Genomic DNA, 288,358 nt, shown 5'->3' with positions numbered 1-288,358 from the left:
AAAGTCTCAATCTAGCTAAGTTTGAATCTTTGGAGTGTCGTCTACGCTTGTTTCCGTTTCATTTGACCTTATTGTTTTCCATGATTTTTCCTGTGATGCAATAGCATGCTGTGCTAGTGAAGTGCTACCGTTGAGCACGTCGAGCCCAGCCCAGCCCACACATACTCAAAGCGGCCTGGGTTGCCAAACCAACATGGTAAAATGGTAAATGGCCTGTATTTATATAGCACTTTTCTAGTCTTGATGATCCACTCAAAGCTGCTTTACACTACTCACTCTTTCATACAGCGCATTATTTATCACTCATCAGCAACATGGGGTTAAGAGTCTTGCCCAAGGACACATCGGCATGTAGACTGGCGGAGCCGGGAATCGAACACACAAACTTCAAGTTGAAAGATGATTTCCTCTGGCAGCACGATTGCCGAAAAATGACTGACGTCCCGACCTTATGTTTGCAAAAACAAATTGCTTGAGTGCCAGTTCTGTCAAAAACCTGTGTTGATACGTACCATTGCACATTTTAAGTGGCTCTATGGAAACCCTGGCCCCCTTTTGTAGAGGGTACAGTGTTAATCTTCCTTTCAGGGTTAATCAGCATCAAATAATAGAAAAGTATCAATAAGAGTATCCGTAAGTATTGGCATCGATAAGAAATATCAGTTACGGAATTGACAAAATCCTATAGATATTCATTCCTCATGAGGATAAGCCAGTTAAGGTCAAGTCCTTGGTTTTAATCTCCCCTAACATATTTGCAACCAAACACTAACAGCCAAACCCATTGTTTGACATCGGATTTATATAACGTTTGATACTTTTCCTCCCTCCATAGGAAGCAAATGTCAAGATCACTCAAGACAACAGCGCAAAACCCAAACATCCGATACGCCGCTCAAGGAATTTAACGAATTGAATTTTCTCCTGCGCTTCCACAGGAAAGTGCGGCCTCGCCTCTCGGGGCTGCGAAGACGAGTTTGGTGGCTTCGGTTTTGACCCCGAGCAGATAATCTGACGAGCTGTCAGTCTGTCATCACACCTCTCAACACAGAGGAGTGTTGAGATGCCGATTCAGTCCTCCTGTTGCATTGCATCGACCATAAACAGATTGAAAGAAGATTTCAAATGGAAAGAAAATCCGCAGCATTGATGAAAAAAAGGAAAAATAGTGCAGATAAAGATACCGAAAAGAGAGAAAATTGAGATAAAAACAGCTTTTTTGGGGTTTGATGGAGGAGACTTTTCTTGGAGGACCTTCAGAAAAAGAAAACGCTCCTTCCTTTTCCTCTGAGAACTTCTTACTAACTCCCAGTTGTTTTCTTAAAGAAGTCGTCGGCCAAAATACTTCATCACAGCAATAACAGAATTACAGCTGACGTCAACAGGAATTGCACTTTAAGTGTAGCCGGTGTGAGTTATTCGCGGGTGTCGAAAGATTTGATTCCTAAACTGCAGTTTCCGTTTAGTTGCTTTGTTTTTTTTAAACGTACCTGACATTAATGGAGGACATAAAACCAGTTGGAAACGCAAAGGGAGTGGCAATCGTTTCAGGACAAGTCCATGAGGCGCTTTTTTTTTTTTTTCAAGCTCAGTGATTTTTACTGCCTCGCCGTCTCTCTCTCAGCGCTAACGCTAACTTCTCCACAGTGACTTCAAATGATCTTCAGCAGAATTTGGTCAAAAACCCAAAACGTTGTTTTGTTTTTTTGTCTGCAGCTTTAGGGACTTTCAGCAGAGAAGAAATTCTAATCAACAGCATAAGGAGAGCTTGAAATGGAGGTGATTTAAAGATGAGGCACAAAGAGTAGAGTTGACGCTCTTGAGCAACTAAGAACGTTATAGTTGCAACTCATTCATTCATTGATTTTCTAGCACTTTATCCTCCACATGAGGCCCAGCTGACATGGGGCAAAAGACGGGGTACACCGTGGACCAACAACCATTCACTCTCATTCACTCACACCAATGGTGAATGAGTGAACGGTTGGTGTAGTGGTTGCCTTTGCAGAAGACCGGAACAAGGCCGGAACCAGGGCCTTTCTGCGTGGAGTTGTCTCCAGGTTCTCCGGTTTCCTCCCAGAGTCCAAAAGCATACCAATTTAGGGATCTGTGATGGACTGGCGACCTGTCCAGAGTGTACCCCCGCCTTTCGCCCTATGTCAGCACAATCGTGTGGAGGATAAAGTGGAAGAAGATAAGTGAGCGAGTGTTTTTGGACTGTGGGAAGAAATTGGAGAACCCAGAGAAAACGCATGCACACAACAAGGAGAACATGCAAACACAAAGGCCCTCGGCCAAATCCAGGAACCTTCTTGCTGTGAGGCAACAGTGCCACCCACCACTCTGTCGTGGGACCCTCTATCTTCTCGGGTTTATGAGTCATGATCTCACGTCTCAGTACGTCTGTGCATGCATCCATGCCATCCTTGTTTGGCATGTCGACGTTCTGCTCTCTGAAGTAGCCGGACGTAACGTCACGGCCTTGGAATGTCCTTCATATCACACTGTGATAAAAAGACCAGACCAGTCTCGCTAAAGAACCAGGTCGGAACCACAGCAGATTACCCCACGACATGATATCGACCATATGGCGGCGGTTATGTCAGGGAAAACAGAGTAATACAGACCGAAAATGATGTAAAATCTATATCCAATATCTGAAGACTTTGACTAAGCTAGCTAGTGCTTTCCGACAAGAGGGCAATGTTGTATCTTCTAATCAACAACAATGTTAGCATAGCGCTTAGTTCAAAGAACCGTAAGTGCTAACATGGCGGTATACTATTTTCCATCCCATTTTATTCCCTATGGTCTCCTCCATCCACACCTAATCCAACTTAATATTCCCAACCAACCATTGAGTTCAAACGTAAGTGATGTTTCAAATCTGACTAAAAACTCTTTTGTGTTGGAAATGGAAACCACTGGACAGAACATTGGGAGAACTGGTGAAATGCACTCTAGACTTTTAACTTTTGTTGCTGATGGGGACAAAAAAGCTGAAAGAAACGGGATTGTTATATTCAGCTACTCAAATTGTCTTTGTAAACATCACAGTAACAAGATCAGGAGCGCGCATATTCATGCAAAGTCACAGATTTGATTATTTGTTCCGTAAAGAAGTTGGCACTTTGGATCGTGGAAAGACTTTTCTGCTACTGACAGCATTTTCACATACTGTACTTTTAACTTGGCGTGACATACTGTACTGTATTCTCACAGTGGGAATGCAGCTCAGAAAGAACAGTCGTGATAACTGACGAATCAGTATAACGCACAACAAATTCTCTAATTCCAACTTCTTATGTGAGAATGTTTTCCCGCTGCGTTAACAGACCGAATATCTTTGGATTGTGGACAAAACTCGAGTATGTCATCACTGTGCGGTTTTGGAAACAACTAATCAGCGTTTTTTTTACATTTCATTTCGTGGCCAAACAAACTAATTGATTACTTGAGAACATAATCGTAAGCCGCAGCCCCAACGCGCTGCGATGACAGAACAGTGATCTGTTGCGTTAACGCCAACGGGAACGGGTCCGACGATCAACCAGCCAAACAACGGTGAAACAATTTCCTAATTCTTTCTTCGCAGCGCAACCGTCAACAACAACAACTGCTCCAGCTCGTGATCCCCCAGTAGCGCAAACATGTTTCCCTGAACTCACAACGCGGAGAGAGAGCGACTGCTTTTGACTTGACGAATGACAACAACGACGCTCCCCCCCCCCCCCCCCCCCCCCGTGACACCCGCGCTGAGGACTTACAGTGACGCAAGAGCCACCTACTGAAATACTTGTGTTGCTGGCACCTGCCAAGAAACGACAAGGAGGGAGGAGATGGAGTGAAAAAAGAGGACAAGGTTTAGGTGAAAAACAGGGGACGCTCGATGATGGATGGAGGCCCTGGCGTTGACAGCTCCGACACTGGGCCTCCTCATCACTGTCAGGTTCGTGAAGTGATGCAGAAAACAAACACACAAGAGGAGAGAGAGCAGCGGGGGGGGGGAAAAGAGACGCAGGGTGCATACTTTCAATATTTGAGTGAGTGCTCGCTCCAGATGCAGCCGAGTCGAGGGGTAATAGCACTGATTAATGTATGTATATGCGTGTGTGTGCGTGTGTGCGTGTGTGTGCGTGTGTGTGTGTGTGTGTTTCCATTTGCATCCAGATGCAGCTGAGTGAACAGGAAACGTGGTGTTAACTAGAGTCTCACTGCAGCGGCCCACGGGTTAAATGGTGTCACACTCAAAGGAAAGGGTTAAACGGAAACACATGGGAGGGAAACACACGCACACACACACACACATATATATACATATATATATAAACAAGACACAAACAGATGCATCTATGGAGGAAACAGAGCGAGAGAAAAAAGAAATGCACATGACGCTTTCTCTCTGAAGGTTTCGGAACATATTGCGTACAAGCGCAACACACGTGTGCATCATTCCATCTGTACATTTCTGTCACTTGCCCTTTAACTTTGCCCTCCATTGTCAATGTGTGTGTGTGTATGTGTGGAGCTGAAAAACCTCTTCTTCTTCTTTTTGCATATTAGCGGTTTTGTCAGGACAGGAGGAGTGTTTGGCTCCCGTCGTCACGGCGACCAGACCCCGCGGCTAAGCTCCAGGGCTTCTCTGTTAGCATTAGCCGCTGTTTATGATGGCACCGAAGTGAAGCGCCGAGATACTGAGCGATGGAAGTGGGACGGACGTCGAAGCGGCATTTCCATCAATCGCGCTTTTTATTCCGGAATATTTATCCAAAAAGAAAACGTCTATTAACTGTTATCAATTTTCCCTCCGTTCTTGTTTACATCTCGATTCACACACACACACACACACACACACAGAGCTGTTGCTATGCAGGCACTGCTGAATGTTTTCATATCATACCCTGTCGAAATTTTTTTTGAAAAATAACATAATTGCTTCATCTATCAACAACTTAAATATCTCCATTTTTTTTTCCAGTCCATTTGGCTCGTCCTCAGGTTTGTCCGTGTGCACGCCAGAGCCTATTAGTGGTATTTCCAACAACAAATGAAGGACTCAACTTTAGATTTAACTTGGACTCCATTTTGGATTTTGGCACCCTCGTATTTTTTCAAGGCCATTTCTTTTCTCTCTTTTTTGTGTGTGTGTGTGTGTGTGTGTAAATCCCTCGAGGGAAAAAACACAAGTTTCCTCTCTTTAGGATGCTTCTCTGTGCCAGGATGGTGCTCTTACAGGTGTGGCCTTCAAGCACTGGTAAATATTTTCTCGTCTTATGGCAGGTGATGGAGTTTGAACAGAGGTTGTTTCTTTTTTCTTCAAGGCTTAACGAGATTAATCAAGAGAGCAAATGAATAAAATTTATTTTACAAACCCCAAGATTTCCGTCAACACTTTTTCCAACTCGCCTCAAATCACAAGTGAAGCTTTGAAATCATTCAGTCAAAGGCAATAAAAACTGACAAAGGAGAAAAGAAGTATGCCTGCTTTCTGCTGCACAGGCAATTGATTAGTAATTATCAATATTTCATTGGATCCAATTTGTGCAGGACAAAAACTGAATGGAAGCAGAGAAAATTCAAAAAAGCAAAACAAATAACACTTTTTTTAAGGTTTTGCGCTTGAGGTAGGTGCAAAACGTGGCGTATCACAAAAAAGGTAAATGCAAATAAGTGAAATAGCTAAGAATAGCGAAGAATAAGGGATGATGTTTAGAAATCACGTAACAAACGTCGCTCTAGCCTCTGCATTTTATTTTATGTCCTTATTTCTGGTAATAAAGAGCGACCGTTGCTAATGCTGCTGCTCATTTTCCTGCTATTTAACCGTATATTTGTGGTTCTTTTCACGTTAAATTCTTAGTAGTTTTCTGAAGCATGTTTACGTGATTCCCAATTGTTAAAAATTAGTATCTTTAAAAACAGAGGCACACATACGCAGTACACAGGTACGTTGTTTATTTGGTGGCACGCTAAAGCTAGCTAACGTAGCTAACAAAGCTAAATGGTAAACGGTGTCTGCGCTCCGGCACGTAACGCATGACATAACGCAAGTCTTTTTCCGGTCAGTCGTCGTGGAAACGTGTCATGCATTAGCGTTGACGCCGTTAACAGCCCAGCGCTAGATTTGATGCTAAATGAAGGCTACACAGTCTCTCCAGTACACTCTATATGTACAGTCACTTCCTGACTATTTCTGGTGAGCCTTCAGCCAACGATGAAATACAAACACCTTTTTTCATTTGGGGCCATTTTGAAAACCCTCAGGGCTAACTACTTAAACAACTACTAAAGGAAATTGTCAAAGATGCTGTTCTACATTGGCGGTTTTAAATCGCTAAAGTTACTTTACGAGGTCCAAGTTTCCCCCCTCGGCGAGCAACTGACTGGAAGTTAAGGAGCTGGCTTGTGTTTCGGCGGGGAAATAGTGCGCTGACGGACGGCTTCATGTCCTCAGGAGCATGTGAAAAGACTCTGTGGGACCTGGGGGACCTTTACGGAATCAATCCTAGTGACATTCTGTCTGTTTTGGGACGCTTTCCCAATCCTGTGAGTGAACAATTACGAATGTGACGAGATCATCGCTGCAGATGACTCATGTAATCAGCTGATCTCGAGGGCTCCTCTCAGCTTAGGGCCCCCAGACGATTGCCGGCGTTGCCAGCTGTGATGTAACGCCCTCGTCTGTCCCGACTGTGTCATATCACAGGCAGAGAAAAGAGAAGAGAAAGGGACGAGCTCCAAACTGGCACAAACGCTCGCACACGTCGGTCAAACTGTGCAAAAATGACAAATTTCGTGCTGTTGATTTCTGTTTAGGTCTAATGGAGAATAAATCACCCCCGCAGATTCGACCGGGGAGCCTTTTCGTGTTGGCTTTGGCCGCCGTCTGCGGCGTTCTTCACAACAGGTATTAAAAAGAGTCGACATGCAGAGATTAAAACTTGCTAAGTCATCCATCACGGCGAGAACTTCAGCAGCAGAACCGAGGATTTTTAGTTTAATGCGGTGGCGAGCGTGGGCTGCTCTCTTTTTTTTTTTTTTCTTTTTGCTGGTGCATTCAAGGACGAGTTGGCCGCTAAAAAAGCACCGCAATTCATGAGCTGTTGGGAAAAATAATAAAAGAGGAATAAAAGATAAGCAAACATGGATCATATAAATTTGACAGCTGGCTCTAATTTCAAATGTCAGGAATATAGACAGAGTCCCATAATGCAACGTTGTTGTGACACTGCAGTTTTTACAGTGTAGCATTTGTTTTTATTTGTTCTTATGACATATGTTTTTATTTTCCCCTATTTTTTTAAGGTAGAGTTTATGATACTAGCATCATAAACGTTAGAGCAGGCTACTTTTTGAATTCAAAAGTCCAAGCTACTTTCTTCCAAAGCTCCGCCTCCAGAGCTCAGGAACCCGCAATGCTTTTCAGTGTCGCTAACTTTTGCTAACGTCATGATGACTAGTTGAATTTTTTGCAAGCTAGCATAAGCTCTGGCATGGTTTTGCGAGAATGCGTGATTAGTGCGTGAGCTCCCACCCGACCTTTAACCAACAAGCTAGCATAAGCTCTGGAAAAACTGCTAACTTTTAACCGATGACGCCTAAAAACTAACGTTTTGGTCAGTAAACGATTCCTCCGGATAACTGTAGACTTGGGAAAACTGGGAAAAACAGAATTTGATTTGCTAGCATAGATTAAAGACAACATAAGGATTTAAAAAAATACGCAATATGAAAAGATACAACTGCAGAAAAATAGAAGTACGCAAACAGTGTATATAATATATCAATAACACAAAAAAAAAACATTACGCAAGTCATGTTACAACTTCATGATTCACGTTACACACGATGCAAGTTCATGTTTTCATTTCCTGTGCGGATCAGAGTCGTTTAAAGATTTGTGGCGTTTCACCAGGTGAAACGTGGTCTTGCTGTGAGGTTTTCACTGAGATAAATGAGATTCCAGTGGGGTTGAGGCATTGTGGGAAAAAAAATACGTTATCTGACCAGAACTGGAGGGTCTGACAGCAGAGGAAAACCAGAAACGCACACAAAAACACACACACGCCCAGTGGAGTTGCTCAACATACATCATGCACCAGCGTACGTGCGGGAATAAACACAAACATACTGCATGTGTGCGCAAACTCGACACATGAATCACAAATGAACTGGAAACACACACACATACACACACACACACCATGTGATCCCTGTCGCGCATATCCAAAACACTGACCACAATGTTTACCCACCTACGCTCAACTGTAGCTTGTTACTACGACAACGCCAGCAGCCATAACTCCCCATATTGACTGAAATGATCATTAATCTTTTCAAGTCTCTCCCAACGGACCCGTAATGATATGTTAGTATTCCAAGCTCCTTGTACCACAGCGTCGGTGGACTATCACCCACCAAATGAAAATATGAGGCAATGGCATGTTGGAGACGTTAGAGAGAGAGAGAGAGAGAGAGAGAGAGAGAGAGAGAGAGAGACGCTTGATGACCAGGGTTGCCAGTTTGAATCCCTGGGAAAGTGTAGACTTAGGGGCGGAAGTAGACAAAATTCTCTCCCACTGGTGTGGGGAGGAAAATATACAATGAGTCTGGATCAGTGGTCACATTATTTGACCGCTACTGTTGAGAGACTGGGCATCAGATTCAATCACAGGCCGACGGGGGCCTTTCTACACTATAGTAAAAGTGATGGGCCATTTAAGATTCAAAATGAAAATTTAAAAATAAAAGCCTTTTTTTTTTTTTTTCTACTACAAAAGAACCCAGGCATTCAAATTGTACCATTAAGCCCACATTTATATCCAACTAAACATGTTGAAAATTAAAGGTTTATAAGTACAAAGCAAATGGACACAGGTATCTCAGAAGTGGAGAGGACAAAACAACCGCTAAATCCAAACACTTTAATTCACTGGGTTTGGCAAAGTAAAGCAAGCTAAACCAAGAAAACCCAAACTTCAAGACAAGTTGAAAATGGACCGGAGAACACAAGGCGGAAAACTTAGCAACGTATGCTACAGAAACAAAGAAGTGCGGAGAACGCAGGAGTAAATATACAAAGGTTGACTTGGCGGAAATGGGAGGTAGTGGGTGTGGTCATGAAAATGGCGGAAAAACTAAACAAGGACCCCGAACAGGAAGTGGAGAACCGAAATAATACGAGTCTAGACATAAATGAACAATCACCGCCAACTATCCAGATGTTGTTTAACATAAGAGTGAAAAGAATCGAAATGGAAGATTAATATTTGAATGGAAAAGACTCTTATTCTGAAAATCTTAAGACCTGCAGAGCACCTGACTGGCTAAAAAAAGCATATACTATTAATAATAAAAGCTAACGGAAATATGTATGACTTGTTGTCGCCATGACCTTGTTTTTGAAAGAATTGGTATGCTAGCTTCCATCTAAACCTTTTGTTGGTTGACAATTCAGAAGTTCTTATATTTTTAAATTAAATAAATCAATGTTTTGGTCACATGAACATACCTGGTTCATAATCCATTCCAATTTATCGCCGTACCTCGATCGTGCACCGCCAACAAGCGTCATACCCGCGGTCTGCATGCGGTCGTCCCCTACGTAGAGTGACGGACGCGGGTGGACGATGACATTTACGTCACGCCGACCTCGGCAGATTGGCAGCGCACGGAAACTCTGACTTGAAGCCACATTTTCAACAGCGGTGACAACTAGCAACGCCAAATTAGAGCGGCTACGTTCACCAGGAAAGGGGGAAAAAATTACAGTCGGGAGTTACTTTCTCATGTATACGGCTCGTACAGAGTGAAGTTGGCGTACGTTAGACATCGCATTAGAACAGTCGTGAACTGATTTTGACTCTTTTTATGTGTGCTTTGTAAAAAAAAAAAAAAAAAAATAGCCCAAACCAAACTCAGTGGTGGGATCAGAAATGGAAATACAGTTCCAGCAGCAACTGTATCTGAAGAATATGGATGTGGGAAGACATCAAGTAAGATCCCAGGTGCTGCCAAGAGACCACACAACCACAAATACAGGCTGCTCCTTTTCTAATCTCAAAGTACTTATCTTTTTATTGGCTTGGCAACTGGGATCCGCAATTTTACAGAATCCTCTGCAAACGGAGAGATAATCGGGAGATACTGTACCTCCCAGAGCTTTTATTTAACAACACTTTATGAAATATGAATAAATGAGTGAAAGTAAGTAGCGGCAGGGACATTAATCAAGGGAGTTACTCCTACTTACAGAGTAGTGTAGGAGTGACATTCAAGAGCAACTCTCTGGCAATCATGTCATTTATCAAACGTGTGTGTGTGTGGGGGGGGGGGGGGGGGGAGGTTTAACAAGAATAGGAATTCAAGTAGAGAAAGACGAAGGCCTTCAGAAGGCCTGAGAGCGAGCTCAAGAGAACACCACTAGAGGCCGTTCCCCACTCTTAAATGTCACTGTCATTAAGTTATATTTCAGATTTGATTGAATGTGATTATTTGAGTCATGATTTACTCATTTGTCGTTAATTTTTTTTTTCAAAGCTTTTTGATAATTAAGGGTCTCGGTCAACCACTGCTACCAGAATACCACAGTTATTTCCACCCATTTGACGAGATTACATAAGAGAAGGTGACGTCACTGCTTTAGGTTTGTCAATTTTTTACTAATGTATACATCTTAAAGGGACACTGTGTAGTATTTGTGGGTTTATATAACCCCAAATCCACTTTTTTATACATATTATGTGCTCCTGCATTGTCTAGACGCTGTATAATAGTCTTTGTTTCATTTTCATAGTGTTTCAAAAAGTCATGTAAAATAACATGGTCGCGGGCCGCGGTTGCATTGTCACTGTTTGCAGCGAGACGCCATGTTTCTACCGGAGCCTGTAAGGACAAACGCGAGAGAACAAATCAAGCGTCTCTTTACTTGTATCGGAAGTCCCGCCTCCACTCTCTCCGCTTCGTCTGCTACGGCCGCGGTAGCTCCGCCCTCTCCCTCGCCTCACGAACCTCATCTGCTGACACGGAGAAAGACGACGAGGACGACATTTGACCGGCTGAGGACACCGTAGCGCTCGGGGAAGGGAGGGGGTGAGCAGAGGAGCAGTTCCTTGTTGTAAATTTCAGCCTCTCCTCTAGATGGCACTATAAACTACTTACTTCACCTTTAATACGTGTAAGTAGTAAGTAGCCAAGATCCTTGGCGAAGAGGTGCAATAGTGACAACCCGAAGAGGAACGTTTTGTTGATCTTTGACGTCGCCTCAAGGGACAACCACAACATCATCCAATAGCCATTCCTTGACAACTCCTTGCCCCGCCTCCCTAATGACCTACGAACTTGCACAGTGTCGTAAATGATGATTGGCCGGGGGTCATACTTGCACTGTCGCCAGGCCCCCGAACAAAAAACGAACGGCAAGAATCTGCCGTCACTGTGATTGATGATCTGACATTGATGATCCGAAAGCGCCGTTTAGATCTCGTGTGGTACGCTGCAACATTCCGTCCAAATGTTTTACGTCAATACAGATGAGGCAACGGGAACATTGTGCTTGTAAAGTTGGACGACCGAAAACGTAAAAAAAAACGTCCTTGAAAAGTTTCAGAAGTGAATTCTACAGCTCAAAAAACTGCGCGGCCACTGTATACACACAAACACTCCCTCTTTCAGGTTTTATGTAACTGAAATATTAGCTAAAACTGATCAAGTCAATGTGACCCTTTTACAGAAGATACAAGCCATTGCGCAACACTGAGCATAGCATCATTAGCACTAGCATTACAAGTTCGTAAAAAAATATCCTGACTTGCATTTTCTTTGACTTTCCTCAGCTGCATAGTCGTTTCAATAAAGCCAAATTACCATTTTACTAATCTCAAGCAGGGCTTTTGTTTATGATATCTGGAACGAATACGAGCTAGCTAACGCTGCCGATACAGAATCCATCAGTATTCCAACACCGCTTTAATCTCCCAGCTCAAAAACAAACCAACTTATGGCGTAGCGAACATTTTAGTTTAAGCGTCCTCCACTCCAGTGCAGCGCGTCATCGACCGCATTGCCGTGTTTGCTTTACTTGCGACGCTCAGCGAACGCTAAGATAAATATACAGCGTTGGGAAAGCAATGTGTGACGGGTTATTAATGCGGGATTTTATAACGCACAAATATGTCTTGTAGCAGGGTGGAGGTGTCGGGGGGTTGGGGCGGGTTGTGCAATAAGCACATATTCGTCTAACCATAATGGCTGTGGGCTAAAGGAGAGGGGAGCAGCGGAGAAGGCCAAGGGCAGGCGACGGGAGTAAATTAAAACCCCCGTCTCTCTTCCACGTCCTGAATTGTAAGTAAAACTGATTGTTACACGTTTATTTAAGACCAAAAGCAATATGCACAGACGGACGGGAGAGGCGTTGGACTGCTTTGGTCAACACGGGGAAGCTAGTGGTGGCGTATTGTTGTTTTTTCTTCACGCGTAGCCTCGCTGTGCCTCCGTATTATTTTTCTTAAGGCTTCATCAAACACAAAGCAAAGCGTAAAAAAAGCGTGAAGAAGTCAAATCCTCCAAACTCAAGCTGTGCGTGATATTAGCTATAAGCCTATGGGGGCCTGCAATCTCCACGTCCACGTATGACTTCACACGCTTGGAACTCGCCAACGTAAATGGCGGGGGATAAGCGGAGCGAGTCTGCGCCGGCGGACGGTGAGGTCCAGCGAGGACAAGAGTTTACAAGGTATATGGGACAGAAAGACTCTAGATCTAACGACATAGCTTCAAAAATGTTCATATAAGCACTTTCACATCTTGTTGTTGATCGGTAATATTCCTGCCATGCTTTGCTCTCTTATTACTTCATCAAATGTAACTTTTTCATTGTCTTCTTTACATCTATGTATCATTTTGTAAGCCTCACTAGTTATTTTATTTGGTACACTTGTTCAACAGCTTGTAAACCCAGTCATAGGGAAGGGTTAGGGTTAGGATTAGGGTTAGGGAAGTTCAAACGCATCAGAATGAGGAAGAAAGATGAATTTTTGAAAGATGTGGCAAAGGTGAAGAAATGGCCAATCAAAATATTTCAGAAACGACTGAATCTGAGGATTATCATGTTTCAAATACCAGTCAAGATGTAGGTCGGATATTCCAGGGATTTGGGATCTCCTAGAAACTCGCAAGATTTAACGTTACTTCAGAATGTAAACAGACATGGAGGCGGACATCATCAATTAATGGCCGTTATTGTTTTGTGCTGAGAAACACAAAAGAAGACGGAATCAATCAAGTTACGGTTCTCAAGAAAAGTACCAAACAGCTTGTAAACCCAGTCATAGGGTTAGTGAAGTTCAAACCAAGCATCAGAATGAGGAAGAATGATGAGTTTTTGAAAGATGTGGCAAACGTGAAGAAAGGGCCGGTCTAAATATTCCAGAAACGACTGAATCTGAGGATTATCATATGTTTTAATCATGAGGAAGCACAAACGAGACCATTCAGTCAAGATGTAGGACATTCCAGGGACTTGGGATCTCCTAGAAACTTGGTTCAGAATAAGATCAGAAATGGAGTCAGACATTGTCAATTAATAGCTGTTATTGTACCAAGTTTTACGCTGTACAAGTAACGGCTCTAAACAAAAGTACGAAACATCTGGGCTGTTCAGTCGTAAATATCAAACATGATTTACGCTTCTAAATCGCGCCCGTTAACCCCCAACACTACAGGATAATTTGGCCCGGATAATCTGTTCAAATGGGTCTAAAATCGGAAGGCAGGGACCAGATTAGGACCGAAATATGGCAAATTATCCTCTCATGTGGGGCAGGTTTAAATGACTTGTTGATGCCAGTGGTCGAAGGCAACAGTAACTACACACAACACGTCAAACCGTGAAGCAGAAGACCACACCAGGTGCCCCGTCCTGGCACTTTATTAAGACTCCCGCGTAACCGGACGGAAAACAAAAAAAAAGTGGCCAAACTGTAGCATCTGTGTGTTATCATGTGTTGCAATAACACGGAGCTTTTGTAACAGCCGAGCTACCGCTGTGCACGCTCTCACTGACGGGGGAATAGCTGTCTGGCCTTGGCTAACGTCCTTGACAACTATCTGCAGGAGGGAGTTTAATACCTTACACTGAGTGTGTGCGTGTGTGTGTGTCCACATTGGCCGACACGCACACACACATAATGATGCGATAACAATTATGGGCTTATTTTGTTGTTTTGTAGTCATATTCTGCTACCGAGTTACACGGAACAAGAACAATTCTGTATAATCCCACCGTGTTTTGGGACTTTTTATGATTTTAAGCCCATATTTTCACTCTCTTCTGGGTCCGAGAGCAGGATCTGACATTTCAGCTGCTAAAAGTTCACCAGCTGGTCACTTATACTGTATTTGTTTGCTGCTTGTTTGGTGCTAGGCAGCAAAAGTTGTTTACCACAAGCATTTTCTTTGACAACTGCCAGCCTGCCACTTAAAAAAAAAAAAAAACAGACTGCGTCGACGTGCGGTTTTGTCATTATGAATGACGTGTTTCATATTAGGCATATTTCCTCGCAATATCAGGACGAGCGCGACCCACGGGATGATTTATGAAAGTCGTACTCGAGCACATTTCTCTATTTTCAATCTCAGTTGAAGTGAAGTTATTATTTTTTTATCATCTAAGGTCTGACGTCAAACTCAACAGCAGCCTCACAAAACTTAATAACACATGTTAAGAGTCCTTTTACCCATAAGCAGTTGCGTAACACCGGTGGATCACATTATGATTCTATTTTTACACCACTGTGGCTCCACTTAAGTCCATTACACAATAAAAACCACCCTTGTTTTTTTTTTTTGTTATTTTATTCTGCTTACGTTTTTTAACCTTTATGTACTCTGCACTCATTTCCTGCAAACATTAGCCCTGTTTACTTGGATCCAAGACTGAGAAGTCTTTCACTCGAAGTCATGTTGGACTTTAATGTGTGACGTTACACGTTTGCAACAATTTCTTGGAAGTAAAAATAAGTGTTGTGGTTATATTTATTCTCGTCCTTCTACGTAGAGTGAAGTCATGATGAAAAACCTGTGTCTTGGCTTGTTATTAGTTACTAAATGTTCAATTAAATATTCTACGTACTAACACACTTTATTACTTTTCCTCTGTTTTTGCCAACAACTCAACAAAAAATATCTGAAAACTTGTACCTTTTTCAGTCTGTACAGTTTCAGGAGAACGTCACTTTCGTTTGATCCAACGAATACACAAATTATATTGTCCAATATATGTTATGTATAAGTTGATTTTATGCATGTCGTTTAAAACAAAAACATGTAAAACTTTACTAAAAGTTTGGAAAAATTCTGCAACTTTTAGAGGGACCCCAAAAAAATCTCCTGCAACCCTTTTCTGGGTCCCAACCCAGTCTTTGGAATTGAATTGTGTTGAATTACAGATTAGATGGACTTTAACCCTTACATAGATTTTCTTTCTTTCTTTTTTTTTTATCAAAAAAGTTGTTTATTATTATAAACCAACCATTAATGTATTTTTTTCTTAATTTAACCCTTGAAAGTCTTCGTAATGATGCATCAAAAACAGTGATTTAAATGGGTGTCAATGCGCACATTTTTGTCCGTAAGTGTGTTAGTGTGAGTATTTTAGATAACGTTGTTTCCAATAGCCTAAAAATAAAACAATATACATGAAAAAATCATCATATATTCCAGAAATTAAAAGCCAAAAAACACAAAAATGCGTCCAGGTGTGTTTAAGGGCTAAAATGAGGGGAGAAGGCTCCGATTCCAGGAACACGTTCCTGCAAATGTTTGATAAACAAGTCGTGTATATTTTTCTTTTTACGACGAGAATGACGGAGGTTTTAACACCACGTCTTGAGTCGCTTCAACCTGCTCCGCGATGCACACAGGAAGTGAGCACTTCAAAGGCACAAACTAAGAGGAGGAGCATCTCCAGAGTTTTCCAGGATGCTCGTGGGGTGACAGGCATTTTTCCTTTTCATCCCAGGAATAGAGGAGATAGCAGCTGTGTGCCAGGAGAAGCTTTGAGGGTCTTGCCAAGGTACACACGGAGATCAGAGAGAGAAATGCATCTCGTTTCGGAGGAAAGAGAAAGGAACCTCCATGGTGAGATATGACCCAAACCTCCTCACTGACTCATTTTACTTCTTGCGAAACGAAAAAAATGCCACCGCAGCTGAAGGTTTTTTCCTCTCCGGATCACTTCTTATTTCCCTGAGCTGCATCAGAACGTTTTTGGAGAAACTTCATTTTCATGTTTTTACCTTTAACAAGTGTTGTAACGAACATAAAGTGCTACAAAAGCGTCTTCTTTTATAAGATAAAACATATTTAGAAGTGTATTATAACAGGCCAAAAACAAATACGATTGCACGGAGCTCCTGCCGAGTTCAGAGAAGTGATGGACGAAGTGTCCGTCATTCAACCTGAGGAACTCGCAGCTCCAGATGGAAGAGAACAATAGGACAATCATAAAAATGACAATAACAATAAACGCAGCTCACTGTCTGGTTTTCGTCTGCTGTGAAACCTCATAGATATGACATCTTGAGAGGGTCTCGACAAATAAACGGGAGGTCAGTTTCAAGTGACAAGCTAAAGCCTGGGAAATAATGTAAATGTGTAAACGTTTTTTTCTAAATCTACAGAGGAATTAAAGGGTAATTGAATGGTCCAAACTTCCTCCTGAGTCGGTGTGTTTAAATGTGTGTCCAAAGTCCGATTTTAGTCGGACTATGACAATAGTTTGGTTTTCTGAGTGTCGTGTAAATATCATAGTCCGAGTCAAATCGAACTATTCTTAGTTGGACTAACGTACCTAGTAGATAATCCGATTCAAAGTCTGATTACTCCATTTACTCGCATTTATTGTATACGCGTAAATGGACTGGAGTCGGACTTTGCGATCCATCTCAACGTACATCCCGTCATTCGCTGTTTGTTTGTCTGTGACGCAAAACAGGAAACTGATTCACTAGCTTATAGAGAGATACAGCGCCACCTATGGAGGCGGAGTCAGATGTACAAGGTCAATACATTCAAATTTCTCCTTCGCATGTATACTCTGACTCGGCAAAGCTGTCCGATTGCCTGATTTAGCGGTGAGTGTTGAGCCGATCTGATACTCAAAGTACTAGATACTAGATGTTAGTACTGCATAAAAAGGTTCAACAACTTCCTCAATTTAGGTTTAAAAACACAGAAACTCTGCTCCAGATCCACATTACCTCAGCAATTTAGAGCCTTCGGTAAAGAATAAGATTGGAAGTCTTTGTTTGAGTTGAAACCCCTGGTCTACATAAGACCCAAAAAAGGTTATAATTGATCCCATCATTAAATGTTTTCGCAGTCTATTTTTAAAAAAAATGCTATCCTTGTTCTACCGGTTTGGTCCCACACACACACATGATGAGGATGTGCACACATTCATTGTGGTTGTGGAGCAACAACCTCAGGATCTTAAAGCAAATTACAGCGGTTTATTTTTGGAGATGAACTTCTATTTATAGCAGAGCTGCGGACGAGCGCCTCTCTCTTGTTTAGACCCACAGGGTCATCCTGTGTCAGCTGTCAAGAGACACGGAAGTTAGAAGACACATTGACAAATTAGCTGAAGGTGAGACGAGCATTGGTTCAGTCTGTGGTTTGTCCTCTGGCTCTGCAAGCACGAGGAAGTGATGCGACAAGAATCCGTTTACCTATAGCGAGACAAAAAACTTGTTTTTCTGGGTTGTTCCGAGTTTGCAGAAGCCGGCAGAGGCGAGTCTTTGCTCCGCAGACACGTCTGGCAAAGTCATTGTTTGGGTCAACTTCAGAAGTCCTAAAAAAGGAAACCAACGGGCTAGACCCCAGACGAGCAGCTTTCATTTAATTCCACAGAGCTCCTCCAGAAGAAATTTGTTAGACGCCATTTGTAGATCGCCATCACTCCAAGATCAGGAAAGGTTGTAGGTCCCTCCAACGGCGTGCAGAGACATTTTGATCTATGTCCATTGGTCACGCCTCTTGAAAGTGGAACCCTTTTAGAGACCCGTACTCAATCTCACTGAGATGTGGGCGACCTCGTGTTAGCCAGGCTTGGTTTGCATGTTCTTTTGTGACCCACGAAAATCCTGAAAAGAGGGCTCTTACGGAGGAGGCCCATCATACACTGCCATGCTTCGAAATCAAAGCAAAATTATGAAAACTAAACAATCCAGAGGTCGCTTTTTAGCATAAGCATAATCTTACCACACAAACGACGAAGAATGACATTAGAGTACATACATTATCATACACTGTGGTGAAATACATACAGTATAGAGAGAGAAATCTCCAAGTGCAGTTCGTGAGTTTTCTGAGTAATTAGTGTGAGGTCAGTGTTTGTGTGGATAAATGCAGTGACACTGGCTCGCGTCTGACAGCTCATTTTGCTTTGGAACCTCATTTCTCGCACTCTCTCCCACCGCCCTACCCTACCCACCCACCCCTCCTCCTCTCAAGCCAGAGTTGCGATGTTGGATTTGAGGCTCAAGCGTCAGGAGAGAGTTAATCCAAACTCTTGACTTATCACGTTCCAGCGTCTAACAATGCAGGAAACGAGCCCAAACCGGATCCAACTGCCCCTGTTACATGAGCCACTCATGCCATGGAGTCTAATTCCACTGTGTGTGTGTGTGTGTGTGTGTGTGTGTGTCTGTAGTAGGCTATGAAGACACATTTGGAATCAAACCTATCTTTGTGAGGACATCTTGGCTGGTCCTCACAACTTTAAAGAGCTTTTTGAGGGTTAGGGTTAGATGGGTGTTCGGGTAAGGGTTAAGTTAGGGTTTGGCGTTGTGTGTGTTCTTGTATTTTATATCTCTTTATGACCTTTTCTGGCATAAACATTGACCTTTAAACCTGGTCCTAATGAGGCAAAACCTAGTTTCTGAGGAACTGGTTAAGTTTCGGGTTAGGGTTGGGTATTAAGTCGTAAGTTTTATCAGTGTCCTAAGAGGAAAAGCTGCTCAAACTTATGTGTTTGTGTTTGAAAATGAGGTTTTAGACACTTAAATCTACTACTACTCTCTTCTTACTCTGCTCCGTCTACACAAAATGTCCTTTAACACACATTCTGAACAACTGTGGAAGTGGAAGTACACACACACACACACACACACACGCGCGTTTGTGTGAACTGTGTGTTAGTGTTGGCTTCACATGAGAAAAGGGCACATGAGAGTTGAGCAACACACAAAGTCGCTAAAACACGCCAGAATTCCTCTCAGGAAGCAACTGAGAAAGACGGATGAGTGGATTTGGGTTATGAAGGGCCTTCACGACATTATTAACAGCTATTATTAACAACATAAACTACGCCTTTTACTGCTGCTAATGATTAGTCTCGGAAAACTCCGGCGCCGTAAACTAAAGAAAATGTGACACTTTTATAAAAATCAGAGGCAATAAAACAATATAACACACAAATCCATGTCCCTCCCCGTAGATCATTAGCTCGGGTCTCATTAACGCAGCTATGACAAGTTAACGCGGACGCTTTCGCCGCGGAGTTCGAACACAAACGACGCAATTATGAGGTCTGTGACATTCCATGATGAACTGATAAGAAAAACGTTTGCATTTTCACTCACCGCACTTGATTTAATGTCACTTTTATGACATTTGTACGTTCTTGTGTATAATGAAAAAACAAAACTTGTTTCATAGGAGGTAAATGGAGTCGAGCTGCAGCTAACGAATCAAATCATCATGATCAAATGTCTTGTTTTGTCCAAAAACCAAACATTTCTTTGTCATATGGCGCAAAGGAACCAGCAAATAATCACATTTAAGTGGATGAAAAATCAGAAAAGGTGTTTTAATCCTTTAAAAACAAAATAAAACACTTAAACCACTGATTATCAAAATCAAGTAATCAGCGAATAATGCAAACCAAAATAAGAGTTTGCACCAACGGCCCCCGCAAATCCCTCACATGAAGGATAATGAATTCTGGGATAATTTGACCTGTGGATGATCCACAAGTTGAAGAAGTCTTCAAACTGCCGAGTCGAGCCACTTCAAATGCAGCCAATGAAATAAAATGTGAAATAAAACAGTTTGATTCAGATTTATCGCTTGGTTTTTTGTTAAATTAACATTTTTGTTGTTTCTCTTGGCAGCGCGAGGCTTTGAAATAACATGTACACATTCTTGATAGAAATTGTAACGAGAGGGAAATTTAACCAAACAGTTATAAAAACAAAGATAAATAAAAAATATTTGTACAGAGTGGTGGAGGGGGGCGGGGTCCTCATCGAGGGGGCCTATGAACTTAATTTCATAACACTCCTGGCTACGGCCCTGTTGACAATTTGCACCGTTGCATCATTTTAAGTGCAAGAAGAATTCACTGCAGGGATAATATTGGTGTATTTCATTAAAAACGGAATATGCTCCGAAGTCCATAAACTTCTAAATTACAAAAATAAAAAAAAAGTGCACAAAAGTGAGATTGTCATGGTGTTTGTTTGTAATTTTGGTTTCTGCGCTTGCGGTTTGGCGTCGCACGTCGCTTCACATACAGTATATACACTGGAGAGAAACAGCTCGCTGTTGTTTTGAAAAGAAAAAAGAAAAAAAGGGACCTACATAAACACTTGGGAGTTAAGCGAATGGCAACACATCAGCGGGACGACTGTTCCTCGAGGTTCCCCGGCCAGCGTCGTTAGCGTTCTGAGTCAGGCGACGGCTAAAGGCAGCAGCGGCGGCGGCGGCAGGGATTTGTGGTGAGGGGGGAGGAGGGAGGCGCCATTTTTGGAGGTGACACGGGGGCGTGTGAGAGAAGGACGGACAACAGAGGCGGTGATGTCATAGGGCTGCTCTGTCAACCAGGGGCCCCCCACCCCCATGTTTGGATGTGAGATAAAAAACGTGAGTTCAGCAACTACAGGCCATGTTGTAAACATATGCACATCACATGAGGAGGGTGTGTGTGTGTGTTTGTTGTGTGCGTGCATGCGTGCGTGCGTGTGTGTGTGTGTGTGTGTGTGTGTGTGTGTGTGTGTGTGTGCAGGAAGCCGCTCTCTTATGTTTGTTATTGTAGCACATTGTGCCTTTTTTTCTCACCTCTGTTCTCACTCTCTTGATGCTAACATAATGAAATCCATCCATCCCAATTAGAGAGTGTTGCAGTGTGTGTCTAAGTGTAAGTGTGTGTGTGTGTGGGGGGGGGGAACTGGGGGAATTTACATTAACCCTCTTATGACCGTCATGATATTCGGGTTTTATAGCAATAGAATCGTAAGAAATGTTCAATGAGAGAATTCTATGTCCAAGATAACTATTAATTTTTTTTTCGAAATTGGTTTTGTTTTGTCCGCAAACCAAAAGTTATTCAATTGTTATGATTTCTTTGTCACGTGAAGCAAAGAAATCAGAAAATATTGACTTTTAATAAGCCGCGTTGAAGCGTTTTACTTCACAACTACCAGCTAAGCTAGTAAACAGAGATGGCAGAGGCAAACCCGTTAGCATCCACGATCGCTTTACTAGCGCAATGTTGCCGTTTGCCTCCATCTGTCTGGATGTTGAACAAATCACTTCCTGTGTGCAGCAGCACCAGGCGACGCAGGATCTTAACACCGCTATACTGACAAACCCACACAGGTTTGCAGTTTTACGGCATAAACAAAGCCTTTAACGCTAACTTTAACCATAACCACATCTCAAATCTTAGCCCTAAACTTAACCAGTTCCTCAAAAAGCGAGCTTCTGCCTCATTGGGACCAGGTTTTTGGTCTCAATGTGGACTCCAAAAGGACCCAAATACAAGCCCACACTCGCACACATGTGCCCAGATCATTCACCCCAACACATGCTCCGGCAGAGTGTTTTTGTTTTGAGAGGAAGAGAGGTTAATTACTTACATTCTTCAATCGGAAACATCTTTCCACCTTCCCTCCCTCCTCCTCCTCCTCCTCCTCCTCCTCCTCCTCCTCCCCGCCTCCCTCTCTCTCTGACTTCTTTTTTTGGTCCACACTCTAAAAAAAACATGGACTCCAGCTGAGGTTTGAAAGACAGGAAAAAAACAACAACAATAACACAGCATTGGAAAACAAATCCTTCAAACACCAAAAACAAACAGTTCGGAGGGTTTTCCCCCGACCTAAACGGACATCACAGAGATTATTAATGGATTATTTAGCCTCGTATAAATGTTCACGGACTCATCTGGAGGGTTCAAGAGGCCACGATGAGATTTGGTTACAATCTAAAGAGACAAAAAACACAAGCTCAACTTTTTACAGTGTTAGCTTAGCTTGGAGTGGGTGGGGGGGGGGGGGGTCAAAGTCCAATGGAGGCTCAATGGAGACCAGCTGGAGGGTAACTGGGCAAAGGCCAAGGAACGTTCTGGATGGATAAAGAGAGGACGAGATATACCCCCAGGAGAGGAGGTGAGGAGGTAGAATCATTGGAGATTAGATACAAAAATTTGGTAACAGGAAGAGAAATATTTAAATACTTAACTTTACCAGGACAAAAAAAATAGAATATATTATATGTGTATCATTGATTTTTATCAATGTTTAATTTTTTTAAAAAAGGAAAACAGAAAATAGGCCCACATGTTTTATCACTCTGAAACTGATCATGGTGACGTATGCTGCCACATTAGCTACAATGCTAATGTTACTAGCAGTAAACAGTTCAGTGGCTCAGGCTACGGTCTTATATCTCACTCTGAAATTAACTAGTAGATGATATCACAACAAACTTTAGCTGTAGAGAACAACTCTAGGTATCAACGATACGTAGCATGACGTTTGTAGCGGTGCGACAAACAACGAAGAACGGCATCAAACGCGACGCAACCAGACAACAAAGGAGGACGTCCAGCAGCTCAGATTGTGGCTGTTTGAATTGGGTGCAGATGAGCTCTTGGTAAATTTAGCCTGCGTCTATGATTTTACCACAAAATACGTCCCTTGTGGGTTCCCATAGTTCCACTCTTCTTCTACTCGCCGTGAGCATGTTACAGTAGAACATGTATGTAGAACATGTATGTTCTACTGTATTTAAACGTTGGAGAACCACTAGTCTCGTATATATACACTTCTATCGAGGTGAACAGCGTAGTTTCCTGCCAGAGCATGACGTCAGCAACAGTTTGATTTTGCAGACTTATGGATGCTGATATGAGCTGCTCTCATCCACTTCATAAGGCTTTAATCAGAAATATGTCTGATCTCAGACCAGCTCCTGATCCTGAAAAAGTCGGATATGATTCACTTCAGCCAGCTAATCTGAACATAACCTCGACTTAAAACCACTTTCACTGGAGAAACGCAGATGCCTCGAGTCGTTTGCTGCGTTTACTGTGCACATTCCTGTGTGGGATGACAGCGGGAAAAAAAAGTCTGAAGAAGAAGAGTTTGGTTTGGCGTTTGTCAACAATAATTGAATAAAGATATCTTAGATATCTCTCGGACTCCAGTGATCTGTCATCTGTGGCTACGTGTTCTGGGAAAAAGGGATTGTGGGTCTCTACATAAACATCTATCAGGGTGGTTCACCAAAGACAGATTGATGCTCGGGAGCCCGTCAGTTGTGGTTCGCGTCGCTGTCGATAGAAAAAAAAAGATCAGAGAGAACTACCTTTCATTAACCGCACTTATCACAGATGAAGAATGACGTGTGTTTTTTTTTTTTTCTCAGAAGCGTCAGAGTTTCCATCAGAAGGGAAAAAGAGCTGCCGTCGTCTTGTCTTTGGCCTCCGAGGCAGATGAGGCAACCGTGCTGGTTTTTGCGGGCAAGTGAAAGCTCTGCTTTGAGCTCAAAGAGGCTGAAACATGACAGTGGAGCTCTGCTGCCATCATGTGGTGTGACCGAGTAAGTGTAAGAGAAGCAGGAATCAGTCTTATGAGACACTGATGTATTGATTATAGAGAACTGAGAGCTCACATTCTCATCTAAAATGGCCTTTGATACTCAGCAGTGACACTTTCATCTCCTCAACATCCACTTTTTACACACATACTTTGATTGCTTTTTGAAAATATATCATTACTTTTGACATTTGGAGTTCTGAGTGTAGTATTTTTGCCTTTATATCTTCTCAAGTAAATGTGTCCTATCTGTTGCATGGAGAATTATACTTAAATTATACGACTCCCTTTCTCTTACTGGATTACTAATAATCATCATTGTAACTTGTTTTTCCTTAAACACACTAAAAGTATAACAGTACCAAGTGTTCACACTGTGACTGGCTTATTAAATTATACTACACTGATGTAAATAACAATAGTAGCAGCTTCAATTCTTGCCAGTAGGGGGCAGCTCAATACACAAACTCGTACTTTGTCACAGTTTATGTTTACTGTATAAATACAATTGAATTTAATTGATTTTAAAGCCTTTAAAATGCTCTATTTTATCACAGTCAAAGCGAATGAAAAGTCTCACCAGCCACAATTTAATAACAGAATGCTACTGCTGCCACCTAGTGACCAATTCCTGTAATCTGTAATCATTGGACATGATTGATGCCTCAGACTGAATTCAGTGTGTAAAGCTGTAGTCGTCTTCTCTCAGTAACTCCACTACTATATGATTTTTTTGTACAGATTCAGGGATTTAAGAGTATGAAAATTTCATAAAGTTATGATACGGGATGATGATTCTAGATTTATTACACATTAAAAAGACTCATAATCCAAAAACCTGCTAAATAGACGTTAAATTTAGTGGAAAAAATTATGCATAAAACTGCAAAATAAGCATTAAATTGGCAGCTTAACTTTCCACTTTTGATGACTCTAAAGAGTCATCAAAATTGTGCAATGTTAATCATAATCATGCTTAAAAGAACCTTGATTAAGTAAATTCAAAAGCTCGAGTCATCATTAACTTTATAAATATAAACTAAACTAAATATTCCACCAATAACACCACAGTTTAGATTATGTCCCCTTTTTTTTTTGAGAAACTTCACTTCTTAACAGACAGCACGCATCGCTTATCTCGCGAGTTTTCCACACTGTGGTTATCAACAGCCATGGTTACCGTGGTAACCGGGACAAAACGAGTCATTGCGGGCTTTTTTGAGGGGGTTAAGTCGCACCGAATTCAACAAAACTTGGTGGGAACATGTAATAGCCCTAGACGAACAAAAAAGTAAATGGGTACCACGGCCTCAACTCGACAGGAAGTCGGCCGTTCTGAATATGTTAACCTTCACTGTCAGGAGTTTTACTGCGGTTTACCATGACACCGGCAACGTTACATCCCTAAATACTGATAAAACCAACTGTTTTCTATGCCTGTTACTGTACCAGTACATCATTATAAGAATATCTTGCAAGTTACAGAGGTCTGATACTTCTCTACACTCCGTTATGTAAGACCTTTATCGAGTACAATGGACTCACAATAATGTGATGAGTAGAAATGTGATGCTCCACTTTCAGCTGGATAATTAAATATGGCCGTTTGCCAACACTTATGCCGTATCAACTTCGGGAAATTAGATTTTTTTTTAAGTGAGGTGCCTGATGGGAAAAGGATTTTGGCACAAAAAAAACAACCATTTACCAACAAGACATGGCAGTAAATGTGAAGATCAATCAGTGAAGAGATACAGTTCCATAAATAACAACGTCGATTACAAAGGGGGACGTTCTTGAAACGATAATAAACTTCTTTATTTTTCTATCTGCTGTTGTTAACTTTTTAAACACCAGGAACACCGACCGCAGGTAAATAATCCCTCACGCTCAGCTGATTCGCGTCTCTAAGGCGTCATTACCGAGACACTGGCGGCGCTCGGAGCCGACACGCCGACTCCACACACTTTGCACATTGTAATTGGAGATGACCTGGAACAAGGCGGCTTTGCAGCAAAGTGCTTATCATCCTCATGCACAATGCACAGCAGGTAATTAAGTCAGGAGACAATGATGTCTACCGTATCAGGCCGAGTCCGAGGGGTTTGTTTGTGTCAGAGTGAGTGTTACAGTTAGTTATTAAGCCCCGAGAAATAACCACACAACACCTACTCCTGAGGTATAAATGCAGAGACGTATAATTACATATGTACTGTATTTAATGTACAGGCAGCCCATGGATGAGAGGAAGGGAGTTGGGTGGGTGGTTGGGCGGTTTGAATCCTTGCCAGATCAAGAGCCCTGAGCAAGTTACTGAATCCCAATTGCTCAGTGTGAAATGGTCACTCTAAATTGACCCCCAGCCATGGAGGGGACACATCCGGTGTACTCCTAGTGCTAGTCTTAAAGTGATAGTTCGGAATTTTGGACATAAGACCTATTTTCCAACTCAGCCGGTGTGATGGAGACGTCTGGAGACGTTTTCAAGAAATTTCATTCAGTTCTTCTAGTTGCCGAGTTCGCTGATGCTATGGCTAGCGCAAGTCAATGATACAAGTTAGCATGGCATTAGAAACACTCATAGCGACTCCACAGTGCACCCGAGGCAAATCGATTGTAACGGCAGACTATCGATGTACATATCTGTGTTGATAGAATGTTTGAAATAAAACCAACCTTGCAATTTGAAGGATTTATGTCTCAGCAGCAGCAGCAGCGCATCATAGTTCGGAAGTATAATGCTGAGAAAGTAGACCCTCAAAACTTCATGCGATGCAACGTTAGTTTTGTTTCAAATATTATTCTATCAACACAGATATGTACATCAATAGTCTGCCGTTACAATCGATTTGCCTCGGGTGCACTGTGGAGTCGGTATGAGTGTTTTTAATGCCATGCTAACTTGTTTCATTGACTTGCGCTAGCCATAGCATCAGCGAACTCAGCAACTAGAAGAACTGAATGAAATTTCTTGAAAACGTCTCCATCACACCGGCTGAGTTGGAAAATAGGTCTTATGTTCAAAATTCCGAACTATCCCTTTAAGTCTGGATAAATGGGAGGGTTGTATCGTGTTGGGAATTCGGCATTAGGGGTTAGCACTGAAGACCTGGGTTCGCGACCCAGTCCAAACAAGGGCCTTTCTGCATGGAGTTTGCATGTTCTCCCCATGTGTGCGTGGGTTCTCTCCAGGTTCTCCAGTTTCCGTCAACAGTCCAAAGACGGCAGATTTGAGGATTGAGCAAATTGGACATACTACTATTTCTATACTCTGGTCAAGTCAGAAATGGTACCAGGGAATAAATATCTGTGTCTGGAAATTCGAGTAACTTGATTTGAGATTCAGGGGACCGATCATAAATATAACACATAACATAACCATGTGTTATGTAGCTTCAGGGCCCCATTCAAATATTGGGATGAATAACGTAGTCGCGAAAATATTGGGACGGTAGAGCAGAGGTTTGGGTTGGGTAGACCCGTTCAGTAATCCAGCCATTGATCATCGTCCTCATCTAAAAGGTGGATTCCTGTCTCTCTGAACCCTTTTGTGGCAGCTAACGAGGTTATGCTAGACTGCCACCACCTATGGCATAGGTGTAAAAGATTTTGTTAATTACCAATTACTCTATGCAATTTGGGAGGAACCTTTAGTTTTAGAAAAACTACTAATGCCACGACTAAGGTTAGCAAACGCTGAGTGAGACGGTGGGGAAACCGAGCGCGGATCACCACATCCATTGTGATAGAACGGCTTTGTTTGCATGCACTTATCTGTGTCCTGGCACCAGACGATGGGCTGTGAAACAGTAGCTGCAGCCTGTACTCTACTCTGTGTGTGTGCTGAATATGCTCCAGTTATTAGAATTTGGCCAAGCGGACTTCAATTCGGACGTCAATTCTGGGAAATGTTTCTGCAATCAGTCGTGCAGCCAGGTGGACACGGTGTACCCCCGGGATAATTTGTGTTTAGTTTATTTCATCCATAACGTGGCACCGATATCCAAATAAAAGTCAATATGACTCATGTGCTTTGGACACGACGGTGAAAACAGAGATGTTCAGGGTGTTGGTGGCCTCTGTGAGTCCAGGCCACCAAGAGAAGTATATATAAGGCTTATTTTAAGGCTGCAAAAACCAAATGACTTTTATTTTGAAGAGATTATACTTTTATACAAACATAATTATGGGTAATAAACTCTCCTAAATGTTACATGCTGGAGCTTTAGGGAAAGAAAGATCTCTTTGTGATAGTCACTTCAGCTCCAGGACAGCTCATCTGAATATGTGTTTTATTTTGAAAATGACATATTATTTTATATTAGTCACTCCACCTTCAGATGTTGGATGTCAATATTGCCAAATCCTGGTTTTGCTGAAGTCATAACTGGATAAAGGGGTTTATAAATTATTTGTGGGCCACAATTACTGTAATATTCTATATTTTGCATTTTATCATCAATCCAGATTTTCCCTGTGCCTTGCTAATCCTGTGCATGCTCACATACACCGCATCTTGAATTGACTCTGAATAAAGATAATGCTTGCTAAATGGATGGAGCCACATGGAAGAGAGGGGACATTTTTAGTGTAATAGGGACCTTTTTTTAATAAAAATGGACCACTTTATTTTCTTAAACTGCTGCATGCAGGCCGCCTAGAAAGGTAGCGTTAATTATTCAGCGAGCTCCCGCAGCGGCACTTAATTAAGACTTTAAAGGGTGTTTTGTTTGAGTGGGCAGCTTCTTTCGGGAACCATATTATTTTAATAAATACCATATCTGCTGGATGTTTTCAGTAACAACGGGAACGTACAGTAGAAAATTGGACACAAATGGACTCGGCTCATCTGTAATAGACTGAGTGTGAGTCATCGTCTGACCCGAAAACCCCCCCTTACTCACTCACTCACTCACTCACTCACTGCCTCCATCAGATCATTATCATGAAAATAACCTGCCACCACTCTGTCCTTGGAGCCACTTTGTTTTGGAGAGGTTTGATTTGTGTTGACGGACACGTCAACCTCACCGTTCTGTATAAGGTGAAAGATATTATGCCGGGTCAACTGGGAGTGTATTAAAATATCCATAAATACAGTAGAGTGAGTGTGGGTGGCTGTTTTTTTTTTTTTTTAAATGGATGATGTTTTATTCAGTTGAGACGTGGGGCTTTTTTTCCTCACCGGGGATTTTCAGTCTAAGAAAATATATCTTATCGACCATCTGACCTTCTCCTGTCGTCTAAAAAATGCACGGTTAGAGTGTCGGCTGAATGGGACGTCGTCAATCATTGCCAAAGTGTATCGTGGGTAGGTTGCTTCGCTTTGAGTCATATGTCGTCTTCCTACCGAGTGGCACAGTTCGGTATGGTAGTGTACGGTAAGTATCGTTTTAGCGTTTCCATTAGGAATAGTACCAAAATAATTCAGCCATTTTTTGGTCCGCTTAACTTGGTGTACCAGAGTAACGGTACGGTACGGTACGGTATGGGTGGAGCTAGACCCACGACAAGTCGGGTGATTTGGCGACAGAAAAACATCACTCCCTTGCGACTGGTGTTTCTTCAACGGCCACAGCCGATGATTCACATACAACCGAATGACTGCATTGATGTCATCGTTGGTCGTCATGATTCGTTGTACGAAAAAACCCTGCTTACCAAGTACAGGTACTGTTCTCAGGTGAAATGCAAGCCCGACCCAGGGCTTTACCATTCCAGACCGTTTTCGTACTGTACCAAACAGAACCTAACCATGATGGAAACCCGATCTATTTCAGTAGCTGTAATTCCTTGTCAGGAATTTGCCTTCATGTCCTTGTGTTCTACAAGCGTAAATTTGTACGAGGACCTCCCCTCTTCCTCAGTTGGCATCTTCTTCATTGTTTCTTTTCACCAAAATGGTCTAGTTCCACCCATGACCATCAGGTGATTGGCCGACAGAAAAACGCCACTCCCTTGCAAACGGTGTTTCTTCTGGCATGACGACATCGAGTACAGCCCAAACTCTGCTTTCAAGAGGACTTCCTCACTTATTCTCAAGCAGGAGTCCATAGTTGGTGCCTTCTTCGTTGTCTCTTTTGACCAAAACAAGTGTGCGCCACGAACTGGACTCCAAAATGTCCAGTCAGTTTGTACAGTCGGCCAAAGTCAAAAGGTGGAGTCGTCTGCATACGGCTTGTGCGTACGATCGCAGACATGGACGGACAAAGCGGACAAAGAAATTATGACCCAGGCCCAACAAAACGTACGCAGTCAAATCCCATTTACGTTTATGCTCGAACTACCCAAAGAAAACCAAGGACAAGCCGTTTTCCCCATTGTCAAAGTTATCCGACGGTCAGAGTTAACTTGATTAGCAACATGTAGTTGCCACTCAAAGTCGCACACCCACCTTTAAGTTACACGTTAAAGTTACATGAGATAAGGTCTGGTTTATGCTCAATAATTGTTGTTTGAAAAGAAGTTAATGAGTCGCATGACATTTACAATTTATGCTCCAGTGGAAGGTTTCTGTCATCTCTATGGTAACCAACCACACACACACACACCATCTTCCAGTCAGCTCTAGGCATAGTTGATCCTTCTGCCCGTTTCTTTATTTGTATCCATACATGAGTGCTGCTTTTTATATATTATGTTTTATAACTTTGACGATGTTTATATAATTACTGAGAGAATAACAGGAGCAGGAGAGTAACATAGAAAGGGACTTCTACGTTAGGGGTCTCAATCTCAAAGTACCTGCTGGTCACTGAGCATCTAGCCTGGTCAAGTGATCACCGTAAACATCTATTGCCGTATCTAGTGCCACGAAGCAAATTTGTTATTCTCGTGAGACGCGAGACTTCGCGAGACCTCCTGATTCTGAGGATCCCGGGGTCATCAGTTCTGAATTTCGCAAGGCTAGTTTTCCGCTAACAGACAGTAGGGGGCAGTGGAATCAGCCATCAATCTCCCCACAAACATCACAAGGATTATAACGCTGTTAAACTAAGGTAAAAATCCTGTATAGTTGTGCTTTAAAAGTCTCATTCAAGTGGCTCATTTGTATCCTCGCCACATAACACTGTACCATCAGAGCTGTGTCTTTTCTAGCTGACTGAAATGTGAATAAAACCTCCCACATCGTGAGGTTTGAAGCATTTCTGAGCATCTGCATTAGAAGCCCAGTCGCTCAGGCTTCTGCTCGTGGCCTGCAGCTTTAAAGTTTTATTGCTCAGGATCACCTCACTTCCAACAGCAGCAGCAGGACGGAGACACTCTCCACAACCACACTGCACAAGTATGCAACCTTTAGACCAAACACCCACCATCAGCTCACCCACACACACACACACACAATAAAACTCTGTATTTTATTTTTTTTCTGAAACAACATGTGGTGCTATTCTCCTTCCATGTCCCCCCTCTCATCATACCTTGCTGGTTGTCCAGAGAAGACAATCATCCATGGTCCAGGGTTGTCAGATGACCTGAGGACAAAATACAGACAGGCATTTATTTTACGACACCAGATTATATATCGTCTCGCTCAACAACGAAATCGGCTTGTATTTACGTTTTGTTTTTTTAACTGTGTTTATTTTTTACTTACAGTAATCTCTATTGTTCAACTGAACCCTGTTGTACACAGGATTGCGGGATTATCTGGGCTGTATTGAATAAATGAGTTTTCTTCACTGTGCATATATAAATATACCTATATACATATAAATATATATATACATATACACATATATACATACATATACACATATATATACAGTACATATAGACACATATATACATACATACATATACTTACATATATAGGTATACATATGTATGAATGTATGTGTATATATCTCCACATACATACATACATACATACATACATACACTTACATATATATACGTATACATATATATATATATATATATACACACACACATATACATACATACATATATATACATAATACATAAATATATTGTTCATTCAGGTGTCTGTGCTCACATGATTTCCTGTGAAAACTCTTATTTATATTTATAGATCTACATATGTGTGTGTCTCTCTTCCTACACACGTACAGAAAATGTACATTTAAGGTCAATCAACTCGATAAAACAGCTGCTGCTGAAACCTGTTTAAGTATTTTTGTTTCATCAACTACAAAATCTCATTTAGCTGTGGAATCATTCTTCATTATCCAAAGCTAGTGTGTCGGGACCAAATAAATGAATTTAGTCGTCGTTTCTTCTGCTTTTTTCTCGTTTTTTTAATGTTTCAAATCTTAATTTTGTAGTAAACCTGCAAACTTCTGGGTCCTTATGAAGCCACAGCTAGTTGGCTGAGACCAACACAGACACAAGAACAAATCTTGTTGTCTGAATCAACAGGATTAGTAAAGAAGCCACTGTTTGCTACATGAGATTATTTCCAATCTCTGTATTCACAGCTTGTTAAACCACCCCCATGTGGCCAAAAAGGTGCGTAAACCCACTTAGAGTTCAACTTTTTAAAGTTGAAAGACACATTCTGCGGCAAAACTACGTGGTTGATTTTAATTGAGTCCTGCTGCTGTAATGGTCAGCAAGTCGCCACATTAACTGTTCTCTATTTTCAAATAAGGAGCAATAAGGCAGAGCAGGGTTTTATCAGAGTGACACTGCCTACATAGTATGTGCTCCTTAAAGGGATAGTTCGGAATTTTGGACATAAGACCTATTTTCCAACTCAGCCGGTGTGATGGAGACATCTGGAGACGTTTTCAAGAAATTTCATTCAGTTCTTCTAGTTGCCGAGTTCGCTGATGCTATGGCTAGCGCAAGTCAATGATACAAGTTAGCATGGCATTAGAAACACTCATACTGACTCCACAGTGCACCCGAGGCAAATCGATTGTAACGGCAGACTATCGATGTACATATCTGTGTTGATAGAATGTTTGAAATAAAACCAACCTTGCAATTTGAAGGATTTATGTCTCAGCATCAGCAGCAGCGCGTCATACTTCCGGCAGCGGCGGACTGATTCCGCTGCCGGAAGTATAGTGCTGAGAATGTAGTCCCTCAAGTTAGTTTTGTTTCAAATATTATTCTATCAACACCGATATGTACATCGATAGTCTGCCGTTACAATCGGTTTGCCTCGGGTGCACTGTGGAGTCGGTATGAGTGTTTTTAATGCCATGCTTACTTGTTTCATTGACTTGCGCTAGCCATAGCATCAGCGAACTCAGCAACTAGAAGAACTGAATGAAATTTCTTGAAAACGTCTCCATCACACCAGCTGAGTTGGAAAATAGGTCTTATGTTCAAAATTCTGAACTATCCCTTTAAGTCTGGATAAATGGTAGGGTTGAATCGTGTTGGGAATTCGGCATTAGGGGTTAGCACTGAAGACCTGGGTTCGCGACCCAGTCCAAACAAGGGCCTTTCTGCATGGAGTTTGCATGTTCTCCCCATGTGTGCGTGGGTTCTCTCCAGGTTCTCCAGTTTCCGTCAACAGTCCAAAGACAGCAGATTTGAGGATTGAGCAAATTGGACATACTACTATTTCTATACTCTGGTCAAGTCAGAAATGGTACCAGGGAATAAATATCTGTGTCTGGAAATTCGAGTAACTCGATTTGAGATTGAGTGGACCGATCATAAATATAACACATAACATAACCATGTGTTATGTGGCTTCAGGGCCCCATTCAAATATTGGGATGAATAACGTAGTCGTGAAAATATTGGGACGGTAGAGCAGAGGTTTGGGTTGGGTAGACCCGTTCAGTAATCGATTTGCCTCGGGTGCACTGTGGAGTCGGTATGAGTGTTTTTAATGCCATGCTAACTTGTATGTCCAAAATTCCGAACTATCACTTTAAGATGTTTGTGATTAAGATAATGAAACTTACTCGGCCAGCGTTACTGTGCTGACGACACCTTACGCTGGAGAAGTGAGAGCAAAAGAGCCAAAAATAGACAGGAAAAACCCGGCCAATTAAGCAAAGCAGCAGCAGCAGCTGTGGCCTTTGTATCATTTTCTTGCAGAAATTCTGACCCCTGCGTGGTCACTGAGTGAGTGTGTGTGTGTGCGCCTGCAGGTGACAGCTCGTACACTCCGCCAGCTTCCCTTTAATCTAAGTCGTGATCATTTTGGTCCGTTTAATATTTAGATTGCGATTTAGAGTCAGACTGTGACAGGGGAGAAAGAGACCTGGGGGGTGACGACGTTGGTTCTTGTGTGAAGACGAGACGAAAGACGCCAAAACGTGGCAGTGTCTTTGAACGCGGCTCGGAAACGTCGTACTGTGAGAGAGGGTTTCATGGACAGCTGTCGTCACACTCCTGTGAGCAAAGACGGCTTGTGGAGGTTTTCTGACAGGATGACCGTCTCGCAGTGTGTGTGTGTGTGTGTGTGTGTGTGTGTTTGTGTGCTGCTGCAACATAAGACTACTGAAAATCCAAGAAAAATGCAGCATGAAAATCACACTACAACCCTTTCAAATGCAATGAAGGCAAATGTAAACATAATGCCGGTATGTGGGAGACGACCTGTCCTTACAAGAGCACAATTCATCGCCTTCTGCTCTTTAGACACATGCTAACGTAATGTTGCCAACACACTTTGCAGTAAATCTAATTAAATGTTATTTTATTTTTATTTTTAATATCATAGAGAGAAGAGAAACCCAACAGTTTACATGATGAGCAAACACTAGGCATCAGTGGAGAGACAAAAAAAACAGAACCAGACTCAAAAATGTGCAGCCATCTGCCTAGACCGGTTGTGGTGAAAGTTAAAATGTAGCATATTCTTATTGTTTGTTGCATTGTATTGTTTTGTCTGCTCTTTTATTGGTGAGGTTCTGCACTGTGCTTTACTCAACTTTGGTTTGTTTTTAACATCTTTTTTAAATGAAATTTGAGTTGCGTTGAGCTGATGACGTTGCTCAAACTGTGTTGTGTAGCTCAAACTGTGGTACGCAAGCTCCTTTGAAGATCAGAAATACTGTTCTAGTGTACAGTATATACTAGGAGGTCAGCCAAGTTAATTATATCATTTAAAATCATACTGTGCAACAGCACAACAGCACAGTATGATTTTATAAGAAAGCTGTAATCTCCGTCTGTAAGAGGCACAAGTGTATGTGACTTTAAACCTCATATAGTGTCCACTATTCCACCACAGGATAATGGAACCATAAATAAAGCTTTAATCAGGTAAAAAGGAGCAGAACCAGTCCATTAATTGCCTCCTGGCTCTGACACAGAATGCTGATCATACACATGTAGACTTCTGCATAGTCTACTCCGTGAATAAGACTGTGACCTTTCAGACAAAGGAAGAGGTAACACAAAGTTGACAGTGGGGGATTAAAGAGGGGTCAGTACGTTCAAACATTTGAAATGTCATCTCTGTGCAACGGCGTGGATACCTGCTGCAATGCAGGTCGTTCCTCTGTAGTGACACGGAACGGAATCCCGCCGCTAAAAGCCAAACAAGTCGAACCAAAGCTCCAAGAATACGTCAAACACGTCTAAGAATGACATAAAGAAGTAAACGCCTGTCACTTTCCAAGTACCAAGGAAAAACTAAAGAGAAAGCTGTTACTTTAATTATTATTAATCATGATTGTGTCACCCCTCCACTCTGATGTTGCCCTTTTGAGCGAACCAAGCTTGTTTAGTGCAGCTATAAATAAATTTTTTCGCCTCGATTCACTCTAACTAGCTCTTCTGTTTTTTTTCAGCAAACAATACGTTTTGATCTAACAACAAACACAGAGGTGTGACAGAAGATAATTTGATCTTTACAGAATGTAATTGGAGACTTTCACTCAGGGCTGACAATGACTGTGAGGGTTTGTGGGTTGTTTTTCTTCTTCCTGCCTTCCTCCCACAGTCAAAACACACACACACACAGGTTTGTAGGTGTGAATACTGTATGAGCGTAAATGTTTGGCTTTCAATGTGTCAGCACGGCGATACACAAACGTCAACCGTCAACCTCCCCAGGGTGCGTCCCACAAAAGAAACCCTCAATTTCCACACAGTTAGGTAGCAGGATTGATTGATTCCAGCACATCCATATGTAAATTATTAGTAGCCGCGTTCGCATTAACATATACTGCGTATTTCTACCGCCTTATCCTCCACGCGATGGTGCCAATCCCATGTAATTTCAGGTCGCCAGTCCATCACAGGGCCACGTAGAGACAAACAACCCTCATACTCGCACCTACGCTCAATAGAGAGCGTCCAATTTCCACAAATCTGTTGGTTTTTTTTGGACTGTGGGAGGAAACCGAGGTGGCAAGAACAAGAGTTAGGTCTGGTACGGACATTTTTATACTTTATGAGAAACTCTTCAAAGGGAATGACAACATTTCAGCAATAACTACTTCCACTTCAAATTTCTGGCGTCTTGGTCCGTCTTTAATTGATCTATCCCATCTACCTTTAATACTTTATTCTACTTTGTACTTTATTTCTAATCTCTCTTTTTGTTTTAAGTTCTTTTATTTAGCCTCTAGTGGTTTCCTCATTGATGACGGCGTGATTCTATTGGACCTTTGAACGGATAAGCGGTAAAACTAGTATCACATGCACGTCCACTCATTCATGATGCTACGACGCTGCTGAGAGAGTAATGCAGATGCAGTGACCCTGCAGTCTGTGTGGGTTGGTTGAGCATAGATCCTTTCGTGCTGCGTACAAATGCCTTTGTATGCCTCATTCATAACCACTTGCTGTTCAACCTCTTACACAACGTGACAATTTTCATTACTCAGAGAAAGCAGAATGTAAACAACTGAGGGGTAAAAATAAAAAATAAAAATTCTTTGTGAGGATTTCTTAAGAATACTGAGTGAAGTTGAAAGCTTTGTGCCGTGTTCTCACAGTCAAGGTAACGTTAGTGTTGTAGTCAGTTTAAGTTAATTCACTTCAGTTAAAAATAAGTACGACTGCACATGAACATTTAGATTTCGGCTTAAGCTTGCCAAGAAAGGTTCTGCCTTTATTATACTTCTTTTCTTTGCGGTTCTTTATCACTGAGAATCTCTCTCTCACTCCCCGTCGCTGAAGACCTACCATTGTGCAGATTAGCGCCTCCCCATCATCACAATCACCTCCAGAGCTGAAAGACTCCATCAACCACCTGCTGCCTTTACTCAACCACCACCACCACTGCTGCTGTATGGACTCTGGGAGGATTCCCTATATGTATTTTCTGATGTAAATGATAAGATGGATGATGGATGGATGGGTGTTCTTTTTTGGTATGCCGGGGGATAACAACAATCCGCTATCTTCTACGGTCGGGGTCCGAGTATTTAGCGACAAATTATAGAGTTTATCGGCGACTTTACTTCAAAGTATGCAGCAGTGCTCAACTTCCTGTTGAATCCCTCAGGACCAACTACTAAAACAACTACCTAACCCTAACCCTAAAATACATTGCATTCAATCTATATCAGGGGGTATTATCGCTAACCTTACCATAAAAGTCTAAGTTCCCCCTTAACAACAACTGACCCAAAGTCAAGGAGCTGGCTTACAGTTTATTTTGTTGGAAGTTTTAAGTGTTTTATATTGAATTGTCCTCTCAGGTGTAAGATGCTCACCTGTGTATATTAGCTTGCTGCCTTAGTTTGGACAAAGACATTAAAGTGGTGACAGGAGACATGTAGAAAAAGGCCCTCAGAACCAGCTGCTCAATTCTACAAATTCTACAAAGTACACTTTTAGAAATAAAAGTGCTAAGAAGAAGCATATATGGTTCTTCGGCTTGTCCTTGGAGGTTTCCACCATGGACCCTTTTAAAACCCTTTATTCAGGAAAGGGCTTTTAAAGGGTTCTCTGGATCAAAATGGTTCTTACTGGAACCATTAGTGTGACCAAGAACCCTTGAAAAACCCAAGAGGGGACCCTTTTGGAACCCTTATTTCAAGTGTAGATAACACCAACAGTTGAAAAACCTACCAGCTTACAGTTCAAATAAGGATTTCCTGTATATTAAGATCCCAACTAATTGAATCTTTGTTTTTTCACGAGTAACACGTCACCCACAAACTCCAACGCGCGGTCGTCTTCTATCTTTGTCTCCTGGCAAAAACACACTGAATTATCAGCTCATGCCATCCAACAGCAGCCCCCTCCCCGCCAATATTCATCATCTCTGCGTCAGGGTTTCTTTTAAATGTCGTCTATTTTCATTTACTCTCCAGCTCCGATCCTCTTCTCACTGCTCAGTTTTTTATCAGTGCCAGTTTCATTCATGTGTAATTATTTATTACGTTGAGGGTTTTTTTTTTGTTTTGTTTTCATTATTTATAACCCTCTCTGTCACATTTGACTTTCTTCCCACGGCTTTCTTTTCTTTAGCAATGATTCTCTGATAAAGTGAGGCGCTACTTTATCCGAGTCAGTGGCAATTTGAAACTCGTAAATGGAAGAAAACGCTTTCTTCTCTACCGAGGGTTGTGCACCAATGTCGCCCTTACTTGAGTGAACCCATTGAGTACAACCAGACAGCGTTTTGTTTTATCTGACGTATGTCTAAGAATATGGTTCATACGGTGGTGGAATGGTTAGCAATTGTTGCCTCACCGCTAAAAGACCCTGTTTCCCAACCCGGTCCAACCTAAGGGCCTTTCTGGATGGTGTTTACATGTTCCCCTCATGTGTTCATGGGTTTCCTCACAGTCCTTCAAGCTAACCCTGACATTTTCTTTAAATGCCAGAATTAAATGAATTCTCAGATCCTTGATAAGCAATTGTTTTTGTTGGCCTAAAGGTAGATTTATTTATTGGATTAACAGTGAATCCAATGAAGGGGTTGTGTGTTGGTGGTGACCAATTCAGTGAGTGTTCCAATTAATTCTCTCCAAACATGAACCTCATTGCCCGAACACAGTAGGCAGCTGTTTCACAGAGAAAAGGGTTGTACACGAGTGACTCGCATGCGGTACATGCAACTAGTGTCGCTTTGAATAACACAGGAAATTACACAACAGAACAAATTCAGCAACGATAGCTGCTGTGAGCAGTGGGACATTCATTGCCAAGTAATGGGTTTTTTTCCTCATAGATTCTAAGACAAGAGACGAAATTGAACCGGAAAGAGAGAATTTGATTTGTTTTTTTATAAGATGATAAGAAATGTAGAAAACATAAATAGAAAAGCCTACGCTAACATGTTGATGTTGAGCTAACGATTATTTTCACATAACTGAGAGAGTTATGTAAGGACTGATCAGGAAACCATAACATTCCCAGACTTATTGAGAAGAAGCAAATATGTTAACAGCAACAAAACACCTTTTCTTTTTTTTTTAAAACACATATTATTTTAATTTAGCTTGATGCTCCTCATTAGTAGTTGTCCCTTCTAATCCTGGTGGCCCATACTTCCGTACTAGCACCTGATATTCACTCATCAGCAGTGGATTTCTTGATTGAAAAATTGGCTTAATTTGAATGAAAATCTCATTATTATTTCAAAAAGCATGTCATTGACTTTGGCATGATAAAATCAAACAGAATCGGGCGATGATCGCATGAAATGAGAGACAAACGGGGGGAAATGGGGGGGGTTTTATCTCCCGGCGAGTGTACACAGGGATGTGGGTGGCCTACAGCACTGACATAAGGCCGACAGAGCGTGATTTGGCACTGGTCACAGCCAGATGGGCCTAACAGCATGTGAACCTCAAGGCAACAATCAAGCTGCCAAGGCCCATCTCTGCAGCGCAGCCAATGGACCGAATTTCCTGTCCTAACGTTCTCCTGGAAGGCCAGAAGCCATGAAGTAGCACTCCGGGGGGGGGGGGTTCTCTTTGGTTTGTTTTTATAAATGTCACGACGGCTGCTGAACAAATTGTTGTCATGCTCACTCTCAACAGAGCGTTGAAGACATTCGTTCACAAGAATAGCCAACACATCAACATTTGTGTGTTTAATCGTAGCGATACGTGTATATTAAATGCAAGTTTACTTTTTGAAATGTTTCCGCTAGGGTGTATACGATACAACACGCGATACATAATGCCAATAATATCACGATACGACCATTATGTGATCATCAATGTATTGCAAAACAATCATATAGCGATGCATCACGGTATCTGACCTGACGTTAGCCAAAGTTTGCTAGTGTTAGCTGTTATTTGGCTTGTTTTAATTTGAAACATGGTCACATAGCTCTCTGGATTTTATAATTGTATAATATTTGTCAACATTTAGCTAAAATGTTCTACTGGTAGCTAACAGACATTTTATTATTCTGTTTTACCTACTAACTAAAGTTAGTTAACGTTAAGCTAGCTATCAAGGGCTTGTTTTACATAACACCAATAATATCACGATACGACGATTATGTGATCATCAAAGTATTGCAAGACAATCATATAGCGGTACGTCACGATATCTGTCTAACTGAAGACAACAAAAACGTTAACATGAAAAATATATTCACAACTTAGAGAATGGGGCATCTCTTAATGTAGTTTTTTCCACCATTACCGTTTCCTTTATTTGTTAGCCCTGGCGTATCGACTATTGCGCGAGGAAGGGCGACGATATATCACCAAATCAATATTTTGACTCACCCCTAGCGATGTTTCCTTCACTTCTTAGCGCTCTTTTAAAAAGCCACAACTGTGTCATGTCACCAAAACGGGAACAGAGTAAACAACGGCACGTCAGGATCCCTTTAGAACAAAGTCCGTCACTCAGGACCAATAGGGTCAATAATCAAAATGACCCTACACTCATTCAATTACCGCTCTTATGCAGTTTAATGTTGTCTGCACTCACACCAAAAAAGGTCACAGGTGAGACACATTTGCCCGTGGGCAAAGAATAAAATTTGCTTAATATGGCGCCGGCCTAATGGGCCTAATGTTGGAGAAAACGCCGAATGCTAATTCTCGATCAGGCCTTAATCCCCCGTTAACCTGTGGACTACCTCAGATCCTTTGAGTAAGTAAATTGGAGTCATGATACAGGTTTTTGTCTGATTAAAATACAATATAGTTCACAAATGCCAGCTTTCCTTGGTGGGATTTAGAATGAAAATGCAGATAGGTTAGCATTTTATGAGCGATTTTCTCTTCCCTTGCAAATGTGCCGACGCAGTTGTGTCTTGAGACGAATCCTGGAAACGCCACACGAAAATAAAAATAACAAACCTTTCTGAAAGCTCTATAGACATAAAGTCTCACCGCTGCTGTTGTTGAATATGAATAGCTCACACAAATATTTGCTCACACCCATATTTTCGACGTGCTGCACTGAGATATTCTCACTTCCCGATGAACAATCACCACTGACCCACAAAGCGTCTGTTTATGTGGGCACAAAGCTCCACATTGTTACCCAGCATGAAAGAGTGACGGCATGTAGCATGTAACATCTTTCTAAAAGCCGTCCTCCTCCTCCGCCTCCTCCTCCTCCACTACTCCTCTCCCTGAACAGTTTCTTTCCCCACTGTGTGTGTGTGTGTTGAAACAATCATTCTACCCATTATGGAAGGCTGCTATCTGTTACTTGAGAGACCTTCTTCTACAAATAGTGTCACACACACACACACACACACTACCTGAACCATGAAAATCCAGGTTTATGCTACACCAAGGCAACGGCACAATATCACGATGCCTCCCACGTCTCTCACAAGTGATTATGTCTTCATATTTACAGCCTTAATTGAACTTGCAGATGTAAGTGTGGCAGCAACACCACAAAAGGACTTTATAGCAGTGCCACAGGGCATTCATTCAGAGTAACACAAGGCATTCTGGGAAATTTATTACCATATTAACAGTGGTGAAATTTACTATACATGTCAGAAAGGGGAACTGATACACTATGCATTGGGAAAACTATGGCGAAGTCACAATCCCACCTCTTTGTGCTTGCCAGGGTTCCGACACCTTGGCTGCCATCAAATTCGAGCACCTTTCAAGGACCTTCCAGGACCAATTCCCTCACATTCAAGGACCAAAATGTGCCAACACAGCTCAAGATGGGAGGGCAACTAGTGAGAGACGCTTCACCCATGGCGTCCACTTTTATGCCCTCATCTTGCAGGTTGCAGGATCCAGATCCAGTTTCGAGGCTACTATTATTATATCATATCATCATTTGCTTGCTCATTGTGTGAATTGCTGGGTTTCTCTGCTCTCGATGGTGTTGCATATGTACAGTGCCTTGAGATAATGTATGTTGTGATTCGGCGCTATACAAATAAATCTGAACTGAATTGAATTGATTGATTTGCAACACGTTCTGCATCCGGAGTTTTTCAAAACAACAAAGGGCCTGGAAAAGGCCTAATATATGTCACACACAAACATATACATACTTAGTGAACGAAAGACAGGTCTCCCCTTTATCTGACCTTGAACAACAACAACGAGGTATATCAGCAAGGTCTCGGACGCAAGATAAGATCTGTCATTATCATACCTAGCTCTTGCGTAACACTGTGAAAATACAGGGGACTCATAGCGTGAGTGCACAGTTAGCTTTCCACTTGACTGGCTGCATACTAATAATTAATACCGAAGCAATGACCCGTTAAGTCCCCACCAGCAACACCTGTCTGATAAAGTCTCAAAATTGGGAGAAAACAATCTTTGATACAGTAACAGTGAGTTGAATTTAAATTGCAGGCCTCCTTCACAGTGGGAAACTTGGACATGTCATCGCAGGAAGAGCACAGATGTATCACAAGATATTAATGATGGCTCCCGTTACCAGGAGGTCTGCCAATAAGCTAGGCTAATGACCAGAGTGTGCACAACAATGCCAAAGTCCTGGCACCAACACCTCAGCTCGGCACAACAGCCTTTAGCCCACCGAGATGATGAACATTAAACCGTCTTGAACTCATGACAGTGACGTCACATTACTTGTCTGCCATTTATTTTTACATTTACAGTGAAATAAATGTGTCCAAAAGGTGCATTTCATGACAATTCAGAGTTAGACAGCCAACAGTTTTTGCCAGAAAGTGCTTGAATGCAACATTAGCTACTCTAATATGTTGTTTTACTTTGAAAGAGGATGAGATAACCCCAAACATTTACCTGACGTTAGCCAAAGTTTGCTAGCGTTAGCTGTTATTTGGCTTGTTTTAATTTGAAACGTGGTCACATAGCTCTCTGTATTTTATAATTTTATAATATTCGTCAACATTTAGCTAAAATGTTCCATCTAATGGTAGCTAACAGACATTTTATTATTCTGTTTTACCTACTACTAACGCTTAACGTTGACTAAAGTTGTATGTAATGAATGTAAACTATTTTTATCTCCAGATGTGAATAAAAGGCAGAATTGGCTAATATTTCCCTAAACTTAGCCGTCATTAGCTTGTTTCACCTCGAAGCTGTCATCTAATGGTAGCTAACAGACTATTAAATGTGTTGTTTTACCTTGAAACATGAACAGATTCCCCCCTGGATTTAATCCAACAGCTGTCCGGGTCATCCATTTCTGTAGAAAAGTAGAAAATAGCACACAATAAACATAATAAGCACTTCTCATGGTGCAGACAGTACGTGCTGAATTGTAAGTAAACAACAAACAAAACACATATATAAACATAAATATATTATTGGTTGAATTTAAAAAAAGAAAAGGAAATAAGTATTATTAAATGACTCTTGAAATGAGCTTTAGCATTAAACTATAGGCTATTATCTGGAGCAGGTAATTCAAGCTTGATTTTCACAAGAGCCAATTTGCTATATCATGTCACAGCAGGAAGCAAACGGGTGCAATTAATTCTGCATTATTAATGGCAGCGCGACGTTTGGTCATGCCACGTTAATTGTCTGGTATTATTTGCGCTGGCTCATTTAAACGTGACATACTGTCGCTGACTGGGATCAATGGATCTTGACTATCGTGAATGCTATTAATCACGCATGTGATTTCAAGCATTTTTTGTTGAGGATTGTAGCTGCATTCAGAGCCGCTAAACAAACACAAAAAAGCCAATCTGCACTTATTATACTTGAGACAACGAGGGAACTGCAGTCCAGCTGTGAGATGTGACAATATTGGATTAAGTTTTCAGCTGTATTTCATTTGTACCTCTTACCCTTTGACATTTTCTCAGGGCTTCATTCGATTTTATTTTTTTCTAAATTAGGGTTTTAACTCAGCCTGTGAGATTAATGCTGCCACCTGAGCAGCTGTGCCTGGGAGATATTGCCACATGTCATAATTTCAGCAGATCCTGTGGATTTGGGGGAAGAAGAAAAACACGACGACGTACACGCCTGCACATACATAAAAACATACAGACTACGCCCCTTTTACCAGAGATACGAGCCTCCCCCAGGGACGCACTCGTCTCATGTGTCTCACTGTCCTTGTCAGAGAGGAGAAAAAGGGGACGACACATGTTGTACTGTATGTGGGGCGACAAGGCTATAGCTGTCATGCCGGGGGAACGGCATCAATACTTGATGTGCGACAATTACGGCGAAGGAAAGAGAGACAAGTGCGTCGCGTTTTAATTAACGTGGATGTTTTCACAGAAGGCCTTATTTACATGTCATTATCTATAGAAGTAGAAGCCTCATCGGAATGAAAAGACGCCATGTAAACGTGCCAATCCGCCATGTAAACGTGCCAATCCGCCATGTAAACATGCCAATCCGCCATCACGCATATGATCCACGTTACAGTGACGTATTTCCGTAAGGGAAAAATGAGACCGATATTGGACAGTGACAGGACGAGTTCCAGACAATAAGACAACAGTAGAGCTGAAACAAATAATCGATTAGTAAATTAATCGTCAACTATTTTCATAATCGATTTGAAGCTTTTTTTTACCATTTAAAGGTGCATTATGTGATAAATCTAAAGCAACTGGCCATAAAATCCATCCTCCTAATATGTCACAGAGACTTAAGAATAATAGTTATTCAACATACTGAACTCACCAACAACAACAGTACAGCCAAAATAACTGCGCAAAAAAAAATCTTTTGCAGACTGCAAATCATGTTGTTTTGAAATCAATGTCTAGGCATGTGAGGCCACCTACCACCATCTACCAATCATTGCAGTCAGTAGAGTCTCAGCTGCCGAGCAACCACGGGTTACCAGTTACGTCTGAGCTACAATGGCGGAGAAAACAAAACCTAAAAGACCTCGGTATTTTGAATTTGAGTGTAGTAACCGTTTTTGGCCACATTCTTACATATGGCGCCTTTAAAACAATATTTACGATTGTTTCAGCTTCTTAAATGTGAATATTTTCTGGTTTCTTTGCTCCATGTAACAAAGAAATCATGACAAACTGAATCATTTTTAGTTTGTGGACAAAAACAAGACATTCGAGCTATTACTTGATTAATCGTGAAAATAATCGGCAGATAAATCGTTAATTGCAGCTCTAGACAACAGTACACACGTCAAAAAAGTCCATTCTGACGTACACACAATCCCAATTTCCCAAATGTAGACATACCTACTATCTCCATTTAAAAAAACATGAATTCTTGGGTGTTTAGTATACTTGTCAGCCCTCAAGTTGCAAACTGATTAAATTGATTAAATCAATTAAATAATCTTGTGATTTTCTTATTTTCATGACGTTTAATACGTCTGACAGTGTGTGACAGTAACTGACAAACTCAGTGATCGACGGTGCCGCGTCTGCATGTCCGGCTAAATCATTAATGACAGCAAATCGGTGCTAATAGCTGTGCAATGATAACATAAAAAAAAAATGCACAAGTTCTAGATTTGCCGACAGATTAGGAACAGACGAGGCATCACATTCTCGGTGGTGGGAGATCTCAAATTCCACGTCACACTAAATAATGAATTAATATCACTGAATGGGGAGCAGGGAACGGTTAACCTCGGCTCCCCCGCCCCTCCCTGCTGAAATCACTCTGCCAGGGGAAGCCAATCGGCAAATCTGCCACTCCCACAGGCCCCTCCTCCTCCTGTCTGTGCTTATATAGCCTGCGGACGTCGGCATCACAACACACACACACACACACACACACACTGGCACACACCGTGCTGCTGCTGCTCGCAGCTTCGAGAGATGAGGCTGCACTCACAGAATTCACCCATTCATGGGCAGTGGACAAACACGGTGAGTGCGTTGTCTCTGCAGCAGCTAAAACAGTGCCCTTTTTTTTTTTGTCTGAGTCTGTAGCCGAGCTGAAAACATTCGCCCCTGTGAGTTGTTTTTATTCTGTTTTTCCTTCTCTACAACTGCAGGTATGTGCCGGCAAGTGTTGAGAGCACCAACAACAACAGTAGCAGCAGCAGCAGCAGCAGCAGCAGCAGCAGCAGCAGCAGCAGCAGCCATCCTGGCGTTGACAGCACTAGAAGCAGCTTCAGAGAAACCCCTCTAAGCAGCACCAGCACCAGCACCAGCAGCAACAATCAGACAAACACCGAGAGCCCACCAGCCTTTTTTTGAGTCGTTATATCCAAGGTCAGGAACCTCCGAGATGGGGTGCTCTTCGGGCCGCCAGACCCCGGCCCCCGTCCTCCACCCGGACCTGGACTGCAGCAACAACAGCGAGGCCAACACCTTACCCCAGGACTCTGAGAACCAGAACCAGGGCTTGAACGGCCTCGGAGAAGGGGAGCGGAGCGTCGGACGAGACTCGGCCAAACCTCCGGAGTCTCTCCCGACGCTGGAGCGACTCGCCCAGGCGACCGGCGGCACGGAGAAGTCCTGGTACCGCTGCGTGTTTCCGTTCGGCGTGATATCGCTCGTGATCGGCATGGCGGGCACCGGCGTGACGTTCAGGTTCAACACGCTGCCGCAGACCAAAGTGGTGTCGGTGGCGCTGCTGTGCGTCGGCGTGCTGATGCTGCTGGTGGCCGCCGTTTGCTGGCGGGCGCACAGACTGAGGAGGAGGAAAAAGAAGGAGGGCGGATTCTTCACGGCCGATCAGGGCACTTTGTGATGGAGGGTGGACTTCGGGGTTTTTTGAACGAGAGACTGAATAAGTCGGTGCTCACGAGGGCGTAGTTCTGAAGTTTGTGATTCAGTGTTCAGACACAGTGCCGATTTATCAAAGGGGGCATCATCTCCAAAACTGAGCAAACACAAAGGGTTTGTGTCTCACTTCAACTCCCTCCCCTTTTAGCTGGGTATCCAGTGTAGCACAGAGGCCAGAGCACATTATAGATAGATCATTGCTCCGAAGGCTGGGCTCAGCCTGGTGTCAGGGGAGATGTCTGAGAGGTAGGGCATCATCTCAGGAATAGTTATTCAACACCTCTGTGATCCTCCATCTACAGCTTAACAGATTTGCCAGCCCTCAAAGTGCGAGACAGACGACCGGGAACATCATGCATCAGCTTAGAGTGATCAGAGTCACATTCAGTGGGGGGTTTGTAGTGACGACGGTCTTGCCTGACAAGGGAAGTGTCAGCAAAAGTTTGGTCTCACTTCACCCTTTCCCTTCAAAACTGCATAACCACAGCTCGCACTTATACGCCACTCACAGCGTCACGCTGTCACAGTGTGGCTGCTCATTAGGTGAAAAGTACCAGGCAGCAGTGAGAAGCTCAGAGACCGAGGCGAGAACGGGCCAAAAAAAAAAAAAAATCTTGACGTCTCTCTATGTTATGTTCCCCCGTGTTTCCATCTGCAGTCCAATTTAGCATTATCAGGCGTAAAAGGTCAACTGCCACCAAACTGTGCGGTGGATAAACAAAGTCCAACTGTGCGGGATCAATAGAAATCACCGTCCTCTGTGGAGAAACTCAGCTTCTCGAGCGGGGGGAACGGGATACATTTCCCTCGTCTCCGTGCGGATGAAATTGCTCTCCTCGACAAGCACTTATAGACTCGCGAGGTGTTAAAAATAACAACAAATTCCCCCTTCGCGGACTCTGTTCCTCTGATCGTCGCCTCCTGCTGTGGCAAACGGAGACACCATTGGCGAGAGCAGAGTCGGGGAGGAGGGGGGGGGGGGAATCAATTTTGCTTTGTTTCCACTATTACCAGCTCTCGCACGTAAAAGGGTGATTGTTTATAGAAGATGTGAGAAACGGACATTAAATTAACTCTTCCCTGTGCGTGGGAGGGTTAACCAGATGTAAACCCCCGTCATAAATCAAGTTAGCTCTCCTCCCGCCAAAATGTAGCAAGTGGCTTTAACACGTTAGCTCTTATATGCATGGTTCCATGAGGTTTTTTTTGGGGGGGAAGACCCGGCAGCTTCTCCGTCAGCTGTAGCAAACATTCCTGTATTTGACTGATGATGATTTGAGATAATGTTTACCAGGGGCATCACAAATGGGTCCAATTTTACCATGCGAGATGTGTGTAATCTCCTTGAATATCCAGTTTTACTTTTACAGGGTGCTTTCAGTGTTTGCTCATGGGAAAAGTTAGAGATTATTTTCGGTAATCCCTCGCGGTGTTGATGTGTTCATGTGTGCACGCACATTACAGTACTGTGCAGAAGTCCCAGGCCGTCGGATTATGCTGTAAATGAGCGTACGGTGTGATCACGGGCAGAATATACGGCAAACGTGGATGCAGTTTTAAAACAGCAGATGTTTCAGAAGGAAAGACAGTTTCTCCAGGTTTAAGTGTCACATATTTAGTGTCCTACACTGAAAATGAGCTCAACATGTCTTCTCAAAATGACTTTTTTGCTTATTTAAACCATAAGTGAGTGCTTTTGTGCCCATTTTTTCCAGACTAACCTTCAATATCTGGCAGTTATTTACAATTTACTGTATATTAAAATACTGCTTTAACAATTTAAAATGAGGGAAAAACAAAGTTTAACACATGAACACCAGATTGTGTGTGTTTAATTTCAAATTTGAACAAAAAATGGAAACCAAGTACAGGCGTTTTTCCCCCCCAACTCTAAGACAAAGACTCTGATTCGCTGGCTTCCTGAAACAGGGCAAGTGAAATTACCGTAATAACCATACGTTAGCTTTGACATGCAACTTCTGAGGTTTCGGGGAAACCGTTGGAATTCTTCCAATAGTGGTTCTGGTAAAAGTCCAAATATGCCAATGATACATTTCTGCTGTGAAAAACTTCTATTAAACTCTGTTTATTCAAGAGCAACTTTCACGTCGTGATGTTCCAAAAATGAAATGCCCTTGATCACAAACTTTGTCAGACATTTTTTTTTTTTAAACGACAAGACTTCTGCACACGACTGTATCTATCCTGAAATACTGAGTAGTCCTCTAAATGACATATCATAAATACTGTAGGTACTGTGTTAAAAACTAAAAGAGTGTAGCCACATTTCTTCTGAATGTACCTTCTAACAGTGAGTGTCTTACAAACAAACAAAACATTCTCGTATTTATATGTATGTATCTTCTATTTTGGGTAGAGGAAGTTGCCTTTATTTCTGTATCAATAGGTTGTAAAGTGAAGCACATCATGGGTGTTGAATATAGTTATTTTTGAAGACATTCTTTGTTATCGGAGTGATGATATTTTACACGTTTAAGCATCCGTGGTGTATGAGCAGATGACGTGATTGACGTGAGGTTTTTTTTGTCGGCATGGCTTGGCATTTGATCTGAGTGCCTTTTGTTTCACTTTCAATATTCAATATTTCACGTGGAAGGTGCAGCTACTGTATGTCGAGTACGTCGTGCAGGAAACAACAACAACAACAACAGAGATGCTGGAATATTTGAATTTTGTGTTCTGCCGGGCATGAAGTTAAAGACGCACAGTGACAGTTCCTTTTCATGAATACCCAGAAATACCAAATACATGTATAAGAATAATTATGAATTTCTGTGCGTCTGTCATGTTTGATTGTTAAGTTTTTGTTGTTTATTATAAGCTGCTGAAACGCCACATTAAATGAAGAAAAATGTCAATTTTGGAAACAAGCTCAGTGTTTTGGGTCTTTTTTTGTCATTATGTACGTCACATTATAGGAGCCATACGTTAAATTACATTTTTCCAATTCATTAAGCAGCAGTTTGAAGTTTGTAAATTCAATTGCGCAAAAAAAAAATGTGATAAAGAATGAATTAAATTTGACAGTGTGATAAAGTTGACATATACAATAGCTGTTGCACCTTTTCAGCACAAATTATTGACAGTGACTGATTTTCTACTAAGTCTTTTAAGATATTTAGTGATACAATACAGTAAAATTTGAACAATTGTAGCACTAAATAAAAATCAGGGAGCATAAAATTCACTACCACTCCTTAGGTTACAAAATTGGACCTTGTGGTGCAGATAAAATTGGGGATATCAACATATTTATCCACTGGGGACCACGAATGCTAACAAATTTTGCGTACAGTGTCCAATGTACAATACTTTTCACTCGAGATAAACATTTTAAACTTTGGCAAAAGGTAAAGATCAACATCGAGATGTTGAATGTAATGTTATGTCCGTGATGCGGCATCGTGTCCGTGTCTATAGACCGTGTTTGAGTCTACATAGACCGTTTGAAACCTTAAAATAAAGTCAGAAATAGACCTGAATGCACACACTAAATAGCACGAAAAGTTTGTGTTCCGTGTGAACAGCATTAGGCGAGTATTTTAGTCGGGACCATAGTGGTGGTTTGACCAAATGACAGACCATCAGTGCTGCTGGTTTAGTTAGGTATTGTAGAATTATACTCAAAATTAAAGATATAAAGAACCAACAGTTGTGTTGTGCACCATTGTCATAAAAATGTAATCCTGTAAACTCAGTAAAAGGCTAGCATCGCTTCTCTTTAAAGAACCTGGTTCCTTGAACTCAATATTCTTTGTTTCTTTGATACGAATATAATAACAAGAATGGAAATCAGGATGTGCCAGGAACAAAATTTAACAAATCTGGTTGTACTGGGCTCTTCCTCTCCTTTGGGAAAAATTCACCAAACGCTAAAATAAAACAGGCTGATATAATTTGAAAAAAATAAATAAACAAATAAAAGTCAGCACAGCGTTGGTATTAATCAAGCCTTTTATCCCTGCTCATTCCCATCTCAGCACATTTGTGAGCGCAGCTGTCTCCATGAATATTCAAATAAGCAGCCATCCTGAATGCGTCCACGCTCTCCCTCCTCTTCTTCCACCTCCTCTTCCTCCTCCTCCTCCGCCTACTCCTCTCATCCACCCATCTACGAGGGACTGTGTCATTCTCCCTCTCTCGCTCCCCCCTTTGGATGGAGCTAAAAATAACCCGAGCCGATGTCAAACGCAAAAGGAAACAGAGATCGTGAGGGGATTCGCTGCTCGTGGAGAGAGGAATGCGAGTGAGAGTGAAACAAGTTAAGTGTGTATTAATAAAAAATGTTGGAAATGTGATCATTATTATGCAGAAAAGGCATGTATATATGTTTACATTCTCTGTAACTTAAGTTATATTTGATCGATTGTCATTTATAGTTATCTATAGTGGCTTTACAATGCAAAATATCAAGCCTCAATTACATTTATCCGACAAAAAACAACAAAAAATAAATATCAATAGTGGCTGAGCACAGATCAATACAGAGTCAACACAAGGCAGAATATTGGATTTTTATTCACTGCGTGGACAAAAACACTAATAATGTGGCTGTGGATTTACTGGATGTATAAGTCAATAATTAAATCCGTATTGTGTTTACCCTGCGTTTGCTAATCCCAAGTGACTAGCTAACAACGACGGTTGCGCAATTTGAATAAAACTCTGAAAATGTGCTTCTGTGTTTTTCCCCATCTCAAACGTGAAATGAAAAAGATTGATCTTTCCTGTTTGTTATCCACGTTAAGCACAGAACTGGAGACCGGGTCACGAACCAAGGTCTTTTTGCTGCAGGGCAACATTGCTAGCCACTACTCCGCCATGTGGCCTTAGGCTAAAATACATGTCTCACTTTGTTTTGTCATGTTTTTCACCAGTCAATTTAGAGATGCTGAAAACAGACACTGGAGCATTTATGTCCGAGTAAAAAGGAGAAGCTCTTCTCTGTGCTTTCTTTCATAACTGTTTCAAACCGTTTCTACACGATTTCCACCTGCGTTTGAGCCGACAGCCGCCGTGACGCTACTATAAATTAGGCCTAATGACCCGTAAGTGCCACTCTTTTGTGCTTCCACACTGATTGCTTCTTTCCCACCCACCGACCCCGCTCGTATCCCCTCTCAGTCCAGCGTTAAGGGCAAAATCGTCTCGTTAGCCAGTTCTGCTAATTAGCCGCGACTGCTTCGTGACGACTCCAGAGTCGGGGGGGGGGGGGGACAAAGGTGGCCAAATGTCATAAAGTGAAGTTGCCTCACCGCGGTCTGATCTGTCGGAGCGATCTCATCCGTTTCATTTCCCTTTATTCAGAAGAGGAAATTAAAATGGCAGGTGTTATTACTGTGAAATTGAGCACCGCCTCTCGTTATCAAAGCAAAGAGAAGAAGTGGCACCGGCTGGTTTATTGGCTTAAGAGTTATTTCAAATCTGTGTGTGAAGTGAAAATTGGAGAAGTCTTATGCGCTTTAGGAGACAAATATGAAGTGAAATGTTTGTGAAAACATTTAAAATAGTGATATTTAGAGTGACATTTGTTGGCAAGACATAGTGATTCTAGTGTTCTGCTAACTGTGGGTCACGTTACATTTGTATGAACATGAATTTTGGATATCAACACGTCTAAAGTCCCAGAATCCTTCTTCTATGTAGTATTTAACGCAAAAATTCTCAAGTGTTACCTTCACCACGACTCTATTTAAGACAAGCTGCTTGTTGAATTCAAGACTTCGCTTTGGGGTTCGAGACACTGGACGTTATTCTCTTCGCTCTTCTGTAAAGTTGGGCGAGATATTCACAGATTCAACTTCCCGCAATCAAATCCCCCTGTGAGTGAAAATTAGCCAAAAAATAAACAATGCCTTACTCAGAGCGACACTATATTTATCTTGCTTATCCAAACAAAACAGAGCTTCTTGATTTCCTCAGGTAATTGCGATTACGCTGTGTTACAAAACTGGAAAAACGATTATCTTTTCATCGTATTTATACCGAATGCTTACTTGCAGCATTGTCATGCCATAAAAGTGGACATTTTTTAAAGATTCTTCACATAAAAATTATAAAATATAATATACATCTCCTCAGGAAATCACCGTATACATGAATTCTTTGTGGAAACGAAGTGTCACACGGACCTTTCCAGAATGAAAATACATGATCTGGTGTTCCAGTCTCCTCATCAACAAGTCATGTCGTCGGTGTCCGCCTCATTAGTAAAGCAGCGAGCCTGCTAACTACAAAGCCTCAGCACAAGCCGGAGCGGCGGCATGACTGAACTCAACTGCTCTCGGTTGTCAAGGTTTCTTCGGCTGTCACTTGAGTGAAGCGACCGTATCGCCTGAAGCGAGAGCACATTCAGCTCAGCCGGTCGTGCGCTGCAATCACATAAAAGGAGGAACTGGAGACTGGATTCTGTTTTTGTACACACAAAAAGTGCACGTTCTTCAAGATTAAGGTGTTTTTGAAGATTCAAGAAGTTGATCGTAATGTACACAGCAAAAACACAGGGTCAACGGTTTAATGAAATTCTTATTGTGCTGTTCTCCAACAAGTACCAACAAAAAAAAACACAATTTAACAAAGAATCAGAGAAGCATGCATTAATAAATAAATCAACACGTTCGTTGAAAAAATGAATGTCTTGAGAGATCAAGTGCTCTGTGCTTGTGCATTAGATTAGCATTTAAATACAGTCAGTGGTGGGGGTTGGGGAAGGGTTCGTGGAGTGGAGTTCCGGAGTCTGATGGCATGCGGATAGAAGCTGCTTGTAAAGCTCGTCGTAAACGCAGTCCTGTAGTATCTCACTTCACCATCAGGTGGCGGTACAAGTGTGGACACAAGGAATAGGACGCATTCCTACTGAAGAAATAGAGAACGATGCTACAGCTCCCTCGGACACGTCTGGTTCGAGCGGCTCACAGCTGAAAGGCCCCCGTCGGACAGGGGAGTCGGGGTGTCATCCAAACCGAGGGTCGCCAGGTCGAGGCTCGGATGGCTATCCTTGGCGACAACTTCGGGGCTTAATACACCACCTAACCGTGAAGCGGCAGTTCAGTTTGCGTGGTCCACACGCACCCAACACACTCTTTGCACGAGGTTCCAAAATCTGGGCTGCAGGGCCTTTAGCCTCTTGGTTCTGGATTTCACATTCCTGTAGCATCCTCAGATCACTCTCTTGAGAAAAACTTCTTGTCCTGAACGGTACAGTTCCCGTAGCAAAATGTGATGCCGTTGGTGACGACACTTTCCACTGTACCGCCGCAGAAGTTACTGAGGGACAGGTTCAGCAATGTAGAAATCCATAGAAATATAAAACTCGCACAGCACTAGCCCTATATATAATATAAAAGACTTATCCTCGGGCTATGAAAACAAACGATAGTGAGAGCTGCTATGATGTTTGGCTTGGAGACAGTGGCAAAATCTAAAAGACAGCAGGCAAAGCTGGAGGAGGCAGAGATTTTCGTTTGGGAGTGACCAGGATGGACTGGATTACAAATGAGCACATTCGAGGGACGAGCGGTTTGGTGATAAAGTCAGAGGAGTCAAGGTTGAGATGGTCAAGTTAATTCAATTCTCCCGGTATCTCTTGCATTTCTCGTCCGAACACTCATAAGTCACCGGCCAAGTTTGAAGCCTGTCAAGTGAACTTGTTGGACAGTTATAAAACCAGACGGACGGACAGACACTCCTTCAATTACTCGACTTGAGAGACGTGTGAACGCACCTTCGTCCAATTTCTTCACTCGCCCCCTCCCTAAGAAGATCCCAAGTTCTACCAGTCCTCAGGTTTTCAAGCCTCAACAAAGACCGAGCCAAACATAGTTTTCTCGGCGCCGGCTGAATTGATTGGCATAAGGCGAGATGCCCTCGCCATGACACTGTCATGTCTGACCATCTGCGCTGTCAGAAGCCAGTCACACACGACATCACTGCTGCTGCCTCGCTGTCAAAAACTGGAGAGGCGCCTATCACTCCTTTTTAATGTAGAATATCAAGCAAAAGTAACCTCTCCGAGATTGGATTTCATCAATACACTGTGCTCCAGGTGTCACTGTCATATCAGATGTTGATAAATTACTTTTTCTGTAGCAGCTGGACCTAATTTTTCCTTGACTTTATTTATTGATTTAACAGCATTTTCCATTACAATTTAACAATAGGCTGAATAATATCTTTTTGTTTAGTTTCTATCTTTCATAGCCAGTGTCTTGCCCAAGGACACATCAGTATGGAGACTAGCGGAGCCGGGGAATCTAACCCACAACCTTCCAAGCTACCAAGTTGAAAGACGGCTCACTCTACCACTGAGCTACCATCACCCAAAAGATATCCATTCCAACTTGGAAATAGCCGAGAAATGAATAAGACTGTGTTAAGTGATAATGATGTTGTCCACTAGAGGGCACTGTGAGTGATCCACTTAGACAGGTTTTCATCCTTTAACCTAAAAAAGATGTACAATCATGGCACGAAAGCATCTGAAAACCGTCATGGGGAAGTTTTTTTCAGGTTCTACACCACAGGTGACCAAATCAGCTGACTCACTTGTTAGCTTAACTGTTAGCGCCACCCAAGTAAGGCAGAAATGAGTGATCCACCCACCTCGCATGACTAATAATAAAAGTGAGAATGAATAATGTTGTGTTCGATTGTGCAGGTGGGAGAAATACACATATTTTCAAAGGAAGTGAAAGCCGTACGATATATTAATGTTCATATGTGATCATAAAAAAATAAGCACAAGCTTAAAAAGACTACAAATCCTCCTTTCTCCTTGTTCTTCTTACAAAGGCTTTATAATAGCGTGCCTTGATCACATTTTGGGTCACAGGCTGAAGGACAAAGAGGAGCATAATTAGCTGAGTGGAAAGGTTGATTGTGATGTAGGACGCTGCGAAAGGTCAGAGGTCAGAGTTCAGGTAATTAATATTTTGAGCACAGCGCAGCTCCCGGGGGAGAGCTGATGACAGCTTTCGACTCCCTGGAACCAAAGAAGTCATCAAAAGGCAATTCAGCAGGTAATTGTGTGCAGAGAGCAGCAATATACAGCCACTGATTTGAATGGGTGAATTAGTTGTTGTTTTTTATTCGCTCAATAAAGAAAGGCCCTGACTTATTATTTCAATTTGATTACAATCAGATTATAGTCTCACAAAATGCTGATTTAGTCTATTTTTTCTTTCTTAGGTTTCTATGCTCCACGCAGGAAGTGAGACGACTGCAAACAGGTTGGAGTATGAGTGAAACATCAACAAAGCGCCCAAAAATAAGGTACGGAAGTGAAAACCCCAGTCGTTCAGCAGTTTAATTGGCTAAACGCTTCTTGTCCCCGTCCGCCCCTGCACTGCTGCTGTATATACACAACCGCTCCCTCCCTGACTTAAGTTTGCACAACAAAGAATTTCAAAAATACACAGCCTTATTCTGTCAATAAATCCCTTGTAAATGTTACACATCAGACCTTTAAGGGCAGCTTGAAATTCCAGGTGGAAATTCCCACTCTCTTAAATATCAATACTAAATGGCAGTTGAGCGAAGCGGTAGATGTGCGGAGGAGATAAAAACTGCCTCCGGGGCGGAAAGGCGAAGCAAATCCACCTCATGACAGCACAGCAGCTGCAGAAAAGTCTAGCTGACACGAGAGAGCGGCGCCGTGCCGCACTAACGAACAAAAAAATGGTAGAATCGTCAGAGGGAAACCTTTACCTGTAACCTCACAGCGACAGATAAGCCAGGGGCGTTTTTTGAAAACAAGTGCCGTCGACAGATAGAGTAGAAATTAAAGCTGGTTGGAATGAAATTACGGAGACGCTGAATAGCATTTAATGAAATGCAGGGGGAAACTGCGAGGCAAGCAGTTGGGTGCCAATGCTGCATTGTGTCTGATCCACACCAGATGATTTATTTAAATAATCTCCACTGATTTTAAAAATGTGAGAGACGGACAGACAAAACAACAGATGGAACTGATATGGTTGAAAATACGCAGGGGCATACACTTGGCATAAACCATTTCAGTGGGATCCTTTACTAGCACTACTCTACTGGACTCTATTCAGTTTGGTATCAACAAAACTGTCATGACACAAACTAGTGACCGGAAAAGCAGTTCTTCATCAGAATCAGTTAATTCAAAAGATTTATTGTGATTTGGCTCACGATCGCCGGCTTTCAGCAGTGCTGTCGCTAAATTCACCAGACTCCCCTGTTAAATGTTTCCAAGATTTCCTTGGCTAAATGTTGGAGATTAACTTTTTCAGGATTTTTCAAACTCTTTTTAACTGATCTACAGTTCGGCATTGTTCGCTTTGATTCTTGTGTCGGACATCGCGCTCATGACTCTTCCGATGACGACACTTGGAAGTATCGGAGTATCAGAGTATCGAGTAGTACCAGGTACTATCACTAATGGAAAAGCAAAAATAAAGGACTCGAGTAGAGCCGAGTAGTGCTCGAACTGTATAACGAAAAAGCACCATATATAATCGCATACAGGGGTAATCGGACTATGAATCGCATTATCCAGGTATGTTAGTCCGACTAAGGCTACCGCGACTGTAGTCGGACTAATGCTTTTGCATGATATTAAAAATACTTTTTAACATGTATGTCAACACATCGAGTGACATAAAAATTACGTCTTTCAACCACATAAACTACAGGATGATTTGGCCAGATAATCTGTTCAGATTATCCATCCATCTTCTATCCTCCCACATGAGAGTTGTGGTGGTCACTGGTGCCAATCTCAGCAGACATAGGGTATATCACAGCACCATATATAGAGACCATCCACACTCACAATTTAGAGTGTCCAATTTGCCTAATCCCCCAAATCTGCATGTTTTTGGACTGTGGGAGGACGCAAACCCAGGTCTTCTAGCTGCAAAGGCAAGAGTGCTAACCACTACACCAGCTGTGTGGCCCTGTTCAGACTATCTTACAAAAATGACAAAACACTGGCGTCAGCGTGTGGGGAATAAAAAAAGGGGGGGAAACATGGATTCTGCTACCAAGCGTATTGTCATACAGTACGAAATTCAATTCCTACAACAGCACAATAGCACTCAAAATCCAACGTGCCGCACTTCAAAAAATAAGAAAAGAAAAAAAAGAAAAGATGAAAGGTTTTATCTCCCTGAGCTGAACACTTGAAATATCTGTGGGTAGATGCGGAACCTGCTGCGTACACAAGACGGCCTAAAAATATTTCACAACTTGAATTGATCTGCGACTGCATGTGGGTGGAAGGAGTGGGCGAAGACTCCAAACTCAGCAACAGAAAACTGTGATACGTTTGCCAAGACTGTTTGAGGTCTGACGTAGTAGAGGGTCGGTTGTCCTTTTTGCACATGGTTTACGCTACGCTTTCACTTCTGATCGTCTTGTTTATACAGCGCTTCAGAAATCCACAAAACAGATGCACAAATCATGAACAGGTGCAAACAAAACTTAATTAAACTTATTTATACACGTACACAAGCCAGTAAAGTGTGCAATAAACCACACAGAGATCCGTCTCCATCTCTGGAAAAAGCCCCACAGACTCAACTGTCCACAGGTCAGAGAGTGATCGATCCGGAGCAGCAGACGTTTACGCTACCAGCGAGGAAAAGCGGGAAATCGATCCAGATGTTTCATTATAAATGAACACATGCCCCATTAGTTTTGACCAATGATGGCTCCATTTATTCAGAGACTGATCTGTACTGTATGTAACATTATATGTACACTAGGGCTGATTAAATTATTATTCTATTGATAAATAAACTATTTTGAGGGGTTTTTTTCATTATTAAAACAAGTTTTCTGATTTTCAACTTCTTATAGTTGAATATTTTGTAGTTTCTTTGCTTCATATAAATCAGAAATCATCGAAACTGAAGAGAACATTATTATTTCCAGATTTAGGAAACAATAATCAACACTTTCTGGACCCAACGATTATTTGACTGATCGAGAAAATGATCAACAGAATTATAGACAATCAAAATAATCGGGAGTTTGTGCAACCCTAATTGAGAGAGTGTGTTTTATGGCCATAAGCTTAGTTCATATGGGAGCTAGGGTAGGACGATGTCCCCTAAATTGGCAGTCGATGGGTTAGCGTTATTTTGTGTTCGCCACTAGCTTTGAAAACCACGTAGCAAAGCACAGGGCATCTCCGCATGCACCGTAAGGACGTAGATGTAACTACGACAACAACTCAACCTTAACGCACGCAAATCTTCTGTCTTTACTTGGAGCAAAACACCCGATAACTAGCGCTGTTTGACATTGTTTGTAGCATCAGACGTGTGACCTTATTCAATGGTGGAAAAACCTACTACAAAGCTGTTACCTACCCTGTTTACAATCGATTGGTTATTGTTGCATTCGTATTGTTAATAAATGATATCAATTTGACAATAAGGCCTTTAGTGTGGTACATACAAACAAAAGAGTCTAAAAATGGCAGACCTATCTGCGCTAAAAGAGAGAATAAAGGGATTTGGAGAATCGTGACACCCCTAGTATATATCATATACAAACAACACAGACGTAATCTCAATTTCTGTCACTGAGATTTTATTTAAAGGCAGTTATTTTTGCCTTTATCTCAATCTCAAGCCGTGTCTCACAAATGACCCAGGATTATTTTGTTCTCCACTGTGGCGATGACAGACTGGAGGGGCAAATAATATCTCCTATCAGGTTCTTTATCTCAACTTCTCTCACTTTTATTTATTTATTTATCACTCTATGTGTGTGTGTAGAGAAGCTAATAATAGCCCGACCACACCAAATCCGAGTGACTCACCAGTCAATGAACATCCCTGAAGACTGCTACGGTCACTTAAGTTACACACATACACACACCCACACACACACTCACAAACAAACACAGTTTTGTGCAGCTATTCATATTCACCAGACTGCATTGAATTAAATTTTTTTTGCACACGTTGACCTAACCACTATTCAAATCTTGGCCATCGAAGAAATAGCGGTTCTGCCTCACTCGGACCAGGTCTTTGGCTCTCCGAGACGACTGCCGGTCCTCACAAGGTCAGTGTTTATGCCAGAGAAAGGTCCTAAAGAGGTAACAAATACAAGTAGCACACCCACTCACACACTCGCTCACACAGTGGACAGTTCAATTACCAGGCAGCTATGCTTTTCCACCACGGCCAACAATTGGTGCTATTTATTCCAACGCTGACACACACACACCAACGTAGCACAGATGGCTACACCGATATAAATATATACATTATACGGGGGAACAGTTGCACAGTGTAAGTGAATTCTGTGAAACTGCCGGGTAATTATTGGCTAATAATTCTGAGGAGAGAAACGACACGGACATTGAGAAATGTGTTCTTGTAAATCAAGTGTAACTGTACCTAATATTTTGACCCACCTGGGTCAATAAATCCATCAGGCAGAGTCGAATAAAGTCAGTAGCAATTTAGCGACTGATTAGTTTTCCTCCACGATGTGAGCTGCTATTTTTTTTACAGGAGAATTTGAGTTCAAGAGGTCAAATGCAACACCTCCAAACCTCAAAATAGCCCTTAAATTTTACTATTTGTTATTATCACAACTACAGCAAAAACATATGAAGTTGTTGTCGATCTCTCGCCTTTTAGTGCTTGTTTTTGAAAACTCATTTCAACTCTGCAACGGCGGTCATATCGGGGGAAAAGCACAGGTGTAAACTGTCACGGCTGAGTCCCATTTAGCTGGCTAGTGGTAGCTCACTGTCACACCTGACAGTTATCAGTAACACCATAGCTCCTTTTCTCCTGCCAAAACGCATCAAAATGTCTGATGGGGAAAGTTTCATGGACGAGACACACACACAGAGCTAGCTGTGCAGCTTTTCTTCTGAGGACACTGCATTGGCTTTGGATTGGATTCATTTGGTGGAGCTTAAACAAAGCGTTATCACAACACTTGACCTAAAACCTGTTCAAATCTTAGACCTAAACTCAACCAGTTCCTCAGAAATGAGGTTACGTCTCCTTGAGGACTACTGGTCCTGACAAGGTCTGCGTTTATGCCCGAAAATGTCCCACAAATAGGGTTTGGATTCACAGGGTATCTCGCGATAGGATACGCAATACATGATCCACGATACCAATCATATCACGATACAATGATTCTGTGATAAACAAATATATTAGACAGATATCACGATATAACAGTAACTACCACCTCTTAATTCCTTAATTAAAATATCAATTTGCCCTGGCGTATCAATTATCATGGAAGTAGGACGATATATATCACCAAATCAATATATTTGCCCATCCCAAACAACAAATACTACTTCCTTTGAGGGAAAACCTGCCACATCTTATTTTCAGCAGCCCCTTCAATCGTCATTATCGCGGAGCCAATGTTTGAAACACTTAAGCCTCGTTCTCATTTGCACAGGAAATTAATTTAGAGTGAATTAATCAAAGTAAAACCACCAGGAGCACTTTGTGGCTAAGTGTCCCAGAAGAACAGAAAAAGAAGAAGCCAGGCCAGGAACACTCCACCCTCCAGTTGGAAGACGTCAAACCACAGCCAACTCACTATTTTGTGAGGAGCCAAAACTTGCCTGAATGCAGCGTCTCAACTCCTGACCTCGATTTGCTAAAAACAAATGACTGTTATTTACAAATGCTGCAACCACACAAGCTTGAAGAAATCTCGTGGGCGCACCTTGCAGTTTCAGTAATTAAAAGTACCGGGCTCCCTGGGTGCACTCACCTATAGCTGCACTTCATAATGACTGAACGCCTGCCATGTGTAATGAATGTAAAGCAGCCGGGCTTTACCCTGATTGGGCTGTCGGGGGAAAAATCCAATGGCGTGGATCGATATCTGTTTTATTTAATGTCATCTCTTAAATGGCCTCGCTCAAATCACAGAGTCAGAAGTGGATTCACGGCTCTATTGACAAACACGGAAGCCGCCGGGGGCCGTAATGAAACCGTCATCAGGTGTAGAGCTGCTTGACACCTCGACCCATTGTTTAAATTATGCAAATTACGAGGCTGGCGCCACATGTGCACGCTCACCTTCAGATTTAAGTGTTTGTTGCAGACAATGACTGCGCGGTGGCTTGTAATTATTTATGACATTTCTGTTTTCAAAAAGGATCCATTCAGGTACGAGTGCCGTTTCAATCCAGGAGAAAAGTAAGGTTGAAAAGAATTTGACATCAAAAGACTATTTTGCTCACACATGGATCGATTTGTGATTTAAACACCGTCTATGAAATGGACACCGACTAAAATTAAAAAGAAGTATATTAACTTTGTATGTAGGTTACCGCACCTTGGTTTGACATCAAATTCAAGGACTTTTTCAACAACTTTCCAGGACCAATTTCCATCAAATTCAAGGAGCGAATGTGCCGACACAGGTTAAGCGACTGTCCCTTTTGTTTTTTGTTAAGACAGAGATCTCGGAATTTTCCATTTCCCAGGCAACGCGTTGTCATATGCTCTCTTTGCTTAACTTTACTTGCTCATTGTTCTGCATGGAATCTTGCGTCAATGGCGGACAGAGACAATGGACAGTGCCCGCAACATATTTGCCCTGCGTAGGGTTAGTCTACGTACATCGAGCAATTCTGGGCACGAAACAGTAGGTGGCGTCGTAACCAACAAGTGAGACATTTACCCAAATATCAACTTCTTTCTTGCACAAAATTCAAAATTCACAATCTTTCAAGGACCCGTGTGAACCCTGTGTAATAAATATGGTCACTTTTTTTATTTATTTTTTTTATTTAAAGCCTTATAAATGCAATTTATTAAAAAAAAAATATATATATATATATATAACATGAGCAATGTATTTGACATGAATACAACTAAGCAGAGTATTACTACATACTGATACAATCATGTCTATTTTGATAATGAATTATTCAGTTTTAGAGTTTTCTTTAATAATTAGAACAAGCTATCGGATTTTTTTATTTGATGTGAATATTTTATGGGTTATTTGCACCATGTAACAAAAACAATATTCAAATTTATTATTTTTTATTTAAAAAAAAATATTTGATTACATCATTTCCGGGATGGGAAACACCTGATCAACACTTTCTGAAATTAAATAGATCAAAAAACTAATCTATTAAACGAGAAATAATCAAGCATTTATATCATTTATGATAATAACTATTAGTATGTGGCACCAACTGTTATAAAAACACAAAAATAATCAACTTAAATCACTAATAACCGTTTCAAACAAATGAACAAATCGCTCCTACGTTGTAGGAGTCCGACTTGTGACTGAACTGATCCGAACCAGACACACAAATACAAATACTTAAATACTATATTCAGAACCTGACACTCGGGTTAGACTGAAATGTACTCTGACTGTACAGTTATTATTGTATTTATTTAATATAAACAACAAAAGTTGCCGTTATATCTAGTTAGAAACATCTAGAAACACACGCGCACACGTACACAGAAATACGCACCTGTAAGTTATCACCAGTAATTAAAGTAAAATACAATTCCAAACTCACCATTTACGACCATCAGTTCTTCTTAAATCACTCTTCTTCCACTGTAACGGTAAAAAATGTACATTTAAACCAACCGTTGTGGTTTATTTTGTTGTTGTTGTAGTAGAGAAAAAACTAAAAAATAAGTTAGCATCCACCTGGCTAGCTACAACTGTCGACGTGTGGTGCGTTCAACGTCCTGTCGTAAATAGTAAAACCCAATTCTAAACCGGTCAGTCACTTAATAGTTTCTATAATTTATCACTTTTTTTTACTCTTTATCCGTTTTCTGAAATGTTTACACTGTCTTTTCATGAAAGCAATTTAAAAAAAAAAAAACGCAATTTCCATTCAACCCGTTTTCTCTATGTTTCACTGAAAGAAGGTGAAATTTACCCGAGGCCAATTAATGCAACCGAACGCCACTCCTGAACTTCTGTGGAACCCGGACTGAACGTCACCTGGACTGGACTGGACTGAACCAAACTGGATTGGAGTGGTTTTTTTTACATTTTTTAAAGCCTTATAAATGCAATTTATATAAATATTTGTCATGGTGACACTTAATTCATGTCACCTATTCATACATATAGCTACTCATCATTCATTTAACTTATTCTTTTATTTAAATATTAATCACTGAAACCTCGTATCCAAAAATTCTGTTCTGGGGTTAATGTGACCTCAAAAAAAAAGAGACATTTACGGAAGCGTATTGCATTCACTTGAAAAAAAAAAAAAAAACTCCTGTTTTTCTCAGTAATTAATTTTCGGTTTGAGTTTTTGAATCATTTTTTTTCTGTTTTTCTGACAAAAATTTTTTTTCAGTTTTTCGTGCAAATATTTTTTTCCCCTTTTTTTCTGAGTAATTTTTTTTTTCTGTTTTTCAGAGTAAAATTTATTTTCTGTTTTTCGTGCAAATTTTTTTCCCCTGTTTTTTGGAGTAATTTTTTTCAGAATTATCGAAAACTCTTGCTATGGTACACACGCCGCCGAAGGCGATTCCAGCGCCTCAGCTGCACACCGTGTGCATCCAATATTTTCAGCAGTCTCCTGATCGTCTCTTGAGTCACCACGTAGCCAGCCTGAATGCATTTCAAATGCATCATCTTGTATCCATGGAGCCATATCTGTCCAACTAATCTTGGAGAAAGATTGCTATGTAGCAGATCTGAAAGGGCTTTTCCTTCTGAACAACCGCAAAGTCCTCAGGTGCCTGCGTTAAACTAATGATAATACCATCTATCTCCCAGTGTCTTAAACCCAGATCAAAGTAAAACTTGATTAAACTAAACAAGCTGTCCATGTTGTTATAAAAAAAATTACTCCGAAAAAAAGGGGGAAAAAATTTGCACGAAAAACAGAAAAAAAATTACTTCGAAAAACAGAAAAAAAAATTACTCCGAAAAACAGAAAATAAATTACTCAGGAAAACTGAAAAAAAAATTACTCTGAAAAACAGGGGGAAAAATTTTTTGCACGAAAACCAGAAAAATAATTACTCTGAAAAACAGAAAATAAATTACTCAGAAAAACTGAAAAAAAAAATTGACAGAAAAACTGAAAAAAAATTATTCAAAAAATCAAACCGATAATTAATTACTGAGTTAATTAGTTTTTTTTTTTTTTTTTCAAGTGAATGCAATACGCTTCCGTAGACATTCATATCGTGTAGTTTCAGTTACCTCTTCAGTTTGTTTTCTCTTCCTCCTCGTCTTTTGTCCACCTTTAGCATTTTGTCCTTTATTATGAAAAGAGACAGCGATGTGGAGACAGGAAACAGGGTGAAAGAGTACATATGTTACTGTAAATGTAAATATGTTGTGTATGCGTCATAGCTTTATTTTCTTCCCCCCCATAATAAATATCAAAAAAGCACATTGTACGTTGGTAAATTTCCAAAGACGGTGATGACATCATTTCCATTAGAGATATTCAGAAATATGACTGACTTTCCTGTGTGTGTGTGTGTGTGTGTGTGTGTGTGTTATATCGGTCTTATGTAGACCATCTGCTGCCTTTTTGTTGAAGAGCTGTTCAGGAGGTTGAAGTAGTGATGTTGCCATGGATCCTTCAGAGGCTGAAGATAGGATCTGTTTATCCAGACGCGTACACTTCTTCTTCTTCTTCTTCTTCTTCTTCACTTCTGTGTATCGTTCTTTGAATCTGATGTCAGAAAAAAATAAAGAGAAAGAGGTCAAATTGGGACTCTGGGACAATCTTTCTTCTTCTTCTCAGTCCCTTACTTAAACGACCACTCGGAAGAAAATTAAACCATGTCCCTCTAGAAAGAACATTTCAGTACGGGTAGGTAGATAATGTAATGTTGCATAATCATATAAAAACGTGAGTACAATCCAAATTAACTACATAACCAACTATTTGTAGCACAAATATTCAAAAACAAAATGTGACGGCTCAACACTTTCATCCATAAACCTCCTCAGTTGAAGTCGCAGTTTTCCACTAGGGGGCGACTCCACTGGTGGCAACAAAAGGTGTATTTGAGAGTAAATTTATATCTAACTTGATTTATCTACCCTAACCCCAACCCCAAGCCTAACCCTAACTCTAAAGGGGTTAAGCGACTTAATGGCTAGTTTTAGCTTCTCTTCAATAGAGACTGATGATACTTTTGTCAGTTGTGTGTAGCAGGTAGAAGTAAAATGTGTTTACATAATCATAAAAACGTGTGTACAATCCAAATTAAATGCATAACCAACTATTTATAGCACAAATATTCAAAACAAAAGGTGACGGCTCAACACTTTCGTCCATAAACCTCTCATAAAAAATGTCTTCTCGGTTTGAAAAATGAAGCTCGGGAAGGAGCGAATTCGCAGTTTGCCACCAGGGGGCGACTCCACTGGTGGCAAAAAAGAACTGTATTTGAAAGTACGTTTGTATCTCACTTGATTTATCTACCCTTACCATAACCCTAACCCCAACCCCAAGCCTAACCCTGAGGAGTTAGGCGAATTCGCAGTTTGCCACCAGGGGGCGACTCCACTGGTGGAAAAAAAGAAGTGTATTTGAAAGGAAGTTTATTTCTAATTTGATCTATCTATCCTAACCCCAATCCCAACCCTAAACCTGAGGCGTTAAGGGGCTTAATGGCTAGTTTTAGCTTCTCTTCAATAGACTGTAATGTTAATTGTGTCAGTTGCGTTTGCTTTTAAAGGATGAATATGTTTACTGACGTAAATCAAGCTCGTTTTCCTCATTTTTCCAACCAGCAGTCGCCCCCTGATGGTAGCCGATTGGTACCTTTCTTATTCACAGTTCAAGGGTGGAGTCTGCCAACGCAGACTCCACCCTTTTTTTTTCTGTTGTGCTGTTGAAATAAATGCAATTATAACTTTTTGTGTGTGTGTGTGTGTGTGTGTGTGTGGCAGTGAAATTATACAGTAGACTTACTCTCAAGTATCTGCTGCACCACAGGGAGAACATTTAATAAAACTTCCTCACATGGAGGGATAATAACCCTGTGGTGAATCAGCACCTGCGGGCTTAGAATAGAATAAAAAAAATAAAAAAATAAAAACAAATAAGCAAACCATGAGAAGGTGATTGTTCACGTTCCAACAGTGTGTTCATCCGTTCACTTCAACGGCGGAAGTATTTGTTTTGTATTCTGCTTTAATTACAAAGTCGTTTCTCCAGAACAAAAACTACGACTAATTTATTTCCGGCACACGTAGACTTTTACTGTAATTTACTTTAATTGTACTTTGTTGTAGATTCCCTGTGTGTGTGTGTGTGTGTGTGTGTGTGTGTGTGTGTGTGTGTGTGTGTGTGGGTTGGATGTGCATTCCCTTGATTGTCTGGGAAAAACATCTCAGGGGACAAGAAGTAGAAAAGGAGAGGAGGAAGCAGCGCCGGGCTCGACATTGATCTGCTCTCTTCATGCTGTCGTGTGTTGTGTATGAGTCATTTTGAGCGTTGTGCGAGCGTGGGTGTGCACAAGTCTGTGTGTGTGTGTGTGTGTGTGTGTGTCCTGAGGTGTGGGATCTTGTAGGGTTTTTTCGTTTTATGCAAAACAATGCGTACGTGTGTAAATGCATAACCTTATTGGTTGCGCGTGCAGTATCCAATTTGCTCTTAGACGTCTTTCTTTCTTTCTTTTTCTTTTTTTTTTAAATCATCTCAAGTGTCGTCTCCCATGAGCTTATATCATGTTCTCCATCTCCTTGCAGAAATGAGATTAACCGCGTGGTTTTACGGTTATGTCTGACGCGAAAAAAGGTCGACGTGACATTAAAAGCGGCATTTTAGTTGCTTGAAATGTCACCTGCACTCGTGTATACAAAGCTAATGACGCAAAAATAGTTGTTTTCAATGATACTAAAATGTGACGTTGACAGACTGCCCGGCCACTGGTCAGAGATTGTCGTCACTGGAAGAGTCGCAAGATAAGATAAGATAAGATAGTCCTTTATTCGTCCCGCAGTGGACAGCAGCAAGACAATAAGGATAAGGATAATAAATAATAAACATGCATTACCAAAAAGAGATAGAATATATAAAGTACCATATATAAAGATATTAACACTGACTATAAAAATAGGTTTAAAAATAGAATGTAGAATGTACATTATAACCGGTCTGCAGAATATACACAGTATGCACATGGTATTTACAGTGTAAGGAAACAAGGTTGAGCTATTAAATAAGGATATTAAATAAGGATATGGATATTGCACTGATGAGAAAACTACAGTATAAAAAACTTGACAGTATGAAAAATGACAATATATTGCACTTAAAAAAAATTTAAATTATGAAAAAAATATATACAGTATATTACAGCAATGAAAAATGAACAGTATATTGCACATTGAGAGTGGAGCACAACATACACAAGCACAACATACTTCATCACAACACAATAATCAAAACCGAAACAATTCCGAATTGGAGATCAGTTAAAAAAAAGAGTTAACAATCTTGAAATAGACACCGACGGAATTAACCAATAAGAAAAAATTTAAAAAAATACAGTTTCAGGGCTCCCAAAACGCTGTTTCCGTCAGATTCACCTTGACTCGTTTTCGTGTAGACAGCCCCTAAGTTTCATCCGATCAAACCCCGATTCTCTCCAAGCCCCGCCCTAATGTTCACTATTGGCTACTTTAAACACCAATCACCATGGCAGCAAGACGTTCTGTTTTTTGGGAAATTCGAAAATATGCGGATATAAGGATGGGACGATACCACTTTTTTTTTGTACGATACCAATACCGATATCAACTCCTGATACCGATACTATTCCGATACAGTCATTTTTATGACGATTTATGAACGTATGAAGCTGTGAACCGAGTCATTTCAAAGACATAATTCTCCGACTGTGTTAAGAAGAAATATTGTGCGATATGTGTTGTATCGGATTTTGATCTGTCCAATTTTGACCATTATCGGACCGATACCGATACCGGTTCCCATCCCTTAATGCGGACTCTACCAGTGCCAGCGTATGAGGACAAATTTTATTTACAAAATCAAAACCCCCTTCAAAAAAATACCATCCAGCTCATTGATCTCCCAAGAAAATAAACCGCCGTCGCCAACTAAGACGGCAGCGTTTGTGTAGGCTCCGTCTCATGTGAGTACGTGTGCGGAGGAAGGTGCCGCTGTGAAAATTGTGTCATAAGAAAAACAACAACAACATTAAAAAAAAAATCCTCCTGTCTGTCTTTGTCTGCCATTAAGTACCAGTTTATCTGTTTTTTTTGGCAGCTACACTCTCGGTGTCTGCGTCATGTCCCCCCCCCCCCCCCTCATGGTCCCACAGCTCTTCCCTCAGCATCTTCTCCTGAGGTCCACCCACTGCTGCCGAGAGCAAGGTGTGAGTGAACATCCACAGTCATTATCACGCTGGGCCTGTTCTGCCTGTTCTGCCTGGCCAGCATATGTGTCAGATGGTGCCTCCGTATGCAGAGTGTGAACAACCAGGCTCGCTGGCTGTCAGTTATTAGCTCTCACGGCAATTAAGGCTGTCGTACTGATGTGCAGTAAAAAAAAAATCATAAATTTAAAAAATAAATAAATAAAAAAACACCGTCATCGCTGGCAGCTTGTTTTTCATCGCAGATGGAAAAAGCTAATTCCAATTAAACAACTTTCTTTGGGAAATTGTTTTCAAGGATGGACGAGAAAGACAGATAGCCAAAATAAGATAGCAACATAGCTAGCTAGATATAAGATAGCAATGCTGCTAGTAGCTAGATAGATAGACACACAGCAAAGTAGCTAGCTAGCTAGATATAAGATAGCAACGCTGCTAGTAGCTAGATAGATAGACAGACTGACAGACAGACAGCAAATTAGCTAGCTAGATATAAGATAGCAATGCTGCTAGTAGCTAGATAGATAGACAGACAGCAAAGCATATATATCTAGCTAGATATAATATAGCGACACAGCTAGTAGCTAGATAGATAGACAGAGAGACAGTAAAGTAGATAGCTGGCTAGATATAAGATAGCAACACTGTTAGTAGCCAGATAGATAGACAGGCAGACAGCAAAGTAGCTAACTAGATATAAGATAGCAATGTTGCTAGTAGCTAGATAGATAGATAGATAGATAGATAGATAGATAGATAGATAGATAGATAGACAGACAGACAGAAAAGTAGCTAGCTAGCTATAAGATAGCAACGCTGCTAGTAGCTAGATAGACAGACAGACAGCAACGTAGATAGCTAGCTAGACATAAGATAGCAACACAGTTAGCAGATAGATAGATAGATAGATAGATAGATAGATAGATAGATAGATAGATAGATAGATAGATAGATAGATAGATAGATAGATAGATAGATAGATAGATAGATAGATAGATAGATAGATAGATAGATAGATAGATAATATCATCTTCAGAAATATCTAGTTAGGAGTTATTCCATATTTAAAGGTTCTACAAGTGAAAATAAATTGTATTAATACATAAAATGGAGGAAAATTTGTTACATGCTGGCTTCACTGCTAACAAAGCTGCAGCCAGTATATTCACAGTATTTATTTTCATGTTGCTTTGTTTTGTTTTTATCCTGTGACACAGTGTGAGTTGCATTGATTTGTCTGAAGGGTGCTGTACAAATAAAGTCTGATTGATTGATAGATTGATTCAGACAGTTCCATCGTCTGAATTAAAGCCACGTTTACTTGTGGGATGGGGGTTGTGTGTGTTGTACACATGCTTTTTTTGTAGTCTCAATCTCTTCCTAACAACTTTTCTTCTATATGAATCAACTCCCTCTGTTCCGTGTGTGATACTTTAAGTAGCTCTCATAAACATTGCAAGGCAGGATCACTTTTGTAAAGAAGACGTGTGGGAGGGTAACTCACAGGAGGTGAGGAGATACTGAAACCGTCTTTATGGGGTTTTATTACATTTATTACTGAGACAAATCTCCCTCGCCTCCGTCGTCCTCACAGAATTTAATTTGCACTCTTAGTCAGCGTGATGCGATACATCCAAGACGCAGACAAGATTATACTTTTCTATTTTAACTTGTCTATGTTTTAAAACCATAATACATAATTCCCATAATACGCAATGCTCTCATCTCTCCTAAAAATGAAATGTGTGTAGGTATATCATGAATAAGGACAATAAAAATGAGGTACAGGTGCAGAATTTCTATCACCCTCTGTGGACTTCTGAGTAATTTACCAAAAACACTGTGGTGACCTACTTTACCCACGCTACCCCCTCCTCACACACACACACACACACACACACACACACACACAGAGGAAAAGATGTGCCTGAAACTTTGGTAAGTTGTGAATCTGTCTTTTAACGTAGGGTGACGTGGAGCTGCGTGGTGTGGGAACAGCAGCAGTAGCCGTTACTGGCAGAGTATGCATTGTTCAATACTGGATGAACACTTTTTGTTATGATACTGATTTTTAAAGCGGAACTAGACCGGAAGTTCCTATTATCGCTGTTTTTTTGGTGTGTATCTGCGTCATTACCTTGTTTAAGAAGCCCTGACGGTTCTAAACAAACAGTTCAGCCATTGCTGAGAACGTTATGTTTTATTGTAATCTCGGGGCTCAACGAGATCACTGAAAATCCCGTAATAGTTACGTAAACAGCGGTTCTCCTGAACAACCGATCGTCCTGCTCCGGGCACTAGTCCGGGCACATCCGGTTACGTACATTGAACCGCAGAAGAAGAATAACGTCCGTTGTGGAGGTGTTTCACGAGCAAAAGTGTCTTCTGACTCTGGGTCTGACTCCGGTTTAAAGTCATAAAAGGGACTGCGGCGGGGAGTCGCGAAGAAGCTATTTTTAAACACTGTTAAAACAATGTTTTGATAATGAGGAGCAGTGCATCCGCCGTTCCAGAGGGGGGCGCTGCGCTTCTGAGAACGGATGTGCTGGATAGTACTGGCCAATCACAAGACTCTGTCTTCTGGGGGTGAAAGTTCACTCTGAAATCTCTCAGCAAAGAAACACTGTCAGAAAAGAGGAATTCTATCGGCTAGTTTACAGCAACTCGGAGGTTTTTGACCATAAAAACAAGTTAATATATGTAAGTAGACCTCCATAACTAACATTTATGTGCAACAGGACCACTCTATGTGACCTTTAAGTCTGACTGAAAACATCCTGGATATTTTTAGCACTAGAATCCACTTCTTCTCGGCATTTCTAGCCATACACTTGTGCAGCAACTGCAGCTGCTGCGATTCCGCCTCGCCACATTCAGTCATGATGTGAGATGTGTCACTCGATGCGCGGCACATTAAAACATCACACCGCTGTATACTGAAGAACATAGAGAGAGTGTGTCACATGGAGCTGAACTCATTGGAGGTAGCAGACATTTGTGTCTTTTTAAAAGTCCACTTGATTCATTTGAATTCCAGATACAGTTCAATTCAGACTAGTTCAAAGGTAATGTAGAGTCCTAAACTACATATAAAGTCCAACCACTGGGAATGGAAATAGGGTTAACCAACTTTTCTTCAGTGAGTTCACCCAAGTCCACAAATCCCAGTTGAACCAGGTAATTTTAGCACGGAAGCTTGACATAATAACACCCAGGTATCTCAAATGAGCCGCAGCCAAAGAGTTCCCTCTGGTTTCTCCAGGTGAGGAGGAAGCAGAGAGGAAGCAGGTGGTTCCTTGTTAATCACGCCTCCTGTCAGTAAGATGGATGCTTGTGCAGCCAGCCTCAGACGCTGCGCTTCTTCTCTCTCCATCATCTCTGCACCAGTGCAGTCTGAAGCACTCTCTGCCCGTTCATATTTCACCCACGAGCATCACGACCCGCTTTCCTCTCATGCGTCTAATCTGGCTCTGTTTTTGATGGGTTTTTTCCCCTAATGGTCACCAGGTGTCAAGTCCGAGAAACCTTCAAATTACAGAGGCCCCAGTAGCTGACGTCAACGCGATCCTGTCAAGTAATACGGACTCGAAACAACGCCATTTTGGCAGGAAGACGCACTTTTCAAATCTTTTAGGTAACTTGTTTCTTTGCTGACTGAAGTCATATCACCAATGACGGACATGATGTATCAATGTCACTAACTTTTTAGCCGACACCATCGCAATTCAAAACAACGCCATTTTGGCAGGAAGACGAACTATTCAAATCTGCCAGGCAACTTGTTTCTCTTGCTGATGTCATATCACCAACAATGGACATGATGTATCGATCAAGCTAACCTATTAGCCGACATCAAAGCAAATCCTGTCAAGTAATAGAAGGACTCAAAACAACGCCATTTTGGCAGGAAGACAAACTTTTCAAATCTATTAGGTAACTTATTTCTTTGCTGGTTGAAGTCATATCATATCGATCTAGCTAACTTTTTAGTCAACGCCAATGCAATTCTTTCAAGTAATAGACGGACTCAAAACAACACCATTTTGGCAGGAAGACGCACTTTTCAAATCTGCCAGGCAACGTGTTTCTTTGCTGGCTGAAGTCATATCACCAACGACGGACATGATGTATCAATGTCGCTAACTTTTTAGCCGAAACCAACGCAATCCTGTCAAGTAATAGACAGACTCAAAACAACGCCATTTTGGCAGGAAGACGCACTTTTCAAATCTTTTAGGTAACTTGTTTCTTTGCTGACTGAAGTCATATCACCAATGACGGACATGATGTATCAATGTCACTAACATTTTAGCCGACACCATCGCAATTCTTTCAAGTAATAGAAGGCCTCAAAACAACGCCATTTTTGCAGGAAGACACACTTTTCAAATCTGCCAGGCAACTTGTTTCTCTTGCTGATGTCATATCACCAACAATGGACATGATGTATCGATCAAGCTAACCTATTAGCCGACATCAAAGCAAATCCTGTCAAGTAATAGAAGGACTCAAAACAACGCCATTTTGGCAGGAAGACAAACTTTTCAAATCTATTAGGTAACTTATTTCTTTGCTGGTTGAAGTCATATCATATCGATCTAGCCAACTTTTTAGTCAACGCCAATGCAATTCTTTCAAGTAATAGACGGACTCAAAACAACACCATTTTGGCAGGAAGACGCACGTTTCAAACCTTTTAGGTAACGTCTTACTTTGCTGGTTGCAGTCATGTCATATCATATCGATCTAGCTAGCTTTTTAGCCGACATCAACGCAATGGTGTCAAGTAATACGGACTCAAAACAACGCCATTTTGGCAGGAAGACACACCTTTCAAATCTATTAGGTAACTTATATCTTTGCTGGTTGAAGTCATATCACCAACAATGGACATGATGTATCGATCTAGCTAACTTTTTAGCCGACAATCGTGTCAAGTAATATGAACTCAAAACAATGCCATCTTGGCAAGAAGACGCACTTTTCAAATATTTTAGGTAACTTATTTCTTTGCTGGTTGAAGTCATATCATGTCATATCGATCTAGCTAACTTTTTAGCCGACGCCAACGCAATCCTGGACTCAAAACAACGGCGTTTTGGCAGGAAGACGCACTTTTCAAATCTGCCAGGCAACTTGTTTCTCTTGCTGAAGTCATATCACCAACGACGGACATGATGTATCGATCTAGCTAACTTTTTTAACCTCACTTGTTGTCGCAATATCCTAAAGAAAGTGGTTTCATTGCAGTTAGCTTTTCCATCGGTGGATCACTGCCATAAAAACGCTTTCAAAGAACGCAAATGAAGGAGCAATGAGAACTTGATTGAGCTTGTAAAAAAGATCTTAGTACGGAATCCAACGCCACCTAGCTTCCGTAGCAGCCATTTTATTGCTGGTCCCACATTCTGTGGGAATGTTGGACCAGGGCAAAATGGTGGTTTTGAGGCAGTTCGGCAGTTTCACCCCCAGTCGTGGTTTTTATCTTAATAGAACACGGCCAAAAAATATAAGTACAATTCAAAGAAACGATTGGTCATTAACATCAATTCCCCAGCCACATTTCCACTTCCACAGCTCCTGACGACTCGGTGATCTGCAACAGCGGGGGGTCGCATGCAGCCAGGTCCATCTTCTGAACTAAATGCTAACACCTATAGATTAGCTGTTGTTCTTTTATCGCTCGACTCCCTCCTGGAAATGGAAACGGCTGCCTAGCAACGTGCCAGACTCCTTCCGTTCCCCGGTTAGCTGTCCAATAACCTCGCCAATGAAACGGTGGCTGCTCAGGAGACACACGGAACCATCGCCTGCCGACATCGCAGCATCATACCGGTGCATATGGATCTTAGTTGGCCCTCAGTTAGCAAGTGGTGCCACAAACAGAACGGTTACCATCTACTCTTACAAGAGCTGTGACTCCATGTTTTGGTTTCTACCAATATCTCTTGCATTTCCTACCCAAAAACAACCTTAAAGTCATCGCTGCACACATCGATGCCCTTAGTAAGTCACCTGTCAAGCAACTGTCAAGCAACTGTATGTAATTAACAGACACCTCTTGGCAGAATTAATACATTTTAAGTCCAGACATCTGGAACACAGCTCAGGCTTTGTGTACGACAGAGGAGCAGAATCACCGCGGCTTTGGATGGAAAATGAATCAACGCTCATAATTAAAGAAAATGAAACAAGCATCTCATTTCAAGAGCCTGTGCGACCGATCCGTTATACTGATTAAATCCTGTACCGACAACAACGCCGTCATCTCGACTGCACATTTAGCTACTGGTGGTTCAGGTTTTCTTATTCTGTGGGGCTAATAGCTTTTATTTTTGCTGTTTCTCACTGAGATATGGTGATATGGTGGTGGATGTTGGGGGTTTAGTGTCCTGCTCAGAAACACTGGGGGATCAAGGCACTGTCACAGATTAGCGGACGGCTCGCTACAGTAATTATGCACCAACGTTGGATGATGTGTGTCAAAAAAAAGGCATTTATTCAAAGCAAATTCACAGATTTCCAGCTCTGTCTTTCTTTTCCAAATGGAGAAAACATCCATAAAGCAAAAGCTATTATGACACGAGGAGTGCAAGTTTACTACATCGATGCTGAATGTGTATCATCGATTGTTTGTACACACACACACACACACACACACACACGGGAGAACCCATTTATGAGATGAACAGAGAAGCAGCCGCCGAGCGGAATTTGCATTTATTTAAGGTCATATTTCAGGCTCACAACAAATGGAACAACATGGCCTCTGTTTATAGCTTTGTCTGTTTATTGTCATTTGTTGTTGTTGGTTTTTTTTTTTCCCCAGATAAAATCAGCTGCGACTGGAGAGCAAGACAAACTCAGAAAAGACTACAAAATAAATATTGTACTAGTTTGAGACCCATGGGCGGTTATCGCCCGTCACACCTGTCACTCAAAAAGCTGACGTACGTGACAATAAAATATAAAAAATAAGCGAGTAGGTCTGACGGGAGAAAACCTGTTCAACAGCAGCCAAACCGAGCATCAAAATTAGGATGAAAGATTATTAAAGTAACATTGCAAGTACTTAGAACTTCAGAAACTACTTACGTACTTATGTACGCAAAATTCTGTTAAGGGTTTACAGCGAATGATTTAGAAATAGACAAAATATCAAGGGAGAATTTTTTTTTTTTTTTTAAAAGAGGAACTCAAATATCTATTCTTAGTCCTTTTTCGTCCGCTGGTTGAGGTCAACCTAGAAGTCGGAATATACTGAATAGCCACCAGGGGGCGACTCCAAAAAAGGGCTGCAAAAGGAAATAGGAAACACCCGACACGATTACGCGATTACATTCAAAGTCACTGCACAGGCGCGTTGAAGTTGATACAAATTAGCGTAATAGCGTAAATGTTTACGCTAAAGTTGAAATATTTGAAATTCGCAAAAGAAATTTGCGCGAAAACTCAAAATCAGCCTTCATATGCTTCCTGACTTCCAGAAACGGCAAAAAAAAAAGAAAAAGATCCCGCGGTTAGAATTAAGCAAGCAACGCGTCATGATCCGAACTTCTAACTTTGGCACATCAAATTATGTAAATTATACTTATGAAGATAAACCGGTAGACGATGAATGAATGAATGTTTTCAATGTAAAACAGACTTTAAAGTATGGCAAATATAAGTGAACATCATTGTGACTGACAGTTGGTTTAGTCCAAAAGGAGTTGCAGAGGATGTCTACATTACCATTTGTATAACCTCAACATGAGGCAAGGCAAGTTTATTCGTATGGCGCCATTCTTACACAAGGCAATTCAAAGTGCTTTACAGGCAGGAAATACATTTGAAATTAAAACACAATCAATCAAAAAATCAATTATAGAAATTAAAACATCTCAAAATGAAGCAGAAATTGCAATTTAAAATGACACAAGTAAAATCTTGAAGCTTCAAAACAGGAATTCGGACTCTCAAAGTAAAGAGTGGTGCTACTATTCAAGTGTCCTGTACCTAATAAAGTGAGCGCTGAACGTATATATTGTACCAAACAAAAGGGAGAGAAGAGAGAAACATTCTCAACATCTGGTTTTCTTTGTGCGAGAGAAAGTTCCAGAGTTCGTAGAAAGCGTCTGACGCGCGGTAATCGACGACTCACACGACGGACGAACGGGCTGCTTGAGGTGTTTATTTCCTCGTTTTTTAAGAAGGCGTCTCTTTGCTGCATATTACTTTCCAGACACCGTGAATAATACGGAGTATAACGCAGTGAGAGTGAGACGATGATGTGCGTCGTTCGCCTCCTCTCCTCTTCTCGCGGTGAGGCGGCACTCGGTAAGTGTGCACTCGGCCGTGATATTGGAGTTGTGTTGTGTGCGTTTGTGACGGCGGCGTGTGGGTTCTTATGATGTGTGTGGTGTGGAACATAACTCTGCTTAACACAGGCGAGTTAAATGCCTTCAAGGTGATTTCGCTGCCTCTTCTCGTTAGCGTTCATCTATCAGACGGAGGGGAAACAGGAAGCGTAACAGCTCTTAGGAGCATAATAACCGGCGTGTGCGACACCGAGCGGAAGTAACATGAAAAATAATACACTCATGTGGTTTTTATGCTTTTCCATTACCGATAGTACCAAGGTTTTAAAAGTTCTGAAAACTAAACTGAATTGTGTGTTCATAAAAATAAAATTGGATTATATTTTTTAAGCTAACCTGAGCGATATTTGATACAGGGACGGTTGTTCATGTGTCCTAATAAACTTTTAAAATGGCATCTTTTGCTGTTTTTTTATGACACTATATGCTTATTATGACCCTTTTTGAATCTTGCACCTGGCAAATACTCCATATTACAAACAGTAAAACTCAACTAAAACTAAGCATTTACAAAAAACAAAACAAATAAAACTGATAAACCTGCCGTAAATTAAAACAAAAAGTCAAAAGGTATAAAACCAAACCGAGTTGAGTTTAGCTAGAAGTCTATAACGGAAATGCGCCAATTCTCGCTAAAGTGGCGACAAAGACAACTGAACCTCTCTGTTTGTCAGCATTTGTGCAGATTATTAACGTATCAAATCACTTTAAGCAACACTTTCACCATTTTGGTTGCGACACAACGTACATAAACGCAGCACTTTAGTTTAGCTACAGTCCTGCTCTCTGTCTCCCCCCTTTCTCTATCAGTGGTACTGCAGCCTTACAGCAGGAGTCTTCTTCTTTCCATTTCTTCCACTCTCGGTCATTTCCTAATTTTTTTTAGGATACCAAAGGCAGTAGAACTCACGGAGTTATGCTAATTATGGCTCCAGTGTGTCATCAAGCCGAGCAACTTAAGACACGCCCCCAAGATAAAACTCAACAGTTGTTTTTTAACATTCAATTTGGATTTTTGAGAACCACAAAATCCTTCCAAAGTGTTTAACACAGGGGTGTCCAAACTTTTTTTGATAATGTGACGATTTCCTGGGCCCAATGGTTCATCTTCAGACCTTTTTTAACCGTAAAAGTTACGTAAAAATAGACGGTTTTATCATCATTTTAGTTTAATTATCATTTTTTAAAATGGCAACGTAGCTAAATCTAACCCATTCCGTGACAGAAATCCCGCGGCCCCCAGACTTTGGACATGCCTTGTTTTTCTACACAGTCGTCTGAGATCGACTGCTTTGGTCTTAACACTCACACACACATAGGGGAACTCATAGTTTTCCCTTGTTCCGTTGAGGGTTTTTTACTGAGGGTTTATTCGCTCTGGAGTGAAAGCGTGTTTGTTTGTTTGTTTTCCCGCTCTGTATTAAAAAAAAAAACCATTCTGGAAGCAAATCTCATCTGCGATTTCATTGTCGCCACTTGTTGTCGCCGCAGTTTGGACGACTCGCAGTGTGCGAGTCTTTCTATTTATGGGGGAAATGTTTTCAGACACAAAGAAAGAACACGGTTAAAAGCAAGATGAGTAGAAAATGGATTTGCTGAATGAAGCTTTGTAGTGAAAGAGCATCCATCCATCCATCCATCCATCCATCCATCCGTGTGCCCCAGATGTCTCAACAACAAAAAAAAATGTCATTTGTGCCGTGGTCTCAGATAAAAGCAGCCATCATGTTCTGTCTGACTGAGACATGATGTGCGTCAGTGCCAGTGTAAGTGCATCTCTTCTGTTTTTGATCTGTGGACAGCAGATGGACTGAAGAGTTGGACTCAGGTACAAAGCATCGTAGCTCCTTCCGCCCGCAAAATAATGTCTCCGCTTTATTAATAATAATGACCGATTATTATTATTATAATAACGTACATACGTCCCCTGAATACATCGGCGTAATACAAGCGCATACATATAATTTAAACTTCACACGTCACTCGCACGGTGAACGGTCTCTATTTAATCGACCACTCAAGAGCTGCTTAACGCTGCACTTCTGCCATTCACCCATTCACACACTGCCATCGATTGAAAAGCAGATCAATTTGCAGTCGCATAATTACCACAACAATGTCCGATTAATTGATTTTTGTTTTGTTTTGTTGCTCGTGTCATTACTTTTGTCTACTTTCTTTATACATGCACGTGTGTTTAATGTCCATTTACTGAGTGTGATGATGATGATGATGATGAGTCTCTCGCCTATTATTTTACGGATCAGGGGCTAAAAAAGCTGTGAAAACATCATAATTAGAGGGCACATTTTCCATCTTATCTGGATTAAATAAGGCCTCAAACACCTTCAGAATAAATAAATAAATAAAAACAAAAATTTCACACGAAAAAAACAACCATTATTCTAAGAGGTTAATTTGTACGAAGATGAATTTAACGACCGTCAAATTCTCACACTTCAAAAGTCAACGACTCCCTTTCTGAGCATATCAGTCATGTCGCCTGATGGCGTTTCCAGGCTGCACACAGGAAGTGATGGTGGTTTTAAGTTGAGACAGACAAAGGCAACAATGACATTGTCCCACAAAAAGATTCAGAAGTGAATTAAAAAAAAAAAAAAAACATAATTTAGCAGTTTGACCCGCTCCTGCTCTGCTGCCGTATACACACCGACGCTCCCTCGGCCAGGTCTGATAGTTTTGCTCGACAGAGCCTGTTTTCAACGCAGCGTATGAACAATAACGATCCATCGTTTCTCTTCACAAACACAAAACAGAGGCCGAATAATGACATAAACGACTCAACAACAATCACCAAAACCTACATACTGCAGCTTTAAAAAGACAAAAAACTATACTCAATTTTAGTAAATAAAGCATTTATTCTTGCGACGTTAGCTGCTCCGATTCCTTCCAGAAAGGACAGACCTTTACAAAACAATCATTTTAAGGACACTTGACCACAACGATGACTCATGAGTCCAAAGGTTTGTTTTGCGGTCGTCAACTAATTTCTTACTCGACTCTCAGGTTGATGATGATGATGATGATTGCGTCTTTAAGTGCTAAATGTGCTTTTGCCCTTAAAGGCCTGGAGGATTCTACTAACATGGTTAAACTGCATCGCCATCAGTCGTTTATATTCATCAGCCACACCAGCTGGTGATTAGGGCCAATTATATCCATGCCATTACACAACATTATATACTGATGTTTCTGTCCATTACAGATCATATCACAGCTCCACACGGCAACATGGCCGACTGCAATTATATCTCTTAACATGATATAATATTTTGGATTCAATATTGTCCTGACCTTTACACATGTTCATATTCTAAGATCTGTGTAAATATCACACACGGGAATGTTATTCAAATGAGAGTTGGAAATAAAGGTTTATTGTTAGACAGGATTACTGCTAGCTACTGCTAAAAGCTAACGAACGTAGCATACAGTTGCTGATTGGGGGGTGACTCCAATCCGTTCTTTGACATTAAGGCCCTTTTCATGTTCGTGCCAAGGTCCGCTAGGTTCTACGTAAACATAAATTTAATTTTATCCACCCATTTCAGCACACGCCTCGATATGAGCAGGTTCTACTGGTACCTTAACATGTACAGAGTTCTTATTAACGTAAACCATGGGAACGTACGCACATGTGGAAATGCTCAGGGTCCTCCACAGAAGTATGAATTCACCCGGGACCGTATCTATGTTCCCCGGGTCCTATGTTCCCCGCTTTGTATGTGACAGGGGAACATAGGACCCTTTCTCTAAAAAAGGGTTCTATGTTTCCTGCTGTTCAACCAAAAGGACCCGGGGGACATAGGACCCTACCCCTAACCCTAACCCTAACCCTAACCCTAGCCCTAGCCCTAGCCCTTTACCCTGGAGCTCCACACCCAGGCTTCCACAAAGTGGGGAATATAGGACCCTTTTTAAAAAAAAAAAAAAAAGGTCCGATGCTCCCCGATCTGGGAACATAGGACCCGGGGAACATAGGTACGACCCCAATTCACCCTAAGATCATTTTAGCAAACCCTGTCACTACGGGACACGACTATTTTGGCAAATAATCTCCTTAGACCACAATTTTCTGGGCCCTAAATCTGTCCCGTTACCCTCCGGCGTGTTGCTAGCTAGCATAGCGCTTTGTTGCTACCTTTTATTCTGTCGAATGTACACTTTCCGCGATAACCTCTCAAGTTATTCTACTTGACCACTGTCGTGCCTTTGTCGGGGTTTCCTTCCTTGCGATGTTTTACGTCAGAACTAGTTCTATTTCCATCAGCATTAATGATATATTTTATAACAGCGTTTACAGGAAGGCTAAAGGACGACATTGGAGATTAAAGCTAGCGCGTGGAAGGTTTTTCTGGTGACTCATCCCTGGCCTCACTACTTTTTCTTCCTTTCTTTCTGTTTGTGTGTTTGTTTTGTTCCGTCTTCTCCGCGGTTTCTTACATTACATTCACGCCCAGCAGAGGCAAGATAATTCCCTTAACCTCGCCCCGTAATTGCGTTACCTCCACATCCGTCCTTCCTTTCCCCTCGCCACACACACACTCCCACAGAAACACACCCATGTCCGTTCCACCATCTCGTCGGCCGTGTCAACCCAGGATAGATTAACTCGGTGGGGTTTTTTTTGTTTTCCCTCCTCGAGGTCACTAATAATGCATACCTGTAGTGCGCGGCCAGGTGGCCGGTGTCTAGACTGGGAGGATAAAACAAGGACATCAGCTTTGGTGGAGCATCGGCGCAGGGATAGAAGACAACAAGTTAGAAACGAACAGTTTAGTATAAGAATATGAATTATTTATGCGCTTATGTCCCGGTAAAAAACAACTTTATTTCGCCCCTTTTGACTGTTAATAACATCTCATTAAACACTGACATTAATCTGCGTGGAAAAAAAAACGATGTATTACGGCATGTGTAATTGCCGAGAATAAATTAAACAGCTTTAAGGCAATAAATTGATCCATAATTCCATTCCACAATAACATTTTCAGCACAATAATAAACTCTCTAATGTCACGGGGGAGGGCTTTGGTACCTTCGGGTACCGTCAGTGGAATTGAGCGATACGATGAGGATTCGAAAAACACTGCAGTTAAACATTGGCAGAGCGTTTCAGAGACGAAGAGATCGCTTTGGTGGGGGGGGGGGGGGGTTTGGGTGGCGGACATTTTGTCGCGCGAAAAGACAAAGTGCGTCTGACGTTCGAGAAGATCACCGACTGGAGGCAGAATGAAGCCGACGCGTTATCTTTATTGCAAATGACTTACTTGTACGACCGTGGGTGGAAAAAAAAGCTCAACAGGATTCTCTACGGACAAATACGATATCCAGGTTTATGCTGACATTGTTATGCATAGTTCATCGACTAACTTCTCCAACAGAAAATGCAACTTGCGAAGCATCATGCGACTCCCAAACGTTCCTCTCATGACGCAATCTGTACCGGAAACCCTACGTTTTTAATAAATAAGGTACATTTATTCTTCATTTTCGTCCATTTTACGTACATACGCCCCCAAACGTTAGCTCTGTCACTAGCATACATCCCCTCGGGTGTCTTTCTGGCGTCGGTATAGAGTTATTTTATCTGTAGTGTTTTATATTGTAAGACCGCTGAATGTAATGGCCCTTTTCCACCTATGGTCCCAGCTCGACTCGCCTCGGCACGGTTTATGTTGCTTTTCCACGACCTACTCAACGTGGGCGGAGTCATCACAGCACGGCTGCATGAAAGTGCCGAACCCTAACCCTAACCCTGGAGCGGTTGTTTTCAGTGTAACTCAATCATTAGAATCGGTTCATTATCTATCGCAGGGCGCGATCAGCAGCGCTGTCGCTAAATACGCCACGACTCCGACGTTAAATATTGAGATTTTAGACATTTTGTTGTAGATTAAGCTACGTTTTTTTTTCGGATTGTCAAGTCTTTTTAGCTGATCTACAGTTCGGCATTGTTCGGCTTCGTTTCTTGCGTCTGACGTCTCGTCCTGTGACGACAGACTCTGACCAATCAGTGGCCGGCAGTCTGACGACGCCGCGCATAGCGTAGCCTCAGATACTATGCTTGTGGTAACACGGCTTGTCGTCCCATTAACGTCACATATAGATCCATAGTTCTCAAACTGTGGCACGTGTACCACCAGTGGTACACAGTGGTGGTTCTTGAAGGATAAATCAGAAATACTGTGTGTATATATATACTGTGTATATATATACACACACACACACACACACACACACACATATATATATATTTATATATACACATATATATATACACACACACATATATATATTTATATATACACATATATATATATATTTATATATATATATATATTTATATACACACACATACATACATATACATATGTACATACATATATATATATATATGCACATATATACATACACACATATAAACATATACATATACATACAAACATATATATACACACACACACCAGGGTGATCGTAATGGAGCTGAGGTTTTGTTTCTAATCCTCATTCCATGAATTATTACCACTGTATTTATTAAAAATGGATTAGAATCTTTCCTTTAAAAGACTTTGATAATATCTCTCAAATATTTGCATAAGAAGGAAATACGGCTCATATGTTTATTTTGTGCATTTTTCCTCGTGGAAATGCACAGTGATCCATCATTTATTCAGTTTCTCTGGCTCTTTGTTGGATTTTCTTTGTAATCCAAACACAAACTTTATCACTTTTGAGTTACATCTCAAATCCAACTGTTGTGACAACATTGTCAAACACTGGCAATTCCTCTCAACCACGGCTAAGGTGAAGCAGATATTTTCATTGGTTTCTCCCTCTCTCCATCTGTGTGTGTGTGGATTTATAAATGAACAGTCCCTTTTTTTTGTTATCACATTTTCAGTCATGAAAACAATGACGGTGGAGAATGTCTCTGTCCTCGGAGATAATGGTTCAATTTCCGATGGGATTTTGCTTTTTCCTGCCACGCCACGAAATCAGACGGGGAAAAAGTGACTGCGGCCTAAACTGAGAGATGATGTTGAAAAAATGTCACAGCTGTAACTTTTAAAAAAGTATTTCATTTAGAACCAAATCTCAGTGTCAGCTGTTACCTGTAGCTATAATTTAATCCTAAAAATCCATACTCAAACCTTGCTATTACTATTCTTATTATAAAAGAAAACTGAAAGACAAAGTTCTCTACTGAAAAAGTATAAGAATAAACACCTTTTACGAACCAAAATCATGCGACTTCGACCTTGTTTATACTGCAAACTGGATTAATAAACATATCCAGATTGTATCTGGATTGTAACCTGATTTTGTTGCTTAACGTTAACGCACGACGCCGTTTCCATGACGACTGACCGGAAAAAGACGCGCGTGACGCCATGTTTACGACTCCGTGAAACCGGCGTCCAGGCACCGTTTAGCAATTAGCACCCTTAGCTGCGTTAGCGCCTTTAGCGCGCCTACAGTCGAGCTCGAGCGGCCTACAAATAACCAGCGTACCTGTGTACTGCGTATGTGTGCCTCTGTTTTTAAAGTTAAGCGTTACTTTAGAGACTCATTTTAACAACCTGGAGCGACGTAAACACCTTCTATGAACCAAAATCATACGACTAAGACCTTGTTTATACTGCAAACTGGATCAAAAAACATATCCAGATTGTATCTGGATTGTGACCTGATTTTGTTGCTAGTATGCACATTAACGTTAATGCACGACGCCGTTTCCATGACGACTGACCGGTAAAAGACGCGCGTGACGCCATGTTTACGACTCCATGACACCGGAGTCCAGGCACCGTTTAGCAATTAGCACCCTTAGCTGCGTTAGCTCCTTTAGCGCGCCTACAGTCGAGCTCGAGCGGCCTACAAATAACCAGCGTACCTGTGTAACTGCGTATGTGTGCCTCTGTTTTTAAAGTTAAGCGTTACTTTAGAGACTAATTTTAACAATCTGGAGCCACGTAAACACCTTCTATGAACCAAAATCATGCGACTTCGACCTTGTTTATACTGCAAACTGGATCAATAAACATATCCAGATTGTATCTGGATTGTAACCTGATTTTGTTGCTTAACGTTAACGCACGACGCCGTTTCCATGACGACTGACCGGAAAAAGACGCGCGTGACGCCATGTTTACGACTCTGTGACACCGGCGTCCAGGCACCGTTTAGCAATTAGCACCATTAGCCGTGTTGGCGCCTTTAGCACGCCTACAGACGAACTCGAGCGGCCTACAAATAACCAGCGTACCTGTGTACTGCGTACGTGTGCCTTTGTTTTTAAAGTTTAGCGGTACTTTAGAGACTAATTTTAACAATCTGGAGCCACGTAAACACCTTCTATGAACCAAAATCATACGACTAAGACCTTGTTTATACTGCAAACTGGATCAATAAACATATCCAGATTTTATCTGGATTGTAACCTGATTTTGTTGCTAGTACGCACGTTAAGGTTAACGCACTACGTCGTTTCCATGACGACTGACCGGAAAAAGACGCGCGTGACGCCATGTTTACGACTCTGTGAAACCGGCGTCCAGGCACCGTTTAGCAATTAGCACCATTAGCCGTGTTAGCGCCTTTAGCGCGTCTACAGTCGAACTCGAGCGGCCTACAAATAACCAGCGTACCTGTGTACCGCGTACGTGTGCCTCTGTTTTTAAAGTTTAGCGTTACTTTAGAGACTAATTTTAACAATCTGGAGTGACGTAAACACCTTCTATGAACCAAAATCATACGACTAAGACCTTGTTTATACTGCAAACTGGATTAATAAACATATCCAGATTGTATCTGGATTGTAACCTGATTTTGATGCTAGTACGCACGTTAACGCACTACGCCCTTTCCATGACGACTGACCGGAAAAAAGACGCGCGTGACGTCGTGTTTACGTGCCGTGACACCGGAGTCCAGGCACCGTTTAGCAATTAGCACCATTAGCCGTGTTAGCGCCTTTAGCACGCCTACAGACGAACTCGAGCGGCCTACAAATAACCAGCGTACCTGTGTGACTGCGTATGTGTGCCTCTGTTTTTAAAGTTTAGCGTTACTTTAGAGACTAATTTTAACAATCTGGAGTGACGTAAACACCTTCTATGAACCAAAATCATACGACTAAGACCTTGTTTATACTGCAAACTGGATCAAAAAACATATCCAGATTTTATCTGGATTGTAACCTGATTTTGATGCTAGTACGCACGTTAATGCACTACGCCTTTTCCATGACGACTGACCGGAAAAAGACGCGCGTGACCCCGTGTTTACGACTCCGTGACACCGGAGTCCAGGCACCGTTTAGCAATTAGCTCCATTAGCTGCGTTAGCTCCTTTAGCGCGCCTACAGTCGAGCTCGAGCGGCCTACAAATAACCAGCGTACCTGAGTCACGTAAACACCTTCTATGAACCAAAATCATACGACTAAGACCTTGTTTATACTGCAAACTGGATCGATAAACATATCCAGATTGTATCTTGATTTTGTTGCTAGTCTGAACAGCTCAAAAAAACACGAGATCTGATTATTCCAAAGCTGATTCTAACGCACATACGGAGGTGATTTTGAATTATTCATAACTCCCTCCCGAATCGATGCATAAAAGTAAATCATTGGAAATGACATTTAGGGCCGTCGTGCATCGCGACTACACCTACGTTAGTGACGCGGCCGACGGAAAACTTTTGCTAACACGGATGCGACGTGATAAAAACGCAGACAGGGCTGAGTTGAAGTGGTGACAGTTACGGCCAATTTGGATGCTGCTGCTGCTGATGCTGCTGCTGATGCTGCTGCTGTTAGAGAGCTCACCAGGTGCTTCATTACGTCTGAAATCACTCTCATTCAACTGCACTAAACGCCTTCTGTGGCAGGCAGAGGTGATGAGGGAAAGAGATGAAGCCATTTTTCTCCATCATCCAGTCATCACATCCACACATGCCCACCGCAGCTGCCCTTTCTCCGGGTGCACGGCGTCTGTCCGTCACGTCTCCGCAGGCTTCCCCCCCCCCCCCCTCCGTCTTCACATTTCCTTCTTTAACTGTCTGTTTATATTTGCGTTGTCCTCAAAAGCCTCAGAGGCCACCGGGAGACCTCGCTGTGGATAAATAGGATTATTTACTCCCTGCAGTCGCTGAGTTATGCCCGAGTTTCACACACAAACGCATTTCATGCATGTTTTAAAGCAGGCATTAGCATTTTATTTGCGTCGTTTTGTTTCCGCGGGTTTCAAACGAACAAAAAAAAAAACGGTTGTCGTAATGCCTGATTATTAAACGGTTGTTTTTTCCGTGTCAAAGCTGCACTCAGCAGGATTCCAGCTCACTCTCTGTGTCTGCGTTCTGCTCAAATAATATATTATGTATGGTTTTGTCACAAACGCAGCAGTTGAGATCTTTGCGCGTTGGCAAAGATCTCATCTGTATTCACAGGAAGTGACACGGCACAATCTGCAGCGCAAAAACACGGAGAGGAAAATTCTCCATCAACGGCAAACAGATTTGAAGTGAAAACTGATATCTGGTTACCGATGGAAAACGCAGGCATTTTCCTGTGGACGCAGCCAAAGCGGAGAGTTTGACCTGAGTAGCTTGAAGCTAACGCTAACCGGGTCTATCGTTCGTTAGCATATTTTGGCCTCAAGACCGAAGAAAATGGCATCTCTGTCATCCATCGACCATCACGAAGCGTTGCTTAAACTTTCGAGTGATAGCAAAAAACGGGCGTTTTTCAACCTGCTAACTCTGCTAATCATGCTAACGTATCAAAGGAAGTGGTTCTCGTCCATGCGGAGCTCCCCGTAGTACGCGGTAAAACTGGACATAAAAATAATTAGCGAAGCACAGATATTTGCAGGAAAAAATAATGGCAACTTTCACAAGGAAAAGTAAAGGAAAAGACCGGTACGCAAACTACAAGTGGTTGAAGCCGGTGGAGGACGGCGATTCTCAGAGTCTATTGTGACATTTTTAAACGGTTAATCAATAGTAATAATATACCACTTCAAATATACAGTAAAGAGCTCAGTCCTCATTCATCAGTTTTTAATCTAAAAGTATTGATGAGCTTTAATACACAGATTTCATCCTACTGTATTTTTTTTTTAAATCTAGATTGTTCTAATATTTCTCCAGGATTGATTACTTTTACCTTTCGACTGTACAAGTTGTCGATCGTAAAAACCCATAAAAAATGCATGACTTTTTTTCTTTTTCCCCCCGACCGAGACCGCACTAAGTCCAAAGTAATAACTCGCAGATAAAACACTGATCGAACCACGTCCACGGTTTAATATTCTGTACGTTGCACGTTCTCGTCCCCGTTTGTTCAGTACGACGCCGACATCACACGCATGCATCACGGCCTCGCATTTTCCAAAAGGCTAAAGGTCAAAACCTCTGGTTGCAACTTACCTACCTATAGACCACATATCAGACAAGGAATGGGGCGTCGCCAATACTGGGAACAAACACTAAAAAAATGGAAAATACCTACTGTATATAAAAATAGGGGTCAAACTAAATATATAAATGTGAAATTTATGAATAAATTGACATCACGGTGTATTGAAGAAGAGTTGAAACTAGCGACACTAATAGCTCATTTTCCCATAGACTTTCATTTTTGTCGTTAGCTTCCGCAGCGCAAAACGGCATCCACCGTAATAAGAGCTCATAAATGTAAATAAACCTTCGTATAACGTTTCTTTTATTATGTCGTCATTTGTTTGTATACCACACCAAGTTCAATTTAGATGCAAGAGCTCCGTGTTTTTGTCACGTCTTCATTGAAAGGAACAGGAAGTGCAATTTGAGGTAAGACTCTTTAAACCCCCCCCCCCCCCTTTATTTTATTTTTGCGCTGCACTTCTGGTTGCCAAAGGAAACCTGCGCTCTTCAGTCAAACACACACACACACACACACTCATCATGTCCCTCATTGTCAGTTCCTTTGAACGATCAATTGTCCTGGCTCACTTTAACCCAGAACAAACCACTGAGAACCAGAAAATGCTCACAGCAGGAGTTACATCGATGCAACCGACCCTCAAGTCACTCGTCCGTTTAAAAAAAAATAGCACAAATCGAGCGAAATTATCTACCAAATTATCCCATTTTTTGACCTAAAATGTCATCTCGGCTCTGAAGCTCTGATGCTGCTCTGACAAATTTACCTACGTTCACTTTACCGAGCGAATGACGCGCCACATTTTCAACATCATTCACATTCAACAAGTGGTAAATTTGAGCGACCGTTGACTTTTTTCTGGTCATTTTTCCTCCGATTTCAGGCACCGACGAGGCTTTTCCACCCACAGAACGGCTGCTCACTGGACGTTCCGTCAACCCTTGCTGGTTCTGAACGACTCCAACCAACGACCATGGATCTTGAACGCACAGCGTGAAACGTACGCCTCTTGTTCGGTGGCGTCAGGAAGCAGCGTGGGATCATAGCACGGTGTCGTTAACTTCAAAAACCAAAAAGTGTGGCTACTGCTTAGACGGGAAGCAGCCACACTTTGCATATTGTGTAGAAGACGCGTTACAGAGGGAGAACGCACAGAAAAAGGCAATGAGTTTGATCCATTTCTTAATTTTGAGAGAATTTTATCCCGTATATGAAAAGGGATTTAGCGATATTTTTATGCTAATATGGTAATGTTACATACCATACCTTTAAATTACCTTCCTCAGTTTGATCTTCAGCAGATCACGGTGACCACGTCTACTTCTGAAATTTCAGCCGATTTCAGCTTTTAGTGCTAATTTTAGCAATTAAGAGTTTTACAGAACAGATTTTAAAGGTAATATCACGGAGATCAGATTGATAAGAGTTCTATTGTTTTGGCCATTTGTAGCTTCAAACACACAACACACGACCCACGTCTGGGCAGAAAACTTAATGTGAATCTTGTTGTGTTTTTTTGTTCTATAATATTCATGAATCCAACTTAGCCGACTTCAGAGTCAGACATTCTCAAACAGCACTTTTGTTTCCATAAATAATCAGAATTACGGCATCACTTTGCACGCGAGTGGGTAGAAACGGACGGAATAAAGTAGATGGACACATTTTATTTATTGAAATACAGTTGTATTAGGAGCAGTGACGATGACATGCAGCATTTGACACAGGGTACAACAAAAATATCCCCTAAAATCCAGCATATAAGGATATATAATATATATATATTAGTTTTTCCAGGCAATAAATAAGGTGATATGAATTCCATCTAAAAAAAAATAAATAGCTTTTTTTCTATTTCCAGGTGAGAGCATCTTAAATAAATACATCTGCGACTGTACACTACAAGTGCCATGGATGACAGAGAACACACACACACTGTGACAGACGGTCTCCAGAAGGACTGGGAAAAAAGGTGTTAAAGCTGCAACAGCTGTTGGATTTAAAAAAAAAAAGTGTCATCCTCGTCTGGGTGTTTCATCTGCGATCCATTTCTACATCAACAGCTTTGGATTCGAGAGGTTTGAAGAGGGTAACGCTGAGAAAAGAAGACAATGGTGACCCCTACTGGACGGTTCGCAGCACTGCATTTGAAAAGCATGAACGTTAAAGGTGCTTTTTTTCCCCCCCCCAATGTCGTTGCAGTGTGCATGCTGTTAGTGCAATTTTTGTTTATGTTAATAAATACATGTTCCTGGTTGACGTCATGCAGTTAAAGCTGCAGTGCGTAACTCTTAATAATACACTTGTTTATGTTGTACTCAAGGGACGGGGATTGGTATCGGTTAAAATCACTGGATTGGATATCGGACTGATAAAATGAGTCATGTTTGGGCCGTTTGATACACAGTTGGAGAATTAGGTCTTTGAAATGCTAATTGCTAGCTTCCTAGTTCAAAAATGGCCTAAAATGTTTGTATGGGAACGATATTGGTATCGGTAGATGCTCGCGTTGTTGATATCGGCATCGGGACATTCCTATTATAGTCGGTTATTCATAACTGTCGTCAAGTAGGTTCACATCTCTTGTGTTTTCACGGCGTGGCAGTGTTTCGATCTTGTGGCGACATTCCACCGCTGCGCACAGGAAGTGATTTCTTTCACGTCAAGACAGGCGAAGGCAGAAAAGTGCTAAAGGGGGTTGACGTAATGATGAAAACACGGCCAGGAAAATCTTAAGTGAGTTCTACTGCTTTTTCCCGGCAGTTTGATGGGATAAACGCTTCCTGTCCTCGCCCAGCCCTGCAGCTGTATACACACAAACACTCCCTCAGTCAGGTTTGATAAAGGACGTACTGTACAAATGTCACATCACTTCTATTTACGAAGACCAAACAGAGGTAGGATAAAAAAAAACATAAACACCAAAGGTTAGGCACTGCAGCTTTAAAACGTAACAAAGTCGAACTAATATAATTTAAATGACATAAATAAAAACTCAATTGGCATCATAAGATGTGGTATTAAGACTAAAGCTGCCAGATTGTGATGCTAGTATTTCCACTTGAATCACCGCATGGAAAAAAACATGTCATTAAAGAACAAAAGGATTTAAAAAGACAAACAGGTGACATTCTCTATCAGTGCGGCACAGTACCACGTGTTTCCTATAATCCATGCAAATTAAAGGACTGGCCCATTCTCCTATAACTAACTGTCTTGTAAGGCATTCACAGGAGTTTGAGTGTGCATGATTGCGGAATATCAGGCAGCGTTCGAGGTATATTATTGTCTTGATTGCTTCATTAGACCGTTTCTTGTATGCTGTACTTTGGATTTCCTTCCCGTGTACTTACTGACACACGAAAGCCGAGTTTAGAAACATGCTGCAAGTAGCACGGGGGGGGGAATGTTTCCAGGAGATTCAGTCACAAAAACATTGAAAAACCCGGCTATTTCCAGGCAAAATTCGTCACTTTTTGTATAGAAATGTACCATTATTGTGCTACTTGCAGTGCGTTTCTGTATTTGGTTGCATTTGGAGCATGTTTTGGTTATATTGTGTTAATTTGCGACTCAGACTAAGCTCCGAACCATAAATAAATGTAAAAGTTAAATCTGCCCAACTCATAAAGTGCATTAAATGACATCAAACAGGATCCGATTCGTTTGCTCTGTCGCTAGCACATATCAAACTTCCGTCCTCGTTCATTGGGTTCAGACCCGGATCTTGCTTTAAGGAGGTGAACGAGGAGGCTACGCCGAGCTGGTAGTGATTCTCCACAGGTCCATCCTCCCGTTTCCCCGACTTACTCTTCTTCGTGTCCCTTTTTCTCTGGAACTCGGACGTAATCTCCGCCATCGTCTTGCCTTTGGTCTCTGGTACGTTGAGCCCCAAATACACAGCGGACACCAAGCACACCACCAAGAACGGCAGGAAGCAGTAGTTTCCCAGGCCGTTGACGATGAACGGAAACAACATCCCTACCAAGATCAGGCTGAGCCACATCGCTGAGCCGGCAATCATGTACGCAGCCGGTCGAGCCGCCTGATCAAATATCTCGGCTGGTAGGATCCCAGTCACACCTGCAGGCCCCAGGCCAAAGCTGAGGATGTAGGCGTAAACGCACGCCATGCTTAAGTAGGGCATACCCGCCACCCCGCGACTCTGGAGGATCAGAGCGATAGTAAAAACTATCGACCAGCAGGACATTAGACTGTACCCGCCAAGAAGAAGGTACCTACGGCCCATGTGTTCAATCAGAAGATTGCTAAGTATAGAAGCGGTTAGCTCAGACGCTCCAGTGCCGATGGCTGCATACTGAACTTTGTCTGAAGGTATACCTGCTTCCAGAAAGATGTAGGAAGCATAGAAGTAGATGGAGTCATTGCCGCAGAGCATCATAGCACTGCTGGCAGCCATGACTATCCTGAGCTGAGCTCTCAAGCCACGGTCCTTAAACAGGGACCAGGGCGTCTTGGCGGCGGCGCCCGATCCGTCGCTTAAGGCGGTCAACTGCTGCTGCTCTCGACACAGCTCCTCCATCTCCAACGCAGGAGCTTCTCCGCCGCGGAGTCGGCCCAACGCGTGGAGGCAAGCTTCTCGGTCCCCGCGGTCGATCAGGAGGTACCTGGGGCTTTCTGGAAACCAGGGAAGGGTGAGCAGCTGGATCAGTCCAGGCAAAGTGTTGCTAGCTAGCAGGTAAGTCCAGAGAGGCTCGGAGCCCAGCACCTCGGTGAGTCCCACCACCTGACCCAGGAAGATGCCGAAAGCGGTGAAAACGGCGGAGGAGAACGCCACGGCACCCCGCAGGTGCGTCGGCGCGCTCTCCCCGAAGTACATGGGCTGGATGTTCATGCTCACCCCGGCGTTTATCCCCACCAGGAACCTGCCGACGATGATCATCTCGAAAGACCTTGCCGCCCTGCACGCCAGCACGAAGACGGCGCCAACGAACAGGAAGACGTTGTTCACCAGCAGGGACTTCTTCCTGCCACAGTGGACGGCCATGGGACCTGCCAGCAGTGCCCCAGTGAGACCTCCCAGAGAGAAGGCCGACACGATCAGAGTCCACAACACCGTCACCTGAGGGACGTCCAGGCCTGTGCCCCATCGCTCCATGTAGGTGTCATTGATGAAGCTCTGGATGTATCTGGTGGGAGCGTTGATGATGGAGATGTTGTAGCCGTACTGGAAGGTGCCTCCGATGCCTGCGGAGCACACGGTCAGGGCGAGGATCCTGCCATTGCCCGGTGGTCTGCTGGTGTCTCCTGGCTTGGTTTCCCCCGCGGAGGTCATCTTAGACCCAGGTGTTCGCGAGGAGAAGTGGACGCGACGCCGGCACTTGTCCGTATCCTCCCGCGGTCTCTTATGTAGAGCAGCGACGGTTCACCGGGTGTAGCTAATCTTTTACACGTCGCTTAATAATTAAACATATTTTACCATTTAAATCAGGGATTGTTTTGTTTTTTTGCCCGAGGAAAAGCAAACACTCGCGTCACTCGACGCCGCTATGTCGATGAATGGTGTAAATGATGTCCTCGATGTCCTCGGGCTTACCTGTCAGGCACACTCTCTTGCATTGAGCCGCTTCACGCTTCTCCTTACCCATTGAAAATTTCTATGGTTACTCTGTAGCAGCGTTTTCGCCGTTTTTCTGTCGTTATTAAACATTTGAGTGGCGAAAATAAGCTAAACAACACGCGAAAGTCGGCGAAACTACCCTGACAGACCTTACTGAGGGCACTGGTGTCCACCACTTTAAAAACGTCACTGCCTGTTTACGTCCAGCTCACTGATTGGTTCTCCGCAAAAACTAGCATTACGTCATTAACCGGCGACAGTATCTGCAGCAAGGAGGCGGAAAGATGTACGTAAACCTTTTTTTTTTTCTTCTAACCGCTCTGTTGTAGACAATATTTGAGACTTTGGTTATAAATGTGTAATAAATAGTAACACACGAGGTCCAGTGTTGAATAACTGCGAGCTTTTCACTCGAAATTCGCGCACCCGGCTTAGCGTAATAAAACCCCGCATTAGCTCGCTGGCTAATGCTAACGTGTACGAGCGCTAAGCTAATGCTGTTCATACGTAATTCATTCATTCATTCTGTTTCGAACGGGAATATTATGATCGACGAACCGTGACACATCGCGTACTTTAAGAGGAACCTCAAACGTATACGGTGCTGTTTAATGTATTGTGTACATTAATCAGTCATTTTTTCCATTTCGGAGTCTATTTGTGAGCAGCCAACGCTAGTTTTCTGATTTATTTCATGTTACAGTAAATGGGGTGCATGTTTACTCTCGACGCAATCAAGTTTGGGAAGCCATTTTTTTTACATTCAGACTAGCCCCGAACCGTATATCGTCAATTTACCGTCATTGCGGTGCAAGTATTTACAATGTATATTCAGCATAAATAAAAGAGTGTGGATTACATTAAATGTAGACACTTCTTCATGCTAGTTTTGTATGGTCAAAACTTACTGTGAACTTAGGAAATGGTTTCATTTGTATTCTATTATTCCTCGTCAAACCCCAACTACTCACTATAACCATTTATACCACAAGACGATTCTTTTAATCACATGTAATTACATTTATTATAATTTCTTTGCCATATAGCTAACAGTTTTTAATTGGATGAATTGTTATTTTCTCAACTAGATTATTTGTTTTGTAATAAAATGCTGAAAATGGTTTCAAATGCCGGTCTGTGGTTTCCCAAATCTAAAAGATCCATAAAAACAATAACATTAAAAAGTGACTTTATCCCAAATGTCAACAACCTGACGTCATTTTTACGTTTACATGTTTCGCACCTCGTCTCACTCATCAGGGCGCCTTCCCCGACGAAGAGAAAGGAGGACGACAAGAGTAAACCGCGAGGCAAGGACAAGTCAGGAACCACGAAAGAAGGTGCCGACAAAGACCGAGGCCGCGACAAGAACCGCACGCGGCGCAGTGCCTCCACTGGCAGCAGCAGGTCAGAGATCTGTGTATTTTTCTGTATTCTCTTATCAATATTGTCACTGGTGTGTTGAGTTGACTTTAGCTTCTGCTCACCCCCCTCGTGTTCAGGTCCAGCTCCAGCTCCAGCAGCAGCTCGGGCTCCAGCTCCGGATCGTCCAGCGGCTCCAGCTCCTCGGCCTCCAGCCACTCGGGCTCGTCCAGCTCCCGCTCCTCTTCCTCCTCCTCGTCGTCTTCCTCGCCGAGCCCCAGCCGCCAGCGTCACAACAACAGGCGGCGATCGCGCTCAAAGTACGGAATAATCGATGGATTCGCACGTTACAGCACGTGCACTCAAATTCTGCGTTTAAATCCAACGTTACTGAAGTATTTTCAGTCTGTGCTGATGTTCCTCTATTCTTAAATTAATTCTTGTACTTTTATCTTCTGCCAAATGTTTGTAGGTCAAAATCGGCAAAGAAGGACGACAGGGACAGAAGACGCAGGAGCCCCACACCCAAACCCACCAAGGTCTACCTGGGCCGGCTGACGAGAAACGTCATCAAGGTGAGTCGAATCACTGCCGCATTTTAGCTTTGAATCTATCAAAGTTGTAAGATAATAATGTGGAAGGTGATTTCAAACCTTTCAATTGCCGTCCTCTCTCTCTGCCTTTGAAGGATCACATCCAGGAGATCTTCTCCATCTACGGCAAGATCAAGATGATCGACATGCCGATGAACCGCATCCACCCTCACCTGTCCAAGGGCTACGCGTACGTGGAGTTTGAGACTCACGACGAGGCGGAGAAGGCCCTGAAGCACATGGACGGAGGTGAGGGGGGGAACATGATGGTTTTAAAAGCTTTCTAGTCCTGGTTCCTCTGCTCCTCCAGCACACCTGATTCAAGGTGTCATCAAGCTAAGTTAGCGAGGTGTTTGATTTGAATCAGGTGTGCTGCTTTTACACAGCACCTGTATACGATTGTTTTTGAAGGTCCTTTTTTACATCGTCTTTGAAAAATGACCCATATCTGATATGGAAGTGTTTTTTTACGATAAAACGTAGACGATCCTTGCTTAAAAAAGGCGGGAAAACGGCATGAATCCACCGGTTTGAGCTCTTGTCTTCCATTTTTTTGCCGGTGGAAAGAGCGTCACGATTGTAGATAGCGTTGAAGTGTATTTCCGAGGTTGACGGGAGATTATCGGATCTTTCTGCTTTCACCGTGGACACAACTGCACAAGCGAATGAGGCCCGAATCTGATTCATATCTGATTTTGTGCCACATGGCGGGAAAAGATCTTTTCCATCACGCAGTATAACCCTGTGTGCGGGTGTAGCTATCGCTCACGAACGTGTGGATTCTCTCGTTATCTCAGGTCAGATCGACGGTCAGGAGATCTCAGTCACGGCCGTGCTGACTCCCACCGTGCGTCCGCCGCCGCGCAGGCTGTCTCCTCCTCGCCGGATGCCTCCTCCGCCTCCGATGTGGCGACGCACGCCGCCTCGTATGAGGAGAAGGTGATTTGCTGCTTGATCGCAAGAACAACAACAACAACAACAAAAAAGGTGATTACAGCACAACTGACTCTCTCTCTCTCTTTGTCATCCAGGTCTCGGTCTCCGCGGCGACGCTCTCCGGTTCGGCGCAGGTCTCGGTCCCCCGGGCGCCGGCGCCACCGCTCACGCTCCAGTTCTAACTCGTCGCGTTAGTGATTCTCCTCTCGTCTGGATCGGCTCCTCTACTGTTTCTGTTGTTTTTTTTGTTTTTTTTTATCAGAGTCGATGTTTTTATGGTTAACTATCATGTCACTGAACACTGAACACACAGCGGTCAGTCAGTACACAGCTGATGTTTTCCCTCTTTGTTTTTAAATGTGCTGCCGTGTAATAAACCTGAAAATCTCAAGTCGTCACGTTTCCGCACAAATTCACCACAAATGTTCATTTTTTACAAGAACGACATTTGTACGAGGAAGTACAATTTTACACATTTAGTAAAAGAGGGCGGAACTAGATGATAGATGCTTTTTAATTTTTATTGTGTTTTAGTTTAGAGCAATTGTTTTTATTCTTTAAAAATGTTGGATAATGAGTGAATTGAAACATAATGTGTTTTTTTGTCCCCCTCGGCGAGCGAATCATCGACTGAACATAACGTCTGGTTCTCGCTTCAGTGAACCGCTAACTTAGAATATTATTCATTTTCATGACGGTACTCTACAGTATAACTCCTACTGTCCTCTGCTGTACCATTTCTCCTCCACCAGAGGTCACTCACCTCACCCCCCCCCCCCCCCCCCCGCCTCTTCCTCCTCTATTGATATACAATGTCGTGAATTTGTTCTTGAGTAAAATGACTGTTATTGTTCACGTTTAGGTTGGAATGACATTAAATCACATTGCTGTGTTTGTGACAATTTGACGCTATTTCTTTTTCTTTCTTATAAGTGAAGCGGTGACTTTACGCATAAACAAAAACAAAACAGAAAACTAAAGGAGACTAAAACGGAGCATAGTAAGAAGAACTTTAAAAAAGCTTATCCACAAATATATGAGACTAGTGTTAATGTTTTTAACCTTGATTTATAAATATTTAAATGATTAATTTCAAGTTATACTGCTATCTTGTCCTCGCCGTGTGCAGCCTAACGGCTAAATGCTGCTCCGCCGTGTCGAGTGTGAACTCTGGGCTCGACTATCTGGCCTCAGTCAGTAGATCTTAGTGATTTAGGTTGATCAGGAAATGCAATAGTCATCACAGGAATTTCTGTTTTCATTGGTTTTTTTTCCACTGACTTTTTGATCCGCAGGAGTGAGAGTCGCCGTAAATCATTTTCTCGACTGAAGCAGTTTTCATCATGTCGTGTGTGTTTGCATATCTTACTTTTTTATCGCTGGTTGAGTGCGCCGCTTTAAGGTCACGGTTTAAAACTTTTAAAGTAAAAACTGTAACCAAGTAACCCGAGAAATACCGGACGAATGAGCCACTTCATGACAAAGTTATTGATGTGAAACTGAAAACAAGTGACATGGACGCCACTGGAAAAAGAGATGAAAATAACATAAAAAAAATTGATACAATGCATAGTGTGTTAAGGCAAATTATGGCATCAAAACTATACAGTTTGTATAAGATCATGTGATCACACAAAGGCAAACTCAAGACAAAAGTTAACATTTATTCATTCAAAACAAATAAAAACTTACTGTAAAAAAAAAATAACTTGCATAAATAAAAGCTTAGGCTAGTTACAAAAATAAACTGTACTGTGGTTTTTCAAAATAGAATTTTTTTTATTTCCAAAAATCGATTTTTGAAGTTTATGAATCCATTCAGAATCGTGGATGATTAGAATCGAGATTCCTCTGTGAATCGATTTTTTTTCACCCCCCCCCCCCCACCCCTAGTCACTACATACATTTCTTTTTTTATTAAATAACAAATAATATAAAATGAAGTTGTGGGTCATTTTTCAAAGAGAAATCTTTTGAAAATCACCATATCGTGAATTAGTTCTCCATATTGTTAGAATTTGTACAATATTTCGTAAAAGCATTGAGAAACACAGGCCTTTTATACCGTTTTATATATAAATATAAATGATAAAGTCCACGATCATTGCCCTCAGTGTCCGACCTGCTACTTAAGTGGTTTTCCGCCACTTGTCGCCTGAGATTCAGAATGGAGCTCAGAGGAGAGTCACTTCAGATGAAGCCGGGACAGGTCAAAGGTCAACATCTGCAGTGAATCACCAGCAGCGAGCAGAAGTAGCATCGTCCTTAATTCACCCCCCCCCCCCCTCGTCATTATGGAGGCTCTTTGTGACTCAGCCATTTCAAATGCTAATGTCCTGCCTCTGATTTCTTTTCATTCGGTTCCGACGACGCGCGCGCTAGGCGCTGTTTGCGCGTAATTGCTTTTCAGGCCTAATTGTCCCGCCGCTTTTTTTTCTTGCTAGCACCTGTGTGCGCGCGCGGATCAAAGCGCTGGGTTTCGCGCGTGTTTCGGCTTTTGTTTCAAGTGGGACGTCCTCGCAGCCGCGCAGATCGAGAGAGTAATAATTGCCTCTCGCCAGACATTTCTGTGGCCCGCGGCGCTGAGCTTTCATGAAAGCCGAGCATTTAAATGGCTAAGTAAGTAAAAGATCATAAAAAGGAGGTTTAATAACGGGGGTAATTATCTCTGGAGATGAAAAACAAATTGAAAATATCAACAAAAACATCCCAGCTTACACCGTGCAACTGTACGTACATTACTGCGTAGGTTTTTTGATTCTCAGAATGGTTCATTGTCTGAGGGAGCACAATTGAGGTGACGCTAGTGGCGCTAAATTTAGCCATAGCTAATAATCCCACCGAAATTCGCAAGGTATGACCACAAAAATAACTTTCACCAGAAACTTGGAACTTTAACTAGAACTTTGTCAGTTTCCACCAAGAACTAAACAGAAATAGGCTACTGGGTAGGTTTTATTGATTCTCAAAATGGTTCCGTTTCTGGGGTAGCAAAATTGAGGTGAAGCTAGCAGTACTAAACTTAGTCATAGCTTATATTCCTACCGAAATTCACAAGGTGTGACCACCAAAATAACCTTAACCAGGAAATGAAACAGGAACTATGTGCATTTCCATCTCAGGAACCAAGAGCTATATAGAAGTAAGCTAGGTTTTTTTGTTTCACAAAATAGTTCCGTTTCTGGTGTAGCACAATTGAGGTGAAGCTAGCCGTACTAAACTTAGTCATAGATTATAGTCCCAGACACAACACCACATGAACTTTAACCAGGAACTGGTAGCAAAAGAGCTAGCATATCAAATCACACGTGCGTTTAAGCTCAAAAACACGACACTGTCCCAGTTCATTTCTAAGACATGGTCTTCTCATTCCAATATTTTTGTCAGTAAGACAGAGTGCAGCTAAAGACAACAGACACCACTATTGCTTTAGCTACATTAGCACCGCTGCTTTAGCAATAACTATGAAGTCCGTTATGCTAACTTCAGATAGCTAGCCGCCTTTAGCACCAATCTCTCAGGAATTTCCTCCCATCATATTACATTTATATGATTGCAAATTCAATCATGTTTCATATTCATTTAAAAATCTTGAATACTACATTCAGTCACAAAACAATAACAGCCTTTTAGCTGCTTATTCAGCTACTTTTAAATTAGCCGTTATTGAGCTACAGCTACACTCAAAAGAGACAGGATTTAGACAGTTTTAGGGACGACTTTCCAAAGATGTTTTTTTAATAATTACATTTATTTCTTTTATTGTTTATTTTTGGCGGATAGTGGACAGTTAAATGTAGTAGCTTGACGCTAATTCACATCTATTGTCCCTTGGCTAAGAGACCAACAAGCATTTAGGAACCATACATAAAACCTAGTAGGCAACAATTTCGATAGCGAGACTAAAATACTTACTAAATTAGGTTTTTCTTTCAGTACACGGAACCTTTTTTTTAAATTGTGTCATCTCATTTACTTGTGACGCGATAAATAATGTGAATATCGACCAAAACCAATGTTTCACCGATAAATCAGAGCTCAATCTTATTAACGAAATCCATCCAATCCGTCTAATCCAGCTGCAGTCGTCCCTAATTTGACTTTGTGGAGGTGGCGTCTGTGTTTAAACCATCAAATAAATCCACGTCCAGCACAGATGCCAATAAAGCCGTGGCTTCAAAGCAGGTGGGTTTTTATTTATTTGTCGTTCGCCCCGTGATATCAAAGAGACGCGCGTCCACGTCACAAAGAGAGAATATTTTAAGTCCGTCTGTCTCGTAAAAAATGAGAATGAAAGGACAAAAACGAAGGCCTCATATGTCAATATTTGAGCTTAAATATTAAAGAGCACAAGAGTCTTTGAGACCAAGTAATAAATCTGTGTAAGGAAATAAACAACGAGGTCAATCTTGGAGTTTTTTTGTGCTTGTTTTAGAGATAAAAGCGTGATCATATTTAGTGGGGAGGGGTCTGGAGGAGGGGGGTGCAGGGGTATAAATGGCGCCTCGCTCACAGATTGGAACAAAATCCCGCAGCATCACGTCGTCTCAGGTCACAACCACAGCGTTATTTTTCTTTCTTGAAAATGGAAAACTGGAGAATTCACCTGGTCTTTGTGACTTTGTGCGCTTTGCTGCAAATGTGTCAGGGACTGACTGCGAGCGTGGAGGAGGAAAGAGGGTTATCTCCAGACTGGCAGGTGAGCATCAGACCACACTTTATTATTATTATTATTATTATTATATGTTGTTCTGCAGCGGCCATTTTAAAATGCCCTCTTATCTTCTTAAACCATCCTGTTTAGCCGTTAACTAGTACAAACATAGATTTTTTTTAATGGAATATTTAATTATTTCCTTAATATTCAACATTGTTGTTTTTTTTTGCAAATTTTCTTAAAAATTCAGTTTCTTACTTGTTCCGTACAATTCTCTAAAGGTTTAAAATGTTCACCTCAATTAAGACATTATTGCTTGTTTTTTTTTTTTAATGGAATATTTCATAATTTCATAAATATTCAAAAAAAAATTGCACATTTTGATTGAATAACTCTTTCAAAAACACACATTTTCAGTTGCGTACTTGTTTTATATACTTCCCTAAAACTTTACAACTTTCACCTCAATTTGGACATTGTTGCTAGAATTTTTAAAATTGGGATATTTATTGATTTCTGAAATATTACATTTTTCTTTCCCCATTAAAATGAATTGAAAACGTCTTCAAAAGAAGGGACACACTTTCAGCTTCTGAGTAAACATACGTTCAGCTCAACTGGGACATTTTTCATTTTCCAAAATAGACAATTTATCATTCAGATGAAGTGAAACGTACTTCAGACGCGCTCATTTTCTACTTCCCGCTGACTGGTTTCCACGTTCTCTGAACTCGTGGGACTTTTATCCCTAAATTCATTCATTTCATCACTTTCACACTTCAATTCATAAAATAAACTCATGAAACTTTCCGCTTATTCCAGAATTTAACAAATAGTATAGTATTACAATTTTGTCTTAATAAAAATAATAATAATAATAGTAGTGGTTTGAAACTAGTCAAATATAATATGAAAAAAAAAAAGCAAGAAACCCGAGAACACAAAGTATAAGATAAAACTCAACTGTATAATAAGAAATATTGTACTGAAAAATCATTAAAATTGTGCATTTCTTATAGGAAAGTGTGTTTTTCCTTCAATCAATATTGAAAATCAGAAATATGTGATAAAAAACGTCATAGAAGATTCTGCAATTGAGCCTCCACATGGGGAAAATTGCTAACTATAAAAAGTGTATTATTTTTATTATTATTATGTAAAACTGTGTTTAATTTCCCGACAGGACGAGTCACTGGACGCAGACGTGAGCCTCCCGAGAGCTTCGCTGATGAAAAGATCCAAGTCTCATCGCTTCTACGGATTAATGGGAAAACGTTCAGGTTCACTCACTTTTAAAAGACATTATATAAAAACAATTAACTTAATTCTCTTTCCAAAAAGACCCAAAATATGATTATTTTTGTTTTTTCTCGTCTCCCCCGCAGATAAGAGACCCTTTCAAGTAAACAGACGTAAGTCGCGTGAAAATAACATCAATAAAACATAAGTATTTTTCGCACTAATTTTGCCGTCATTTTCTTTCCACGCGCAGGAAACAAAGGAGAGACGTTTGTGGGTCTGATGCGAAGAAGCATCTCCGGCGGTGGTGAGAAACAAAAACAACAACAAAAACTTAGCGTCAAAATATCAATGCAGCTTTATTGACTTTTTTTTTTTTCATATTTTTTATTAAAAAATATCAAATTCATAAAGACACATTTAACAGCTATGCTCAAAAGTACAAGGCAAACATTTGGATGTTTATTCTCTCTCTCTTTCTTTTTTCTTTTATTCCAGAACCTTTGACCAGAATAAATCCGTCCGAAACCATCACCGAGTTCGACGTCTCCGAGAAACAACACGAGCAAGGTACGACGAGTAGAAAAACCTGAGGTTGCTTTTGTTTCCATGTGCAGCGATATTGTCATATTCGTGTTTTTCTTAAATCGTATTTTTAAATTAGAAACATCTCAATTTATAATCCCACTGTTTGGCAGGTTCACCAGAGGAATGGATCCAAATCCTGTATTGATGGAGAATAAAAAAAACATTACTCACTACTATGATCTATACAATTTTACACCAAAGAGGACGCGACGTCGTACTCCTTGAAGTTCATGCCCGACGATGACTGCGTGACACAAAAACAAACCACCGTCTTCAAATAAATGCACATTTCCTGAAATGTTCTTTTTTCTCATTTTCTTACTTATTTTTTTTTGCACAATCAAAGCAAAAAAACAAAAAAAAAAACATTCATGTTTATCATGTAACATTCAAAGCAGATTTCATAGCGTTCGCGCACCGGAACGACGTACGGTGCTTAAAATAGATATAAAAAGTAAAAAAAAAAAAAAAAAAAAATCATAATTATTTTCTGTGACACGAAGAAGCAAAATAATAACAACAATAAAAAAAAAAAAAAAAAAAACGGATAAAGAAAACACTGATTTATTGACAGTTCTGAGGTCGGAGGCTACTTGTGGCTGGTGAGGCTGGAGGTGAGAATAGTTCAGTAGCCTGAGCAGCAGTGGCGCTCATGTGCCTTTAGGGGGCGTCCATTTTAACGAGCTGGGGTCGATGGTTTTGTTGCTGTTCCCTCGCTTGATCTCCTTCGCCCTCCACTCGTCGATCAGGTCCTGAGAGTCGTGGAACAACAGGGACGACATTAGAGAGCAAGTGTCGTGGATGACTCCATTCTCGTTAAATTTACAAGTATTTTAGCTAGTGCTGGGCGCGCTAATGGCATTAGCGGTGGTTAGCGGTGTCAAAGTTAACGCACATTAACGCATGACGCGTTTCCATGACGACTGACCGGAAAAAGACGCGCGACGCCATGTTTACGTGCCACAGCACTGGAGTCCAGGCACCGTTTATCAGATAGCTCTGTTAACGCGCCTACAGTCGAACAGGAGCGGTCTGTTTATTAAACGAGCACTCATTTTAGCCCAGTAATCTGCTCGTAGATTTATTTTGGGAAATCGCACATGAGTCACTCGGCTGGTGACAGCTGGTATTGAGTCTATGACTGAAACCAGAACGGTACAAAACCAAACAGACGCTAACGACTCTTTTCCACGACACAGTTCCAGCACGACTCGGCACGGTACAGCTCAAATCTACTTGTTTGTTTGTTTTGCTTTTCCATTAGTGATAGTACCTTTTTTTTAAGCTAGCTTCCAATACTAAAATGTGACGTCAACCGACTGACGGCCACTGATCGTCACGAGCACGACCGAACAATTACCGAACTGTCGATCAGTTTAAAAAACGGACTTTAAAATCCCAGAAAACGTGCGTTAATCTGCAACATTTAGCAAAGGAAATGTCTAAAATCTCATTATCTAACAGAGGAGTCTGGTATATTTAGTGTATTCAGCCCAGCGACTGTCAGACTGAACGATTCTGTGCGAATGTGAACAAATCTGTTTTTAATCGACTGATTCTAATGATTCAGTTGCAACGAAAACAACTGCTTTGCAAGTCACTAGTTTGTGTCACATATAAAACGACGTCACGGCAGCTATGTGCAGGAGGAGCTATAGCAATAGAAAACGATACCAAACCAAGTAGAGTTGAGTCGTGCTTGGACTGCACAGAGGAAAAGCCAATACTGAAGATATCAGGGGATCTTAATACAACCCACTAAAACTACTTCCCGCCAAAATCGACCCGATTGTGCCGATAATATCTCGTACAAAACCGTGAGATAAAACTGATTACTCAAACCTTTTAAGTGTTTTAGATCCAAGTTATGATTTATACGAGATCATTTTTTGGAAAAATGTAAAAACCTTACCTGCCGCTTCAACACCAAGTGTTTTCCCTTCCAGTACTTGAGCATCTGCAGAGACTGTAGCGTGCTCACGATGTCCACGGGATTCACCGCAGTCTCCTGACTGATCTCTGCGCGGCAGTAAATAACAGTAAATAAACAACATCTCTGTTTGTGTGTACACATAAGCTACCCTTCAAAAGTTTGGGCTTTTGGGTTTGTGAAGACATTGAACTGATTAGAACTGTTTTCAGCTGTGCTAGCATCATTGCACAAGGGCAGGGGTCTGCAACCTGCGGCTCTAGAGCGCTGCATGTGGCTCTTCAGCCACTCTGCAGTGGCTCCTTGTAGCTTTAGAGAACAAGGCGACAAATAAAAGTGTTTTAAAATGTTGTGCATCGCATCCAAAGTCGATGTAAAATGCAATATTAAGTACACATTTCGATGTGTCCTGTCCATCTTTGGATCCACATTTCTCGAGCACGAACGACATACAATCCAAATTTTTGCTTAATTTATTTCAAAGTGGGTTCATTTTAATTTCAATAATTTGTCACAAACAATGAAACAATGGAAGAACCAGGTCTACATCAATATGTGTTTTATTTTTGCTCCACTTTATAAGAGGTTGGGTATAAACTGAACATTTTGTAGTTCTTAAAGTTAATAAATGAAAAGAACTATTGCTCTTTTATGCATTATATCTGCAGAAAAACCCTTATTCGTGTTATCTTCATTTTGTGGGTTGTTTTGCGGCTCCAAATGGATTTTAATTGGGTGGACAAAAATGGCTCTTTTCATCCTAAAGGTTGCAGACCCCTGCACAAGGGTTTCCTAATCATCCAATAGCCTTCTAACGCCATTAGCAAACACAATGTATCATGAGAACACTGGAAATGGGCCTCTATACACCTTCTTTTAATGTTATATTCATTGGAAAAAACTTGATTTTTCTTCAAAAATAAGGACGGAGAACTCACCTTTGATGGAAATCTCTTTGCCTTGAAAGTTGTACATGTATCGCAGCAGCACTTCCTTCCAGTAGCTTCTGTAGCTGATGAGGCCGAGGTCGGACAGAGGCCTCTCTGGTGAGCCCACCTTCTCCTCCACTTTAGACAACAAGTAACCTGAACGCAACACAAACAGACATTAATCGGTTAACAATCAGCAAACGTATAATCCACCTATTTTGTTGCCGACAGTGAAATGAAGAGTATTTGTCAGTCGCTTACTGAAGTCGATGAGCATCTTGCCAAAGCCTTGTCTCATGTACTGCGGCATCGTCAGGATACAGGACACGTTATAGTTCAGGAAGGAATTCTTCTCCTTTAAAGATAATATGTATAAAAACAGAATTTTAGATGCTATAACATAGAAAAACACATTTTAGATAAACAAATGTTATTTTTAGGGCTGTCAAAAGATTAACATTTTTAATCAGATTAATCACAGGGTAGCTGTGGATTAATCACGATTAATTACCTTTCGTAAATATGCCAAAAAAATTCTAATTTTCTCTTTATATTGTTGAAGGAACGGAGAGATAAATAAAGTATGTGAAAATATAAATGTAAAGAACATTAAAATACTGTAAATAACTTGTAAAAACCTATACAAACAGTAAAAAATAAACAGTACATTGTAAAAAACCCACATTATAAGACAATATAAATAAATAGAAAAAATAAAATGCTGTAAATAACTTTTAAAAAAACTATACATTGCACTGTAAATAACTCACATTATAAAAAAAAAAAAAAATAAAGTATAGAAGTTAAATAGTTTTCTTACTAAACTCACAGCAGTAAATTCCTCATCAGCACTTTGAAGCACTGCTTCTACTAGTTAGCGTTAGCGTCAGCGTCAGCTAGCATTCTGACGCTAATGTTAGCTGCTGTCTGTGTCCCCGTTAGTTAGACAGTGACTGTTAATGTTATGATTATATCATTATCTGCGCCAGTAGCGCCACTTACAACTGTGTGTCTTTCTTTCTTTTTTCTTCCTCTTCTAACTTCCTGATTGATAACTCCTCTTCATTTTCCTTCAGCTTCACACAGGTTAACGTGAGGAGACGTGGGGCCCCTTTAGATGTCATTGCAAATCAACCATTGTTGTTTAATGGAGACGGGGATGCAGCTGCTCACTGATGCAGCTGCTCACTGATGCATTAAGGCTCCGAGTGTCGGGAGCCCCCCCTATCGGCTCGGGGCCCCAAGCAGTTGCCCGCCGCCTTGCCTGTTCATAAACTGCACGTCTACCCGTTGCGCGATTAAAGTGCGTTAATGCGTTAATTTTGACAGCCCTAGTTATTTTTTTTTTACCCACCTTGGAAAAGTAGCCGACTAAATGACAGCCCGTGTTGTCGGCCTCGGTCATGACGTAGAAGAGAAACGGCTCCACGTCGTAATAAAGCGTTTTGTGATCCAGGAAGAGTTTGGCGAGTAAACACAGGTTCTGACAGTAGATCTGAGGGAAGGAAAAGAGCCTTTAATGACCTCTTTATTGTCACTTATTTGATTGATTTGTATCAGAATTGGAAAAAGAAAATGTGACTTCACCTTATTCTTCTTGCCGTCCACTTCAAACACAGAAATGCCTCCTTTTCTGTAAACTTCGTCTCCTGGAGGATGTTTCCACACACATTTAGCCTGAAAACACACACGGTATTAACTTCATATAACTCACTGAGTATGATATACTCAATAAATAGACCTGGGGGTTATAATACAGCATTGAGAGGCTCATGTTAGGTCTGATTTACCCCAATTCTATTTCCTCTAGGGATAAAAAAAAAAGGGAAAAACATATGATAAAAAACACGTTTTAACCTTTAAATCTGTATCTCAAATCACAAAAATGCTCATTACAAAATAAAAACTAAAGCAAAACAATGTTTTTTCTCATCAGCCTGTTTAAATAAACATGTATTTTTGGCTTTTTATGCAAATAAAAACACTTGGAAGACAGAACATTTGAAGAAAGTCTGTAAATATCACATTAAAATTGTTTTATATTTTATTGGGGGGTGGCAAATAAATAAAAGATCAATGCAAATGAGTGCAACAGAAACGTTTTTAGCAAATAAACCATCAACGCTTCTTCTACACGTCCAGATAATTGAAGATTAATGAAACTAACGATTATTTTCGCACGCGATCGATTTGTCGATTATTTTCCCGATTAATCGCTTGATCCATAAAATGTCAGAAAACGTTAAAAAATGTCGTCAAACCTGGAAACGACGATGTTCTCGAATGTCTCGTTTTTGTCCGCAAACAAAAGTGATTCGGTTTGAATGATTTCTTTGTCACGTGGCGCAAAGAAACAAAGAAAATATTCACATTTTAGAAGCTAAAACAATCAGAAATCTTGTTTTAATAAAGAAAATAGCTGATGATCGAAATAGTTGACGATTAATAATCGATTAATCGTTTCAGCTCTAATGAAAACAGTGGCTACAGCAGATGAGAGGAGGTTTGTGTATGAACCACTCTTTATCAAGCCGTGCCTCGTATTCCTTCTGCAATGACACCGTCTTTGGCGCCACCTACTGCCCATCACTGTGAACATCCCAATATTCACATAATTGCCCCGTTTTCCTCTCTAAATCACGGGAAAAAGGTCCGGCTCTCACCATGTGTCGCCTGAGGATGGTCTGGCTCTTCATGTACTTGAGGCAGAACTCGCAGACGTAGAGGCGACCCAGCCGAGCGTACTCCTCGGGATACGGCGAGTGGTACCACGTGTCCAGCTCGTAGCGGCCGAACAGGATGGTCTTGATCATGTTGCTGCCCTCGGTGATCTGACCCTGGACGCGCAGCTTCTCCTGCAGCGGGGGCGACGGGACGGAGGGTAGGGTTAATCTCGGCGTCGAAACCAAGACGTCAAGTTGTTAAAGATTAAAAGGCAGGCGACCAAACTCGTATAAGAAGTCGACATCAAACCAAATAAAAACACAAACACGTAGAAGGTCATTACCAGGTCTTCAGACGCACGAGCCTGTGCTTTCCTGAAAAGCTCCAGGTCGTATTCACTGGTGATGTTCTCCAGCAGAGGCTCTCTGGTGTTGCTGTGGGTCTGTCGATGCTCCTGAGGATCAGAGGTCAGGAGGTTTAATCAAATTAATAAATAAAAACTGCATGTTAAAGAGCCAGTGACGACGTACCATGTGCTTCTCTTTCTGCTCCTTCTGCAGACCAGAGTTCCTTCCTTTCCTCAGCTCGGCCACCTGCTCTTTGTATTTGCTCTGTTTGGACGTCGGCGTCTGAAAAGCGACACGGGGATAAAAAAATCTGTTTGTTTACTCCGCCATTTTGGCAGGAAATAAACAATGCCGTTGTGTGCTTTCTTTAAAACGAGTATAAAAACATTCACAGCTGCAGTATTCCCGGCATTAACTTTCCCTCCTCCTGCTCCACAGAACGCTTACACGTTGCAGTAAAACGGTGTAAAATAAACAACTTATTAAAAGTTTATTATCGTCAGATTCAGGTAGAATCTGTAGAAACTGTGGATTCCCGTCGCTCCGTCTTCAACGTTCATATTTGAGCGTGTTTAAAAGGCAAATATCGTCCTCTTGCCGTTCTAACTTTTCATGAAAGCGGCCGACGATGATGCTTCACACAGTGCATCTACGGTTTTGAGTGTTATTGTGACCTTAGCTACTGGAGCTCTAATGGGGAAAAGTGCAGAGCATTTGGCAGAATATGAGGCACACGGACACCCACACACACCCACACACCCACACACACACACACACACACACACAAAAGAACAATGCAGAGCTTCTTTTTTTTTTTTTACTGTTGCACGGCAACAACCAAATCTGCACCGATTCTTCTCAAGGTCTAAACTGAGAAGCAACACATTATTACGTTTTCTTCTTTTCCTGATTAAACCTCTTCAAAGCAATCTTTGTAAAGAAAGAAAGAAAGAAATAAAAGAACAAAGTACCTGGTGACGAGTTGCATGGCGTGAGTTGTTCTCCTCTTGTCCTTTAGCCTCTTCTTCTTGTTTCTCGCGGCTGACGGCTTTCACCTGAAACGTGCAGGCAAGCGACAGGCGACAGTTTTTCTCTCGTTTTTTTTTTCTTTATTTCCCGATTTGTTGGAGTTATTTAGATGATGATGGAAATGAAATGAAGCTTTAAACTGATCGTTCAACATCCATCCACATTGTTTCAGACCCCAAAACAACACAGTTGTCATTTTTATCCGTTATCAGTTGAGTTTAGATATATATTTTGTCCTTTTCCAGAAGAAAATATATGAATTAATTCAGTTTATGCAACGAAATGAAATGATTTGTTCTGAAATAACTGTGTAATAACACACATTTCTGTTGATTTAAACCAGGTTTTAAAAGTCACACCTTATACAATACTCGTTCTTTTACGTGTTATTTTGCCTTTCTGGAATATTTCATTCCAGAAATCTTTCACGTAAGCTTTTTACAGTGAAGCAGAAAAAGGCAGAAATCTGCCCGTTAACACAGAAGGCGCCATGGAAACTAGATGTATAAATAGCATAAATACAGATGCCATTCAATTAGCAATGGTGCAAGCGAAATAATGGAAGATGACGGACGAAATTCAGATCTGGTTTCACATGTACTCACTTTGCACTCGTCTGCGGAAAGATTGTGGTAAAGAGGACAGCCTGATACGGCAAAGTGGCGTTCGTGTTTCCCTGTGAGGTGACCTGTCGCATAAAGACGATGATTAATACACAAAAAAACGCGACAATAAAAGTGTAAATCAGACTCCTGGAGGTAAAAGTCTGAGCTCTCACCGAGTGAATTACACCCCGGCGTCGGGCATTTCATGTTGAAGTTGTACGTCTCGTGACAGCGGCGGCGCTTGGGTCGGTGGGAGAGGTCTTTGTCCGAGTCTCTGTTGGCTTGGTCTTTGGCCTGGTTCTCGTCGTGAGAGGCGTTGGGGCTGGAGATGTCCAGCTCCGATTCAGAGGAAGGGGCGTTCCCCGTGGGCGTCAGGGGCGGAGATTCGTCGTGGTCCGCCGCTCGTTTCAAGTCCGACGCGTCTGGAGAAGAGAAGGGAAAAGGGAAAATGTCAAACAACAACCGCCGCTGCAAATAAAACATGAGAATTATGAATGAGAGCAGGACGTGTTGACTCTTACCCTGAGAGCTCTGACTCCGGCGTGTGGAGGCTCTGGTGAGTCGCTGTCTCTTGTTTAAGTTCCCATCGCTTTCCGAACTATTGGTTTGCTCTCGTTCGGCGGAGGAGTCAGAGTCTTCAGTTCCATCTGAACCGCTCCCTGGCATGTGTCTCTACAGGGACGAATGACAGGAACGTTATACCGATTCAACACTTGTGGGACAAAGTAGTAAAAGCTGACACAAAGCCTGCTGATAGTCTGGACCCAATGAATCAAAAACTGTATTAGTGTAAGTGGTGCAGTTTTCCCCCCATATTCACACATAAAAACATTACGTAACTAAAACTACTAGGCAAACAAACGTGCAACTAGCAACATAAGTCATGGCTAGAAACTGCTCAAATCTAAGCACAATTCCATTGGTTTCACTGAAAAATCATTCTAAATCGTCGTTTTTGCAAATCCCTGGACACAAACTGCATAATTTTGCATTTGTTCCAACAGAAACTGACATTGAAAATGCAACAACACACTGATCGGACAGAAAAATCTCCTATTGTGTCATAAAACAAAACATAAACACATGTCCACACATTTGAATGTGCAACATTAGGCCAAAGGTACACGGAACCTTTGATTGTTGTGTTTTTAATGGATCATATTAGTGTGTATTTGATGTACAGTAAGACATTAACATATAACAATAGTTTTGCTAATTGTTTTGGTGGCAAGAGGACGTATTTTTGAGCGCTGTTTTGGGGTCTTTTGACAAAGTAATTACGTTTTTTTTTCCCCAGCCTTTATTTGAATTTGAATATGAATAATTGTACCCTTTGACAGAATGACCACAGACAGCTAGCTGTTAGCTAGTGCTGCAACGGACGCCTACAAATGAAGCTGACGACGACGTAACAACTGCAATTACAGTGAACATGACATTAATATGAGAAATAACTCGTGCCGAGCCGGTTATATAATTGTACACTTGCGCACACACAGCAGGGGCTACACGAAGAGGTGTCGAGCTTCGTTAGCCCCAACGTCAGCAAAGCTGCCGCCGTTGTCTTAAAACGGCTAACAGGCTATCGCACCAAACTCCACTCACAAATCATAGAATTTAAGGTTTAGCGCTCATCGTCGAGCTCGTCTTCCATGTCACTGTCAAATTATGTATATAAAAGTCAACGTTGCTGTATTGTAGTGCGTTCGGCACATATATAACCACGATAGATGTGTTTTATTTCAACAAAACCTATGTTTAATTCCAAGAGTGTGTGCTGCTGCTTGTTAACGCCCACCAGCGTATATTTATTAACATCAGCGAACGCGTATAGCTTATGTGAATATAATTACTAATTCTTAAAAGCCCTAAATGTGTATTGCAGTAATATTATTCTCGGTGGACCGCACATTAGCACGAACTCAGTAACTAGCACCGGTCTTTCGCCTGCTAAATTGTCGGATTCCTGAATGGAATATGGCGGAACATGGACATCTGTGCTAACAGAGCTAACACTACCCTCTTGTGCGACCTACATTTGCTCTTACCTGTCGTCTACGGGGCATTTTCCACTTGATGAACGATACGTCCGGATGATTTGAAGAAACAAACGAGCGTGAAAAAGCTCCCCGACTTGAAATAAAAGCAGGAGATTAAACTATTTATTGATTTTTCATGGTTTTAGGCAGAAGTTTGTGTGTGTGTGTGTGTGTGTGTGTATGTACACAGCGTTGCCCGGGATCTCTCGCGCGCCACATTCCCCCATTGACAGAGCGGCGAATTACACTTCCGGCGATAAATGAATTGACGGGTGAGTCTCCAGACCAGCAGGGGGCGGCTGTGCACTGCAGGACCGGCCACTAATCAGCCGAAAAACGAGGTAAAACCTAAATTAAACACAATAAACCAATGAAAAAGCTCGGAAAAAGCTACAGGATTTAGTTTAAGTCAATATTTATCCATTTCATTCAACCACAGATCAGATTAAGTCACAGTGTCTTCTCAAAAATGTTTAATTTGTGATCAAAACCTTAAAAATAATGACGTAAACACCTAAATTAAACTATAACACGTCACTAACTTTTTAAAAAATCATGCAAAAGCTTTGAAAAAATCTACAGGATTGAGTTTAAGTCAATATTTATCAATTTCATTCAACTACAGATCAAACTAAACCACAGTGTCTTCTCAAAGATATATAATTTGTGATCAAAACCTTAAAATAACGACGTAAAAACCTAAATTAACCTATAACACACGTCAAAAAAATGATGCAAAAGCTCTGAAAAAATCTACAGGATTAAGTTTAACTCAATACTTATCGATTTCGTCTTCTCAAAAATACTTAAATTGTGATCAAAGTTTGAACATTTATTTTAACGTGCAGAAAATGGAAATTAATATCATATAATAATTATAATGTGTTCACGTTTAACAAAACTTCAAATGAAAACATGCATAATTTTTTACAGCGTTCTCCTGCATTCCACAATTCCCATTTGTTCCCCACAATTCCCCCCCCCCCCCATGTTGCCCTCACACAGTCGGGGGTGGATGGAGAACCCAGAAAATACATCTGTTTTCCCGAAAGTTCCTCTGAGCGTCTATAAAAGGCAGAGCCAGACTTTGCCGCAGCAGCTGATACCAACCGCTCTATAAATAGGTTCCAGAGCCTGGACACTGCATTAGAGCACAGAGCAAGGACAGGCGAGCCTCACGCTCTTTAAAACTATTCTACACTTGAAGTAGTAGTAGTTATAGCAGAAGTCGTAGTAGTTTCTGCTTTAGTTTTTGTGTCAGAATTAATCATGAACAAGCCCAAAATTGTCAGACCAGAGGAATGGTGAGTCCTTCTCATGTACTAACCCTTTTAACTGTGAGGTGGTTTACACACATTAATCCTATAATATTCTTTATTATATGATATGATATATAAACATGTTTTCCTGTGTCCACAGTCAGCCAGCTCATGCCTTCTGGTTTGACAGGAAGAAATACGTCACCGTCAACTTCAAGGTTCAGAAACCTAAAGATGTCCGTGTTGATATTCAGCCGGACAAAATCATCTTGTAGTGAGTCGACAAAGTCTTGTTTCCTATCACTTATTATTATTATTATTATTATTATTATTATGATTATTTTCTTGAGGTGCACTTTTGAGCATGCCTTTTTCTACTTCTACTACCGCGGTTCTCAAAGTGTGGTACGTGTACCGCCTGTGGTACGCGAGCTTCCTCTTCGGAGGAAAATTAAGAAATACTGTTCTTCTGTATATACCAGTGTATATAGAGTTGATCTGTACATGCATGTTACCATGGCAACCATGATAGTGGACCATGATGTCATTGTGCCACGTACTAGCAACAGGAAGTACACCTTCAGGCACAAACACTCAGATTGTAGTCGGACTAAGACTAATTCAGTTTTCCTTATGTCATGTAAACACGTTAGTCTGACTAAAATCCAACAAGTCTTAGTCAGACTAACATATCCAAATCATGTAACTCATAGTCCGATTACTCCTGCGTGTATACGCTAAGTTCAGAGTCCTATTTTAGTCAGACTAAGACAATAATTCAGTTTTCTTCATGTCGTGGAAACACGTTAGTCTGACTAAAATCCCACAAGTCTTAGTCAGACTAACATATCCAAATCATGTAATTCATAGTCCAATTACTCCTGCGTGTATACGTTAAGTTCAGAGTCCTATTTTAGTCTGACTAAGACAATAATTCAGTTTTCTTAATGTCATGTAAACACATTTTATTCCGACTAAAATCCAGCTAGTCTTAGTCTGACTAACATACCAGGATAATGCGATTCATAGTCCAATTACTCCTGCGTGTATACGCTAAGTTCAGAGTCCTATTTTAGTCTGACTAAGACAATAATTCAGTTTTCTTAAACACATTTTAGTCCGACTAAAATCCAGCTAGTCTTAGTCTGACTAACATACCAGGATAATGCAATTCATAGTCCACTTACTCATGCATGTATACGCTTAGTCGGACTAAACGTCAACAGGAAACTGATTCAATAGAGACTAGCTTATGAAGAGATACAGCGCCACCTACAGGGTCATGTATACCCGGACTCGGCTAGTTGTCCGATTGTCTTAGTCAGACTACGACCTCTATAATCTTGTGTAATTCAGTATAAAAGTGTCTTCTTTTACGCGAACATCACGACTCAAATGTTGCCTTGTTGTCTTTTTACAACAGCTGCAAAAACGACACAGATGACGTGTTTTACAATGAGCTGCACTTGTACGACAAAATCCAAATCCACGTAAGCATCTACGTTGTATTTTTTTTTTAAAAAGGCACGAGTCAGTATAACAAATTGTATCGAGATATATTACTGCGATTTAACGTTTAACGTCATTTAAAAAAAGGACTCCAGGGAACGGGTGTATGACCGCACCATCAACTTCCTGCTGAGGAAGATAAAGCCTGACTGTCAGTGGCCGCGTCTACAGAAAGATTCAGGAAAGGTAAATCTCCTGTTTCACAGTGTTCAGCATCTACTTTAGGAAAACTCTATCTCACAATAACAATAACAATAACAATAACATGGCTTTTACAGCCCAGCTGGATTTCCGTGGACTTTGATAACTGGAGAGACTGGGAGAACGAGGAAGACGACGGGAAGGAAGAGTTTGATAAATACATGGACGTGAGTCAAAGTTTAATGATCATCATATTGTTAAGATTTATCATTTTATCACAGGGTTCAGGATTAACGTGGCTGCTTTTGTTTCCCCCTCTCTCTTCTTTAGATGATGCAGGAAATGTCTGCAGGTAACAAAGGACAGACACCAGACATGGGTGATCTCAGTGATGTAAGCACTCAGCTCTGATTAACGGTAGAATTAGGATTATTACGACACGGAATCATGAATGCATAAATGTTGATATTGATCACGTTCTTCCTCTTCCCTTCACAGTCGGACTAACCCACAGAAACCTCTTCTCCTGTGTTTGCTGAAGCTTCAGATCATTTTTTCTCAATTTTTATGTCATTTTCTATACGTTTGTTTATTTATTGAGATGTTTTCCTTCACTGTTTAATTAAAAAAAAAAAAAAAATACTTTTATCAACTTTAATCACCTGGTGTTGCTGTATGATTTTTAATCACCATTTTGAATGGAACACAAATCGTAGTTAATGTCTTTGTTAACTCCTACCCTCAGTTCAAATGTACAGTTATTAAATTAAGCCGTTTATATGACGGTGAGACTTTAATGTAAATATTTACAATTTTTATTGTATGTGTTTATTTTTTATTTCCCTTATAGTCCTATTTTATGCTGTAAGAATTAAAAATCAACAGTCTGAGTCATAAAAAAAGTAAATATTTACATAACAAAGAAAGAAAGAAATCAAAGTCGGCGTTATTAATTTTGGTCCATCGTGGTTTCCATACATTGTTATATATCATTTTTTTGATAGAACCATACAACGACTTTAATATTAATATTTACGAAAGAAAGAAAGAAAGAAAGAAAGAAAGAAAGAAAGAAAGAAAGAAAGAAAGAAAGATCAAAGAAAGAAAGAGTGTTACTAATTTTGACCCATCGTGGTTTCCGTACTTACCCTGACAGCTGAACTTGGATCAGTTTCTCTTTAACGAGCTCGTGTTTTAGCCGCTTCTTTTAGCCTCTTTTATTCCACTATGGCGTTCCAGTGTCAGCGCGACTGTTATATGAAGCAGGTATGTTAGTGTCGTCGTGAGCTCCAGTCTTTTAAACGACATAAAGAGGTTTAGCATTCATTCTCTGCTGCAGCTGTTAGCATTGTTGCTAATAATAACAGCAGCAGCGGCAGCAGCAGCCTGCTACCACTGACTGTAGCTAGCTGTGCTAATGTTGTACACAACAACTGTGTGAAACTGACGCGTAGATTCGTGATTATATGTGTATTTACATCACATTAACTCTGCGTAAATGTAATATAAGTTATATAAGCGAGTGTAAAAGTGTGTTTGGTTGGTTTATTTTGACAATTGTATCAGCAAATGTTGCACCGGAATGACTTTGAGTGAATTATCTTATGATTATCTTATGATGTAAATATAAAACAGTCAATATTGGTCAACTTATGTCAAATAAAACTTGGAAACTTGCTCTTTTTGTTATTATAATACTACTACTACAACATATATTGACATGTCTTATTACAGCTTCTTAAATGTGGATATTTTATGATTTCTATACATACTATGCATATGCAATTTGCATTTTCTTGGGTTTGTGGATTATTCGAGGAAAAACTGAACAAGTTATAGATTTAATAAAATAATAACATGTTGCAGAGCATCTCTTCTGTCCTAAAAATGTGTAAATCTGTCATGTTTTTTTATTTTCCCCCATGTAGTTTGTGACGTCAGTCGTGTCCTGCTGCCCCGCGGAGTTAAAGCATGAAGTCGGCGGAAAGAAAGAAACCGTCAAGGGCTTCAATGTCAAGCTGCAGGACACCATTTTGTTTCCCGAGGGAGGCGGACAAGTAAGCTGTGTTTAATTCCACTTATATTGTTCTTATTTTGTAGTATTTTGTGCTTATTTTGTGAGTCGGGACTACGACCATTCGGTTTCGAGGGCATCAGAAGTGTTTTATACGTTGCGTCTTCCTCCTCCAGCCCGATGACCACGGTCTGATCGGCGACGTCCCCGTCCTCAGGGTGACGCGTCGGGGACCGGACGCCGTGCACTTTGCGACTTCGCCCGTGGAGGTGGGTCAGGAGGTGGAGGTGAAGGTGGACTGGGAGAGACGCTTTGACCACATGCAGCAGCACTCGGGTAAAAGACCAAAATACTTGTCACACGTGTCGAGTATGAATTAAAATATCGTTATAACACAGGTTTTAAGCTACAGTCGTTTCCTTTAGGTCAGCATTTGATCACGGCGCTGGCAGATTCAATGTTTGGATACAAGACCACGTCCTGGTACGTCACAGATTCTGTTATCCGGAGATGTTTAAGACTTGTGGGTTTACTTCTTGTCATTGTTTTTTTAGGGACCTCGGACGACAGAGAAGCACCATTGAGCTGGACACTCCCTGCGTGAAGCCTGCACAGCTCCAGGCTCTGGAGGAAGCCGTTAACGACAAGATCAGAGCTCAGGTCCCCGTCACTGTTCAGCTTCTCTCCATAGACGACCCTGCTGTGGAGGAGGTGTGTTTTTAGCCTCACTGTCCTGTTGTAAATAGCAAACCCCTATTATTATGCCTTATTTTTACTTAAGAACACAGTTTATTATCGTCTATTTCATGTTATTATGCTTCTATTTCCTGTATCCGTCTGTTAACGCGTCTGTTTTCCAAGGTGAGGAGTCGAGGGCTGCCAGACGATCACGCAGGGCCGGTCCGCATCATCGACATCGAGGGCGTCGATGCCAACATGTGCTGTGGAACTCATGTCTCTAATCTCAGTCACTTACAGGTAACACGCACCTTCACATTAATGCAAACAAACAAACAACAAAACCAAGTATTAACCCTCAAAATGTCTGTTCTTTATCTGGATTTCTTTAGGTCATAAAGCTCTTGGGGTCCGAGAAGGGAAAGAAAAACAAAACCAATCTGATCTTCCTGACGGGAAACCGGGTTCTGAAGTACGCGGAGAGAAGCTACAGCACAGAGCGCTCGCTCGTGTCTCTTCTGAAGTGAGTAAAAAAAAAAAATACACTATCGTCACCAGTGTGAGTCAAGTAATAACTAAAGTCATCCTTGTTCAACAGAACCGGACCCGACGAACACGTGGAGGCTGTCGACAAGCTGCAGAAATCTGCGAAGCTGCTGCAGAAAGTAAGACAAACGACAAACCCGTTGTAATTCCTGCTTCTGGCCAGCAGAGGGCCACCCTCTCACCGCTATCATGTGTTGTGTGGCAGACGAACCTCGCTCTGCTGCGAGACCTGGCCGCGCTCGTCGCTCAGAACTTTAACGGCAGCCCAGAGAGAGGAAACTTCTTCACTTTACACAAGTAAGACGATCCAAGTCACTCTCGGCCACTTTATTAGGTACATGTCAGGATATGAGCACCAGATTCTAGGTGAGAACAGGAGTCATCATTCCTCTCTAGTGCAGTCATTCCCACTCTCACCTTTGGCACCAATGAGGCATTTTTCACCCAGAGAACTCACAGACCTATTTCTATAAACACTAGACGTAACTGTGTGGGAAAAAAAATCCCAGTGAATCAACAGTTTCTGAAACACACAGTCGTGCCACATTCAAAAATCACTGAGCATGAGAATGAGAAAGAAATGTGATTTCCTGTCCACGTCAACATGAATAAAACCACTCAGTTGCTGCCATGTATTAGATATTTATCTATAAATTTAAGGAACATGAATTATGCCAACCTTTTTCTTGCATTGTTTGGAGAAGAAATGCAGAGAATTAAGTCGATAAGTGACATATTACACTAAAAAGAGCTGTAGGGTCTACATTTCAATAACTGTGTTCATGTTTTATATACTAAAAATACACAAAAACAGGCACATATCTAACTGGTATTGCACTAATTTAACTGCTCGTCAATGTAAAGAAGCTGTACCTAATAAAGTGGCCCAATAAGTGAGTATATAATCACATTTAAAGCATTTTTTTGTGTTTTCCTTCTATAGAAAAGAGGGCGACAATGAGTTCATGAATATTATCGCCAATGAATTAAACACTGAGGTGAGATTATTATAACCTGGACTGGATTATTAAGTGTTCGTTCGTTAAACATAACTTTATCAACTAGTTTTATGTCCTCGTTCTGTAGGAAACCATCGTCTTCCTCACAGTCGGAGAAGACAAAGGACCTGGTTTGTTTCTGTTGGCCGGACCCAGTGGACCCGTGGCTGCGATGGGACCGCGGTCAGAGACGCCACTATTAATTCATTAATTCATTAATTTATGTAGTGTTTTAATGTTAAAATTTGTTTTTTTTAAACCCTTTTGCTGCTGTAGGGTGCTGGAGATGCTCCAGGGGAAGGGGGCGGGCAAGAACGGACGCTTCCAGGGCAAAGCCAACAGCCTGGCGAGGAGAGCGGAGGTGGAGGCTTTTCTGCAGCAGCACGGCAAACGTCGCGCCTCAGAGGAGAAATAAACGCAGAAACTGCTCCGTACGCACAGAATCCAACAAGGAGAATCGACTCGACTTGTCTTAAATGCTCGTATTTTGCGGTAAAACGCAAAAGAAAGTGTAAATTAGTTGATGATTAATGTGAAATTGTATAATACATGTACATATCTTTTTCTATGAGCACACGTATCTATGTATTTCCAGGTAATAAAACAGGAAACAAACAGCTGACAGTTATTTTTTAATACATTATGTAACATATAAAAGTCAGACACAATTGAGAAGACAAAAATCCAGATTATGCCATCAAATAAAACAGTCGTGGAATAAAGCGTTTGCCGCTTCATTGTGCATTAGAACCTTATTTCTTTGTGCAGTCACCATCAAATACTTACAAATACTTTTCACCTCCCTAACAAATAAGTGTGGACTGTTGTGTTTGGTTGCATCACAGTGTAAAAGGAAAACGTGATAAAAGCGGTGATTTTTTTTTAGACACAAAAATCCAGTTTCTGTCACAGTTCAGTAACGGTGGAGACGTAAAAGTGTAAAAAAAAAAATGTTGTTGATATAGTAGTGCAAAAATGTGCAAGCGCCCATTCCCCCATTTATAAAACACTAAAGGCTTTAAAAGCAGTGAGTTCACTGTCAACCTGCAGTCATTGTCCTGTCCAGCTCCTCCTCTTTCTCCTCCTCCTCGGTGAAGTTAAGCCAGAGGCCTCACGATCTTCATCGAGATGTAGTTCTGAAAAAAGATAGAAAACATTTAAATAATTACTTCTCTTCTCTGTGACCTAATGATTTCAGTTTCTGTGCAAAAGAATCTTTAGATATTGAGTTTCAGAAATGCTACGATCATCAAATAGAACCGGAAAATACAGCGTTTACAAGATTAAAGTGTCAAATATTTAACATGGATTTAAATATTTTAATCTAAATACCAAAAATAGAGACATAAGAGTTCATTTAAATGCCGTTTTTAATATGTACATATTTCCTGTCTTTTAAATTTTTTTCTTAATAAAGAGTTTGAAAAAGTACACATTAATTATCTTTAAACTCTGCTGCAGTGGTGAAATAACCCTGTCATTTTCGGTTCTTACCGGTAAAGAGTACAACAGGATGGCGACGAAGAGGAGGACTATGGTGAGGATGATGATGGTGATGAAGAGGCACCTGAACCTTCTCCACACGATGAACTTCATGGTCTTACACGGGTTAGTGAACCAGAAGAAGGACGTTTCCGGGCGACTGTGGAGAGAAAGAGTTGTGAGACATGTTTCTACGCCGTTCGAGTGTCGTTATCGAGCGCTATTGCTAACAGCGGCTAACCCAGGATAGGTTTGTCTTCCTAAAAAAACATTTTAAAAAGCCAGAATTTTGACTTTTATTAGCTTTCAAATGTGGAATTTCTTTTGGAAACGAGATAAAAAGCCAGAATTAGAATATTGTTGACTGCTATTGCTAACAATGGCTAACCCAGGCTATATTTGCCTTCCCAGACTCCTCTGCTCGGAATGCAGTCAACTCAGCTGTTCCAACTTACGGTTTCCGATGTAAACGAATCACATAAAACAACACGTTCAAACTGGCACTGACGATAATTAACCCACACACATCTACCACGTCCAGAATTCAGAGTCCCAGTCTGTAAAGTTTGAGCAGTTCTCACTTGGGAGGGTCCAGTTTGGGGTTCATGTTGGGTTCATCTCTGCCTTTTCCCGCCGGCCTCTCGTCTGCGTCCGTTTCGCTCACAATCTCCAGCGTCATCTCCACTTTGCCCTGCAAACACAAAGGAGCACAAGCGCAAACAACGTCGTTCAGGGTTGGAACTCTGTCAGTTTACACAGAACATTAAAATAACAAAAACCCCCGTCGTACTCACACCCAGGGCCTTCTGTCCGTCCTGCTCGATGGAGCAGGGCCACCAGCCTCTCACAGACTGCTGTGCAAACAGAGATTTGGCGTGCTCCATCTTGCGCGGCGCCTCTCGGTCGACGACGTCCATCATCTTCAGAGAACACTTCTCTGGGGTCTTCGCGGGCGGGACCAGGTCCCGCAGATCCAGCTCCAGCGTCCCTGTGATCACACAGCGTCAGTCAGGGGGCTTTGCAACAACAATAAAACGCGCAGGTTTCATCGTAAAACGTCGCGTCTTACCGAGATAATCATCCAGAGAGAATTTATCGTTGTCCCATACTTGAACGATCAGCTTGGGCGGAATCCTGAACTCGGTCTTGTCGAGACTCCAGAAGTGCTCCTGCTCGACAGAGGACGTGCGAAGACGCGTTTGAGACGAAACAATTCCAGCAGTGCGGGTCTTCGATGATAAAAAATAAATCTAAAAACAGAGACGCGCCTCACCTTCTTGGACACGAGGCAGTGTTGCTCGGCGGGCAGGAAGTCAAAGTCAAAGACGAACCTCCAGTTAAAGTTACCGTCGCCGTCCAGGGACCTGTAGTGGACGTCCGTCTTCTGCTTGTCCTCCTCCATACCAGGCATCCAGCTGCCACAGAGAACATATACACATATACAGGGATTATCTGACGCCAATCAAGTCAAATTAATTGATTTTGAAGTTTTTGAAGTGGAAATTAACTACGCAAATTAAGAAGAAACTTAGCCCTTGTGCTAAAAAATTTAAAACGTTGTCCTCCTGAAGCCAAATAGGAAGGGAAAATATATTGAATACCCACCAGGAGGCGACTGTAGAAGGATCTATGTTTGAATGTGCATCTATGTGGAAAATTAACCGACTTCTCTCTTGATTTAAAAGAGAAACAGTTTTCCTGAGAGGTTAATGGTTATAATCGCTAGTTTTGGTTGTTTTTCCATGGAATATGATGCACATTTTGTAAATGATGTTTCCATTTAGAGTTAAATAGAAGATAAATTGTGCTAAATAGGAGTGCGTTATTGACAACCGGTATGTTCTGGTTGAAATACGTCAAAAAGAATCACAATCCTAGACAATACCCTTCCGAGTATGTGAAGGAAACTAGCTCCACAAGCTAAGCTAAGCTAATAATGAGACCCTTTGACGTACCCTTTGACGTAAATGTCGCTCATGCGTTCCCCGGTGATGCTCTTCTCGTCTAACGTCACGTCGGTGGTGTTCCAGACCACAGCTCGCAGGAAAACCCTGTTCATTAAAAAATACAAAAAAAACCACATTTGTTAGCGTTAACTTAAAACGGTACCAGGATTGAGAGCACTAACAAAACACCGCAGAGGCACTCACTTCTTAGGCTTGCGTGGTGTGATGTCAAACGGAGGACCGGGGATGCCGATGCTCTTGGGGAAGACGTCCACCCACATCTGAAGCTTTCCCTGTCACGGCACGACATAAAAGGGCATTTTAGAAAAAAAAAAAAATGGCCTGTGGACGTGGATTGTGTCCAGATACAGAAATAGTGAAAATAACAAACCTGAGAGAGATTGGGCTGGAAGCTGCTGTAGAGAGTTCTGCTCTCCACGTGTTCGGGGACGAGTCCCTGCGTCCTGAGCACGTGAAGGCAGAGTCGCTCGCGGGCCGGACCCAGATGTTGATGGACCTCCTTGTTGTTCTCTGGATGTGGACAGAGTTTTAGACCTGATTTAGCCTCACAGTGTCCAACAATGCAAGGAACATCAACACAAGGTGGCTTGACACAGTTTTGCTTCTTAAGGCCACGTTATACTATTCCGACTGCGTATGCGTTATCCGACTGCGTCACCACGGAGACGCCTCGAGCCTTTATACTTCTGCGTCGTGGTGACGGACACGCGCTGCAATTTCCCGCCCGATCAGTAGGGGTCGCTGCGCAAGGTTGTTGTGCTTCTGGCTACAGTGAGCAATGGCGTCGAGAGAGAAACTGTTTCAACAACAACAGAGACTGTTGTTGTTGAAACAGTGGCCGTTTCTCACTTTTCTGTGTCACGGAACGCAGTTTTAAGATAATTTGAGGCGAGAAATTGGCCATTTAGAGTCTAAACATGTGCTGTGTGTGTTAAGATATGACGTATTTATAGTTTGGCAGCGGCGTTATCGGCGGGGATCAGCTCCGCGTCTGTGGACGCTCGGGTGCGCACTGTGAGCCGGCACAAAGCAGCTTCGCTCGGCCTGTCCTGAGGACCAATCGCAGCTCTTGCCGTCTCCGTTGTCCCTTGACGGAGTGACGGACACTTAAAAATTATTTCGTGCAGTCGGAGACGACGCAGAGCACTTTACGCAGAAGTATAAATTGGGCTTTAGTATCCCGACTGCAGAACAGTAGCATTGATGTTCGAAACCAACTTTATTAACGGGGGGACATTACCAAACTGAGCCAGCGTGTAGTCTTTGCCGTTGAAGGTGAGCGAGGTGCCGTTGTCCTCGGTCCTGGGCTTGGACAGACCTTTGAGACGAGCCAGGTTCTCCAGGATCTCAGAGGGCTTCAGCTGGTCCCTCCACTGGTTTATACCAGAACTAAGACGACAACAGAGAAAGAGACAGAGAGTTATAAAGACGTCATGATTGCAGGCCATCTTGCCCAAAACCGTTTCAAGTAGTCATCAAGGATAGGCATCCGACCCTCAAACCGACTGACAACCCAACTCCTCTGCCTGACCGACCTTTCAGCTGCTTGAACCAGACGTGTCGCAGGGAGCTGTAGCTTTGTTCTCTTCTTCTTTGGTAGGAATGTGCCCTCCATCCTCCTCCAACCACCACCACCCGATGGTGAAGTGGGATACTACAGGGCCATGACGCGTCAGTATACTAGGGTCGTGCGCAATGCAACGGGCGTGGCATTTACACATACGTAAACCACAGGCTTAAAGCATTAAAGGTCCAGTTTGTAAGAATTAGTGACATCTAATGGTGAAACTAAAGATTGCGACATATTACCGAGAAGACGGGATTTTGTTCTCGTTTGCGTAACACGCTTCTTGTTCAAAATGCAAACTCGGGACATGGCGGCACAAGATGGCCGCCTCAAAAAAGCAAGGCCCTCGTTGAAAGTAAATATAAAAGCCTAATAATTATAAATGTTAAATACTGGAACCTTTAAAATGAATAAAGGTTCCCTTACGTGCAGTACGTCTGCGGCAGACCACAGTAGGAGTTGTATCTGGACAGGAAGCGGTTCTCCAGGTCGATGACCGTCTCCCCGACCTTCTCGTCGCGGCTCAGGAGATCGTAGTCGTAGACCGAGATCCTCAGGTCTTTGTCCTGGGGCAGGTAACACGTCATCTCAAACATCCTAAACATAAAAATAAAGTTTCAAAAAACAGTTTCCTCATAATTTTCTGAATTGTTCATTAGTAACTTCTTACCTTCCAAACACGGGCCCGATGGTATTGGGTATGTAATGGTCTCTGTCGTCAATCGTGTTCCTTCCCAGCGCTATTTTAATGTACGGATCGCACTGAGGGAGAGAGAAGACGCGTTTAATGTGCATGTACAGAGAGGTATTTTTGAAAACACCTTCATATATAGATTGATATTGATTCTCACTCTGCCGTTGTTGTCTTTGGGTTGTAGATCTATGGCTCGGACCACGTAGATCCTGACCAGACACTCCTGCGTTCCGCTGTCCGGCAGCTCGCGGAACTGACGTGGAGGAGGACAAACACCCGGGTCGTCTGACAGCGGGTAGACTCGAAAAGAACCCTGTCGTGCAAATACACAAACATTAGATTTGACTTTCCTGGCGTAGGTGACATTCATCTAAATAACTTCTTACTTGCGCAAAATTCAAGCACTTTCAATGACCCATGTCCATTGAAGGCGACTTTCTCAAACATTCAAGGAGCCGTGGGAACCCTGTGCTACACATGATATTGTTGAAATTGTTCAAATACCATGAATTACCTTGAACTCTCCAACCACCGTGGGGTCATCGTCTCCACTCTCGTTCTTGCCCCGCTGAAGTTTGAAGGTTTTGCAGAAATCCGTCAGCCCCTTGAATTCCGGGACGTCCTCCAGTTCACACTCGTACACCTGGAAATGCACGTTCACGTCGTCGTTAACGGCTACAAAAACAACAGAAACAAAAGCACGAGGACGAAACCAAAACAGGACAACTCACTTTGAGGGCGTCATATCCTTTCTTGAGGTAAGGCCCACATTTCTCTCGGTCTCCAGTCGAAGCGTAGAATTTGCTCCACCAATCGACCGTCTCTTTTTCCTGTTGGTTACATTTTTATATTATAATTATTATAAAATATCCACATTTGAGGTCATAAAAATTACATATTTTCTCTTGTCAACACTCACCTTCTCTGCAATCTTTGAAGAAAAGAGATCCAATGCGACACAAAAACAGAAAAAGTCATTTTTTAACATACACAAACAAAAACACACATATATGTAAAAGAAAAAACATACAAAAAGCTTCAAATATTAACAAGAAAGTGAGAATTATTGTGAATTAAGGTGAAAAGAGAGGTTTGTGGATTAGATTACAGCTGCATTTCAAATCTGTGAAACAAGGGCGTAACATTGGTACAGTGTAATGCGGGTCCAGGCCTCTAGGGGGCTCCCTAAATAATTCCAAATGTTCTTTTTTGCAGGAAAATGATCCACAAAGAGTTATATTATACATTATATACTGTAGCTACGGGTAATAACTGTGCATTCCATCTGCATCAGAAGTCTGACCAGGGAGTAGTTGAAGAAACGCCCCCTTAAACTCAGAAATTCCGACTTCCAACTACAATTGGAATGCACCATAAATCTCCTTTCCAAAATTCTGTGCGTAGAATAATTAAAAAACTGTGCTTTAATCCAAACAACCTGGATTTTACTATAAAAAAAAAACAAAACACAATTTGATCCGATCCACATGTTACGCCCCTGTTATTGGATTAAAATGTGACATTATGTTTAATCACGGGATAAATGTAATTTACAGAGCGTGGATTAAGCGTGATCTCAGCCGTCCGGTGTCATTGTTACACAGCCACGTGAATTAGAAAAAAAAAAAAAAAAAGCTATAAATAGCGAATTCATCACTCATACATACAAAGTGGGAGGGAGAGGAAGCCATTTTGTTGACAGCAGCTGACATGCTGTACATGAACTGTAAGCCAGAGTGGTAAAGTTTGTCAAATTTGACTACTTGTTGGGCAGAGTCAAATTTTGCACCTGCTGAACAGATGCGACTTTTTACGGCGGTTATAGAAAGAGCAGTTAAGTAATTAATTAAAATGACGTGTGAGAAATCATTGCATGTGGATTTTTTAAAAAAGTGGGTGGAGTTTACCTGGGCTTCCAGCAGCGGTCTGTCCTCCATGTTGATCGAGATGTGTTTGTACGGGGACGCCATCATCAGAGCCACTGTCCATTTTAGGATCGTAGATTACCATTAGAATTGTGTTTTTCTCAGTGCTGGGCACGTTAACGACGCTAACAGCGTCAATGTGCACATTATAACGCACATTAACGCACCGGTAAAAGACGTGCTTGACGCCATGTTTACGTGCCACGGCACGGGAGTCCAGGCACCGTTTACCAGTTAGCTCCGTTAGCTCCTTTAGCGCCGTTATCGCGCCTACAGTCGAAATATAGTGCTCTGTTTATTAAACGTAAAGAGCAGCGCTACAAATAACCAGCGCACCTGTGTACAGCGTATGTGTGCCTCTGTTTCTAAAGTTTAGCGTTACTTTAGAGACCAATTTTCACAATCGGGAGTCACGTAAACACGGCGTCACACGCGTTAAAGTTGATGCCGCTAACGTGCCCAGCACTAGTTTTTCCTTCTTTCATTTATTCATCATTATCTAATATGTCCTTACTTTTGGACGACATGGCTCCGTCTGCAGTGATGATGTTGGGGTCACATCTGAAGCCCTCCAGAGACGTGACGGTGCACTGACCGACCACGGGCTTGCGGCCGAACGGACGGTGATCGATGACCTTCAGCACGATGGGAGGTGTAAACATTTCCTCCTTTGGAAGGAGCTGTTGAAGGGAATGTAAAATATTAAAAAAGGCACTTCCGGGGGGCGACGGTAGCTCAGCGGTAGAGCGACGGTCATTACCACTTTGAGGAAGAGGACAGAGCTGGGGAAGTTGGGGCTCTTCTTCAAGTTCTTGATGACGGCCGACTCCACCCTCTGACCCCCGCACTCCACCACCAGGCTGGGGGAGGTCACCGAGGCCAGCTGGTACGGCTTCATGTTCCTCAGACCCCAGGCCAGAATCTGCCCGCATCAGTTAGCAGCGATTAGAGACATGATTATGTTTATATTTCATAAGAAGATTAAGGTTACCATGTATTACCTCCACAGCAGTGAGCTGCACCACGGGTCGGATTCCCTGAGGAACCATGTAGAGGTTCTCTCCTCTCATTGAAGGAAACAGAGGAAGCTCAGAGTCACCGGACTACACACAGAGAGAGAGAGTCACACTATTACTGCACGTTGTCTTTAAATAACCTTTAAATGTTATGAGATAAATAAAAGAACGGAGGTTAGAGAAGTAATCTCGATTGAGTAATCTATTAAAGATGACTTTTAGTAGGAGTAGAACTTTGTTTTGTTGGAGAAACATTAAATTATCTTATTGCACAAAGCAAATTAGCAACGTTATTTACTTTAATTTACCTTATAAAATAGCTAAAGTGCTCCTGAATATGAATAAAAGTACTAGATACTATACTAAAAGTACCTTAAGTGTTCAAATGATGTGAACATGAATGATCTAGATACTGCAAACATTTAAAAAGTACCTTGAATAATCAGTTTACAGTAAGTGAACATGAATACTAGAGTACTAGATACTGCCTATATTAAAAAAAAAAAAGTACCTCACAGTAAGAGAACATGAATAAAAGTACTAGATACTGTGTAGTACAAATTTAAAAAGTACCTCAAGTGCCTAAATGAAGTGAACAAATATAAAAGTACTAGATACTGCAAACATTTAAAAAGTACCTTCATTTTTCACTTTAAGTGAACAGGAAAAAAATAGTGTGTATATATTTTAAAAGTGAAAACATTTGAGTGAACGTGTATAAAAGTACAAGATACTGCATAGTTTTTTTTTTTTTAAGTACCTAAAGTGTTTCGTTTAAGTGAACATAATATATACATAAAAACAGTTCTTGGAAGTTAAAAACTAGAATATAAAAGTTCTAGATTTTGTATGAAAGTACAAGATAATTCATTAAATGAATGATAAATAACTAAACTCATTTTAATATTGATATTTTAAATAGATACTCTGTGTACATTACAAACCTTGTCTTTGAGGATGAGTTCAGCAGCCAGCAGAGCCTCTCCTGCCTTCTGTCCCTTCTGAATGATGGGATGCCACAGAAGCCTCGGCGTCTGCTCCACGCCGGCACTCAGCTTCACCATCGGAGTGAAAACAGTGCGACCCAGCATCTCATCCTTCCCCTACACACAGGTCAAACGTGGGCGCATTTTTATTTAAACATCAATTAAAAATACGACTAATCTATTTTTCAAACAAGAGTACTATCAAACGGAATCGATTCCTACCACTTGGTCGTGGTCGTAGAACTCGACGACGATGTCGGGCGGACGCTGAGCGACGTGCTGAGGGTCTCCGTAAATCTGCACGTCATTGAAGATCAAGGTCTGGTCCCAGGTCGGGTTCAGCGTCGCTCGGAGCTTCTCTGTCGTCTTACTCACGTGCAGGAAGGAGATGTGAGCGTACGGATCTGTGACGGGGGGGAAATATATATAGGTGATTTAGTAGATATGAAAACAGAGTATGGTTATTTTAAAGGATTAATGGACAAGCTTGTCCTACGTTCGTTGCAATCTGCAGTCTCACCATTAGATGTCACTATTTCTTACACATTGGACATATAGTTATGGCAAATAGTTATGAAAATAAACTTCTGACGAGCAATTTAAGACTTACCAATGCATTTTTATCAGCGTATTCACATTATAAAACAACAAAGTGCCTATAGATATGTCTTGTATAAATACTTTAGGCAGCGGTTTGGCGTTAGGGAAGCGGCGATCTTGCACCACCGTGTTTCTACAGCAGCTCAAACTTTTAAAAGCTGAAGCTTACTACACAAACAAATAACAATAATAATGTTTTCTGGTCTGTAAGCAAATATTTTGTTAAATTTAGGGCTGGAGCTAGCAATTATTTTCATAATTGATTATTTTATTATAAATGTTAGTGATTTATTTGTTATATGGAGCAAAGAAACCAGAAAATATTCACATTTAAGATGATTAAAATGACTTTTTCCTAATTTTTCTGCCTTTTAAAAAGACTCAAACTGATTAATCGATGACCAAAATAGTTGACGATTACTTTAGTCATCGATTAATTGTTTCAGACATAGTTAAATTTCAACTTTTGACCTACCGGAAAAACTATCTTTGTCCATTGAGGCCAAGTTTCGTGCCTGGTAGACATAGACACGGAGGTGGTACACGTATGACCCTATAGCAAAAACAAACAGATTTCCATATATGCATATGAGAGAGTATTTTATTTAGCATCATCACTGTGGTTTTTTACGTCACTCACTGTCGAAGGTGCAGGACACAGTGGGCGTGTTGGCACCGAACAGCTTGGACACATCGGTCTTAGAGCCTTTCTCCTTTTCCTCGGTATCGACACCCTGAAAAGTAAACGCAGCTGTCGTCTCTGAGCTCCTGCTACAGCGAAGCGCTCATGAGTCACACGCTGTCAGTCAAACAATAACTCATCACGGCACTCACTCTGGTCGCGTTTAATACCCGAGTAAATATTGACCGTTTGAGGGATCTCGGATGTGGGTCAGGCTTCGATAGCATCGCTTGTTATTTGTAAAAGGATGGATTCTTAGACTGTAACCTTAGTCTAAGCTTACTGAACTTCACTAAGGCATACAATTTTTTTTATTTTTTTTCATCCTTTTGCCTCAAGACCTGATGATATCCTCCACTTTAAGAAAGTAAATAAAGTGGCTGATAACCATTTTCACAGGTTTTAGGTGGCGTTTATTCAACACCTATGATGTTCCTGGTTTAAAAATTGGAAATGAATGGGGAAAACTATATTATTTTCATCCACCCACGCAAAGTACATTGTTATATAATCAATTGAGAATGCCCAGTCAACAATTCCCAACTATTGTTTTCCTGTTTCTGTCATATTTGGTTGCCATCTCCAAAATGCTACCATTTCCTGCTTTTTTTAAATTGTTAAATTGTCATTTTTTTAACTAATGGAACCCACATCTTTCTTTGAAAATTCACAACTGCATTTGCTCTCATTTAATAAAGTTTGACCTCCCATTTTCCCCCCTCTTTTACTCACTAGTGCACCCTCCAGCTGAAAGATGGCGGCCGCTCCCAGGCGGTCCTCCGGTCCCATCTTGCGCCTCCAGCGCCTGCGACGGAACGTGTCCGATGATCGCTCCTTCCTGTGGAACTTCCAGCCAATCAGGGAGGAGAATTCCCACCCCTCTGGGTCACCTTGATCCTGTCTCTGTGTTTAAAACATAAGTTTGTCTTTACATGACACAGACACAATGGTTCTACGGTCGTTGCCCTGCCAACACTGACCTCCGCAGGCGTTCCTGAAGGGCCCGCTGCTCTCCTGCGAGGCCTGACCAGCCTCCTCCTGCGGTGGACGTGGTACACCTTCTCTGTGGGAACCCAGGAGCGAGGCTTGTCATCTGGAGGGATGGTTAATCCGTACTCCCAGCCTGTAAAGACATACATTCACACGATCCCGTCATTACTTTTACTAATAAGCGGTGGAAAATTGTACCTCGTCAGTCTGACATTTGTTCAATTGAATCAACTAGACAAAAAATCTAAAGCACCTTGATCATCCACAGCTCTGTTGTCGTCCACTGTCCACTCGTCCTCCCACATCCAGCCTGGAGGTAAGTCAAACTCTCCTGGTTGGCGACTTTTTTCTCCATTCTGGAGAATAGAAGTATTTGTATCACTCATACAGTATATTAGCACTAATACTCCATTTGAGGCATTGTATGAGCCGGTATTCATACATACATTAAACGGCCAATATATTGGGTACACCTGTTTAACTGCTTGTTAACATAAGCATTGCATCAGCGAATCAAATTCAAATTTTGGTGGTGTTAGACCAGAAACTGCTGATTTACTGAGATTTTCACGCACAACCATTTCTAGAATTTACAAAGAATGGTCCAAAAATAAAAATAAAAAGTTCCCTTCCAAGTGTGTGCGTCAAAGGTTTAAAGGTTTACGTTTAGTTTGTCCATTGTGAAAAAATACATAAGCAGGTAATGAAAAACAACAATTCATACCTTTAATATGTGTCAGAGTGACACAGAACAAGTGTGTGTGTGTGTAATATTTGAATATGAACATTTGAATACGAGTGACGCTGCTCTCACCACATCGGTGAACGGCTCGGACGCAGCCTTCCACTCTCCGCCGGGGAAGCGAGTCTCGTTTTGGAAAACCTCGTCCATGAATTCGGTGTGTCCTGCATCTGCCTCGGTCAGCAGACTGAAACAACGGCAGACATTTACTGTTTATTTATTGTAAAATATGAGAGAAAAACTACAGTAAAAACCACCTTGAGCAGCAGTTTCTCACTCCTCAGCAATAACTGCCAAAACGTCTATGACGTTAGTGCAACGTCAAAGAGAGGGAACCACATGTTTGTGTTTTAACAGGCACTGTTTACATGTTGACAAGTAATATATCAGTTATCAGTTATGTGGAGAATGACCATATGCAGATTTAAACGTGTAGAAACTGTTAAAGTGAAGGGTTCGAATGTTTGGAGTAGGAGTTAAAGTGAAACTCGAGTGTTTGTTCTCCAGTTGAGGAGAGAGATTAAAAAAGGTCAAAAGGAAACGACTTCCAGCTCACTGCGGCTGGCACGGCTATGTCATTAAATCATTTACCGTGGCATGAGAGGAATGTAAACAGGAGAGAGAAGTTCATGCAGTTCAACTGGGAAAAAGAACATGTAACCATAATAACCAGCGGCGAATCTTCTATTAAAACGAATTATCCTCAAACCATAAAATTGTCTGAGACAAACATCATCCACAATTATACTCACGCTTTCTCTGGGTCAATGAACCACTGGTCCTCCCACTCCCATCCTCTAGGGGGCAGGAAGTACTCTTGTTTCAGCTTCAGTTTGCCCGTGACGTCTGAATATTTGTGGCGTCCCACCAGGCCCGTGGTCCCCCACTTCCCGAACACTTGGGCCTGGTTCTCGTACTGTAATGTAATGCAAGAAGGAGGGCATGCAGCATGTTGAGGAACGTTCCAAATATGAGCAACTTTTATTCAGAAAAGAAAACGTACCAACTCAGCGAACACACTGAAGGTTCCCTCAGAGAAGGAGTTGAACTTCTTCTCCTGAGCAGACAGACCCAGCCACATGTTGACCCTGATCTGAACTGGCACCTTTAATCCTTTGTCCTTGTCCATCGGGTACTGAGGGCAGAAAAATCGCATCATATGATTATTTTAATAATAAGTTCCTGTATGACTCGGCACAGCACGGCTTTACTCTACTAGGTTTGGTATCGATTTCCATTACTATAGTACCTCTGTGGGTAAGAAATGCTACCAGAAAGCCTCATAATGCCTCTCAAAAACGCCTCAACCTGAGGAAACGGCAGAGCATAAGTGCATCGGTGTATTACAGAAACTGGCAATCATGATCCGTTCTGAAGTGGCATTACAGTAAGCATTTTAAACACTAAAAAGGACACTGTTATTTATCATCTATAACATTCAGGGAAACACCATTTTGCTGTATTAGCAGCGCAGATACGCACCTGTAGGAGGATGGTCTGTGTCTTGCCACAGTGTCGACCGCACGCCTGCTCACCGTACGTGGAAAAGAGGACTTCGTGAGCGGGGATGCGACTGTAGGCCACTCTCTTCTCGCCGCGGAGCATCCAGATGATCACGTCGGGCATGCTGTTCTGGGGCTGGACACAGTGACGATAGAAGAACATGGGCATGAACGCAGAACTATGGATAGACGGTGATAAAGTACATTTTTCTTTGATAAAGACCGTCTCTTTTACAGTTGTCATTTGTTTTGCAATTATTGCAATGTCTTGAAAACAAGACGATTTATAATCCAACATAAACATGTACTGTATGTTGTATATTCTATTACCCTATTATAGTATGCCCGTGTATCTTCTTTTGCACTATTTAAAGTCCTGTTATGTCACTTTAAATGCCCAAATGCACCAGTATGAAGCATCTTTTTCCATTTCCATGACACTGACCATTCATGTGAGACTGATTAGTGTCCAAGCACATGACATAAAGTCACCACTTGTTAACCAAGTCCATTCAGAGGCAGCTGACCCTTCAACGACGAATGACCTATGACTGGGAAATCAGTGAAAACATCCGTCACCTCTTCAGCCAGCATGTGAAGTTTGTCGGCCAAGGCCTCGATGTCGGGCAGAGTTTCTCTGATCTCCATGGCCTCCTCTCTCATGCGTCTGGCTCCCTGTAGGACGGTCGTCAAATCGCTGTCTCGCAGCTTCTTGATCTGGATGTCCAGGGACGTCAGGTTGGAGCGGCCCTCCAGTTCGGGCATGGGGAAACTAAAAGGAAAGTTCAAACAAAAAACGTTAACACTAGCTCCCTCTCATCAGATGAAATGTTCTGCAAATAACCCTCTTTGTATCATTGTTAGGTAATATTAGATTTGCGATCTTTCCTCTGAAGGGACCTGTTTGCAGAGTAGTAACTAACTTTAATTTTGTCCACATATGGTCAATTTACAACTTCCTGCCTGTCTGTATAATAAAGGGTCACTTGGTCATTGTTGTGTATTTATTTACTGGAGGAACGTCTGCTAATCACGTAACTATCCGATGTTTCACTTCACAGGCTTTAAACCCGACTGTGACGTTGTTTGGATCAAAAAAATCCAAGAAAACGGCTTCTCGTACTGCACTAGCTTCCCTGAACAGTCACCTTTCCAGGTCCTCGATGAGCTGATTGAGTAACTTCAGCCACACCTCTACCAGTTGGTTGTCAGAGACTTTGGCTGCGATGGCAGTTTTAAAGGCCTCCAGGTTGGATTCCTGAAACGACAACAAATCATCGGGTGAGGATTACGTCGTCGAGACTCATGCTGGAACATGAACGCACACGTTACACACTCCGCTTCCAACAGATCAGGATTTAGCGGCTGCACAACTGTGCGAGCAATCAATCACAAAGTTGAGGATAAGAGTGGATAAGAGCTGAATTACCAGGCGTTGAGCAATGAAGAGAATGATGTTGACAGAGTCCAGGCGGTGGCTGATGTCTTCCCAGTATGAGGTAACCACCACCACCGGCTTAGTGTTGGCCCAGGGCAGGTAATAATAATGGTTACCTTAAAAAAAAAACTCCAGACATTAACAAATAAAAGTTATTTATATGTCTCAGTGTGTCAGTATCTCAGTCAACTCACCATCAAATACAGCACAGCTGTACTGAGTGGTGGACGCCAGCGGTTTGCAGGTGGCGTCCAGTTTGTTGCCGTAGTTACCGATGCTGACCTCAAACTGGATTGGTTCGCCGGGCTCCTGAATCATGGTGGCGCTGTGGAAGACGGCGCACAGACAGTACTTCCTCCTCCTCTGGTACTTCTAATGGAGAGGAAATAAAACACCAAACAAAAGATGTTTTTTTGCACGTTATCTGAAGAAAAAGGCTGAGAAAATTCAGCTAATTTATTTGTGAACCCAAAGAAACCCAATCTTTAGATGCCGACCACGCCTTTTCTCTGTTATTGTTGGCTTTAAAAGATGGTAAATGGTTTATATTTGGTGCTTTTTGGAGTTTTGATGACCACTTAAAGCCGCTTTACACTACAGTTGTTGCCATTTACCAATTCACACCCATTTCACTCACTCATTCGTCATGTAGGCTAGCTAGGAATCGAAAGACGACTCGCTCCACCACTCCTCCGCCACCGTCAATCAGAAAGTGCTACCATTCGTACCACCCAAACCTATCAATTTAAATCCGTTCCTGAACCACACCTGTCAGGTATAACTCAGTGGATCAATAGTTACAGTACCTGAGCCACCAGGATGTCATCACTGTGGATGTTGTCCACAGTTTTGTCCACTTTCCCCTCCAACTTCGTGGCCAGCTCCACCATGATCCGTCCGCGGTACGCCACTCCTTCTCCCTGTGTCCCACGACAACACGTGTCAAGCCTTTTAAAAACAAATGTAAGGACAATAACAATGGTGGGGCAACTTCTACCTTGCCAAAGTTGAGATCTTCGTAGGGATCTGGCAACCCAGTGAACTCCCTGGGGCTTCCGTACAGGTTGACGAAGCACGGCCCAAACACGGGCAGGAAACCCACCTCGGACTGACCCGTCTTAGCTGGAAAAGAGACACGGACACTGAATCAACACTTGAACCTGACGTTGAAATGACTCCAGCGACTCAGCAAAGCTTGAATTGTTAGTAACGCCAGCGCTGCTTCATATTTGAGGCGGTGGGTGACAGAAAGCGTGCGGCAGGCACTACGACAACAACACGGTTACACGTTCAAATTATGCGATTATTGCCGTGCATGACATGGTTTTTTTTATATATATATATATATATATATATATATATATATCATGCAACACAGAGCAAAAAATAACAAAATTGGAGCACGGGTGAACCTTCAAACGATGATATGTCCGCATTTGCTGCATGTTCCTCTACGCCAGGAGAAAAAAAACACACACACAATTCCAAATAGCATTTTAAAAAATGATTCCAAGACTTTAGCGCATTTTATTTTGAGGCTTTCTTCAAAAAAACAATACCTTCTATCTCGCCACCAGAGGAGGCAATCTTGGCAAGGTTCAGGTACGTCGTGCCAATGGCATCGTTCCCTGTCAAGCGGTCCCTGCAACCACACACACACACAGTAACTTTACACTGTACATACACAACGTGAATCTGCAATCATGTGATTAATGTTGCTTTGTCGCCGCCTAACAGCGGGAAACTACCTTGTTTTCAACACCTTCTGTTTTTCTAATCTTTGCTCCTGCACTTATTTCCCCTCAGCCTTCCTGGACCCAAGTTATCAGGACTCAGTCACACACACACACACACACACACACACACACACACACACACACACAGGTTTCCATACTTCAGAGGACACTACATTGACTTACTCCAACTTTAAAACCATAAAACAGTCATTTTACGTTAAAGGGACTTGATTTTTGTCTCCATAATGTGGCTGTGTCAACAGATTTAGGTCCCCACAACATAAGGAATACCAGATATATACACACACACACACTCACACAATGATGGAAATGAGCCGTGACATGGTGCCAACAGGATCCCAGAGAATGTTATTAAGAGGAAGGGAGGAGCCTGCCCAGCGATGAGTCACATGTCACTGCATTATTCTCATGTGGTTGTTGGTGGGATATGAATTCTCACACACACACACACAGTCTGGTTTCCATGACTTCAGAGGACATTACATTGACTTGCACTCATTTCCCCAACCCTAACCCTAACCATAACTACTACTGGCCTAATCTTAACCCTACTGGACTCCTTATATGGACATCCTGGGCTTGGTGTGTTTATAGGTCACATTTTCAGGCTTTACAAAATGCATTTTTCCGTCTTACGTGCTGTTGAGTTATTTGAAGTTATGATTACTTTTATTTTGCATTTTTTTAAAGCGATAATTGTGCAGAAGTCACAAAATTAGACAATTAACAATAGATTTATCTTGACCAGACTAGATGCTCATTGGCTCATTTGAGTTTGCCACTGCTCTAAGCCGCTGAGACGGTGCGTCTGTACGTCACGTCGTGTTTGTGAATCAAAGTCAGAGATGTCAGCGTCCAATTAAACACTCTGTTTATTTATTTTCTTTGCGCATGGTGTGAAGTTGTTTCAATGGAATAAACAAACAAACAAACCCATGTGTACAGACTAACACAAACAATTCTCTCACGCCCTCTCGCCTTTTAAAACCATATTGAAATTTGGAAATACATCACATTTCAAAGTTCACTTGGCTTATTTTTTTATGAACAAAAATAAAAGAAAAAAACTGACTATTCTGTGACCTGTGCACAATTATGGCTACTTTATAACGAGACCAAAAAAAGTGGTTTATTTCATCAACCCTGAATCATTCTAAGAACATAATGCATAACTTTTATGGAGAGGAGCTTATGGAAGATTATCAGGGCCACAAGTTAAAAAAATGTTTGAAGAAAAAAAATTGCATGAATTCTGAGATTAAATGAGATTGAATTCAGAATTGTGAGATTAAAATTTTAATAGATTAATATAAGAATTCTGAAACTAAAGTCGGTAAGGCGTAATTCTGAGATTAAAGTCTGACTTTAAGAATGTCAAACTGTGACGTAAATGATGATGATTAGAAAATGCAGTTTTTCTGCACTTACCAATCAAAGACTGTGAGTTTGACAGACTCACACATGGACGGGAACTATGAAAAAAAACAACAAAACACAAAAGAACCAGATTAAACTGAGGTCGTTTTAAATCAGAAAACATCATTTTCATCCTGACGCTCCGTTACCTTCACTTGAAGATGAAGGATCTGGTTCCACTCAGGGTTTGCGTTCTTCTCGATGATCTGAGTGCGCAGCTGCAGAAACAACAACAACAACAAATCAGCTAACTAATGTTTAACACTGCATTTATATAAAAAAAAAATAAGAAACAATCGACGGGGGAAACCTTTTTGCCTGCGAAGCGAGCTTCTAAGAAAGGATCCACCAGGTTCTTCTTGTTTCCATCTCCTCCAAAGATGCCTTTGAGGGACTGAACGAAGGCGTCGTCCACTGGAATGAGAAGAAATTTATTAATTCACTCATCGGTCGTAATTCATGCAATGTTGAGAACACATAAAAGCAGTATAAGTGACTTCAATTTCTACTGAAGTCATTTTCTGGTAATTTTACTTTAAGTTTCACCTTTAAGGTACTTTAAAGGGATGTAAATCTGTTTTAAGGATATTTTAGTGTAGAAATAATTACATATTTCATCTTCAACACAACAGTATGGATGAAGATGTTTTTGAGAACTCCTGAATCTGATCTAAAAGGATCCATATGATGAAAAGTGATGAAGCATCTATGTCTGGACTCACTCTGAGGAATATCTTCAGCCCTGAAGACCTTCAGCGAGAGCGTGGCCCATCGCAGCGTGACGCCGGCCGGCAGCAGCAGGTTACTCTCGATGTCGTCCTGGTCGTCGTCGCTCTCCCTCTTCTCCACCTTCATCGTCGTTTGTGACATAAAGAGAAGAGAGAACAGAGGACTCCATGAGGAAGGAAAATAGAGAAAGAGGTGCAGCCACTTTATTTACATATGGATGAAGAGGTAAAACAGAGCGCGTGCGTCGCTCTCTCTCGTACCGGAGGTTCGTCTCCTGTTCCGACGACAAAGAGGCTAACTTTGAGGTAGCCTTTAGCACCAGAGTTGGAATCATCTGGGTCGTTGAGAAGAAGCCATTTCCTCAAGACACAGTGAGCTGAAACACCACAAACATTATTATTATTAGTCTTTTTGAGTATGGATCCTGAAAGTAATGTGTCTAATTATAGGTCTTCCTTTATTAAAATCTGTTTTATTCTTATTTTACTGTATTTACTGACAAACACGGCAATTTCATTGTGCACCTGACGTGACAATAAAGGTTCTTTTCTATTATTCAATACTATTGTTTCTGAAATTACACTATAACCACACTAATAAAAATAAATTAAAAAATCGTAATAATAATAATATCGACCAAAAACCTTTAATTCTGGGACAATGGGACGACTTAAGTCCCAGCCGAACGCTGGTTTGTTGATATTTGTTAATGTCATAGTGGCGGGTTTTGGTTAAATATATCACTTTAACTAAGCCTCAAAGTATCAGTCTGGACTTTCTTTTTGCTTATTTTAACCATAAAAGAGCCAGAAATATCATATATAAAAAATAAATATAGTGCTTTTGCCCATTTTTCCAGAATAACTTGCAATATCTGGCAATTTACTGCATGTTAAAATGGTGTATTAACAATTTAAAATGAAGAAAAACACTAGTTATACAGAATAAAACAAATTTAAATTAACATTAGTTTCAGTTTTTGTCTCAAAATCTCAAAAAAAAGTCCTGCATGTACACGTGATTTTCTAAACTCTCCTCTCTAAAATAGACGCTGATTCGCCGGCTTCCAGCGACAGTGAGTGAAATTACCATAATATCCGTTATACGTTGTCTTTGACGTGCAATTTCTCAACTTTCAGAAACAGTTGGAATCGTTCCGATAGCACAAACCGTTGTGTAATTACGGTAATGCAAAATACTGCGACGTGTTCCGTTTTAAAGGGTTAAAGGTCCTTAAAACTACAACTACTGTATTCAAGTTATACTTTGTGGGTTTTGTGTCCCCTTTTGTAATGTTATATTTGTTTCTTACTGTTTTACTTTACATTGTTATTATGTTTTTACCATTTATCGGTCATGAGCCTGTGTACTATTTTTCTCTGCTGATTCATTTATAAAATATGCAAAACATCCTCACATGTTCACGTACAGTCCGTCACACCTGTGCAAATGTAAATGACACACACACAAATCGAGCTCACCTGGTTCGTCGTAAACATAACCGACGTCCAGCTGAGTGAGAGGAAAAAGAGTCAGTCAGTCAAACACCAGCCAGACTTTTTACATATTATTTAAAACATAACACCTGGGAAAAGGACAAAAAAAAGGGCGAGCAGGACACCTTGAATTCTCCCATGAGGCTGTCGGCCCTCAGCGAGTAAGAGTCGTAAACCTGCAGTGACCAGAAGAGAAACTTTAATATTCCACTAATTTACAGTGACACACTTTGTCCTGCAATGACACATCATTCTTACCCGGAAGCTGATTTGCTTATCAAACAGATCTGAGGGCAGCATGTGGACATTATAGAACAACATCTGTCAATAAAAAATAAAGAAAACGAAAATAGACATTAAATACATGGAGTTTGTGTTTAAACGTGTAGTTTTAAAGTGTGAGAGTGTGAAGGTGACGCACCTCGTCAAAGTACGGGTTGTTTCCCCTCCTGATCCTCGTCCTGTGGGTTTGTCCACACGTGCTGACTTTGACCACAGGTTTGACGTTGTTCCCCGACAACTGACGAGCCTGGATGATCCGAACACGGATCTGAGATACAGAGATAAAAGTATTTATGATTCAGGAGAATGAAAGCATCTAGAATAGTTCAAAGTGTTTGATTTCAGCCCCATTTGTGTGCAACTTCCTTTGTTAACTGTCTTTTTCATGAGAATTTAATGCTTAATTATTCATTTATGTAAAGCTACAGTATGCACGTTTTATTAATTAGGGCCCGATGCGAGGACTACTTCTTTTTTTTTTTCGAAAGGATTGCACTGATCGGTGAAAACGGACAAAAATTTGCGCGCACAGACACTGGCGAAAATGTTCAGCACCAATTTTCATGACCATGACGAAAACAAAAAAGTAAATTGGGATCATGGCCTCAAGTCGACACGAAGTCGGCCATTTTGAATTTGGCGTCCATCTTGGCGATTTGCCCGTTTCACAATTTTCGTAATTGAACAAACTCGACTGAGCATGAAAATCGTAGCAGCATTTTAAAAAAAGCATTTCAATTTGTGAGAGATGAAAAGTTAGCGAAAGATCTCGCAAAATTCAAAAGGGGCGTGGCCACGGCAAACATCGGAATTTTGGACGAATTTCGACCATTCGCCCACAAAACAGAAACCCAGAGACCTGGCCAGAAATCATCAGCACATGAAAAGTAAGTCAAGGTCACAGCGCCACATGCTGGCAGTTTTTTTTATGTTACTATTGTTCTGCCTATGTTTGGTCGTCATTAACAGAAACGACGCAACGTTATTTATATGTTGAATCCTTCATCTGACAACGTGTCAAGCAAAAACTATATCAGATCTGAATGAGGGAGCGCTTGTGTGTACACAGCAGCAGTGCTGGGGTGGGCGGGGCTTGTGCTTTATTCATAAAATTGGACTAGATTGGATAAAATCTTCAGAAACTGTCACACTCACCTGGAAATCTTGAGGTTTGTTGGCCAGACGGTGGCGACCCTGAGCTCTGGCCAGGCGCTTACGCAGGTTCCCCGTCTGACCAGAGGGCGTTGCGCCCCCTGCAGTTGGACTAGTTGTACTTCCGTCCAGTTGCGTCTCATTCCCCTCTCCGCCACCGTCACCATCGCCACCACCTGATCGACAGAAAGACAATGAAAACAATGAAAAGACTGCGTCGTGTACTTTGAATCAAACTCAGCAGCGAATCGTCTCACCGGTGTCCATCGTAGAGTCGCCTACTTGAGGGTCATTAGGGTTCGGCGCAGCGTTCGGTGGAGGATCGTAGCCGATCACAAGGTCGATTGTTGCCTGGAAGAAGGAAAAATAATTGTCCTCAATAAATAAAAACAGCCGTTCTGTTGATTACGTTCAACGTAAAATGACCGAGAAAAGAACTCACTCCGATACTCTGACCACTTTCGTTGAGCAACGGCACGTTTTTGGACGGCAGCGTCCTCGCTTGACCCGAGGCGAGGTCTCTCAAAGAGATTTTAGTGGATCCAAGAAACCTGTCAGGGAGCACAAAATGAGGAAAAATTAATTATACACAAATATATATATTAAAATACCCCCTTGTCTTTATTTTATTTGAAATGTTTTTTCCTCAGTCCTTCATCGGAGTCGTTAATAATAACATTTTCAGAGATGCGCTGGTGCTCTGTGTGCTGAAGTGACATCCACAAAAGGGGCACACACACTACACACTAGTCTCCACCCAGAGCTAACAGACCATGCCTGCTCAGACAAACAAACGCACCTCATGAGCCACAATACAGTCATCGTAGCACAGAAGCTCCCAGGCTTCTACTTCAGAACTTCAGTCATTTAACGACACAATAAACCTGAAAGCGTCACAAAACACTGTTTAACTAGTCAACTTGTTCAGTCATGGCAAGCAAGATTTGCACATGAAAAACAACCTCATTTTAAGAAAAATAAATGTATATATTGATGTGGGAGCAAATTTGAAGGAATAAAGTCTTAAAATCTGCTTAATCAACTACTCAACTCATTTTACATTTACAACATTTCTTACAGGCGTTTCTTTACTTGTGAGAAGTACATCTTTCTTGAACTTTGTACTCAGTTTTCCAGAACCTTTTCATAAAACAAGATTTGGTTTGTTTCTAGAGGCTTATGCAGTATTTGCAGTGCACTTGCTACTGAAAAGCATTTATCTTCCTCCGCATACATACAGTACAGTAAATCAAACACTTCCTGTAAAGAATGATAATTACAACATTTCCTGGAGTAATGATTAACTCTTAAATAAGTAAAACTTTGTTTATGCAACAGTGAGGAGGGGTTTACTGGCCGATATTGATGTATAATACTCATAAATATGTTTGAATAACAAGGTGCAATCGGCGGCCATCTTGTGCCACCACGTTTCTACGGAAACCTGAACGGACAAACCAGCCGGAGTGCGAGTTTTAAGGTTTTGAAGCAAGAACGACATTATTTCTGGTAAGTGAAGGCCACCGTAGTTCCCGGACGCGCGAGCGGATCATTCTGCAGCGTCACCATTAGATGGCAGTAGATATTACATACTGGACCTTTAAGTAGAAGAAAGTATCTATTCAGAGTCACGCGGTTGGTTTGCGAGAACAACACGTACATACTGTAAGCACGAGGTGTGTACTGCTGTGTCTTTATATTACACGGCTTAATGTGAAGCATGTGTGTTTATATTAAAGCCGATTAAAGCCAAGAAGGAAAAGAAAAAATGGAAGTTCCAGCTCCATTAGAAGCCTGGACAACTGTAAAATACAGAATCTCTGGGTGGATAAAATAAATTGCAGCTAAAAGGAATGAAGAACATCATCTAAAATATATCATTGTTTGGGTGGACTCTGCAATAATAATAATAATGCTCTGGCAGCGTTCCTGATAGATTGAATTTCCTGGGAGAGAGTCATGCTCCGACTGTGGACCGTTTGTCCATTGTAAGCTCTGAATTGAACACGGCACAATTACAGATTATCCATTTTTCCACACATATTATTAGACATAGTTGGATAAATGACATGTGAGTTGAGATGAAATGGCCGAGAGACGCCATTTTAGATTAAATCAAATGATTTAACGTGATCTCAAACAAGTTTTATGTAAAATACTAAACTAAAGATAAGGTAAACAAACAATGTAGCACAATTAGAGATTAGGATCTTGCCTTAAAGTGATACATCAGTGAGTATATTGTCTAAAAAGCTTGACATTCTTCTGCGATATCTTAAGATTGTGTTTGCTGCTTTATCTCATCATTAAAAACACAATTTTCTGACTGGAAACTGAAGTGTGTAAACTTCTCAAATTGTCTCGTTTGGGGAGTTTGTGTCACTTTAACAAAAATATTCCAAAATAAGACTAATAAGTTACTTATGGAGTCTGCAGTGGATCAGCAACTCCTTTTTCTCAATGGACAATGGACTTCAGTTTTCAGTCAGAAAAAGCTCCGTCTAATGACAAGAAAAAGTGGCAAACACACTCTTACAATGCCGTAGACTTAAAGACCAGACATAGTGGCTAAAATTTGTTTTCTCTTGTTTTGTAGTGTAAAAACCTCCAATTCTCAGGCCAGTAGGAGCTCAGTGTCAGTACCTACATACAACCACATTCAAACCACCTGAACTATCCCTTTAAACTTGTAAATTCAATAATTTCATACCCAATAGCCCAACTCTTTGTACGAGCAACACAAAACGGCTGCATATCATGTTACGACCATTTAAGGTCACCAGACAACGAGTTAAGTTAGACACAGGAGAAAGAGGACGGGGAGTTTGTTTTTGGCAGCATGTGGAGGAAGAAGCAGTTCAATACGAGGATTCTCCGGGGGATTCAGTGACTCTATAAACCTGGTATGTTAGCCCTCAAGTGAGTGAGCGAGCGAGTGAGTCACCATCACACGATGATAATGCTCCGCTTCCCCCGGCAGCATCGCCAAAGTGATGCAAACGGGAATGAAGACGAAGCTTACAGCTGCGCGGCGACGACAACAACACCTGCTTCCTTCTCCAAACTTTAATACAACTTTAAAAAGTGTGTGAAACTTTGGTGAAGATACGTGTGCTTAATTTAAGTGTACAATCATTGGATTGAATGATTTTTATTTACATATACAGAATATATCTCAAATGACTGATGGGAAACTTTGGGGCGGAAGTTACCTTGATCGAAGAAGAGGTCGCTAACAGCGGAGAAAGCTACGTGAAGAGATGCTCCGCCCACATTCACTACGTTACACTTTACGCACTTTGTTCTCCATGTTGGGAATAAAATAGCGCAATCCTGCACTTTTCACGTTAAGTTAGACAGATATCGCGACGTATCGCGATACATTGATGATCGCAGAATCGTTGTATCGTGATATTATTGGTATCGCGGACCATGTATCGTATCGTACTGAACAATTTCCAACACTTTTGGAAGGGAAGCGTGAGGTAATATGGGATTTTTATCCATCTATAAATGTAAGGAACGCCCATTAGTCCGTCTGTTTATCGCATTATTGGCTAACCGTTTGTTTGACGGGCTTCAAACTCGGCAGGTGATTTACTAAAAGCACCAGTGTGTGCAGCGCCGACTTTGACTTTGCTTGGATAACACATATACTGCTAAAAACAGGCACATATTAAATGAGTTCTGCACTAGTTTCATTCATTCCACTGGGGTGGATGGATGTGGTCTAGTTCAGGGAATACTTTCATATTTTTGCATCTCTTTTGTTTTCAGCGTACCATCCTGCCTTCTGCGATTCAAATATAATAAAAACACTACCACTAACCCTGATACCAGACATCTACAGTCTCTTCTATAATAATACCACGGTTCTGTAAGACTTTATATTGTGAACAGATTAAGGAAGTCAAGCTCTCTCCATTGTTTCCAGAGTAAACACACGCAGACCAAAACAGAGATTCAGAGAATGAAAAAATTCCTCTGGTTTTCTTTCTTATAATTGCAAACACTCACCCTCAGGCAGAGTGAAGTTGAACAGTCAGCACTGGATGCAGAGTTATAGAGTTTTTCTCCCTCCCCATTGTCAAGAATGGAAAAAACAGATTTGAAGTAATACACAAAGACATTCAAACTCCTCTCTCTCCCCCGGAGTTTAAGCTCTAAGCCCGATGATCATATTTACCAACGTGAGAGGGTGAAGGAGTGACGCTCAACACAACGCAGCTCTGAAACGTCCTCCTTGGCTGCAGAAAGTAAAGTAAACACCCATCCGGCTGACAAGTTTAGTTAGGACAGATGAATGTGATTATGCACAGCTCAGTATCTGCATCTGCAGTGTGAAAAATTGCCATTATATATAATGGACGCCTGACTGTGCTTTTTATAAAGACAGGAAATGAAACAATGACTTTGGTTATCATGGGGGGAGAATTGTTCAAACTATTATCCCATGAATATATTACACTCTTTTTTTTGGAACCCTTAGATTTCATATATAGGGTCTTTCTATGCTGACTTTTGAACTACAAGTCTATTTAAAAATGTATAAATAACATATCTAGCATTGATACATGAATGAGCTATCCATAATTAGCGTTTCAGAGAGAAGAGTGTGTACTTTTTAGGTTTCCTTTAAGTCGTTTTTTGGAGAAAACCCATCCACTATCAAACAGCCAGACTGGATTTAATAGATTTTACATTCTGGAACTGTTGGGGTTGTATAATACAGCTATTTCCTGTATGTAATATCATAAAAATGTAATGAAAAAAACAGCAATACTGGAATAATTCTTTGTTTAAGGATTATTTATATCCAAAAACAACCCCCCCCCCCCCCAATTCCTTCAATTTCTGTTGCCATGGTTACTGGACTGGGATTACCCAAAACAGCAGCTGGAACAGAGAAATCCTGCTCTGGTCGCACTGCTGTAGATCTTCAGGGAGTATGTGTCAGACGAGGCCGGCCCAGTGGAAAACTTTACTCAGTTTAAACACCGGCTAGAAAAAAAATGGCTCCTCCCTCATGATGATGACTGTCCCATGCAGTGAGAGGAAACTTTAACTCAATAAAAGCACATGAGCAAAAATACATGGATATACTGCTTGTATGTCGTTTGGATGCTTTTTTGATGCCGTCCTAAAACGACAACATCTTTGTTTTGCTTTCTCTCGACAGATAAGACTTTGATCAGAGTTAATTAGCGGCGACAAGGAAAACATTCTGTGTGGAAAGTCTTAACCGTTTCCATATGTGATCCTTGGCTTAACGTGGAAGCAACAGTCTTGAACTCTCATTTGGAGAAACTCGTAAAATATAACATACTACTGGTTTTTCCTTTATAGCTCTTAAAGGGGCAGAACTCAAACACGATTACGGAGCGTTCCATTTGTAGTCGGAACTCAGAATTCCCAACCTGGATAACATCCCCAGCCCCAGCTATGGCTGCCACCAAACAAACACTGCTAGCTTGCTAATAGCACTTCTGTCGTCTTTTGTATCACAGTAAATCACAGTCATTATTCACACATAATTCTGTTTAATATTTAACCACGGACACTTCGTCTACACTGTTTGTGTGATCTAGATACCATGAAGGGCATTGCTATCGACTGCAATTGCTATAACAACAGCTAGCCCCGAGATGCGTTTGCACGTTAGCGACTCATCAACTGGAACAAAGTGAATTTCGGGGTTCATGCCACTCCCACTTTCCAACTTCAGCAGAGAAGAGGCAAAAAAGAAAACTTGAATTATGAATTGTGGTGTAGAACACTATTCAACCGTACATTAGCATAACAGCATAAAAGCTGTGTTAGCATGTGCAGATCAGCCAGTTAGGTCTCAGCTACTGAAAGTATTCAAAATATAGCAAACTATATATCTTTCATTTAAAGTACTACAACAGATTTCCAAGGTACCCAACCCCCATTGCGCCTACCCAGGAGCTTCTCGGTTTCTAGCAGAGGATGGGTTAAATGCAGAGAAGGAATTTCCCTAAGGGGATCAATAAAAAGTCCAATTGCCTTGTTGAAGTCAATCAGGAAGTGAGAATATACTGAATAGCCACAAGGGGGCACTTGATTGATTGATAGATAACGCAAGCAAACACTTTCCTGAAGAGTTAATGGTCTCAAACATTTGTTCCAGGTCTTCTTCAGTAGAACATGATCCGTTTTTGGCACATACGAGTGGACGCTAATGAGATTGACAGATGGCATTGCCCAATAGGAGCCCGGTTTAAAGGTGAACCTCCAGTTGGTGGCTGTATAACAGGAATTGAGATTCTTATAGGCGATGCCACAATGGGTTATCACTTGTACACACCCCTACTGAACTATCCTCAATCCTAGTCTTTTAATGCCCTATATCACTGTATACACACTAGCACTCAATCCTCTGCTGTGTCTTTTCTCCCTCCCCCCTCCCCCCTCCCCCCTCCCCCCTCCCCCCTGACTGTTCCCCAGTCACAATGCCACACATTTCCCAGCAAGACAGAGTGAAGACAAACAGCAATTCATCCGTCCACGTTGCCCAATCCGTATCAGACATCCCACGTCCCAGTGCAACAAGTCTCAGCATGGCAAACAGGGTGTGAGGGCGTAGAGACGGAGCCAACTGCATAACTCAAACACTGGGTAGCTATGAAAATATCTCACTTTGACAAACTACCCTACAAGGAGTGAGACCGTCTTTACAAGTATTTATCCTGACAAATTCTTTACCAGATATTGTAATTTAAATGTTTTTTTTAAACCACATCAAGTGTTACTTCACGACAGATCAGATTTCACTGTGTTGAAACTGTGAGTAAAAAACAGACCATGCACACATGGGAATGTCCAGCAATTCTTTAGACCAGGGGTCTCAAACTCAAACGACCTGGGGGGCCACCGAGTGTCTTAGTCTGGTCAGAAGGGGGTGTGTCAAGTGAATTTTAAACTCTAAGCTCAATGCTAACACTCAGTAACTTGTCATACATTGTCAACAAAGAACTTATTTAATAAAAAAAACTAAATTTTTGTATTAGTGTTGAGACTTTAAGCAATGTTTGATTAATAATTCACTTACAATCTTTACCTTTTCCTTTTATTTGCTGGTTTAATAGCTGAATAGCGTGAAGGAAAAAACAGCTAGCAAATGCTAGACACACACTTGCTGCAGCGTCAACAGCAACACCTCTCATATAAAGTATAGTTGATATAAAGTGTATTTATATGTTAAGGCAGAAACCTTACAAATATCATAGAGAGAGAAGAGAGATGCGACGTCATGATGGCACTCAGCAAAAATTCAACAAAATTTAAAAGTTTAACACGAGCTCAAACACAACACAACCCAAACAGAGGTGTTGAATGAGGTTGTTCTCCTCATTACTGACATTTTCTGTCAGACAACAATGGTTAGCAACAGTAGCAAGCCATGCTACACAGTTAGCCATGATGGCTAACGTTTGATAGCCAACTCCAGCACAAAAACTCCAGATTTATTTGTAACTTCATAATGTCATACATTTTAGTGCAGTTTATACCAAGTACCACCAGAGGAAAAAAATTGAGCTCTGAAAGTAAATCAGTGACATTAAAATACAATAGTGTAAATAGGCCGAGCAAAGTTAGCTACGGAAATAGTTTCAGTAAGTTTTTAGATGATTAATCATTAAAATACAGGATTTTAAAAAAGTATTTTCCTCCTTGTTTGTTGATTTTCTGGATCACCTTCTTGCTTTAAAGTTACCCGATGGATGACTTTGGATGTGTGTCACTTGAGCAACCAGTTAAAGTACTTTTTTTTTGGATCAATAAAGCCGTCTGAATTTGGAATCTGACTCAGCGTGGATTATGATAATCCCCGTTTGTGTGTTTTTGTGTGTGTGTACTGACTTGTCTTTCCCAATCGTTTCATAGTCTTTCACAATCACGTCGATGAAGGAGCCGGTGTCCAGCGCCGTGCCCTTCAGGTCAAACTCGATCACCTGCCAAACAACACAACAAGGGTTAAAAAAAAGCTGTCGTTATCCGTTACACAACATACAAAGTATTGATTTGCCTACTCAGCTAGTGACATGCAAAAAGACTGTTATCAGACCACTATCACTCTCACTCACTTCATTCTATATATGTGTGTGTGTGTGTGTGTGTATGTGTCAATGCAGCAAAAACACACACACAGTGAAGTTTGAGTATCTAAAAAGTGACATCGTTCCAATTCTATCAATTCATCAATACATTTTGGGCTTTTCAAGGCTCTTAAAGGTTAAAAGTCAAATTAAATAAATGAGTAGGTGCTGATGTTTAAAATTGCAAAATAATCAACATTGCAAGGGTAAAAGCCAAATGTAAATTAGCTGTAGTTGTTTGATTGAGATAAGAACTGAGACAGACTCCAAAAAAAACATCAAAACATCATGATTTTTTGCATGAAAATGATCACAATATGAATTTTTGTACCTCATTCCATACAGGATTCAATTCACTGTCAATGCATTTGGTTTTCTTCTTTTCCTCTGAAAGGGAAGATAGAAGAAAAAGGCAAAACATATCAGATTCTCAAGGTTTTTGGACTTCAACCAAGTCTAGAAAATCACCTGAAGGCATTTCATACTCAACAGTTTTGTTGAGGGAAAGTTATGACTTTAAAAAGCTAAATGTTGTTGTTGTTGTTGTCAATATCAGTGTGCGTGGCAGCCATTTTATTTTGAACAAAGAAACAGGAGCTGCCACACCTGGAGTTGATGAGCAGGCGGAATAATTAAAACAGCTGAGATCAGATTGTCAAATCCTCTCCAGGAGGAAATGCCATTTCTTCATCAGACCCAAGCACAGTTTCCCTGCAACCCTCATATTTTCCCCTCTTCCATTATAATCTTCATCTTGGCTGCAGCTTACATGCTGGAATTGGTTGTGCCAAACTGTTAAATCAACTTAGTGTTTCACAGAATGATGTCATGCATAAGTAAAACAATAAAAATGAAAACATAAAGGTACATTTTAGTGACTATGACACTTTTATTGTCTCTGTGAGACCCCAAAAAAAAAGAGTGTGATTTCCAGAGAAAAACTTACCTTTAAAAATCACAGATGTGATCGGATCAGGAGTTCCAACCTTCTTCTTGGGCAAACCTTTGGCCGACTCTACGACAACACGCAGCATGGTGACAACAAGGAGAGGAGAGAGAAAATTAAATTATTCAATCAAAAAGTCAGAAGTCTGAGCAGAGCAGCACTGAGGCACAGTCACTGCCCCATCACTGAAACACACACACACACACACACACACACACACACAGACAGAGGAAGTCCTGGTGGTGGAGAAGAGGGCGGGTCATGGGAGTGTAATTACTGCTGCTGCCATCCTCTGTGTACAGACATGAAGGCTATGGAAACATTACATATACCGGGAAAACTACTATGTTTAAGCAAGAAAAGAGGATAAAGGAAGTTGTTTTGTTGGTTAAATTGTATCTAATATACATTTTAATAAGTCTTAAGTATTAAAAACTTTGTGTTTTTTCAGCCAGAGACTGTAAATCATGTAATTTAAGATCATACAGACATGTATATGAAGAGTTATTCACGTGTTACTTTTCCTGTGTCTCCATCTAGTGGCTATACTGAGTAATGACATGTATGTCAATATGGGTCCAGCAATTTCTTTTTTAATTAATTAATTATACAAAAATAATCACTCACTATTTCGATAACTGCTTAATTTTTTTTTTTTTTTTTTTTTTAAATAAAAGTTTTCAGATTTTTTAGCTTCTTAAATCTGGGTTTCTTTGCTCCATATTATAAATTTAAAAAATATTAAAAGGTTATAATTTTGATTTAAATTAATAAACTTAATAAATCACATTATTATTATTATTATTATTTAGGTTAGGATTCAAATATTTATCTCGCTCATATTTTAGTATTAAATTCAATTTAGTGTGTTTTAATGTATTTAAGTTGACTCAAAGATGTGCAACATACATCTGCCTAGAACCAACAGCAAAAATAACACACACAAATAAGAACAAAACAATACAATAAGCGACGTAGAACAGACTTAGCCTCCGCAGAAACCACAAAGGTGGCACAAGGAAGTGAAGTGGTTAAACTCTTGAGAGTTCCTTGGTAATAATTAAACTGCATTAGTACAAAAATGTGTTACTGGGCACCAAATCAAATTTATCTTAGGGCCCCATAAAGGCTTTGTCCGGCCCTGGTGTGACAACCAAAACATCCATCCATCCATCCATTATCTACCGCTTTTTCCTCCACCAGAGGGTCACGGGGGGTGCTGTGCCTATCTCAGCAGACATTGGGCGATAGGCGGGGTACGCCCTGGACAGTTCGCCAGTCCATCGCAGGGCCACATAGAGACAAACAACCATTCACTCACACACTCACACCTACTGTCAATTTAGAGTGACCAATTTACCTAATCCCCATATCGCATGTTTTTGGACTGTGGGAGGAAGCCGGAGAACCCGGAGAAAACCCACGCACACACGGGGAGAACATGCAAACTCCTTGCAGAAAGGCCCTTGTTCCGAAGTTGTCCCAAACGGGGCTCGAACCCAGGAACCCGGGTCTTCTTGCTGCAAAGGCAAGAGTGCTAACCACTACACCAACCGTGGGCCCACAACCAAAACATAAACAGTTAAATCATGGTTCCTTTTGTGTGTTTTCTTTGACAGTTTGTGTAAAGTTGTCAGTGATACAGCAGCTCTGCTCAGTCCTCACTGCCTTTGCCTCTTTAAATGATTAACCCGCTGTGAGCTGTGAGCCTCAGTGACCACCAGCAGACTCACACTGATGCTGGAAAACAACCAAGTCACCACGTTTCCTGACGTGGTGTTGACTCTGCCTGTTTCAGGCCGTGGTCAAACACTTGTGACAGACTTGAGACGTTTGCTGATGCGTGGACAGACGGGAGGACGGACAGGGGGACATTCCTGTTCTGTGTGGCGACCAAAGAAGAAGCTTTGTTTCTTTGAGTCAGTGGAGTTTGAGTAAGAGGATGGAAACAAAGACTCTGCAGGTTCTGACTCAGTCGTGATATCAGGCTGAACCTCTGCACTTTTAAAGGGAACTCATTTCTGCTGCTGGAGCTAAAACTTAACTTGGATTATAATCTAAATAAAGACAGATGGAGCAGTGTGTGCTGGTTTAAGAAGACTTTATGATGATGGAGTCTTTAAGAAATAAAAGAAATCCATGGATGCTTTATGAGACAGAAGTGCCACACAGCAGGTTATGGTGAGTTTCTGTCTTTTTATCATTATTATTATTATTATTATTATTATGGGGTTTATATCTAAAAATGGCATCTCCAATAAACACATTATTATTATTAATGTCTAGAGCTGTTGTAGTTTTATTGCTACAATTATGAGAGTTAATTCTCTGTTTGTACCTAATGGTAAATTCTATACCAAATCCAAATCTAACAATGTTCATTCAGAAAAAAACATTCGTAAATTATAATTTTTTCGTGTCACATAAAATCAAAAATATTGGGAAAAAAAGTATGTTAATCCAATTAATATAATAATGAGAAAATATCTAAAAATAACGAGAAAATAATAAATAATAAATGATAGAGCTCTTCTTATAAAGAAATAATACAAATAGTTATTATTGTTTTGATTTAAAAACATATTTGGCAGATGTTATTTAACTTTCCCAAAAAAAATTATTTTTTACTTTAACATTTAATAAAATATAATATAAAATAATTTGATTACGGTAAGTCATCTTCATGGTGACAATAAATGCATTGTTGTCTATTGTTATATTTTATACCATATTCTACGGTGGCCTGGTGAGTATTGTGCCATTTTAAAAACAAAAGTGAAAATCTACACATTGTAGCAATTCTTCTAACTTTTGCTACCATTTAAAGATTAAAGCCAATATAACTGTAAGAAAATGCAACAGCTACAACTGAGCAAAAAGTAATTTACTGCTTTATTATTGTTGTTAATAAAATCTAATTTAGCTAAGGGCCCCCTAAAAGTTTATGGCCAGCCCTGTCTCCATCCATCGTCCTCACAGCTTCTCCCTTTTTCACAATAAAAGTACACTACAGTTTTATGACTGAATGATTTTATGGCTGCATTAGCCGATTGTGAGAAACGTGTGTGATGTAAAGAGACACTCATGCTCGTCCTCATGGTCCTCATGATGGAGCAGGAAAACACAGTGACCACACAGTGACTTCACTGTTTCAGTTTGGACAGTTTGGTTTCCTGGGCAACGGGGCCACACAAGAGCTGCTGCTGCTGCTGCTGCAGGAATACAACACTCATTCACTAATGTTTAATCCCTAACAACCGACAACTCTCCTTAAGAATAAATGTAGTGTTTTTAAACGTATCTTATTCTAAACTTATTTCACACACTGTACCTTTAAGAATTTAAAGGGACATTTAGAGAAATTAGCTATAGTTGACTAAATGTTTAATTAATGTTGCCTACATTTTACACACTGTACCTTTAAGATTTTAAAGGGATATTTTGGGAAATTAGCTATATTTGACTAAATGTTTAACTAGTGTTTGCTACATTTTACACACTGTTTCTTTAACATTTTAAAAGGCCTTTTAGGGAAATTAACTGTATTTTACTAAATGTTTTACTAGTGTTTTCTACGTTATACACACTGTACCTTCAAGAACTTGTCTGCTGTCACAATGCTGCCACATGGCGGTGCTACAGTCACTCTGCAGCCAGCCTTTCACCATGTGATTGAATAAATAAGCAGTTTGAGCTCATCAAAAAAAGACTAAAATAACTGTTACAAAGACAAGAATAGTTTCTGATTGTGTAGATTCTGATACTCTGATCACAGAGTATCTTCCTCACAGATTATGTCCTACTGTTTTAATCCAGTTAGAGGACAAACTCATCTAATCCGCCTGAGGAGAAGACCCAGGTGCTGTAATCACAAATTAGCTTCTGACAAAAAGTTTGGGAACATCAGGTATATGATAAGTAAATACTGTAAAAACAGGTCTCTTTAAAGGTGCAGTGTGTAAAATGTTCCTCCCTCTGTGACCACTGCAGTGACCCAGCCTGTGGAGTCAGTCCTGCAGAGAAACTGAGCCCCGAGCACCTGAAGCTTCTGAGGAACGCTTTCACCGGGCCTTCAAACACTGCAGCACAAACACACGACAACAGGAGCGCAAAGACCAGAGGAGGAGGAGACGAGGAGCGCGGACTCAAGTTCGAGGAGTTTCGAGAGGTTCTGAGGACAGTGATTGGACCAGATGTTGAGGATGCGTGGGTTCAGAGATTCTTCTGGGAGGTAAATATTTAGACATAAAGAAGAACAATGGCACCTCTACTCACTCATCATAGGAAGCCTGATGTTTCAGTCTTCATTGTGTCCAGGTAGATATCAGCTGTACGGGTCAGGTGAAGTGGAAGCAGCTGTGTTCATACCTGCTCCTGGAGTACACCGAGAGAGAGCACACCTCCATCCCTAAGGCTGCGCTGCTGGGCCTGCAGCCACAGATCAGACACTGCTCTCACAACAAGGTAACACACATTAAGACATTAGTCATGTATCCTCCGGTTTTCAGTCTAGTTTTACCAACTTTACAATTTCCCTAGAGCAGTTATACTGTATCTTATAATATCCTCAACAGCATAGGTCTCAAACCTGCAGGTACACCGCAGGACACATGTGGCCCTCTAGTCAGCTCCACCCTTATTTGGAAAATGTTGGGTGTTCACCATTAGCAAATGTTTAAAGTAAACTATAAAAATAAAAGGAGGGGGGGGTGGGAGCACAACCCTGCACTTACATATCCAAACCACTAGATGGCACGCTACATTCTTTTATAACTTTAAACAGGATAGGTAAACAAATCGTTGATTTCTAGAACAATGACATAAAGGTTAACTATTATTTATGTACAAATAAATTCGTACAATAAACATTTACCAAAACACAACAACATATCTAAACTTTACCAATCAATCAATTAATTAATTAATTAATCAATTAATCAATTAAGATTTAATAATACGCCATACGATACCCTTAAGACAAAGGGAATTGTAAACAAGACTAATTTAATTGTAATGAAACTTTTAAATTTTCAATATTGATGTATTAATTTGCTCGAGCCTAGTATCAATTCAAATATGAGTAATATACAGTGTATATATACTTCAAAAAAGAGGAAATAATCAAATATGTGGGTGTAACTATGCAAGTAAAATAAGAATAGTAAAATATGAATAGTAGCTAACTTGAGGAGAGGCAAACAAAAACACCTAGCCATTAACTGCTGCCATTTCAGTTAAGTGTAAACTAAAAACAAGCTGTTTATGTCTAAATGTTAATTTCAGTTTGTAAAATGTTTTCTAATAATAAGAAAACATTCTAACACATTCTAATATGCTAGCTACTTTTGCAATATTGATGTATTCATTTGTTCAAGCCTAGTATCAATTCAAATAGGAGTAATATACAGTATATATACTTCAAAAAAGAAGAAATAATCAAATACGGGGTTGTAACTATGCAAGTAAAATAAGAATAAGGTGCTAACTGAGGAGAGGCAAACAAAAACACCTAGCTAGCTCTTCTTGCTCTATCCTTAATAACTGCGATTAACAGCTGCCATTTCAGTTAAGTGTAACCTAAAAACAAGCAGTTAAGGTCTAAATGTTAATTTGAGTTTGTAAAATAATATAATTATAAATAGAAATATAATGATATAATTTCTAATAATATTAGAAAACATTCTAACACATTCTGAAGTAGCATATTATGCTAGCTACTTTACACAGGCTAACATGTTAGCCAGGTGTAAAGTAGTTAGCAAAACATGTTAGCAAAATGATTGTCTGCCATTTTGTTTTATCCTCCTCACATCACTTGTTGTTGAAAGTGAGTTTTTTGTTGTTTTTCGAGCTTTTATTCAACTGACCTTAGAGTGTTAATGACATTAAAATGTCCGTGTTGTGTTCCAGCGTGAGACAACAGTTCGCATGGTCGCCGTTTCTCATCCTCCTCCACTCCGCTACGTGAGCGTCAGTAAAGGCGGTCAGGTCACCGTCTGGAACAGCGGCCTACACGTCCTCAGAAGCATCGGGGTGAGTGACATCACGCTGTTTCTACTTTTACAGCTTCTTTTTTTACAGACACAAACACTATTTTTTTATTTTTTTTAAACGTTAAACGCTTCTCAGCTCGCTGGAGATCCGACAGAGGAAGTGGCCAACACGAGAAGGTTCAGAGGCTGGGTCACCGATGCGGTGTACATGGGCAACGTTCACACGGTTGCCGTAGCAACCGACTGCAGGGACCTGCACTTTGTCAATGTCTCCACGGGGAGCGTGTTCGAGGACGTCCACCTATTTGGTACGTTTGCAGTCAGATGTAAGAGAAGCCTGAAGAGAGTGCGTTATTCGAGGAAAAAAAGGTGTGCAAAAGGTCATGTCAAGTATATACAGGTAAAATCAAAGAGCTTTACAGTAAAATAACAGGGAAAAAAATCAACCTAAACAAGCATTAAAGGCAGAAAATGCAGAAACTTAGCAACCAAATGTTGAATTTATAACCCTTGGTGTTGTTTTCACTGTTTTATATGAACAAATATGACTTAACTTGACCGATTCTTTGTCTTATTCTTGGTCCCAGGGTTTCATTGTGTCCCCACGTCTCTTTGTTACTGGCACGATGTCCAGGTATGACCTCTGTATTCCCTTGAAATGTTAGATGATATACAGCGAATATTTCCTCACTTATATATTGTGTATATTGTGTCCCTGCAAGTGTTCAGAGCGTCCCCCTCTGCTGCTACTGGGGGACGAAAAGGGTGGCGTCCACCTGATGTGGTTCCTGAACGCATCAAAGGGTCTTTTTAAGAAGCCCTCCAAGAAACAGAACAGTCCTTATAGGATCTATTTCCCGGTAAGTTTGACCCAATTGTACCGTATCACTTTTTTTTACGTTTGTTGTTTTAAAACGATTAATTCCCCTCCCGTCTTCCCAAAACAGGACCTGAGCGATCACAGCAACGCGGTGACCCACCGTTACGTCGCCAACGTTCACCAGGAGCCGATCAACAGACTGATGTTCGATCCCAGCAGCAACGTCGTCATGACTTCGTCGGAGAGCGACTCCGGCTCTGTCGTCTTTGTTAGCGTGACGCCAAAGCGGGAGCCGTATACTTGGAAAATCAACCAGGTAACTGTTCACGACAATCTCAGCTTGCCTCGTCAGAAGACAATATCAAAAATGGCTATGAAAACCAAATTATTTGTATTTTAAAGCAGTTACACACTCTTTTCCAAATGTTGCACACTGGACCTTTAACCCACTTTTGTTGGCTCAGGGTCACACATGCATATGTAGGTCACAGTAATCTGAACTGGGTGACTGTGACCTCGCAGGGTGAGTCAAGGTTCTGTGAATTAGTCCTCGCCACTTTTTATGTCGGAAAAACAAAATAAGAGATGTGTTTATTGTAATGCGTTAATAACTTACTTATTTTTAAAGTTTGGTCCCACCCCTGTACAGAGAGACAGACAAACCGTCAGTAAAACTGTGAGGAAAAACAAGTAATGTTTTTGCACGAAACCGTATTAAAGTGGGTGGCCACGCTTCCTGTTATTGAATGTTGTTCCTTTTTATAACGCACAAACGTAATTTTACACATTAAATGAACAGTCTGGGAATTTTAACGTTGAACTCAAACAGGAAGAATAACCTGGTTTCAGTCTGTACAGTCCAATTCCTTGTTTCTTCATAGTTTCTTCAAATCAAATTTAAGACTTTTCAATAAATCTTGGGACAAAATATAATACCAAAGTAACTGCCATATCAGATTAAAGGATATAATTGAGGATTTGTGTTGTTTGGGTTGAGTATTTTCTAAATTAACTGCTCCATGTTCGGTGAGCAAGCTAGCCAGTTAGCACACAGCAAGCAGAGAGCTACACAAACTAACTAGCTATTGGCTAGGCTGTTCTCGGAACGTGAAGAAATGTAGAAAACAAAATTACAAATACCCGTCAAATTAAATTTAAGACGTATTCTGTGAACAAGGTAGTCAATTAGCAAAGCCACATGCGACAACCAGAGAGCTACACTAACTAAACAGCAAGCTAATTGGCTAGCCACTAGACAGTTAGCTTGCTGTCCTAGTAAACAAAAACCAGTGCTTCACATAGCTGCCATGTTTGCCTTTGCAAAGTTAATTATTCATAATTTTGCCATTAAAATCCCCTATTTATATGATTTTTCAATAGTCATTCCAGATGCTCGCGCTCATTTCTGACAAGTTACATACTTTCATGGGTTGTTCAGTCAATTTCTGCCATTACACTCTCCTAAAAGGACCTATAAGGACCCGTTTATGAACTTTAATTTTTGCGTTTTGTCACTTTTTAGGGTGCTAAATGTTTCGACTACAGCGCATCTCTGCAGTTGCTGGTCACAGGAGGTCGTGACCGAGTCGTCAGGCTGTGGACTCGCTTTGTGACCACACGTCCCGTCGCTACACTGCTGGGTCACTGCACCACCATACTGGACGTTGCAATCTACCAACCTGTTGGGCAGATCTTCAGTTACTCCAGAGATGCCGTGAGTCATTGACGAGATAACGTTCCTGCATTTATTGAGATTGTCTGTGTGACTTCCGTGATGAAAGGAAATATTAGGTACACTGCAAAAATGATCTGCCATTGGGGTAAGCTAGTTATTGATTGGCTAGCTAACTTAAAACTAGCTTGAACATTTCAGAGTGTAATGTTCCTTAAAACTAAGAAAAAATGACCAAAATTCTGACAAAACTGGCCAAAATTAAAGAAAGTTGTAACGAAGCAAAGAAATTCTGTCTGAAAATGCTTCGATTTGCCTTCGTCAGGAGCTGAGGGTTTGGGACATTTCCACACATCGCTGTCTTAAAACCGTCCGCCTGCACTTCCCATGCCTGCAGCCGGGTCGAATCCCAGAACACGGCAACTTCCCGTTCCTGCTCGTGAGCCCGCCTCTTCCTGCAGAGACACAGCCTCACTTAGTGGTGGGATGCAAAGACTATCTGGCACTGTTCAATCTGGCCCAGACAAGAAGAGGAGGAGGAGGAGGAGGAGGTGGATGGTTGACGAATGAAGAATTTGGATCAGAATGTCAAAACGGTACCGCCCTCTACTGCGCCCTGTACAACCCCACCCTCAGACAGGTGGTGACGGGACACGCCAACTCATCTGTGACTCTGTGGGACGTGGACACGGGTAGGAGGCGGCTTCAGATCTTGAACGCTCACGGAGAAGATGAGCTGCTCTGCATGACGCTGGACGCCTCCCACAGGAGACTCATTACAGGAGCTGGCAACGGCACCATTAAGGTTTGAATCCACTCGTGACGCATTTTGGGCAAATTGCCTACACTTGAATTTCAAACGTACGCTAACCACTCTAACTCACCAGGTGTGGAACTTACTAAACGGCCTTAACCTGCACAAGCTGGAGCCTGTCACCAACTCTGAAGTCACCAGGTTGACCTGTCTCCATGACAACAAGCTGCTAGCCGTCGGGTGGAGCCAGCGAATCGTTCAGTACGACATCGCTGCGGCAAAGGTGAAATTAAATAATGTCCCCACCCCCCAAAATGGGATTAACCTTTACGATTTGGAATGTTCACGCTTCGGAAGTGGGATTGAAGTTAGCCACCAGGGGGCGACTTTCTGAACGTCTATGGGCAAATCTGCCTAATTATCACTTTATTTATTATTAACCTCAGTAAACAATCTTCCTGAGCAGTTTATGATCTCAGTTACTGGTCTTCTTTAATAAAACATGATGCAAATCGCAAATCTCAAGGCCCCGCAACAGGCTACATCTATTTTTTATATATACACGCACAGTCTCTGTTACACACGATTACAGCACTGACTGACATCCGATTCTGGAGAGCGCAGAGCAAATACTCACGACGGACAAATCCGTCAATAAATCAAGATCGAAAGGGAAAACAAGCACAAAACAAAAATGTTCACCTCACCGTGTCATAGCCGTCAGACTTTTGCACTTTCTCAACGCCTTCAAAAAAGGTACATTCCTGCAAAAAACTGCACAAAATCAATATATCTACAATCACTTTTCCCAAGTTTAATGTCTCACAATGCAAGGTAATACCGAGTTGGACACTGGAACTTTGTCTAAGTGTATAATTCTTTTATAAAAGAAAAAAGTAGTTTGGTTTTCGTAGCCTTATAAATATACACATTTAATACACTCTTGCTATGGCAGCCCGGAATGGACAAAGCAGCCAGAGTTTGCATTTTGAAACCTACCTACATGAACCTTATTTTCCTTAAAAGCACCTGTACATTCATACACAGGTTATAAGAAATGAAGGTGAGGTTTTGCCCGTGTAAACATCAGAATTTAGATTCTAGTTCTACACTTGACCTCTCAGCCTTTAACGACCATCTGCTCTGTGGTTAAATCCATCCTTTAAAGACCACAGTGTTCTCAGCATTAATGTCTTTTTCCCCCCCTCAGTCACAAAGATTTCCGTCATGTCAGCAGAGAAAACCTTGACACTTACACATCACACATCCACCCCCGTGGCGTCAGATGAAGAAGTCTTGCCTTAGTCTTGCCGCGAAAAAAAAAGGAATCTGCAGCATGTACTGTATATATACGTCCGCCACAATGAGTCTAGGGTTTAAGAGCTGACCGCAGCGCCGTCGCCCCGAGGTGTAAACAAAGCCAGTAAACCCTGACACGGAAATGGAGTCGCTCTCTGCAAGGCAACACAAACAATTACATGTTAGCGTTGAGACCATTTGTAAAGTGTCACACAGTGGGAAGTGATGTGAAAAGAAGGGATTTACTGTGTTTTTACTCTGTGAAACTTTCATACAGTGGCTAAATAATGGGAAATGTTGCCCCCGTATAGGACTTGTACGTGAGAGCAGACATGTCGTGGAAGTCCGGCGGCGTCCACACGTCGGACATCCTGGCAGTGTGTCAGTGTTCCGGTCTGGGCGTCGTTGCCACGGCGAGTCATGATGGAGAGGTCGTCCTGTGGAGGCTGGAGACGCAGGGACCGGTGCTTCACCTACAGAGAGACGGAGAGATGGGGTAAAGCAGAAATTAGCATACTTTTTAATAAGTGGTGGGCAAGATATAGCCAAGACGAAGATGAAATCATGGATGTTATGGTTAAAGATGTGCAAATTGACATTGTTGAGTCTTTAAATGACTGTCACGTGACCGCCAGTGGGCCTACGTGATCACGATCGCTGGCTAGCATCCTCCCTGCCATATTGCTTAGCCTCGCGCGAGGTTATGCTAATAGGGAGAAAACACGGCGACGCCAGCCTTCGCAACTAAGTCTTTGAGATAGTTTTATTATTTGCTGTTGCTCGTTTGCTAGCTTCTGACTATTTTACCCAGAGTTCAGTGGATCATTTCCTGATTTTCAAAAATTCATTAAAATTATTCCTTAAGAGGTTTGCAAATATTTTCAACTGATCCTTGTTTAGGGAGATGCTGACTATTATGATGGTAAATTTCAAGTAATTCCGAGATACTTTTTGTTTTTTTGAAGAAAGTCACCTCACTGTCAAAGTGCATCAGGGCAAATGGATCATTTTCTGATTTTCAAAAAATCATTAAAATTATTCCTTAAAAGGTTTGCAAATATTTTCAACTGATCCTTGTTTAGGACGATGCCGACTATTATGATGGTAAATTTCAAGTCATTCCGAGATACTTTTTGTTTTTGAGAAGAAAGTCAGCTCACTGTCAAAGTGCATCAGGAAAAATGGATAATTTCCTGATTTTCAAAAATTCATTAAAATTATTCATTAAGAGATTTGCAAATATTTTCAACTGATCCTTGTTCAGGGTGATGCTGACTGTTATGATGGTAAATTTCAAGTCATTCCGAGATACTTTTTGTTTTTTTGAAGAAAGTCAGCACACTGTCAAAGTGCATCAGGGCAAATGGATCATTTCCTGATTTTCAAAAATTGATTAAAATTATTCCTTAAGAGGTTTGCAAATAATCGACTGAACCGGCTTGTGCGTTTTCACAGAGTGGCGCCCCCTGTGGACAACCTCTTGTTCCTGCAGCATCGAGCCCGCAGCAGGAAGCTGAGGAACAAAGGCGTGCTGGTGTCGTCGCAGGGCGGCCGCCTGCGCTTCTGGAGCGTCACCGGTCAGACTCGAACATACGGTGAGGGAGACGAGCGGCTGTCAGGTTTAACGGTCCTAACGTCGTAAACATGGATTTATTTACATGCAGCTGCAGCAGCAGCGGCGCTGACACTCGGTCTGAACTGTTGACTTGGACATAGTTGTGGACTACCATTCCTGGCCAGGCCACAACTATGTCTCTTTCCAGATCCCATCTGTGTTTAGCGGCGTGGGACTCACGCACTGTGACCGCTGCATGTGTGTGCGAGTGTGCACAGGTGCATGTGTGTGTGTGCGCATACTGTGTATATATGTGTGTCAATGCATTTCTATAGAACACAGCACTTTGTTGACAATGTGTTCCCCCAGAAGCGATTTAAGTCAAGTATTCAGTGTTTGGAGTATAAATACTTTTTCTTGGACGTAACTTTGACGAAAAAAGACATTCCACTGCTTATGAAAACAAACAAGAGTCTGTCGTTTAAGATTGAAATAGATTGGACTCAGTTGCCTTATGTATGGAAAACTACATTCTTCAAGTATAAGCTCCCATAACTTTGAATTAAAGTCTATGGGAGTTCTGAGTTTTTTTGGCAAGCAGAGACGTTGCCCCCTAGTGGCTATTCAATGTATTTTTACTTCTAGGCTGGCTTCTGGGGAGAAAATGGAAGACTTTGTCAAGTAAAAAAAAAAAAAAAGTTCTACGTGTTCCAAGTTTTGGAACTTTCCTGGCAAAAACTCTTCAAACTCTTTTTTTTAAACGCTTATAGCTGCAGTTTTGCATATTCATGGCCGTTACATTTCGATGTTTCTTCTTACCTCAGGTCAGTTTTATGCTCCAGAGCAGCCAGGCGCACGAGTGCTCAGCCTGAGCTCAGATCAGCCGAGAAACACCATCCTGGTCTCTGGAGACTCAACAGGTTGGCTTCAGGTGTGGGATATCTCCGACTACGCACTGAACATCCAACAGGAAGTGAGCCGCTGTGAAATCAACGAATAAATATGAGTCTTTGTATGTTTAACTACAGGTACTTAAAGGTTTTTCTCTCTTCCTGTCCACACAGTCGGTGAGTGAGCGGCCTCCTCGGCTGCAGCGTTGGAGGGCGCACGAGCGAGGAGTGGTGAGCGCGGACGTCCTCGAGGTGGACGACAGCGTGTTCGTCCTCTCGGCCTCTGCGGACGGTTCTGCCGGCCTGTGGACGAAGGACGGAGAGCACGTGAGATCTTTTGGACGTGAGGTGACGAGGAACATCGCGGCTGCGGATCACACGTGAGTTTATCTTTAAATTACAAGACGACGGATCTTTGAGGAACATAAACTGCACGTTTTGGTAAATGTAAGCATTTATTAACGTAAAAACAGTGTTTCTAGCGTGGCTAGCGTGACCTAGCGTGGATGAACCCAACCAATTCTGCAAGGGATTTGATTTCAGACATGTCCAATTGCATACAGAGGCATTTTGGTCCAGGAGGTTAGGTTTGAGGTTAGGGTTTCCAGACTCATACTCATTTCTCATATTAATTTGAGTATGAGTCTGGTGTTAGCCAAGCTAATTGTGACGAAATGTGTGTATAATGTAGCTACTAATTTGCAGCCAAATTTGTTGGGTGGGCCCCCCGTCCCATCTGTGGATCCCGAGCCAGTGTTTGGTTAACCACCGAGTTCTGAAGAGCAGGCATTCTTCATGGTTCTGTTTTAAATCAAACACAGCACCAAGCGCTCTCTCTCACACACACACACACACACACACTCACAGACACACACCAGACGTTGTGACACAATCTCGTCCAACAGAGATCACTGATCTGACTCGCGTTCGGGTTCCAGGACTTTGAGACGAGCCAAAAAACGGTCGGAACTCTAATCTAAAGTCAACAGCTTTTTTGTGTTTGCACAAGTGAATGCCCTGCAGCAAAGAGGGGGGGGGGGGTTGACAACGTTTGGCTCTGACACCCACAGTGAGATGGAGAGGAAGCAGGAGGAGGACGTAGACGGGGAGGGGAGGAGGAGGGAGAGTGACGACGCTGATGACTGTCAAACGTCACAGGACCAATGCAGTTGTGAAGGTATATGGTTAAAGTGTAATAATTCAACTGGAAATCACACAAAGTCACCACATTTTAAATTAAAAAGAGTCAGAGCATTCTTCACATTCTCCTCCTCTGAAGTCTGGGAACATTTGGGACAATTTTCATCTGCATTTTCCTCCTTCCTTTCATTCTCCCTCTCTCTCTCTGTGTACTCTCTACTCAGGTTTTGCCAAAATAAGCGATTAACTGTGCTTTCTCTGCAGCCACACCCTGGCATACAACGTGCACATTAAACTCGCTTGTCTCTATGTCGTCCACTTCAGCTTCACCCACCGGCTCGGCAGAGAATGACCGTGAGCAACCTCAGCAGCCCATGGTAACCTGCACACACACACACACACATTCTTGTACTTGCTGCATACTGAGGACCAGCATTTCCACTTTATAAATCAACACAATTACAAATATCTACTTCATGAATGACATCTACAAAGAACTACTGTTTGCAGTACCATAAAATGTCTGCAGGTGGAACCCCAGAGCAAAAAATATTTTTTAATTTTTTGGGCCAACATTTTACAAAAACGTCATAGATATACTATGTCAACCAAAATTTTAAAAAGAATTTGACAAAAAAATTTGGTCCAAAATTTGACAAAAACGTCATACTATACTATGTCTTCCAAAATTTGAAAAAAAAAATTTACCCAAAATTTGAAAAAAAAAATTGGACCCAAAATATTTGGTCCAACATTTGACAAAGACGTCATTCTATACTATGTCGTCCAAAATGTGAGAAAAAAATTGGACCCAAAATTTTTGGTCCAAAATTTGACAAAAAAAAAATGGGATCCAAAATTTGAAAAAAAAAAATGGGATCCAAAATTTGAAAAAAAAAAACTGGGTCCAAAATTTGAACAAAAAAAAATTTGGTCCAAAATTTGAAAAAAAAACATTTGGTCCAAAATTTGAAAAAAAAACATTTGGTCCAAAATTTGAAAAAAATATTTTGGTCCAAAATGTGGTCCAAAATTTGACAAAAACGTCATACTATACTATGTCTTCCAAAATTTGAAAAAAAAATTGACCCAAAATTTGAAAAAAAAAAAATAGGATCCAAAATTTTTGGTCCAAAATTTGACAAAAAAAATGGGATCCAAAATTTGAAAAAAAAAAAATTTGGTCCAAAATTTGAAAAAAAAAAAATTTGGTCCAAAATTTGAAAAAAAAAAATTTTGATCGAAAGTTTGAAAAAAAAAACATTTGGTCCAAAATTTGAAAAAAAAACATTTGGTCCAAAATTTAAAAAAAAAACATTTGGTCCAAAATTTGAAAAAAACATTTGGTCCAAAATTTGAAAAAAATATTTTGGTCCAAAATGTGGTCCAAAATTTGAAAAAAAAAATTTGGTCCAAAATTTGAAAAAAAAAATTTGGTCCAAATTCTGAAAAAAAAAAATTTTGGTCCTAAATGTGAAGAAAAAATTATGGTCCAAAATTTGAGAAAAAGTCGTCCAAAATTTGACAAAAATTTTTTTTGACAAATTGAGTGTTGCATGTTATAGAAACCTAAGGAAGTGATTTCAATGAAAACAGTGAGGACCGGCCAAAATGTCCTCACTCCGTAAAAATGACCTCACTTTGTTGGTTAAAAACCCTCACTGGTCCTCAGTATGCCGCTCTCGCCCCCAAAAGTCAAATCAGTAAGTCAGGAAAACGACAAAGAAGAGTTGAGTTTAAAAAATGGTGTAAAGTTTTAAAAAATCGTCTCTGCGAGATGTGGAATTACTTCTATATGATGTTAATGGGATGACTTACACTCCACGATGGACGGACATAAAAAAAAGACCAAAAATGGAGTTTAAATGGGCCAAGCTAATATGTTAAATGTTCTCTTCATTATTCCATTCCCTCTTAACTGCTGCATCCGTTTGTCTCCTTCCTCTTTCTCTCTCTCTGTTTTCCTTCACCCACATGTGACCACGTCCTTTTATTCCTGCTTCGCTGCCACAATGTGCATTTGTGGCCAAAAAGACGTGGAAAAGGCTTTTTCCTGTTGCTGTCACTTCATGTAAACCCTGCCTGAAAAAGACGGCAAACAAAAGTTTTGAAAAAATAACAAACAAAATCTGAGCTGCCACTGACATCACTGCTCTGTAAACTTCATTCGTCAAATGAACTTTGTGTTTCTATTTTTGTTTTTCTTCTTCTTCTTTTTCCAGGAGATAATCTCCAGTATGGATTTACCCATAATCCCCCAGGTGCAGACTGGTGACACAAAGCTCAACTGAGCCTGATCTTGACACAAATGCAGACATTAAAATAACTTTCTTTTCTTTTATAACGCTTGTCTTGAAACTGTACGTTGTGTTGCACTCTACGTTGATGAATAAATACTGTTTGTTTAGCATTTTATCTTTCTGAACCTCCATGCTGCACTGTCTTTACAGTTTCCTTATCGAAATAATAATTAAGATATGCCAACTCCACTGATATGAGATACAGTCAGCTATCAGTTAGCTTAGCTCAAGAGGATGATTGGAGAGAGCAACACATTTACATATTATTCTTATTATACCTTATTATACAAGGTATAAATGTATTGATTACATTAATTATTTGGTTTGTGTAACCTTTAAAATACATCTATTATGTGTAATTTAAGTAAGGGCTTAGTATTTTGTATGTTATAATAATAATAATAATAAATAAAATAGAAATAGATTAGATTTTTTTGTGGAACAAACAAAAACCCATGAACGCAAGCTAAAAACTAATTAAAATCCCGTACTATTGAAGTGCTGTTGTTTGTGCTATTCAGTAACAAATAACACATCACACACCAAGATTTTTCACGGACGCGGGTGACTAAATGTGTCGAGAGGTGTCAACACTATTTAAAAAGATCTGGTTCACCAAGTAAAATTAGTAATTATTATACCAAATATCCTCTTTAAGCATTTCATTGAGTCCTTGTTAGATGTTAGGGGAACATAGAGAGGAAACACCATGTTTTTTTTTAAAGACGGATACCGAAAGGAAGCATGTAAAGGGAAAAAAAGAGAGGGCCCAACATGGAGCCTTGTGGGACTCCACAACAGATGAGCACTGGCCAAGAAGGACAGAGAGTGTTCTTTCTAATCTATCTAATTCTAAGTATTTTTGAAAACAGTGCCCACACATCACTCAAGGAGTTCAGATTCTTACGCGTTACGCCGCGACTGTTCGTCTCTTTGCTCCAAATAATCAATTCAGCGGTGAAAAACGTGGTCGTTTTTTTTGTGCATCTGTGTTCAAAGAACAATAACTGTACATGTTATTATAGCTGCGGGTCTTGGAGAGAGGGGTCACATATGTTCTGTGTTTGCAGGTGTGTGTGTGTGTGTGGAGGCTAAAGTACAAACAAGAAAAAACGTCAAAGCTTCCTCTCACTCATTTCCAGCTTGGGCAAAAGCGTCTCTCAGCCTGTTTTCTCTTCTTCAGGGAGGATAAAACACTCTGGAGAGCAACTCCCAGTAACACACACACACACACACACACACACACATACAGACGACAGATGTTCCACCACAGGAACAACAGCGGCTGGGAAATGCCCTGTTAGATCCTTATTGCTTTACTATAAAGCTGCTCCGGGGGCTTTTAAGGCAAACTCGAGCGGCGATCGTAACTTACAGGGCGCACTTTATGTTGTTATGTTTTCGCAGGATTCACAGAGACGCAGAGAGAGAGAGAGAGAGAGAGAGAGAAACGGTGGCCTGCGAATGAAGGGAGGTGTTATTTCTCCCTGCACGTTTTCCTCGTTAGAAGTTGTGCAAGACAACCTTCGTTTTCTGATCTCTGTGTGTGTGTCTCTGTGTGTGTAGGTCAGCATGACAGGAAGAAAAGTGAGGGAAGTGCAGAAGAAAGGAAAAGTGCAGATGGGAATTTTTGCCTGGAGGGCGACATTGTAGAAGTCTGTTGTTCAAAAAAAGAAAAGACAGAAGAGAAAGGAGAAGAGGTAGGAGAGGGAGGAGATAGGGGAGTGTGAGAGTTGACTTGGAGGAGCAGAAGGAGAGGAGAGTGTTATCTTCTTCGCTTTATTGTGGAAAACGGGGGGGAAATGTGAAAATAAATACAACTTTTAACCCTATTTTTGGTCAATTATTACTCATTTTCATGCATTTTTCTTAGAGAAATTGTGCAACTTTATTTTTTTTTTTGCTGCGTCTCAGACAGACTATGTGACTGAGGGAGCGTTTGTGTGTATACAGCAGCAGAGCAGGGGGAGGCGGGGACACTGGCAGTAGAATGTGTTTGCAGTCATCTCAGTTTGTCTCGGGTACAACAATAAACCACTTCCTGTGTGCAGCGTGAGAATTTCACGAGATCTACGACGCTACGCTGACACGCGTTTCTTTGTTTAAGTAACACGCTGCAGCTTTACTTCATTTTTAGTTTGAGTTTGTTTTTTAAGTTAGATTTCCGTCTTTCCACGACCTGTATCATGTTTATTTTAAACATTATTTCACTCCTTTTTTTTGTTATTATGACAGATTAACATTCATTTTTACTAAGAAGTCGCAGCATAGCGATTCCAGTCTCCTTTGCAAGCGTGTCCTCGACCTGTTTAAAAGACATAGTAAGTGCGCCGCAGTGCAGGCACCGAAATGCATTTAAATTAATATTTAATCCGAGTAATTGTCATTTATTATTAAACCGCTGAATCCTATCATCAGGTCAGGTGGGGAGAAAGAGACGGAGAAAGACCACCACCCCCTTAAAAAAAAAAAAAAAAAAGTGTACAATCCCATATTGACTCACAGTCACTGCTGCGTGGATCAGATTAAACAGAGCTGGATGTTTGGTTTATTCAGATCTGATGAGATAGGATTAAGTCTCCGCCCCTCGCTGCTTTCAAGGATTTCTGTGCACGTGTGAGTGTGTGTGAGTTTGTGTTTTCTGCAGCCTCACCGCACACACACACTCACTTTGATTATCTGTCATTTGACATTTGCACATACCTGCACAGACACACCCACAATCCACACACACTCTCTCTCTCTCCCTGTCTCGCTCTTAAACACACACACACACACACTCTCGCCCTCTTGTCCTCAGAGCACCAGGTCCCTGCAGGAAGCAGCCAAAACTGTCACTGACTGCTGCTCGCACATGCTCGCTTTTAGCTCTCTGCACTCTCTCTCCGGCGGCTGCCAAGAGAGGAAAAAGCAGCAGGAGGAGGAAGGAGGAGGAGGAAGGAGGAGGAAGGAGGACTCAAACACTCTTAAGACTGTGAGGAGAAAGATCTGGACCCAAACATCTGGCTGCCTCTGCCTTTAAGTGATGCCTCGCACACTCTGGAGCAGCACATAGTCGGGGACTTTCTTTCAGATTTCCTTCCCTCTTTTCTTTTTTTTGTTTCCTTCCGCCGAGTTTTGCGAGGATGAGGAGGGACCGCCTGGTCCTGGTCGCGACCCTCACGGCCATCCTCTCCGCCGACCTCTACTTCATCCTCCTGCCAAAGCTGAGGAGCATCGTGCGAGGCTCGGGGAAGTTCTGCTCCTGCGGCCACGGCAACTTCAGCAGTCTCCCCGCGCTGGAGGGACTGGCCACCCCTCAACTCTTCAACTGGACCTCAGAGTCCACCCTGACCCTTGCTACCGCTACCACGACTGACCCCACGCGTGGAGGCTCGAAGCTGGGGAACCTGTTCGCTCATCCTCTCTATAACATCCAGACGCCGCCGCTGGACCCGGAGGAGAAGCTGCTGGAGGAGAAGCAGCTGATGGATTATTACAGGAAGAAGGCTTCACGCTGGGAAAGGTCAGTGTCTGTTTAGGGACGGGCATTGATCTATTGATTTATCTGACTTTTTGTTTGTTATTATATTGACATGAAGTGATTCTGGGTGCCTGCAGATGCAAAAAGCCTTTAAAAGTCCAAATTAAGCCCTTAATTATCCTTAAAATTACAAATAATCCTTAAATCCTGCATTAACCCTTTAATACCTGACCCTAAAAAATGTCCATCTGGACTTTTTTGCTTAATTTAAAGGTGCATTATGTAATAAATCTAAAGCAACTGGCCATAAAATCCTCCTAATATGTCACAGAGACTCAGGAATAATGTTCATATAACAAACTGAACTCACCAAAAACAACAGTACAGACAAAATATTTGCATAAAAAAAAAATATTTTGCAGACTGCAAATCATGTTTATGTTTTGAAATCATGTTTTGGCATCATGTGGCGCCACCTACTGCCGTCTACCAATCATTGCAGTCAGTAGAGTCTCAGCTGCCGTTTTTGGCCACATTCTTACATATGGCACCTTTAACTATAAAAGGACCAGAAAATGTCCTGTAACTAAGTGTTTTTTGCCCATTTTTACAGAATAATTTAGTTATTTGCAATTTACTGCATGCTAAAATAGTGTTTTAACAATTTAAAATGAAGGAAAACAAAATTATTCTTATTCTTAAAAGTGTCCAATTTGAAATTTGAACAGTATAAAACATGTACAATAAAGTCAATTGAATCTCTCTCTCTCTCAATGTGCAAAAACAGGCCAAAAAAATAACGATTTTCCTCCAGATAGTTTTTGTTTTTTTTTGCATTCTCACATAACGGACATCAGAATAAGTGGATCTGCGGCATCATTTGTTATGAGGCAGCACACAGAATATAAACAAGCACAGGGACAAGAAGAGAGAGTGTACAAAAATTAACTTGCGGTGAATAAATGAGCATATAATTCCCCTCACTTTCACTTTAATTTGAGAGTTCTCTAACGTTTTAATCTGCTCCCTCCCTCTCTCTCTCTCTCTGGAAATCCTCCTCACTCTCGATGTATATCCTCCACACTGTCATTGATTAGGACTGGACGAGGCGATCGCTCTGCGTATCGATCGCTCTGCTAACTGAGCACATAGTTTGAGAAAATGAGGTCTTACGTTTTGGAAAGTCTCGGAAGATTGCGGCGATGAGAAAAAAAAAAGATTTCTACTCCAATGACCACGAGGGGGTTTTAGTTAGACGGCTGCGATGCTTGTTTAAAGGTGAAGTAAGTAGTTTATAGTGCCATCTAGAGGAGAGGCTGAAATTTACAACAAGGAACTGCTCCTCTGCTCACCCCCTCCCTTCCCTGAGCGCTAACGGTGTCCTCAGCCGGTCAAATGTCGTCCTCGTCGTCTTTCTCCGTGTCAGCAGATGAGGTTCGTGAGGCGAGGGAGAGGGCGGAGCTACTAGAGTGGAGGCGGGACTTCCGCTATAACTCTGTTCTCTCGCGTTTGTCCTTACAGGCTCCGGTAGAAACACGGCGTGTTAACACACGGCTGCTAACAGTGGCTATGCAACCGCGGCCCGCGACCATGTTATTTTACATGACTTTTTGAAACACTACGAAAATGAAACAAAAACTATTATACAGCGACTAGACAATGCAGGAGCACATAGTATGTATACACAAGTGGATTTTGGGTCATATAAACCTATAAACACTACACAGTGTCCCTTTAACTGATGACGTTCCTTGAATGCACCTCTAAAAGTCGGCGCACACTAGGCCAGATTTCGGCACCACTCGGTCCCTCCTGACAATCGTGGGTGTCTTACGATTTTAGGCTGATTTGAACAGATTATCTGGCCAAATTATGCAGGGATTAACAGATGCGATATTAACGTCTTCCCGATTTCAAATCGTAAAGAGCGATTAGGGGCGTGAGCAGAACCGCGCAATAGCCAATGAGAGCGAGTTGACAAGGAAATGGAACCGTAACTTGTACAAGTTGATTCTTGGCCATGACTTCATCCACAGTATTTTTTGCACCGCCCGTCCATCTGTCCCGTTAAATCACGCAAGCTTCTGCAAGATCCCAAATCCCTGGAATCCCCACCCCGAAACACCAAGTGTGCGGTCCTGTGTCTTGACTGGATCGTCTAGTCTGTGCTTTCTCAGGATTAAAACATTGAAAATCGGTTAGAAAGTTCATTGTGTCTGCGGTCTCAACTCAAGACAGGCTATAACTCAATTTACCAGGGTCCATCTCGTTAGCGCCTTTAGCTCCAACACTGTGAACCGCGCATTACTCTAGCTAACTTGCTGTTGCAGTTTGTTTGTCGTTTGTTTTTCCTGGAGTTGGAGGCTGTCTCTTCAACAAAATAAAAGTCTGATGTAGAAACGTCATTTTGGCCGGAGCTCAAACACACTTTTGTTTTCTCCCTTAATGGAAAAAAAAAAAAGACACGGCGAAGTCAGTTTGAAGAAAGCGTGCGGGGGTGATGGATCGGAAAGAGTCAATGTGTGAAAACACCCGACTGGGAACGTACGTCACAGTCGATCACGGTGTTGTATTTGCCCATTGAACGCAATTGAAGGGCTTGTTTCTAATTAACTGTCACATGGAGGAGAGATAATCAATTTCTGTCTTTCTTAGACCTGTGTGAGACTCTCTCTGTGTGTGTGTTCTTGTATTTGTTGTCTTGCTAGGACCTTTTTCTGGCATAAACACTGACCTTGTCAGGACCAGTAGTCCTCATGGAGACCAAGACCTGGTCCTACTGAGGCAGAACCTCATTTTCTGAGGAGCTGGTTAGGTTTAGGGCTAAGAATTTAATTGCGGGTAGGGTTAGGTTAAGATTAGAGTTAGGCATTAATTAGTTATAGTTAAGTTTAAAGACAAGGTTTAGGTTTATGTTTAGGCAATGCAGTGTCTAAAGAAGTCCAGTAGGTGGTGCTGGTGGGGGTACATTTTGATTCTAAACCATCTTTGTGGGGACATTCTGGCTTAGGGTAAGAATTGGCTTCAGGTTAAGGGTTAGGTTAAGGTTATGGTTAGGCGTTAACTGGTTATAGTTAAGGTTAGAGATAAGGTTTTGGTTTGGGCAATGCAGTGTCCTAAGACGTCCCGTAGGCGGTGCTGGTGGGGGCAACTTATGATTCTAATCTAAACCATCTTTGTGGGGACATTCTGGCTTAGGGTAAGAATTGGCTTCAGGTTAAGGGTTAGGTTAAGGTTACGGTTAGGCGTTAACTGGTTATAGTTAAGGTTAACAATATTTCTTTGTTTAGGCAATGCAGTGTTCTAAGACGTCCAGTAGGCGGTGCTGGTGGGGGCATCTGATGATTCTAAACTATCTTTGTGGGGACATTTTACCTTGTGGGGACATCCTGGCTTATGGTAAGAATTGGCTTTAGGTTAAGGTTAGGGTTAGGTGTTAACTGGTTATAGTTAAGGTTAGAGATAAGGTTTAGGTTTAGGCAATGCAGTGTTCTAAGACGTCCCGTAGGCGGTGCTGGTGGGGAAACCATCTTTGTGGGGACATTCTGGCTTAGGGTAAGAATTGGCTTTTGGTTAAGGGTTAGGTTATGATTACGGTTAGGCGTTAACTGGTTATAGTTAAGGTTAGCGATAAGGCTGTATTTAGGCAATGCAGTGTTCTAAGACGTCCCGTAGGCGGTGCTGGTGGGGGCATCTTATAATTCTAAACCATCTTTGTGGGGACATTTTACCTTGTGGGGACATTTTGGCTTAGGGTAAGAATTGGCTTTAGGTGAAGGGTTAGGTTAGGACACTTAGTTAGGGTAGGGAGTTAGAAAAAGTCTACTCTGAGGATGTTATAGAAGAATATGTAATCCAGACTTTTTGCCATCTCTATTTCTGGTGTAAGTCTTCCCCCCATTCACATGTCTATTGTGACTTCCCCTTTAGTGTTGCTTTGACTTTATTGACTAAGAGGAGCTGAAAGAGATCCTCCTCAGAAAAGAGGGCCCGACTGTGGCTCAGAGGCAGGTTCAGTGACATGACGACCAAACACTCTTTGTCCACGATAACAGATGTTTACTCGCAGACGGACGTCAGTCCTGTGAGTCATTACAGAAAAAAGACACTGTGTGTGTGTGTGTGTCACTCTGAGAGCCTGAGGCTTTCTTAAAAGGTTAACAAGGATTTTTTTTTTTTTTTGTAAAGTGCTCAAGCTTATCTTAATCTCACCATTGCCGTCTTTGGCTCGCGAGGCAGTCGGTGCAGCCAGTGCACTCCCTCTGAGAGACACAGATTTTGGGCTCCTATGGTGGAAAATAAGAAGAAATATGATGAGCAATGAGCTCTGTGTCTGCTTTCTCTGCTGCTGCTGTTGCTGTTGCTGTAAAAGAGTGCGCACAAACAATCAATAGCCCTCTGGCTTGTTGAACATTTGCAATACCGCGCAGCAGCAGCAGCAGCAGCAGCAGCATCTCAGCTGTGCAACAAACAACACCGCAGGAGAGCTTCATGACAAAATCGTTTTTTATTCTTCTGGCTGAAAAGCAGGACGAGGGCGATTGCGAAGTTATTTCCTGGTCAATAACGTGTCTGCGTCAGGAGAAAGAAAAAAAATCCCCAGGTTTATGTCGGATCATGTTTTGCTCTATTCTCTCGTGTTTTATTGATGCTCTTTTCATGGTTGAAGTGATAGTTCAGGGTTTCAGAACACAAAAAAAGTCCATGCTTTATTTATTCTTCGTGCGCAAATGTGATTATTGCCGTGCTACGTGCCCGTCTTTGTGTTTATGTTCTGACCTGCCAAGGGACCGCATACGCGAATTAGCTCAGGCGCAGAGCATCAAACTGTAAGATCTTATGTTTTAACTGTTACATGGCTTCTAGCAGAGACAAAAAAACAGGTTTTAGCCACTTAACAAAAGACTCAGCCAATTAAATCCACGCTAGCTTTAGGCTAGGATATCTTAAGAGTGTGTTCACCACTTTATCTCAACATTAGGCAGCGTTTTGTGGCTGGAAAGTGAAGTTTGTAAAAACCGCCCGACTCAACACAACTAGCTAGATATATGCTAGATCGCAACATAGCTAGGTATATATAAGACAGCAGTTACATAACTAGCCAGATATAAGATAGACAGCAACATAGCTAGCTAGATGTAAGGTAGCTAGCAACATAGCTTGCTAGATATAAGTTAGCAACGTAACTAGCAGCAAGATAGACAGCGATATAGCTTGCTAGATACAAAATAGATGCAATACATGTTACTAGTATGGATGTAATTACACTTATATACAAAACTTATATATAAAACTTGATCAAAATCCCTGTTTTAAGGTGATATATTTATGGATAGACTGATATATATCAAGACCTTATTGGTTAAGAGCGGAGATGACGTGGATTCAGTCCTCACCTCATTGGTTTGAACACGGCTTTGGCAAAGTTGTTCATTTTCAGCGACATTTAGCAACATAACTAGCAGCTAGATATATAGCAACGCAACTAGCTAGATATAAAATAGATAGCATAATAGCTACACGCTCAGGCACAGAGCATCAAACTGTACCATCTTATGTTTTAACTGTACACACACAAACACAGTGCTAGCTCTCACTGAAAACATGGATTTCAGCAGAGACACAAAACAGAAAAAAAAGGTTTTAGCCACTTAAAAGTTTGTAAAAACCACCCGACTTTCCTACAACACAACTAGCTAGATATATGATAGATAGCAACATAGCTAGGTATATTTAAGATAGCAATTACATAATAGCCAGATATAAGATAGACAGCAACCTAGCTAGCTACATATAAGATAGTTACATAACTAGCAGCTAGATAGATAGCAATGTAACTAGCTAGATATAAAATAGATAGCATAATAGCTACACGCTCAGGCGCAGAGCATCAAACTGTAACATCTTATGTTTTAACTGTACACACACAGTGTTAGCTCTCACTGAAAACATGGCTTCCAGCAGAGACACGAGGAAAAAAACAGATTTTAGCCACTAAACAAAAGACTCAGCCAATTAAATCCAAGCCAGCTTAAGGCTACGATATCTTCTGAGTGTGTTCACCACTTTATCTCAACATTAGGCAGCGTTTTCTGGCTGGAAACAGAAGTTAGTAAAACCGCCCGACTCGACGCTCCTGCACCAAACTCCATAGAGAAAATGAGTGTTTTTATCTCAAGGGGAACTCAGGAGTTACTGCTCTACTGCTGCCTCAGTTTAGCAATTGTGTTACTTGGTTAAATTCAAACAAAGGATTTAAATCACTGAAGTCAATAAATAACACATTTGAACTTAGATGTGGAGGTGGAAGTAGATCCAAGAACTTCAGTGTGCGTTAAAGTAAAATCGCTGATTTTCTCTATGGAGTTTGGTGCAGGGAGTGAGCTCCTTATAAATGCACGCAAAAACGTAATTTTCCGACTTATTCTACGGCCTTTTGTTTGGAGGCTAAATTCTGTTATTAGGCTGCGTCTCTGACCGTTAACTTCACCGTTTATTGTTAAGTTTATTGTCCAAAAGACTGAACGTGTGACAAGGCAGCCAAAAAAACAAAACAACCCAACAAAAGAAAAATGGACGAAAAGGCCCAAAACGCACAAATAAATCATAGATACGAGGCAAACGCTCAAGAGAATGACTCTCGCAGAAGGTGGTTGAAGGACAGAATCATCAGGCAGAGTGATGGAGTCATGACCAGGCTTTTATACGGACACTGATGAGATATTGCAGGGCTATTCCACTAACATTTCCAGAGGGCCAGCTTTTTACGGAATGTTGTCCAGCCAGTGGGCCGGTCAACCCCTGTACTACTATATTGTGTTGCATGTACAATAAACGAATACAAATAGATACAAAATGTTATAAATTATTTAGCACTTATTTATAGAAATGGCTGCTCGTTTTGTGCAAAAAAAGGTAAGTAACAAAACCACCAACAATCAGGTACAATACAATTTCCGTATAGTGCAAAAAGGTAACAGTTACAGTACCACCAACATTTGGGGATAACAGTCACAATTGGCTCTTACAAAATTAGAGGTAACAAATATAGACAACATTAAGGTGCAATGGCCACATCTATATCTAGCTAGTTATGTTGATATCTATTTTATATCTAGCTAGCTATGTTGCTATCTGGTTATATTGCTATCTTATATCTAGCTATCTATGTTGCTTTCTATAGTTATGTTGCTATCTTATGTCTAGCTAGCTATTTTGCTATCTATCTTATATCTAGCTATGTTGCGATCTATCTTATATCTAGCTAGCGGTGTTTTGCGATCTATCTTATATCCAGCTAGCTGTGTTGCTATCTAGTTATGTTGCTATCTTATTTCTAGATAGCTATGTTGCTTTCTATAGTTATGTTGCTATCTTACGTCTAGCTAGCTATGTTGCCATCCATCTATCTTATATCTAGCTAACCGTGTTGCCATCTTATATCTACTCTCTATTTTTGCAGCAATAATAAAGTAACAGTACCAATTATTTTCAGGTACAATTGCTACAGTTGGCTCATAGTGCAAACTATTCTGGTACAGACTGCCTACAATTACAGCCATACTAGTATTTGCCAAAAAGGGACGCAAAGTGTCACAAAGTGTCGCAAAGTGCCAGAATTAGGCGAAGCTACTGTTTTATTGGCTTTTCAATAATACAATCATTATTTATGGGTTAATGTGCCGGGGGCCGGTCCAAATTGCTTGAAGGGTCGGTTCTGGCCCCCGGGCCTTAAGTTGAATAGTCTTGAGATATTGAAACCAGGTGTGCCTCGTCAGCTGCTACACACACACACACAGAAACTACACGACATGCACATCAAAATAACACAAACTATCCCTTTAAACCTGATTTACACCATAATCGCTCTATTTATACCCGCTCAATCCAATATATCGCAGTAGCTCGTATCCAGCATGTGATGGAGTTTGTTTGCGTTGGCAGACGATCGTCCCACTCGGCGCGGTCATCCCGGGTGATGTGGTGCCGAGCGCTCGCCACAGAATTATTTGTTTTGCTCTCGGATTATTCTTGCTCCGACTTTAAGTATAGTGAAGCGGAGAGAGAGAGGAGGGAAGAGGGGAAGCTAGCGGGCGGCGGGAATTCAAGATTTGGTCAGGAAACAGGAAAACAATAGAAAATGAACTGGGGCAAATATCACTCGAATAACGACAAAATAACGCAAATAACCTGACTTAAACCTGGAAATGATTGTGTTTTCGAATGTCTTTCTTGTATGCAGCAAAGATACCAGAAAATATTCACATTTAAGAGGCTGAAAAATCACATAAACTGTTTTTAATTAAACCCTGAATTACAGGCTTCTGCGTCATTACTGGTTCGGTGGTAGTAAGTACGTTTGCAAGGGTGTATAATCGCTAATAGCACACAAAAGGGCAGTTTATAATATTCTAATAATAAAATAATAATAGCTCAACATGAATGAATGAAAAACAAAGGCCTCCAAAGAGAAACGGTCCAATAAACCCAGTTATAAAGCAGAATGTAAGAGAAAAGCAGCTGAATGCACTTTGCTCTCTGTGGGTTTTTTTTGTTTTTTTACCAAAATAAAACACCCATTTTTTTTACAGAGTATCGTGGTTTTGGATTGACTAACGAAACGAACCGAACCACTCTCACTCCCCAGGAATATGAAACTGTACCGCGTGGTAGCAGCTGCCGCCAACACCACGCTGACCCAGCCAAAAGTGACCTTTGACCCCGACGCCAGCTGGCTGAAGTTCCACCTGGGAATCAGCCGCTACGCCCTGTACTCCCGCGATGACCCCGCCATCCCGCGGCTGCTCGAGGACATGGAGAGCATGTCCGTCATCAACGCAGGTGAGCGACGGAAGGAGGACACTTTGTAAATTTGTATTTTAAAAAATGATATAGTGGAACTGATTGATGTACGGCAACTTTTGAAACTGTGAAAAATGTTAGCCTCATTTTGTGAGTTTCTGTATTATTATTATATATATTATACGGATAGATATAAAAAAAAGCAACATAACTAGCAGATAGATAGATAGATAGATAACTAGCTAGATATAAGATAGATAACAACATAGCTCACTAGATATAAGATAGATAGCAACATAGCTAGTTAGACATAAGATTGCAACATAACTAGCAGCTAGATAGATAGCAACATAACTAGCTAGATTAAAAAAAATAGCAATATAGCTAGCTGACATAAGATAGCAACATAGCTAGCAGATAGATAGATAGATAGATAGATAGATAGATAGATAGATAGATAGATAGATAGATAGATAGATAGATAGATAGATAGATAGATAGAAACACAACAAGCTTGATATAAGATGAATAGCAACAAAACTAGCAAGATATAAAATAGCAAAATAGCTAGCTAGACATAAGATAGCAACATAGCTAGCCGATAGATAGATAGATAGATAGATAGATAGATAGATAGATAGATAGATAGATAGATAGATAGATAGATAGATAGATAGATAGATAGATAGATATCTCACTAGATATAAGATAGATAGCAACATAGCTAGTTAGACATAAGATAGCAACATAACTAGCAGCTAGATAGATAGCAACATAACTAGCTAGTTAAAAAAATAGCAAAATAGCTAGCTAGACATAAGATAGCCACATAGCTAGCAGATAGATAGATAGATAGATAGATAGATAGATAGATAGATAGATAGATAGATAGATAGATAGATAGATAGATAGATAGATAGATAGATAGACTCAGTAATATGATTATGAACTTTTTGTCTTACAGATTACACTGACGATGAAAAGGCCCTAAAAGGATCATGTGACTGTACCAAAGGTGAAGTCAAAACTCTTCTTAAGGAAGTGTTTCTGATGTTGTGCAGCACTGTTTGATTCCTCACTGGCTCCTTTGTTTGTCTTTTTCTCGTTTCTCACTGTCTTTCTCGTGTGCCGTGCTTGGCTGTGCCATCTCCACACACACACACACACGCACACACACACACACACACACACACACAGATTTGTCCTTGTGTATGAGACGCGTGTCCATCTACATGTTCAAAGGCAGCGTGTCGTAATTAAACGTTTAAAAGCCATGCAGCTACTACCTATGCCAAGTTAGTGGCCGAATTTGAAGAAAAAAACGGCCAAAATACTCCGTCAAAACGCAGATGAAGTGTTCTTATGCAGAATGTTGGACGTGTCCTCGTCATGATCCCTGCTCAGTGTAGTGCAACAACAACAGAAATCTGTTTAAATTGAACCTTCATGAGACTCATTATTTCAGTGCACCATGGCCACAAAGGCAGTTTCGTTCCCTTTGATACGTTTCCAGAAAGAAAGAAAAAAAAGAAGATTGTTAGCTATTAATATCCTGGAGTTTGACGGAGCGCAGCATGCGTGTGTGTGTGGTCAGACTCGTATATATGTACGATACGCAGGGACACTATTAGCCCAGAGAGCAGAGCACAAACCGTGTTAGCAGCCCCCAATTACAGGCGGATGTCGACGAACACTGGCCTCGGGGGGATTGAAACCCAGAAACCAAATAATGACTCAGTTAACTGATGCTCGGTGTTTGTTTTTGTCCAGTTTGTCCAGTCTTGTTTCAAACATTCGACGCACAATTACAGAGAAGTTTTGACAGTTTGTGAGTGTAAAGTTTCCCCGATGTGCAGCATGTAAACGTGTGTTTGTGTTACAGTGGTGAAGCCCAGCGGTCATCACCTCAAACTGGCGCTGAAAATGAACAACTTTGCCAAAGTCATGTTCAAACCAATGAGGTGAGGACTGAATCCACGTCATCTCTGCTTTTAACCAATAAGTTCTTGATATATTGGTAATATATCACCTCAAAACTGGGATTTTTGTTTTCCCATTGTTTACTTCTTGTTTTTGTGCACTACTATCTCATGTAGGTTTTGACTTTCAGATTTATTCAAGTTTTATTTATTTGTTGTTATGCTATTGATGTATATAAGTGCAATTACATCCGCATTAGTTTCATTTATTGCATCTTATACTTTCATTTCTGCTGCAAGGTTTTATAATATAATAATAGTTATTTGGCTATATCTAGAGTTATGTTGCTATCTTATATCTAGCTAGCTATGTTGCTATCTTATGTCTAGCTAGCTAGTTGCTATCTAGAGTTATGTTGCTATCTTATATCTAGCTAGCTACGTTGCTATCTATCGTATGTCTAGCTAGCTATGTTGCGATATATATTATATCTATCTAGCTATGTTGCTATCTATCTTATGTCTAGCTAGCTGTGTTGCTATCTTATATATACTTTATCATGTAGGTTTTGACTTTACCATTTATTCAAGTTTTATTTATTTGTTGTTATGCTATTGATGTATATACTGTAAGTGCATTTACATCCACACTAGTATCATTTATTGCATCTTATACTTTCATTTCTGCTGCAAGGTTTTATAGTTATTTGGCTATCTATATCTAGAGTTATGTTGCTATCTTATATCTAGCTAGCTATGTTGCTATCTAAGTTATGTTGCTATCTTATATCTAGCTAGCTATGTTGTTATCTATCTTATATCTAGCTAGCTATGTTGCGATATATATTATATCTCTCTAGCTATGTTGCTATCTATCTTATATCTAGCTAGTTGTGTTGCTATCTTATATATACTTTATCATGTAGGTTTTGACTTTACCATTTATTCAAGTTTTATTTATTTGTTGTTATGCTATTGATGTATATACTGTAAGTGCATTTACATCCACACTCGTATCATTTATTGCATCTTATACTTTTTTATTTCTGCTGCAAGATTTTATATGTTGAGGTTAGCCCGATAAGTTTCTTAGTGCCTGAGTTTCTGACAGTTTAAGACACTTTTAAGACAAATAGACAGAATTTAAGATACCGTGAGATGCTAACACCTATCTGATCGCTTTCATGAAGGCTGAAGTGGTCGTAAAAACACAGAAAAACCTTGATATCGTTATGTATATTTTGCCCACATCCTGATCCTGAATAGAAATAAAATCCTGGATAATAATAAGAATTATAATTACAATAGGTTCCTCGTCACTGTTGTGTACGAGGTCCCTAATAATAATAATAATGCTCTGTGTCTATGTCTGAAATATTTCTACCCCGTCTACTCAAAGAAAGTGTGGTTCTATAGCAGTAAGTGTCCACGAAGAGCATTTCCTCATGTCTTGAGCTTTATATATATTTATATATTTCAGGCTAAATCATTGGGCATCTCGTTAAAATTACAGTATTTACTGTGTTGATTATACACTACTGACTACAGCATCTCGTGTGTTTGTGTTTGTGTGTCAGGCAGCAGAGGGACGACGAGACTCCCGAGGACTTCTTCTACTTTGTTGACTTCCAGAGGCACAACGCAGAGATCGCTGCCTTTCACCTGGACAGGTGCGGCCTCATTAGTGCCTGCTTTGGCGACGCAAATGCCAGCGAGAGCTGCAGAGCTGGATGAATGGGCAAAAAAGTTTATCTTGTAGAAAAGCCTTCACAGAAGAGTGGAAACTTTATCTATGAGGTGCAAAACCGCAACGCGGTCACAAATACGGCACTAAAATTAATAATAACATCAAAATATGATATGATAACAATACATTATGAGTAGATTAAAGCTACGGAGACCAAGAACGGCCATGTTTGTGACAAAATCTTCTATATTTGACAGAATAAGCACTGCAGAATCACAGAATAACAAGGCTTATTTTCTCCAGAAAACAAGGTCACAAAAAACTAGGTTGTTCCCCTGTTTACTGATCATTTCTGTGCCAGCAGCATGTTGGTTGTGACACCTGCCAGTAGCTGAAAATGTCACAAAATGGAGAATCTACTGATCAGTGCATGGTGGTGCAGGGCCGGAGCAAGCCTTTATGGGTCCCTGAGTGCATGACTATGATTAATACAAATGCAACACTATAAATTGCATTAATTATAGTTGTGTTATTTACACCAAACCAGTTTCTTTTTAACATTTGAGGGCAGTAAAATCACAAAAGTGGCACGTTCGTAGTCAATGAAACACCAAGTGTGGTGATACTGATACTGATGTCGGCTAAATTAGCTAATCTTTAACTCCCAAACATCCACACGAGTATCATTTATTGCATCTTATACTTTTATTTCTGCGGCAAGGCTATTTTATTATTTTATTTATTTTTTTAGCTAGATATGTTGCTATCTATCTAGCCTGAAACAAGTGTGGTGATTCTGATACTGAAGCAAATGTCTGCTAAATTAGCAAATCTTTAACTCCAAAATAGAACCAGTTAACTTGAGCTCAACACTTTTATTTATACATTTAAATATGTCTACACACTCGGCTCGACTCTACACAGTTTGGGCACCAAGTTCGTCGTTTTCCATTACTCAATAGCAAGGTTTCTCAATCCTGGTCCTGGGGACTGCCCTGAACACAACATCATGGATTAAGAAAATGCTAAGCTAAGCTTTTAAAGTAAAGCTGCCCAAGCTGCTAGGGAGGGAACCTGCTTCATATTAATGTTTATAGATTTAGCGTCGGATGTCAGAGACGACCGCTGCAGGTGTAAAGCCACAGCAGTGTGTCATCTGAAAAAGTGTTGGCACACAAAGTGACACTTTGAAATCACTGAAATTATCAAAACGCACAAACAACAGTTTGCCGTAATCTCAAAGACGCAGTGGCAGCATCACCACACGCATTCAAACACACACACACACACAGACACATATATTTATCCTGGTGCCGACAGTTAAACCGCCCATGCGCCACAAAAATTGCAACATGTTTGCCCAACCCTGGGTTTCCCAATCAGCTGATTAGTATAAACCACAGTGTATAGACACACACACACACACACACACACACACACACACTGAATGACTGTGTGTGTAACTGTACATTAGTCGAGCAGCAGTGATTCACTCTTAAATACCCTCGTCTGATGCAGACAGTGTCATTAAACAAACCGTCATCGCTCCACCACACACACACACACGCACACACACACACACACACACACACACACACACAGACAGAAAACAACAACTCGTCAACAACTCCACCTCACGCTGACATCGCCGCGAAGCATCTGCTCACATTTGAACGCCCAAAGTAAATAATATCAATGACTGACAAACCCCAAACAAGATAATCTGCCTAATCCTAATTTGTAGTGGTGTGTTTTCAGCGGCGGAGCAAGTAAAAGTACAAGTAAATAAGACATAAAATGTGCAAACAGTATAATTAAGATGAACTTTTCCACTGAAGTTGAAGTGCTTGCTTTTAACTTAACTCAAAGTATTACAAGTACAACTAACTTTAACTCATTGTGTTGTGTTAGTCTGACTAAAACTGGACTTTTAAAATACATGTTAACATATTAGTCCAATTGAAATTGTACTAAATTGACTACAGTCGGACTCAAACTAGCATTGGTTCGTGACAAAACATGACGAACTCCAGGCTGATACAATTTTTAGACAGGAGACTTTAGATTTATGCTACGTCAACTTCAAAAAGTGGGTATTTTAAAAGTTAATGGTCGTAAGTAAGACTCTCAATGGTGCTAGACATGCTAACAATAGGTATTTGCAGCAACAAACACAATAGAACTGAACATTTTATCACACACAAAACACAAAAACATTGAAATAAACTTTCAATTATTACAAAATAAAATGTACATACCACTTTTGCCCACCAGTGAACTCCCTGTCTTTGAAGGATGACCTTAAATTGCAAAGAAAAAAACTTAAACCTGACTTCCTTTCATCCAGACCAGCAAACAGGAAGTGACAGGAAGTGGGGAAAAAAAAAAAGTTTGGGCAACACACTGACAATGAAACACACACAGTGCCACCCTGTGGAAGTTCTAGGTATCGACACAATAGCTCCTTGTAGAATCCTTGTTGGTTGCTCAGTGGTGGAGTGAGTCATCGTTCAACCTGAGGGTTGTGGGTTCAATTCCCGGCTTCGCTAGTTTACATGTCCTTGGGCCGAGACACCCCCTGACAGCTATGCTAGCAGCGTGTTGGATGGGTATGAAAGATGTGTGATAATACATAAAATAGCACTGATAGCACTTTTGCTAAAAATTGGGTCGGTTCTCAACTGGAGCTAAAAAAAATAGTCCGTCCTTCCTCACAAATCGTGACGTCATCAGTGGGCGTGTCATATTCTTGAGAAAGTATGGAGGAAAAAGTGCGTGAACGCAAGCTAGTTAAAGCAGCTTTTAAAATTAGCAAAGTGCTATTTACCATTTAATCCATTGTCTACTAGAAACTTTTGTAGCATTGTGGGTTATATAGTACCTTGCTCGTGGGTTGGGCTAACTTTGAGCTGTCAGGGATTTGAACTGGCAACCCTCCAAAGGTCCATGGGCTGTCCTATTTCTTTTGACAATCCGTACTAGCATGGGGTATACGTGCTAGTAGTATGGCCCAGAAAGTAGCACGATTGAACGGCAAAGTCGACCTAAAACGGTTACATACTGCAGCTTTAATGTTACTGCGTCTGTGTTTTTAATCTAAAACATGGTGTCATATCTCTGTCTGTCTCTGTCTGTCTGTTGTGTCTGACTTCTCCGCCTGCAGCTCTTATCATAATCACTCACAGTCAGAAATGTGAGAAGCAGCCGTTCATCTTCACACAATGATGGCTGTTTGATTGGTGTTTGTGAGACACGAGCGAGCCCTCGGGGAGGTTTCTATACCTCGCCGCGTACACGAACACGCTCGGGCTGAATTACACGGCAGACGGAGACTTTCAATGGGTAACATTCATTGATAAGAATCAAAAAGACGAACCGCAGGCTCCTGTGAAGTGAGGTGAGGAGACGTGAGAAGATAAAGACCGCCATCATGTCTGCCGCCACGCTTCACGTTACACGTTACGTAAAGAACGAACCGCGTCAACTGTTAGCGTCGCGGTTCACTTGCTGTGGAGTTAACCTCTTCTTCTTCTTCTTCTTCTTCTTCTTCTTCTTCCTCTTCTTCAGGATCCTGGACTTCCGCAGAGTTCCGCCGGTCGCTGGACGACTGCTGAACATCACGGGAGAAGTTCTGCAGGTCACGCACACCGAGGACCTGCGCGGCGTCTTCTTCACGTCACCGGGTAAGACGGAGAAGACAAGAGGACGAATGGAAATCAATTAAAGAACAAAGAGATCTGTACCGAATAAAGTAAAGTGATCTAGATACCTTTTAATGCATTCATATATCTACTATATAGTGTTTTATTTTGTAGTACATTTAGTTTTGAAGTTTTAAAAACTAGACTTCTTAAACTTTTTACGAGTTTTGGGGCCCCCCAATCTAATTCTGCTAAGGGCCACATAAAGGCTTGGGCAGGCCCTGCCGAAAAACCCACAATCGTTCTCCATAAATGTGCGATAAATGTGCGACGATGTTTTACGACAGTTAGGGACTGACGACAAATGTATACTTTTTTTTTCTAAGAATAACCACCAAAATAAGACAACATAGAAATGTGTAGTTATTTTCTAAATATCTACTATATTTACTAAAAACAAATCATCGTTTTGCCCGCAGAAAACTTTATGAGACTAAATGAGGAAAAATAAAAGGTGTTGCCGTGACATGAATTAAAGATTTGAGCAAATGTGCAAAATGTTAACATAAATTCAGCAAAATTGCAACTTTTTGGGTTAAAAACAAGAATTTATTGACGGTCCCTTAGTTCGCAAACGAGTTCATACAGGAAGTTACGGTAGCCGAAGCCAGTGGCTCTTATTTTGAAGGCCAGTGTGTGTGAATGAGGATAATAATAACAAACTCTAATCAATCAAACTTTTATTATTATTATTATTATTATTATTATTATTCACACACAAACACAACGTTAACAAATCATCACTTCCTGTCACCCTGGCTTTCAAAATAAGAGCCACCAGCTTCAACAGCTACAATAACTTGCTGTATAAACTTTTTCTACTTCCATTCTTTTTTAATATTCATATCTATTGTTGTTATACGATTTAAATCATATTTATTAACCGAGTAATTTCTTCTCTTTTGTTTTCTTTTTGTTACCATCAGCCAACAACACGTGTTTCTTTGCCAAGTGTCTGTACGTATGTAAGACTGAATACGCCGTGTGTGGGAACCCTGACCTCCTGGAAGGATCTCTGTCGGCGTATCTGCCCGGACTCAGCGTCGCACCACGCATCTCCATCCCCAACCCCTGGACACGCTCGTACACTTTCACCGGACGAGAGGAGTGAGAACAAGTCCACACTTTGTCTTATATTAAGACAAAAAAAAGTCATGTCATAAAAAGGCAACAACAACAACAACAACAACAACAACATAGAGGACATGAGAGGGCGGAGACACTCTCTGCTAAATTATAACCTACAGAATCTTCTTCTCTCCATAAATTCATTCAATAAGGAGTTAAACTGGATGTTTTTCTCCTCAGATCACAGACTTTTCTCTGCTTTTTCTTTCCCTTTTACACTATTTACAGACACACACACACACACACACACACACACACACACACACACACACACACACACACACAAACCTCTTCCTGTTTAGTGCAGTAAATCAGCAAAAACCTCAGCGACTGTGTGTCTGTCTGTCTCTATGTGTGTGTGTCTGTGTGTCTATCTGTGTCTATGTGTGTGTCTATCTGTGTCTATGTGTGTGTCTGTGTGTGTGTGTGTGTGTGTGTGTCTATCTGTGTCTATGTGCGTGTCTGTATCTGTGTGTGTCTGTCTGTCTGTGTGTGTGTGTGTCTGTGTGTCTATCCGTGTCTATGTGTGTGTGTGTGTGTGTGTGTGTCTATCTGTGTCTATGTGTGTGTCTGTGTGTGTGTGTGTCTATCTGTGTCTATGTGCGTGTCTGTGTGTGTGTGTATCTGTGTGTGTCTGTCTGTCTGTGTGTGTGAGTGTCTGTGTGTCTATGTGTGTGTATGTGTGTGTGTGTGTGTGTGTGTCTTTGTGTTGACATCGTGCAGAGATTACTTAATTTTGAAAACATCCAAGTGCATAAAGTTAATTTAAACTAAAGTTATTTCAAGTTATCTCTTTAGATTAAATGAACCAAATTAATTTGGATGTGAAGTTGTTTAAAAAGAAAAAATCCCCAATTAATATCGTTACTAACTATTGTTTTCATTATCAATTTATCTATCGATTATTTTCTCAATTAATCCATGACTTGTGTTCGTCCATAAAATGTTCAATCGTTCAAATGTACAAATATATAATATTATTTATGCAGATTCTCTTTGTCTGTGTTGTTTTTTTTAAAAGGTGGGAAGTGAATCCGTTCTTCTGCGACAACATAAAGCAGCTGTATCCGTACAACTCTGGCAACAGACTCCTCAACATCATAGACATGTCCATCTTTGACTTCCTCACAGGTTCAGGCTCCTCCCCCTGCTTTATTTTATATAGATCTATAAATATATATATATATATACACGTCATATAAGACTGTGACGTATATCGTTTACAGGAAACATGGACAGACACCACTACGAGATTTTCACCAAGTTCGGAGACGAAGGATTCCTCCTTCACTTGGACAACGCCAGAGGGTGAGAGAGAGAGAAGCAATGTTTTGATTTGATTTGACTTGATTTGACTTGATTTGATTTGATAGCGTTCTCCTGATGTGGCGTAACATCCTGTGTTCAGGTTTGGGAAACATTCTGAGGACGAGATGTCCATCCTGGCTCCACTGACTCAGTGCTGCATGTAAGTCTGGGGGTTTTTTTTCACTGGAAGAGTCGTTAGCGCGACGTCCGACACAAGAAACTAAGCCGAACTGTAGATTAAAGTTAAAAAGACTTCAAAAAATCCTCGCAAGCACACGTTGAACGCCAACATTTAGCAAAGGAAATGTCTAAAATGTCGATAGTTACACCGAAAAACGACTCCTTTACAAGTCGCTCATTTGCGTCACGTATAAAACAACGTCACGGCGGGTTTCATGCAGCCGTGCTGCGATGACTCCGCCCACGTCGAGGAGGAGCTACGAAGTCGCGGAAACTAAACGCTACGAGATGACTATTTGCGACACAAATCCCAACATCAAATGGGACAAATGCTAACAAATGTTAGCATTAGCGTAACGTTCACTAAAAAGGTTGGGAAAATTCTGCAAATTAATTTTTTCGGACCGCAAAAAAAATCTCTCGTGGGCCCCGATCCAGGGTTTGGGAATCACAGGATTAGCATTTTGGTCCGTTAAACGTCCATTAAAGAAGCTAAAAATCGCATTTTCTATTCCGCTAAAAGACAGCAGGGGGAGTGGAGACAATTTAACCATCACACAGTGACTCCGAAGTTCTTAAATCCTGCATAGTTCAGCTTTAAAAGACAAACAAAAATTAGCGAGAAATAGCGGAGGAACTTTAGCAACTAGCCTAGCCGCGATTGGTCGGCGTCATACAACGTAGCGTCGAATCCGTGCCACTGTGATCGATAATCTGACATACGGCGATCGCGGGCACGAGGGAGGAGCCAAAATAAAGAGATGGTAAAGGCGTTAAAGGTTACAGCGCCTCACTCGGGCGAGTACGGGTACTGCGACTCAAAAACAGTTGGAGTTAAAGTTTTCTGCCGTTTCTCATCAGGATCAAACGCTCCACGCTGGTGCGTCTCCAGCTCCTGACGCGACCGGAGTTCACGCTCAGCGACGTGATGATGGAGTCCCTGCGGGGAGACCCCTTACATCCGGTCCTGACGGAGCCACACCTCCGGGCGCTCGACCGGCGCCTGCAGAAGGTCCTGCGCGTCGTCCGGCGCTGCGTGCGGCGACTCGGGGAGGACGAGGTGATCACCAGGGACTTTGTCCGATCTCAGGCCGCCGTCACAGAGACGACGGAGACCACGTAGCACCTGGACTTTTTTATGATTTATATTTTATATTTATATTTATCGAGGACTTCACGGTGAAGCGCGGTCCAAAAAAGGTTCAGATGGTTTCGATTTAAGGAACAAGCCATAAAATGGAAGCCTTGAATTCCTGTCACCGAGGGAGACGTTGCTTTTATTTTCCCTTTATTGTGGTCATAAATTCCCCCAAGGGTGCAGTTTATGACTGAACGTTCACGTTTGCCATGTGCACATAGGTGTTTGTAGGACGGCGATGCGCAGAAAAACTATAAAGCTTTTAAACACCGGTTTGAGCTGGAGGAGTAAAAAACAAGAGAAAGAGAATCCAGATTTCATTCCGACACGATGACACAGACGTTAGCTTCGGCTAAAGAGTTTACATGAGGACGATTGTGATGCACTGGATCAGCCGCTGATTAAATTATTGTTGAATAAACCGAGCGTGGAAAGAGACAGATTTTGCATGATGTCAATGTCGTGTTGTTTTCATTTGAAAATAAAGTTATTTCAGGTGAAAACCTAATGTGAGTGTTTTCTTTTACTTCTACAGTTTACACGAACAAAACGTGATACAAATAAAAGACGTAATTTAATTAAAACCCATGCTTTTGTTTTATTTGGAACAATTACTTCTTAAAGTTGTCTGTATATATTTTCACGATACTCTCAAAATGAATTGCAAAACTGTACTAAAATCAAAAACTGCCTAACTGCAGTACCCACATTGCCCACTAGGGGGTTGTAAACTTGTTACCTCTATATTTAAAGCACTCACTTATCGTGTTTGCTGTTTGTGTATAAATATTTTAGACATAAGTTGATCTATTAACCAGACGCATTTTTTTTTTTACATATGACCTTTAACGGCCTAGCTGCAGTACCTGCATTGCCCACTAGGGGTTGTAAAACTTAATTAAAAAAGGATTATAGGTTAAAGGTTAATAATTAAAGGTTAATAATTTCAATCTCAGTTTGTCTATGAACTAGCAGTTGTTATTTATGACCTTTAATGGCCTAATTACAGTACCTGCATTGCCCACTAGAGGGGGGTCCTAAAGGTTTGGCGCCTCAGTGAGAACTCGACAAACCCTGTTGTTCCCTCTAAACTGAAAGCACCAACTTCTCATGTTTGCTGTTTTTGTATATTTCAGACATAAATGAATACATCTATTAACTAGCATAGGCCTGGCTACAGTACCTACATTGCCCACTAGGGGGTTGTAAAAGTTCGTAGAGGCCCAAGTGAAAAGAAGGACAGTAGCTGATTGTGTGTTAATAATTTCAACCTCAGTTGGTCTACGAACTTGTGGTTGTTATTTTTTTTTATGAACTCTAATGTCTAATTACAGTACCTATATTGTCCACTAGAGGGGGGGCTGTGAAACGTAGGAGGCTTCAGCGAAAAAAAAAGTACTACATGGACATGGAACCCGACAAACTGTTGTTGCCGCTAACTTGTGATGTTTTGCTATTTTGGGATACATATTTTAAAGTTTACGAACTAGCTGTGTTGTTCGTAATCACTTTAAATATCGCAAACTTTCAAACTTGTAAAGAAAATGTTTCGGGGTTTGTGTCGGAAAACGAACACAGTCGGAAAAATGTCGGAAAAAAATTGTCCGACGCAGTTACGACAAGACAATTATACATTTTTATTCACTAGCGTTCACAATAAATTGTTTACGCCGTCTTGCTTACATACAGTCTATGTGATTTATTTTAAAAAAAAACAACCTAAAATATCCCGTAAATTGATCCCAGCCCGTTTTAAAGGCGCCATGTGTACGAAATCATGACATAAAGACACAGTAAATTTTTATTTTTCTGTGTCGCAGATATATTATAGTGTTATAGTGTTTTACGGCTGTCGTGGTTGTTAAATATTCTCCGTGTTCCTCAAACACACTGTTGGACTAAAGAAGCCTCTCTGAGCTCAGAGCCTCAGGCAACAGCCGACTTTTTGACGATTACGTTGTGAAAACAGCCTTTAAACACTTTAAAAGGTTTATTTCTCGGAACCTCGGGGTTTTGGTTTTCTCGGGGTGAGATCGTGTGGAATATCCACATTTAACGCAGAAAGAGTTATCACCTGCGAAACACCAGAGTAAGAAAGTGAGCCGTGAGTGTGTTTACAGCGAGCGACCAAACCATCGTTGGGTTTTTACTCCACCCTATTTTCCAGACGTGTAATTTTTTTTTTTTTACGACTTCACTGTCAATGAAAAACAGGCCGAGACAAAGAAACGGCATCAAACTCACTGTGTTACCATCGTTCTGAACCTCCTATAAAAACGTCAACGTGATTTATTTACCAAAGTCAGACAAACAACCACGATCTGAGGAGTCATTTATAATAAAAAAAAAAAAATCAAATTCATACAGTTTCTCCGTCAGTGAAAAACCTGGCAACAAAACGCCGTCGGAAATGAAACGCGGTCGATTATTAAGACGTCAAAGCGGAAAAAGACGAGCTTTTCCAACGTCAACAAACCCAAGTTTCTCACACGCTCAATAATCTCAAAGCTCGTGGTTTAAGTTGTGAATTAATCTTGAAAAGGAGCATATTAAAGATTTTTATGTAGAATTATGAACCAAAGTGCATTTTAAAAGAAGAGCATAGATGACAAACAAGTTGAACTGACTGAAATCCATGGCTTTTTGATAAGAATGTATCTGGTGCAATGTCTCCCCCTTGTGGACGGACTTCAAATTACACCTTTTCTCCCCACACACTTTCCATGAAAAGTGCATTAGTTTTTCTCTTTTTCATGAATTAATCATTGCATAAAATAATTGTTTCATTTAAAACTAAGCTGAATACATAGAAATGATTATATATTTTACTAAGTTCTTAATTACATACAAGTATATATATGCAATTATAAGACATTTTATTGCGTCTGTTGCTCTTTTTAATCGGCTTGCATTGATTTTCTTACTTTGCTTACGTGTTTGTTACACATTAATACGCTAAAGGAAATATCTTGTGCGTAAAAACGTATTTTGTAATAAATCAGATTTTTTTTTTTGCCACATTTTTGTCTTTACAGCTAATTTTAAAGATAATCTCACAACATATTAAAGCGGTTTGTTGTGATCGACGAGACCTTAGACCAGGGGTCTGCTACCTGCGGCTCTAGAGCCACATGTGGCTCCTCAAGCCTTCTGTTGTGGCTCCTTTGTAGTAACTTTGAATAAAAAAAGCTTATTTTTATTTCATATTCATTCTCTTCTTTCAAAGTGAACACGCATTATTTAGAAATCAAGGTGATAAAATGTGCATTTTGTGCATCACATCCAATGTCCTGTCCATCTTTAACATATTCCAACCCACATATTTACTCCATCTGTACTGTACTCCAAATATTGCATTATCTATTTCAAAGTGAGTTACTTTTAAACAAAATTTTAACTTACGTACATGAACAATGGAATTCTGTGTTTTATTCCGAAGTATTATTTTCTACACTTTCTAAAATGTTGGCTATAAACAGCAATGAAATGTCAGCATTTTTATTTTTGTAGTTCCTAATGCAACAAACTCATTATTTTGTATGCGGTATATCTGCATTAAATTAAGTTATATGTGATATAATCTTAATTTTATGGGTCAAATAGGTTTTGCGGCTCCAGATTAATTTTATTTGGGTGAGGAGGGCAAAAATGGCTCTTTTCATAGTAAAGGTTGCAGACCCCTGCCTTAGACTGTGAAACTATTAATAACATCATGTACTATTTTACATACTAAGCATTGGAGCACAACATCCACATCCGTTGCGACACAAAAAAACAAACAAAAACGCTAAGTCATTTTGACTTTTTTTATTGCTTAAACTGCCATCTGGAACAATCTATACCAAAAGGATAAACATCTTTTGCACATACAGGAGGTCAAACTGAACACAGGGTAAGAATAGAAAAAGAATGGTCCTCTGGTCGCCCGCGGCTCTTCATCTAAAGCCGCAGGTCTAACAAAGTTGAAGGGAGGGGGGGAGGGGGGGGAGGGGCAGGGGGCGGGGCTAAAGCAGGAGTGACCGACGACTACCGTAAGCCCAGGTGAGGGAAGCTAAGGCAAACTGGGACGATTGCAGTGTGGAGAGAAGAAGAAGAAGAACAACAACAACAACAAAAAATCACTTCTGGAATAAAACTCATGACGTTGTTATGTTGTTGCTATTTACATGAAAACAATATTTCTGACTAAAGGATAAATCAAATCAAATCCTCAGCAGTAACAGAGTCATTTCCTGTGGATCAGGATCAACTTCCTGTCCTGTGACCACACCCACAGGTTTATTTAACCTGAAGGCTGGAGGGGGGGGGGGGGGGGGGGGGACTGGAGAGGAAAAAAAAGTTCAACTCATCACGTTTAAGGACCAAAAAAACTCTCGTCGCTGACAACGCCAGGGATGAGCGTCGATATTTAACCGATACCGGGTCCTTTATCGATACAATAATGAAGCGTCTGGACAAGAACAGAAGAAGCCTCACAGTCGCCCCCTAATGATGACAAATTGCTAACAAACTTAGCGTTCTCTTTGCAGTAGCGGTGGGAAAATATCGCTAAATGATACTTGCTTGGTGACATTTATGGCTTTTGAGACACCAAGTATCGATTTGTGTCGTATCATGACATAAATATCGTGATATCTTATCATGACATAAATATCGTGATATCGTATCATGCCAAAAATATCGTGATCATTTTGTATCATGACAAACATCATGCTATCATATCATGATATCGTATCATGACAAAATTATCATGATAATATCGTATCAAGACATAAATATCATGATCATTTTGTATCATCACAAACATTGTGATATTGTATCGTGACAAATATTGTGATAAAATATGACAAAAATTGTGATAATATGGTATCAAGACATAAATATCTTGATATCGCATCATGACACAAATATCGTATCATGACAAAAATATTGTGATATCGTATCACGACACAAATATCGTATCATGACACAAATATTGTGATATCGTATCTTGACATAAATATCTTGATATCGCATCATGACACAAATATTGTGATATCGTATCATGACATAAATATCTTGATATCGCATCATGACACAAATATCGTATCATGACACAAATATTGTGATATCGTATCATGACATAACTATCGTGATATCGTATAATGACTTAAATATCACGATAATATCATGGCAATATCGCATTGTGACTTAAGTATCGTGACTTCAATATCGTATCGTGGGTAAATGTATGAAAGCCTGACAGTAATCATGTAGCTAATTTTGTCCAGACGCTGTTATCATGTTCATAAATATCGGTAATCGACATCGGTATCAGTTAAATCCCTGCGATACCCATCCCTAAACCCGGCCTAAAACAAATCTCTGTGTACGTTCAAACGCACGCGTAACAACTTTCTTTCGAGTGAGAGAAAAGAAAAACGTGGAGCAGGAATGACGAGTTCAGCCTCTGATCCAAAAGTCAACAGTGAGTCGTTTGGTAAAAGTATCTTTCAAAATAAAATAAGACAAAGAAATCAAATCTGATGCCATCTAAACAGCCATGAAGCAGTTAAGCTGGGGAGTCAACAAACCAAATATTTGACACACTTCCTGTTCCTGCGCGCAGCTGCAGGCAGGGCACGTTTTTTTTTGTTTTGTTTTTTTCTTCTTTTTTTATATATATATATATATATATATATATATATATATATATATATATATATATATATATATATAACATTTTTCATTGTTTATTTATTTCAAACTCTTCACTCTTCCATTCATTCCCGATCACCGGAGGCCGACAAACATCATGCCAAAGTCAGCAAAAGAGAAACGGACGGCGAGCTCGAGCCGCCGCCTCTTTTTTCAAAATAAAAGCAATGACACTAGTTTTGTTTTTGAAATAAATATCCGCTCGCCCGTGTGACGCGTCCATACATAAATACTTCAGATGTCCTGAAAAATCTAGAAACCCTCGCGTTTGTGTTTGTTTATTCATTTTCCCCCAAGACTCGACTTCATTGAACCTGTTTTTGAAATCTATTTTTTAAAAAGTTATTTTTTTTTGTAGTTGTAACCCATGACGTTTTTTTTTGTTTTTTACACAATACAATTACATACTGTTTTGTCAAGAAGAAGAAGAAGAAGAAAGAGAAGAAGAAGAAGAAGAAGCATTTATTTACTCTGTGGCACTGGACACCTAAAATAGAATTTATGGAAAAATAAGTGTTTACAAAAGACAGTTAAACAGATTTTTTTTCCTGTTTTTCTTAAGATCACCATCACTCCAAAAACATAAGTGTATCGTTGAGTTTTTTATTTTTGTTACTATACTATGATGAGAACGTGTTTGATTACAAACCATAGCAGAAGAGTGACCAAGTTATTTGGTATAATATACTTCAAAAAAAATTAAAATTAAATGAATACTGAAATACAGGTAATACTTTGTTTTGTTTTTTTTGAGATATTTTCGTATTTAATAGTTTCTCCTTGAGGCAGTTCTTGTATGGACAGTCTATAGATTACAGTGAGGGGAATAAGAACAATAAGAAGAATTATAATAATAATAATAATAATAATAATCTAATGGTGCTTTTCCACTACACAATCCTGGCACGGCATATTTTGTATTTTCCACTTTTCCATTAGCGATAGTACCTGCTCTGACGAGGTTCCAAAAGATCATTTACAAAGACTTAAAAATTCCCGAAAACGTGCGCTAATCTCCAACATTTAGCAAAAAACAACTGCTTTACAAGTCACTAGCTTGTGTCGCGTATAAAACCTCCTTCACGGCAGTTTCACGCAGCCATTACTATGACGGTGACTCCGCCCACATTGAGGAGGAGGAGCTACTATGAAGTCACGAAAAAAAAACGGTAAAATGTTGCTGGGAAACTTTCGTGACCCGAATCGCGACATAAATTCTCAAATTCACACATAAATCTGACCCAAAAAAAACCTCCCATGACCCATCTGTGGGCCCCCGACCCAGTGTTTGGGAACCGCTGGACGGGATTGGACTAGAACGCCGATACGCGTCGATCAGTAAGACTTTAATTAAATATTAACTAGTGAACGATTCTGTGAACTAATCTGATTCTAATGATTCAGTCGAACCCAAAACAACAGTTTCATGCAGCCGTGCTAAAATGACTCCGCCCACGCAGAGGAGGTACTGTCGTCATTCTTAAAAAAATGTTCACATTTACGCTTACATTTTCACTAAAAAAGGTTGGGGAAAATTCTGCGAATCAAATTATTTCTAACCCCCCCACACCCAAAACAAATTTTCCGTGACCCATCTGTGGGCCCCCGACCCAGTGTTTGGGAACCACTGTATTAGATGTTAGAAAACGCTGATACGCGTCCAATCAGTACTGAACGATTCTGCGACCAATTCTTTGAACTGATTCTAATGATTCGATTACACCGAAAAGAACAGTTTCATGCAGCGGTGCTAAGATGACTCCGCCCACTTTAAGGAGGTACTACGAAGTCATGGAAAAACATTGTCCCACTTTTTTAAATTCCTCAAATTTACACATACATTTTCACTAAAAAGGTTGGGGAATTTTTTTCCTGACGGCCCCCCCAAAAAATCTCCCGTGACCCATCTGCGGGCCGCGACCCAGCGTTTGGGAACCACTGTATTAGATGTTAGAAAACGCTGATACGCGTCCAATCAGTACTGAACGATTCTGCGACCAATTCTTTGAAACCGATTCTAATGATTCGATTACACCGAAAAGAACAGTTTCATGCAGCCGTGCTAAGATGACTCCGCCCACTTTGAGGAGGTACTATAGTCATGGAGTAGAGCCGTGCCAGGACTGTGTAGTGAGTGGAAAAAGCGCCATTTACTTCCTGTTTGGAGCTTCAAATAGTCAGGGGGGGGAGGGCGGGGAACGGAACACGCGCTGCATTTTTTTTTCCACACGGCTACGCATCGTTGCGCCGTGACAATAATCCACATTTGGCACTAGCCTGGCAGCCGCACATTTAAGTAAGAACCTTAAAAGTTGCACAAGCTCTCGCTCTCTCTCTCTCACACTTTAAACCATCGTCATCGTCTCATTCTACAAATTTAAAAGTCACTGAAAATCACAACCGGAGCATCAATTCACAGCTAAAAACAACAACAAAAAAAAACTCTTCGCGTAAAATCAGACTAAGCGATGTCAACAAAAGAGACTGTAAAACGGCGGATTAAACCTCGCCGTAATCCGACCGCAAAACACCGATCTGTAACAAAGTCACCGGGAAAAAAGCGCCGTGTAAAGTTTGATTGTCCTGTCTCGTCAGCGTGAGACCCACACGTCTGTCACATCTGCAAACAATCCTGTGTTTTTATGTTCACGTCGAAAAAGAAAAGCAAAAACCAGCCGTTTATATAGATATATATACGTGTGTATATGTATATACATCTATATAAAAAGGCAGGTCGCGTGATGTAACTGTGCCTACAAGGTAGCGTACAGCAGCTGGTACAAGCGCTGGTGAACGGCTAAAAGTCACCGCTGCCCGACAACAAAACAAAGTGTGTGTAAAAACAGAGAGGGAGAAGAAGAAGAAGAAGGAAAAAGAGTGAAAGGAAAGAAGAAGAAGAAGAAGAGAGTGACGAAAAAGCAAATTGCATTGGTGGACCCTGGGTCTAAAAGGAGGAGGAGGAGGAAGAAGAAGGACAGGGGGCTTCAGACAGACAGCGAGACAAAGCTGTTGTACTGCTGGATGTTACGTTTGAGAATGTCCGAGCAGGGGCCCAGGACGCGCTCGAAGCGGGGCCGGTCCAGCTTCACGCACTTGAGGGGCCCGCGGGCGACGACGGTGGCGGCGCGGGGACGGTTCATCAACAGGGCGATCTCACCTGGACGGAGACACATAAAAAAGAAATGACGCACGGAAATCCTTCAGAGAAGAGCCGAAAAACTGGTCAAACGATGTCTTTGAAATGGCCTGAAACGGCACAAACGTGTTATTTATAACCTAGTTTAATGACTGATATCAGACTGATATCGGTTAGGGATGGTTCGGTATCGGTATAAAAATGTAAAACCTGATGCAATGCAAAAAAAATCACACTCAGCGCGGACTGTAAATATAAATAAATAAAGAGAATTCCGTCTTTGAAATGACCGTATCATACCGATATAACATCGGTATCAGCAGATACAGATCGAGTGTGTGATATCAGTATCGCAACATAACATAAATACGTGCTTATTAAGAGATTAGACCTTTAAGTTCTATGACAATAAATATAACTGGAGAATAACAACATAAGCAATTTGCAAAAGCATTTTTTTTAAGGAATAATCATAGATTTTTACTGATACTCGAAGCTTTTATTACAAACTAAAAACTAAAAAGTGTATTTCTTCGTTTCTGGTCATCTTTGATGGCTCACCTGTAGTACCGACACGACGCCACCAGAGGGCCATAGCCCAATGTGTTAGAGTTAGAGTTAGAATGCAGTCAGGGGTTGTCAGGTACAAAAATAAGAATACTTTTGGGGTAAAGTGTTGGAAATGGCTGCCTTACAAGAATGAACTCTTAATAATAATTAATATTTAAAACTCTTAATTAATAAAATGTGACCTACAACAACAAATAAAAACAGTTTTACATGCAATAAAAGACTCTTACCGAAGTAGTCCGACGGTCCTAATCTTCCCACTTCCACAAACTCCTCGTTCTCTGAGCGACGCTGCAACACGGCTGCAGAACCCTGACAACACAAACACAACAAAGTGGTCAGTTTAAATTATTACCAACCAATAAATGAGTTGGTTATTATATTTAAATAAAAATAAACAACACCTCCACCAAGGCTTAAACACATGTTCAAACCCATTCATGTTCTGTAGACAGTTCAAAACTTGGCTCTGAAACCAGAATCATGATGGTCTCTGTGTGTCTGTGTGTCTGTCTGTGTGTGTGTGTGTGTGTGTGTGTGTGTGTGTGTGTGTGTGTGTGTGTGTGTGTGTTCTTGTACTTGCAGCATACTGAGGACCAGTGAGGGTTTTAAACCAACAAAGTGAGGTAATTTTTACGGAGTTTGTTTTTATTGAAATCACTTCCTTAGGTTGCAATAACATGCTATACTCAATTTGTCAAAATTTTTAATTTTGGACGACTTTTTCTCAAATTTTGGACCATAATATTTTTCTCAAATTTTGGACCATATTTTTTTTTTTTCAAATTTTGGACCAAATTTTTTTTTTTACATTTTGGACCAAATTTTTTTTTTTAATTTTGGACCATTTTTTTTTTTTCAAATTTTGGACAACATAGTATAGAATGACGTTTTTGTCAAATTTTGGACCAAAAATGTTGTGTCAAATTTTGGACCAAAAATGTTGTGTCAAATTTTTGTTCAAATTTTGGGTCAAATTTTTGTTCAAATGTTGTGTCAAATTTTTGTTCAAATTTTGGGTCAAATTTTTGTTCAAATTTTGGGTCAATTTTTAAAAAAAAATTTGGGTCAATTTTTTTTTTCAAATTTTGGAAGACATAGTATAGTATGACGTTCTTGTCAAATTTTGGACCAAATTTTTTTTGTCAAATTCTTTTTTAAATTTTGGTCGACATAGTATAGTATGACGTTTTTGTAAAATGTAGGACCAAAAATTAAAAAAATAAAATAAAATCGAAAAAGTTTTCCAGCCCTTTTTGCTCTGGGGCTCCACCTGCAGACATTTTATGGTACTGCAACCAGTAGTTCTTTGTAGATGTCATTCATGAAGTAGATATTTGTAATTGTGTTGATTTATAAAGTGGAAATGCTGGTCCTCAGTATGCAGCAAGTACAAGAATGTGTGTGTGTGTGTGTGTGTGTGTTTACCTCTAAGATGATGAAGAACTCATCTCCAGGTTCTCCCTGCACAACAATCTTCTGTCCGTCCTCAAACTGGACGGGCTCCAAGGCATCGGCGACTGTCAGACGCTCCCATTTGTCAAGAGACTCTGAGGACGACGGAGACGCACACACACACACAAAGTCAAGTTACTAGTTTTTGGATATGTTGAGAGATATATATATATATATATATATATATACAGGTTATTTTAATCTCAGCACCAAACACAAGCTTCCTGTCGTCTATTTTTAGTTTTTGTTCGGCTGATTTTAAAGAATGAAAACAAACTCACCTAATATGGACACTTTCCTGAGGAATTCTTCGTACATCTTCCTCTTTCTCAAAGTGCTTCCCTGCACAGAGAAAAACACTGAAGTGTTAGTTTGACTGCATCACAATATAAAACTCAAGGAAAACGAGTTTTAAAATAAGAGCAACACGTGATACCGGTTTTCTAGATATTAGTTGTAAATACGGCATAACCTACTTGCAATTGTTTTCTCAATGAGATTTTTATACACATATACATACATGCATACATACATACATATATATATACATATATATATATATATATATATGTGTACATATGTGTGTGTGTGTGTGTGTGTAGCAAAAGAAACCAGAAAATACTCACATTTTAAAACAATCAAACCAATTAAATGATTAGCATAGCATAGTAGCATAGTAGTAGTAGTATATTAGCCCCAGGATAGATTCATCATCATGAATCATCATAATTTACAACCAATAGTTAAACAAATAAATGACTTTATTATCATTGGAGTTATTGTCTTTTAAACCCGTTTTCTAGATAATTGTTGTTGTGCTAAATACTTTGACAGCTTCACATGTGATGATGCATAAATCACATTTAAAAACTCAATCACTGTGAATGTTAAAAGTAAAAGCTTGACTTTAACAATAACACGACCATGGTTTTCTTTAAAACCTTATCGTGGAATCCTAGTTCATTTTATTGGCAAAAACCTGTTTTATGTCCTACTATTTCATAAATCAGGTCTATTAAAGCAAGATTTATTCAAGCTTAATCATTACAAACGCATGCTGTGCGAGTTAAAGTCGCTGATCACAGAATTTAACGAGACATAAAAGCAAAGCTGCTAAAAGTTCCTCACCATGAGTATTCTCCTGTAACTGTCTCTGTCGATGCCCCACAGCTTGACGTTGGTCTTGGCTCGGACGGTGGCCGCCCTCGGGGTGCCGTAGATCAGGGCCAGCTCTCCGAAGCTGCCTCCTTCTCCGATGCTGGTCACCCATTCGTTGTTGACGTAGACCTGTCGGAAAGTAAAACCGCGTCATTAAAGAAATAATAAAAAAAAACAAAAAAGGGCTCTTTAAATGTGTTTTTAGTGAGCGTCAGATACTCACGTCCATCTCCCCTTGGTCGATAACGTAAAAATTGTCGCCTTCGTCACCTGAGAGGTTTACAACGACGACGTTAGCGTCAGCACAAAGACATTTTATTTTCATTTTGGCTCAACAGAGGTGATCTTACCCTGCAGAATAACCGTTTCCCCAGCGATGTAGGTGACGGGGAACATGGCGTCGAAAATGTCACTGAGGGAGGAGGGAAAAAGATATGTGAGGTGATCGACTGAACAGTTACACATATATATATCTAAACTCTCACAGAGACAGGAATCACAGGTACCTCCTCTCATTGTCGTCCAGGTGGGAGAAAAGCACGTTCTTCTCGATAGCTTTGGCCAACGCTGCCATCGTCTTGTAGTCTTTTGGAATGACCTTGGAAGGAAGACACAAACATTTTGCTCTTTTATTATTAAACACCTTAAATGTGCACCAACAACAACCACAAACGGATAAAGTGAGAACACGGTATAAGGTTGTTAATAATTATGACCACTTATGAGCAGTGTTTTCATGCTGCAAGTCAAAAATGACACATTCAAGTCAAAGTCAATCTATAACATATTATTATTCCATTTCACAAACTATGCATTTACATAACATGTAGAGTAATGATGGTTAAAGATATATAAATGATATAAAACTCAGAATTCTGACTTTATTCTACTACTTCTGACTTTTAAAACTCAGAATTCTGACTTTTAAACTGGAAATTTCTGACTTTTAAACCTCCGAATTCTGACTAAACTTTGAATTCTGACTTTATTCTCCAAATTCTGACTTTTAAATTTCAAATTTCTGACTTTAAACTCCGAATTCTGACTTTTAAACTCCAAATTCTAACTTAATTCTCTGAATTCTGACTTTTAAACTCTGAATTGTGAGTTTTAAACTCTGAATTGAGAGTTTTAAACCCAGAATTCTGACTTTATTCTCCGAATTCTGACTTTAAACCCCGAATTCTGACTAAATTCTCAGAATTTGGACTTTATTCTCTGAATTGTGAGTTTTAAACTCTGAATTGTGAGTTTTAAACTCTGAATTCTGACTTTTAAACCCTGAATTCTGACTTTTATTCTCCAAATTCTGACTTTTAAACCCTGAATTCTGCCATTTAAACTTCTGACTTTAAATCTCAAATTTTTTTTTCCTGTGTGGCCCTCATCCTCTTCCGTACTGAAGGCTCCACAGATTCTCCAGCACACTTGGAGTAAGTAAGTAAGTAAGCGTAAGATGAGGGCTGTTCAGCTGCAAACATGTGACTTCACCTACACATTTCACACACTGTACCTTTAAGAGTACACAGCACAACACGTACTGTACATTATTGTTCAAAGTCATATGACCGCGTTAGCCGATGTTAGTGTGACACGTTCTCTTTGTTTACCTTCCTGACGTACGAGGCCGCGTCCTCCTCTGTGTAAACCTCTGCGCTGAAGGCTCCTCTCCGCCGGCGACCTTTGACCACGGGGTTCATGGGCGGAGACACCTCCTCGTCGCGCGAGTCCGAGCGGGAACTACTGGCCTTCTGTTGGTTCTGGATCTGCTTGGCCTCCTCCTGAAAGGTCAAAGGTCATACACAGAGCAGCATGTAATGAAAACAAATGATATGATGATATCTGATGTGAAGGACTGTCTTAAAAATAATCCAAACGATTTAAATGTAGAAATAAAAAACGTGTTTGCAGCCACGTTTCTCTGTCCTTTGTCTTTGTGAGTTGCTAAAAATAAAACATGGAGAGGTCAGTGAAGGTCACCGTCGACTGAATATCAAAGAGCATACGATAACAAAGAGATGGTTCGCTGTAAAATGGTGCTGATGATGTTCTCTCTGAACAGGATGGTTTAAACGGTACAGTAATAAAACAACGTTAAAATTATTACGGCTTAAGCTTATGATTACAAACTACAAAAGATAATCTGATAATGGCAACATTGTTAACGGTTAACTAAATCCTGCCTTCAGTGACTTGTTAAAATCAACATTTTCATTCAATTTAATGGATTAAAAATTATTAAAAATGACCCACCGTATTAAGCGTTGAACGTGGCTAATGTAATGTCTGATGCCACAAACGAGCTTAAAACTCTCAGAATAAATATTAAAATTGGATAATTGGCTCAATATGTGTGTATTACTGTAAAGAAATCAGCTGTTTCTATGTGAAACTGTTTCAATTCCTTTATATTTTGAATGAAAATGAAAGAAACACGAGTTGAACTGTGTGACATGGGCTGCTAGGGAAAATAACAATAATAATAATAATAATAATACTAATCAAATCAAATAGGACAAACCTTCTCCAGCCTCTCAAAGTACTCCCTGAGGAAGGCCATGGGCCTGTCGGGCCTGGACGTGCACAGCTGGACAATGCAATCCTTCAGCAGCTGTTGAATGTTGTGTTTCTGCACGTACTGCTCGCACTCCCTCAGGCTCCTCTCCTCCTCGCTGTTCGTACTTCCAGATGCCATGGCGACGACTGCAACGCTGCTCTGTGACCTCTGACCTTTGTACTAGAGAGAGAGAGAGGAAGAGGGTGGACAGTAATGGAGGGAGAGAGGGACAGCATTATTCCTTGGTCTAAATTGGGGCTGCCATTTTAATAATCGGCAGCGGCTGATTATTATTTAGCTAGTTATTATACACATTTTTATTTACACGAGTGTCACGAAAAGTGGACTTTTCTTCCAGGTTTTTAACGAAAAATACAGTAGATAGTTGCACAATAAAATACAAGTGGTGAATGGTTTGTATTTACAGTATGTAGCACTTTTCTAGTCTTTATAACCACTCAAAGCTCCTGTTTTGCCATTTACCAATTCAGGAGTGACATGGGATTTAAGGGCCACTTCACCCAAAAGTAGTTTTTTTTACTAATTTGCAGAGATAAACATGTTATTTGATCATCAGACAGTGGATCTGAGATATATGGCTCAAAAGTGGATTCCTTCAAAATAAAATAGCCCTACACTGCTCTTTACTGCAGAAAAGATTGGAAAAATGTAAAGAAAGAAAGAAAAACTGGGCAAATTTGGTCCAATTAAACAAACACAGCCACGGCATCATAATGATTTTAAGTTTATTCTTCATTTGACCAAGTAAGTGGGTAAAAAAAAAAGAGGGTGAAACAGCCCTTTAAGTGTCTGGCCCATGGACACAAACTCCAAGTTAAGACGAACTCCAAGACATTTTTGCTAAACCACTGAGCTACCATCGCCCCAATGTACATTTGAGGACGAAACCATAATTTTTTTGTCCTTTTTGTTTTCATTTAACAGTTACATTTCATCACATGGAGTAATCAGTAATCAGCTTCATGGTACAAAAACAGCCATCAGTCGACCCGATTTCTAAAAATCGGGCATCAGCCAAAGAGAAACCCATATTGATCGACCTCTAATCACACAACAGTTTGCTAACAGTGTGTGTGTGTGCGTGTGTGTGTCGTGGTGTAAAACGGACAGACAGAAAAAAAACATGAGAATGTGAGAAAAATAGAGCCAGAGTGAGAAAGCACGGGGGAGACGGGGGAGTTGTTTTGGCTCCGGGGAGCCGCTGAGCCTCGGAGCCTCTCTGAGTGTCAGGAGTGGAAAAGTGGTCATATGATGTGATCACACATATCTCACCAGAGACGACGACGACGACGACGACGACAGGCAAACCGACACAACAGGCGCCGATGTCTTAACGCTGTTGTTTATTTATTTATTTACTTATCATTATTATTATTATTATTTCTCGTCAGCGTGAATGAGGCTGTCACAAAGTAACCGAGGCCTAAATTTAGACAAAATGGAGGTGGATCAATCAACTGTGGCGAGTTCACTAGTGTGCACTAGTTTCAGCATTTCAAGCCACAACACACACACACAAACACACACACACGCAAAAAAGCCCCGACAGATCATGTGATCATCAACCATGAAGAAACAGGCCCTCGAACACCGCGCTGCAAACCAACATGTGCGTTTCAGACGAGCAACAGTAAACGCAGTAAATGTAATTAGGAGAGCGGGTCCTGAAGGGGGGCAAACAGAGCCGTCGCTGCCACTGTATCATGCATGTTGTGCATCACTGTAATAGGATTTGGATCATTTCTAATCTGACAAGGCCGCGGGGAGATTACCAGACATGTTATCAAAGATGAGGCTGACGCTGGCGTTCATGCAACTTGCGACGATTGTGGTGAAAACTAGGCAGGATTACTTTAATCTATACCTAAGAGAGGAATAAGTAGTAATAAATGATGCTGTTTACTGGTATAAAGTGTTAAGTAGGCGTGGGACAATGTGGATATTTCCTGTCGTGAATATCCTTCAGAAAATAACCTTAATTCACATAAAAATATGCTTCAAAATAATAAACAAAACATTAAAAAAAAAAAAAATCAACTGTCAAAGCTTCGTAGAGGAAACATATTAACTAATGTGATTAATAATACAAACAAACAACATTAAAGAAATATTGACCAAAGAGTCCAAAATGCTACAAAATACTTAAATAACAAGATGTAATATTGTTAAAATAATGTTACAAAAAATTGACAAAAACAACATTGTCTCTTTCAATCTTTCGAATTTATACACTTTTGTGAACGTTTTAAAGTGAAAAAAGACAAGAATCTTAAAGGTAGTACTGTGAATACTAAAATAACGTTTATCCCTAAAATAACAATGATAATTTGTCTACAAACCAAAATTACACCATTAAAGTTTTTTTGTTTTTTTTAATATATAAAGGGCAAAGACATTAGGAAATATTACAAGAAGCTACAAGTAGTTGAAAAAAGTAATCTGAGAACTAGCTTAATTATCAACACAAACAAACCGACTTTATTTACTAATGGATTAGTAATAAAGTTATTGTTTAATTATCGCAGCCTTGAAGCAAACAAAGAAAAACATCAGCCTTTCTGGTATGTAAAGGCCACCGTAGTTCTTTAACGCACTTGGGAAACGGCAAACTGCAGTCTCACCATTAGATGTCACTAATTCTTAGGTACTGGACCTTCAAATGAGACCATACAACTGTAAAGACGCAGACTCGATTAAAGCGAGTTTTCTGATTATACGACTTCTCATATGCGACTATTTTCTGGTTTCTTTGCTCCATCTAACAAACGAATCGGCGATTGTGATCGCGTACGGACCGAACGATTACGCGATCACAATCGCCAATCGATTTGGTGATATATCGTCGTCCTTCTTCGCGCAGTACGATGATGATCACCGGGTCAGAAACAGCAAATATCAATATTTCAGGCGCTCTGAAGTAAACGGTCCACGGCGAGTGTCGCTACTTCGTGTCTCCTCGCGGTGGCACTGCTCAAATGAATGAAGGGGAAAAACTTAGGGGGCGGAAGATACCGGATCGAAGAAGAGGACGTTTACGTTGGGATAACGGCGGAGAAAGCTAGGTTTGCACTTTGTTCTCTACAGTACGTTGTGAATAAATAAATAAGTTTTCACGTTCACGTTAAATGATAATTGTGTCAATGAAAATGAAATTATTATAAAACAGTACATTTATATGTAATGTTTACTGTTATAAAAAAAAAAAGGTCTGAGAACATTTGGAAACCCCTGAGTTAGACAGATATCGACAGTGATGTATTGCTATATTGATTATCACAGAATCTCTGTATCGTGATATTATCGGTATCGTGGGTCATGTATTGCGAGGTACCGTGATTTCCACTCCTAGTTAGTATTATTTAATTAATTCGGGAGTAGTGAAGAAAACACGTTATATCAGTTAATGCGCTGCAGCAACTGACGGCGCCTCTGCTGTCAATTCAAATTCGACGAAACACTATGGATTCAGGGGGGATGACCTTGCTTCACTCGTGACGGGGGGAAACAACGCGACCGAGAAACACGAATAACAGGATGTTTAATGTCGTACGAGCTGAGCAAATGTCACAGCCTTGAAAGACAAGAGTGGAGCTTACAACGTCCCGTGTTTCAACAGCGTCTAGGTCAGGAAGGCTTCCACAGAGGGAGGCTGACGGCTGCAGCACGACATTCAACGTGAATAGTAACAACCAAAACACGCCGAATACGACAACAACAACACAAATATCGCCCGTTTTTGGTCAACTGTTTCCAAGCTGCGTAGCGTTACAGAGCGTGTCCAGCGTTAGAAAAAGCCTAGCTTGCTAGTAGCTCCGTGCAAAGGCAAAGCTCTCCTCTGATGACGCCATCTTGAGTTCTATCATAAACAAACGAGAGACGGAGGGAACAAATTTCACCTATGCGGAGGTCATGCGTTTCGCTGCGGCGACAGCGTCGTCGGATACTCACAAGAAGCGGAAGAATTCCTGCCGAGCCCTTCGCTGGAGACTCGGGATGGATGATATCTCTTTTTTTTCTCCTCTCCTGAAGCGCACCGTTACCAGATCCTCCTCGCTTCGATTTTTTTCCCCGAGCCCTGGACCGCTGCCCCACCGGATACTGCTGCGAACCAATCAGCGGCGCCCGCTGACGTCAATTCTCCTCGTTCTGACATGTGAGCCCGTAACCCGTGGCAACCTTAAAGGAGACGACACGGAACTAGTGACGTCAAGGAAATAGTTTTGAGAAATAAGTTTGAGGAGGGAGGGGACGATCAAACCGAATCGATTTGATATCCGATTTAAATTAACCGCGACTACAGGAATATCCGTCGATACTTAACGGGTGCAATTATTTATGTCAAGCGCGTATTACATTTGTACGGAAGCCCGTTTATGCCACTTAAAAATGTTGAAACGGGCCCTCATACATTGAACAGTAGATACACGTACTTCAATTTAGTAATAAGTTATTCACTATTGAAATATCTACAGCAAATAAGGTGGAATATTAATGCACCTTTTAATTTTTAAAATTGTATTCTTTTTTTATATATTTTTATTTTATTATTTCTGTTTTTATTTCATATCGTATACACATTACAGATAAGGTGTAATACTGTCTATTTATTTGTATTAATTTTAAAAAATATTATTAAATATGTCCTACATTAATGAAATTATGTGTTAATTATTATTTTATTATTAATCAGTGATACAGTGCAATATAATGTTTTAATTTATTATTCAATTTAATTATATGTATTTATATCATGTTATTTATAATATTTGCATTTTTGGTATTGTATTTTTTACAAATAAGGTGAATGTTACAGAATATTTTCTTTTCTTACATTTTACACATTATTTTTCACACTATTGTATCATATATCATATGTGTGTATTTGTTGTACAACTGTCATTTTTTTATTATTATTATTTTGAATGAAACTGAACCTTTTCTAGTGTGATTTAATGTAATAAAACAATTGCATCTCCGTTTTTCGACTTTAAACACGTTTTAGTTTAAAATAAACATGATGAACTTGAAAGATATTTGTCAAACAACAACAAAAATCTTTCGACATCGCTCTCGAGGTCGTTGAAACTTGATGCGCGTCTCTTATCCAATGAAATTATCAAAACAATTCCTCGTGACGAGACGGAAAGTGAAACCGGCCAATCAGCGGCCGTCATTCTCAAAGCAGGCGGCCCGTGTTTGATTGACAGCTGCTGCTGTCCAATCGACGGGACGCTGCGAGAAGCGAACCCAATCAAGATGGCGGAGAGGACGTGTCGACGTGTTCGCGCAGGCCAATCGCTTCGCGGCTCGCGGTGACGCATCCTCCCATCAGCTGTTTTTGTTTTGCTAGTGTGGACACACAGAAAGTTAATAACACAATAATAACACCGTGGACGTGCCATCGTCACGCGGAGGAGGAGACGGCGGCGGCGGCGTGTATAGTCTTCTGTTGTGTCCGGGTTCGGGGGACGGTTCGCTCGGTGTGCGATGTGTCACACCTGAGCCAGTCTGCCCGGACGTTCCCCCCTTCCACGGAGAGTCCGAGAGTGTGAGCGTGGCGCCTGGAGTCCGGGAGCAGACGAAGGGGAAGCGGGGGGATCGACCCGGAGTCGACCGAGGAAAGGCCTCCGACCGCGTCCCAGCGAGAGCAGCGAGACTCCGGCGGCCCGGATGGAGCCCCAGGACCTACCGGACGTCCCCGAAGTGGACCGAGAATTCATCTGCGCCTCGTTCAACCAGGACACCACGTAAGCGACCTGCGGTTCGGGCCCTCCGTGAACTCCGTCCCCTTTGACGGTCGATGTAGTATTGTTATAATTATCAAAACGGCATTCAAACACAGTGTTATCCGTTGTTTTGTGCGTCCAAACCGAAAGTACAAGCGTTTAAACGCCTCGTGTAAAAACTTCCAGATCAGCTGAGAGTGAATTAGGCCACTGTGATAATCTTTTTAGGCCTGTTGCACTTTCACATACACAGTTAGTGACCAAAGCAGCTGCTGTGGGAAAACCGGCACAGCTTTTAAACTGTGGATTTAACACATTTAGGCCTCATTTCAGTGACGTTTCAATGGAGTTTGAGGGCCCAGGGCTAATAGGGGGGGCCCCCTGGGACTCTCATGCCACCTCAAAATAGAAAATCAACAGCTCATAAGTGTGCTCACTGGTCATGCGTTAATCATTCACACAGATGTTGGACAACAACAAAAATTGCCGTTGGTTCGTTTTTCTGCAGATTTAAGCCACCAAAAATCCACAAATGAAGCTAAGTTCACGCACACACATGTGCTGGTGTAAACAGGAAGTGGCCCCCCCCTCTCTCCCTCTGCATGTTTTAGTTTCAGTCAAATACTTTCAACAAGAAACAAAAAACTAATGAAAAGACTGAGACTAAAGCCTTTTGTTTTCAGCCGGTAGTCGAGTCAGGAAGTGAACGCAGGCAAACTGCTTCATCTCGGGTCTCGTCTTATCTCTGCTTATCCAGAGTAAAACTAAACCTTGGCCATTGACTGTGCTATTATGGTATTTTACACGTTAAAAGCACACGTGAATGTGGTTGATAAGATGTTGTGTTTCTGTCGTAGCTCTCTGTCCGTGGGCACCAAGACCGGCTACCGACTCTTCTCGGCCACCGCTGTGGACAAACTGGACTGTATCCATGAAGGAGGTAGGAAAATAAATAGACGTTATCCTTGTTTTTCATACGTGACTTTGAGAGTACGTGTCCGATCCCGTGGTCGTGCTGGACGGTTTTCCTGGTAGGAATGAGTCGGGAGAAATTTGGGAAAACATTTCAAGGTCTTTGAAAATCGCTCCCTAAATAGACAGTGCTCCACGTTTGTGCATGAAATAAGTTAAGTTGATATTTAGGTAAATGTCTCCCTTGATTGGTTACGACGCCACCTACTGTTTCATGCCCTGCCGTAGACTTCGTAGGCCTACGCAGAACAAACGCGGAGTCATAATTACTAGCGGTGTTGTCCGTCTCTCTCTCTCTCTCTCTCTCTGCCGTTGGCGTGAGATTCCACGCAGAACAACGAGCGAGTAAAGTCGAGCTAAGAGAGAGCAAGTGAAGACGTGATGCCGGGAGCGATTGAGATTCCAATTTTGTCTCAGCAAATAAAATTACAAAGACTATGACGATCACTTGTCCAGATGCAGACTGGCTGCAAATCAATACTTTTTACTCCTTGAATTTGAGGGAATTGATCCTGGAAAGTCCTTGAATTTGTTGTCAACAAAATGTGTGGGAACCCTGAATATAATAAAAACCCTATATATTGCGAATTATATCTTTGAGAAAGCTGTCTCTCTCGACACAAAACAGTACTATTAAAGGTGCCATATGTAAGAATGTGGCCAAAAACGGTTACTACATTCAAATTCAAAATACCGAGGTCTTTTAGGTTTCGTTTTCTGACGTAACTGGCAACCCGTGGTTGCTCGGTAGCTGAGACTCTACTGACTGCAATGATTGGTAGACGGCGGTTTGCAGTCTGCAAAATATGTTTTTTAATGCAAATATTTTGTCTGTACTGTTGTTGTTGGTGAGTAAAGTTTGTTATATGAACATTATTCCTGAGTCTCCTAAAAACAGAGTTGCATCCACCTCTCGTCTCGTCTTCCAGTTGAATGTCCGGACGTGTACATCGTGGAGCGCCTGTTCTCCAGCAGCCTGGTGGTGGTGGTCAGTGTGTCCATGCCGCGGCGGATGAACGTCTACCACTTCAAGAAGGGCACGGAGATCTGCAACTACAGCTACTCCAACAACATCCTCTCCGTCCGGCTCAACAGACAGGTGAGGCGGTCAGGGTCGGGGTCAGGGTTAGGGACCTGGACACATGGACACGCGCGCGTCACGTAGCCGACGTGTTTAGCGCCGCCACGCTAAATCTCTTATGCTAATGTCTCCACCCGACCAGCGGCTGGTGGTTTGTCTGGAGGAGTCCATCTACATCCACAACATCAAAGACATGAAGCTACTCAAGACCCTGCTCAACACACCCACCAACCTGTCAGGTAACCATGGATTTGTAACTCATTTTTACTCCACTACTTTGTTACTAGTTGTTACTAGTCTACCAAATAAAACCAGAAGAAGAAGAGTTGCTATTATGGTCTGTATTTAGTTATATAGAGCTTTTCTAGTCTTGACGAGCTGCATTACACTACAGTTTTCACCCATTCACACTCATGCTCAAGGACACATATGGACTACACTCTTAGAAATAAAAGTGCTAAGTAGAACCATATAAGGTTCTTCGGCTTGTCCTCATAGGAGAACCCTTTTTGGCTCCAGGGGTTCCACCAAGAACCCTTTTAAAACCCTTTATTCAGGAAAAGGGTTTTAAAGTGCTCTCTGGATCTAAAATGGTTCTTACTGGAACCATTAGTGTTACCAAGAACCCTTTTTCAGAAGAAAATGGTTCCAGGTAGAACCTCAGCCCTTGTAGAAGGACCCTTTTGGGTGTAACAGGGCCAGGAATTGAACCCACAACCCCCCAAAGTTGAAAGACAACTCGCCCTACCACTGATCTACCATGGCTCCAAATAACTCTTGATACTTTTAAGACGCTAGCAACCAAAACATTTATATTAGATCGACTTTGCTTGGAGGAAAAAAAAAAAAATGGCCGAACTTGCGCGACGATCTAAGACGTCCCCGTTTTCTTTCTCCCGTCGCAGGCCTCTGCGCTCTCTCCGTCAACCACGGCAACTCGTACCTAGCGTACCCCGGCAGCGCCACCATCGGAGAGATCACCATCTACGACGCCAACAACCTGGTGAGACAAACTCAACAACAACAACAACAACAACAACAAAACAGTGGGAACATTTCAGCTGTTGTCCTGTTTGGAAAAATGCTTGTTTTTGTTCTTTTTTAAGAGCACGGTGACGCTGATTCAGGCCCATGACAGTCCACTGGCGGCTCTCGCCTTCAACGCCCCTGGCACCAAACTGGCCAGCGCGTCGGAGAAGGTGATCGATCTTTTCATATATATATATATATATTTATAATAAATACCCACAACACAACCACCATGTTTCACCTAGCGTAACCATTTGCAATTGCACCACAGGGAACCGTGATCAGAGTCTTCAGTGTTCCTGAAGGACAGAGGCTGTTTGAATTCCGGCGAGGGATGAAGAGGTTAGTGCTCGCCTCAAAATGAGTTTGGCCAGTTATGTGTATATATATATATATATATTTGTATTTATACAGTTTTCTGAACCCGTTTGCGTGTGTGTTTTTGTTTCCTTGTGTTCGTCAGGTACGTTAGCATCAGTTCGTTGTCCTTCAGCGCCGACGCTCAGTTCCTCTGCGCGTCCAGCAACACAGAGACGGTCCATATCTTTAAACTGGAGCAGCACAGCCCCAGGTAAAAAAAACACTGTTTAATAATGCCGTCTTATCACTTATATGGTTTTGAAGACGCTGTCCTTGAACGACCAGTGCCATCTGCTGTATTTCTTTCAGTATCACACCATGTGAAAATTCCACTGTGTAACATTTGAGGTGGTTTAGTTGCAAAAAAAATGTTACAATGCTACAATCTACAGTCTCACCAGTAGATGTCACCATTTCTGACATACTGGACCTTTCTTATTTACTCTTATAGTCAGGAGGAGGAGTCTCCGACATGGTCGGCGTACGTGGGTAAAATGTTCACAGCAGCCAGCACCTACTTACCCGCGCAGGTGTCAGACATGATGCACCAGGACAGAGCCTTCGCGACGGTTCGCCTCAACATGTTCGGCCTGAAGAACATCTGCGCCCTGGCTATGTACGGCAAACACAGTGACACACACACACACATAAAGATACATACACAGATAGAGAGTGCATGTTTATTCACCTCTGTTTGACTGCGTTTGTCAGGATTCAGAAGCTCCCTCGCCTGCTGGTGGCCTCCTCCGACGGATTCCTCTACGTCTACAACGTGGATCCACAAGATGGAGGCGAGTGCGTCCTTGTCCAGAAACACAAGTGAGTATAAATAGTAGGAGAAAATGCTGCTTTTATATATATATATATATTCTGATTCAGTCGATTATCATTTAGAGCGGCTAACCTAACTCCTCCTCCTTCCTCGCTCTATGTCCGTGTTATCGCTGTGGGTCGTCTGGTGTTCGTGTCGTTAAGTTTACGTATACTTCCCGCAGGTTGTTCGACTCCGGCGAGGATCAGGGAGAAGAGAAGGAAGAGCCCACACAGGACGTCTCTCCTCAGCCTGCCGGCCAATCGTACGCTGCCACTGTGGCGCTTCCATCAACCCCGCCCTCCTCCACCACCCTCATGGGTAAAGCTAATCATAAACATTTTATAAACGTGTGCAAATGCAGATAATATTGTATTTTTTTGGTTGATGAGATGAGGGCAAACATAGGAATCGGTGCAGGAAAAACAAATTTTCATCAAATGTTTTATTAAAAAAGACTATAAAGGACTTCTTATCTTATCTTATTATACTCATTATCTACAAATTAAAATGTGTGGAATTGCCATATTTACAGGTAAATTTAAAGGTTAAACTATGTACTTAGGCTAATGAATTTAAATGAAACGCACAAATCAATGATTATCCACTTGCTAACGTCTTCTAAAGCACTTTTGAAATGTAGTTTTTGTGAATCAGGTTTAAGCTGAAGCCTGAAAGTGCTGCCCTACGTATATTTAATGCACAAAAATATGAAAACAATGAGCAAAAAATTGACTTATAGCTTTAAACATGGACTTTATATGTTGTAGCTTTATCATTTAATAACAAATACCAGTTTAATACTGCAGATTTAACTCAATAACAACAAGAAACTAGCAAGAGGTATAGTTAGCACCAACACAGTAGCAGGCTGTAAAAAAAATATGCTAAAAAAGGCGGGAAACCCTTTAACGGAGTTTAACATGAATAAAACTTGTTTTCCACTCCTCAAACACTCAGTAATGCTAACACACATGCTATTAATTAGTATCATCACTTGGCCACTCAGTTTATAGCAGGATAAATCAGTTTTTTTAAAAACACATTAGAGAATGGAGAGAATCCCAACACTAGCTTCAGTAGCTTAGCACTCAACGGTGTCGCATGCATGGCTAATTAGAACTCTCTCTATACAATACAATACCAAGTTCTTGCAAGATTTTTTAAAAGAATTAACTCGGCTGCAACTGCCTCCTAACTCCTTTTCCCCAGGCTACTCTGAAGATGGCGGAGCCCAGAAGGGCGAGGTTATTCCAGAGCACGAATTCGCCGAGAGCCCCGTCTGTCTGGACGACGAGAATGAGTTCCCTCCGGTCGGCAACTGACCAACGCCTGTTAAGACCAACCCTCCATCACCACCACCACCATCACCATCCCAATCAGACTCACGTGTTCTCGAGCGAAAGAGGATGGACGTAGATATTCCTGACGTGTTGACCCTCACACCTGTAACCCTGCTGGCCTAGGGTAAAAAAAAAAGCAGCAACAAAAGAAAACGTGCCAGAGTGCAACTTCCTGGTGTTTCTGTGTTCAGCTTCCCCTCTCAAGGACTTACAAAGAAAAAAACACTAAAAAGACTTTAAAAAAACATGCATATTTAGAACATTTTAGGCTTTTTTTCCCTGCTCTTAAAGGTCCAGTGTGTAAGAATTAGCAACAACTGGAATTGTGCATCAGGGAACGACGGTGGCCTTTTTTTTCTTCTTTATTTGCACATTAAGCAGAAGCTTCAGAATGTGAAACAAGCTCTGGCTGGTTTGGTCCTTTTCAGGCTGCTGTAGAAACACGTCAACACAAGGTGGCGCCCTCCAGAAAGCAAGTACATAGATAATGTGGCTATGTTAAGCAGTTATACACCCTGTATACTCAATTTCTGCTAATTAACCCCACACACTGGACCTTTAATTCCCATTTTTCTGCGCTTAGAGACCATTAACTCTTTAAATAATGGACATTTTTGCCGCACAATGTTATCATCATGGTCGCACATGATTGGTCCACTTGAGAATACGTGACTTGAATAAACTAAGAATCAACAAGCAGCCATTTTAGAGTCAACTTAGGCTTAGAGAGGTTCATTTTTAGCAGCTTAATGTTAAAGTCCGGGTCATGAAAGTACTCATCAGAGGGCATTAGATGCACCGCAGCTCGAGAGACGGAGCAGCAGCAGCAGCGTAGTCCACTCGAGGAGGTGCGACTGCATTATTTAAATCCCCGACACATGCAGTAAAAGTATTATGTGACCCCGCTGCGACGCAGCTGCGCTTCTAATTATGGACGGAGCGACAGACGAGACTGAAAAACCTGCCGAGTCACAGGCGTAACCTGATTGCGTGGACGTCGACGTGAAAGAAAAAGAAAAAGAAACCTTGACCACGACGAGCCGCGCCTGACGTAACAGTTACACGCCGGTGGATTTCAGCGACGTCCTTTTTTTGTGTATTTACCGACTTGATGCTGAAAACTATTATTAACTAATAATAACTATGTTAAGTCATTATCATTTTTACTTTGATGTACTTTTTTTTTTGCAACAAAGAAAACACAAAAGTTTGAAGTATTACATATCACTGACCATGTGTACGAAATTATATTGAGGATTTTTACTGTGTGAACTGTGTGTGTTATATATATATATATATATATATATATATAACATTTATATAGAGTACTGTTATAAGAAGTAACATTTCAGTTGCCAAAAGGTGGCGTTGTTAGGACACGTTTATGAGCGGACGCTCATCATCGCAGAGACTCATTAAAGCTGACAAGTGACTCAAAATCTGTTGTCTTGCTTGATTTTAATATATTTTAATTCACATTTACAAATTATAAGAGGATGACAATGATTATTTGGTTTCAGGGTCAAGTTCTTTGATTTTTTTCCGCTTTGTAAAAGCAAAGAAATCGTTGAAAACGATTTGTGGACAAAACCAAAACACAATTTCTTGTTTTTCTGGACCATAAACTAATCACGAAATCGATAGAATGAGAAGAAAGAGATCCATAACCTGCTGCTGTTTTTCTGTTTTGGTCAATCTTATCTTTGACCATTGACCTTTACAGAGAACGAGCTCACCTTGACCTTTTTCCTCTACCACGTGGCCAGTGAAAGGCCAGCGTTCGGCCTCCTCCTCCTCCTCCTCCTCCTCCTCCTCCTCCTCCTCCTCCTCTTGCTGCTGCTACATCTGGACGTTGAACCTGGCAAACAAGACAAACCCTACAAGCAAACAACGTTGTGTTTGCTTACATCTCTGTGCTTCCATTCTTTCGGTCTTGCGTTAGCCGGTGGCGTTGGCACGCTCGGGCTGCAGCGGCACACGGCCTGCGTCGGGTCACAGCAGGGCGCCGCTGACCCGTCTGCGCTGTAGTCTGCCGCGGACACCGACGCGTCCGTGGCAATGTCCCACAGCAGCTCCTCCCGCCTGCGGGCGAACCCGTCGGCTAGCGCGCGGTATTCGGGCGTCCCCGCGTCTAGCGCCGTTTCCTCGGCCTCGTCGCGTTCCAGGTCGAATATTAGCGGCGGGTCGTGGAGCTGCTGCGTGCCTGTCGCGCCGCCGCAGGACTCCGCTGCACCTGCAGGGCGAAAAACTGATGTTATTTAAACATATATAGACTTACTTACCACTTTATCGCAAAATAAAAGTGATATTTCTCAAATTTAGTACAAAAAAACGTACAACTGCCACTTGCAGGTGTTTCCACTGAAGGGTGTTTTGCGTAGGAGTCGTAATTATCATTAAAGTCGCCATTCTTCCTCGTAAAACCTCGTCCCCGCAAACATTTTTTAGCGTTTCCATGGTTTTAAAAACAATAATCTCGATTGCTGCTACTGAGGCACTGAAGCGAACTAACCTTTATATCGACAGGTGTGGGAAAAACGAGCTTTTGAGAATGTGAAAATGTTTTAGCGATATCTAGCGAAATTTAAGTGTTTTTTTATTGCGATAATTAGGTTTTGTGCATTTCCACGGGTAATGGAAACACTAAACCTATCAAGTTGCCGCCATGTACCTAATAAAGTGACCAGTTAACGTATAATTTATAGCCTTTTTGGAATTTCTTGATTATAGAATACAAATAAAACATGTTTCTCGTCCACCATTTTGTGAACCCATTTAAAGATCTGTCTAAAATGACGCTTTTAAACATCTATGTTGTTGTGTTTTTAATTACTTCTATTCAAGTTGTTTCGTGTCGTGGCAGCGAGTGAGGAGCATATTTGGACTGTACGCCTGTCACAGATTGATTTAGCGATAATAGAGGCGTGTCTGTCCTGTGTGTGTGTGTGTGTTAGGAGTGTTTCTGTGGAAATGAATGGGTGCATCACAACAGAGGGTGTGCGTGATGTAATGTGATGTTAGTGAAGATCACCTGCACCTGTGGCTCAGAGTTGGTTTGATTTTCGACTTTTGACTCGTTTTTGCAACTTTGAAAGAACAAGTGTTCCGTAGCCCACTGACCCACGTACCTGTGACGTAGAACGCTTTGTGCCTCCGCGATCGAACCGTCTGCAGGTCACCGTACGTCCCCGCAGCGCCGCTGTTCGGGTGGAAGAGAAACTAAAAAAAAAAAAACGAGATGAGAAAAGAATCAAAATCCTACTCTTAAGCACAAGTATTTCTACAAAGTAAAGTGCCGTACCTCATGACCGGTCTGTTGGCCACGCAGGAGGACATTTGTGGCGTCGATGCCGTCGTAGCGTCTGTCTGTGGGAGGTGAAACTCCTGCCAGAGACAGAAGAGTTGGAAAAATGTCCATGCCACTGCAAGAAGAATCAAGAATCAAGAGGAGAACGTGGATCAGTGCCTACTACTTCGATGCCTTTTTGATAGCTTGAACTTTCTTGTTATTAGCCATAGGAGACTCCAAATGGCTCAAAGGTGCAACTCTAAAACAACCCAAGAACCTTTTATGGTTCCGGTTGTGGTCGAAATTTGGAATTACTCCACTAAAGTAACGCTACTAAAACTCCAAATACTACATATACTGGGAGACGCGCGCATCATAGTACGTTTGCTACATTGTCCCATTAGCAACCAATGCTAATGAGCTCGCTAACTGAGAATTTTCATGCAGGATATCCAAAATACAAATAGGTAGACATGTTCTTCTGAGAAACAAGATGCTAGGCGGCCGAGTTCCGAGTCATTTCAACAGTTCTTGTTGTGTTTTCTTAAAATGTTCAAAAACCCGCCTCCAAAAGAGTTTGTGGTGCAGTCTGGTTGGGTTTTCTTCTGATATCCAATCCAACACTGAGTATGCCTTAAGTGAACATAGGATCTGTACATTTAAAAGTAGTCGAGTCTGTGATGTACCTGAGCAGGGCAGAGTTGGTGGTGTTGGCAGGAATCTTCCCAGGCCAGTAGGCCACTGTCGGCACCCTGTGACCGCCCTCCCAGGTGGTTCGCTTGGCTGAGCCTCCGCCTGACACCAAAAAGCAAAACGATAGCAGATACGATTGCGTAGAGTCACTCCAGCCATGAACCAGGCAACTATCTCCCGAACCTATGCTCTATCATTAATCCCTTTTCAAGCAAGTAAGAACATTTGCCCATGCCCAAATCCAAAGGTCTACCTCTGCTGGTCTGCCACTTCCCCACGAAAGGTCCTACACTTCCGGCGTACTCGCACTTCTCCTCCCAGGGCCCATTGTCGCCTAAACACAGCGAAAACAAAAACGATAGTCTGTCACAAATCGGTTAAAATGTCAGTGTCCGAATAAGGACAATTCCCTCCGGTGGTCTCACCAGTGAACCAGATGAGAGTATTGTTTCGGTCCGCATCATCGGACGCGCTCTTTACTGCCCCCACCAGGCTGTCCATTTCACGCAGACTCGCTCCGTACACGCCGCCGTCGCCCGCGCGCCGAGCGTTCGGCGGGATGGGCGGGGCCAGCGGGACGTGCATGTGCGCCAACGCCATGTACAGCAGATACGGTCGTCCTCGCTCCCTGAGGAAACAGTCGTTGAAAGGGACGCGGTGTCAGATAGCTGATACGTATGAACACGCGGGCAGATTGTCAGTCAGTATTTCACATTTGCTAGCACACGCCAGGGCCTTTAGTTGTAAGGTGTAAGGGTTAGTGCCTGTCATGGAACAGCTTTATCTGGCCAACGGGGTCCTTAAAGGGACAATGTGTAGTATTTATGGGTTTATATGACCCAAAATCCACTTTTGTATACATATAATGTGCTCCTGCATTGTCTAGTCGCTGTATAATAGTTTTTGTTTCATTTTCGTAGTGTTTCAAAAAGTCATGTAAAATAACATGGTTGCGGGCCGCGGTTGCATAGCCACCGTTAGCAGCGAGACGCCATGTTTCTACAGGAGCCTGTAAGGACAAACGCGAGAGAACAAATCAAGCGTCTCTTTACTTGTAGCTGAAGTCCCGCCTCCTCTCTCTCCGCTTCGTCTGCTACGGCCGCGGTAGCTCCGCCCTCTCCCTCGCCTCACGAACCTCATCTGCTGACACGGAGAAAGACGACAAGGACGACATTTGACCAGCTGAGGACACCGTAGCGCTCAGGGAAGGGAGGGGGTGAGCAGAGGAGCAGTTCTTTGTTGTAAATGTCAGCCTCTCCTCTAGATGGCACTATAAACTACTTATTTCACCTTTAAAGGAGAGTAAAAACAATCCCTGAAATCAATAAAAGGCAGCAAAATTAACTTGACCTACCTTGGTCAAATTCTCTACCAGGCCCCCCAGCTCTCACTCAGCTCTCAACCCACGCTATTGGCATTTTTTCAAAATCAGACATTGAGCTTGTTTACTTATCAATAATGTCACAAAACAAACTCTAAAATGGCTTCACAAAGGTGCCATAAAACAAACAAGAGCATCTAACCCTAACCTATCTAATCACAACTCTGATGCCTACAGATGCCATGTCGTTGGCTTATTACATATTTGTGTTTATACTTGACTTTCAGGGTGAGCCTTGATTCCTTTGATCCCCTCTAACCTCCACTCACACCACCACCAGGTGTCCTCAGACATTCCGTCTTACCTCACTCACCTGTCAGGTCGGCCCATCCTTTAAACCAGTTCCTCACTCCAAAACAAAAAAGGCAGCATCTATTTCCACCCTTTGTAAAAAAAAAAAAATATCTTCCTCCCCATCTGCGAGTCTCTGTTAACGTTTCTCATGTGAACGCTCCTGTGTTTTGCCGTTTGCTCGGCAGCTTTTTCCGACTCATCCGCCTGGTTGTCAACGCATCCGTCTGTCTGTAAGTTTTCTTCACTTAAACAATGTCTTTGCTGCATCGTCCTGTCTTTGTGCATCTGCATTGGGCTACTCTGTTACCTGAGAGTGGAGTGGAGAATATTTCAGGAGGATGAACGCTTACATATGCTCCTTTATTAGGTACAGAACACCTGGTGAAGGGTTCTGTAGTGACACCAGGTCACTACAGGTCACTGGTTCTTCTCTTCTAACGTCAACAAAGCATTTACTGGTACAGACAACAACCAAAGCCACTTATTATGCATCATCTTATTTCCTCGTTCAAACCTTCAGCAGGTTGATTTATTATTTGACGTCCCACGTAATTGGCTGATTTGACCATTAATGCGTTGATGTGCAGGTGTACCTAGTAAAGTGGCAATTAGTGTGAAACGTAAGAATGTTGTTTAATTGTAGTTTTAAAATAGACAATGTCTCTTTACTGAGTGATGTTTTTATACTTGGTCATCCCCCTTTTTCTTTGCAGTTGTGTGTCCGTGCAGGTGTGTGTGTGCGCGTTGTGTACCTTGCGTCGTGTATGATCCTGGTGGCCGCAGATGTGTATCTCTCGGTCAGCGTCCACAGGTCCAGCGGCTGCTCCACAATGCTGCTGTTTTCAAAGAGCGGCAGGCCCACACTGGAATAACAGCCTCCGCGTGTTCTCCTCGTCAACCTAGATTAAGATTACACGATTAATGCTGTGTTAGTTAGCGTCAGTCAGGTGGGGATTATTTCGGTAAACGCAGTCGTCTTAATCTGAATGGAAGCGACTGACGCCTTGTTGGATAGACTGAGTGGCAGAGTCTTCTGATGGGGGCGCACTTGAAAGCATCCAGAGCATCTTCACGGCGGCTCAAAGGATTAAGAGTAAACGCTTCTTCGCGTGATCCCGAATCCTATCGCTTGATTAGCAGGTTTTAAAGTGATCTGATCGGTAAACATTTAGGCCGTTTGACAGGTTCTCGCCTGATCCTCGAAAGCAGGGATGGTGACAAGGTGGCGGCAGCAGCAGCAGCAGCAAGCCTTTAGTTAGTGGACATCATGCTTGTTTGCGGAAATGAGACTTACGGCGGTCTTTGAATGCATCTCGTTCCCTGCATTACTTTCACTGACTCTTATATAAGCCTGGAGTTCTGAATAGTCCACAAATAATACTAATATAATAACACCCAATTACTACTGGTTATAATCCCCTTTTTTTCCACCAGTAAACATACCAATATGTTGAATGTGTCTTTGCGATGCACACACGTGTTTAAATTGGCTACAGCTCAAAATAAAATGTGTATATTTTCTGGTTTCGTCGCTCCGTGGAACAAAGAAATCATTACAAACATTGACATTTTAAAGACCAAACAAGTACTCAATTAATCGAGAATAATGAATAGAATAATTGTTAGCTCAATAATGCTAATATCGTTTATTTAATCACATCTTATTATCTAAACAATTGATTTGAAAGTCAGCCCCGAAGTAAAAGAAGTAACATAATCACTGCGGGCTATAGTTGTTTTCTTTACCCGCACCGCATCAGTTCTGCTTTGTAGGAGCAGTAGCACTAGCGTTGGGCTCATTTGCTTAAGTTGACAGTGTTGTTCCCACGCGGGAAGGTATATGCATTTGTACGCCAAAAACAACAACAACCTTAAAGTGCCTAAAAGCTTTATATACTTTAATCGTAGGAGTGGAGAGCCACACCTGATCACTCGAGGCCCAGATGAGTCACACGGGAGACACTGGGGAAGGTTATATCCCGGATTATCGGTGCAGCCCATGTCGTTGCTGTACGGGATGCCCAGGTAGTCGTCGAAACCTGTCCAGGAAGCAAATTCAATCTTTTAAGAGTCTCACAACAAACAACATTCACCACAATATTTCAACCGTTTTGTTTTCTCGCCACAGTAGAAAAAGTAGAGATGATTGTGTGTTGCGTGTGCCAAATGCTAGGTTATTAATCATTGACAGTCAGACGAGAAGAGAATGTCCTAAAGGGATAGTTCATGTTTTGTTGTTTGTTTGTGTTGTGAAGTCTGAGACGGAAAAAAAAAACAGGTTTTAGCCACTTGGCCAAGCTTTAGTCGGCTGTTTCTGACTGGAAACTGGAGTTTTTGTCACTTTAGTAAGTCACACGAAAGCCCATAGAGGAAATCACCATTTTTAGCAGGTCCTGGTCTACTGCTGCTCTTGTTTGGTAAAACTGCTCGACTTCTGATCAACAACTCCTGTATGCTGTGATAGACTTTGGTGTGGGGAGAGTGAGCAGTTTAAAAACGTCCGTCTCCAGCTGTAAAAAGGCTGTGTTAAAATCTAATATAGGCTTAAGCCGGAAATAAATTTAATCTCCTCTGTGTTTTTTTTCCCTAGTCTCAGGCCGGTTTGTTGACGACAGCTGTTGCACCGTGACGTTTCGTGTGTGTGTGTGTGTGTGTGCAGCTGCAGGAAGTTTGACTGCGGCCGAGCGCGGTCAGTTCCCCCGCAGCGAGGCAACAGCACGCGGTCAGCAGATTTCGAAAGAAGAGTCTGGAATGATCACTTTCAAGTGGGAAAGACACTGTCTGAGTGCCTCGACTGAGCGTTTCATGTGGCATAAATCCTTTAAATCAAAGCGTGTACGTTCCGTTGCACCAAATAGCTTAGCTTAACTTTGGCTGTTCTTCATAATTTTTACATCTGCAGTTCTAGAAAGCTTAATTTATCGCACCTTTCCTGTTGTATTACACGGGAACTTTACTTCTGGAACTTTGGAAATACTGCAAACTGGGACCTTTCAATGGGAATATATGAGAATTAAGCGGAAATGTCGGCTAATTTGAAAGAAACTGTGGCGTATACAAACTAGAAAAGCACTTGGAGAGTGCAGACCTCCGCCAAGGCAGCTCGGTGCCTACAAAATAGCGATAAAAAATAGCGATAGCGTCTACGGATCACGCCCAGAATCCAATCACTTGTTCCTGGTCTCATTTTCATCATTGCTAACAGACAAACAAACAAAACCAAGCGAAAACATATACCTCCTTGGCATTTTTGTTTTGTTTTGACGTTCACGCAAAATGTTATCGTTAAAAAAACATGACGCGGAGCAGAACTTCATCAATGCAAATTACAGCAAAAACTAGTAACTTCCCCAAAGTCGCGCTTACCTCTGTTCGTCGGAGCGTACGGGCCGTTGTGGCCCAGGTGCCATTTCCCGATCATGGCCGTGTAATATCCCGATTGTTGTAGAAGTCTGGGCAGCGTGACCTCGGAAAGAGGCAAACCTGCCACAGAGCGCACCGCGAAATTATGCGTCACTCCGTTTCTGAGGCCGTAGCGGCCTGTGAGGATGGCGGCGCGGGACGGGGAGCAAGTCGAGGCTGGAGAATGGAAGTCTGTCAATCTGGGAGGGAAAAAAACCTCAAATTACTTATAAAAAACACTGAACACTGACTTAAAAAACCCTGAGTTTTTCTACCTCAGTCCTTGTTCAGCCATCAGGTTGAGGTAAGGCGTGTTGTTCGCCTTCCGATCCGCCTGGTTAGCGTCCAGGTCGCCCCAGCCGATGTCGTCTGCCAGTATGACGATGAAATTGGGCCTCTTGTCGACCCCGACTCTCTCATTTTGGGACGACGTTTGCAGCGGCAGTCCACACAGCAGCAGCATCCCGGTCAGGAGGGACGTGGTGAAAACGGCCGCCATTTTGGGTCAAAACCTGAGAAAGAGATTTAATCGGTTTTAGTAAGCGGCAAAGCGTAAAAAAAACACAACGTAAATGTTACTACAGATAATAAAGTGGTGCATCTGTATTTTAAAAGACCGGTACGGTCTGGTACGCAGTTGCGAGCTTTTGTTTAGAACTTGTACAAGCCAAGGTGATTCCGTCTTCATCTATTTCTTTTGCGATTCTCAACATAAAACATCGGATTTGCCATGCGTATTCCCGCACTTGTTGTTTGCGCTCCCTAATTGTTGTTTGTGGGCGGACCTTAAGAAGCTGCCTGTTGATTGGCTACTGAGTTTTGGAGCGAAAGCTCAGTGAATCTGAAGTTGTCACGATCTGGAACTCGTTCTCAAAATTTCCCCCATAATAATTGTAAATATCAAACCTTTGTCAGATTATAAACGTTAGATAGCTACAATTATTTCGTCGGATGTCGACGGGGAACGAGTGAAACGTGAGCGAAAATATTAACTGCCAAATATTGACAGGAATAATTCTCATATAACAAACTGAACTCACCAACAACAACAGTACAGACAAAATATTTGCATTAAAAAAAAAAATATTTGCAGACTGCAAATCATGTTTATGTTTTGAAATCATGTTTTTGGCATGTGGCGCCACCTACCGCCGTCTACCAATCATTGCAGCCGGTAGAGTCTCAGCTGCCGAGCAATCACGGGTTGCCAGTTACGTCAGAAAACGAAACCTAAAAAGACCTTTTGTATTTTTAATTTGAATGTAGTAACCGTTTTTGGCCACATTCTTACATATGGCGCCTTTAAATACGTAGGTCGTTGTACGTTGTTACCACAGTCGTGATACAGATATACTGAGCCGTTTTTCATTATTTCACTCTTGTGGTAACGGGAATGAGTTGGTTGTCCTTGAAAAGTTACACACTGGACCTTTAAGTAAACACACAACTACTACAGGGTCAACAAGTCCAATTTAAGACTTTTTAAGACCATAATGAATACAATTTAAGACCCATTTCAAATCCATACTGGCAAAAAAAAAAGACATGAAGAAAAATTGGAGCCACAAATCGTTGAACTTGCAATTCGGCTTAGCTGTGGGCTTTAATTAAGTTTTCTCCGCTGCTATGCTAAGCTGTTACACACCGCGGCGCGCGCACAGCCCGCTAGCGAGTGGTGCTCGATAAATTGTCACCGGGCAGCACAGGTGGCCTATACTTTAGTTCCGTGTTGTAGCTGTGTTATTGCATCCTCAAAAACAGAAACATTTCAAAGCGAAACTGAAGTTTATGCACGTTTTAAATACAAGTCACGTTAATAGATTTTTAACACCTTTCAAATTTTTTGAGATTTTAGGAGAATTTAAGACATTTTAAGGCCTTAAATTCAAATTATTGGATTTAAGACTTTTTAAGACCCCTCGGATACCCTGTACTAGTTGTGTGTATATATATACACATATATATTATATCCATAGTTTATATATACATATAAACACTACTTTGTACGACAACTAAACTATAGATATAGTGATATATACTATATCTATAGTTTAGTTGTCGTACAAAGTAGTGTTTACCGTCACAACAACAGTGAACCATACAAGCTACAACCAACACAGTCACTAAAGAAGGCTGTCAAACTGCTTTAACCTGACGGTGACGTCACGAGTTGTGTGTGTGTGTGTGTGTGTGTGTGTGCTGCTGGGAGGGGGGGGGAGGGGTGTTTAAAACTAGCTGGAACCAGATCCTTAGATTTAACCCGGTATTCCTCTGGGACAGTAGCCCGTTTCAGACAGAACATGACCGTCGGTTCACTCAGTGTGTGTGTGTGTGTGTGTGTGTGTGTGGGAGCAGCGCGCGACACTACGGGAGGCACCGGGAGCGCGTGTCGGTCTGACCGGAGGAAAACCGAACTAAAGTGACGACTCGCGCACACACACACAGGTGAGACTCAAACACCGGCATTTTTTAAAAAACCGTACCGTGTATCGAACACGCGGTCAGTTCATTCTCATACTTACTGTTAAAAGTTCGTGAGCGGTGTTTTTTTTTTTTTTGAAGTTGCACACCGAGCGCGTGAATCGTCATTGATTGAGGGCATTGCGTCATCTGCACGAGGACGGAACTTATGGCTTCAAAACGTAAACAATACATGCCCCACCTTTATTAGCCAATATTTTATTTTTTATTTTTTTCAATAGTTCATTTTTTTTGTGTACATTTTCCCCCCTAGAAATTAATTTTAATATTATATAAAAATATTAATATTAATAATACTATTAATAATAATACATAAACAAATAAAATAATCCGCCACCGTTTCCGGTTCAAATCGAGTTTGATTTAATCTGCTGCTATGTAATATTTAAAATTCACAACTCTCTATAGATATAAAAAAAAATACTAGTAGATAGTATAGTAGTATAAGTACATGCTGTACTATTATGCTGTTTTATAGATTTTAATTTAATTTCATATTTGAAGGACATTCAACACTTTGGTCAGCTGTTTTTTAAATTATTTTAAACAAGCTTTGTAAGGCAAATAAATGTTGATGTTGTTCACGTGATCATTTGTCTCGTTGACTAGTAACTGATGAATAAAGTGGGAAATGAAAGCCCTTGGTGTAAGATAACCATTCTACCAGTCTACAACACTAGCTGTAACAAATCATATGAATGGACATTTCTACATATACCCTTTACACACATAAATACTGTGCATAACACATATTGCAAATTGTTGAAAACAAATCCTGCAAAGCAGCATTACACCATTATCTCTCTATCTATTTATTTGTCTGTGTTGATTTACTTACCGTTTTTGGCGACAGACAGGGGAGGAATACTGGTAAACACAGGATTCCAGCCTGTCCAAGGTTACACTATACAAAGACAAACAACCATTTTGATTCTATCACTGAAAGTAATTCCAAAGGTTTCTGTTGATGCAGACAGTCACAAAACGTACGGACGGAGAAAACTTGGATTTTCTGGGGTAAATATTTACTCTATAAATTCCAATCCAGGTCAACGTATGTGTATTTATGCAGAGAATGTGTGTGTCAACGGTTTATGTTTAGTCTTTGGTAGTTCCCTGTACGTCACTGGACGTGACGATGACCATGAAATGGACAACTGGTGTTTAGCTTTTATGCCTGTTTTGGGTTAGATTACAAAGTACGCTTCTCAATCCTGTTAGCCATTTATAGTTGTTTGTAAATGTAGTGGTTAAACGTGAGTCAGTTAATTAATTACAGAACTGTAATTGATTCAAATGTGACATCAAAAAATGTCTTAACCTCCCTAACCCTGTCTGAAAGGGTTCAGAGATAAACTGTGATTAAAGTCCTGTAATATTTGACTCCTCAGTTAAGCAGAATCAGGGCTCATCATGGGTTAAAGATGTACTGCTAAAACTACTGATCCTTAAAAAACAACACCAGCAACTTCTAATCTGGCCCAATGAATAAGTGATTAGCCTCGGCCACTGAGGTCGAACCATCTTCAGTTACAGTCCAGACGGTGTTTGTACATTAAACAATGCACGTGGTAACGATGCATATTAGCACCATGTTTGAAAGCGGAACCCTAGCACTGCGTGACCAGTCGTCACGCCGAAGTCACTTAAATTGCTAATCATTTCTTACAGTCGTACTATGGTGCTGTGTGGAGCAAAGGTGCGGCGCTTCTTGGGGCCCAACGTGTACACGGAGGCCCCCGATGGAGGCTGGGGTTGGGTGGTGGCCGTGGCCTTCTTCTTGGTGTCTGTGTTCACGTACGGCACCATCAAGAGTTTCGGCATCTTCCTCCAGGACCTGATCGACGAATTCAACGAGTCGAACAGCCACGTCGCATGGATCGTTTCCATCTGCGTCTTTGTCATGACCTTCTTAGGTGAGTACAGCTAAAAGTCAGATTTTCCTATGGCTTTTTGGGGAAAGGGGCTAGAATTAGCCAGATCAAGGACTTGGGTACCGCTGACCAAGGTACCCAATGTACACAATCCCCATTGGTAATTGGACACTGTAAATTGACGGATCCAGTGGACAGAATTGTGAGGGTTGTGTCTGGAAGGTCATCTGGCAGATCTTCTACTGTGGTGACCCCATTAATCTGAGATGATATAGACTGAAATAACAACGGCGTCGTTGCCTCCGTCTGCTCCCAAATGTCCTCAGCTCCTCTCTCCTCGATGATGACCAACCGCTTTGGCTACCAGCCTGTCGTCATAATTGGGGGTTTGCTCATTTCCTCGGGCACCATCGCCACCAGCTTCACCACCTCCATCAACCAGATGTTCCTCACCTACGGATTAGTTGCAGGTAGTTGAGTCGTTTCCCTTTGTCTCCGTCTCCGAACGTCACATGATACCGTTATTCTTCAACGAGATTTTCTTTCTGCAGGTCTTGGCTACTGCCTGACCTTCCTGCCCACTATCACCATCCTCTCGCAGTACTTCACACGCCGACGCTCCCTGGTCATAGCTGTGGCTTCCACGGGAGAGTCTCTCTCCATGTTCGCCCTGGCACCAGGTGAGTGCAACAGCGCTATTTACAGTATATACGGCGCGTGTAGGGGCATGTAGGTCGAACGTGCAGGGGAGCAATTTAGCACAGGTGCCTCGGGTGAAACAGAACGCTTAGGCTGCATATTTTGTTGGCCTTAAATTATCCTGTCAACAAGTTTAAAGGTTCAGTGTGTCAGAATCAGTGACGTCTAGTTTGGCGTGTCTCGAAACTTGAATGGTGTGATTATAAGACGTTAGAAATTGAATAGAAATACAGGTTTCTGTGGATTTAAAGAGTGTTGGGATCATTTTGGCTCATGATATAAATGCAGTTGTATTCATGAATATTGACTGAATTCCTCCTTAGCCTTCTCCGCTCTGAGGGACCACGTTGGCTGGCGGCACACGATCACAGTGATAGGAGCTTTGCAGAGCATCATCATCATCTGTGGCCTTCTGCTTCGGCCCATCGTCATAATACCCAGCGCGTCCCAAAAGAAACGCGTGAACGGTGGCGACGTAGAGGTTAAAGGACGTGAAACGGAGGCCGCAGACGGAGAGTGTGCAAAGGACGAGGCGAAGGTGTCTGCCAAGAAGCTCCTGGACTTCTCCATCCTCCGAGAGTGCAACTTCATCTTGTACTGCATGTTCGGGCTCTTCGCCACGCTTGGCTTCTTCGCCCCGCCGCTCTACATCATCGAGCTGAGCGTGAGTCGAGGCGTGGGCCGCGACCGCGCCACCTACATGCTCTCCACCATGGCGGTGGCCGAGATCCTGGGCCGCTTCTCCATCGGGTGGATCATGTCGCGCGACAAGCTCCGGACGAGTAAGCTGCACGTTATGCTGGTGTGCGTGATCGCGATGACCGCAGACCTGGTGGGATTTACTCTGGTCAGGGAGTTCTACGGCCTGGCTGTGTGCTGCGCGCTCTACGGCTTCTTCATGGGGACGCTGGCGTGCACGCACATCCCCCTGCTGGCCGAGGACGACGTGGTCGGCATCGAGAGGATGTCCTCAGCTGCTGGGGTCTACGTGTTCATACAAAGCTTTGCCGGCCTGGGTGGACCCCCACTTGGAGGTAAAAATATGATGTTGGTGATGTATGATGTTGCATAAGTGCCATCTTCTGGAATCAGAAAACTCTTACACTACCCAGTCCTTCATATTCTTTCTCATCTCCTCAGTCTCATCATCTCGTCTCCTCACTCTCATCCTTTTCTCACCATCTCATCTCCTCAGTCTCCTCCTCTCATCTCCTCAGTCTCATCCTTTTCTCACCATCTCATCTCCTCAGTCTCATCAACTCATCTCCTCAGTCTCATCATCTCATCTCCTCAGTCTCATCCTTTTCTCACCATCTCATCTCCTCAGTCTCATCAACTCATCTCCTCAGTCTCCTCCTCTCATCTCCTCAGTCTCATCCTTTTCTCACCATCTCATCTCCTCAGTCTCATCCTTTTCTCACCATCTCATCTCCTCAGTCTCATCCTCCTCTCATCTCCTCAGTCTCATCCTCTCATCTCCTCACTCTCATCCTCTCATCTCCTCAAACAACTCACTCTCCTCCTCTCATCTCCTCATTCTCATCCTCTCATCTCCTTAGTCTCATCATCTCATCTCCTCAGTCTCATCCTCCTCTCATCTCCTCAGTCTCATCCTCCTCTCATCTCCTCAGTCTCATCGTCCTCTCATCTCCTCAGTCTCATCCTCTCATCTCCTCAGTCTCATCCTCTCATCTCCTCAAACAACTCACTCTCCTCCTCTCATCTCCTCATTCTCATCCTCTCATCTCCTTAGTCTCATCATCTCATCTCCTCATTCTCCTCCTCTCATCTCCTCATTCTCCTCCTCTCATCTCCTCAGTCTCATCCTCTCATCTCCTCAAACAACTCATTCTCCTCATGTCATCTCCTCAGTCTCATCCTTTTCTCACCATCTCATCTCCTCATTCCCATCCTCTCATCTCCTTAGTCTCATCATTGCATCTCCTCAGTCTCGTCCTCCTCTCATCTCCTCAAACAACTCACTCTCCTCATGTCATCTCCTCAGTCGTATTCCTTTTGTCACCATCTCATCTCCTTAGTCTCATCATGTCATCTGCTCGGTCACCTCAGTCTCATCCTCTTCTCACCATCTCATCTCCTTAGTCTCATCTGTTCAGTCTCGTCTTCCTCAATCACCTCAGTCGCATCCTCTTATCGAGTCTCATCATCTCATCTCCTCAGTCTCATCCTCTTCTCATCCGCTCATCTCCACCAATCTTCAGATCAGCCTGGCTTAAATTTAATCCTAAAACGTACATTTCTTTCCCTCAACTTTTAATTTAGGGCGAGTCAAGTTGCTTCATGTTATTTATCTGTTGTTGTCTTTTTTGTGTCATCTTTTTTAGCTTGTTGTGCCTCTAATGTGAGGCATTTCTTTTATTTGTTACTCTTTTATAGATTTTAATGTTACAGCCCTTTAAAAGGCCTTTATGATTGGATTGGAACAAAGACATCATAGCGAAACTGAACATGTTGAACAGACAAAACTGAAGGAGAGCGTGTGAAACAAGAGGAAGCAGTGATTTCTTACTTGCTGATGGGATATTCCCATCATTTTTTTAACTTCCTGTCAAACGCCAAAGACCTTTGAAAAAACAGAAAATGCGGTACCTTGTTTTGCATTGCTTCATTTCAGTTTCCATAAAACATGAAGAAAGTGTTTCATAACATTTTCTCACAAGTTTCTCGTACTTAAAATGCCAGCTGTCATAAAACACTAAAACAAGAATAACAACCAGAGACATTTACAAGTGTTTGGTTGAGTATTTACCTCGTGCTTGTCCTTCTCGTCTCACCCTGCAGGTGTGCTGGTGGACGTGACCCAGAACTACGGCTCGGCCTTCTACTCGTGTGCGGCCGGCATGGCCGTGAGCGCCGTCTTCCTCGGTTTGGTCAAACCCGCCAAGAAAGGCTTAATCTGCGGGAAGAGGAGCTCGAAAGACAACGCGGGGGTCCTATATCGTCCACAGTTGGACGACGGGTCCAAGGAACAGAGCGGAGAACGTCAACCGGACAAAGCTCCTCAGGGTCCTCGCGATTCTTCTCGAGCAGCGGCCGACTCCGACCGCACGGAAGCCACCGGAGACGAGGAGACAGCACCGAGTTTTGCCTGAGCTGATAACGAATACGATAACGAACGATAAGGGTCGTAAAAAGGTCAAGGCGTAGAAAGCCGTTTAAAAAGGGAAACTGCTGCTGCCAAAGACCAACGTTAAGCCGTTAAGCCTGTGAAGATCTCGTTTTATCGCGGTTAATCTTGAAGAAACGACGACGCCTTACGCACCCGATTGTACCGCACAGTGTTTTTAACAGTCACAACTGTTCAAATGAAAATAAGGGATTCTTAAATTAGCTGATATGACCTCGTTTTAATGGACAGTGGTGACAAATATTGGTGGAATGTATGAAGTTGTTCATCGTTGACCATGACGATGTGCAGCTGGAGGTTTATTCTCTACTTTCCAAAGAGTAAAATGTGTCAATTTTTATATGTTACATGCTGATGGTCAATACTTTTTAACTTTTTATTAATTTAACCTTTTTATTTAAATCAAACAAAGTCCCACAGTTCACGGGAGACCTCGTGTAGCATCAAAAAATAACAATAAAGCGCAGAATACTTTAAACTCAGGAATATTTTGACTAATTGCACTACTGTTTTGATATGAAAGGTCAAACTAATTGTTTTTGTCATAGCAGTGAATCCTCACCTCAGCCGAGCTGCTCACAAACACAAACAAAACATCGGCGGAGGTGTTTGACACGTGTGTGCAAATTAAAGTTGCTGTAATATGTTACAATTGAACTGCAAAAATACGTTGTAATTCATAAACCAACCTCAGAATCCATATACACTGGAATAACTGGAATAAATGTCTAATTGTATTTACTGTTCTGCTGCTGTTGTTGTTGTTTTGTGTTGCACATGCATCATAAGCATGGCGCCCAAGCTAATGTTGTGATATGGTGACAGCACCACCTACTGGTCAAACGAAATACTGAAATTTAACAAGTTAAAAAAAAAAAAAGCCAGATACCAAGTCGAAATTATGAGACAGAAAGTCATAATTATGAGATAAAAAGTCGAAATTATGAGATAAAATGTTTTATTATTTTAAAACAACTTTTTATCTCATTATGATGACTTTATATCTCATAATTATGACTTTTTTTCTCTTAATTTCGACTTTTTATCATAATTATGAGATAGTATCTCATAATTTCGACTTTTTATCTCATAATTATGAAATAGTATCTCATAATTCCGATTTTTTTTCTCTTAATTTCGACTTTTTATCATAATTATGAGATAGTATCTCATAATTTCGACTTTTTATCTCATAATTTCGACTTTTTATCTCTCTATATATATATATATAAATATATATATAAATAAATAAATAAATAAATAAATAAATATATATATATATATATAAATAAATAAATAAATATATATATATATATATATAAATAAATAAATAAATAAATATATATATATAAATAAATAAATATATATATATATATAAATAAATAAATATATATATATATATATATATTTATAAGGTAGCCTCTAAAGGACATACAAAGGAAATCTGGTAACACTGTCAATGTTATATTACTGGTTTCTTAATAATAAAAATCACATTACACTACTCATTACTGCGTAATAATGCAATAAAACAGAACATTTCCCTGCCCAACACTGGATTTTATCCTAGCTTAGTGGCTAATATCTGTAACTGTAGTTTTGACCAGTGTGGATGACGTCACCGCCACTCACAATTAAATGAGTAAAAACTACGTCACATATTATGTCTGTAACGGTCAAACTGAGTGATTAAATATTAAAAAAAAAAAAAAAAAAAAAAAAAAGGTTTGACATGAAGCCATACACATGAATGGCAAAAGTGACGTCATTGTGACTAGTAAAAAAAAACCCTGTAGTTTTGACTAGAGAGAATGACGTCGCAGATATTACCGGTGAATGTCCTGTGTAGTGATTATTAAATGTTAAAACCGCTCGTCATAACCGCAACAAGGCACAGGCAAGAGTTAACGGAATGAGTTGACGGAATACGAAAGCGGAAGAAGTGTCTGTGTTAGCAACAGTGCGGCTAGCAGTTAGCCGCAAGTAGTTAGCTTGACGAGTAGCAGCTAGCAGGCTAGTCTGCTTCTCCCCGGAGAATCGCTGTAGCCGTTAGCCCCGTTAGCCCCGTTAGCCCGGTTAGCTTACAGGCGTCCAGGAGCGTTGTGCGCGCGCGTGTGTAAGTGTGTGTGTGTGTGTGGCGTTGGCACGGGTTAGGGCTGGAGCCGCAGCAACAGTAACCGGGCTCAAGGCGTTTCACTGGGGCCAACTTCCTCCGGGACAACGCTGACGAGATGAGCGCAAGCTGGCCATAAGTGACTTTGTAGTACGATATGGTCGTGGAGCTTTAATACGTTCAAACGGGTTTTGTATCAGGGATTCACAGAAGCGTCAAGCTTTGGCCAAAAAAAAGGGAAAAAGGATATAGGGGAAAAAAAAAAACATGATGACTTTCAACAGGTAAATATTTCTACACATACACATGCAGCGTATTCATTATTACACACACACGTAGTCATTGTAATTCAAAATGGTTGCTTGATCACTGTCCATATAGATATACATAGATCTGTATATGTTGTAAGGTTTAAAGTCTGTGTTTACTCCAGTGAAGTTAATGTTTATCAATGTGTCTTTTCTAACAGGAGACGCTCATGTCACTGCCTCACTGTGTGTGTGTGTGTGTACACATGTTTTTGTTACCTCTTCAGCACATTTTTCTAGCATAAACACCAACCATGTCAGGGCCAGTAGTCCTCATGGAGACCAAAACCTGGTCCCAGTGAGGCAGAACCTGATTTCTGAGGTGTCCTTAGAAGACTAGCTGCACAAACCTGTGTGTGTGTGTGTGTGTGTGTGTAGTTGACTGTGAGGACTCACAGATTTGGATTCAAACCCATCTTTGTGAGGACATTTTGAGGGTTAATACTTGGTTTAAGTGAATGCAATATGTCGGTAAGTGTCCTCACCAAGTGAGCTGTACAGGCCTGTGTGTGTGTGTGTTGCTATTTTTGGCTCCTCTTCATCTCCTCCTCCCTTCCACCTCCCTTCTTCCCTCCCCCCCTGCATCATTTCTGTCACACTCGTCTTTCTCTTTACGTCCTTCATGCTTTAAAAAACACTCTCACACACACACACACACACTCTTGTGTGTTTTGTGCAGGAAGCGACGTTGCAGCTGTGACAGTGAAGAGGTCCAGCAGCTGAGTCCTCAGGCCAAGAGGTTAACGCGGGGTCCCAGTCCACCGGTGTCAGACCTGGACTCAGAGGTGAGACTTTTCTGCCAAGTGTTGTTGTCGCTCTCGTTTTTTCATAGTCGTCTTCAGCAACTTTACCCATCATCACTCATAGCAAGTTTGGTTCGGATCGGAACTTCCGTTGTAAAGTTATAAGAGTTTCCTCGTCTGCGGTGAAAAATCTGAATTTTCGCCAAAACAGTGAATATTTAAAAAATTCCAGATTATTCCGTTCCTCAACTGTGTCCACAGTGACCTCACCAAGTTTAAAAGTGATCGCTCAAAAACCGTAGGACTAGATAGATTTTGTAGCATTGGTGTCAAATTCGCCGAAAACGCCTGTGCTTTTCGCGTTCGATCCAAAATGGCGGCCTTCCTGTAGGATTCACAGGACACTCGTCATCGACTTTTATTTACGGCACAACCTAATGAACGTGTGTACCAAGTTTCGTTCATGTACTTTAAACCCGACAGGATTTATAGTACATGGCGTTGCTTCGCTTAGTCACTTAGTTTCAAGTTAAACAACATTATGTGCTCAAAAAATTAGCTTAGCTACCATTTAAACGTACAAAATTAGCATTTTTTGTGGGGGAATATTACAAAATGACAATGTACTCATTGTAAACGATTGGTTAAGGGAGTGCGAGACATCATTTTCAACCATAAATACAAGATATTTGTAGAGAATGACAGCAAAATAAATGCTGTTTAAGCTTATCGAAGCTTAAGTGCTACAGCTAAAGTATGCTAAGCCACAGTGGCCCCAATAAACTGTAATATTTAGCTTGTATTGGGCCTTAATATTCTCCTTTTTAAAACTAATAATGTAGATTATGTTGATATTTGTGGATATAAATGTTTTATTTAAACTTCAACCGTCACTCTCTCTCTCCGTACGTTTGCAGTCTTCCAGCAGTGACGGCAGCAATGGCGTCAGCAGTCCAGAGAGGGCGGTAGTGGTCACCACCAGGCCGAGCATACGCAGCCAGAGCGAGCGCGTCGCCGAGCGCCGCCCCCGCAGCCCGGAGGACTCCGAGGACTCGGCCGGCTCCGCGCAGCACGGTCTCCATGGCGACAACGGCACCGTCTCCTACATCTGCATCAACAGAGTCCTGAGGGAGGCGCACTTCAGCAGTCTGCAGTCCAGAGGGCGCTGCGGCTCGACATGACTTTGACCCCGCCTCCTCCCTCCCGCCTCCCTCCCGACGCTCGTCCATCAGCGTCGTTTCTCCTCGCACGGCGGCGGCGGCGGGCGGCGAAGGCTGCTCCTTCTGCGACCTCCGGCGAGACAGACGGGAGGTCAGGAGAGCGGGAAGTGGGATGACGCGTGGGGAGGTTTACAGATTTGCGGGCGCCGAGGCTCGTCCCCACCTCGCCGTGTTTAAAGAAAAAACCATTTTGTTGAAACCATAATAAGCACATCGGCCTTTCCACGGCCCAGCCACTGTGGGTGTCTGTGCAGTGTTGATGTGTATGTGTGTGTGTGTTTACGTGAATGTGTGTGTGTGTGTGTGTGTGTGTGTACGCACCCCGTGCACTTTATAAAGAGGCGTCGTTCTCTTTACATGCGTGCGTTGATGTGTGTGGACATTTTCATTGGTGCTAATCATAAGAAACGAGTGCTGAAAGTGCTTTGGAAAAACTCAATAAAGCACTTTATTCACGAACGCCGCGTTATGACGTCATTAACGAACACACTCTAAAGCTGTAGTAGGCAACTTCACGCGATTCCGATTAAGCCTTTCGTCGCCACACGACTCTCTCCTCAAGCACCATTCAACATCCCTGCACTGCACACAGGAAGTGATTTGTTTCATCTCAAAATGCTAGTGCTGGGCACGTTAAAGACATGTGTTAACGTTAACGCCGTTTCCATGACGACTGACCGGGAAAAAAAATGCGTGACTTCAGTCCAGGCGCCGTTTACCAGTTAGCTGCGTTAGCTCCTTTAGCGCCCATACAATCGAACTGGAGTGGTCTGTTTATTCAACGAAAAGAGCAGCGCTACGAACAACCGTGTGTGCCGCTGTTTTTAAAAGTTTAGCGTTACTAATTAGCGAGACTAATTTTAACAATCGGGAGTCACGTAAACATGACGTCACGTGCGCCTTTTCCCGGTCAGTCGTCATGGAAACGTGGCATGCGTTAGCGTTGACGTCATGCCCAGCACTAAAAAATACAAAAACATTGCGCTAGTAAAGCGAGACGGCTGCAAACAGCTTAGAGCTTGACTGAAAACACAAAACTTTCAGAAATTCTGTTCAGTTCTACTGCTTAAAAAAACCTGGTTGAAAAAAATCCTTCTTGTCCCCGCCCGCCCCTGTGCTGCTGCTGTATACACACCAACGCTCCCTCCGTCAGGTCTGATGAAAAATGTCACATTGTTTCAATCAAAACTATCTAAATTCCATAATAACATGAATAAAATGTATTAATTGACCAAACATTGGTTGAAATTATTAGTTTACCAATTGAAAATGATATGTTTTACAGATATGGCTTTAATTAAATTAGTCACGACATACTGCACTAAAACGTGGTTCCTGATGTAGAGAGTTTGGAAACACTGGTCTAACTGATTAATAAGAACACGGTTAATAATTGAGCAGAGAACTCACCGTGAGATGATTCATATCTCAGGTCATGTTCCAAAGCATTTGTTTTGAAAAATGCTGACTGCAACATTTCTCCCAAGAAAAGATAAGTTATTATTAGTAATATTAACAGGAGCTGTACATGGTTAACACTTACCTTGGCACAGGGCTGGTGTGGTCAGCGATGCTCGTCTTCTTCATACTTTGGTCGTAACGACCAGTTGCTGGTCAATTACCTCAGACTTCTAACGTCAAACGAGGCATTTTCCAACCTCACTCTCTATAAACACTCAATGCTACTTTCAAAAACTCACTTAAATCACCTTTCTACCTTGTTACGATGCTCTATTTCAGGGTTTTTTTCCTCAATCCTGGTGCCTGGACACACCCACTCCATGATGTTTCCTTGCTCCAGCACACCTGATTCAAATAAATGGGTCGTTATCAGGTTTTCAACAGTGCTGAATCAGGCGTGTTGGAAACAGGGAAACGGCAACAACACGATTAGGTGTACCTAATAAAGTGGTCTGTAGTCTGGTTTAGGGATGGGCACGAATAGTTGATTAAAAAGATAAAATTTGACCTAATACGTGAAAATATCATCAGAAAATAAAATACAAAATAAAATTGTAAAATATCTGTTACCACCAGGTGGCAGCAGCATCGCACACATCTATTTACAAAAGTGATGACATTTAAGAGGTTTGCTTCAAGAAAATGTTATGAAACCTCATACTTGAAATAACCCACGGTGACACAGTGAAGGTAGATTCGTTTTATTTACCGATATTTGTGACCGTTGAGTCACTTTTTTTTTCGTTATGATTCAAATCACACACGTGCACTCTCAACGACAAACACGTTCGGTCAGGTCAGTCAACACTCGATTGGCAAAAACCTAATAAATTATTTGTAAACTTAAAACATTTACACGGACACGGTTATAGCTTAGTACCCCAAAAATAATAAAATAAAACAAATCAAATATGGAAGACGTCGAGTCTCTTTCTGTAGGTTTTCATAACAACTGTAGTGCAAATTACAACTCGTGTAAAAGTTGTTGCCTAAATAAAATCCTGAGATAAAAGCAACCGTCGGTTAAAACCTTTAATTCAAGACGAGCTCGTTTCACGGCAGCCATTTTGTGTCCTCGGCCATCATTCATTTGATTTTTTTTACTATTTATTCTTCTACTCTGTGAGCTGACAAAATGGCTGCTGTGCATCGAGGCCCTAAGCATAATCTTCTGCATAAAGCAATGATTACCAAACACTGGGTCGGGACCCACAGATGGGTCGCGGGAGATTTATTGCGTCCCACAAACAATTTTTTTTTCCAGTTAAGATTAATGTGTGTTTGTTTAAAAATAACATAACATGTAAGTTTTATCGTCTCTTGGAAACAATTAGTTTGCCAACTTTAGACAGTTATGTCTGCATATTAATCGCTACGTTATATATATATATTGTGATAAAAGTGGGCGCCCAGGTAGAAAGTTTGGGAAACAGTGGCTTAAAAAGGGACCAGTGTGCTGGATTTGGGAGGATTTACTGGAAGAAACGCAATAAAAGGACCATTTATTATTGTATTTTTGTTAGTATTTAAGATTAATCCGAAGAAAAAAGCAGAAACCGACCGCGTTAGCTAGCATGCTAACCCATCCAGCGCAGCTTTCATTTATTTGGACGTGTGTGTGTGTCTAAGCACACTTTACCTAGCTTAAAACGAGCCCTTCGTACCTACACATGCCAACAGTCGTAAAATAAAACTCCAGCCTCTGGGGAAAGTCTTTAGCATTTTTACGCTAACTCAAGGCTGCCGCAGGCTTTCTACATACAGAGTGAAATTACGTGAAATCCTACACACTGGTAGTTTAAGTCGAACTTCCACTGAGACGCCACACGGATGCGAACTCGGGAAATAATCTGCAGAATCTGGTGTTTATAGAGCTCCGTTAGCTGACGTCACGCAAAACACTCGCAGAACCAGAGCGACGATATGTCGGCAGGAATCCATTTATAGACAGAATATATCAGGATGTACTTGGTTTTTAAGAGTCAGACATACTTAGGGCTGCAACTAATGATTAATTTCATAATCTGTTGATTCTTTAGTTCCAGATTAATCAAGTTCTCGTTTGCTCTGTAAAATTGCGACGATGTGATCTCAAATGTCCCGTTTCCAGTTTAAATAATTTCTTTGTTCTACGGAAGCAAAGAAACGTGGAAATCGTCACATTTAAGAAGCTGAAAAAATCAGAGTAACCTAGTCGATGATTAATTTAATAATTGATAAATATTCCATTCATTGTTGCAGCCTTAGATTCTGCGATATATTCTCTGTATCTCCATGGCTTTAAAGTGCAGGGTGAGCTTTTCCTGCCAACACGGCGGCGTAAACAAACCGACGTCCGGAGCTCTATACGTTTTTTTCCTAACTATTTAACGGAATTTCTAAAAATAATAAATAAATATGTGTATATATAGTGTATTTGACGACATCATTGTTTTTTTTTTTTGATGGTGAATCCGTTCCAAATGTTGGTCAAAACTGGAGAAAGGAGAAGGCAGATACTGGCTGGCTGTGAATAGACGCAGCTGAATGGTTTTTCTCGCTGCTTTTTTTCCCGGCGGCGTCGGTCGCGCCGTCACAATGAAGCGCGTCCGTATTCTGCCGTAAGTCATCGTCCGACGTGGCTTCGCTGTCCGTGTCCGACGGCGGCGGCGGCGGCGGTCGCCCCCTGGTCACCAGCTCCATGCCGCTGAACAGAGACAGCGGCGAGGAAAACCCTCCGTTTCTCATCATCGTCGATGGCTCTGGATCTTCATCCGCAGTCCTGACTGGAGAAAGTTCCACCGCGTCGTCGCCGTCGTCCGCCACAGTCGGACAGGAAGTGAAGGACGGCCGACGTGGCAGCGGGGCGTGTGACTCGTCGTGATGGTCGAGGTCCGATTGAGTCGATAATGACGACGAGGTTGGAGGCTGATCGGTCGGCGCCGGGTGGCTCGCGCTTGCCGCTTCCTGCCTGGCTGTGTTTGAAGATCCGCCCCCAACCAGAGCTTCAAACTGCAGCAGCATCTGAAAAAAATTATGATGCGTTTTCAAATCAAAAAATCGCAGTTTGAAAACGACGCAAATCGAAAAATTGAGAAAAAAAAAACACTTTCTCTCCGTCTCGTTACCTTCTTGGCTTTGTTGGCCACAGGTCCCGTATGTCCTTCGCTCAGCTGACGCAGCCTCTTCTGAGAGACTCCAAACATCTGCTCCAGGGCGAGGAGGTCGGACGTCATGAGGCAGGCGACGGCACACAGCGCCCTCTGCGGGAGTGGAGGGAAAAATAACACGTACGTGTGAAGAACGAAACGTGAACGCGTCGTCTACGATGCACTCGGTGTTACATTTCTATATTTAAAAAAGTAGCGTTTTAACGGCGTCAACATATTAACGCATGAAGCGTTTTACATGTTATGTCATGTTAACGTGACTCACGATTGTTAAAATGAGTCTCTAAAGTAACGCTTTACTTTAAGAACAGAGGCACACATACGCAGTACACGGGTACGCTGGTTATTCCAGGTCGACTGTAGGTGCGCTAACGGCGCTAAAGGAGCTAACGCAGCTAACGGACCTAACTGGTAAATGGTGCCTGAACTCCAGTGCCGTGTCATGCGTTAGTGTGCGTTAACCGCCGATAACACACGAACGTGCCCAGCAGTAGTTTTTAGTGATTTTCTCTCGTTACCATCTTAACGGTGTTGGACGGATCTTGAAGTTTGCTCGACAGCAGCTCCACGACAACCTCACAGTTCAGAGTCGAACACCTGCCGGGAAACAACAAAAAGAGAGATTTTAAAAAAGACAAACGCTGAAAAACTTGAGTTCGTCAGGTTCTTCACAGGTTTCACGTTTGATTTTAGATGAACTGACTCTTTAATTAAGTGCTGATTCTCTTCTCTGGACAGGAAAACTCTGGAGCCTTCAGTCAGTCTACTGATGAGCGCCATCTCCTGGCCACAGTCCCCTAACTGCAACGCTTCCACCCTGGAAGAAAAAGAAAATAAATGTGGATGAGAACAAAATCCGTTATTCTTGCCTTTTAATACAAAGTGCGATGTTTTTGCATGTGTTTTATCGTTTAAAAGTGGCAAAAGACCGTTCTGATAGGTCGCCGCTGCTCTCTCTGCTGGCCCCCGATTGGCTGCCAGTGCCGGCCGACTTGCTGCCCGCAGACGTCCTGCTGTTGGCCGCTATATCCTGAGAGGAGTTGTGGGAGGAGCTGTTGCCACTGTCCGTCTCCTCCCAGCCGCCTCCCACCTGCCCTGGACTCCACTGCGTCACTGCTGTCAGGGAATGAGACGCGACCGTTTAGTAGTTCACTGATAACACTTGAAAAATGTCTTCAATTTGTTGCAATCTGCCGTCTCACCACTAGATCAACCACGAGACCAAAGTAATTTCCTGAATTTCAAAAATTCATTAAAAATATTCCTTAAGAGGTTTGCAAATATTAATTTTCAACGGATCCTTGTTCAGGGCGATGCCGACTATTATGATGGTAAATTTCAAGTCATTCTGAGATACTTTTTGTTTTTGAGACTAAACTCAGCTCACTGTCAAAGTGCATCAGGGCAAATGGATCATTTCATGATTTTCAAAAATTCATTAAAATTATCCCTTAAGATGTTTACAAATATTTTCAACGGATCCTTGTTCAGGGCGATGCCGACTATTACGATGTTAAATTTAAAGTCATTCCGAGATACTTTTGTTTTTTTTGAAGAAACTCAGCTCATTGTCAAAGTGCATCAGGGCAAATGGATCATTTCCTGAATTTCAAAAATTCATCAAAATTATTCCTTAAGAGGTTTGCAAATATTTTCAACAGATCCTTGTTCAGGGCGATGCCGACTATTATGAAGGTGAATTTCAAGTCATTCCGAGATACTTTTTGTTTTTGAGAAGAAACTCAGCTCACTGTCAAAGTGCATCAGGGCAAATGGATCATTTCATGATTTTCAAAAATTCGTTAAAATTATTCCTTAAGACTTTTACAAATATTTTCAACAGATCCTTGTTCAGGGTGACGCCGACTATTATGACGGTGAATTGCAAGTCATTCCGAGATAGTTTTTGTTTTTGAGAAGAAACTCAGCTCATTGTCAAAGTGCATCAGGGCAAATGGATCATTTCATGATTTTCAAAAATTCATTAAAATTATTCCTTAAGAGGTTTGCAAATATTTTCAACGGATCCTTGTTCAGGGCGATGCCGACTATTATGATGGTAAATTTCAAGTCATTCCGAGATACTTTTTATATTTTTGAAGAAAGTCAGCTCACTGTCAAAGTTTATCAGAGCAAATGGATCATTTCCTGATTTTCAAAAATTCATATAAATTATTCCTTAAGAGATTTTCAAATATTTTCAACTGATCCTCGTTCAGGGCGATGCCGACTATTATGATGGCAAATTTCAAGTCATTCCGAGATACTTTTTGTTTTTTTGAAGAAAGTCAGCTCACTGTCAAAGTGCATCAGAGCAAATGGATCATTTTCTGATTTTCAAAAATTCATATAAATTATTCCTTAAGAGATTTTCAAATATTTTCAACTGATCCTTGTTCAGGGCGATGCCGACTATTATGACGGTGAATTTCAAGTCATTCCGAGATACTTTTTGTTTTTGAGAAGAAAGTCAGCTCACTGTCAAAGTGCATCAGGGCAAATGCATCATTTCCTGAATTTCAAAAAAATTCATATAAATTATTCCTTAAGAGATTTTCAAATATTTTCAACAGATCCTTGTTCAGGGTGACGCCGACTATTATGATGGTAAATTTCAAGTCATTCCGAGATACTTTTTATATTTTTGAAGAAACTCAGCTCACTGTCAAAGTGCATCAGGACAAATGGATCATTTCATGATTTTAAAAAATTCATTAAAATTATCCCTTAAGAGATTTTCAAATATTTTCAACTGATCCTTGTTCAGGGCGAAGCCGACTATTATGACGGTGAATTTCAAGTCATTCCGAGATACTTTTTGTTTTTGAGAAGAAAGTCAGCTCACTGTCAAAGTGCATCAGGGCAAATGCATCATTTCCTGAATTTCAAAAAAATTCATTAAAATTATTCCTAAAGAGGTTTGCAAATATTTTCAACAGATCCTTGTTCAGGGTGACGCCGAGTATTATGACGGTGAATTTCAAGTCATTCCGAGATACTTTTTGTTTTTGAGAAGAAACTCAGCTCATTGTCAAAGTGCATCAGGGCAAATGGATCATTTCATGAATTTCAAAAAAATTCATTAAAATTATTCCTTAAGAGGTTTGCAAATATTTTCAACTGATCCTTGTTCAGGGCGATGCCGACTATTATGATGGTAAATTTTAAGTCATTCCGAGATACTTTTTATATTTTTGAAGAAAGTCAGCTCACTGTCAAAGTGCATCAGAGCAAATGGATCATTTCCTGATTTTCAAAAATCCATATAAATTATTCCTTAAGAGATTTTCAAATATTTTCAACTGATCCTCGTTCAGGGCGATGCCGACTATTATGATGGCAAATTTCAAGTCATTCCGAGATACTTTTTGTTTTTTTGAAGAAAGTCAGCTCACTGTCAAAGTGCATCAGGACAAATGGATCATTTCATGATTTTAAAAAATTCATTAAAATTATCCCTTAAGAGGTTTGCAAATATTTTCAACAGATCCTTGTTCAGGGTGACGCCGACTATTATGATGGTGAATTTCAAGTCATTCCGAGATACTTTTTGTTTTTGAGAAGAAACTCAGCTCATTGTCAAAGTGCATCAGGGCAAATGGATCATTTCATGAATTTCAAAAATTCATATAAATTATTCCTTAAGAGATTTTCAAATATTTTCAACTGATCCTCGTTCAGGGTGACGCCGACTATTATGATGGCAAATTTCAAGTCATTCCGAGATACTTTTTGTTTTTTTGAAGAAAGTCAGCTCACTGTCAAAGTGCATCAGGGCAAATGGATCATTTTCTGATTTTCAAAAATTCATATAAATTATTCCTTAAGAGATTTTCAAATATTTTCAACTGATCCTTGTTCAGGGCGATGCCGACTATTATGACGGTGAATTTCAAGTCATTCCGAGATACTTTTTGTTTTTGAGAAGAAAGTCAGCTCATTGTCAAAGTGCATCAGAGCAAATGCATCATTTCCTGAATTTCAAAAAAATTCATATAAATTATTCCTTAAGAGGTTTGCAAATATTTTCAACAGATCCTTGTTCAGGGTGACGCCGACTATTATGATGGTAAATTTCAAGTCATTCCGAGATACTTTTTATATTTTTGAAGAAACTCAGCTCACTGTCAAAGTGCATCAGGACAAATGGATCATTTCATGATTTTAAAAAATTCATTAAAATTATCCCTTAAGAGGTTTGCAAATATTTTCAATGGATCCTTGTTCAGGGTGACGCCGACTATTATGATGGTGAATTTCAAGTCATTCCGAGATACTTTTAATTTTTTTGAAGAAAGTCAGCTCACTGTCAAAGTGCATCAGAGCAAATGGATCATTTTCTGATTTTCAAAAATTCATATAAATTATTCCTTAAGAGATTTTCAAATATTTTCAACTGATCCTTGTTCAGGGCGATGCCGACTATTATGACGGTGAATTTCAAGTCATTCCGAGATACTTTTTGTTTTTGAGAAGAAAGTCAGCTCACTGTCAAAGTGCATCAGGGCAAATGCATCATTTCCTGAATTTCAAAAAAATTCATATAAATTATTCCTTAAGAGGTTTGCAAATATTTTCAACAGATCCTTGTTCAGGGTGACGCCGACTATTATGATGGTAAATTTCAAGTCATTCCGAGATACTTTTTATATTTTTGAAGAAACTCAGCTCACTGTCAAAGTGCATCAGGACAAATGGATCATTTCATGATTTTAAAAAATTCATTAAAATTATCCCTTAAGAGATTTTCAAATATTTTCAACTGATCCTTGTTCAGGGCGATGCCGACTATTATGATGGCAAATTTCAAGTCATTCCGAGATACTTTTTGTTTTTTTGAAGAAACTCAGCTCACTGTCAAAGTGAATCAGGGCAAATGCATCATTTCCTGAATTTCAAAAAAATTCATTAAAATTATTCCTTAAGAGGTTTGCAAATATTTTCAACAGATCCTTGTTCAGGGTGACGCCGAGTATTATGACGGTGAATTTCAAGTCATTCCGAGATACTTTTTGTTTTTGAGAAGAAACTCAGCTCACTGTCAAAGTGCATCAGGGCAAATGCATCATTTCCTGAATTTCAAAAAAATTCATTAAAATTATTCCTAAAGAGGTTTGCAAATATTTTCAACAGATCCTTATTCAGGGTGACGCCGAGTATTATGACGGTGAATTTCAAGTCATTCCGAGATACTTTTTGTTTTTTTGAAGAAAGTCAGCTCATTGTCAAAGTGCATCAGGGCAAATGGATCATTTCATGAATTTCAAAAAAATTCATTAAAATTATTCCTAAAGAGGTTTGCAAATATTTTCAACAGATCCTTGTTCAGGGCGATGCCGACTATTATGATGGTAAATTTTAAGTCATTCCGAGATACTTTTTATTTTTTTGAAGAAAGTCAGCTCATTGTCAAAGTGCATCAGAGCAAATGGATCATTTCCTGAATTTCAAAAAAATTCATTAAAATTATTCCTAAAGAGGTTTGCAAATATTTTCAACAGATCCTTGTTCAGGGCGATGCCGACTATTATGATGGTAAATTTTAAGTCATTCCGAGATACTTTTTGTTTTTGAGAAGAAACTCAGCTCATTGTCAAAGTGCATCAGGGCAAATGGATCATTTCATGAATTTCAAAAAAATTCATTAAAATTATTCCTTAAGAGGTTTGCAAATATTTTCAACTGATCCTTGTTCAGGGCGATGCCGACTATTATGATGGTAAATTTTAAGTCATTCCGAGATACTTTTTATTTTTTTGAAGAAAGTCAGCTCATTGTCAAAGTGCATCAGAGCAAATGGATCATTTCCTGAATTTCAAAAATTCATTAAAATTATTCCTTAAGAGGATTGCAAATATTTTCAACGGATCCTTGTTCAGGGCGATGCCGACTATTATGATGGTAAATTTCAAGTCATTCCGAGATACTTTTTATATTTTTGAAGAAAGTCAGCTCACTGTCAAAGTGCATCAGAGCAAATGCATCATTTCCTGATTTTCAAAAATCCATATAAATTATTCCTTAAGAGATTTTCAAATATTTTCAACTGATCCTCGTTCAGGGCGATGCCGACTATTATGATGGCAAATTTCAAGTCATTCCGAGATACTTTTTGTTTTTTTGAAGAAAGTCAGCTCACTGTCAAAGTGCATCAGGACAAATGGATCATTTCATGATTTTCAAAAATTCATTAAAATTATCCCTTAAGAGGTTTGCAAATATTTTCAATGGATCCTTGTTCAGGGTGACGCCGACTATTATGATGGTGAATTTCAAGTCATTCCGAGATACTTTTAATTTTTTTGAAGAAAGTCAGCTCACTGTCAAAGTGCATCAGAGCAAATGGATCATTTTCTGATTTTCAAAAATTCATATAAATTATTCCTTAAGAGATTTTCAAATATTTTCAACTGATCCTTGTTCAGGGTGATGCCGACTATTATGACGGTGAATTTCAAGTCATTCCGAGATACTTTTTGTTTTTGAGAAGAAAGTCAGCTCACTGTCAAAGTGCATCAGGGCAAATGCATCATTTCCTGAATTTCAAAAAAAATCATTAAAATTATTCCTAAAGAGGTTTGCAAATATTTTCAACAGATCCTTGTTCAGGGTGACGCCGAGTATTATGACGGTGAATTTCAAGTCATTCCGAGATACTTTTTGTTTTTGAGAAGAAACTCAGCTCATTGTCAAAGTGCATCAGGGCAAATGGATCATTTCATGAATTTCAAAAAAATTCATTAAAATTATTCCTTAAGAGGTTTGCAAATATTTTCAACTGATCCTTGTTCAGGGCGATGCCGACTATTATGATGGTGAATTTTAAGTCATTCCGAGATACTTTTTATTTTTTTGAAGAAAGTCAGCTCACTGTCAAAGTGCATCAGGGCAAATGGATCATTTTCTGATTTTCAAAAATTCCTATAAATTATTCCTTAAGAGATTTTCAAATATTTTCAACTGATCCTTGTTCAGGGCGATGCAGACTATTATGACGGTAAATTTCAAGTCATTCCGAGATACTTTTTGTTTTTGAGAAGAAAGTCAGCTCACTGTCAAAGTGCATCAGAGCAAATGGATCATTTCCTGATTTTCAAAAATTCATATAAATTATTCCTTAAGATATTTTCAAATATTTTCAACTGATCCTCGTTCAGGGCGATGCCGACTATTATGATGGCAAATTTCAAGTCATTCCGAGATACTTTTTGTTTTTTTGAAGAAAGTCAGCTCACTGTCAAAGTGCATCAGAGCAAATGGATCATTTTCTGATTTTCAAAAATTCATATAAATTATTCCTTAAGAGATTTTCAAATATTTTCAACTGATCCTTGTTCAGGGCGATGCCGACTATTATGATGGTAAATTTTAAGTCATTCCGAGATACTTTTTATTTTTTTGAAGAAAGTCAGCTCACTGTCAAAGTGCATCAGGGCAAATGGATCATTTTCTGATTTTCAAAAATTCCTATAAATTATTCCTTAAGAGATTTTCAAATATTTTCAACTGATCCTTGTTCAGGGCGATGCCGACTATTATGATGGCAAATTTCAAGTCATTCCGAGATACTTTTTGTTTTTTTGAAGAAACTCAGCTCACTGTCAAAGTGCATCAGGGCAAATGGATCATTTCATGATTTTAAAAAATTCATTAAAATTATCCCTTAAGAGGTTTACAAATATTTTCAACGGATCCTTGTTTAGGACGATGCCGACTATTATGACAGTGAATTTAAAGTCATTCCGAGATACTTTTGTTTTTTTTTGAAGAAAGTCAGCTCACTGTCAAAGTGCATCAGGGCAAATGGATTATTTCCTGATTTTCAAAAATTCATTAAAATTATTCCTTAAGAGATTTGCAAATATTTTCAACTGATCCTTGTTCAGGGCGATGCCGACTATTATGATGGTAAATTTCAGACAAAAAAAGTGAGTGCAGGACTTGCAATCTACAGTCTGGCCTTTAGATGTCACTATTTCTTCCACACTGGACCTTTTAAATGAAGCGATATCATATACGTATATAGAGTCTGACCTTTTGGTCTGCGAGCAGGCATGTTGTAGGCACACGCCGGCACGGCGACCTCGATGGGAGCGGGCGGAGCCATCACGGCCCTGTAGTGGTTGTCGTGGAGACGGATGCCCTGGTGCTCGGTCGGCGGGAGCACGGCACTGGCCACGACCTCTGCGGCTTTCTGGATCTTGTCCAACAGGGAGTCGGCGCCTGCTGGGGGACACGGGTGAAGATGAGGTGGATTTTTGGTCATTTGTGTGTGTTTATTTGTATTTAACGGCCCCTTTAAGGACATTTTGGGAGACCAAAAACCTGGTTCTAATGAGGTAGAAACTAATTTCGAAGGAACTGTTTAAGTTTGGGGCTAGGGTTTTAACTGTGGTTAGGTCATGGTTAAGGTTCTAAGACTTTGTTGAGGCTGTGTGTGTGTGTGTGTGTGTGTGTGTGTGTGTGTGATGCGGACACGACTCACCTGTCACCTGTTTCCCTGGACTGTATCCAAACCCCTGCATTCCTGACCTGCGGGAAGTTGCTGAGCCCATACCTGTAGAGAGAAAAAACACAAAAGATCCACTGTATCAAAAACACAAAGACCTAGTAATGTACACAGTCCTTAAAGGCAATGTGTGCATATATATATATATATATATAAAGGCACTCATGCACGTCCAGTATTTGGTCATTACACGGTAACTGAGACGTAAGCGAGGTTTCAATATCCTCCCATGTTAGATCATGGGAGGATGAATCTCTTTGGTATTTAATGAGCGGACACACCTGTACGCCGTCCTGTGCCCGACCAAGCGTCCTCGCTCGCATTATTACAACGACAAAAAAACTAAGCTAAATTCAACCTGGACAGAGGCTGAGCAGATGTGTCTTTATTAAGAAGAAGTGGAAACACCTGTGAGATCGTACTCTGCATTAGAGCAGGACCAGGTGTGCTCAAAAAATCTTACAATACGACATTATTCTGGGTTTTCTAAAATAGCGCGAAAAATAAGACAATGAAAAAGGACTATACTTACAGTTACGGTAATTACGACACTATTTTAATAGATAAATAAAAGGTATTTTGCATTTTACCACACCTGGGCGTTAACGATTATTCGATCATGAATCAATTACTAATTGAATTATCCACTATTTTGATTTTTTTTTTTTTTTTTTTTTTAAAGAATTAAAACAATTGATTGTGATTTTCCAGCTTCTTTAATGTGAATATTTTCTGCTTTTGTCTTTAATCAATGAATACTCATGCGATTGTGTTTGTTTTTGCTCACCCATTGACGGAGGAGCGAGGTTGAGCGGAGCGTTGACACTTTTGGTGGAAATGGAATCAGTGAAAAGCAGCCTGGCCACTTCCTGCAAACAGACAAATTAAGAGGGTTCTTTCATGCTGTCAGAGATAAAAGTATGATGATGATGATGGTGATGATGATGGAACACGTGTGTCACCTGTGCTGTGTTCCTCACTTTCTGGTACAAGGCCGTGCCGTGAATGGGATCAGGAGGGCCGCTATAAACTGGGAGAAGAAAAATAAAAACAAAGTGAGCGCGTCCACGTCAGAGAGAGACGCGACGTTAAGTGAAAGCACTCGTGTCTGACCTGACGCCTGCTGGATGAAGGTGGAGTTCCTCCGGAGCTCAGTGAGGAAGTGGTTTGATCCATGGCCGCAGAGATGGACAAAGATCTTCAGCACCTGCAGGAAACAGGAGACGGGAGGGGGAAAGACGTTTGAATTATACAGGTCAAAGCTTTTATTTTGAAGGTTCAGGAAATAAATACACCCTAGGTGTCACCTTGAGTTTGACGTGACAGGATTCCACCTGCAACCTCTCCAAAAGGTACTCCAGCAGACACTGGCCACAACCTGAAGACTCATGGGAGATTTCTAGTTTGGGCGCGTTAATGATAATCACAACAGGATGAATCAAGATGCCAGATTATAATCAATACAAATTAGTTAGATTAGAACTGGCAAAGTCTCATCAATATGGGTAAATACATCTTTAATAACTGTTGCCATAACAATATTTTAGACAATATTTCACAGAATTTCACAATAAAAGTTCACAGTATATCACCACTATAACAGCGGCTGTCAAAGGATACTTCCAATCTCCTGGAAGAGGTAGCCAGGACAGGGGTTTTCATCATCTGCTGTAGCTTTCATCAGAGTGGGCACCTTCATAAAATATTCACATTTAAGAAGCTAAACTTATAAGTTGTTTCAATGTTATAAGAAAAACACACACAAAGCGATTAATCGACTAATAATTGCAGTCCTACATGACACCAGTGTTGTATAGATTTGCCTCTGTCACATATATCACTACTGTAAACATGTTAGCTAGCATGGCTAACAGCTAGCTCAGGATAGCAACAACTTCACACACATTTTAAATAACGCTACGTGGAGCGCGACGCGTTCAGTTCACTCGTCTCGTCTTTATCTCATCGGCACCGACTGTGAACAACATTTACCTTCTGAAGAAAAGCTAATCGCTCCATAAACGTTGCCATGATTTAGCATTTCTCCTCCTGCTCCTGCTAGCATCTTCCACCTTAGCTACGAGGCGCAGGCGGGGCTTGAAGTGACAGCTAGCCAATCACGGCAAACGCAAGGAGCAACCCTGAGATCCATTGGTGTTCCGGTGACGCCCACGTTTACAGTTTGATTGACAGACGAACGAGCGAATCAGATTGACTCTTCCTTGATGACGCGGTCAACAACATGGCGGCGTCCGCTGTTAGTATGACTGTTTCACCTCCTTGTTGATGATATGTATTTTTCTACGTTTCTGTTAGATTTGACACACTTTGAAGTCACGTAGCTTGAAGACATAACGGCTTCCTTCCTGCCGGAGGGTTTTCGTGGACAGGCCGAGGTGACTTTACTTCAGTGGCCGCCCGAGCAGAGCCATGTCTGGGTCAAACGTGTGGACTCGCACCCGCGAGAAACTGAGACTTTTCCCCGAAATCTTTGCTCAGTGTGGGCCAGAGGTGAGCAACGACACGTTGAACTGAATAAAAATCACTGTCGTTTATTTATATTCACTACAGTTTCCTGCTTTTGCCATAAAACATGTTAGATGTTAACTCAGAAGAAAAACACTAACTGTATTTAATTGTACTTATTCAATTCTTTTTATAGTATAAACATTTTTTATTATATATATATATATATATATATATATATATATATATATATATATATATATATATATATATATATATATATATATATATATGTATATGTATATAGTATAATCTATATCATAACATAACACCTAAAAACATACCTGTGTAAATGACACTATTTGATATAATTTTCAAATTTAAATGCATACACAAACATACATACAGTGTTGTATGTTGCAGGAAATGCGTATAATAATTTATATTTATAAAAAAAATGTTTTATGCGTAAATATCAATAAACTCTACATGAATAAAATGGACTTGATCCAGCATGTGCAAGTGCCTAAAACCTGTATTCTCTTTCATGGCCACCAGGGGGCAGCTTATCCAGTAGGAACATACTTCGTTTATTTATAATGTCAGTAAATATTTTGTCTAAACCACGAGTTTCAGGTCTCTTAAAATACGAGGCAATGTCCATTTTTTAAATGTTATGATCCTATTGAGCTATAGAGTCAGATTGGTTATGCTGAGGGGTGTGGCCACAGTATGATTGACAGCGTTCTCATCCAAATACTAGTCTGTTCTTGTTTTAATAAAGAAAATGGTGCTGAACAAACACCAAAACAGTTTTAAATATCATTTCAGGCAGCAGCGTACGGGAAGTGTGTGTCGGCCACGACAACAGGCGGACAGGAGTTAAAGAAAGACCTGTGTGCTAAGGAATTTGAAGCTCTGAAGACGTGCTTTACGAACGCAGTGAGTGGCAAAACGATATGAATAAACTGTATACGTTTTCCAGTTTTCAGGGTTATAATCTCTTTTTTTTTTTTTTATTTCTTCACAGGCCAAAAAAAGAGCCAAATAAATGAAGAGAATCCAAGTTGAAAACATTGTTGAAACTGTTTTTGTAATATATGTGAATAAAAATGCCCGTTTTTCTTAGACAAACAACAAATGGCTGTGGCTGCGTTTACATCTTTCACTTTAATCTCATCACCAGAATGTACCATTGCACATAGAAAAATAGCCTCTTGTACAAAGCGACGGTCCGACCGAGGGGAACATTACAAACATATACGTCACACAATGTACAAATCTTATACATATATATATAGTTCAACAATCTGACTGTACCGTTTACAGTTAAAGAGGTCGTGTGCAAGAGAAAGCGAGAAGGAAACAACTGCCACATTTTTGTTCTGCTGCATCACATGGACTTTAAGGCACTAAGAAACTACTTCATGGTCCACAGTTTGGAAAAAAAAGCTGAATAAGGCTTCTCTGTTGACCGTGTCGCTCCAGCGTGAGGTTAAATAAGGTGACTTTCATTTTGAAAAAGTGAAGTAAAAACACAAGGTCCTGAATCCACAGTTAAAGCGCGACAGATTTACAATATTTACACCTCTGAGAAATGAGTAAAAAATGCCACACGACGAAGCACGGACGCGGTGGAGGAGGACGGTCTCTACAAAATACATTTAAATGACCCACAAACGAACATACACAACTAGAGCTGAAACGATGAATCGATCATTAATCCATTACTATATTAATCGTCAACTATTGTGATAATCGATAATCGGTTTGAAACTTTTTTCATGATTAAAACAAGATTTCTGATTGTTTTAGCTTCTTAAATGTGAATATTTTCTTGGTTTCTTTGCTCCACATAAACAAAGAAATCATTAAAACTGAATCATTTTGGTTTGTGAACAAAATAAGACATTCGAGAACATCATAATTTCCAGCTTTGACAAACACTGACCAACGTTTTTTTAACATTTTCAGGACCAAACGATTCATCGATTAATCGACAAAATAATCGACAGATTAATCGATTATGAAAATAATCGTTAGTTGCAGCTCTATACACAAATATATATGCTTTTTTTTCTCTCCACAACATTCCACATACATGGAACGTTGTACGCTTTCCACTTTTATTTGTAACATCAGTAAAACACTTTCCTGAGGAGTTCATGGTCTCTCAATCACTAGTTCCTGCTCTTCTTCAATAGAACATTTTTGAAATGATCTTCCTATTTGGAGGAAACCTGTTGATAAATGTGAGCGGACACTAGTGTGATTGACAGCTGGTATCAAATCGCAAACCCACGACTACTTCCACTTTTTTTCTTCATATATATATATGGTCTATGGTATTTGCATAGATTTATATACAATTCTCTGCCACACAACAAAAATAAGTTAATATTTACACTTTCATAAAGACTTTGGTTATTTCTAGAGCACACAGTTTCAGGTGAAGAGAAACTGTTTCAAAAAGAATGTAAGGCAACGTTATTCTCATGTTCCACGGTGAAGGAACGTCCTGCAGGTTCTTTTTTTGTTGTTGTTTTGTTTTAGATGTAACCATTAAACGAATAGAGTCTGTGTTATTCCGCTGCCTCGTCCTCTGAGGCCTGTTTAATCTGCCGTGAGTGCACCATGGCCCCGGCCAGCAGCCGCTCCTCCAGGGCAACGTGCAGGTTGGAGCCCCCCAGCTCCAGCAGGGGCTCCAGGCCGTGAACCCCCCTGGACCCCACGGCCTCCTCCGGGGGCCCTCCGGCCTCTTTAGGTCCCAGCGCCCTGCGCCTCCTCCTCAGATCCGTGTCTCCCTGGTCCCTGACCTTCTCGTGGGAGCCCTGAGGGCTCATCCCGGCTCTGACAGCTCCGTCTTCAGCGCCTTCTCCAGGGTCCGCGTCGGCAGCAGTGTTCTCTTTGAGGTCTCGTCCGCCGTTCTTCAAAGCCTCGCCGCCGTCTTCTCTCTCTGCGCCCTGCGCCGCTTTCCGGGCCTCTACCACTCGCTTCAGCTCCTCCAGCTTCTCCCGAGCCTCCTCCGCCGCCTGTTGTTTCTCCGCTCTCGCGACTATTTCTTTGTCTATTCTCTCTTTCTCCTGCTTCGCAGACTCTGCTGCAGCTTTCTCTCTTTCTGCCGCCTCTAACTTCTGCGCTCTCTCCTTCTCCAGCCGCGCCTGCACCTCTCTTTCTATCTGTTCTTTCTCTGCTTTCTCCTTCTCCATTTCCTGTGCCTTAGCGACCCTTTCCCTCTCCTCCCTTTCCAGCCTCTCCTTCTCCACCCTCGCCTGCACCTCCTTCTCTATCCTCTCCCTCTCTGCTTTCCCCTTCTCCAGCTCTTGTGCCTTGGCCAGCTTCTCCTTCTCATCTCTTTCCAGGCGCTCTTTCTCCACCATCGCCTTCACCTCTTTCTCGATCCTCTCCTTCTCCTCGACCTCGCTCTCCACCTCGTTTCCCAGCCTTGCCTTGATCTCTTTGTCGATCTTCTCGTTTTCCATTACGAGGCTTTTCTCTTCGCTCTTGAGCTGCTCCACCAGATTGTTTTCAGGCTCCAATCTCATCTTTGCCAGCGGCACTCCCCGCGCTCCCACCTCATTCTGGATGTGAGATTCTCCTTCAGGTGCAACATGGAAATCTTCCTTGTAGGGAGCTGGAGCAGCTACTTTAGCCTCTGCTGCGTTATCTCCAACGGGGGCTTGATTCTGGTCCACAACCACACCACCCTGTGGAGCTCCGGCTCCAGCACCAACACCTGCCCCGACCCCAGCTCCAGCTCCAGCTGCCTCCTTCAGGTCTGAGGCCAGTCCAGACTCTTTGGCCTTTGCTCCTCCACCTTCCATCACCTCCACGGGCTCCTGAACGCCTTTCTCTGCCTCAGCTTCAGCAGCACCTTTAAGAAACAACCACAACATCTACACACTCTGTCTACTTTGAGGGCTTTGATATCGAGAAAGTAGCGCTGGGCACGCTAACGCGTTAGCGGCGGTTAACGGCGTCAACGTTAACCAACAACGCATTTCCATGCGGACGACTGACCGCAAAAAGACACGTGTGACGTCATGTTTACGTGACTCCCGATAGCGCTGCTCTTTTCGTTGAATAAACAGACCACTCTAGTTCGACTGTCGGCACGCTAACGGCACTAAAGAAGCTAACGGAGCTAACTGGTAAACTGTGCCTGGACTCCGGTGCCATGGCCCGTAAACATGACGTCACGCGTTTCTTTTTCTGGTCAGTCGTCGCGGAAACGCGTCGCGCGTTAACGTTAGCGTTAGCGCCGTTAGCGCGACTACAGTCAAACTGGAGCTGTCTGTTTATTTGACACAAAGAGCAGCCTACCTGTGTACTGCGTATGTGTGCCTCTGTTTTTTCAAGTTTAGCCTTACTTTAGACACTCGTTTTCATTATCTTTTCCCGGTCAGTCGTCATGGAAACGTGTCATGCGTTAACTTTAACCCGCCGCTAACGTGTTAACTACTGAACTTACTGGAAAAACATTCTTATATAGTGTAATGTAACGCACCGGCTGGCTGTTTCTGGTGGATCTCCTTGTGTTGCTCCTCGATGACGGCCAGTAGCTTCTCCTGCTGGTCCAGAAGCCTCTTCTGCTGCTCCTGTTGCTCCTTGATCACCTGCAGCAGCACCACGTGGTCGATCTGTCCTTCTGCACGGAACACAAACAACAAACGCTGCATTAAAACCCGAGTCACAGACCGACGCTGAGAGAATTGTGCACTGGGTTAGGGATCTGTGAGAAGCTCGTTTGATGTAGACGATGTAGAGCCGGGATCAATGAACACATACGTGGCTGTTGACGTTAATAAGAAGCGGCAGAAATGAGCATGTTAAGAGGTGAGTGCATTAAAGGGTTTCATGTTTATATGTAAATATAATGGTTGACAGACCAGAGTAGGTCGCGAAGAAGAAGAAAAGCCAAGAGCGAGTTCATACCTGCAACCAACTTTTTTATCACTGTGACAGGAATCCAGCAGAGAGAAAGAAAAAGAAGGGGCAGAAAGAGAGAGAAAGAGGGCAAAAGTAAACAACAAAGAGTCAACAAAAGACAGTTTTTAAGAGTTTCTAACTCCTTCAAACACCTCACAAAGACGATGATAATACAGAGGATAAATAAATCAAAGCCAAGCGAGATGAGGGGGGAAAAAAGAGAGGCAGGAGCAAAAAATAAAAACACATGCAGTAAAATTCTTACATAAAAATAATAATATTGTTTACATAAAAAGCTGTCTGAAAAAACTCAAACAAGCAAATTAAAGAAGCACATCAGGCAAATTAAAGAAGCACATCAGGCATTTTGAAGTAATTGACATGTTGTCCAGCAGAGGGTGCTGTGAGTGCGGCTAGGCCTGCACCCATGCTATCTTTAGACTTCAGAAGAAGTCAACAGTGACGTCGTATTGTTCTAACGACACAAATTGTCCTGTGCGAACAATTGCGTCACCGCATCGTTAGCTTAGCCTCAGCGGCGCTAACAGCCCGCGGTCACGCAAAGATCTGTGCATATCCCGGCAGATACGGGACATTGCATATCGTAAAAGATCGATTTAAGGATTTTATGCCTAAATGTCTATGTGAAAATATAGAGAATCTATTTTTCTTTTACACTCGGCCCTACTTTAAAGTACAAAAGTAGAAATGTGTCTTCTGTGGTGGGACTTCCTGTCAGAGGAACAGTGCATTTCCTGTGCCGTGAACATCCACAAAACTTTTTTCCTAAAGTCTGCAGGTAGAAAAATATTTGCCATCCAAATCTCCTCTTACCCTCCATCTTTTCATCCGCGGTGTCCTTGCTGTCTGCGGCGCCTTCCGCCACAGGACGATGTTCTCCTTCAGGAAGCTGAGCTGAAGAATCACACGCACGCAAAAACAAAATCACAAACTCTGTCTTTCTTTCTACTTTCCATTAAAAACGACAATGACAAACACTCACGTTTCTCCGGAGCCTCTGGAGCTTTGTTCTCCACCTTCACAGCCGCGTCGACATTGTCCACCACAGGAGCCTTCACCGCTTCCTTGGCGTCCTGCTTGTTCTCCGCCTCTGCCGCCGCCGCCGCGTTGTCCACGATCTCATTGGAGTGAACTTCGCCTCCGCCCAAATCCACCTCCTCTTTCCTCACGACGGCGTCCGCTGGCTTCTGTTCGCTTCCCTTCGCGTCGTCCGCCTCCGCGCGCTCCTCGTCTCTGCTGGGTTCCTCGGCTCCTCCCGCGACCTTATTTCTCGTGTCGGTTTTGACCGCGTCGTGAGGGACGGGCGGCTCGTGTCTGTGGGCTTCACCCTCCGGTACGGCCACACCTGAGAAAACACAAAAGAAAACGAAAAACTTGACGTAAAATTCTTCTGTTTTTTTGGTGTCAATCTCAAAGTATGTCATACTTCAAAGGACCAGGATTTGATTACCGATGCATTAAAACATCATTATACATACTTGACTATAGAATGTGTTGAAGTATAGTGATATAACTGGGTTTTTAAAGGGCTTTCCAGGACCAATATCTCTCAAATTCAAGGACTGAATGCGATGACACAGCTAAAGATGGGAGGGCAACTTGTGTAAGAGCGTCTTCGCCCAAGATCGCGTCCACTTTTATTGATTTAAAGCTCGCTCTGCGTCTGTTTTCGGGATCTTGGTCAAAGTCATATTTGTAGTAATAGTAATATTCTTTTGGTGAGACAGAGATCTTGGAATTTTCATTTCCCAGGCATCACGTCGTCATTTGTGCTCTCTGCTTAACTTAACTCGCTCATTGTTCTGCGTGGAACAATGAGCAACACCTGCTAGTAATTATGACTCGACGTTTACTCTCCGTAATCCACGTACACCGAGCAACGCAGGGCATGAAACAGTAGGTGACGTCGTAACAAACAAGGGAGACCTTTACTTAAATATGACCTTCACGTCTTTCTTGCACAAAAATTCAAGCACTTTCTATGACCCGTGTCAATTTAGGACTCGTAGGAGCCCTGTAGAACGTCTTTCTTATTATATATGCATCCCATACTTTGAACTTTGAACCCCAGGACGAGTAGCAGTGCTTTAAGCGCACAGCTAAAGTGGATGCTAATACATAAACGATGTCTGTGTGAACATCTGTGAAGATAGGTCTCGTTTTTTCTCTTGGCTGGTCTGGTCGTTTCTTCACCATTTTAGCCTCTATGGAGGGTTAGGGTTAGCCTAAAGATTAGGGTTAGCCTTGCCCTAACTGAATGCGCTGACACAGTGCTATAAACATCCAAAAAACTTTGAGCCAATTTCAGGGTTAGCCCAACACTAACCTTAACCCTAACCCTAACCCTAACCCTAACCCACCCAATCTCCCCACAACAAGACATTTAACCATCACATTGACTCTGAAGCTGTTTGAGAGTTAAAGTGTCCGCGTCCTCACCGGCATCAGGACGGTCCAGCTGCGCCGCCTCCGCCTCCTCCACCTCCTTCTTCTTCTTCTTCTTCCCGTCCTCAGGCTCCTCCACCGGTCCTTTAATCTGCGGCTCCTCGCCCCGGTTCCTCGCCGCGGCCTGAGCCGCCGCCGCCGCGTCGCCGCCGTTGACGTCAGGCTTCTCCATGTCCACAGACTTCTTGTTTCCGGGATTGCCTGCGTCACCACAAAAAAAAAAACCACACAATCCTGTGACGACACCGCTCATAAAAACGATGGGCCCTTTATCACCAGCCAAACCTGTTCTCCCCGTCAGATTTATACATCTATAAAAACACACCAGGATATATTCCCCCCCAATTCCTTACAGGATTTTTTTTGTTTGCCTTTGTTGTATTTTTTTCCTCCCTCTCCACAGGTTATAAAGCTCAGAAATATGAGACTAAATTAAGAAACCATAAATGTGACATCTCATTTATTCATACGTTTCTTTCCCCTCCTCCTCCTCCTCCTCCTCCCTCTTGTTGGCAAAAGGTAAAACCACTGTATTGTAATGTAGTTTATTTATCGCTATCTTTATTCCCCGTGTTAAGTGGTGTTTATTGTACACATTTATTGTGGGCATTAAAATAAATTAACACCCTTTTGCGTAAGACTGTTACTCTCGGCTGTAATTGATTTTCTGGGGCTGCTCATTTCTCACGCGTACGATCCACCAGGGGGCAGCAAACACTGCAAATAGCAACACAGTATAGACGCAGTATAATGAATGAGAGAGAGTGGTATTAAAATTCAAATAAAGGATTTTTTGACTCAATTAAACCAAACTAAAGGCAGGAATTTAAGTTAAAAAAAAAAGCCGGGTTCTGTCTGTGCACTCTCTGCCCTCCCCAACCCTTTCCTCACATCACACTTTCCTTTTATGCAGCCAGAGCTCGCAGGCATTTTATCGCTGCCAAGGGAGATACGGGAGGAGACGAGGGTGGAGGAGGAGGAGGAGGAGGAGGAGGAGGAGGAGGAGGTGTGGAAGGGGAGGGGAGGAGGGCGGCAGCAGCGAAATGAACTGAGGGAGAAGAGTGGGGAGAGGAGAAATTGCTGGAGTTTGAAGGGCATCACTCTTGCTCCATCAATGTCGAGCACACGGCGCTGCACTCAGATATTATCAAGAGGTTATCTCTCTGCCCTGCCTGTCTGTCTGTAACCCTGTCTGTCTCCATCTTTTGTTCTCACACAGATGAAAGAAAGCCTTTCTTTTCCTGTGGCTTTGTGCTGCCTTTCCCCCCCCCCCCCCCCCCGTTTCTCTTGTGTTGATGATGCATTTTGTATGAAATAATTACCGCAGTCCAATTTCTTCGAGGAGGAAACCGCGGCTTCAGCCGACTGAGCTAAAATGTTTCAACGGCTCATTTAGTGAAGCACTTTTCATCGACGGCGCGAGTTAACTTTACTCGCTCATTGTTCTGCACGGAATCTCACGTCAATGGCGGGGATACAAATGCTAGTAATTAGGACTCTGCACTTTTTCCGCGTATGTAGATACGCGATTCTTTTTTACCGTGCGGGTCGTGGAGGTCCGGGAGCGGCACGTTGTTGTTCTTGTTGGCAGGCGTCGGTGCCAGGGCCGGGGTTTTGACGGCGGGGCTGCTCGCCGATATCGAGAGAGTGGTGAAGGTGCTGATGATGAGGATGCCCAGACCCACGCAGAGCACCAGCTACAGGACACAGACAGAATAAACCTCGTCATTTAGTCTTTTAATTCACCGAAAACGTAGGGTTAGAAAAGTGCAGAGTGTGGGGGGGTCGTCACCTGAGCGACGAAGCTGTTCTTCTGGATTTTCCTGAAGATGAGGGCGGGGCATATGAAGCAGATGAGACTGCCCATGGTGGCTCCAGTCAGACCCAAGATGGTTTCCACTGAAGGAGAGATCAGGGCAAGATAAACACAGTGATTATTATATGGCTCTACAGATCGTGATTCCGCTCACAATCGACTACTCTTTTAAATATTGAGATTTTCGACATTTCCTTTGCTAAATGTCAGAAAACTCAGAATTCTAACTTTTTTTCTCAGAAATTCTGACTTTTTTTTCTCAGAAATGTTAACTTTAAACTCAGAATTCTGACTTCACGCTCAGAAATAGTCATAAATATTTAGCATTTCCTTTGCTAAATGTCAGAAAACTCTTTATTCTTTATTCTCAGAAATTCTGACTTTATTCTCAGAAATTCTGACTTTAAACTCAGAAATTCTGACTTTAAACTCAGAAATTCTGACTCAGAAATCTGACTTTACTCTCAGAAATAGTGAAAGTTCTGTACAAACTAAGCATCCTTTGAGTTTTGATGCCAACCGAAGTTCCACACAGCTTCATGAACACACTTGGAAGGGGAACTTCACCAACAATTACAGTAATCCACGGGGCAAAACACGTCAGTTTCCCTTCACACGGCCACTTCCTAACTGCCTCTGTCGTTTATGACCCGGCAGCTGCCCAGAAAACCAGGAAGCCTGGCAGCAGAAGCCCTGGCCCTCACCCCCGGTCTCTGTGGGGCCTCCGTTGGCTCTGCGTTGGGCCTGGAAACCTCATCGTTCATCCAGTGGACGGACGCCGTATTGTCCGCCTCAGATTTAGTGTCCACCCCCCCCCCACCCTCCCCTCTGCAGGGTCCTTAGCTCCCGTCTCCTCAGTCTGTTTAGTCCGATTATCCGTCCAAACTCGCTCACACACACATGTTCACGGTTAGATCTCCATCCAGAAAGAGTCCAGAATTAGAGACAGTGTGGTGTGTGTGTGTGTACATGTGTTTTGCGAGTGTGTGTGTGTGTGAGTGCTAGAATAATAGCCCTATCTTCCCGTCGGCCCCCGTCTCGCGGGAGATAAAAGTTAGGGCCCTGATTTAAGGACTGTGTTAGAGTGTGACAGTCACTGACTCGTAAAGTCACATTCAAACACGTCGTAAAAAAAAAAAAAACGCAGCGGCTCCGCCCACAGAGAGGAAAACGCATGCACCTTAAAGACCCAACACACACATACATGTGGCACTTTTAATTCAGTGTGTGTGTAGAGAGAGAGAGGGGAGGACGTACCGTTGGGAATGAGGATGCCTCCCAGCATGGTTCCAAACACGATGCAGAGGGTGATCATCTTGAAGCGCAGAGGAGGCATGTATCCCCCGGCAGCAAACGTCCCATCCTTCTGCTGCGAGGACGACGGAAGCACAAGAGAAAGAGAAAAGAAGGAAAATTCAAGCAACGTGTGTGTGTGTGTGTGTGTGTGTGTGTACATGAAATGATTCCCCCTCCCTCCCTTTTTTCCCAGCATCTTACTCTACTTAGAGCACATCAGTGCGACGGAGAATTATCTAAATGAAAAGAGACAGTCAGACGAGTTAATGTGCCCCGCGTTCACATCTGGACGCGATCAAAAAAACTCGGATAAACGAAGACGTTTCTGTCTTTTTTTTACGACTGTCAAACACACACTACTGCAACCACGGGAACGACTCCGCCGCCCGCCATTTCAACAATAACGAGCGCAGGATTAAAAGATTACGGCTACTTTAAAAGTCGGAGCGATTTTCTGAGCTTCTTCCTTCCGCTGCTAAATAGGTGGCAGTTTCTGACTCAAAACAAAATGTCACCAAGTCACTTTAAGTGAACTAAAAACTTAATTTCAACACCTTTTCACTCATACAAAATCAAAATATATGAATAAAAACCACATGACGTCATTAAAAAACCTCAAATGTTCCACCTTAATCCCAATGTACAGGGTCTAGTATTGGAGCTGACCTGCTGCTCAAAGAGCATGGTGTTGATGGCCTGGCGACAAGGCAGGATCATCATGGGGAATCCCACGGCCACGGACATCATGAAGCCCACGCGGATCATCTCCGTCACCAGGTTGGACGGGAAGTTCATGAGCACGTTGCCCGCGATGTCGTCCGTGAAGCTGACGTAGCCGAAGAAGCCGACCTTGGTTTAGAGAAGTGAGGACGAACATGAACCTGGTTTAGTTTCCTCTTTTTCTTCGATATAAGAAAATGTGTGGTGTAATGGAAAGTGGAGGTAGAAGGATTATTCTGATGGATTATAATTGAAGGTACAACGTGTTAGGGCCATGACGAGATTAAACTCAAACTTTCGAGAATTCAACTAGAATATCATGTTGGGATCCAAGTCCACATTCCGAGATTAAACTGGACATTTTCCAGAATAATGTTGGAATATAATGACATGTCGAGATTAAACTTGAAATTTTCTAGGATACAGTTACTTGGATTAGATTAAATTTGACATTTTCCAGAATAAAGTTAATTGGAATAGATTGAACTTGAAATTTTCCAGAATAAAGTTGGAGTATCATGATACGTCAAGATTACATTTTCCAGAATAAAGTTACTTGTAATACATTAAACTTGACATTTTCCAGAATAAGGTTGAAATATCATGATACGTCAAGATTAAAGTTACTTGTAATACATGAAACTTGACATTTTCCAGAGTAAAGTTACCTGGAATAGATTAAACTTGACATTTTCCAGGATAATGTTACCTGGAATAGAGTAAACTTGACATTTTCCAGAATAATGTTACCTGGAATAGATTAAACTGGACATTTTCCAGAATAATGTTACCTGGAATAGATTAAACTTGACATTTTCCAGAATAATGTTACCTGGAATAGATTAAACTTGACATTTTCCAGGATAAAGTTACCTGTAGTAGATTACACTTGAAATTTTCCAGAATAAAATGACTTGGAAATGAAATGTCGAGATTAAACTTGACATTTTCCAGAATAAAGTTAATTGGAATGGATTAAGCTTGAAAGGTTCCAGAATAAAGCAACATGGAATAGACTGAACTATTCTGAATGGAGGAAACACCGGTGACGTCTTGACTCACTGTGATGTAGAAGATGGTGACGACGTTGAGGGCCGACGTGAAGATGGTGCTCATGCGTTTGACGGACGGCTCGTCCAGGCTGTCGTAGGTCGGCAGCACCTGCCTGTGAGACACCAGCAGCTCAAACAACAACACAAACAAACAAACAAACAAACAAACATAATACATGCCACACTGGTGCATTCATGCGTCGTCTGAAATTATCTGTGCATTTACATTTTTAGAGGCTCAAATCTAGTCGGGCTCCTGTAAATGTAGCATGACTCGACAGAAATTGCGTGGCAACAGCTGCTCAGTCATGGTCTACGACGCTACCTCAGGACGGAAAAAGACACAAAAAGCCCTCCATTAACGAGCAGCCATATGGGAGCCCATTTGTGCCACTCAATAATCAAATGATGCATCACTGTCCTCGTGTCCTTGTCAGCCTCGTCCTCCTTTAAATAAGCCATTACTTCATGTTTTCTCTTCTTTTCTGGAGCTCGTTAACAGTTTTGTTCTTTTTAACAACGCGAGTCAGTCGTCGGTGACGTTTTCACGTTTTCAACAGTCTGACTTATTTATGCTCGCAAGGACATCTGCGACTTATGTAAATGTACGATGAAAGTCAATCGCACCGATTAAAACACACTTTTGATCAATAACTAGTCCCTTTTTCTTTTAAAAAATGGGCTCCAAAACCTTCTCAAAAGTAAACAACTGACAAACACATGAATGCAGCAACGTGTTAAAATTAATTAATTAATGGTATTAATTAATTAATTAATTAATTAATTAATTAATTAAATAAATAATTAATTAGGTAAGTAAATAAATAAATAATTAATTAATTAATTAATTAACTAGATAATTAAATAAATAAAAATCATAAAAGATTTTTTGGAAAGTGACAGAAGTGACGTCATGTAGGACTGAACAATTCATCCCTGTTTCAAATCAAACATCGCAATTTGGCAACCACAATAATCCCATAGCACATATTTTGATGTTTAAATTAAGAGAAAACAATACGTTCTGACAATTGCTACAGGTTATAGATTAGTTAAAGGCCCAGTTTGTAGAATTTAGGGGAATCTATCAACAGAAATTCTCCTTTTAAATTAAAAAAAAAAAAAAAATCAGGTTTTCAGTCGATTGATGAACAAAACGGGCCTTTAATTTAGACCCTGCTAACTGCTAACTCGGGCGAGTGTTCGGGTCGATAACGAAAACCGATATTGATTTATGTTTGCGTTTATCCCTGCGCTCAACTTTAGCCTCATCTGTAGTGAAATTAACACAATATTTTTCATACTCATGTCCTAACAGATCGTGAAATATTAATTAAACGTAAACAAAGAATAGCTGTAGAGGGCGCTAGCATGGAAACAGGGAGGTAGCAGCCTCTTTAGGCTCTTTAATACATTTTAAAGCAAATACGATGCTGATAATATCGTACGTGGGGATACTGGTCAAAATCTCTGGCTCTAATATTGGACATATACAAATATATACATGATTTACAGTGCACAGGGTTAGCATTTTAGCATGTTTGTGCTGTTTATTACTTATATTTAGGGGAGAACAATATTTGTGACACAGTTGGGAGAATTGTGTCTTTGAAATGACTCGTTCATACGTTCATAAATGGTCTAAAATGACTCAATCTGACTAATATCGGCATCGGAATCAGACACGAATCAAGACTCAAAAAAAATGATAATGTGTGACAGTAGTGAAAGTGAGTTTGTCATAAGAAAAGTGCGGCAACGAGAAGAAAACTGTCGACACATTAACCTGTGAATTTACAGACTTTATATATCTGTGTGTGTGTGTGTGTGTGGCAGGTTTTAAAGCATTATAAAGTCTCCTGACAGACTCTTAGTGCTCGCCTCCTCTCGCTCTCTTATTTATAAGTGAAACAAAGAGAGAAGAGATGAGGAAGAGAAACGCCACCGTAACTTTCTCTGCCTCTGTCACACTCTCTGGTTTTTATGAGCGAGCGCTGTCCCGTTGGTGATATTCCTTAATGCTCGTTTAATCCGCGAAACCGCTAAATCTCTCCCGAGCCAAGGTTAAATAAAAAACGGCATATTGTGAGCGGGGAGGCCAACGGTCACGCGACAGTCCAGACTCTGAGGCTAATGTGTTTTTATTTCGCTTTGAACGGGAGCAACTATGACAAGAGGCGCTCTTTAAAGTGAGTGCGTGCCGCAGATAATGTCGTTAACTTGGCGGCTGAAAGCGCGCCGACGCTAGCGTCACAGAGGGACATTTTACGTCGCACATGTTTGTCTTATGTCCTCTCCTATTATGAGCTAACTGCTCCTGCTATATTCAAACGCGTGGGCCAAACGCGACAGCGGGGGGGGGGGGGAGGGGGCGCCGGCTCCCTCCCATCCCCCCGTGATAATGGCCGTGTTAAGTAATGTTTTAACTGAAAGTAAACACATTTCATGAATGTAATAAAGAACAAAAAAAAAAAATCCAATGTGCTGAGAGCTGTTTAATCAGCGCCGTGAATACATCAGTGTGTGTGTGTGTGTGTGTGTGTCTCTGTGAGATGGCGCCGGTCCAATGTGTTGATTAGTGGTTTGGCTTGAGCCGCCTGACGGAGCGCTCGCCTCGCTCGGCCCGACCGCAGGCCAAGAAATCACACTGCCAAATATCACTCGGCAGCGCTGGTGGGAACCAGCACACAACACACACACACACACACACACACACACACACACAGACACACACTTTTCCTTCTTCTTCTTCTAACGCACAAACACCTCACTCACTAATGAAAACCTCCGACGTACTATAATGTCGGCTCTGTAGTTTACATTCATTAAAGTCTCGTTTTTCTGTCGCCCCAATCCTGACGCTTCCTTCACTCGCTCGCTCACTCACGCACACAAACAAACAAAAAAACTACGCAAACCACTAACATCACCCAAACACCTGGCCCCTAACGACCTCACCATAGCTCCACCCACTTGCGTCCTCATTCCCCAGCACTAAGGCTACATCCACACTCTCCCCATGATCACTTGAAAACGCTGAAATTCCGCCGTCGTCCACGCTAGCTTTTGGTACGGACATTACGCAAAACTTCCTCCAGAGGGCGCTGCCAAGTTGCAGACGTCAACGACGACCGTTGAAGAGGCTATTTTAATGTGCTCGATACGAAACTAGTACGATTAATATACGAAACTTGACTCCATTTTTAAATGCCTGCACGTGCTCTTCTTCGTCTGTTAACGCCTACTATACTGCCCCCAGGATTTCCGATGGTATTGCACCGATCCGTCCGTAAACGTAAGCTCTGCTGCGACACGCACAATGACGTACGAAATGAACGCAAAGTACGGGTACGAATGGGCCTTTAAGGACGATCATACAGTTCCCCACATTCATTTCTTTAAAGTGAGTGCGTGCTGCAGATAATATCGTTAACTTGGCGGCCGACGCTAGCATCACAGAGGGACATTTTACGTCGCACATGTTTGTCTTATGTCCTCTCCTATTATGAGCTAACTGCTCCTCGCAAAATTGAAACGCGTGGGCCAAACGCGACACCTACTATACTGCCCCCAGGATTTCCGATGGTATTGCACCGATCCGTCCGTAAACGTAAGCTCTGCTGCGACACGCACAATGACGTACGAAATGAACGCAAAGTACGGGTATGAATGGGCCTTTAAGGACGATCATACAGTTCCCCACATTCATTTTCTGACAGCCACAACTTGACAAACAGTTAATGGCGGGTTCCAATTTCCATGTTCCTAGTTGGAAGTTTCAAGTGGAACGCGCGAGGAAAGTCGGAGAACCCACTCAAACCCCGATATTGGATTCTAAAATGGGTGCCACTTGAGTCAATACACTCTGTTAATTTTTTTTAACGGTTATTTGCACTTCTACCATATTAAGTTAACACATAGCACTGTTGCTACGTTGTGTGTGTACGCAAAATTATCGTCGTTATCGACTAGTATAAACACGTAAGCGTCCTTGAGGTGATGTCGCACACAGTTCCGATCGTTTAATGGGAACAAAAAGCTACAACACTTACAGAGGAGCGAATCAACTTCCTGTTTACCAGATATAACTATCTTTGAAGTATTACGGGTACGCAGTTTAGGTACTTTTGAAAACACGGTCGTATGGATGTAGCCTTAGACGAGACTTCGTACACTCAGACTCGCTGTAATCCCAAACACTTCACACACACGCAGAGGACGAGACAAAAGAGGCAGTGACAAACATGCAGATGGATGAAGATGAAGGAAGTAAACAAATATGACGACGAGCTAGTGTTAGGGGGCGGCTGTTGCTCGGGGGGCCGGGGGGGTAAAGTGGGTCGTCCACTCATCGGACGCTGCATTTAATTCGACCTACACATTTGCTTTTACAGATTTGGGAGATATTTTTTTAAGACTACAGTCTAACATCGAAGGACATCGATTCAAAGAGTTTATAGTCTCACAGTACGATTCTGAGACGACAATTTACAAGAATATAACTAGATTTTTTGTGAGAAGTACATTCTCCAGAGTGAAAGACTGACTTAATGTACTGAAATGTTGACGTGTTAAAGCCATCCTGTACATTTTAGTAAAGTGTAATGTTACAAATCAGAAAAGTTGAATGAAATAAACGAAAAAACAAGTATGTAATGAATCTGTCTGGACTGCCTTTTGGAGAAGCACAACGTTACACAACTGAATGTTATTGATTTTTCAATTAAGGTTTTAAAATAGAATCAGCAGTAGCAGTACGGTCAAAAGAGGTCAGTCCGAAATAAGCTAAACACCTCATTTCCACCACAAATCAGTGAGTCTCTCTTCGGCCCGTGGCCTAGAGGAGCGACACGAGCAGAGTCTGCATGCAGAAATTAAGCATTCAATCCACTCTGTTTCAGATTATTGCGATTACTGCCATCATTAGTCAATTTATGGTCTGAGATTTTGGTTTCATTCCATGATCCTGTGCAGGCGGGCGGGGGCGGGTGGGTGGGCGGGGTTACGGAGTACTTACGACTGACAGGCGAAGGCCATCCCACAGATTGGGATACAGCGAAACACGCCCTCCAAGCGAACCACATAGACTTGCCCTAGCCACAAACCGCTGCGCAGCCCATGTTTGAACGAGGACAGCACCATCTACAGGGAAGGAGGGGGGGAAGGGGGGGTGACGGTGGGTTACAGCCCGAACCATATACAGACAAGAGCAGGAAGAAGAGGAGGAGGAGGAGGAGGAGGAGGACGGGGAGGAGGAGGAGGAGGGCTGCAACCCAAGCTGACGTCTCATGGACAGATAATAATAATAATAATAGAAAATAAAGTAATGAACGAGGAGAGAAGAGAAAGTGAAGAGGAAAAGATTTGGCAGGAAATCCCATACTGAACTTTAAAAAAAAACCTGTCGCAGCTTCACAAGATGGAGGTGATGAATGACGGTGAAAGTGTCGATTTGAACACAAACAAAAACAAAAACAAAAACACGACGCCACTCGACAGGTTTTTGATCAGCATGTATTTCCTGCCTCTCGCTATAAGCTGAAATGACACTCGACAACAGTTTTCCCCCGAGCCGTCCTCTGCCTCAAAACCACCAACACCACACACACACACGCACACACACGAACACACACACACACACACGACTCAGATCAAACCCGAGTTAAAAGGTGAACAAAAATGGGGGTGATTGATAAGAATGGGGTGGAAGGTAACAGGTGACGTGGTCAGGGGGAGGACTTCAGGAGCATGAAGTTGCAAGGGCTTCTTCCCTTCCCCCCTCCCCCACACTGGGGTGTGGTTTACTTACGGGTGACAGCAGAAGGTTGTGGCGATAATGGGCAGGCACTGAATGACGCCCTTGAGGCGCCACAGGTGAACGCGCTCCATCCAGGAGCCCGAGATTATGCCGTAGCGCAGAGATGACAACACTATCTACATAGCCAGCAGCAGCAGCAGCAGCAGGAGGAGGAGGAGGAGGATCATCAGCGTGAGAGAGAGAGAGAGAGGAGAGGGGGGGGAGGTAAGGAGGAAGTGAACGGGGAGTGAGGAGGAAGAGGAGGGCACAGAGGAAGATGAAGGAGATAGCGATGCGATAAAGGAGAGAAATGAAGGGTAGGATGAAAGGAAGGGGGGAGGGAAGGAGATTATTACATCACTGTTAGAGGGTTAGGGGTCTGGACCGGACCAGGCTCGGACCGGGGGCCTGGTTCAACAACCAGACGCACACACGCACACACACACACACACACCACTCTGATCCAGGTTCCTGTCACGCCACGGCACTGAACATCACAACACATCACAAACAACAACAGTGAAAACAGCAGTTTGACGACTGTGGAAGCAAAACTGGAGCTCGGTTAAATCACATACTGAGGGATGCACGATATCATCAGTGCGATATCGGTATCGACCGATACTGGCTTCGGATCGTTTGATCGGATATAGGCAAAAACTTAAAAACTTATTTTCTTCTGAATGTTTATTTCCCTCAAATAAACAGATGTACATCTACACCTGCTGTGGCATGAGTTTCGACAATTATGACGTTAATGACCTCTGAACTCACCAAATATTGGCCAATCAGATCGATATCCAATATCGGGCATCCCTCATATGTACACACTCATAAATACATAAAGAGTAAATGAGGAGAACCACATGAGGCAGAAAAAAGGCTGCTGAGAGCATTTTAACGTCAATATCTTTGAAATTAGGCTGAAATTTGAGTCAAACTGTACTTTTTAAGCTATTTTAATGCAGAAATGTAACAAATAGTATAATCTGTAAGGGTATAATCAGATAGATGATGCCCCAGTTCTTGCTCACAACTTTTACTTTTAATCTGGCGTACAACAATCTACGGTTAGTAGGAAGATAATAATGTTTAAATCTGGATAAAAACTAAATAGTGTTCTACTTGAACATTACTGACTGTAGAAGGAATAAAATCCAAATATTAAAGATAATTATTCATGATTAAAATCAAGCTACAGGGCTAAAAATGCTGTTCATGTAACGGCAACTAATGTCTATCTTTGCTGTGCAAACACGACGATACTCAGCGTTGATGTCATTGGTCCAAAATGACTGGATTAGATGTCAGAAAAAAAGACAAAAGTTAACACTTTAAACCTTTAATATTCCATAAATGCTCCACCTAGCACATGCACCACAAACGAGGGGAAAAGTTGAAATCAAAAGCAGCAGGAGCATTTAATCTGAGTCAGGTTGTGGCCTGTTCATTCTTTCCTTTATTGGAGTGGACTTTATTGGATTTGCTGCACAGCTGGAGCTTATGGCATCGGCACAACTGTGTTTCCAACAGCTGAGTCGTGTAAAGGAGGTAAAGAATAACTGTATTAGACTCATCAGTAGATGGAAATGTGATGTTGACTTAAGATAACGCCAAGTTTTTTTTTTGTATGAAATGAGCAAATAGAGAGAAAAATCTGTGGAGAATTCCCCACAGACGCAAAGGTTTTTTGTGTGTTTAGTGCCGTTGACCATCTGGCCACCATTTACTTTGCACTTACAGGTGCTTAAAATGTCTCGAGTGGCCAATTTCCATGTGACATCTCCTTCCCAAGGGGGAAAAAGCCTTTGTTTCAGCCTTTAATAAAGAAGGAGCCGAGCAGCAACAGCTTTTTTTGTCTGCCTGATGTGATTCAGTGAGGATTTACTCTTTAAAAAAAGAAGAAGAAGAAGGAAAAGAAGGAAGAAGAGGAGGAGGAGGAGCAAGACAGTATCATGTTGGAGGAGTCAATACAGAATAAAACAACACTATTTAATTAATTTAGGGCTGCAACTGATGATTATTTTCATAATCGATCAATTATGAACTTGTTTTTGAATGACTTATTTGTTAAAAGGAGCAAATAAACCAGAAAATATTCACATTTAAGACTCTGCAAAAGTCAGAGATCTTGTTTTAATCATTTGAAAAACACTCAAAACTATCGAAATAGTTGGCGATTAACAGAGTTTTCAATAAGTAACCAATTAAGAGATTAACCGTTGCAGCACTACATTAATCCACACGATATTCAGAAGGTAGAAAACAATATTCAGTTGTCTGATATACTCAAAACTAAACTAGATTCTGTCTTAACTGTGTGTAAAGAAAAACTGTGAGTTATTAACATTGTAAAGAGAGATTAGTTATGTATCTATATCAATTACTTTACACAACACGGACTACATTAACTGTAGACCCATTTTCCAAACGTTAAAGCTCTGTTTGCCAAGACAGAAAATGTCTGCTATGCTCTGGGTGCGGCTGTCGGCTGTCGACGTGACTCACCGTGAACATGAAGAGGGTGTAGAACATGAGCGCCATGGCGGAGAAGGACTGCAGCGACGACATCATGTTCCTCTGCAGACTCAGCGGGAGCACGATGAAGAGGGAGACGGCGATGAGCAGCACCACGCGGAAACTGAACGTCACCTATACGGAGGAGAGAGGGAGATAAAACAACGATGACGTCTCTGAGGCTTCACTTCACCTTTTGTTTCATTGTCGTTTCTAACATTGTTTACTAAATGTTGGAGATTAAAGTACGTTTTCAGGATTGTTAAAGGGATAGTTCGGAATTTTGAACATAAGACCTATTTTCCAACTCAGCCGGTGTGATGGAGACGTCTGGAGACGTTTTCAAGAAATTTAATTCAGTTCTTCTAGTTGCCGAGTTCGCTGGTGCTATGGCTAGCGCAAGTCAATGATACAAGTTAGCATGGCATTAAAAACACTCATAGCGACTCCACAGTGCACCCAAGGCAAATCGATTGTAACGGCAGACTATCGATGTACATATCTGTGTTGATAGAATAATATTTGAAACAAAACTAACGTCGCATCGCATGGATTTTTGAGGGACTACTTTCCCAGCACTATACTTCCGGCAGCGGAATCAGTCCGCCGCTGCCGGAAGTATGTCTCGCTGCTGCTGCTGAGACATAAATCACTCAAATTGCAAGGTTGGTTTTATTTCAAACATTCTATCAACACAGATATGTACATCGATAGTCTGCCGTTACAATCGATTTGCCTCGGGTGCACTGTGGAGTCGGTATGAGTGTTTCTAATGTCATGCTAACTTGTATCATTGACTTGCGCTAGCCATAGCATTAGCGAACTTGGCAACTAGAAGAACTGAATTAAATTTCTTGAAAATGTCTCCAGACGTCTCCATCACACCGGCTGAGTTGGAAAATAGGCCTTATGTCCAAAAATCCGAACTATCACTTTAAGTGTTTTTAACTGTTTCGGCATCGTTCGGTTCGATTTTTGTGCCTCTTCCCATGACCATATGTCACTTTTTCCAGATATTTTGTTTAGTGCTGGGCATGTTAACGGCGTCAACGTTAATGCACGTTGCCGCAAAAGACACGCGTGACGTCATGTTTACGTACCACGACACCGGAGTCCAGGCACCGTTTACCATTTAGCTCCTTTAGCGCCGTTAGCTGCGCCTACAGTCGAACTGGAGGTCTGTTTATTAAAGGAAAAGAGCAGCGCTACAAATAACCAGCGTACCTGTTTTTAAAGATTAGCGTTACTTTAGAGACTCATTTTGCCAATCGGGAGTCACGTAAAAATGACGTCGCGCGACATGACTTCCCGATTTCTGATGTAAATAGAACGTATGTTGTTTTTTTCAGTTTGGACGAGCAGAAACGAAGACCTTTGGAGTATCTTTTCCTCGTGGGTTCTTATCAGCCACACTTTGACTCAGCTGCGAGTGAAAGGCTCCACACAACATTTGCAGAACTTCTCATATACTCGATATACCTTTAAACACTGGGACATGCATGCCGTATGATTTCAGGTGTGTTTAAATTAAATTGTGTAGCCTGAGAAGAGGACAGACCTGTAAACCCAAGAGCTGAGCGAAGAAGTTAGAACCCAAATCGGCGATGACGACGTAGAAGGCGATACACGTGCCCAACATCAGTCCAATCATACTGCAGGGACACAGAGACAGAGGGAAACAGTTATTTTCTCTTAAGATAAGATAAGAAAGGCAAAAACTGTAAAATAAAGTAAAGGTAATAAAAAATAAAATTTGTATTTTTACACCTGTGAAAAGGCATTAAATACAAATATAAAAGATTCAAATAATAGAACACGGAATATTATGTGTATTATAGGCTACACATGAGATTGCACTTAACTGTTGTCAGTGTTTATAATGTAAAATAAACACATTCCTTACAAGCAAGTGTATTTTATTTTACCTTTAAAGATGTATGTGTTAAGTTATATATGTGCACAAACTCCTAATTGTATGTTATATCCATCTTAAAACTAATTTTTCCATCAAATAACGTGGAGAGGATCTTGTGGAATATAAAATATGTGTCTAAAAATTCAGATTCGACAGAATATTAATCATTACCTGAGGAAATAATATCACATATTTGAATCAAAACTTGTTTCCTGGTTTTATTATATTACTTCATCCCATTAAAAATGATTTCCGAGTGTCTAATAAACTGTATATTCGTTACTCTTTGCTCTCTTTACTTGTTTTTCTTGTATTTATAGTGGTGGATAAATAAAGGAGACTTGCCTCGTCTCCACCAGAGTTTTTCCCGCTTTCCCGTAAGCGTGGAAGGCTGCGGAGAAGAAAAACAATAACGTCACTGTGTGAACACCTCAGAGAGAAAACAGGTGGCAGTTTCACAAAAATAATCTTTCTTATCAAGCTTTCCCGACAACACGTGTGTTACTGTACCTGTGTGTGTGTGTGTGTGTGTGTGTGTGTGTGAAGGGTCCAGCAGCTTGGACCTGTAATCTTTACTTCCACGTGTTTGTCAGTGTTATGAGTAATAGTGAGGTGGTTTAAGTTCAAGCTCCTGTAGCCGACATGCTTTTTATCTTTATTGCGACTGCCAAGCACAGACACGTTCCCCTTGCTTTGAGACGACTTTCCGAACTCACCCAGTCCGGCGTACGTCCTGCGCTTGGTGTTGCTGGCCGTGTGAACCAGGAACATGCACGACTTGTGAGTCATCCAGGAGCAGAAGAACAAGAGAATCGTGCCCAGCACTATGCCACACTGTGTGAGAGAGAAAAGACAAAGAACATAATTATGATTCTAATCCTTTGTTTTCATTGTGTAGGCTTCAGTTTTAAGATTACAGGTTGAGCCGAGGTACACTATAGGGACAAAAGTATTAGGCCACACCTAAGTTAAGTAATGAATTCAGGTGTTTCAAATGAGGCTTTGGGCTCGAGCACCTTTGGGGTGAACTCCTTTTTTCACACTTTGCCGACTCATAGGGCCTCCAGGGTCCCAAATATAAATATTAAAATGATTAAAAAGTTGATTTTGCATAATATGTCTCCTTTAAATAAATGGAAATGTTTTACTTGGATTTGCTTGTGTTCACATCGTCTTTTTTCTAACCCTGGAAAACAACTTTAATCTGATTTCATGACGACAAAAACCAAGTTAGAATCACAATGATTTTGAATTGGAAATCGCTTTAACAATGAAAAGTCAAATTATAATCACAATATTCGATCTCGTAATCACAACAATGATATTTCATGATAATATTTCATTTTAAAAGGTGTATGTTTTGATTTGGAACGATGTAACATTCACAACAACATATTTACCCAGCAAAATCAATCTATATCGAACAAAAACAGACAAAATAACTCACAACGTTTGTGTCAAACCAGAGTCTGACACAGTGTGACGTTGACTTAAAGAGAGCATACATGCAAATATTTGCTCACCAAACAAAAGAATGTAAAGTTCATCCTTTAACTTAATAAAAAGCGACAGAGAAAACAGCAGCAACATGGAATGTATGGAATGAAAAATATCGATATTTTCCCTATTTCTTCAAATAATTATTATGATTGTGCTGGGGTGAGATCACTGCTGGCACAAAGAGAAACAACTTTAAGGAAAATGTGACACTCACTCACTTAAGCCTAATTCCCAAAAGGAAGACTATATACTAATTAAATCCCCCAACAGTGTCTCTATTCCTGTAGGAGGAAAGTGCATAATTAAATTAGACAGGGAGGAGACAGTGTGGTGGAAAAACACATATTTGTTTTTCCCTTTATTGAGAATATAGACTGGAAAAAGTTTTTTTTCCCGCCCAAACTGACAAAAATAAGTGACAGTATATAGTCGCCCCATAGCAAGAATGTGCTTCTATATGCTGCCAGTATGAATATATTTAAATGTCTTTTTGTGACTGGGGATGTTATTTTGTTTTTAATAGCTAGAAGGAGATGGTACTAATATAATATATAGTATAGCATGATAAAAAACACCATGTGTTTTTAAATTTAAGAGATGACTTCACAAATAATCTGTGATCTTTTTTGCACATTATTACAATAATGGTAGAGGAAGCAGCCTACCAAGACCCCTCAAACACACTCTCTATCCACTCACTAAATGCTAGTATGCTAGTGTGTTACCACAAATTAGAGTATAAATATATATATTTTGACAAAAAAAAATATTTTAAAAGCATAGTAATTTTTATTCAATGTCTATATTTTCATGCATGTGGACTTATTGGCAGCTAAAGAGGATCCGATTGATCAAGAGTCAACAATAAAGAATGTATGTATTGTTTCAGACCCGGGTCTGTTTGTACATCATGATTATAGGGGGTCTCTGTTTCTGGGGGGAGTGATTTGACCGTTGCACCCGCAGGTGAGGTGGACGCACCTGTTTGAAGCAGAAGGGCATGGTGAGTACACTGACACCCACGATGCTGTTCACCACGTTCATGATGAGTCCAGAGTTGGACGCCGTCATCTTGGACATTAGTCTGGTCCAAACCCGGCGGGATAAAATAAAATAAAACAGTCCAGAGGGAAAGAACGAGCAGCGGTGGTAATAGACTCACTCCGGACCCGGAGGTTAGGCTCGGACTATAATCCGGGTTTGTGTTTTCTCTCCTCTCGCGACCCCGCAAATTCAGTGACGTGGCGCTCTGGAGAAGCACAGAAAGACAACAAAACAACACCGTTTAAACATTTGACTCGCATTTAGCCTGCGTTTGTTTAGCGACACGCGCGCGACACAAAGGGAAACCGCGAACATTAATATTAATTACACAATTAACACAAATTAAATCTCAGTGTGATTAGAATATCTTGTGAAGCTAACATGCTAACATTAACTGTACTGTAGTGGTCTCGTTACTCACCGCTCTCCGCCTCCCCGGATACTATTTTACGTTATCATCGGCGCTTTCTTGACCTTAAACTCGGGTTTTATCGCTGCGGCGTTTCGTCATCGTTTGGATAAGAAAGGACACCAGTTAAATCGAAGGTTGTAATCGAACCGTGTGTGTGTATTTTTTTTTCTAAACGCGTATCCAGGAAGTAGTGATGAAAGACGAGGACGTGACAAAAGAGGAAACTGCCTGTTGCCTTTAATGTTGTAGAAACCCTTGGGCGCCCACTAGTGGTCAAATGGGTTTACTGCCATTCCATACAATTGAAACGTCTCTGTTTTTTCTCTTTTTTTTTACTTTCATACGGCAAATTTTCATAAAGTTGAAAATGTAACATCTTTATTTCGTACACTTTGAAATTATCCTACTTTATTTCTGTTTTTATTGTTGTTGGTATAATTATTTCTGTTCAGTTCTTTTCCTGATTACTTTACTATTGCATTTCAAAGTACTTAATTCACTTACCTTAATGTTATGGCTGTAGTTGAATTTGATTTTGCTTTACATTAAAATATACACGTAAAATTAAATAAAATATATATGTATTTTTAAATAAATATGTTCAGATGTTTATAATCTGAAACACCGGCAGAGTGAGTTGCCAGAAATTTTTTATTAATCTGAAGACTCAAAGAGATTAAATTATGATTATGCCATAAATTATATTTTTTAGTGGCTTTTATGTTGTTTTAGGATCTTTTATACTCATCAATCACCTTGTGACCTTTCAGACTTATCATGTGACCCCTTGGGAATGGAGGCCGATACTCCTGCGTCATATAGGAACCATATGTTTTTGCTTTATTCAAATGCCGAGTTTGCACTTGATCTCATTGTTTTATTGACATTTGTACTTTGCGCTAAATAAGCCGAGCGTTTCTTCCAACCCCTGTCGTGCTCAGTAATCATAACAACACCAGCAGACACGCACGAATCCTGTTTTTCCAGATGCCACACCGGAGATTATTCCCCCCCCCGACCACCAACACCACCCACCGGAAAGGGAAACGGGCAACAGGGGGATGTGAGGGCTAAAGGTGTGAGGCGGAACAAAAAAAAATGTAAAGACTAAAACAGAGACGGGGGCCAGTTGAGGATGACGTACGAGGGTAAAGTTAGACCGAACACCTGAAAGCACTGCGGGCATTATTTCCATTAAGCACAGCGTCAGCCTGCTGCCCTCTCTGATAGATGACTATTGTGTTGTTTGACCAGGAAGGAGAAGACGGACGGACAGAGGGGAGGGAGGGGAGGGGATTGACCTGGGCACTTTCCCCCCACGGACAGAGGATCAGGGATGTGATGAAGCTTTGAAAGGCAGATGTGGGGAATTCTGACCTGAAATAATATATGTGCATGTTTGTTTGTGTGCACACGGGTGGAATTTTTTTTTACAATTTACTCAAAATCACTTTTTTTCCGAAAACACTCTTTTATAGAGTGAAATGTTTTAATAATGATTAACGGGGCCCAAGCACTGAGTTACACCCACCAATGTTGACCTTCAGTAAGAGCGCCACCTACTGCCAACAGGAAGTGATGCGTTTTATTCTTTGATTGAACTGAAGTTTTGTGAGAACACGCGCCCAGACAATGACGACACCATGTTGCGAAAACTGTTGTTGCCATGCCAATGTGACGACTTAAATCTACTGGCTGTTAGCATAGCTGTTAGCCCTAAATATTTGCAGCAAACTTTAACTTTTTATAACTTTACGGCTCTCTCTTTCTTTCTTTTTTTGTTCTTAAATCATTTTAATAGCAGCTTAAAATCATGTTGTGTAGTAACAAGTTTCATCCAGGCACGCTTTATTATTATTATTGTTATTAGTCTTCCTGTTAGCATAGCTGTTAGCCATAAATGTTTTTTATCAAATCATACTTTTTACAACTGGATACTTCTCAATTTTTTTGTTGTTTTCATTTCATCGTCCATCATTTTATTAGCGGCTTAAAATATTGTACCAGTGGGACTGTGTCAAAGACTCTAGTAGTTCACACAATCGAACGTTCATCTTACAGCTGTTAGCATAGCCTTTAGCCATAAATGTTTTAAGCAAACCTCAGACTTTTTTTTTTTTACTTTACAGCTCTCTCTATTTCTTTTTTGTTTAAATTTCTTCTTACGTCAGTTTATTAGGGTCATATGACTCTGCAGTTCACACAAACGCACGCATATATCAACAAACAACATGCAACATGTTTTTGACCAATGAGAATGTGTTTACTCATTTAGTCAAGTGAGTTTGCTGTCAGCATAGCCATTAGCTATACTTGTGTTAAGCTAATGTGACTTTTACAGCTCTCAATTGAGAAAATAAAACATTTTAGCCACATAAAATAATGTGGTGTTTAAGTTGTTTAAGTTTGGCTCCGATTGGTGTCACCGTAAAAAAATGCAAGTCCGAGCAAATGTCTTCTTCGTAGGCGTTTTTAGCGAGTTTATTTCGGTTAAAATTCTGAATTGTAGTATTTTTATCTGCCAGATGAATCAAATTCGTAATTTTAGTGTGACATGCACATCAAATAATGATTGGCGACCTTTGTCTAGCTCCACCCAGTGGCCACAGGAAGCAACAGCAGCTTCCGTTAATCAAAACAACTTCCATCTGTAATTTTAGTCTTTCCTTTTATTAAAAAAAAACAAAACAACAACCTTATTTTGTGACATGTTTTCTATTTCCTACCTTTCATTGTTTGCTATTCTTGTTTTCCTATCCCTTGTGGCGTCTTCCCAGCTCCACCTTTCACATACATGATCTAAATAAGAAAGTTTATTGTCATTGTGTGTGTGTGTGTGTGTGTATGTTTGGAGTGTGTGTGCCTCTGCATATGTGTATGATCAGCGAGGTTAAGACAGGAAAACCCTGGCCATTGTGCACTCGTGACCCCTCAAAATCAATGTGACAGACCGCTTGATTGGCTGGAGGGTCCCGTCTCTCTGCACCTAATCCCTCAAGGTGGACCCTCGGCCTGGCCTGCCGCTCTCCCGCGTGGACGTATCTGTGCGTGTATGTGTGTCTTTCTGCACCTAATCCCTCAAGATGGCCCTAAGACCACGGGACGGGGGTATTAGTGCAGTTACAGGGGGTCAGGCCAGTGTGTGTGTGTGTGTGTGTGTGTGAGCACTCCACAGTAGTCCAATTAAACTGCAGAGTACCTGTGTGTTTCTATGGGACTCACTCATGTGTAGAGGTAGTACTGAGTTTTCTTGTGGGGGGGGGGGGGGGGCGAATTTTTGGTGCAGATTTGGACGGATAACCCAGTTGGGGTGAAATTAGACGCAGGCATCTAGGATTTGACCCCCCCCCCCGGGGGCACCTCGCCGTGACCCCGCAGGTCACCCGGGGGTCACGGGGCACAAAGCAGAGCGCTGACCCCGCACAGGTCAAGCATGCGGGCGGCTGAAAGGACGCCTTTGTCGGGGGGGCCTGGCATGCTCACTATTTCCCATGAGCACCGCGGGGTGGACGGTGTCTGCCCAGGAAACTGGATCGGAGAGTGCGTGCGGAAACCCGTAATTGATTTTTAGTTTTGTATATTTGCCTTCTGATTATGCGAGCGTAAACCCGTAATTGATTTTTAGTTTTGTATATTTGCCTTCTGATTATCCCCGACTGACGCTCGTAGATTATTATTTTATTTAAAAACGTTGAAGGATTACACACCATTTTTGCCTCCCTTTAGGCTAACTCCCCTTTCCAAATCCAATCGCTTGGATTGAATTTTCCTCCCAGCAGCCGAAAAGTTGCTTTTATTCCCCTCCTTACTCCTGTTAATGTTTGTGCGTCGGAGAAAGAGAGAGTGAGAGTCGGAGATGTGGCTGAGGCTTTTCTAGGTACGCCTGTGGCCGTTGCTTGTGTACATCTGTTAGCGCCTCCTTAATGAGCGCATGCACGCCGCCTCCAGTCCTGTGTGTGGCCCTTAGAGAGGCAGCGAGAAGCCCCCTCTGCTCCAGTAATCACATTTAATTACGCTGCAGCATTAGACGGCCTATGAATGGGGTTTTTAGGCAGGCCCTCTCGCACAGAAATTGGCTGCATCCAGCTGAACATTGCCCACCTTTGTCCTGCCCGTCCCACTATATTCTATTAAGACTTTGTCATTTGACCATCAGTGGAGCACTATGGTCGAGCGCTAACAACCCGCCGGACTAATGCTACACATTAAAAAAAAAAAAAAACCCGGGGAAGGTAAAGGGAGGAGGGAGGGAGGTGGAGAACAGGAACAATGGGCGTTTTCTGGGCGAGCGTCTGCCCCATTAAATGAAGCAAATGGACCTCGCATTGTCCCCGCGTCCACAATAACATGGCACCGAGAAGCAGCAGATAAAGGATGTGTGGAACCTCCACGTTTGCTTATCTGAGGGTTTTAGCAGAAAATCAGTGGATGTTTTTTAAAAAAGGACTGGGAAGTGGAATTTGCTTTGTTAATCTCCAGGGAGGAGGAGGAGGAGGAAGATGAGGAGGAGGAGGAGGAGGAGGAGGAGGAGTGGATGTTCGCTCTGTGAAATCGATTTGGAAACAGAGCGTTTGTGGAAATGACGTGGGAGAGACGGAAGATTACAAGTCACCGTTTGCGTTACACACTCTCTCTCTCCCTCTCTCTCTCTCAGTGTGTGTGTGTGTGTAAAGTGTGTTAATATGGCCGTCAATCAACATGTTTACACACACACACACACATTCTGTCCTCGCTGCTTTCGTGGGGGTTGCACACGCGTGTAAACATCACCAGCCGCGGACAGTTTACACCACTAAACTAAACATGTTACTGCGGACGTGACAACGTTTACTTACGCAGATTCGACATGGACACAGTTTTTTTTTTTTTTTTAAATTTACTGTATAATAATAATAATGAGTGTCATTCATGTTCCTGTAGTGACTGATGTGATGTAACTGTGTCTACAGGACATACACTGAGAGAAGTATTTCTATAATGTTGTTGGAATAATCCAGAATAATTCCTTAATCTCTCTCTTTCTCTGTAATGTTAAACTAACACATGACACTAAAAACCCTCTCATCACTCTGTATTTTGTGTTAAGAAGAACATGATTCAACTCTGTGTCCAAAGCACTGATTCAACATGTTTACTCCAGCAAAAGCTACAATAATTATTGCTATATGATTGTATTTAATTAGAAAATTAAAAGTTAATTTTTTTAACTTCAGAGATACAGTTAAATAAGAGAGGATAAGGAAACAAGAACTCTGATTTTCTTCTCAGAATTTAGTGATTTTATTCTCCATTTCCTTCTTTTTCCCTCATGTATTTCTTTCTGTCCTTCTCCTCTTTCCATATTTATACATATATATATATATATATATATATATATATATATATATATATATATATATATATATATATATATATATTTGTATATTATATAGCGGCATGTACTTTAGTGCACGAGTGAAATGTGTGTTTTTCATGATTTATTAATGTTTTCAAACACAGCACATTACATTATATTTAATGCACCACTCTATTGACTTGTGATTTCGTCTGAATTCTGACTTTCATCACAAAATTCTTTTTTTTATGGAAAAAAAGGCATAATTTTACCTTTTTTCCTATAATTCTGACTTTAAATCTCACAATTATTCACTTTAATCTCAGAGTTCTAGCTTTTATTTTTTGATTTCAAAACAATAGTCATGTGGCCCTAATTAAAAAAAATAAAAATGAAAAAATAAAAAAGTACTTTGAATAATCTCTAATCTTCTAACATCTAACAACACTGCTGTTTTTTCAGGTGCAGAAAGTGCAGATATTTGTCTTTCAAATGTAGGAAATATAATTAAAAAGAATAGTAAATCAGAATACTAAATATTATATAAGTGCAGGTACGTGGAAAAATCTTCCACGCAAAATTATTTGGTCTTCCGAAATGAAGGAATTCTGACGCGCGGGAAAGTTACGGCGTTGCTAAACGGGATGATCTGGCCTGTAGGGGGTGCTGTGGAAATGAGTTATTAGTTACATAAGTGTCAACCCTTATGTTTTTGTATGTAAAACAAATGCGAAACTTTGGGAAAATTGATAATATGACGGCTTCGATCTTGCTAGCTTTAGCTTCACGTGTCTTTCTCCATTTTTAGTGTGTTTTTGTGGCAGCGTTACAGCGCCACACACAGGCCTGGCATATAAACTGCAGTATTTTAGAGTGGTTTTGGGGGACGTTTATTGTGTTTTGAAGAGATTTCTTGAAACGATACTTTTGTTTACGGTAGTTTTTTTTTTAGTACAAACTAAAAAAATGTTTGTTTGTTTTTGTTTGAACTTTACATTCAAACTAGTAGACTCTGAAATAAATCAATATGGGGGGGCGGAATATTGCGAGTTACAACTTTGTATAAATTCAGATATGACAACAAATACTATACTCTGACTCAGTCATGAGACTTTAACATCACCTTAGGGTGCAGTGCAGAGTGAAGCCAGTGGGTGGCAGCAGAGTTCAACTGACTTGACCTTTAACTCTACTGTGTAGGATAACACGCTCATTACTCCAAAAATGACAGCACAGTATCGTATTGTTGTACAGTGATGTGTGATAATCGTATCATGAGGTTGAAGCTGCAGCTGAATTATTTTCCACTTCCCTTTTTTTTCCTATTCATTGATTTTTGTCCTTGAATTTTCGTGATCTGTTGCTGCTGCTGCTCAGGATCCACCTGTTGTCGCCTTTTCGCAGTTAGGACAAAAAGTAGGTCGCAAACTGGGACAGGCCCCGTGACGTGTTTTTTATTTATTTTCTTTTTTATTATTGACACCCTCCGGCCTCCAAACACAGCCAATGAAGACGCTAGACCCTAATTTGAGACGCAGTACACACACTCGCAGGTTTCCATGACTTCAGAGGACAATCACTCTAACCTTAACCATAACTAGTGCTGACCTAATCCTAACCCTGACCTTTAAAACACGTCTTCATCTTTAAAATGTAGTACATTCACGGTACATCAAGGAAGACAAAGTCCCCATAATGCGAGTGTGTGAACAGATTGAGGTCCCCACAATATTAGGAATACCAGGTACTGAAATATTCTACCAAAGTAAAAGTACCATTTCTTTGGTAAAATTTAGTTAAAGTAAAAAAAAAAGTAGCTTGTAGTAAAAGTTACTTTCTTGTGTCGTGCCAAAAGGGCAAGGGGACACAAATCTCACATTTTTAATTAAAGGCAAACTTTTACAAATTAAAGTGCTGCCAAAATAAAATGTGTAAACACTTCATGTGTTAGTCAAAATGGGTCAAAGGTCACAAATGTCACTCACTCAGGGATCTTTAATTAACGCCAATCCGACCTTTAATTCAGGCCAATTTATTTGATGAGATTTAACCCTTTAACACAGTTTGTGCAAGCGCACTTTGCATTAAATTGTGGTTATTACGGTAATTTCACTCATACTTAAGTTTCCATTGAATTTTTTGGAAAGCTAAAAAAACTAAATTTTTATTTTATTTTAAATCCGTTTTATACTGTTCAAATATTACATTTAGCATGCAAAATCTGGTGTTTGTGTACAACTTTAGTGTTTTTCTTTGTTTTTCCAGCGTTAAATTGCTAAAACACTACATTAACATGCAGTATATTGTCAATAACTGCCTGATATTGAAAGATATTCTGGAAAAAATGAGGTCACAGGATCCTTTTCTGGCCCATTTTGTTATGGTTGAAATAAGTCTAAAAGTACAGACAGACATTTTGAGGCTTAGGTGTTAAAGGGTAATAATGTTCATATAACAAACTGAACTCACCAACAACAACAGTACA

The 288,358-nt window shown here is 41.3% G+C and overlaps 18 protein-coding genes across 20 annotated transcripts; 11 read left to right on the top strand and 7 right to left on the bottom strand.

The window, feature by feature from the left end:
• Positions 1–46,357: 46,357 nt before the first annotated feature.
• On the top strand, positions 46,358–46,822 carry LOC310939368 (transmembrane protein 100-like; the record flags this gene model as incomplete). The annotated part of the gene is made up of 1 exon (XM_083904103.1): positions 46,358–46,822. The coding sequence occupies one exon, from the start codon at positions 46,358–46,360 to the stop codon at positions 46,820–46,822; it is 465 nt and encodes a 154-aa protein (XP_083760229.1).
• Positions 46,823–92,692: 45,870 nt separating this feature from the next.
• Positions 92,693–94,342, bottom strand: LOC310939102 (solute carrier family 2, facilitated glucose transporter member 11-like; the record flags this gene model as incomplete). Its single annotated transcript, XM_083903769.1, has 1 exon — positions 92,693–94,342. One exon carries the CDS (start codon positions 94,340–94,342, stop codon positions 92,693–92,695), a length of 1,650 nt encoding a protein of 549 aa, XP_083759895.1.
• A 543-nt stretch (positions 94,343–94,885) lies between these two features.
• LOC310939378 (RNA-binding protein with serine-rich domain 1-like) lies at positions 94,886–98,293 on the top strand. The gene is made up of 7 exons (XM_083904115.1): positions 94,886–94,913; positions 95,888–96,034; positions 96,130–96,309; positions 96,462–96,564; positions 96,678–96,831; positions 97,380–97,521; positions 97,614–98,293. Coding segments are annotated over exons 1-7 (828 nt in total). The 5' UTR covers positions 94,886–94,911; the 3' UTR covers positions 97,714–98,293.
• A 3,810-nt stretch (positions 98,294–102,103) lies between these two features.
• On the top strand, positions 102,104–104,147 carry LOC310939101 (uncharacterized protein; the record flags this gene model as incomplete). The annotated part of the gene is made up of 6 exons (XM_083903768.1): positions 102,104–102,217; positions 103,359–103,455; positions 103,561–103,587; positions 103,668–103,721; positions 103,913–103,984; positions 104,113–104,147. The coding sequence occupies 6 exons, from the start codon at positions 102,104–102,106 to the stop codon at positions 104,145–104,147; spliced, it is 399 nt and encodes a 132-aa protein (XP_083759894.1).
• Positions 104,148–104,641: 494 nt separating this feature from the next.
• kat7b (K(lysine) acetyltransferase 7b) lies at positions 104,642–113,578 on the bottom strand (the record flags this gene model as incomplete). Of its 2 annotated transcripts, none has more annotated exons than XM_083903816.1 (14): positions 104,642–104,754; positions 105,915–106,021; positions 106,871–107,017; positions 107,123–107,216; positions 108,216–108,356; positions 108,449–108,538; positions 109,525–109,716; positions 109,869–109,979; positions 110,056–110,154; positions 110,844–110,927; positions 111,507–111,589; positions 111,680–111,928; positions 112,028–112,178; positions 113,555–113,578. In XM_083903816.1, 14 exons carry the CDS (start codon positions 113,570–113,572, stop codon positions 104,653–104,655), a joined length of 1,668 nt encoding a protein of 555 aa, XP_083759942.1. In that variant the 3' UTR covers positions 104,642–104,652. The 2 variants fall into 2 exon arrangements, with proteins under 2 accessions (XP_083759942.1, XP_083759941.1); XM_083903815.1 differs by having other exon boundaries at positions 113,543–113,572.
• A 1,079-nt stretch (positions 113,579–114,657) lies between these two features.
• Positions 114,658–117,112, top strand: ptges3l (prostaglandin E synthase 3 like). Its single transcript, XM_083903449.1, has 7 exons — positions 114,658–114,849; positions 114,965–115,078; positions 116,228–116,294; positions 116,401–116,499; positions 116,592–116,681; positions 116,785–116,847; positions 116,953–117,112. Exons 1-7 carry the CDS (start codon positions 114,815–114,817, stop codon positions 116,959–116,961), a joined length of 477 nt encoding a protein of 158 aa, XP_083759575.1. The 5' UTR covers positions 114,658–114,814; the 3' UTR covers positions 116,962–117,112.
• Positions 117,113–117,610: 498 nt separating this feature from the next.
• On the top strand, positions 117,611–121,158 carry aarsd1 (alanyl-tRNA synthetase domain containing 1). The gene is made up of 12 exons (XM_083903501.1): positions 117,611–117,720; positions 118,383–118,511; positions 118,645–118,804; positions 118,894–118,951; positions 119,023–119,179; positions 119,330–119,446; positions 119,539–119,669; positions 119,745–119,811; positions 119,898–119,989; positions 120,636–120,690; positions 120,779–120,873; positions 120,967–121,158. Exons 1-12 carry the CDS (start codon positions 117,682–117,684, stop codon positions 121,103–121,105), a joined length of 1,239 nt encoding a protein of 412 aa, XP_083759627.1. The 5' UTR covers positions 117,611–117,681; the 3' UTR covers positions 121,106–121,158.
• A 535-nt stretch (positions 121,159–121,693) lies between these two features.
• LOC310938875 (myoferlin-like) lies at positions 121,694–152,347 on the bottom strand. Its single transcript, XM_083903503.1, has 54 exons — positions 152,180–152,347; positions 151,565–151,620; positions 150,998–151,089; positions 143,556–143,664; positions 143,371–143,464; positions 143,117–143,289; positions 142,101–142,229; positions 141,938–142,000; positions 141,805–141,855; positions 141,665–141,695; positions 140,444–140,559; positions 140,177–140,303; positions 139,765–139,868; positions 139,604–139,672; positions 139,467–139,510; positions 137,841–137,923; positions 137,694–137,732; positions 137,279–137,403; positions 137,088–137,201; positions 136,476–136,653; positions 136,273–136,397; positions 135,992–136,101; positions 135,423–135,615; positions 134,824–134,979; positions 134,345–134,476; positions 134,094–134,257; positions 133,414–133,528; positions 132,853–132,955; positions 132,590–132,732; positions 132,342–132,512; positions 131,568–131,661; positions 131,403–131,480; positions 130,550–130,731; positions 130,286–130,444; positions 129,327–129,428; positions 129,086–129,247; positions 128,840–129,005; positions 128,308–128,381; positions 127,320–127,331; positions 127,132–127,230; positions 126,915–127,043; positions 126,558–126,713; positions 126,377–126,468; positions 126,133–126,303; positions 125,380–125,528; positions 124,510–124,649; positions 124,323–124,411; positions 124,128–124,223; positions 123,446–123,587; positions 123,242–123,341; positions 122,967–123,160; positions 122,754–122,863; positions 122,185–122,332; positions 121,694–121,826 (listed from the first exon to the last, which is right to left on the bottom strand). The coding sequence occupies exons 1-54, from the start codon at positions 152,265–152,267 to the stop codon at positions 121,788–121,790; spliced, it is 6,180 nt and encodes a 2,059-aa protein (XP_083759629.1). The 5' UTR covers positions 152,268–152,347; the 3' UTR covers positions 121,694–121,787.
• Positions 152,348–154,289: 1,942 nt separating this feature from the next.
• LOC310939100 (cilia- and flagella-associated protein 337) lies at positions 154,290–166,654 on the top strand (the record flags this gene model as incomplete). The annotated part of the gene is made up of 16 exons (XM_083903767.1): positions 154,290–154,360; positions 156,170–156,410; positions 156,497–156,643; positions 158,090–158,212; positions 158,309–158,480; positions 158,760–158,806; positions 158,895–159,032; positions 159,120–159,308; positions 160,515–160,706; positions 160,990–161,469; positions 161,552–161,701; positions 163,029–163,213; positions 164,173–164,312; positions 165,097–165,245; positions 165,337–165,542; positions 166,567–166,654. 16 exons carry the CDS (start codon positions 154,290–154,292, stop codon positions 166,652–166,654), a joined length of 2,718 nt encoding a protein of 905 aa, XP_083759893.1.
• Positions 166,655–171,727: 5,073 nt separating this feature from the next.
• Positions 171,728–191,913, top strand: fam20a (FAM20A golgi associated secretory pathway pseudokinase; the record flags this gene model as incomplete). Its single annotated transcript, XM_083903766.1, has 11 exons — positions 171,728–172,107; positions 180,713–180,906; positions 181,832–181,882; positions 182,750–182,828; positions 184,364–184,456; positions 188,041–188,156; positions 189,101–189,281; positions 190,324–190,433; positions 190,529–190,610; positions 190,711–190,770; positions 191,652–191,913. 11 exons carry the CDS (start codon positions 171,728–171,730, stop codon positions 191,911–191,913), a joined length of 1,608 nt encoding a protein of 535 aa, XP_083759892.1.
• Positions 191,914–197,626: 5,713 nt separating this feature from the next.
• Positions 197,627–210,581, bottom strand: LOC310938747 (cAMP-dependent protein kinase type I-alpha regulatory subunit). Its single transcript, XM_083903329.1, has 11 exons — positions 210,471–210,581; positions 206,466–206,681; positions 205,555–205,725; positions 204,451–204,542; positions 204,295–204,356; positions 204,168–204,214; positions 203,915–204,073; positions 203,068–203,128; positions 202,760–202,881; positions 201,562–201,643; positions 197,627–200,782 (listed from the first exon to the last, which is right to left on the bottom strand). The coding sequence occupies exons 2-11, from the start codon at positions 206,637–206,639 to the stop codon at positions 200,610–200,612; spliced, it is 1,143 nt and encodes a 380-aa protein (XP_083759455.1). The 5' UTR covers positions 206,640–206,681; positions 210,471–210,581; the 3' UTR covers positions 197,627–200,609.
• Positions 210,582–211,874: 1,293 nt separating this feature from the next.
• LOC310939239 (WD repeat domain phosphoinositide-interacting protein 1-like) lies at positions 211,875–219,248 on the top strand. Its single transcript, XM_083903929.1, has 12 exons — positions 211,875–212,269; positions 213,106–213,188; positions 214,150–214,319; positions 214,444–214,540; positions 215,207–215,304; positions 215,408–215,500; positions 215,602–215,672; positions 215,794–215,901; positions 216,142–216,306; positions 216,402–216,509; positions 216,686–216,822; positions 217,714–219,248. The coding sequence occupies exons 1-12, from the start codon at positions 212,193–212,195 to the stop codon at positions 217,824–217,826; spliced, it is 1,320 nt and encodes a 439-aa protein (XP_083760055.1). The 5' UTR covers positions 211,875–212,192; the 3' UTR covers positions 217,827–219,248.
• Positions 219,249–219,721: 473 nt separating this feature from the next.
• arsg (arylsulfatase G) lies at positions 219,722–227,402 on the bottom strand (the record flags this gene model as incomplete). The annotated part of the gene is made up of 10 exons (XM_083903765.1): positions 219,722–220,077; positions 220,973–221,063; positions 221,146–221,266; positions 221,820–221,928; positions 222,080–222,160; positions 222,252–222,454; positions 224,254–224,400; positions 225,426–225,564; positions 226,868–227,103; positions 227,179–227,402. 10 exons carry the CDS (start codon positions 227,400–227,402, stop codon positions 219,722–219,724), a joined length of 1,707 nt encoding a protein of 568 aa, XP_083759891.1.
• A 1,801-nt stretch (positions 227,403–229,203) lies between these two features.
• On the top strand, positions 229,204–235,816 carry slc16a6a (solute carrier family 16 member 6a). Its single transcript, XM_083904309.1, has 6 exons — positions 229,204–229,348; positions 231,056–231,300; positions 231,585–231,728; positions 231,810–231,938; positions 232,281–232,991; positions 234,760–235,816. Exons 2-6 carry the CDS (start codon positions 231,063–231,065, stop codon positions 235,068–235,070), a joined length of 1,533 nt encoding a protein of 510 aa, XP_083760435.1. The 5' UTR covers positions 229,204–229,348; positions 231,056–231,062; the 3' UTR covers positions 235,071–235,816.
• A 1,230-nt stretch (positions 235,817–237,046) lies between these two features.
• On the top strand, positions 237,047–240,113 carry LOC310939367 (uncharacterized protein). Its single transcript, XM_083904102.1, has 3 exons — positions 237,047–237,502; positions 238,206–238,311; positions 239,187–240,113. The coding sequence occupies exons 1-3, from the start codon at positions 237,486–237,488 to the stop codon at positions 239,448–239,450; spliced, it is 387 nt and encodes a 128-aa protein (XP_083760228.1). The 5' UTR covers positions 237,047–237,485; the 3' UTR covers positions 239,451–240,113.
• Positions 240,114–241,750: 1,637 nt separating this feature from the next.
• tepsin (TEPSIN adaptor related protein complex 4 accessory protein) lies at positions 241,751–254,696 on the bottom strand. Of its 2 annotated transcripts, none has more exons than XM_083903343.1 (13): positions 254,601–254,696; positions 254,229–254,301; positions 253,916–254,007; positions 253,722–253,815; positions 253,571–253,638; positions 253,396–253,477; positions 252,585–252,656; positions 252,134–252,325; positions 245,029–245,215; positions 244,803–244,916; positions 244,618–244,696; positions 244,058–244,192; positions 241,751–243,953 (listed from the first exon to the last, which is right to left on the bottom strand). In XM_083903343.1, exons 1-13 carry the CDS (start codon positions 254,637–254,639, stop codon positions 243,420–243,422), a joined length of 1,761 nt encoding a protein of 586 aa, XP_083759469.1. In that variant the 5' UTR covers positions 254,640–254,696; the 3' UTR covers positions 241,751–243,419. The 2 variants fall into 2 exon arrangements, with proteins under 2 accessions (XP_083759469.1, XP_083759470.1); XM_083903344.1 differs by having other exon boundaries at positions 252,134–252,322.
• Positions 254,697–254,871: 175 nt separating this feature from the next.
• On the top strand, positions 254,872–256,209 carry ndufaf8 (NADH:ubiquinone oxidoreductase complex assembly factor 8). The gene is made up of 3 exons (XM_083904080.1): positions 254,872–255,119; positions 255,906–256,016; positions 256,105–256,209. Exons 1-3 carry the CDS (start codon positions 255,039–255,041, stop codon positions 256,123–256,125), a joined length of 213 nt encoding a protein of 70 aa, XP_083760206.1. The 5' UTR covers positions 254,872–255,038; the 3' UTR covers positions 256,126–256,209.
• A 26-nt stretch (positions 256,210–256,235) lies between these two features.
• On the bottom strand, positions 256,236–280,584 carry slc38a10 (solute carrier family 38 member 10). Its single transcript, XM_083903764.1, has 18 exons — positions 280,548–280,584; positions 280,064–280,331; positions 278,299–278,416; positions 277,928–277,973; positions 277,226–277,319; positions 275,659–275,802; positions 272,371–272,495; positions 267,364–267,466; positions 266,248–266,430; positions 265,543–265,654; positions 264,262–264,368; positions 264,010–264,166; positions 262,464–262,670; positions 261,007–261,369; positions 260,838–260,918; positions 260,010–260,030; positions 259,582–259,722; positions 256,236–258,948 (listed from the first exon to the last, which is right to left on the bottom strand). Exons 2-18 carry the CDS (start codon positions 280,160–280,162, stop codon positions 257,657–257,659), a joined length of 3,393 nt encoding a protein of 1,130 aa, XP_083759890.1. The 5' UTR covers positions 280,163–280,331; positions 280,548–280,584; the 3' UTR covers positions 256,236–257,656.
• Positions 280,585–288,358: the final 7,774 nt, after the last annotated feature.

The sequence above is a fragment of the Microchirus variegatus genome (assembly GCF_963457635.1).
Source record: "Microchirus variegatus genome assembly, chromosome: 17".
In the NCBI taxonomy this organism is placed as follows: domain Eukaryota; kingdom Metazoa; phylum Chordata; class Actinopteri; order Pleuronectiformes; family Soleidae; genus Microchirus; species Microchirus variegatus.
Note: the sequence above shows the minus strand (reverse complement) of the source record. Positions and strands in the feature narration are given on the sequence as shown.

Bases quoted from the DNA above. Each gene is read 5' to 3' on its own strand.
- LOC310939378 (XM_083904115.1), top strand. The intron at 96,310-96,461 runs GTACGGAATAAT...AAATGTTTGTAG, and splicing joins AGGCGGCGATCGCGCTCAAA to GTCAAAATCGGCAAAGAAGG. The intron at 97,522-97,613 runs GTGATTTGCTGC...TTTGTCATCCAG, and splicing joins CCGCCTCGTATGAGGAGAAG to GTCTCGGTCTCCGCGGCGAC.
- ptges3l (XM_083903449.1), top strand. From the start codon at position 114,815: ATGAACAAGCCCAAAATTGTCAGACCAGAGGAATG. The intron at 114,850-114,964 runs GTGAGTCCTTCT...CTGTGTCCACAG, and splicing joins ATTGTCAGACCAGAGGAATG to TCAGCCAGCTCATGCCTTCT. The intron at 116,682-116,784 runs GTGAGTCAAAGT...TCTCTTCTTTAG, and splicing joins AGTTTGATAAATACATGGAC to ATGATGCAGGAAATGTCTGC.
- aarsd1 (XM_083903501.1), top strand. From the start codon at position 117,682: ATGGCGTTCCAGTGTCAGCGCGACTGTTATATGAAGCAG. The intron at 118,952-119,022 runs GTACGTCACAGA...TTGTTTTTTTAG, and splicing joins GGATACAAGACCACGTCCTG to GGACCTCGGACGACAGAGAA. The intron at 119,180-119,329 runs GTGTGTTTTTAG...CTGTTTTCCAAG, and splicing joins ACGACCCTGCTGTGGAGGAG to GTGAGGAGTCGAGGGCTGCC.
- LOC310938875 (XM_083903503.1), bottom strand. From the start codon at position 152,267: ATGCTGCGTGTTGTCGTAGAGTCGGCCAAAGGTTTGCCCAAGAAGAAG. The intron at 139,673-139,764 runs GTTTCCCCCGTC...TTGTTTCTGCAG, and splicing joins CTCGCTTCGCAGGCAAAAAG to CTGCGCACTCAGATCATCGA. The intron at 137,924-139,466 runs GTAAGTGCAGAA...GTGTGGTTGCAG, and splicing joins AAACTCACAGTCTTTGATTG to GGACCGCTTGACAGGGAACG.
- LOC310938747 (XM_083903329.1), bottom strand. From the start codon at position 206,639: ATGGCATCTGGAAGTACGAACAGCGAGGAGGAGAGGAGCCTGAGGGAG. The intron at 204,357-204,450 runs GTACCTGTGATT...CTCCTCCCTCAG, and splicing joins CTGGACGACAATGAGAGGAG to TGACATTTTCGACGCCATGT. The intron at 204,215-204,294 runs GTAAGATCACCT...TAAACCTCTCAG, and splicing joins GGAAACGGTTATTCTGCAGG to GTGACGAAGGCGACAATTTT.
- LOC310939239 (XM_083903929.1), top strand. From the start codon at position 212,193: ATGGAGCCCCAGGACCTACCGGACGTCCCCGAAGTGGACCGAGAATTC. The intron at 214,320-214,443 runs GTGAGGCGGTCA...CCACCCGACCAG, and splicing joins CCGTCCGGCTCAACAGACAG to CGGCTGGTGGTTTGTCTGGA. The intron at 215,501-215,601 runs GTGATCGATCTT...ATTGCACCACAG, and splicing joins TGGCCAGCGCGTCGGAGAAG to GGAACCGTGATCAGAGTCTT.
- slc16a6a (XM_083904309.1), top strand. From the start codon at position 231,063: ATGGTGCTGTGTGGAGCAAAGGTGCGGCGCTTCTTGGGGCCCAACGTG. The intron at 231,729-231,809 runs GTAGTTGAGTCG...TTCTTTCTGCAG, and splicing joins CACCTACGGATTAGTTGCAG to GTCTTGGCTACTGCCTGACC. The intron at 231,939-232,280 runs GTGAGTGCAACA...ATTCCTCCTTAG, and splicing joins CATGTTCGCCCTGGCACCAG to CCTTCTCCGCTCTGAGGGAC.
- LOC310939367 (XM_083904102.1), top strand. The intron at 238,312-239,186 runs GTGAGACTTTTC...GTACGTTTGCAG, and splicing joins TGTCAGACCTGGACTCAGAG to TCTTCCAGCAGTGACGGCAG.
- tepsin (XM_083903343.1), bottom strand. From the start codon at position 254,639: ATGGCAACGTTTATGGAGCGATTAGCTTTTCTTCAGAAG. The intron at 254,008-254,228 runs GTATCCTTTGAC...CGCCCAAACTAG, and splicing joins CCTCTTCCAGGAGATTGGAA to AAATCTCCCATGAGTCTTCA. The intron at 253,816-253,915 runs GTGACACCTAGG...TGTTTCCTGCAG, and splicing joins CCTGTCACGTCAAACTCAAG to GTGCTGAAGATCTTTGTCCA.
- ndufaf8 (XM_083904080.1), top strand. From the start codon at position 255,039: ATGTCTGGGTCAAACGTGTGGACTCGCACCCGCGAGAAACTGAGACTT. The intron at 255,120-255,905 runs GTGAGCAACGAC...ATATCATTTCAG, and splicing joins TTGCTCAGTGTGGGCCAGAG to GCAGCAGCGTACGGGAAGTG. The intron at 256,017-256,104 runs GTGAGTGGCAAA...ATTTCTTCACAG, and splicing joins AGACGTGCTTTACGAACGCA to GCCAAAAAAAGAGCCAAATA.
- slc38a10 (XM_083903764.1), bottom strand. From the start codon at position 280,162: ATGTCCAAGATGACGGCGTCCAACTCTGGACTCATCATGAACGTGGTG. The intron at 272,496-275,658 runs GTGAGTCACGTC...CCTTCCCTGTAG, and splicing joins ACACCCTCTTCATGTTCACG to ATGGTGCTGTCCTCGTTCAA. The intron at 266,431-267,363 runs GTGAGTCAAGAC...CTCTAAACCAAG, and splicing joins TCACCATCTTCTACATCACA to GTCGGCTTCTTCGGCTACGT.